This window comes from Eulemur rufifrons, chromosome 28 (assembly GCF_041146395.1).
Source record: "Eulemur rufifrons isolate Redbay chromosome 28, OSU_ERuf_1, whole genome shotgun sequence".
NCBI lineage: Eukaryota > Metazoa > Chordata > Mammalia > Primates > Lemuridae > Eulemur > Eulemur rufifrons.
The window spans coordinates 33,457,015-33,745,372 of NC_091010.1; positions in this window are offsets into that span (position 1 = coordinate 33,457,015).

Genomic DNA, 288,358 nt, shown 5'->3' on the forward strand with positions numbered 1-288,358 from the left:
TTATTAGAAAAATATAAGACAGCTGGAACCGATTTCTGGAAAAATATAGTATCCTAAAATTGAACCAGGAAGAAATAAGGAATCTGAATAGATTATAGTCTTAAATTAAGATGAGACTTTGACAAGCCTTCCTAAATAAAGGCTGTCATCTATAGGTCTCAAGTGAAGGTATTTAGCAGCAATTCATACAGGAGTTAGATAGATGGGTGCATAGAAGGTGATAAAAGGGATCAAAGAAGATCCCAGAGAGGTGCTAAGAATGTGCTCTATAAACACGAACCATTAAGGACCCAAATGGTAACTATTTAATAAGAACTCTCCTTCAAAGAAGCAAGGCCCCAGTAATTTCACAGTGAAGTTCTACAAAATGGTCAGTTAGCTCTAGAAAATAGGAAGAGATGGAAAACTACTAACTCATGCTATGACTAAAATAACTTAAATTCTAAAATTGACAAAGGGCAATATGAGACAACAGAAAAAATAGGCCCATTTGCTCATGAACATAAATTTAAGAAGCCTAAATAAAATACTAACTACATTCAATACATATTAAATATTCAAGGGAGGTTCATTCCAGGAATTTGAGTAGCATACAGTCAGTATATATGACCTAATAATGGACACTTGTGTTACTCTGCTCCCAACTATCACAACTGCAGAGTGATTAACATACTGGACATCACCATTTCTGTCACCTTCACTATCACTCCATGACAACTTATCTTTTCAATGTCATGAACCATCTGCACTTTGAAATATCTAGTGGTCAATTTTTACCGCTTAGTTAACCTATAGGGAATATTTGGCATGGTCTATCACCACTTCCTTTTTTAAAAATATAGTTTCTTTACTTGACATTATGTTTTTAATGCTAATTCATTTGTCACTGTATCTCTTTTGCTGGAATCTCTTGTACCACTTTTTAATGTAGAAGTGTCCCAGGATACTGTCCTAGGTACTTGTCAGTTATTTAACATGCCACACTCTCGTAGTAGTCTCATCCACTTCATGCTTTAAATACTGACTCCAAAATGCCTATGTCCATCTCAGACCTGTCTCCTGAACTCCACACTTGACCATCCAAAGCCTACCCCACATCTCTACATGGATAATTAATAGGTGCCTCAAATTTAATGTTGCCCTAGCTGCACTCCTAGTAAACCCATCAAACTTGCTACACTTGCTGTTGTCTCCATTCCATTTCATCTGATGACGACTCCATCCTTTTAGATGTTTAGTCCTAACACCCTGACACCTATTTAAGTCCTGATTTTTCTCTCATATGTCACTAGTCCATCATAAAAGCTCTCTCAAAGTATATCTAGAATCTGCCCAATTCTTATCATTTTCTGCCAAACCAGGAAGATACAGATGATGCTCATTTGTCATTTGAATTATTTCAGTAAGCTTTTGAGTGATTTCCCTGCTTCTCTTCTACTCAACACAACAGACTTTAGAATTATCTTTTAAGCAAGTGAGTGAGTGCTCACATTACTCATCTTGTCAACATTCAGGTATCTGTCCCCTTTTCACTCTAGATAAAAGTCAAAGTGCTCTCATGCATGTAGGATCTTATACAGTTTAGGCCCCTCTTACTTGCTGACCTCATCTCCTAATGTTCTCCAGCAGGATCTCTTCCCTTTTTTCCACTGGACACACCTGGCTACTCTTCTGTTTTAGGCCTTTTTTTGTGGGAACATATTTCCCTTAGATAGCCACATGACTAACATCGTTATTACTCCCTTCAGATCTTTGCCCAGATGTCACTTTCTCATTGACACTGATCCTGATCTCTCGATTTAAAAATCAAATGTTTTTTCTTTCACTAGTAGGACTCCCTATTTGCCTTACTTGGGTCTTATTTTTTTTTTTCTATGACACTTGTAAACTTTTCACATAGTAAATAATTTTCTTACTTATTATGTCTATCAGTACAGTCTGTGTCTCACTACTAGTATTAGAAGATCCATAATAGCAGGGAGTTTTCTATAGGTTTTGTCCACAAATGTTTTTCAGTGGTGTCTAAAGTACTTGGCTTATAGTAGATATACAATACATATCTGTTAAATTAAAAACATTCCTTATCTATTTACATTTTCTAAATTCTGAAGTTGCATTCTTGCTTTGATGTGGGTATTGGTATAGAAATACAAATTGCATTAAAACACCATTTCTAATTTGTTGCACATTAATCCCCAATGACACTATATGTTAGAGATCTTAGAAAAATTGCAGAAAATGATGCAGAGGAAATCTTTATGTAAACTGGAGGTAAATAGATAAAGTTTTAAGTCAGAAAATGCAAAACCCCAAACGTTGACACAAACAGTGATGAAAAAAGATGTATTAAAAAATGAAAGAAAGAGTCTTTCCTCGATAATGATTCGTCCACTATATTATAACAGAATACTACACACTCTCTTTCATTACCTGCCATTAAGTGATTATATCTATAAGTATATGCTATCTAATATTATATACACACATATGCATAATTGCATGTATAGATACATGCATATTCATTAATGAGATATACATGAATTTACAGGAAATGTTGAATTCATTTATAAATTTGGGTAGGACTTTCAAATTGTTACTTTTCTATCCTCATAATTTACATTTTATGTCCTGGATTCCAAAATAGTGCCACAACATAAGGTTTTTTGTTTGGCTATTTTTGTCACGTATGCTAAATTTAAGTTCTGAACACGTAACTTTTCTGTTCAATCAACTACAGATTTCTAAAGGCCAATTGTAAACTGATTAGATGGAAAGAATTATAGTTTATAATTGACCTCATGACTTCAGATGAATTTTATACTATTTGCTTATATCTATGATATATAAGTTGCATTTAAGTTATATAACATAGTTAACTTCACTTAGATAACTTGGTATATCAGCATGCTACTTGAATGTGAATATGTAAACTTTTTTAGGCTTTTATTTTATTATAGATGACATTTGTATGAAATTATCTTTTGTATCTTTGTATGGAAATATATAAAAATAAGCACCCATTTTTTTCCAAAACTCAAGTTTTAAATATGTCAGTCCTTTAACAATTTCTATTAAGGACATCCTCTTCAGTAAATGGTGCTAGGAAAATTAGATATCCATATGCAGAACTATGAAGTCAAACCCCTATCTCTCACTGTATACAAAAATCAACTCAAAATAGATTAAATACTTAAATATAAGACTCAAAATGATTAAAATACTGGAAAATATCATAGAGAAATGCTTTAGGATCTTGGTTTGGGCAAAGATTTTATTACAAAACCTCAAAAGCATAGGGCAACAAAAACAAAAAAAGAGAAATGGATCTATATTAACTAATAGTCTTCTACACAGCAAAGGAAACAACCAACAGCGTGAAAAGTCAACCTGTAGAATGGGAGGAAATATTTGCAAATTATTCATCCAATAAGACAATAATATTCCATTAAAGAATGGTCAAAGGATCTGAACAAACATTCTCCTCAAAAGAATACATATAATGAGCAGCAGGCATGTGAAAAAATGTTCAACATCATGAATATTTAGGGAAATGCAAATCAAAACCACAATGAGCTATCTTCTTATCCCAGTTAGAATGGTTGTTATCAAAAAGTCAAAAAATAACAAATCTGACAAGGATGCAGAGAAAAGGTAACTCTTATATACTGTTGGTGGGAATGTAAATTAGTACAGCCATTATGGAAAAGAGTATAGAGGTCAAAAAACTAAAAGTAGAACCACCATATGATCCAGGAGCCCCACTACTGGCTGTTTATCCAAAGGAAAGGAAATTGGTAAGTCAAAAGGATACCTGTACCCTCATGTTTATTGTGGCACCACTTACAATAGCTGAGATATGGAATCAACCTCTGTCCTGTGTCTATCAACAGATGAATGACTAATATGGTATATATACACAAAAGAGTACTAGACAGACATGAAAAAGAATAAAATCCTGTAATTTGCAGCAAGATGGAAGGAACTGGAGATCATTTTGTTAAGGGAAATAAGCCAGGCACAAAAAGTCAAAAATTGTGTATTATCACTCATATGTGATAGCTATAATAGTTGATCACATGGAGGTAGAAAGTAGAATGATAATTACCAGAGGCTGGAAAGGGTTGGGAAGGGATAAAATAAGCTTGGTTAATGGGTACAAACATATAGTTAGATAGAAGGAATAAGTTCTAGTATTTGATAGCATAGTAGAATGACTTTAGTTAATAATAATATACCATGTAGTTCAAAACAGGTAGAAGAGAGGATTTGAAATGTTTCCAACACAAATGATAAATTTTTGAGGTGATACATATCCTAAATACCCTTATTTGATCATTATACACTGTATGATTGTACCAAAATACCAAATGTACCCCCCCAATATGCCCAATTATTATCAATAAAAAATCCCCTTGAAATAAATTGGACCTTTTTCCCCAATGGGTCATACCAAAGCACTCTATAAGGCATCAATAAGAAATAATGGACTCATTTTGTAAATGAAGAATCTTTTCCTAAGAAAGAGGATCTGTATGAAACACCATGGGTCACTCAAGTGTGAAGTGATAAATAGGAATATGTACCCAGCCAGAGACCTTTGCAATTAGAGAAAACATTTCTTTGCTTCATCTTTTTGCAAGGTCGGATTCAATTAGCATGTTCAGTGGACAGTGGAATCCTGACTTTTCTTTACAGCTTGTAATAGACTCAATTATTTTTCAGGGTTACTTCCATTCTGTAAATACACAAGTATTGCCTGGCTAAAGATTAAACATGCTTTAATGAGAACTGTAGCCCCTAATTCCTCTCATTTCTAGACATCTTACACTGTGGCAAAAATTTCATACCATGCAAGATTACTATCTAAACATCAAATCATGTTGCTTAAATGTAAATGTATTATATAGTAAGTGCACACTTGTTACATCGATATAATTCTATTAGTCATCTTCACTTCCTTTAATCAGCACTATCACTTTAACATAGTATTATAGCATGATTGGACAGATTTGCTCAACATAATGGATACTCACTATAACATAAGTCTACTATATATTTATACACACATATATATCATATTACATCATATCAGTGACACAAATAACTCCAGTAAGAAAGTATTAATAGTAAGGGATGTCTATTAGTGATCTCAATGTGTTATATTTGCTACAATAACAATCTACTGGAGAAAATTGTCAGGGCATAGACCTTTGCTTTACAAATGCACTGATGCACTGTGGACATCATGACACTATATATTCTGTCACTTTTTCTTTATCATTTCTATGACCAAATTCTTCCCAAATGACTATGAATTGTATAGCAGAAATTGACAGAAAAAATTTAATCTCATAAGTGAATGCTGAGTAAATATATATTTTCCAGGCTGCTTAGGCAGACAGTCTTATCACTATTAAGCTACCATCCTTGCACACAGAAGATAGGAAACCTGGGTATTATCTCTTTGTTTCTATGCTTTACTCATTTTGCCATACAGCAGTTCACATTTTAAAAGCTGGTGGTGTTCCAGAAGCTAATTTGTGAATTAATTGTTTGGAACTTGGAATGCATTTTCCCATAGAAACAATATTAAAAATGATGGTTGGGTTCCCAGGAAGACCTATAAAAAATGTCTACTAAATCTGTAATAAACATTAATTCTAGCACCTAACCAAGCTGTATAAAATGGGCTTGATTTGTTAGAGTTTCAACAGGAATACATTTTTTTAGCAAAAGGAGGCAGAACTTCATCTTATTTCCCATTCCACCCCCATGTATACATATGGACACATTCCAATTTCCTGATAACTGGATTTTAAAGTAAAGAAATCACAATGCATATGGTTGTGGTCCCACTGAATTTGTGTAGGCTTCATCTGGGAGGAAACAGTGGAATAAGGGAGAGTTAGGAAACTCAAGATACAGAAACCTGAATGAGAGTCTGTATAAAATTGCCAATAAAAAGCTAAGAAACACACACACACAAAAAAAATAAATAAAAAATAAAAATATGGTACTACATAGACTGTAAAAGACTACTTTTTTATTTCAAAATATTAAGGGGGTATAAATGTTTTTGTTACATGGATACCTGGTATAAGGCTCATGTCTGAGATTTTAGTGTGTCTGTCACCAGAATAGTGTTTGTTGAACCTGATAAAGAACTAAAAACAAATCATCAAGAAAAAAGTGAGTTCATGTGGTACTTATTCCTCCATCCTTGTAATACCTCTTCGGAGGATGGGCTCTAGCTCTATCCAGGAAAATATAAGGGGTGCTAGATCACCATCATTTTTTGTAATTGAGTAGTATTCCATTGTATACGCATACCATATTTTATTGCTCCACTCATGGATTGACGGGCACTTGGGTTGTTTTCACATCCTTGCAATGGTGAATCATGCTGCCATAAACATTTGAGTGTACATGTCTTTATTATAGAATGTCTTTTGTTCCTTTGGGTAGATGCCTAATAGTGCTATTGCTGGATCAAATGGTATGGGGGTGGGTAAACTCACAAGTAGTGGATGTGGTAAGCATTGTAGGGGGGAAAGGGCATGCCTCAAATCATGGCTTGGGTTTGGCAAAGTCATAACATGTACCCAAAATGTTTGTACCCCCATAATATCCTGAAATAAAAAAAAGTGAACAACCCCATTAAATATTGGGCAAAAGACATGAACAGAAGGTTTTCAAGAAGATAGACAAATGGCCAACAAACATAAAAAAATGTTCAACATGGCTAATCATCAGGGAAATGCAAATTGAAACCACAATGAAATACTACCTTACTCCTGTCAGAATGGCCATTATTAAGTCCAAAAACAGTAGATGCTGGCATGGATGCAGAGGGAAAGGAACGCTTTTACACTGTTGGTGGGACTGCAAATTAGTACACCTCTATGGAAAACAGTATGGAGACTCCTCAAAGTTATAAATGTAGACCTACCATTCGATCCAGCAATCCCCTTACTGAGTATCTAGCCAAAGGAAGTCATTTTATCAAAAAGACACCTGCACTGGAATGTTTATTGCAGCACAATTCACAATTGCAAAGATGTGGAATCAACCTAAGTCCCCATCAATTCATGGGTGGATGAAGGAAATTTTGTGTGTGTGTATGTGTGTGGTGTGTGTGTGTACATATAAACACAGACACACACACTATGGAATACCACTTAGACATAAAAAGGAGTGAAATAATGTGTTTTGCAGCAACTTTAATGGAACTAGAGACCATTATCCTCAATGAAGTATCTCAGGAATGGAAAAACAAACACCACATGTACTTCCTGATAATTTGGAAGTAAATGATGGCACACATGGCAGGGGCACAAGAGATGTAAAGTTCACTGGAAGCCACGAAGGGGGGACACTGGGAGGAGATGAGGTGCAAAATTATCTGTCAGGTACAAAAGGACACCTTTTTACAGTATAAGGGCCTTTCTGACTTCAGCTGGGAATGTGCATGTTGAGTTTCTCAAATTGTTAGCTGCTCTGCTGCACATGTTCAGGAATGACCATGAACACACCAAGTATATTGTTTCCAGGGTTACAATAAATTTTAGTGAGTAGATGAATTCACAAATACAGAATCCATGAATAATGAGGATCAACTGTGTTCGTTTTATTGTAAATATAGTATATATGTTAGGAAACACTATGTTAGTGTAGATGCTAGATCATGTAGTATAACAAACAGCACCACAAACTTTAATGGCTTAAAATAACAAGTAAGGATCAGAAACTCAAATGCATAAATAATAATACTTGGGGTTTGGTTCTGAATGCATTTGTATTTTCAGCTATACTGTGGAATTATATATTACATAGAACCAAACAATGGATTTTTCTCGTGAGAAAAATGTACTTGAACTAAAGAATTTTCCTTGAAGCCTTTTACTTCCGCCAATATGATGGAGAATCAATTTTATGATTTTGCTTTTCTCCTTGAATAGCACAAGACACCCCCTCTCATATATCAGATCATCTTCAGGCAGCCTCAATCCATTCTAGTACATCAAGCATGCATGGTGAAGTGAGGAACCTAAGATTTATGATAGTCCATGGACTCAAAAGCTTTTGTCCCTCTGATTCTTCACCTTGTAGTCCTTGAAGTAAAATTTTTCATGCATAGAGTGCCTGGTGTTTAGTAGACACATACTTTATTTTCTGGTATTTAAAAAAAAAGGTGTATTTTCTGTTAATTATAAAATGTTTCTATTTGCTGGGTAGAAAATACACATACAATTTTTTTTTTTAGAATTCAAAGATTCGATGTGCTGAGTTTTTGTATTTCCCATAGCATAAATTGTAGTGTTTTAAATGGAGTAATATTTCCAATATAGAAATTAAAATATTTGAAATTTTATGAAAGGTTTTTATTTTTTTCAAATTTGATTTATTGTATTTGCTATCAGTTAAAATCCAAAGGATTTACTATTAGGGACAGATATAAATCCTTTAATAAAGTATATGCAATATTGGTTTTATACTTTTTCTGTTACATGTGTAATGTTTTTGAACAAATCAGTCTTTCTGAAATATAGACTTTGTACTTCCATATATATTCAAACTTAAAATTTTTTTGTTCTAGTAACTGATTTTTTTACAAGATGCGTAATCATACCATGTAGATAATTTATTCATGAAATTACATTTGTATACAATAGTTATACAAATGTATAACTTTTTCACTTTGTGTGTGTCATCTTAGAGAACATGAATATCCTTTCCATTTTTCTTATCCAGCAACAGTGTATATTTTTATCTGCTTGGTGTATCCATTATTTTATTCATTGACCAAATATTTACTGAGTACCCACGATGTATCTACCACTGTCTCAGGCCCTGAGATATAGCAATGAAGAGACATATAAAAGATCCTGTAGTTGGCAAGGGTACATTTTTTTGTGGTGAGACAGACAGTAAACAATTAAGTGAGCCAAGCATATAATATACCAGATGGTGAAAAGTGTGATAAAGAGAAATAAAACTGGAAAGGGAAAGGGTACTGTTATGTTTGAGTCTGTGTCTCTGAATTGGTAAAGTATACTTACACATTTACAAATTTATTTGCTTAGCATCGTTATGTTTTATCGCTTAAAGGTTATAGGGGGCATGGGAGAAAGGAGGAGAGAATTTTCATGAAAGAGACCTTCCACTTAGCAGCATGATGTGACAAATGCATCATCTGCAGAGAACTTAACACTGTTTGTATTGTTTGTTGACCTAACCCAGCATCTGCAGGACCTTCCTTTAGAGAAGTGATGGAATTAAATGCTTTAAGTCTTTCTCATGTCCATTTATGTTCTTGCCTCTCTTGGGTTCATCCAGGAGGTGTTAACTTAAAAATCACACAATCTATAAATTTGGAAAGGAAAACTTTATTTCTTCTAAAGGGTTACAGCCTGCAAAATGGCCATTCTAACAGGCTGGGAAGTGTAGCTTCTGGCAAAGATCAGATACAGGCACTTTGAGGGAAGGAGGGATAAGAGAGAAATTTAAACTTAATAGGCTGGCCGAGTTTACATATTCAACAGGTTACAGGAGGAGCTGTGAACATTCATGAAGTTGGTCCTAACTCGTGTATTGAACAAACATGCATGTTACATAAGACCCATGTTCAATTTGGGGTGGAGACTTAACATTTAAATATGTTACACTCAGGTCCTATATGTCAAAAGGTTTTTTGAGGACATAAAGGTACTCCAGTGCCAGCCTCTGTAAAACCAGCCAGAACCAGTCCATGGTCAGTGGTCTTATCAGGAGAAAGTTACTGAAATCAGTCTCTTGTCCCATGAAAGCTGTAGTTATGGCTTGTGGAACAGGGGGTGGGGGGTCAGCATCTGGTGGTGAAGCTGTAAATTGTCTTATTAATGCTTATCACAAGGCCAGTGCTTGTTTAGATGCTGGAGAAAAAGAAAAAACAAACAAACAAACAAAAAAAACTTACGGCAGTTAGAACCTAGTTTATTCTTGAAGTATTAATATAAGGGGTGCATGACTTAACTGTTGTCTGGCATGGCCTTAGGTCCTGTCTATAATTTAGTATCTTATTGCCAGGCAGAGTCCGTTCTGTCAGTCTTATGATTTCCATTTTTATACTAATGCTGGTCAATTGTTGTGTCTAAACCGCAAAAGGGAAGAGGTATAATGAGTTATGTCTGACTTCCGGTCCTGTCATGGCCAGGAACTCAGTTTTAAGGTTTCCCTGGGGTCTCCTTGACCAAGAGGGGTCTGTTCAGTTGGTTGTTGGCTTACAGTTTTATTTGTAGTTTAAAAGGCTAAAGGGTTTCCCTGCTGAGCTCCAGTCACTCATTCTTCAAGTGTTACAACATAAAAATGAAACATTAAGGTATTTTTTGTGACATAATAGGTTTAAAATAGATGAAGTACTTGGCATCCAAAAAACAAAAAGGAGATCATTGGCTTAAGGTTAGAATGAGAAGACTGTTTCACAGTGTATCTACTGTAACATGTAGACTTACTACATTACATGTCAACAAATAGAAATAATGTTTGTTTCATTATAGAGAGCATTAGAAAAGGAAATAAAATTAGTCCTCACAAATCCTTTTGGAATATTAGTTACTTCATTATCATACATCCTTGCTTCAATCACTGGGCCTCCTCAAATTTGAGAGGCCATGTAGAGAAGAGCCTGGAAAATGAAACAAGTAAAATAAAGTAGCCCTTTTTTTGTTCTTCTTAAAGAACCCACTGTGAAAAGGAGGTAGATTGTCAAAGTAGCAAACAAACAAAACAGTGTGATAAAGGAATGGCTTGCATTTATAAATGTTTTACAGAAGAGTGACATCCACTGACTAAGTAATTACATTTGAAAAGAGAGAATAATGCCACGTTAAGGCCAAAAATGATTTTTTTCAACATGCCCAATTGGACACAATACTGGAACTTCCCATTTCTAAGGTTACTTTCACAGTGTGACATACACTAGGCCAGGTGTGAGCTCATGTCTGTGATCCCAGCTCTTTGGGAGGCTGAGGAAGGAGGATCATTTGAGGCCAGGAGTTTGAGACCAGCCTAAGCAACATAGCAAGACTCTGTCTCCATTAAAAAAAAATTAAAAAATTAGCTGGGTATAGGGGAGTGCACCTATAGTCCTACCTACTCGGGAAGTGGAAGCAAGAAGATCACTTGAGCCCAGGAATTCATTACAGTGAGTGAGAGCCTATCTCTAAAAAAATAAAAATAAAATACTGTATTGGGCAAAGTTCCATGGGTTGCTGTTCAGCAGTGATCAAATAAGGGGTTTTCTAGCCTTCAGGGAGGTTTGTTGCTATATTCCACTTTAACTTACCATCATAACACAAAGCGCTGAAGATTCTCATCCTGGGTGCAAAGCTGACCAAGTAAGAAGTATCTTTGGAAATCTGCACCTGCAATTCAGAGTGCCTGACCTTGTGATTTTGAATAGTAGCTCATATTTGAAATCAAAGTTCGCTTTGTTTGCCTGTGTCGTTCTAATTTTTCTTGTATGGCTCTTATGGCTCTTCTATTGGCAATCCTCTCTGACTACAACTCAATTTTAGGGACTCTGAAGTATGACAGCCTATCTGATGTTGCTTTGATATAAAGCTTGAAGACACCATTTAAGCTATATTTTAGGTCAAACTATTACCAAAAAACTTTGAACCACGATAAAAGTCTACCCAGATGTATTTTGGATGATGCAAGCATTGACAGACTGGTATAAAATTTAGTTTATAGAGAAAATACACACCTAATATCAAAAGGCTGCCCTTTATTCTATTTCCTTAGAATAACCTACATAGCCATCTTTTCTCTGCTCTACAGGGTTAGTAAGGCAACAGAGTGGTATTTCTAAAGTGTTGGAATGAATGATAGGGAAAGACCTCACAACTAACTTGAATTCTACTGATGTTACAATATATTTCACCTGAAAAAGAAAGCAGCTTTCCAGAAACAATAAATCAATTGTGCTAAGTACCAAAGACATTGATACATATTTCCTCAGAGTTTTATTTTTTTAATCTTTTGAATCCAGATAATACAATTATAAAATACATTTTTTATGTAAAATTTTATTATCATGCTAGCTTATCTAGCATCTGTGAGATTAGTTTTGACAGGCATATGTTGTTCTTTGGATAGAATTTAGATTGAACTTAAATATTTCTCTAATTTCACAATTATATTTTATATGCTGTGATGCATTGCAGGTTTGTTTTTTGTGATTTTTTTTTTTTTTGGTGATATAACAGGATAGTGAACCTAAATTTAGTTTAGAAATATAAAGAGAAGATTAGCAATTAAGACCTTAAAACAGATTTTGAATTCTTTAAAGTTTGTACCCACAGGAATCAGCATGTTAAAACACACACACTCTCTCTCACATATACATACACACTTAATGGAAATACAGTATTTCCATTTAGTATTTAATACATTCATTTGCAGTCCCTAAAACAAAAGCATTACCAAATAAGAAAACTGAAACAGTCTCTTTGATTATCCTTTTTAAATTTCTACTTTTTTATTGCTGTTATTTTAAAAAGGACTTTTACATGTATTTTCTTAGTTAAATATTGTTATTCACATTGCCTCGATTAACAAACTGAAACTTAAAGAAGTAATTTGTTTTAGGACTTAGGACTGGCAGCAAGTATATGATTCAGCTAGAAACTAAAGCCAAGGGTTCTGACTTGAAATCAACTTTCCAGTACACCACAAGATATTAATAAATGAGCACATCTATAAAGACATTTAATTGTTGATTTTTAAAATACATCCAAACACAATGTGAATGTAACACAATTAACATTTTGCTTACCATCATTTATTTTATAACATCACACAATTTAGTTTTCTTTCTCTATAAAGTGTTTTGTTTTTCACTTTCTATGAGAAAATGTACTTAAAAACATGAGGTTTAGAAGAGGAAACATCTATTTCCAGGCCTCCAACCAATATTCTCAGTGGCTCCAAGCAAGTCTCTGAGTTTTCCCATACAGTGTAAAATAAGAAGGTTGGACTAGAATTGGAGATTTCCAATCCTAGCTATACACTGAAATCTCAGGCAAAGGGCACTTTAATTGAACCTTCTAATAATGGCAGGGTTTTGTTTGTTTTTTAAATTTTTTTTAAAGTCTTGTCATTTTGAAATTCATATAAAGTATTTATGAGGGAAATCACATCAAATAGATGCCAGAAAGAAAAGAAAAGAACAGAAACAAATATGAAGGTATGAAGGGAAACAGAAGGAAAAATAAGAAGGGAAAAAGGAAGGGGAGGTAAGAAAAGTGGGACCAAAGGGAACAACAACAAAAAAATAATGATAATATAAAACAAAATGGTGTCATAATTGTTAGGGCTGGTTGATTGATACATTGGGGTCATTCTCCCTACAGTTTTGTATGGTTGTAAAATTCAATCAAATAATAACAACCACCAACAACAAATTTTGCTCAGGCTCCAATTCTCGAAGCTCTAGAGATTTTGATTTAATATTCTGAGTCAGTAGTTCCTAGAGTGTGGTGCCAGAGGAATGTCATTACCAGGACATTTGTTTAAAATTCAAATTGTTGGGATCCACCCCATATTTACTGAATTAGAAACTCTGAAGGTGAGGCCTAGCAATCAGTGTTCTTAAAAACCTTCTCTGTGATTCTGATTTATGCTTAAATTTGACAACTGCCAGTGCTATATTGGTGTTATGTTTAAATCCACAGGTGATTCTAATATGCAAATCATAGTAAGAACCACTGGACAAGATGATCTCTGAACTAAACAAGTCCTCTACACTGGATTTTTTGAAAAAGTTAAAGTTCAGTAAAAACAAGAATGCACACACACACACACACACACACACCCCTTATCTCTTAGATTTATGTTTTGCTACATTGTATGAAATCTCCAAAGAAAAATAAGAAAAATAATTTTAATTGCTAAGGGGATTAAATGAGCAAATATATAAAGAGTACTAGAATATATCTGACTTGAGGAACAGCTAAATAAATATTTTTAGTTTTTATTATTCATATATATTAATTTTAATGTCTCCTACAAATTTTACTATGAAAAAGTCTAAAAATTATTTGTAAATAAATTTTATTTATTTTACCAACTTTCTAATACAATTTGTTTTATTTTATATTAGAAAGTAAAACATTCTGTTTACCTGTAGTGAAATATATTAACATTTTCTATGAATATTAACTCCTATGTAAATATCAATATGATGACTTTATCTTGGCTAACATAAATCAAAATTTATTTTCTCCACAATTGATTGTAAAGGCTCGAAGAGGAGCCTAAGGAGACATACTTTTTACTGTGGTCTCCTGGATGAAAAGTTAGAACAGAAAAAGGGAAAAAACACATTAGGGATAAACTAAGAAAATTTAAATAAAGTAGGAACTTCAGTTAAAAACAGTGGAGGCTCAATGTTTGTTCATTAGTGATGACAAATACACCATAATAAAGTGACATGTTAATATAGGCATGCTTTATTTTATTGCCCTTTGCTTGATTTTGTTTTGTGGATACCGTGTTTTTTACAAACTGAAGGTTTGTGGCAACACTGTGTCCAGAAAATCTATCAGTGCCATTTTTGCAACATGTGCTCTGTTAGTGTCTCTGTGTATCATTTTGGTAATTCTCACAATATTTCAAACTTTTCCATTATATCCATTTCAGTGATCAGTGATCAGTGATCTTTGATTTTACTATTGTCATTGTTTTGGGGCACCTTGAACCCTGCTCATGTAATACAGATAATTTAATCAATAAATATTGTGTGTGTTCTGACTGCTCCACTGATGGGCCATTCCCCAATCTCACTGTCACTCTCCTCAAGCATCCCTATTCCCTGAGACACAACAATATTGAAACTAGACCAGTTAATAACTACAGTGGCCTCTAAGTGTTCAAGTGATAGGCAACGTCATATATCTGTCACATTAAATCAAAATCTAGAAATGGTCAAGCTTAAGAGGAAAGACATGTAGAAAGCTGAAAGCTAGACCTCTTGTAACAAACAGCAAAGTGAATGCAAAGGAAAAGTTCTTGAAGAATATTAAAAATGCTACTCCAGTGAACACACAAATGATAAGAAAATGAAACTGCCTTATTGCTGATGTGGAAAAAAAGTTTTAGTGGTCTGCATAGAAGATCAAACCATCCACAACATTCCCTTAAATGAAAGCCTAATCCAGAATAAGGTTCTAACTCTTCAATTGTATGAAGGCATAGAGAGGTGAGAAAACCACAGAAGAAAAGTTTCAATCTAGCAAAGGTTGGCTCATGAGGTTTAAGGGGAAAAAGCCATCTCCATAACACAAAAGGACAAGGTCAAGCAGCAAGTGCTACTATAGAGGCTACACAAAGTTATAACAAATCTAGCTAAGACAATTGATGAAGGTGGCCACACACTAAACAACAGATTTTAGATGTAGACAAAACAGCTTTCTATTGGAAGATGATGCCATCTAGGATTTTCATACCTACAGAGATGTCAGACCTTACCTTCAAATCTTGAAAGAACAGGTTGACTCTCTTGTTAGGAGCTAATGTAGCTGGTTATTTTGAGTTGAAGACAATGCTCATTTACCATTTTGAAAATCCTAAGGCCCTTAAAAATTATGCTAAATCTGCTCTGCCTGTGCTCTATAAATGAAACAATAAAGCCTGGATGGTAGCCCATCTATTTACAACATGGTTTACTGAATATTTTAAGCCTAACTGTTGAGACTCACTGATGAAAAAAGTAAAAAAGAGTCCTTTCAAAATGTTACTGCTTGTTAACAGTGCACCTGGTTATTCAAGAGCTTTGATGGAGATTTACAAGGAGATTAAAGTTGCTTTCCTGCCTGCTAATACAGCATTCATTCTAAAGCCCATGGATCAAGCAGTAATTTTTATTTTGAAATCTCATTATATAAGAAATACATCTCATAAGGCTTTGCTGCCAAACAAATGATTCCTCTGATGGATCTGGGCAAAGTAAATAATGGAAGGATTTACCATTCTAGATACCATTAAGAACATTTAGAATTCAATGGATGAGCTCAAAATATCAACATGAACAAGAGTTTGGATGATTCTCAGGGATTCAGAACTTTAGTGGAGGGAAATAACTGCAGATATGGTATAAATAGCAAGGAAACCATAAGAATTAGAAGGAAAGCCTGAAATGTGACTGAATTGCTGCAATCTCATAATAAATCTTGAACGGATGAAGAATTGCTTCTTATGATTGACCAAAGAAAGTGGTTTCTTTAGATGGAATCTATTCTTGGTGAAGATGCTATGAATATTGTTGAAGTGATGAGCAAAGGATTTAGAATATTATATGAACTTAGTGCATAAAGCAGTAGCAGGGTTTGAGAGAAGTTCTACTGTAAGTAAAATGCTGTCAAACATCATCACATGCTATGGAGAAGTTTTCCATGGAAGAGTCAATCAATGTGGCAAATTGCATTGTTGTTTTAGGAAATTGCCACAGCCACCCCAGCCTTCAGCAGCCATCACCCTGATCAGTTAGCAGCCATCAACATCAAGGCAAGACCCTCCACCAGCAAAAAAATATTAAGACTTGTTGAAGGCTTAGATGATTGTTAGCATTTTTTAGCAACAAAGTATTTTTAAATTAAGGTGTGATTTTTTTTTTAAGACATAATGCTATTGCATACGTATTAGACTACAGTATAGTGTAAACATAACTTTTCTATGCCCTGGGAAACCAAAAAAAAAAAAAAATCATGTTACTCTCTTTATTGTGATATTAGCTTTATTGCAGTATTCTGTATCTAAATCCTCGATACAGGGGCTGTCCAGAAAGTATGCAGCCATTGTTAATATAATGAGAACATATTATACTTTCTGGACAGCCTTCATATCTGTGAGATATGACTATGATAACAACTTACATGCAGTAGATAAAAACTCTTTGTAATCTGCGCCCAATTTTTCTGTAAACCTAAAAATATTCCAAAATAAAAATCTTATTGAGACAATTTAATATTTCAAATTTGACTAATGAAGCAAGATTTAGAATTTATTCAACACTCTGCAAGATAGTCTCAAAGCTATTTTGTATGTTTATTATTAAAATTTTTAAAACATGATTTTTTTTGGTATGGAATGTTTCTCACAGGATTTCAAAGATAGGAGTTCCGTGTTTCAAATGTTGGCTTGCTAACATGAGTGAGAGAGGCTGAAAATTAGAATTCATTATTTAAGAGGTTTCTATAGGTAACCTGATGTTCCTCTAATGAAGATTGGACAGATAAGGCAGCTTTCCAGGATGCCATAATTGTCATTCTAGAAATGCAGAGACATTGAGAAAATCTAGTTTCTATGAGCTGTGTAAGGATTCAGTAGACTTTCTATAAGGTCCCCACATATCTTTATTTTTAACTTTACTCATGACTGTCTTCCTTACCATTCCATTTGAGTTTTATTTTATTAACCATGTTTTAATGTTTTAAAGGAGTAATATATTAATAGTTGCAAATTAGTAATAGAAAAGATTAGATGGTAAAATTTACTATAGCAGAGATATGATTTAGGATTTCAGAACACTGTTGGAGTCTGAGGATGAGTTATCTTTTAAAATAAAGAATAACTGTAGCATTTGCTGGCTTGTCTAATGGAGTTGGTTTGCTAGGATATTTTCTATGTCACCTCTATTTTCCCATCTCAACTGACAGGTCTTCACTTCTTTTTCCCTCTTCTCAGACAACATGCTGACATGTTTTAGACCGTCCTCACCCCATATACTTTCTCTAAACTCTCCCTCAAGGAAACTGAAATGTCAGCTTTTGACTCTGAAAAAGATTGATTCGTCATCAGGAGTTCATTTCTCTTTCATACTACTCTTTGTTATATCATTTGAGAGTTCATATGCAATTATATTAATGCAATTATAAAAAAAAGAAATGCAAATATTATTTTTAGTCATGGTCTTCTTACTTAATTCACCTAAGTATTGTCTCAGAGAGGGAACTCATCTCAGATAATATCTGATTAGATTATTTTTTCCAAAAAAACAAACTATGGCTTTCATATTTTCAATGGTTCCAAATAATAGGAAGACATTAAAGTTTAATATAGTCCCACAAACTACATTTTATTGCTCTACGCAATAAATTGGTTTAATTTAGTCTAGGAACAGGTTGATATTTTAATACTGTAACAATTACGTGTACCATGGTATATGTGGTGATTTCTCCTCCTCATTTCTTTAACTTTCTAATAAAACTGTAGTTCTGGAGGTATGGATTTTTGATACCCAATCCTAAGTTCCTAATACCTAGTCAGTTTCTAAAAAAAACAGTCTCTGTAATTGTACACATAGAATAACATTCACGATTTAAACCTTTTCTTCTCATTGTTAAGCCAACAGAATTTTAAAACCCCTTTAAATTTGTTTGAAAATCCCGTGAAACACCTCCATCTACGTAGATGGAGGGTAAAGTCTTATCTGGGATGTCAACGGAGCATGGGACAATGAATCCATGGGTTGGTTACTTTGGGGATAGTAAAGTTCACGGGTAAGTCAAAAGGGGTCAGAGAGAGAGCAATATGGATGAAAATTAAGTCCAGAAAAGGTCAGCTATCAGAAAAGGGCCAGCTCCTAAGAGTTATTATAGGTCTGAGTGGAATCCAATGGAGAACCCAGTAGGCAATCCTAACTAAAAATAATGTTTAAATATATGGGAAAGAAGTCCCAATTTATAGGAATTAGGCCTGGCAGAAGAGACTGATATTTGAGAAGTGGTATCTACAAGAACAAAGGGAAAATTTTCCTGCCTTAGTGGCAGAACATAGGAAGAAACAAGTGTCAGCAATAGCAATATCTGTCACAGTGCACTTTTTTTCTGATTTTGAAGGGGAAGCAGACACAGTAATGTGTCTGACACATATAAGCAAACCGACTGTTCATTCTACAATAAAATATTGGAGCCAAATGCATTTTAAATAATAGCCAGAGGTGAAGTGAGGTAGAAGACATATTTAGTTGCAATTAGAAAAGGAATTTAATGATCCAAGCACAGACATTAGAAACTAAGCCAAAACACAAAAGCTGAAAGCTCTCCTTATAATGAAAATATCAAAATGTGTTCTGTGAACTTACAGCATCCATCAGCTGGTTCCTCGATCAATGTATGGCAGGCTGATGTGAAATGACTACTAACTGTTTTATCAAACCCAGAAGACTTTACAGAATTAAATGCAAAACATTTGTTTTTGCTTTTGTACTTTTGCTGTTTGGAAATGTGGCTCATAAAGTGCCAATGTTTTTCCTAGATATTGACCCACAGTCAAAATATATTCAAACAAGAGAGGTGTAGGTGTAAGAGACTTTACTGAAAATATATGTGGTTGTCACATACCATAAAGAGCTCTTCATCTGTTATGAAATGATGGAGGTTAAAATTGAACTATCCAACTGTTGTTAGTGATCATAGTTGACAGCTCGGGGACATGTTATTAATATGTTCCCCTTTGTCAGAAATTTTCAAATTTTTCTAACAGTGAATTATTTTCCACTTAAACAAAATATTTTGCGTAGCCTCAATTTGTAAAATAGATAAAAGTGGCATGGTTTGACTGAAGCTGGTGAGGGTGGGCAATATTGAGCATAATCCTGACTCCACAGTGGGACTAGGTAACTGGGGGATTCTAGGGCTCTCTGGAATGTAATTTGAAATCACTGTCCTATACCACATAAAATTCAGCCACAAAATTACTGCAGTCTTAGATCACATTCGGTAGTTTGTTTAAAGTCATTTGGAAATTATTTTGCTTTTTTCCTATTTATTTCAGTAAGAAAATAATGACGAGGTATACAATCATCAAATAAAAAAGTCATATAGAAATGAATCACCTTCCCATTCTAATATTTCTATTGTATTTCTCATATATTAATTTAATAGTTTCTCATGAGTCCTTCTAGAAATACTCCATGTGCATGCATTTGCCTGCGCATGTATTAATAGGTGCACATGCACACAGCCACCCTTGTGCTTCTCTTTTACACAAATGAAAAAATAAAAATCATACGGATTTTGCTTTGTCCAGCTAAGAATAAATCTTAGAGATTTCTCCATATTTAAGTATATAGTTGTATTTTATTACACATAGCATAGAATTTCGATGTTTGTATATACCAATATTTATTTCATCAATCTTTACTAATAAACTATCAATTTTAGACTAAAATACTTCATTAATAACAGTTAATGCTCATGTTTATATAGAAATATTTGCAAATGTGTGTGAGTGTTTACATAGGATAAAGTCCTAGAGGTAGATGTACTAGATAGTTATTTCAGAATTGCTTTTTAATGAGCTATGGAGACTCCCATCAACAATGACAGGAAAGAGCCTTTTCCTTCACATTCCCCTTCACCATGGAGTATTTTATTTTTGCCAGAGATTTGAAAAATAATGTGTCATTTTTATTTTAATTTGCATTCTCTAATGTGATAATAGGTTGAACATATTTTCTTATATTTTAAAGATGTTTCATTTATTTATTTATACTGAACTGCCTGCTCAGATCAGTATCCCACTTTGTAATTAATTTATAAGAACTTTTCAAACATTAAGGAGATTAACACTTTGTAGATGGTTTGGAAACCATTTTCCACATTTCTATTTTTAAATTCTATTTCTGAATTTACATTTCATATTATTGTCTTTTATGATTTCTGGTTGTGCTATAAAAACCAATCGTGAATAGTTACCCGTGTCAGGGGCTCTGTTTTTATGTTGACTAGTGACCTTTATAGAATACACCATCAACATAAAATTTCCCTTCGATTCTAAGGAAATTATGCGTATCTTGTACAGTTAGTGTGTTTCTTCTATTTTAATAATGAGAAATATGCAGTATTTTATTTTTCCTTTTTTTGTTTGTGGTGCTGTCTCAGTAAAGTTGATAGCCAATCAAATTTATAATTGCTGTTATTAGCTATTTTATTCTCCATTTTACAATCTACTCTTCACTTTAGATCCATATCTTATCTTGACAATCTGAGAATAATGCTATTTATACATGTACATGTGTAGATATATATGTAGGTATAGATATATGTATAAAGATATATGTGTGTGTGTATATATACATATATGTGTATATATACATATACACATATATGTATATATACATATACATATATATGGAGAGAGAAAGAGAGAGACAGAGAGAGAAGATGGGAAAGGATCTATTGCAGGTAGCCATGAAGTTATCAACCTAGAAAGAAATTTTTAAAATTTAGGCTTTCTTGTATGTAGAACCATATATCTTCTGATTATCTATTTCTACATAATAAACTGCCATAAAACTTAACTGCTTAAAATAACAATGTGTTATTATCTCCAATGATTTGAGGGATTGATGGGCTAAAGTAGGTGGGTGTCATTTGGAATCCCTCATTTAGTTTCAGTTAGATGACAGCTGAGGCTGAAGTCACCAGAAAGCTTCTTTCACCTTCTTTTACTTAGACTGAGATGACTGAACTAAAAGATGGGGTTGGTTATTTCTCTTTCCATGTGGCTACCTTGCTCTCCCTCACAGACTGACAGTCACAGAGCAGTTGGATTTTTTGCATGGTGGCTCAGAACTTCAAGATATTCTGGGAGAGAAGGCATAGATCTTGATTCTTGTGGGAGGATCAGCAAAGAATTTGTGACCATTTTTAATCCACAGAAGCCATGGAATCATAAAAGCATATTACTTTGGATAAAATTGCTTAATAATATAAGTATTATTAAATATAATATAAACTTTAAATTAGTTGGACGTACTACTCACTTTATTAAGGGCATTTTATTTCCCTTATTTCATCTCTTCCTTACAATGCTACCAAGTGGCTATTATAATTTCTGCCCCCCCCACCTTTTTTTACATATTTGGAAATAGACAAAGAGTAATTTATTTTAGGTTACATTGCTATGAGTTAGTGATATTAGCATGTTTTATCTTGGGCATTTCTAGGATGGTGGGAAATACCTAAAGAATATTCAGCAAGGAATATACCTAAATGATCAGAGAGTCACAGAATTATAGAAATTTTGAAATAGATGTGGAATCAACCTAAGTGCCCATCAAATTTATAAGTGGATAAAGAAAATATGATGTGTGAGTGTACAAACACACCATGGAATACTACTCAGTCATAAAAAGGAATGAGTAATGTCTTTTGCAGCAACTTGGAACTGCAGAAAATTATCCTAAATGAAGTATCTCAGGAATGGGAAAACAAACACATGTTCTCAATAATAATTGGGAGCTAAATCATGGGTACGCACAGTCCCAAAGAGGTATAAAGGACATTGGAAACCAAGAAGGGAGAGGGGGTTAGGGGATAAAAACTTACCTATCAGGTACAATAAACACAAATCTGGTGACAGGCACACTAAAAGCCCTGATTTAAGCATTATACAAGTTATCCATGTAATAAAGCCATTTGTATCCTCTTAATATTTTTAAATAAATGAGAAAGAAAGAAAGCTTGACCCCTATCGTAGTATATACACAAAGAATCAACTTCAGTCAGATTGCATATAGCTCTAAATACGAAAACTAAAAAAAGATTCTAAAAGATTAAAAAAAAAAGAAATTTTGAGCTAGGTAGAAATTTAGGGATTATGTTTTTTAGCACCATTTTTTTTTTTTTTTGCATGACAAATTGATTTTCAGAAAAATTGGAAATGTAATGACACAAAGTTTAGTGGTTGTGGTCTAACAGACCTGACATGTGACTCTGGCTCTCCCCTTACCTTCTGGACACTGTCAGCTTGTTCATTCATCTATATCACTGTTATCTATCAGAACATAACACCTGCCCAACAATAGATTTAACAAAACTTGTTTAACTTCAGTAGTTTTTAAATATTTATTTTAAATATTTTATTGAAACATATAGAGAACTTCCTACTTCCCCACTCATTAAGAAAGAATATCTGCTGGATAACAGATCATTTCCTTTCTCTGTGTTTGAAATAATCCTGAAATCAGTAAAAAATGTATTATAACTTCAAATAACTTGTTTTTAAAATAGCATTTTTAACTCTTGGCTCAATGCCAAGGAACTTGTATTATGTTCAGGAATCCTACCAATCTCAATACACCTTCTGAAGTTCTCTTGTAATACTATGAAGTAATGACTATTATCGGCTTTACATACTTGATTAAAGAGTCTGATATAGAAGCATTTAATTGTTGAAAAGCATCTAGGAATTTTGATACCTCATGGTAAAAGGCTATACACTCATGTGTAAGGTATAGGGCATAAGGATGTTTCAGTGAACAACAGACCACATATATGATGGAGGTTTAATAAGATTATAATACTGTATTTACTTTATGTTTATAATACATATAGTATAGTTGCTGTATCTTTTCCATGTTTAAATACTTTTAGATATACAAATACAGTATTCAGTACAGTAACGTGCTGTACAGTTTTGTACCCTAGGAGTAATAGGGTATACCCTTAATGATGGTGTAGGTACACTCAATGTTGTTGGCAAAAATGACAAAGTTGCCTAAGGATACATTTCTCAGAATGCATTAAGCGATGCATGACTGTACTTGTGTATTACAGTTAATATGGAAAACAGAGTGTATAACTTTGCTTTTAAATTCAAAGTATAAACTTGTAAGCCATCACAATGATATGATTGGGCAATAAGCCACTGTATTTAAAAAGTTATTTCATTCACAGTGAGAAATCCTATTGTTACTACAGTTGCTACCTTTAGGCATAAGATTTTTAACACAGACTATAAGATTTCAAGACAAATATTGTCAAGCACCTTTACTTCTAATCCCTCTTTTATGAAGTTACTGACCCAAGTAAAGATAGTTAACTTCAATGAACATAATAAAAACTAACATTAAACATTGTTTAAAAATGAAAAACAAAATGTAAATATGAGATTTTATGAAGATTTTTTGTTGATTTTTGTACATGGATTTTTATTCTAAAAAGTTTATTGGGTCCTTGGAAGGTAAAGGGTTCTCTATACACCACTTTTCTGTCATGATGAATGTTATTATAAAAATAGTCCTTTATTCCAATTTATAAATTTCCATTATTTATCTCACTTGATCTAAAAACGGAGCCATTAAAAAGATAAAACAGATATAATTACCTTCAGTTTTCAGGTAGAAATTATAAAGCTCAAAAAATTTCTATCACACATACAGGTCACACAGCTAAAACATAGCTTAGCCAAAATTGGAATTTGGGTGTTTAAACTTCTAATCTGTGGGTTCTCCTACCAAAACAGTGATATCTATGTGATTGACACCCATTATCTGTTATGGCATAAAAGCACAAGAACCTGATACAGTAAGTGTTAAAATTTTCACTTTTCAGATGCCAAAATTGAGGTTAAGAAAGGGAAAATAGCTTGCCTTAATGTAAGATAACTAACAAGTGGCAAAGTGGACAACTGAACCCAAGTTTGTTTGAATCAATAAAAAAAATCTTTTCTTTATGGTTCATAACCTTCCTCTGTATGTTAAGTGGATATCCATTATTTCTAGTTGTGTTTCTACAGTTTAACTATTATTGCACTAAGATTAAAGGAATAAATGTGTATGAAATTATTTAGGCACTATCTATATATAAGCCCCTAACCTGCCACCTCTCTCTCTCTCTCTCTATCTCTCTAATTTTTTAAAAAACTTTTTAACCATCATGCCAACTGCTACCAAATGGAAACTGTCAATGTTCTGTGGTGTCATTTGCTTCTTTCCAAGTTCAAGGTGCTTGCAATCTTATTCTGAATGAAATTGTCTCATTGATTTTTCAAATCCTATAAGATGAAAAATCTGGGCAGTCTGAGAATTCACCAGTGGGGGTGATGACTTTAATATGATTTGTGACTGTTCTTCAAATAGAACAGAGAAAATTAGGAATTATTTCCTGTAAGGATGATGCTGATTTTCATCTTTTAAGAAATCTTGCCAGAATAGAAGCTATATTCATTCTTCACAAGCCAAAATAACTTTGTCATATATATATAGGTGCTGAGATATTTTTTTTTAAAAAATCATCTTTATGAGAACTGATCTGGGTAAGAATTAGAAATAAACTCCATTTGCGAATAGTGGGCATCTCGGCTTCAGTTAATCAGTTCAACCTCTGCTCAAGACAGAATGAGGTAAAGCTTCCATAGTTCTATTCTTTTTATTACCTAAGTGCCTGAATTGAATTAGCATAGAGATTGGAGTAACCGTTTCCCCTAAGATATAAAATTTAGTTCTTTGGCAAAAAGATAGGAACATTTTCTTTACCATATATTCTCTTTGTTCTATTAAGTGGTTAAATATGCCATTTTGTTTATACTGGGATTATAATCTAAATTCAATATCATTACACTAATTCCCTAAAATTAAATTAGACATAAGATAAAATATGTTGAGAGTTTTCGAAAAAGAATTCACCTGAAGGATTTTAAAGGCTTAAGGTTATACATATAAAGAGGATTGAGTAGGACACACTACAATTCAAGAAATAATTTTAATTTTAATCATAATTATCAATATTTTTCTTTTTATATTTGAATTAAATATCTTTTAAAATAGGGTCATTTCAGTTTAAGAAAATTGCAGTGTGATGAAGAACAAATACTCATAAGTTCTCAAAGTAATAACATGCAACTTTGCACAGTTTTCTGTGGTTTATAGACATAACATTGATTTGACCAAACACATACATTTGCTTTATTTAAATATATAAAATTATTTACTATCATGTAATTCTTCAACTCCCTTGAGCTTTATCATAATGGCATTTGTACAAATTTCCTACATTAAAGGCAATCTTTCCTTGAGATTTAAAAAGCTGTTTATTAAGTCTGTGAACAAATATTTTTGCTTTTTTCCCAAAATTTTGACATGTCTTTACCTATGTGTACCTAGAAGAATTCCTGATGTGGACTTATTTTTTAATCTATGCTTTCAGTTGTGCTTGCTAGTGAATTAACATATATCAATAATAGAGTAAATAAAATTGTAAAGATCTCAAATAAAATGTCTTTGATGCCCTATGGGTATAAGAATTACCATATTGAAGAGAGAATTCCCAAATCTGGTCTGTTCTAAATATTCCATTTGTATCTTGTAGCATAATAACACAAAAGTGTACTCTTAAAAGTTGGTATAATATTTTTTTAAGCAGCTTGGTCAATTAGATAAACTTAGAAAGAAGAAGATAGGAGAAAGGAAGTAAGGAGAAGAGACAAGAAGAGATTTTTTTCTCCTTACCAAAATCAAACAAACCAACTCAGACAATTCAGGTTAATTGTATTTGTTAAGGATGATTAATTTCTCCATCAGAAGGTGAATTTCTGTATTGACATCATTCTTCACAGACGTAGAGAAAATAATTATACACTTTGTATGGAATCAGAGAAGACTCCGTATAGCAAAAGCAATTTTAAGCAACAAAAACAAAATGGGAGGTATTAATTTGCCAGACCTCAAACTATACTACAAGGCTGTGGTTCTTAAAACAGCCTGGTACTGGCACAAGTACAGGGACACGGACCAGTGGAACACAACAGAAAATCCAAATATAGAACCATCCTCATATAGTCACCTAATTTTTGACAAAGCAGGAAAGAATATACTCTGGGGACAAGAATCCCTATTCAATAAATGGTGCTGGGAGAATTGGTTAGCCACATGTAGAAGACTGAAACAAGACCCACAGCTTTCACCTCTCACAAAAATCAAATCACGGTGGATAACAGACTTAAACCTTAGGCGTGATACAATCAGAATTCTAGAAGAAAATGTAGGAAAGACTCTTACAGACATTGGCCTAGGCAAAGAATTTATGAAGAAGACCCCTAAGGCAATCACAGCAGCAACAAAAATAAATGAATGGGACATGATTAAATTAAAAAGCTTCTGCACAGCCAAAGAAACAGTCATGAGAATAAACAGACCACCTACAGAATGGGAAAACATTTTTGCATTACTACACATCAGATAAAGGACTGATAACAAGAATCTATTTAGAACTCAGGAAAATCAGCAAGAAAAAAATCAAACAACCCTATCAAGAAGTGGGCAAACGACATGAATAGAAATTTCTCAAAAGAAGATATAAGAATGGCTAACAAACATATGAAAAAATGCTCAACATCCCTAATCATCAGAGAAATGCAAATCAAAACCACAATGAGATATCACTTAACCCCAGTGAGAATGGCCTTTATCAAAAAATCCCAAAACAACACATGTTGGCGTGGATGTGGAGAGACAGGAACACTCATACACTGCTGGTGGGACTGCAAACTAGTGCAACCCCTGTGGAAAGCATTATGGAGGTATCTTAAACAGATTCAAGTGGACCTGCCATTTGATCCAGCAATCCCATTATTGGGCATATACCCAAAGGAAAAAAGGTCATTCTGTAACAAAGACACATGTACGCGAATGTTTATAGCAGCACAATTCACAATAGCAAAGATGTGGAAACAACCCAAATGCCCATCAATACATGATTGGATTAGTAAACTGTGGTATATGTATACCATGGAATATTACTCAGCTATAAGAAATAATGAAGATACGACATCTCTATGGTTCTCCTGGAGAGAGTTGGAGCCCATTATATTAAGTGAAGTATCCCAAGAATGGAAAAACAAGCATCACATGTACTCACCAGAAAATTGGTTTCCCTGATCATCACCTAAATACACATCTGGGAACGATACCAATCGGATATCAGACTGAGGTGGGGTGTGGGGAGGGGATGGGTGTATGCCTACATAATGAGTGCATTGCGCACTGTCTGGGGAATGGTCACGCTTGAAGCTGCTGACTCGGGAAGAGGGGTGTGGGGAAGGGAGGGATATATACCTACGTGATGGGTGCAACGCGCACTGTCTGGGGAACAGAAACGCCTGGAGCTTTGACTTGGGGAGAAAGGCGGTACATGGGCAACATATGTAATCTGAAATTCTGTATCTCCCATAATAATAAGATGAAATAAAAAAAAAAAAGGTGAGTTTCTGAGTTTTCATTTCTTATCAACTATAATATTATAAGCGTTTTCATTTGAGACAATAACAGCTTGAATATTTCATTGCCTGCCTTTGCTTTTAGATTTTAAAACACAGATTTATTAAATTCAGCAAAAGAGAAATATAAACATTAATTTATCAAAATATACAGTGATAGTATGAAATTTTATATGTCCACATTTTAATCTTTGTAAACCATTTTCTTTCAAAATCTGAAAGAAGTTTTAGATCTAGATCTCCTCCACACTACACTGCAATTCCCAAAGGATTCAGGAAGGAATCTCAAATATTTTATACTTGGTAAATAGAGTAATAAAGCCTAAGAATATCCAGGAATTTTGTTTTAGATGTAGTTATTCCATGGAAATGTAAACAGTGTATTATTATTTAATATTTTATTACCTATTAAGTGAACACTCTTAAATACACAATTTATTGAGAACATAACAAATTCTTACTATTCATGCTTTTTACATAACAGGTGGTTTGTTCTGTGATATTTGTTATTATATGGTAATTAAAAATAATGACACATATTCTTATATTTGCTTTTGTATGAAAAGATAATTAAGGTATATTTACTCTACAATCCCCTATCAGCACAAACATCTGGTTTCTCCAGATATAACAGGGAAATTTTCCTAAATCCTAGGTATAAAACAGGTTTTAGAGAATAGCATGGGCTCTGGTTCCCTTCACGCAGTCAGGTATGTTTACAGAAGATAAAAAACAGTTCAGGGCAACCAGGGGTAGAGAGCAAAACTAATACAAGTGTCTATGAGTATCACTGAGAGGCTGAAATTTAATCAACTCTTTCAGAGCCCAATGACAAACTATGAAAGGCTGCAAAGGAGCTCATTTTCTTCTCTGAAACAAATGCTACATCACTGTGCCATAGAAACTGTCACTCCATGATTAATATCATCATCAGTGCCAAGAAGAGGCTTCTTCAGATAGATTTATGGCCATAAGGACTGACTTTGGGTGGGTGTATTAATTTTCTACAAATTTTCAGAAATTAGCAGCTTAAACAACACAGATTTATTATTTTACAGTTCTATAGTATTAAATCCAACATGGATCTCCTTGGGCTAAAATCAAGAATTTGGCCTGGAAGTACACCTCTGTGGAGACTCTAACTATGAAACTGTTTTCACTTTGTTAGCTTCTGGAAGCTACCTTCACTCCTTGGTGTGTGGTACCTCCATCCATCTTCAAAGCCAACAATGGTGGATTTAGTCCTTGTCACATAACATCACTCTGACCTCCTCTCTGTCCCCCTCATCCACTTTTCAGGACCCCTGTCATTACATTAATCCCACAAAATTAGCGAATTAGCAGCCTTAATTTTTTTCATGCAGCATAACAAACAAGTTCCGAGTATTAGAACATGGACATCTTTGGGGGACTATTATTCATTATTATGCCCATTATGGTAGAATAATTCAGAACAATAAAAAAAAAAAAACAAGGCAGATATCATGGTGACAATTATAAGACAGGTTGGTAACTAAGTATCAATTAGAAAATATTTGTATAGCCAAGATTTCAAAATGTGACTCTAAAAGCCTTTAAAAACAGAATATTTTAGCTTTCATAGCTACAACTTCAAGGGTAGGATGAATACAGGTGCAGCTCAATATTGGGATTCAAATGACTTTCATTTAGGATCTGGTGTCACCTCTGCTTTCCCAGGGTTGACTCCTTTCTCAGATAACTTTCCTTCAAAGTCACAAACTGAGTTCCCAGTCAATTAGCAAGCATGAGGAGTACTAGGAAGTGATGTTGGACAGAGGGTAAACCAGCTGGTGGCAAGTGGCCAGAGCAGCAGGAGTCTTCTTTTTTATCCCTTTCCTTTTCTTGTTTTACTTTTAAAACTCTTTTTGGCTTTTCACTTCAGGAGCAGTACCATTTCCTCTCCAGTGTATCTCTCACCACCCAGAGAGCATGCAGGCCTTCTTTCTTTCTGCTCTATGCACTTTGGTGAGATTCTGCCCTGTAGTTCTCAGTGCCTTCAGCCAGGCTTGTACCTGACTCCTCTTCCCTCCAGGGACTTGGATAGGATCATGACTTGGGGGCCTATATCATATGGAGTGATAACAATTTGAGTCTTTCCTCTCTCTGCTGTTCCCCAGAATACTGTGTTTGATGCTCATGACCTTTAATCTCTCTTGGAGACAGATCTTGGTTCCATTCCTAATCATTTTTCTCTTTAAAGCAGCTGACATCAGGGGAGAAAAAGAGAGGAAATCAAAGTCTCTGGAGAGAGAGAGTGGCTCTACATCAGTACACAAGCCGCATTTACTTTGGATTTCAAGTTGTCTGCTGTGTACTGGCTCAATTCACCAGACTTCTCTTTTTGGTCTATCTGAAGCTCTACATTCTCATCTCTTGACACTATTCAATTTGTGGGATCCCTTGACTCAGTAGCCACAAACACAGCCTTTTGTGACAAGGGGCTTTGGGACTCACTTCTTTATTGTCAGGAGGGCTCCCTTTCCTTCTTGTGCCTAGAGGAAAGTAAATAACAATGAACAACTAAGGCATATTTGGGACAAATTGTTTCTATACTCCCTCTTACTGCTCAGCCTCTCAACATTCATTAACGGCTTGGACAGTGGGAAATCCTTATTCCTTCCTACCACTTGGGAAAGAATATTCAATAAAAGATCCCAAGGGATCTTCTCGTAACTCCCAACCTAACCTTCAAAGGGCTTTGAACGCTTCCTCTTCCAAAAATCATGTCTCTGTCAGTATCTCATTCTTGTCATCAAAACTATGAAGGACGGAGAAGTGTCTGAGGTTTTACCTTGCTTGCAAGCTAACAAGTTGCCCAGCCACAGTTTCAGATGTTGGCAGAAGTCGTGAGATTTCCAGGTGAGAGAAAAAGAACTTTATTATTTATGACACAGCAGGCAGCATGAGCATCATGTTTGCACTTGTATCCCTTTGTCCTTCCCCCAAGTCCCACAGGGCCAATGCAGAGTTGATCCAGGTAGATATGTACACACAGTGGGATTGCATAACAGGTAAGTAACACTGAGCTTAGAAAATCTCAATGTTTAGAAGGTGCTTCTAGCAAATCTGCCCAATCTTTGCCCCCCGAGGGGCGCATTATTTTATTATACCTTTCAGCAAACAAATTTGCTCCTCTCACTGTCTTCCAAAGCTGTTTGCAATACTAAAATCCTTGAAAAGGGGACAGAAAAAAAGCTGCCATTCATTCCTCACAAGATACACAGAAACCAGAGAAACCCACAGAGAATTGTATCTCACGAGGACTTCCTTTATCATTAATCATCTGGCATGTAGCATCAGATAGTTCTTAAATTTCTCAAACTGTGGCTTAAAACCAATTTTTTTCACATATTTGTTAATTTCTTTCTCAATATCTTTTCAGTGATATTTTATCTATTAGCCACTGAATATTCTTTGGACGGACATAACATCAATCACTCTCTTTATAATTCTTCCTACCTCCACACAATGCCTGTCATTTTATGAGAAGTTTATAAATTGAGGATAATAGACCAGTATTTATTTTTCTCATATGAGTGCTGGCTCTGATCATAGTCATTTTTCTTTAATAGTTTATACTGACCTGTCTCTGTCTCATTTTTTTATCCTTCTCTTTTGACACTAGCTTATTGACTTTCATTGGTTCCTTGGCCTACATTTTCAGTGCTTTATTCTTAGGTTACTATTGCTTTATTTTTCTTCATTGTCTAATAATGCTTATCAGTCAAAGGAGACAAAATTAGACCTATGTTTTCTAATAGTGTTTTTACCTTTTCTTCTATAGTGAAAAAGGTAGCGCTCATACACATTGACACATTTTATACCTGTGAACTAACCTCTCATGGAGCCCAAACCACAAACTCTGCTTTTAAAAAATAAGGTACTATATGTGTGTGAATAAATATAGTATTTAAGGGAATAGATTCTGGATCCAGACTTATTTGGTTTGAATACTAGCTCTAATACTTATTTAGCTGTAGCCTTCAGTGAATCACTTAACTTCTCCTGGTCTTAATTTGCCCATTTATAAAGTAGTGTTTTAAAGGGATTAAATATATTGATATTTGTGATCTGCAACCTCCTATGTACTAAATATTTTATTATTTAGCAAGGGTTAAAAAAGTATAAGATAAATGTTAACATATTATTTACCAAATTTAATCAATATTTTTAAATGATTTTTCATACTGAGAGTCAGCTTTTTCTTTGCTTTTTCTCTTTTGCCCTTTAATTAATTATTTTCTTACCTGTGGTTCTAGACTCCTAGATTGTTAGTACATTGACAAGGGGACATGGGGAGAATAATCACATTGAAGAAAGCATCCATGATTACCAAAGGCTTTAGACAGGGTAACACAGAAGGTGATTCTTTACAGTTACATCTATAGGGAAAAGGCACATTCATGATGTGAAGAGACCACAAAAATGTTTTATCAACAAATGAAGGTTTGTTTTCCTAACAAAAATATTAATAGGTATTTTTCCCTACCTTTATATATCTCTGCCTAACACTCTGTGTTCATTGTAGATTTGTAAAAAAAAAAAACAAAACAAACAAACAAACAAAAAACTCCAACTGATTGTCCTTCCAGAATGTCAAAACAACTGATTAGGACAATGAGAAATAAAGTAATAAAATTACAAATATTATGGGATATCATATAGGAACAATTGAATGTTTTTATTCCTTTTATAAGCGCACGAAGAACAAATTTAGGAGACAAAAGTGAGATACACAGGGAAAGGAAGAGAGATGGGGAGGAGAGAGAGACTTATATTTCTCTTGTATTTAGACTTTTAGCTGCTCTGAGCAGTGAATAATTCACTAGGGAGACAAATACAGCCTTAAAGTTCAATGCTCATGCAACCAGGCAAAGACCTAAAAATGACACTGCAGTTTTACGAACAAGATGATTCACCTGTTATTGGAATATATATTCTGAGAGGTTTGGTTTAAGAAAGCTAGAAAACTGTAAGTGAGAGAGTATAGTTTTATCATTATATTCAATATATGATCTTTAATGAATATTTTTGCAAGAATTAAAAATCAATAACAGAAAGAGGAAACTGAATATAAAAACAGATTTTAGAAAACAGTGCTAAGAGGTAAGTCTGAGGGCTCAAGATAAAAGACCCAAGCCAAACTATCTAAAAAGGAAGAGGTTATGGGAAAATATCATCCATAACACAATTGTGGGAGAATCATAGTTCACAGTACGCCTTTAGATAGAAAAGAATCTAATGGCAACCTCTTAAGTCGTTCCAAAGCCAGACCCTGGAAGGTTAGATCACAAAGCCCACAGTAAATGCTGTATTAGGCTTTTCATTGTCTTCATGAGAAATCATGACCCAAATGTGAAGACAGATTGATAGCTAAACAGATGAGAAAGGGTGGGGGGAGAGGAGGAAGGATAGATTTATATTAGTTGAAAAAGCAGGTTCTGGTTAGTAGTATGTTGTTATGCCTCATTTGGTCAAGTTTATAGATTGTAATGCTTTCATTGATACATTCATGTATTCATTTGAATGTTGTCTAAACTGTTTAAATCGATGAATGCAGAAGTTTATTTGCTCTGCATACAAATGGTTACAGATTTTCTTTCTTTATTTTTTTCCTTTTTTTATTTCAATAGATTTAGAATGTACAAGTTTTGTTTGTTACATGGATGAATTGTGTAATACTGAAGTCAGGGCTTTCAGTGTACGTGTCACCAGAATAGTGTACATTGTACAAGACAGGTAGATTTTTATCCCTCACTTCCCTTCCATCCTCCCCTCTTCTTAGTTTCCAATGTCTGTTATACCACTTTATTACCATATATACCCCTCATTTAGCTCCCACTTGTCAGTAAGGACATGAAGTGTTTGTCTTTCTATTCGTAAGATACTTCACTTAGGATAATGGTCTCCAGTTCTACCCAAGTTGCTGCAAAAGACATTATTCAATTCCTTTTATGGCTGAGTAGTACTTCATGATATGTGTGTGTGTGTGTGTGTGTGTGTGTGTATACAAACACATGAAATTTTCTTCATCCACTCATCAGGATGGGCACTTAGGTTTATTCCATATCTTTTCAATTGTGAATTGTGCTATGATAAACATTAGAGTGCAGGTGTCTTTTTAATAAAATGACTTCTTTTCCTTTGGGTAGTCGCTAGTGGGATTGCTCAATTGAATAGTAGATCTATTTTTAGTTCTTTGCAGAATCAACATACTGTTTTCCAAAGAGGTTGTACTAGTTTACATTCCCACCAATAGTGTATAAGTGTTCCCTTTTTACAGCATCTAGCCAACATCTATTGTTTTTTGACTTTTTAATAATAGCCAATCTGATAGAGGTAGCCATTCTAACCACAATAAGATATCCACAGGATATCTTATTATGGTTGTAATTTACATTTCCCTGATGATTTGTGATGTTGAGCATTTTTTCCATATGCTTCTTGTTGTCTGTTTATCTATCTTCTTTAGAAAAAGAATTTGTTTATGTATTTTGACCACTTTTTGATGAGGTTATTTGTTTTATTCTTGCTGATTTGTGTGAATTCCTTATAGATTGTGGACATTAGCCCTTTGTTGGATGGATAGTTTGCAAATATTTTCTCCCATTCTGTAGGGTTGTCTACTTAATTTGTTGATTATTTCTTTTGCTGTGCAGAAACATTTTAGTTTAAGTCCTATGCATTTATTTTTTGTTGTTGTTTGTTTTTGGAGTATTATTCATAAATTCTTTGCCTAGGCCAATATCCAGAAGAGCTGTTAGTACGTCATCTTCTAGAATGTTTATGGTGTCATATCTTACATTTATGTCTTTATCCATCTTGAGTTAATTTTTGTATATAGTGAGAGATAGAGATCCAGTTTTATTCTTCTGCATATGGCCATCCAGTTTTCCCAGGACCAATAATTGAATAGCATATCCTTCTTCTAGTAAATATTTTTGATTGCTTTGTCAAAAATCAGTTGGTTGTGCCTATATGGGTTTATTTCTGGGTTCTCTATTGTATTCCATTGGTCTATGTGTCTTCTTTTACACCAATACCATTCTCTTTTGGTTATAAAAGGCATGTAATATAATTTGAAATCAGGAAATGTGATGCCTCCAGATTTATTCTTTTTGCTTAGGATTGTTTGGCTATTTGGGGTCCAGTTTGGTTCCATATGAAGTTCAGGATTATTTTTTTCTAGATCTGTGAAAAATGGCATTGGTATTTTGATGAGAAGTGTGTTGAATCTATAAATCACTTTGGGGCAGTATGTACATTTGAACAACGTTGATTCTTCCAGTCCATGAGCATGGGATGTTTTTCCATTTGTTGGTGTCATCTACCATTTCTCTCATCAGTGTTTTGTAGTTCTCTTTGTAGAGATCTCTTACCTCCTTGGTTACATGTATTCCTAGGTATTTTATTTCCTTTGTAGCCACTGTAAATGGTATGGAGTTCTTGATTTGATTCTCAGCTTGACTGTTATTAGTATATAGAAATGCCAATGTTTTGTGTACATTAATTCAGTAACCTGATACTTTACTGAATTTATTTAGCAATTCCAGGAGTCTTTTGGTGGAGCCTTTAGAGTTTTCTAGATATAAGGTCATATCATTGGCAAACAGGGTTTATTTGACCTCTCTTTCCTGATTTAGATGTCCTGTATTTCTTTCTCTTGCCTGATTGCTCTAGCTAGGACTGCCGGTACTATGTTGAATAGAAGTAGTTGTAGTAGGCACCCTTGTCTTCTTCCAGTTCTTAGGGGGAATGCTTCCAAGAGGATTTGGTGTGCTAGTATTTTGTTCAGGGTTTTTGCATCTATGTTCATGAGGGATATTGATCTATAGTTTTCTTTTTTTCTTGTGTCCTTTCCTGGCTTTGATATCAAGGTGATACTGGCTTCATAGAATGAGTTAGGGAGGATTCCCTCCTTCTCGATGTTACGGGAACAGTTTCAGTAGGATAGATGCCAGTTCTTTGTAGGTCTGGTTGAATTTGGTTGTGAATTTGTGTGTTCTGGAGCTTTTTTGTTATTGTTGTTGTGAGGTTTTTTTCTATTACTGTTTCAATCTCGCTACCCATTATTGGTATGTTCACAATTACTATTTCTTATTTATTCAAACTTGGGAGCCTGTGTGTTTCCAAAAATTTATCCATATCCACTATGCACAGAGGTTTTCATGGTATTTATGGGTGACTTTTTGTATTTATGTGGTATCAGTTGCACTGTCTCCTTTTTAATTTCTGATTGAGCTTATTTGAGTCCTTTTTCTTCAATTTCTGGTTAATCTAGCTAATGGTCTATCAATTTTATTTATCTTTTCAAAGAACTAACTTTTTGTTTAGTTGATCCTTTGTGTTTTGTGGGGGAAGGTCCATTTTGTTTAGTTCTGCTGTGATATTTGACATTTTTTTCCTTCTGTTAGCTTTGGGTTTGGATTATTATTCTTTTTGTATTAAATAGTTCCCTGAGATGTGACATTAGGTTGTTAATTTGTGATCTTTCTGCGTTTTTGATGCAGGCATTTAAGGATATAAATTCCCGATTAGCACAGCTTTTTCTGTATCCCAGAGATTTGGGAAGCTTGTGTCATTTTTGTGATTCAATTAAAAAAAAATCTTTTAATTTCCATCTTGATGTCATCATCGACCCAGGATCATTCATTAATTTCCATGTATTGGTATAATTTTGATAACTCCTTTTGGAATTAATTTCTACTTTTATTCCAGTGTGGTCTGAGAAGATACATGATATTATTTTGACTTTTCTCAATTTGCTGAGACCTGTTTTGTGTCCTAATATACAATTTATCTTTGAAAATGCCCCATGTGCTGAGAAGAGGAATGTATATTATGCAGTTTGGAGATAGAATGTCTAACAGACATCTACATTTGTTCTAAAATCCTGTTTAAGTCCTGTGTTTCTTTGTTGATTTTCTGCCTTGATGATCTATCCAATTCTGTAAGTGCAGTGTTGAAGTTCCTGGCTATTATGATGTTGCTTTTTTTTTTTTTTTCCTCCCTTGCTTAGATCTAGTAGAATTTGTTTTATGAATCTGGGAGCTCCTGTGTTCGGTACATATATATTTAGGGTTGTTATATCATGTTGTTGAGTTGGTCCCTTTATCATTTTATAAGGACCATCTTTGTCCTTGTTTTTAACCATTGTTGATTTAAAGTCTTTTTTATCTGATACAAGAATAGCTACTTCTGCTTACTTTTGGTTTCCATTTGTGTGGAATATTTTTTTTCCATTCTTTTACCTTAAGTCTATGAGAATCTTTGCAAATTAAATAGGTTTCTTAGGGACAGAATATATTTGAGTTGTTTTTGATTATCCATGCAGCCAATCTGTGTCTTTTAAGTGGAGCATTAAAACTGTTTACAGTCAATTTTAGTATTGATATGTGAGATGCTATTCTGTTCATCATGTTGATTGTTTACTAATTGTGTTGTTTTCTCTCTTGTGTTACTTTTTTATAAGAGCTGTGTGTTTTAATTATTGGGTATTTTACACTAGCGAGAATCAAGCATATCTTGTAGGGCAAGTCTAGTGGTGACAAATTCCCTTAGTGTTTGCTTGTCTGGATAAGACTTTATTTCACCTTCATTTATGAAACCTAATTTTACAGGATATAAAATTCTTTCCTGAAAATTATTCTGTTTAAGAAGACTAAAAATGAGACCTCAATCGATTCTGGCTTATTAAGTTTCTACTGAGAAATTTGCCATTGAGCTGATGGGTTTTCCTTTGTAAATAATGCTTTCATATTGAAATTTGTAGGATTTTCTGCTTCACTTTGACTTTGGTCAGACTGATGACTATGTGCCTTAGTGATATCCTTTTTTGCCATGAATCTTCCAGGTGTTTGATGACCTGGGTGTCTAAATCTTGTATCTGGATGTCTAAATCTCTAGTGATACCAGGGAAATTTTCCCCAATTATTCCCTCAGATAGGTTTTCCATGCCCTTTCTAAACTTTTTCTTCTTCTCCCTCAGGGATACCTATAATTCCTACATTTGTTTGCTTTCCATAGTCCCTTATTTCTCAGACAGATTGTTAATTCTTCTTGATTCTTTTTTTCTACATTTTTGACTGAATGAGTTGATTTGAAAGCCTTTTCTTCATGCTATGAAATTCTTTCTTCTGCTTGGTCTAGTATGTTGTTAAAAATTCATGCTGTATTTTGAAATTTCCTAAATGAGTCTCATTTCTAGAAGTTCTATTTTTCTTATATTATCTGTTTCTTTATGGAACTTTCCATTCATGTCCTGAATTATTTTTTTGTTTCTTTGTATTGGTTTTCAACTTTCTCATCAATTCCATTGATCTTGCTTGCCATCCATATTCTGAATTCCATATCTGACATTTCAACAATTCCTTTTGGTTGGATTATGTTGCTGGAAAACTATAGTGTGCCTTTGAGGGTGTCAGAATAGCCTTTTTTTTGTTTTGTTTTGTTTTGTTTTTTCATATTGCCAGAGTTCTCATGCTGGTTTCTTCTCATCTGAAACCTCTTCTTTCAGTTCAAGCTAGATAGTTTTGTGGTACAACTGTTCTCCTCTTCTGGGAACTCTGTTGCTCAGTGAAGAGAGGGAGAGATCCCCAGATGGCATGCTTGAGTTTTACTCTGGAAGAATGACCAGGCAGGACAGGGGCAGGTGCATAGTGAGCCTTTAAAACTGCTGCTCTCCTGTATTTTCCTGTTCTCCTGTGGCTGTCACAGGTGGTTGGTATATAGGGCATGAACACTCACCCTGCTTAGGTCCATCAGCAGCTGTAGGAGATTGACTTGGGGTGGTGTGAGCATTTTTCCCACCCTGCTCCAGTGGCAGTGGTGTTAGTCACTGAATAGCAGCCTTGTTGTTCGTCCTGTCCAGGTCTGTTGGCAGTGGTGGGGAGGTATCATGCAGTAGTGGGAGCATTTTCCTTGCCAAGGTCCACTGGTGTCAGAATTACCAGGCAATGATAACAGCTGCTATGCCATTCAGATGGCAACAGCAGATGCCCAAGCCACAGGTACTTTCTCCATCTAGGTCTTGTGGCAGCTGTGGCTGGGCAAGGTTGCCCAAGCAGTGGCAATAGGCACTAGATTCATGGGCATCTGCTCTGCTCAGGTTCCCCAGCAGTAATGGTGCCAAGCAAGAGTTTCCATCCTCCTTGCTCCCTCCCCAGCCCAGCAGGGATGATGGAGAAGCAGCAGCAATGGATCTGATCCTTGGGTAGATACAATGCTCTGGGGCTGGGACCTCAAACTGGCACCAGCCACAGTAACCAAAGTTTGTAAGCCAACAGGACCTAACTGTGCCTTTTCTTGGAGCAATGCCACCACCACACAGTGTCCAATCAACTCCCTTTGTCAGGCCAGCAGCCTGCTGTGGTAGAGAGGCTCTCTCACAACTCTGATTTCAATGTCTATCCGGAAAGTGTGGAGCCCCAGAGTTCTCTCCTCTGCCCTGTCCCCACATGTGGGTTCCTTCCCCAGGTATTGCAGATCCTGCCAAGCAGGTTGGCCCACTCCCTCTCCTTCGTTTTGGGAATCTCTTATCACCTCTCTGTTAATTACCAGTGTTCTCTCTTAGACCATCAATGCAAAGGTGAATATCTACTTACCATTTTCGCTACTCTTCCTGAGAGTGGTGTGTACCAGCTGCTTCTAGTCTGCCATCTTGCCAGTCTCCTCCAAAGATAATTTATAATTTTTTGTGTTAACTTTTAGTATAGTCAGATATAGTATTTAATCATCATGATCATTAATATTATAGGTTTACCCTAATTAAGACCTGCCACTTTAACATAAAAAGCAGAATGTATAAATATATTTCATAAGCCAATAATTTTGTCCATATGTTTGTTGATATAACCTCTGAGCCTTTATACGGAAAAATAAATTCATGAAAAGTTAAGTACATTACTTTAATGCTTTTGCTAAGTGAATAATTATATTCCATCAAATGTAACACTAATACTGCATTTTGACCGCTTAGTAAAAACTAAACCACTATTTTTGATGAAGAACATTTCTGAAATATTTAATTCATTTTCAGACAGGACCTGTGTTTTTCAGTGTTAATTCAAATTTTATTTAAAGAATCCACTAATGGATGTGTTGCCTCCTGAAGAACAAGTGTAAAACCTATAAGTCTTGATCTAATTTGCAATTTCAAGTTTACAGGAAATTTCAGTTGAATTAGGTCAGTAAGATCAAAATATTAATTACTAAAAGGTCAAAGCTGTATGGGAATATTACATACCTTCTTCTTCAAGTAATCAAAGCTAAAAATGGAAGACTCTAGCAAACTAAAGCAGAACATGATTCAGATACTAAAAGTCAAAAGCCAAACAAACACTTCTGCCCCTTGCAGAAAGAAATCATTGCTTTCAAAACCAAGGACAAAGAGATAAGCTTAAATAGAAGCCAAAAATAATGATCTTCCATAAATAGTGGCTCTTGTGATGAAGCCTCAGGAGCTAAGGGCAAGAATTCTTTTAAGGTTCAGTTTTCTTATGGTCTCATGGCTTAAGGTAATGAAAGTTCTGTGGATAGTATAACTTATAACTTACCTAAATGAATTAAAAACTGAATTCCCTTACAAAAAATAGAAAATTAAAATCAAATTTCCAACATTGTCTTTGGTTGCCTGTGGATTCCTACACAATATTGGATTTAATCTCAACCCCAATATGCAGATAAAGGACAGGAAAGATGAAATTTCCAAATATTAGGATATAGTTAGCACCTAATATACACTGCTATGATTAATCACTGCAATAACATCTTGAAGAATATAAGTGTTTGTAAAAGCCATGATTTAAGTTGATATATACGGACCTAAAATGTCATGTTGACTCTCTGTTTTATAGACCCTATGGATAGATGACTTAAGCTCTTTTAAAACACCATTTTGTTTACCAACTTGTTATTTTTAACATTACATATTTTTTGTAAGTCCCGGATATAGGGAACTCTGGAAAACCTCAGTTTCTAATCCTATTTTACTAATGTTTGTTAAATTTATATTTCACTAAATTTTCTGTATTTTATAAGAACAAATGCTAAAGTCAAAAATGTTAATTAGGTGGGAAAATCATCTGCATGGAAAAATCTGCATGGAAAAATCATCATGCAGATTAAGTGAGTGAACATCACAAGGGATTAGAGGTAGCTAACAAAGAGCTTTTGTCTTTTTTTATTCTGGTTGTGGAGGGGAACCCAATGCAAGTGCTCTAATCTGTCAGATGCAGGCAATTTGGGGAGAGAAATCTGATAACTGATTTGTCAGAAAGCAGATATAGAGAAGATGCTCTCCCCACTGTATTTAAAGATGCAAAAATAACAAAGACTTTTGAGGTTTTGACAACAGTTAAAATTCTTGTCTAGAAGTTGTGATGATGCAGTTAAGAAAATTTAGCATGAGGTTTAAAATTTTAGACAAATTTGAGATAACACAGAATTATAGGAAACAATGACTAAAAGTAAAAACCTAAGTATACCTACAAAGTCAGAACTCATAAAAAGAACATCCCGTAATCCAGACTTCACTAATTTAGACTAATTTTGATCATAGAAAACATCACTTAAAAATCAACTTAAAGATTACTTCTATGCCATCTAGTCTTTATTCTTCCTGAAAGAGATTTGGCACTCTTAGGCACACTCTCTAGAAAAGCAGCCATATATTCAATGCTTTTTTGGCAGAGGAAAATCAAAAGCTTTTAGCCCTCGCTGTGCCAAACTCAGAATTGGCATTACCACAAAACACAATTACCAAAATAGGTAATTTGTCTGTTTCGAATAACCCCATCATAGATTACACACATATGTGTGGTGATGACTTGAAACAATGGTGTAACAATCTATGAATGAAAAGATAGAAGATAGCTCTTTGGTAATTGAAGTTTAGATTTCATATAAAATTTAATATGGATCATCATAGTAAATGATTATGCAGAATTTCATTTTATAGAATTCTCCTTTAACTATATTTTTATATTGTTGGCCAGATCCATAATTCCTTCATTTATTCATCTTTTCTTATTAATTAAATTCATACGTATGGAGTGCCAGTTAGATGCCACGTGCTGGCCACTGGGCATCACTCTATTTTCTCAGTGAAAAGGATACTTTCAGGCATCTCAAAAATAAGTTGATAAATAAAAGGAAAATATTAAAATCATCTAATCCCTTTTTGTATTTATGAGTAATAACTGAATAAAATATTTTCATATGCACATAACATTTATTTAATTATGAATTTGAGGTAAAATGCATGCTGATTTGAAAACTGGCTTGTCTCATATTGAGTTTCTGACTCTTAAGTATGCCATAGGAAGAAATTCTACTTGGCATCTGTTGAGCAGGTAGAATCTGTTGCCTACCACCAGGAGTAGAAGTCTGAACACTTCTGCTCACTGTATCTTGGTATCAAAGCACCCAAGGAAAACATATCAAGTACTGGGCTGAACAGCGTTTAATTACATAGAGGTAAGACAAAGCAAGATCAGCTTCAGTAGAGGGGTCAGTCCTCCACGGCCATAGGGTCTCTCCCAGCAGCTGATACGGGGCCATTGGCCTGCACACACACTTCTTGTGCTGAGGAATGAAGGACCCCACCTGCCTAGAGAACAAATATAGCAGTAGGGTTGACGAGGTGCCATATGATGTGCTTGCTTAAGCAGAACGAAGGAGTTTGCATTGAGTTGGGAAAAAGAAAAGATATTCCCATGAAGTTATAAGTCTAATACAGGCTGTGAGGACTCTTTATCTTTTGGTAAGAAAGTGCCTAGACCCAAGGCCCATTCTTATGCAGCCAACTATATAAAGACCTTTTTCTAGCTAAGTAGCTGACTTCATCATGTCCAAAGATATTGCAGACATTCCTACTCCTGTATTTTTGATAAAGGAATCACATCTATCTGAAATGATATTTCTATCTACATTTATGATTACAGATCCACCCCTCCTACATCATGAATCTTTCCCCTCTGACAGCCCAAAGTTATTTCTTCTTCTAGATAATTGTCAAAACACTTGTTTGACTCTTGACACACCTGTCTGGTAGAGTTGTTGCTACCTCTGTGTCTCTGGTTTTTGCTGGACCTCCTTGAGGTCAGTCATCTTTTATTATTTTTTGAGTCTTAATGTCTAGCTCAGTACTAGGCTCAGAAAAGCTACTTATACACACAAAATTATCATAGTGGATCACATTAGCTTGCATTTATTTAACATATTTTCTGTCCCCTGGTGTCCTTTACAAAAGGAGTGATAAATAGTGCAGTTTTGATGTGGAGAAACTATAGAGCAGTATTTTTAAGGTGCATTCTAGGAATCCTAATCTAGCAAGATGCTTATATAAAAAATATTCATGGTCTCACTGTGAGAATTGTAAAACCCACATTAATCAGTATGTTTACACAACATGCCCCAATTTGGTTTAAATATATTTCCTCTTTAGTACTCACAGGTTCTTTGGAGAAGACTATGTGTTATAGAGATGATGTGTCCAGAGAGGCAACTTCATCAGAGTCCCTGGTGACATGAAGGGAGTGGTCAAGATATTAGAAGGAGAGCAAAGTGAGTGCAAATATGACACCTTATCATATGGGCTTAAGTTTGATTTTGCCCCTCTATGAGAAATTTGGAATTTGAATGATGAATTTGCAAACCCTCCCTTCACTCTGATTCTATACATTGTTATTCTCTGGAATATATACAATTTTAACCAGTATCGCTCATGTACATTGCACATACAAGCTGATGTGTCTAAGTATTGCTGAACTAACTGGGTGTAATCATGTTGAGGATATCCTGTGGTGGTTTGATTCTTAAGTAATTGTAAAGCAGTTAAGTATTTATAAAACATATATATATATATATATGAAACTATATTAATACATATATAAAAGGACTGTCCGGAAAGTATCCAGCCATGTAATATGTTCTTGTTATATTATAATAACAATGACTGGATACTCTCCAGACATCCCTCATATATGTGTACACACACACACACACACACACACACACACACATATATAACAATTTAATACTTTCTACAAAATGGTGAAAGACATTATTCCCCATATTTCACCATATGCAGAATTTATAGAAGCTAAGTTCTTGGCCTGGTGCCTGTCACTTGGGTCAGTGTGCAGGTGGGGCCACAGGGCAGGGCACTTGAATTAAAATGAGAAAGGTGTGATTTCAGGACTCAGTCAATTAAGAGCTGGGTAATCTTTAGTAATTCAATGCATTTCTCTATAAATGTAGAAAAGAATAAATATGTGTCCTATATATTTCTCAGATTTGCTAATGAAGATCAAATGAGAGTATGGCTAGATGATTATAATAAGGCTCAATTATTATGATTTTATTTCATTTCAAATTATCTAACATCCTTTCTTCCAAAAGACTAAACTGCTATTTTTCTTGCCCACTTGCCTGAATCATTTTGAAGCTGAACAATGCAACTTTCTATTTGGAGAAATTACTCTAGATTTTGAAAATTTTTATGTAAACACTAATTTATTTTCTCATTTTTGCCACTTTGACCTACGTATCCCCTGAAAAAATTAAAACATAGTGTCCAGTACGTGATTTAAAATTTTTCCCCATGTGTTTGGATTAGAAACTACATATCTATAGCAGTGGTTGTTAAAGTTTTAGTATCCTTCAGAATCACCTGGAGGGCTATTGAAAGCCTTTGCAGGGCACCTGCACTAGTTTCTTATTCAATAGGTCTGGGCTAGGCCCAAGAATTTTATTTCTAACAAACTGTCGGGTGATGCTGACCATGCTGGTAGGGGACTGCATTTGAGAATCATTGAACTATTCCCTATAATAGACATCTCTGAATCTAATTTCTCATTCTTTCAATCCATACCTTCCCATTCTCTGCCTTATATTAAAAAATTGTTCTCCCCCAAATTATTTTTACAAAGTTATGTTTTGCTCTATTATAATGTAAAATTTAAAACCATGATGTAACAAAAGGGTAGAAACTCATGGAAAGATCAGCCTGTCTTCATTCTCATAATTGAAATAATTGAGCTACTAGCTTTTCTCTGGTGGCATACACCCAGATATAGATGCAACTGCAAATTTCCAGGCCATTTGTCAGGACCTATTTTTATTTTTAAGAAATAATAACATAATTGGGGACCAAGACCCATTTTTCACATGAGAAGTAATAGCTAGGCTGCTCCAGGATGAGTCAGTTGGATGAATTATATGTAAGGAATAGTATGAACTAGAATAGGGGTGAGTATGGAAGATAAGGAGGAAAAAGCGATTTGGCCTGGTCAGTGACTCTAGCTTAAAGTTGTACTTCTAGCATACTTTAAACATATGGCTCCTGCTTTATTTCAAAATATAAAAAGGGTAATAACATAAAATAAGAAGCAATTGGTAAATATAACATTAATTATGAGTCTGAACTTCAGAAATGATTTGGAATAGACATTTTATAATTAAGAAAGTACTTTTATCCTGAAGAACAGTTGGTTGCAAAACCAATAATGACCTAACACAGGAGAGTCAGTAGTTATCTTTGTTCTTAGAAATTCAGAAAAGGCACGTTTCAATTTGGCTGTCAAAAAGGAATGCATAACACAAGAAAAAGGCATGATTAGCAGTTAATTTAAAGTAACTGAAGTGGATTAGCCCTAGTCAAGTGAACAGTTTTATTATTGTTGCTGTCTTTAGTAATCACACATGTATGAGTCATTTAAAAGTCAATCTGGTTGGTTCTGTGCATGCTGTTTTATTATGTTTTTTCTTTGCCAGCATGCATTTACCCTTAAATGCTTCACATCTGTTCTTTGTAATTTAGTGATTATGTGAAGGCCTCTGTGTCCTCCTCATTTTTTCAAAAAAGACAATGGAAAAGCTTAATTTTCATGAGATTTAAGGCATAGTCTAGATTTCTAAGGTTCTTTGGTTATTTACAGACTCTCTTTACAAGTGGGTATCAAATCTTTTAAAAATATTAAACATTTAAATATGTTCAAATTATTTTCTATAATCACTGAAATTTAGGTTATACAGTTTGGTGGATTGTCCTTGATTTTTTCAAGCTATTGCCAGTGTTTTAACCATTTTGCTTTTTAGCCCAAGATAGACCTGGTTCATTGGAATAACCATATGTCCCACTCTCAGGACAGTTCTTGTTTATACCTGTTATCCTAATGTAATTATTAATATTCCTTTTTTTACTCTCAAAATTGTACACAACTGGATGACCAATTATATAGTCACTCTAATTATGAAGCATGACTATTGAATAAGTAAGGTGACAGGTTAAATGATATGATTTTAAACCACTATGGATGAGGTCTTAGTATAAGTGGCTGCTAATTTTTAAATTTGTAGGAATCAAAATCAAAGGTTTAGGAAATAATCTGTATTATAAATACATAGTAATTATATGACATTCTGCATTTTAGGTTATATTTATGGTTTATATACATATATACGTAGTCTGGTACATTTTAGTTTATTTGGCACAGTGCAAAGCAGAACACTAGTTAATCTGTTCCACTAACACTCTTAGAGAAATGCTTTCTCACTTTTGTGATCCAGTGTACTTTTTCCTTTCATATTTATTAATAGCATCTCATCTTGCCTACTGTACGTATTCAATACATACTGTATTGATTTCTACCTGACTCATATATACAGAAACCCATGACATCATCTAATTTTATTTGAATCAGTTACTTTAGAGAGCCAGCTGCTTGATAGAGGTGAAATTACCCTTACAAGTGAGTAGAAAACTTACCTAGCATTATGAACAATTTCATGTGTTAGCTGAAATGCTCGATTTCCTACTGAGGAATACTCTAGGCAGTAAGAAGTCTCTATGTCAACATCCTATACTTGCTTTTGTTGATAAAGTTCCAAAAAGATCTGGTGCTGTGAGATAATATGAACAGAAAATGACACCGAGAATAAGAAAAGAGATTGACCCTGTGACCACGGGCATGTTTCTAATGTTCCCTGTGTTTCTTTTCACTCAAAAGAGATCAGGACTTACCTAAGCTGCATAAGAAGTAATGAACATTTTTATATAGAGACTTTGGTTATTACAACTACCAAAAGAATAAAAAAAATCTATCTTCTTTCTAAATTAATGATCTTGACACGTTCTTCTTAAGCAACCTGTAGTTGTCTGCCTACAGACAAATAATACACTTAAATGGTTTCAGTAAAGCATGCAGGAGAATTATAGCTGATTCAAATGTGAAAGAGTGTCATTTTCTTGGGAGTTATTCATAACAATGGAAAGGGCACATTGTACTTACTTACAGGGCTTTCAGCCAATGCTCATTAAGTATTACTGTGTAGACCATAGTATCATTCTTAGAACTAGCAAGATTTTAGATACTATGAGCTATCCATTCCACAAATTATAAGTCATGGCAAATACCTCTTAGAATTCAGACTGTATACTCTAACAGATAGAGACATTTCTGAATGACTGAGAGATCTGTTTTGTAGATAGAGCAATCAATCTTAAGTGCAGACATATTTTAAGATCACCCAGAGTGTCAGAGTTTCTTATGCTTCTAGAGTGACCTAAGATGATTTCTAAGGAAAGTCAGTGCAGGACTCTTTAAATGTGGTTATTTTTAATTTACAGATAAACCTAGTTGAGGGGCAGTGTGTATTTGTACTGTATGTGTGTATGCACACTTGCCTATGTTAGGACAATACTATGGAAAATATTTTTTAAAAGCTTAATATAAAATGATGTCATTTAAATCCTTAATTTAAAAAAAAATTTGGGTAAAAATATACATATACAATTTACCATCTTTATCATTTTAAGTGTATAGTTCAGTGGTAATAAATATATTTATATTCTTTTTTAAAATATTTAACATTGATTCTTTGCCAGTGTTGATGACATGGAACCATTGACAAAAATGGTATCTATTCATCCAAAGGAAAGAAAAAGAGAGTTAGAGAGTGAGAGAGTATGAAAAGGATCATGTGTTATAGTCTTGATAATATAAACCTTAGGTATTTTTGCACTATACAAAATAATATTGTTATATAGAATGTCCCATTATAAGTCAGAAGTAATATATACAGAAAAAAAATCAAAGGCTTAAGTAAATTTAATGTTTGTCAAGAAAAAATGTATATGTAATATATATAACAGAATGGCAAAGATTTTTACACTTAAATTGCTCTTTGGGAAATCTTGTATTTGGAAGAAATAAATAGATTATTGGTGTTAAGAAAATTTAATTGGGAGACCATTAGGCTGAGATGGCTGAGTGCTGTGGGTTTCTATGTAAGCAAACTGAAACCCAATGTAACCAGTAAAACATAACTTAAGTTTAATTAATCAGAAACTGCCAACTAACTTCTCACTAGAGCAGTTGTCCCCAACCTTTTTGGCACCAGGGACCTGTTTCATGGAAGACAATTGTGCCACAGGCTGGGGGTGGGGGTGTGTTTCAGGATGATTCAAGCGTATTATATTCATTACATTTGCAGCTGCTCCCCAGCACTAGCATCAACGCCTCAGCTCCACCTCAGATCATCAGGCATCAGATTCTCATAAGGAGCACCTAACTTAGATCCCTCGCCTGCACAGTTTACAGTAGGTTGGAGCTCCCATGAGAATCTAATGCCTCTGCTGATCTGATGGGAGGCGGAGCTTATGCGGTGATGTGAGAGATGTGGGGGGGCGAGAGGGGGGGTCCTGTAAATACGGATGAAGCTTCTCCAGCTGGCTTACTGCTCATGTCCTGCTCTGCCTTCTGATTCCTAACAGGCCACTGACCAGTACCAGTCCACATCCTGGGGTTGGGGACCACAGCACTAGAGCCTTTTCTTTGAGTCATACCCAAATAATGCAAACACCTAGCTGTAGACAATCAAATGATTTCTTTGCTTTGCTTCCATGTTCAGCCTATAAAAGCCTCCTGCTCATGCTTCTATAATGGAGGTGTTGATCCAGTTTTGAGTGCTGCTTGATCCTGAATCTTTTAATGCCCAAATAAACTCTGTTAAATTTGTTTTGTTTAAAGATTTCTTTTTAACAATGTAAACTATTCAAATATTTTCAAAAGGTAAGAATATTAAAGTTCCAATTGAGAAATATGGGGGAGAGAGAAGGAAGAAGGGGAAAAAAACCCCACAAAATCCCAAGTGATATGTGGCAGAGGAGATACAGACAATATCACCTCCCAAATCCCCATTATCCCAGTCAATGGAGGGGCAAATGGGAATGTGAAATGTTAAAAGTAAACACCTCACCTCTTACTCTCCTATGAAATTTTCTGTAGAGTCAAAGAGAACACACACATGTGCACAAACATACACTAAAAACAAGAGAAATAAAACATTTTTGAGAAAATAGATGCATTTTGAAATGTTTTTTAAATGCCAAATTTGGCATTTACATTTTTGCCAGGCAAAACATAAACTAATTAAGCAACTCCCCAAAAACTTAACTATTGATAGCTGGCTGGTGACTGAAAGCCTTACTGATAACATAGACAGTGGATTAATACGTATTTTGTACATCATATATTATATACTGTATTCTTACAATAAAGTAAGCTAGAGAAAAGAAAATCTTATTAAGAAAATCTTAAGGAAGAGAAAATATATTTACTATTCATTAAGTGGAAGTAGATCATCATAAACGTCTTTTTCCACATCATCTTCACATTGAGTAAGCTGAGGAGCAGGAAGAGGAGGAGGAGGGGTTGGTCTTGCTGTCTCAGGGTGGCAGAATGGGATGACAATGGAGGAGGTGAGAGGAGAGGCAGGTACACTCAGTGTAACTGTAACTGGAAAATGTCCATTTATAAATGGATCCGTGCAGTTCAAAGCAGTGTTCTTCAGGAGTCAACTGTACTGGTAATATTTTTATTAGGCAAAATTAATATACTGTGGAATGCATAGATTTTAAGTACATTATACATTTTTATTTATACACCCATGTTATTGCCACAACAATCCAGATACAGCACATTGTTTTCACCTGAGAAAGTTGTCTCCTCTTTCTGGTCATCCCTTCCCCTAACAATAAGTAACATGTTTTCATATCTAATACCATGGAGAAGGTTTTTATTAAAATTCATATAAACTGAATCATAAAATTTTTACTCTTTGTGTCTGAATTTTTCATTTGATTTTAAGTTTTTAAATTCATCTATGCATTTGTGTATATCAATAATTTACTCCTTATTGATGAAAATTTTCATCATATTAACATACTATGATTTATTACTCATTCCCCAATAACTGGACATTTGGATTATTTTGAGTGTTTGGCTATTATGTATGTTTATTTAATATTTTGTCAAGTTTTTTATGCAGCTTATATTTTGTTTTTGTGTTTTATATTTAGGAATAAAATTGCTTTGTCTCAGAGCAGACTTAACTTTATAAGAAACTGAATAACAGTTTTCAAAGTGGTTGTAGCATTTTATATTCCCACCATCAATTTTGAGACTACTGTTACTTCACATCCTCACTGAAATTTAGTATTATTAATATTATAAAGTACAGCAGTTGTAATGGTGTGTATAGGTATTTCACTGTGGGTTTAGTTAGCCATTGAGTGCCTATTCATGTGCTTAAAGGCTACAGATGTGTATATATCTCTTGTAAGGTCTTTCCAGGTTCATTGTCCATTTTTAAATGAGCTGTGTGAATACTTATTATTTATTTATTTATTTTTTTTGAGACAGAGTGTCACTCTGTTGCCCAGGCTAGAGTGAGTGCCGTGGCGTCAGCCTAGCTCACAGCAACCTCAAACTCCTGGGCTCAAGCGATTCTACTGCCTCAGCCTCCCGAGTAGCTGGGACTACAGGCATGCACCACCATGCCCGGCTAATTTTTTGTATATATATATATATTTTAGTTGTCCATATAATTTCTTTCTATTTTTAGTAGAGATGGGGTCTCGCTCTTGCTCAGGCTGGTCTCGAACTCCTGAGCTCAAACGATCCGCCCACCTCGGCCTCCCAGAGTGCTAGGATTACAGGCGTGAGCCACCGCGCCCGGCCACTTATTATTGATTTATAGCATTATTTACATATTCTGGTGATAAATCCTTTAATTCCAACTTTAGTTTTCAATTTTAATGTTGTCTTTTGATGATTAGACTAGGGTGAGTAACTCTCTGGCTTTCCACAGACGTGAAAGGAACATGGGAAGTTTATGCTAACACCAGCACACTCCTAGGAAAAATGGAATGGTTGGTCACCATATAAATTCAATTTACTCCTTTATGTTTAATGTATTTTGTGTCCTCTTTTAAAATTCTCTGCCTAATCCCAGGTTATCATTTAGAAACTCAAAAAATTTAGCTTTTATCTTTACCTCACTGAGACATTTTGAGTCAATGTTTGCATATGGTGTGAATAGATACCAGAATTACTCCCTGTGGCCTACTGCATACATTTGCAGCCCCATTTATTGAAAAGACTTACCTTTGCTCCATTATCATAAAGACAATTAGCCATATGTATCCTCCAACTTTTTTGTTTGTTTGTTTCAAAGTTTTTTGTTTCTTTGTTATCTATTTTCAGTCTTTTGCACTTCCATACAAATTTTAGAATTAACATATCAGTTTCTTTAAAAAAAAACATTATTCAGATTATAATTGGGATTATACTGAATCTTCAGATCAACTTAGATCTTTAGACCAATTGTCATCTTAATATTAAATTTGATAATTCATGAACCTGATATATTTCTTTCTTTATTTAGTTCTTTAATTTGTTTCAGAAAATTGCTCAGTAGTTTTCAGTGTAAAATTTTTACTTTTGTTAAATTTATTCCTAACCATTATGTGTTTATGCCATTTCTAAACAGATTTTTAAATTGGTTCATTACTATTAATAGATAAAAAATAGTGTTGATTTGATTTTTTCTTTTTCTTTTTTTTTTTTTTTTACTATGTATTCTCTTTTATGATCTGCAAAGGACCACTCCGTTTCTTGATTTGAGTTTCCTGGTTTGGTAGTAAGATGAATACCTACAAAAAGTAACCAATTGCCCATTAACACAGTCTGTGGGTACTTCTCTTGAACAATTAACAAATGAGGTTTTTAAAAGCTGAATAGGATATTGTGTATATAGTACCACATTTTATTTATCCATTCATCCACTGATGGGCAATCAGGTTGATTCCATTTCTTGGTTATTGTGAACAATGCTGAATGAACATGGGAGTACAGATATCCCTATGATGTACTGATTTCATTTCCTTTGGATTTACACCCAGAAGTGGAATTGCTGGATTATGGTAGTTCTATTTTTAATTTTTTGAGGAACTTCCATACTGGCTTTACTAATTTACATACCCACCAACTGTGTGCTTGAGTTCCCATTTTTTCAAATCCTCACCAAAGTGCTTGTAATTTTTAAAAATGGATTTAAGCTAAATTATCTTTAGAAGATGGCATAAGGAGAAGATAAACATGAAGCAGCAGTATGGCACATTTTTAAATCTATACAAACTCAATATGTAACGGATACATTAAACATCCATGAGGGGAATTGAGTATGATTTTGTGATTGTTTTTCTAAAGATTTTTAATTATTATGTATTATTATCTTGACTTATTTTTCTCAGAAATCACACAAAGGGAAATAAAACTATTATAACAAACAACTTTTTTCTCTCACAATGATAAGCCCTATATGTTTTTCAGCATTCATAACATAGTTGTGTTTCAGGGGGCAGCAGTAACTACTACACACAAGCAAAGATTAGCCAGTCACTAACTAACTTTTTTGAACCACAGTTTTCTGTACTGCAAAATGGGAATATTTATAATTTTACCAGAATTCACCAAGATAATAGTTGGAATGTGGTAAGTTGCTTTCAACTCAGGTGGTAGCTATTATTATTACAACTACTTGCGAGATTCTGCATGTGCTGTCAAAATTCAGTATAGTATGACATGATTACATATAACTAAGTATTTTGAATATAATACTATCTGATACCAAGGAATAATATGAAGCATCATCCACAGGAACAATAAATGGAATGGACTGGCATGTTATTTGCTAAAAGAAGAACATCTGAAGGTAATTTATATTCTTGGCCAACTTATGTTTCTTTTTGTTTAATTAGTTTTTCATAACTAATATTTCTACCATCCTTGCTAATGGTGACTCATGCAAATCATGCCTGATGTGCTAAACGTTTCCTCTAAAGTTCACTGTTTCGCATTATCTTCCAAGTGCCCTGTAAGGAGTGAAAGAGCCCTTCAGAGTACAGATACATTCCTTGCTTACATAATTTATGATTTGCAGGCCAATGCCAATGATTGTTGACAAAGGCAAACTGGATTTGAGGGTTCTTCACTCACACTTCAGAGAGTTAAATTATTTTTTATTCTTGTCTTTGTCTGCTTCATGCTAATGTTCTGTTCAGTTTCTGTGAGTGGAAATCCACCTGTAAAAGGTGATTTTCGTTCTTTTTTTTTTTTTAATTTCAGGATATTATAGGGTTACAAACATTTTGGTTACATAATACATTTGTCTCACCCAAGCCAGGGCTACAAGCTTGCTCCTACCCCACATAGTGTGCTCTGCCTCCATTAGTTGTGAGTTTACCCTCCCCACCGCCCCCCACCTGACCAGCACCCAGTGAATATTATTACCATGAGCACCTTAGTGTTGTTAGTACCAATTTGATGGCAAGTACACACGGTGCTTGTTTTTCCATTCTTGTGATGAAAGGTGATTTTCTTGACACCAAGTGCTTGCTGTCTCTGGTTGGTTTTGTAAGCAATATTTATTGGCTTCTGAATGGTTATTATGATTCTAACACTGTTACTGGAAGAGAAAAAAAAAGAAACTAAATGGTTATTATAAAATTCATTTTATTTATCATTGGGAATACTGGGATTTATGGGGGTAGAGAGACAAAAGCTGGAGTTTTAGTGAATTTGAGCATTTTTTATTTAGGGTTAATGAAGCTGAGACAAATACCACCAGAAGTATGTTTGTTTATAATCTTTATAGGTTAGCATGAACTTTATATTAATATATAATTAGTCAATCTGAGGTAAGTCTTATTAGTAAATATGTATTCAGAATATATGAAAAATGTTATAATTTATTAAAACTAATGATATACCAGGCACTTTAAAAATATTTTACAGTTATATTATTCAATCTTCCCCCAAAATCTTTTAAGGAGGTACTATTACCAATTGAAAGTTTTTTTACTTTAGTAAAATAAGAATTAAATGACCAGTTTGCAGAGCTAACCAATAGTAGAGTCAGAATTTACTCTCACACTCTAACTGCATTCTATTGAAAGTTTCGATCTTGGAGATTTAATTATGATGTATTCTTTGTTGTAAATAAAAAAAAAGCTGGGGGTGGGGGAAACAATTCAATTCTGTTATAATGTTTGGCCAACCTGGGTTTTATTCTAATTTGATGAATTTTTAATACATTACCTTAAAAATACATATTCTGTATACTTTTGTTGTATGTTTATGTTTCATAGATAAAATTATAGAAATAGATTTATTCATATAATTTTGAAATTTCCAATATAGTTTCACTTTTCAAAATATTATACTTTTGACTTGTTTATATACATTTCTGGATAAACTTGCCAGCCATTCTTTTATTATTACACATTTGTGTACCTACTCATGTTGCTCCAGTTTTTGCATAAAATGTTCAGATGGCTCCTAGGTGATTCTGTATAGTTGTTAGCTCTTGTCTTCACAACACACAGGAAATTAATTGTATACTTCATTCTTGCTTTATTTCTTTGATTGTAGCTACATGGACTAATCCTTCATTATGTCATTATCTGCAAATATTCCTTTTTATTTCTAAAGCAATAGACTTTAACAGATCATTTAAAATAATTATTAATGTAGTGTTTTACTTCCAAATATACAAGCTTTATCCAAAATCAGTATCTTTTCATCTATTGTTTTCACTGCCTTCTTACAAATCTCAGCCATCTCCTCCTACCAAAAAATAAGCAATGAAACTAATACATTTCTCATTTCCTCTTTACCTGTTGATTTAATCTTAGTTAACTCTGTAATAGAGAAAGTCAAACATTTTGGGAGGCACAACACATTTTTGTCCAAATTGTCAATATAAAGTTTTCAGTATTCCATGTGAAAATTCACATTTTAAGACATCTCCGATGACATTTAGATGCCTTTTTTTAGAGTTTTATATTATAAAATGCTTATATAAATTAAAAGTGTTTTCCTTTGATGCCATTAAATAGTAATACATCTAGGCATTTAACCAGGTTATTGGCTGGAAAAATGACAAACATTGCAATGGTTTGCCAGTGATTCTTGTAGATTGTATCTTGCTATGGCATTTTCCTTTGAACTTCTCCTATTTTGTTTCGTTAGTGTTTATTATTCATCCTATGTGATGATAGGAGAATTATGAAAGATGCTCCTTTTCATGTTGTTCAGTGCTTCCATGGTTGTCATGTTACATTTCTGATCAATGTAGTTTAAAACGTACATGTCTCCTTGAATTTAGTCTGGTTACTATCCTTTCTTGCTGACATAGCAAACTGAAGTGATTTTCTCTTCACATCTTTTCTCTAATCCTTAACGTATTAGTGTTACAGGGCACTGTGTGTTTGCTCATTTCTAAATTACCTGCAGAGCCTTCCTTGAAGTTTCAGAGTGTAAAAAGCAGAGGTGTACCTTTTCTCTAAATACAAAGGAAAACATAACAAAGGCAAAAAAAAAAAAGTGTAGTTAAATGTGTTGTCTTGGAGGTAAACAAAACACTGGATCCAATTTTGAGTTTTCAAGTGACAATAATGTGATTTGGAGAAGTTGCTTATTTGTGACTAAGCTTACTTATCTGAAAAATAAATATAGCAACACTGACACTGATATCTTACAGGGTAATTGTAAATGCTGTATCAGTTAATGCATGAAAATTATTTAGTACAGTACCAGATAAATAGCAAAAAAACATGTTTCTGCTATTATTATAAAATGCAATTTCATGGAGCTAAAGTTTAAAAAAAATTAATGAGTGAATGAATGAATGAGTGAATCCCATGTTCCCTTTACTTAGCACACCCTTGTTTTATAAATAGAATACTTAGATTTTTTTATTACCCATCTGAATCATGCTGATTTAACCAACAAAGAACTGATCAAGCCATTTATTTCATGTCCTGATTTTAGCCCCTCATTGGCAACCCACAACAACTATACAAGGAAAAAGCATAAGAAAGGATCACAGAAAGCTCTGAATTATTTTTTTCTTTCCTTTTCTTCCATTTCCTGTTTTCTCTTGCCTCCTTTTGTCCTTTCTATTCTTCCTTCCTGTTTCCCTTCCTTCCATCTCTTATTCTCTCTCTCATTCTTTTCTTTCACCTCTCTTTCTCTATTTTATTTTTTCTTCTTTTTCCATAATAGTAATTGTTGAGAAATTAACAAAAATAAGGATTGAAGTAGGGGCAGCACTTTGGAAGTTAATGATGAGTTCAGATTACTGAACACTGCACTACTTGTGTCAAAATGGATAGACTGTAGTTAGAACTACATATCCAGTATATACTTGGTTTAAGAGAGATAAAAAATGATAAATATTTTAGAGTTACATGCAGAGAGTCGGTTGTTAAATCTGTAATGGTCGATAAGATAGTCAATGGGCTGTAGAAAAATATCTCTTGGCATATTATTTGCTAACCTTACTCTATATAATAAAGCACAGCAAACCAGGTTGAAAATTACATGGAAAATTTTATTTTTTAATAAATATTCTTCGGTATCATATCTAGATATTATGATTTAGTAGGTCAAGTGGGATGGAAGCTAGAATCTGTGTAATTTCAATCTCTGCCTGGTCATAAAAATTAAAGATAAATAAATAAAATAAAACTTTTGCTCTGTGAGTGATACTGTTAAGAATAAACAAGGCACAAGTTGGGAGAAAATATTTGGAAATCACATATCAACAAAGGAATTGTATAGAAAAATATTAAGAATTCCTAACATGCAACAGTAACAAATAGCAATAAAATAAAAATTAAATGTTTAAAAATGGACAGAAACCTCAGACATTTAACCCAGGGGCATATAAGGATGGCAAATAAGTTCACGAAAAGATTGTTCAACATTTGTCCTTAAGGGAATGGATTAAAACTGTGTTGTGATACCATCACATACTCATGTGAATGCCATACAAAGAAAACAAAAATACAATATCAAATGCTGGTGAGGATGTGGAGCAATGAAAACAGTCATACATTGCTGCTGGGATTTTGGAAAACACTTTATCACTTTCTTATTAAAGTTAAACATACACTTTTCATATAGCTCAGCAATCCAACCTTGAGTATTTATCTTACCTAGAAAAATGAACACTGATATTCACACAAAAGCCTATATGTAAAGGTTTACAGCATCTCTGTTCAAAATCATCAAAAACTGAACACAATCCAAATGACCGGCAGTGGGTGAAAGGATAAATAAATTGTGATACATCTATGCATCAAAATGTTACCCAGAAATAAAATGTATGGACTACTTATAAACACAACATCTTGAATAAATCTCAAAGGCATTTTGCTAAATGAAAAAAGGCAGTCTCAAAAAGTTAACTCCTATGCAATTCCATTTAAATGACATTATCAGAATGATAATTTTGTGAGGGAGATTAGACCAGTGGGTGCCAGAGTTTAAGGATAGGAGGAACTTGTGACTACAAAGGGTGAGCATGAGGGATTTTTGCTGTGATGGAATGATTCTGTATCTTGATTTTGGTGGTGTATTCACAAATCTATGCATGTGTTAAAATTTATAGAATTGTACATTCCATGAAAAATCTTTATTCATTTTATTTCATGTTAATTTAAAAAGTAAAATTAAACAGGATCACCAACCAAAAAGCTCCCTAGATCTGAAGTACAGCCAGGATTTGGAACCAGCACTTTGAATTGTCCCAATTTCCCTGATGATTCTAAATTAGTAAGTCCGGGATATAGCCCAGAAATTTATAGTTTTAATGGATATTCCCAGAAACTATTCTATGACTTATGTGAATAAAAGGAGAATTATCTCCTTGAAGTTTAACTGGTAGAGTTGTAGAAAATGAACATTAGGAAAATACTGATTTGAGAAATTATGAGGTCATTAGTGAACCACACTTTTATACTTATCATGTTGTAGCATTACTTATTAAGTGATATCTCTGTTTCTCTATTACACTCTGAGCTGCTTGAAGTCAGAGACTTTGCCCTATTGCATTCTGAATGTGTGAGCTCAATATATGTCACAGACTAGACATTTTATACTTGGCTGTCACTCAACATTTATTAAACGGTTGTTTTTAGGGAATAGAGTAGTAGCGTGATAGAGGCAGAAGCCTGGTTTCAGGTATCCAAACTGACAGAACAATGACTACTATGAAAATGAAAATAGTGAGGTCAAAATCTGGATGTGATTTCTAGCTTACTGTGAGATATAACTGCCATTGTATGTCTCATTGTTTTATTTAGTGATATTCTGTAATAAACTATCATTATATGGCCTATCTGTATTCTTGGATGCCCCCAAAATCAGAATCTATGGCAAAAGTTGTATTAGGAATCTCTTGCAGCAGGAGGGAGAAGGGGTGTTGGGAAAGGAACTATGGATATCAAATATTTAGAAGCATCAATCATTGAGCTGTCAACTGCTAAATACAAGTAATGTCTCTATTTCTCAGAACAGTCCTCCAAGAAGGTAAGACAAATAACTGTGTTAGAACATTATTTTTATAAAAGAGAAGGAAAAGAATGTATCCACTGGCTTTCACATTCCATTGATCAAATATTCAACCCACCAGGCAGTAACTATTGCATTTCTAGATAGTAGGGCACTTGTGTTTTGTAGCGTTTCATGTTTCGTAATCATCGGAAAATCCTTTGAGGAAGGAAGTGCAAGGTATGTGATGAGTGATTAGGTTATGGCCCAAGACTCAGTAGTGTTGCATCTACCTGAATTTGATGACAGCCCCACACTTAACTGGGTGCCATAACAACTGCTAGAACAAAAAACATGTGAGGCCAACAGGACCTGAAGTTGCCAAAGTGATACACTGGCCTGCTCTTTCACACTCTGACTATAAATTAGAAATATCGGTTTTGGTTTTCTTTTTCTGTAGGCTCACACATCTGGTCTAGAACTAGGATATCTGTTATTAAGTAATCAACACTTGCTCTTTCCAGTAGCATTCACTAGTTAACTTTAAGTCATAGTGTGCCACTTTGTAGGTCCTTGAACTTGAGCAATAAAAATTTTCAGCTTTAATTTCCACTTATGAACAATAAGAAGAGGAATAGATATGCAAAAATTTTGGGAGAGAATAAGCAGAAGTAATATTATAAAATACTTACCACCATGCTTGGCACATGGGAACCTCTTGAACATTTATAATTATTTTACTTGTAATAGGGGCAATATTTTTAAAATAATATGGGATTTTAAAGATAAAGCAATGATACTCAACATTCAAGACTGTGCAGAGATATTCGAATTAAGGAAACTTTCTAGGAGAAGATTAAATTACACAAGAAACACCTTTAACATTATTTGAAAGTTAAAACATTTATTTCTTGAAAGACAAACATAAGTAGCACAGATTTGGGAGCAGGGTATGACAGGATGGTCAGTGTGAAAAGAACTGGTAGAAAGCAAGAGAATATATAAGTTTCTCAGACAAAGGGACAGACGATTTGTGTTCAGTAGAGAAAGTAAGTGGTGCCAATAAACAGACTTGAAGTGGCTTGGTTTGAATTCGAGACAAAAGACGGATTTCAAAGACTAAATTTTAACAGAAAAAAAAAAGAGGATTAATGTTGAATCCCTAGAAAAGGCTTATCTATTATTGTTTTATGTTCCGGATTACTTGAGCAACAACAATATAATGGACATTGTGTAAACAGAGTTTATGTCCTGTTTACAAGATTAGTAGGAATATAATATAATTCATAGATAAAAAGACATCACTTTAGTACTGCATACAGTTGAGAACTATAAGATAATAGGGCACTTATTTTTTTTCCTTCCTCTGAAGCCAATCTCAAATAGCAGATTGCCATTGAAAGGGATACATAGAGGAGTCACATATAAAGGGAGTGGATGTGACTAAAACAAAGGAGTTATTTCAAATGTGGGAATAGTATGACAGAATATAGAGACCATTAGGAGGAAGCTCAACAAGAAAAGCCACTCTCTAGGTAGGCTTAAATTTGTCTGTCATATAATAGAAACATTAAAAATATATATACAGACCACATATATTTAAAATACGTGATTAAGTCAAGCATGTTATGACCTATTTTTAAACAACTGATGAATAACCAATTGATAGAATCCAACTAATTGAGTGAGGTTAACTTCCGATGTTACCAAATACTATATAAAAAAAACAATAAAAGAAAAGAGAAAAAAATAACAGTAAAAATGTGGAAACAGTTTTTAACTAAAGAGCTATACCGAAATTTTTCTGAGGGAATTTTACTACTTAGCTTGAATAACTTGAAAGAGCAGACTATCAATGAAAGCCCTTTGTATAATCTGACACTTTCTAGGAAAAGTCAGTACTTGCTTATTTGTTAAACTCCATTTTCTACTTTCTGTAAACAAAAGAATCCAGTTGAACACAACTTCTAGAAGTAGAAATTCTAGTGTCGACCCTATTCAGTTTCCTCATCACTTCATTTTGCCTGTTTGTAGAATTGCCCCTCAATAAAGTCATAATAATCTATTTCTTTCTCTTCCTTCTCTTTGAGAAGAGGAGGCTAAGAAAGAAGGATTTTGAAAATGAGCCATCACTTCAAAGTACCCAATGGCCCTTTCAAACCTCCCTGGTGGCCTAGGAATCTTCCTAGTACTCAGGTCATTTATTAATAAATGTAGATATTTTAGGGTACACACACCCTCTTATATATAGGCTTGTGTTTCTATGAATTCATGATAAATTATATCCTTTTCTGAGTTGCTTAAACTTTTTAGATATATTTATTGTGTGTCTGAAACAGCTCTGGGACCATTACTCTAATATATGAAATGTCTGCTGTATGGGAAGATGTCCAAAGGGATTGAATGTTATATCTGTAGAAAATAGAGAGGGAGTGGCTTAGAGCTAGGTGAAAAGATACTAGAATAAGTTGGGTGGTACCAAACTATATATACCATGGATTGGATTTTCATAGCACGTATTGAAAGGAAGCAAAAAGGTCATAATTATGTGGTTATTGGAATCTCTCTGCCATAAATTAAACTGTTCAAGTTATTTAATACTAAAATATTTGTGGGTATCTGTATAGTGCGCATGCTCTTTCTCTTTTCTTTAAGTTCCAAAGGAGATATTCAGCTAGATGCTCTTCCTTGCTTTGCTCCTCTTTATCTTCTAATAGGAAAATGGAAATGCAAAATACTAATTATTTAGTTTTAAGATTATTTCAGCATTTGAATCTGCATGTTTACTCAAACGTTCTGTTAGTGAAATACTTCACAGTATCTTTCTTTTAGCTCTTATTGTTTAATTTCTCATTGAATTCACTGTTACCAAACAATATGTGACACACTGTAAGATGAGGAAATTAGAGATAAACTGAAATGTAGAACATACAGTATCTCTCGATGCATCTGAGATAACTATTATATCTGTGAAAAAGAAGAGCACCAGGAAGCAGTCATTTTGTAATGGGCAAAACAAAAATGGTCATTAAGGTAAAGGGTGTAGTGAGATGTATTATCTATGTGACTACAAAAATATTTCATGAGAAAGCCATAAAAACCATTTTTTCCTTTTCTTAAAACTGTTAATGATTGTTAAGCTGTGAACACAGGCTTTGGAATTACTTTCAAATAATCCAGTGCCTTTGGGAGTTGGCAGGGTCTTCTAGTACTGGCCATTAGAAAGGATAGAGGACACTGGGACTTCACAGCTTGACAGAAATAATAATTTAGCATTATGTAAGTCTTTGGACACAGTCTTGGTGGTCTAAGACTACAGTAGACATAGGAGACACAGTCGATACAGAAAAAATGTATGATTCTCAATAGGTCTAACATTTCTCTTTACTTCCAGTGCTACCATATTGATCAGGTCACCACAATCCCTCACCTAGACTCCACCCAGTTAGCTCTTCAGTTGCCCTGTTTCCATTCCTGCCTATGCCCACCGTGTTCTATTCTCCATACAACTGTCAGAGTGATACTGTTAATAATAAAACCATATCATGTCACTCACCCTTTGCTCAAAACTCTCCAATGGTTTTCTATCATATTTCAATGTATAATCCAAAATCCTGACAAGGACTTCCAAGACATGACCTGGACATAATCTGGCCCCTGAAACTGCTTTCTTTTCAGTTACACTGGGCTTATTGTTTTTCCTTGACCCCCAGCGAGGAGGAATATCCGGGTTCAGTACATTTGCATGGTTTCCTCCACATAGAATACTTCATTTATAGACATTCTCAAGATTTTTCCCTCCCTTCTTTTAAGTCTCTAATGATGATAATCTCTTCATGTTTCACTGACCATTCCATCTAACATACCTTTTTAAGTCACTTACTATCACCTTACCTATTTTAGTTTCTTCAATGCTCTTCTTACTATAAAACAGTATATTTGTGTGTTTATTCATGTCCTTCCCTTCCATTAGATGCAAAGTACATGAAAACAGGGGTTTGTTTGGTTCATTACCAAATTCCAGTGCCCAGCAAACATTAGGGCCCCAATTATTATTTTTTTGGAAGTGAAAGAAAAAAATGAAAATAAAAAAAATAAAGAAAAGAATTTGTGTTATTTTGAATACAAATAACAGGATCAGCACTCCTCAATATATTTTTCTTCAATGACGGAAACATTCTAGATGCGTGTTCGTACAGTGGCCACTGGACAAATGAGTCTCTTCAGCCCTTGAATTGTGGCTTGTGTAATTGAGAAATTATATTTTTACGGCCTTGACTTAATAATTAAATTTAAATAGCCACATGTCTATAATATTAGAACGCACAGCATGGGACAATCACAGAGGCAGGGGATATAGCTAGGGATACTAGCATAGCATAGTGACCCAAACATTCTTTGTGTGATCATAGTGACCCAAACATTCTTTGTGTGATTAAAATTAAAAAAAATACTCATTGTTATTTTTGTATTATTTGAAATGAGTGCCCAGATGTTACTATTTATCAAAAATTTCTAGTTTTCAATCTGGTTTTCACATAGGCTTACAATTCAATTGTGTATATTGGAAATTATAATCTTGTAAATACAAGGCTCAAGTTGTTTTAACTGTTGAGAGTCAAATGAAGATAAAAAGAAATATGTGATAACTTTTTGAATCTCAAATTGCAAAACATTTATTAAACAATTATTTCTAGTGTTGGCAAGTATTTAAATAGATTTATTTAAAAGATTTAAAATACTTTGTTCATTCAATTACATGAACAGAAATTTGTCAATGAAATATTCAGGTACAGGTTAAATATGTTTTGTGTACAAGAACTTTCTTTGAAGCTATTTTTTAATTATTATGGGCATATAATATATTATGGGTATATAATATAATATGTTATGGGTATATACCCATAGTAATACAGGCATATAGGCATACAATGTGAATTAATCAGATCAGGGTATTTTTAATAACAATGCAAAGTAGGGAATATTCTCAATACCCAAGGCTTATGGATTTACATGAAGTAGAAATGTATACTGCATCCTATTGTTGAAGTACATATGTGGAACCAAACCATTAATTTTGTTCTAAAAAGAGTATAACATATAATGAAAATATTATATATATATATATATATATATATTTGTGTGCATAATTTATGATTGCTAAGCCATCAATAATTATTAATAATTTTTATATCATTAATTTACACATGTCAGGAGGCTATAATGTTAATAACTATGCTTGCTAAGGTTAATTATCTCTGTTTGAAATAAAAATTAACACTTCATTAATTCTTGGCCGTCTAAGGATTATCTCAGCATATTGTGTAGCTTGGCATTTTCTTAAATAAACCTCCTTTTGGCTTATGTAACAAGCTTCCACTGTACTCTTTTCATCCTTTTCCTACATTCTAGTAACTGGTTCTGACTCTCTCTGTAATGCAGGGGTCCCCAACCTATGCTGAGTTGTATATTTATTTCATTATATATTACAATGTAATAATAATAGAAATAAAGTGCACAATAAATGTAATGTGCTTGGATCATCCCAAAACCGTCCCCTCAGCCCCCACCCCAGGTCCATGGAAAAATTGTCTTCCATGAAAACAGTCCCTGGTGCCAAAAAGGTTGGAGACAGCTCCTCTAATGTACCAACTTCTTCTAGAGTCTCTACATCTATCACTTTCAACCTTAGCTCAGGAACCATAAACATCCAGGGTGGACCTACATCAGTCAAAATGCTCTTGTCTGCAAGAAATAATGCCCTATTTATACTAACTTAAACTAAAGTATGAACTTGCTGATTCTATAGTTTAAAAAAAAAAAAGTCCAAAGATTGGGATAACTTGGGCTTGGTTTAACACAATGGCATGATTCAGAAATGCGTCAGGTATTTTTGTTTGTTTTTCTTTTTGTATTTATTTCAAAGGTCCTGAGATTCAATTCCTTCAGTTTGATAACATGCTGAACACTAAATCCTTCTATGGGATTTAAGTGGCTAAAGAAGGTTCCAGTCTATAACTTTTTCTAAACCCATAGACGTCTCACATTAAAATTGGAGTCTATTAGAAAGGATTAGGGAAAGTTGACCTAGGAACAAAAGCAACAATGTCTACTAAAAAGCTAGATTGCCAACTCATATATCCCTGACCACACAGAATTTCCTAGTATAGGAGAAAGTTTCAGACACAGCTTTATGTGAAAAGTGTGTTCCTTCTTCATTGTAATGCATGGACATGCAGCATTTCTGTATTCGAAACCACCAGATTAGCTCAATTGCCTTTGATTCTTTTTAAATGTCTACAACTCTTTGATCAGGGCCATTTTTTCCCTCTTCCACATAAGTATTCATATGTTTCATCTGTGTGGGTTAGAGATAACAAGTGAGCTACAGTGTAGTGTTATGTGGCAAAAAAACAGAAGGTTATTTGTTATTTTAGCCAAGGTTTGTTAATTTGGCATCACAGTGCTACTCTGTTTATTAGTAGGGATTCTTTTTGAAATAGTCTTATGTCTTTTTTTATAGTACCCTGCTTATTTATCAGCATTTATTCATAGATTAATCATGATGTATCACATAATGCCTATTAATATCATCCGCATAAGCAGAACAAGCACCATTATATTCTATTTACTATGTTAATTTAACATAAGGTTACAAAATAAGGTTACTTTGTCTCCAATTTAGGTATAAATTAAAAAAAAATAAACATCTTTAAATTTTGGCTATTTCTCCACCACACTGCATAAGAAAACCATAATAAAACATCCTATAAAGGCAAAATAAGTTATTATAGAAAATATTAGCATAATAACTTCAACACAAGAAAAAGAGAGTATCAAGCAACACAAGAAAACGGGAGTATTCTGCCCAATGTACCACTGCGAATAAAGTAAGAATTGGAAAAATTTGATTTTTCCAATGAGTTTTAAAGGCAGTGTAAATTATAACTTGATGTTTTCTGCAATGATATAGGTCTGATTTATAGAGTGCAAGGCTGACAAGAGGGTGGAGGAATTGCCATACTTCAACTCTGACTTAGGGCTTTGAAGTGGTGTTATATAGTTATTCTCACAGTAAAATGGTTCACCTTTCATTTTATAGAGCACGATGATGAATGAAACTTTGAGAGCCTTGAGGTGATATGTAGCAGCCCCAAACACTGAGATATACTTCTAGTGTTTAAACAGCACTATACCACTCTTCACCATGGATCAATATGCTGGGTTTTGGTATATTTTAAGTATGCAATGGCTAGCAAATGAAATTTTCCTGAAAAGATTGATTAAAAAATAAATTCTTTTATCAAAAATGAACTTACCTATCAATATAACATTAACATACTTGTAATATTGTGACACAGTATAGTGGAGAAATTTTTTGATAAAAAGAAATAAGAAGAAATGATATTATGGTATTATGAAAAAGAATAACATTAACTTGTCTGAGACTTTGTCTTTAAAGTGTGGATAAAATTGGCTTATTTGTCATCATGTGTTTTCTGTTAAACACAAATGAGATAATATGTGCAAAAATCACTTCTATATTGATTCTACTCCAATATCCTTCTTGGGTTTTCCCTTGATCCTTTTGTAAGTTATCTGATCCTTAAATGCTATTTTTCTATGAATTTCTATCTTTGACCCTCTGCCCTTCACTTGCTACTTCCCCACCCCACATCATGGAATTGATTTTCCATGATATTCTAGCAACAATTTCAATTCAAGCTGTAGCACTCATATAAGAACTATCTACTGAAGATCTTGAGCTGAATTTAACTATGTCTCTTCTGTTTTGGGCTAACCCCCAGTGTGCTTCCAAGAGGCAAAACTATGATCTAAATAAACTTACACAACCCTAAGTAAACTAGAAACCTGGTAATCTTACTTAATACTTTCATTTTATAACCACTTAAGCCCAAGAAACAAACCTTGTCTATTCTATCTAATTTCAATACTTATAATTCATTCTATGTCTTCTGTAGTTACATACACAACCTTAATTTGAACTACAGCAATATTAGCTTCTAAATTCCTGATCGTCACACAAAAGGTAGATTGCTAGATCTTAACCACAGAAATACATACCGTTACCCCACTTAAATATTTTAATGATTCTCTAAAACCTACAACATACTGAGATTCTTAACATGGCCCATGTACCTTCATTATTTGGCCTCTGACAATGTCTGCAAATGTCAACTTAGGCCCTGAAAATGGGGCACATAGGAGGATACCCTCTCTCTATATCAGCAATATATAATTAAATTAATTTCCCTGAATGTACCATTCTGTTTCACTCCTCAGTGGCTTTGTACATGCTGTTTCCTCTATCTTTCTTCCCCTTTCTTATTCACCTAAATAATCCATACTCATCTTTAATATTTTTTTATATATTTTCTCCTATGAGAGATGGTTAGTATATCTGAAGCTCTAATGATAAGTTAGTTATGTATCTTATTCCCTGCATGCAAAGTCTTGCGTGGATCATCCTGATCCATGTAGGCAAACACTTTAATTGAAAAAAATATTCGCTAAAGAAATTATCAATTAAAGCATTGTGACTCCTTTGAATACTCATACATGCCACTTTAGTCAAAAAGATGAAATCTGAATGTCTGAATTCAAAATTAAATCCTTGATGCAATGTACACTTACCGTGTTCATTTGTTTACAAAAAATAATGGGCCAAATAATAGCATATGTCCTGTTATCCTTAAAAATAAAATACATGACAAGTGAGACATCATTTAAACAGACAATTGAAATCAGAACTGAGGCCCTTCGTCATTTATGTGATATCCTCATTTTATATATTTTAAAGAGCATTTTTACCTGGAAGAGAAGTTGTTCATGATACTAATAACGAAACTATCAAATACATAGTACATGCCAGACATGATACTATTATACTTTAAAATTCACAGAAATTCATATGAGCAAACCATAATTTAAACAGATATTTGCTACTTTAGTGAGTGGTGGATGGAGGTGGTTCTGAAGGCCCCAGAGGGTGCCAGAAAGTATTATTTTTTTTTTTAAAGCAAAACTATAATTACATAGGCTTGAAACATGGAATAAACCACATTAAATAGGTTTCTTTGAACAGAGGCCTTCAGAATCCTTCTATTACTAATGTGTGATGGTCCATTTGATTTCTAAAAAAAAAAAAAAGTGTGTTTCCCAAGCTTATTTGAACATGTTATCTAGCCATGTTTTTAAGACTGTTTTACAAAACTAGTATAATAAAATCACGACCTGAAAAATGTTGCTTTGAAATTTCCATCTATAATAGAATATTTACCTAAAAAGATGCAAAAACATAACTTTTTTGTGAAAGAAATCATATTGTAAGCTTGTGTAATATATTATTCAAGCCATTATCACAAATATTAGTCTCAGTCTAGAACATAATATACCCTGCTTCTAGGAAAATGTTTAGGAAATATTTCTATTGAAAGTTTCCCTAGTGTATGATGGAAATCTTAAGCAATTAGATGGAATACTACCATAATCTAAAAATATGCAAATTCAACTTCTTCTATGAGAAAAAGATTTAGGATATGCATTTTCAGCTTCAATTTCATAATATATTTCACTATCTACTTTTCAAAATATTCAAAACATTTCAAGAATAGATCAAAATAATATTTAGGGAATTAGAAATTGAGTTATACCATGTGAGTTAATCGGAGTTATAGCCTGAAGAAGTTGTGGCAAATGCAGCTACTAATGGAGCACTTTCCATTTTGAGAAAAATTAGAGATTGAAATAGAGATTGGAATGGAATAAAAGCAGCATGGTGCCACACAGTAGCTTGCAGGTGAACAGCTTTTTTACCTGTTTACGTAAGTGACTGCCAAGTATAGGTATGAAGATCAACAGATGTGAAAATATGAGAAGATACAGTGGAAGAATCTGCTATTACAATAGAGGAAATAGAAGTCAGCTGACAAGAAAGGCAAGTTTGCAGGAAGTTATGATGAATACTTCCACATTATACGAAAATTGAAAAGAAGAAAAGAAGGGACAGTGGTCAAAGAAGGATGAAGAACAGAAGTGAAGTTATTGTAAAGAAATCACTAGTCCTGTACATAAGAACAAATCAGCATGTCCTGATTAAAAAACCATTGTGAATTAAAGGGTATTTTAGTAATGATGAGTATATTGGGCACGAAAGATATAACAGGCTGTTATGGAGAGAAGCATAGAAAATGAGAACGAGAACTGCCAGATGAAATTTCAATAGGTGTTAATAAGAGTCCATGCGATAAATGATTGCAGAATATGAGTCATTTGGGTAAAAGGATAATGGAATGAGATACTAGACAGACATATGAAGAGACTTAAATAATCTCTATTCCCAGGTTTTTTGCTTGAGTTAAATGATGACTCAGAAAGCCTTTATGCAAAATCCTTCAAAAGACAGGAAAAAAGGGTCAGTAAAATACTACTCTAAAACAGGCATTATGTCACCCATGTGATATCACCATATATATGCTGCCCTCATTGCCTTCTAAGTACAACTTTCTCTACTTAGGAAGACCAGAGTGCATTCCTTGGACTTTTTCTCTTCAGTGTATATATGTGCTCTTGATGGTCTCTTCCAGTCACATAACCTTAAACTTTCATACAGTAATTACTCCCAAATTACTTTTTCCAGCATGGACCTATTTCTTGAAATCTATATTCAACTGCTCATTAGACATCTTTGGTTGGGTATCTCAAATGTAATCGGACCAAAACTGAGCTTCTGATGATTTTCTCTCAAAATCTACTTCTCTCAAGTCTTTCCCACCTCGATTTATACCAACTCTCTCCTACCGGTTGCATGGACCAACAATCTCCTTGGGGGACTTTTCAACTGTCTTCTTTCTTCCATACATCATGTACAATCCATGAGCAAAATGTATTAATGCTAATTCTACCTTCAAAATATGATTGACCCTTTCTCATTGCTCTGGTCCTAGTCACATCATCTCTCAGCTATATTATTGTAATAAACTGCTAATTTATCTCTCTGTTTCCACCTAAACTCTATGCATTCTATTCATAACATAGTATCTAGAGTGGAAACCTCTTCAAACAAAAATCAAATTGTGACTCCTCTGATGGAAATTCTCCAGTGGCTATCTCCGCATCACTCTGATTAAAAGCCAAAGTAATCACAATGGTTTACAAAACCCTTACCTCCTACCCTCTCTTCCAGGCTCACCTTCTTCTAGCCACAATGGACTTCTTGCTATTCCTTGAATACTGCCAGGCATACTTTCATATGAACATTTATATACTTCATCTTCCATCTTCTTGGAAGGCTTTTCTTCCTATATCGCTTGCTTGCTTCCTTCATGTGTGATAATTTTTCCTACTATTGCCCACAACTAGTGAGTCATATCCCCACCTTCTCTGTAAGAGCAGGTTTTAGCAGTCACAAGACTAATTCCAGTGACCTTGCTTTTTTATGATCCAGAGGGCACCTTTCCAGCTCCTGTATGGGTGCTGGGGATGAACCTCTAGGGTATTCACCCAAGTATAAAGGTTTCCTTATTTTTCCCCATCTGACTTTGATTACCCTTTCCATTTGTATCACCTGAGGATTTTCTACTCTCTTCTTTTTTTCTTTTTTAAGCCATGTTTTGCATAAAAGGTAATTCTTATTTTTGTATTTTAACCATGATTTCTGAATGACTACAGCAGGAGAGAGGTCTGTCCAAATAGCTCACTCAGCATGTTGTGGTAGAGCACTCCATTTATAAGTTTTGAAGAGCTTTAAGCTGAAATTATTAAAAACTTTAAAAAAATACATTATTGATTATAGCAGTATTGATAAGAAATGTTAAGGAGAATAGAGAAAGAAACACTATTAAGTCTCTCTTGCATGTCCTAGAGCTATTAAAAATCAATTAAGAGGGTAAGATTTTCAAACACATAAGAAAAGTATACCTACAGGGAAAAAATGCCTTTAAGGCCCCATGAGACCTCTTAATTTCTTTGATATAAGAAATACACTTGTGATTAAAGGGAAAAGTAAGTTAAACTGAAATGTAAAGTTAATGTGACAAGTTTCTATTCCAAAGACTTATTTGAAAATTAGATTATTTCATATGAAAATAATCTTATCAAATCCGTATTGCCATGGGATTTGATTATGACTATAGGAATGAGTTTGTGAGATAGAATAGCTTGAGAAAGGAAGTGGATTTGGAGAATGACTGAATGAGAAAGAGAGGATAGATAGATTATAAAAAGACAATAATAATGTAACAATATAATATTTGCCAGCATGTATTGAATCATCGTTTGTGGATGGAAAAGTTAAGTGCTTTACACACATTGCCATGTTTAATCACAACAACTCATTGAGACAGATCTTAAAAATGTTCACACTTTAAATATGTTGAAATTAAAGTTCAGTGGTACCTTCTCCACTGCCCGTATATCTGCCCTCAGTTCCCAACCAGTGTACAGTGGAGCTAATATTTGATTAAGATCACACAGAATATGACTGTGAGGAGTTATTAGTCTCTTGAGCAAAACAGTTTTGAGGAAGAACTGATTTATATGAACAAAGATAAATTCTGCTTAGAAACATTGATATTTAGAAACTAGTCATATTTTAAATTTGTGCCTGGTGCTAAGGAAAATCTAAATATGAGAACTATAATTATGCAAATAATAATCAGAACAATATTAGCCACTATTTATTGAATGTTAACTACATTTTTTGCAGGCACTATACTAAGGAATTTAACACATGCATTTTCTCATTTTCAATTTTGAAATAACATTATGAAGAACATATTATTTCTCTATATTACTGAAAAGGAAAGTGACACTTAGAAATAAGTAATCAACTAAAAACTAACCTAAAAATTAGAAAAAAAGATTAAAAACCATTTTTTCTGACTCCAAAGCATGCTTAGTTATCCAGATCGCTCCAAAGCAATCTGTCTTCATTAATGTAGAGCCCAAAACAAATATAGGCTCACACTACTAATGGGTTCAAGAAAAGCTATTGAAATTTATGAATGATAAATTTTAAAAGGATTAATAGGGAGTGATAATTTTTATAGATGTTCTCAATGTTTTATAATTGCTGTTAAATATGCCCTCTCACAAAATGTTAAGAGCTGGTATAAATATCTGGCAGTTCTAGAAGTTTATTTATAAATATTAAGATTTGTATCACAATGTTCTGAAAATCATTTCCATATAAATTTAGATTTAAAATAATTTATTAATGAAGATTATTAATTTCTTTGTTGATTATGTAATGCCGAGCTGTAAGTTTCCCTGACAAGTAATTGCTATGAGTTTGAGAATAAAGGTGCTAATTGGTATTTAGTTTTAAGATTTTTATTAATTAGCATTGCCAATATTATTTATTCACAGTTGCATATTTATTGCTGTGTGTGTGCTACTTCTTAAGTAATTTAAAATACGCAGAAAATGGAAAAATTTTTGGAGCATATGCTCATTTACAGAAAATATTTTTAGATCAAACTTTTGTATGAGTCTTGATGATTAGAAAAATTTGGTATTTCAACGGAATTTTGCAGAGTTCATTACTACTGAGAAGTATTGAATGTGCAAATATAACCTTTTTTCTTTGACCAAATCAATATTGGAAGAAAGCAAGGTTAATGAGTAGGTATGTAAATGTAGACGCAGGAATGAGGGTATAATACATAGTAAGACCAAAACACAGAAACAATCTAAAACAATTGTGGCTAGAAGATTGGTAGGACTGATTTGAGAGACGGGAGACTAGAGTTTTAGTATAGGATAAACTGCTTTTAACTGTGTAATTTAGGCCTGTTACATAAGTCTTTGGAAACATTTTTCAATAAGGCTTTCCCTTCTATAGCATTTGAATTAAACTCTAATAGTTTTCAAGATTATATCTAATAACTTTATCTTTTTTTCTGTTTCATTTTGTACATTTGCATTAGTAATAATTTTACAAAAACTATTTCAATTTTCAAAAAATAGAACAGCCTTTATAATGTAGTCTAAGAAAAAGCAATTCCTAATTTTAGCTATCTTTTGAAATTGAAGTATAACTTTATATATTGTCAGATATTATTATCTGCTATTGCAACTAAATGCATGATAAATCTAAGAGACTGTCTAGATTTCTTTCTGTTCTTTAAATAAAAGGCAAATTACATCTGCTGTGGTTGTAAATGAACAAAAGGTATAGGTACATAAATAGTATAAATATATATTATCATAATCACCAGGTATTTATAGAAGTTTCCATGATTCTTGTTGATATCATATTCAATCATTGTAATTTATTGAGAAAACAATATTCAGCATTACAGTAACCTTATTCTGACTGTCATCGTTGAACAAAATATGAATAACTGCATATTTTAAGATAGCACTTCTCATCTATATTTTCTGTAAATTATTTTCAAGAGCTGCATTATAGAAACTCAGTAAACTTAAACATGGAAAAACATAACTGAGCTATTTACAATAAAAAAATTGATAAAGGAACATGTATATTATATTTGATGTCTTAGTTTGGTTTGTATTTTAAGAAATATAAGATGGAGTTTTCAATCTGTTGGTAGTGACGATCTAAACTGAAATGAAAGGGGAAAAATTACAGGTATTTAGAATATTTTCCTTCTGTGGAGAGCTCTGTAATAAATAAAATGCTAGAGATCATGGTGACAGAGCCAGGAAATGTAGGATAAGAAGTAGTCACAAATCCTCTTAACCCAAGAATGAGTGACATGGGATTTTTTTCCCATTATGTTGAGGGCTAGAGTTTCAGGAGAAATCTGCCTCTATCTCAATGATCTCTTCTTGACAATTATTATTTTCTTTTTCTTCACCAGCTTAGTGTCTTCTTTCCCACTAATACATATTAAAGTTAGGTCTACATTAGAGAAAAATGTATAAAGGGAATGGCAGCTGTAATATGTAACACTCCAGAAAGACAGGTTTCCCAGGGTAAAGAAAGACACTGAGATACTGTCTTTTATAATATATATTAAGAACAATGATGGCTACATACAGCCAGGTAGACAAGAACATGGAATTTGGAGAATGAACCTGGGTTTAAATCTGTATCTCCCATTAATTGGGTATGCATCATGCATTCGATAATTTAAATTTAATAAGCCTCAATTTCCTCTACTTTAAAGGGAAGATTATGTTCCTATTTTGTGAAAAAGTTCTCACAAGTGATTCTGTTTATTTCTCTTCTTGTTTTCCTACAAGTCTACATCCCTCATTGAAAGTCATTTCTATCTGCATAGAACACAGATGTATTTTTATAGGAATGTATATTTTATTGTTCTTATAGTCAATAATATAACAAATTTTTCAACATAATTGATCTAGCAGTTTTTTTAGGTCCCTTCAATTTAATTAGAGACTGTGAATTATTCTTTTTCTAAAAGTTTCCTATATAAACAGAATTGTTTGATATTTATGATTTTATAACAGAATGTGCAATTCAATTAATCAACTCATAGTATATAACCTAAAGAAATATGTGAAGATAAATCTATTCATAACTTAGTCAAAAACCATTATGCAAATTTGTATCTACCTAATAATTTACAGACTAATTGCTATATATGCTAACAAGCAATGGGGTCAAATTTAAAACTTCAAAAAAGGTACACAGAAGTGTATCTTTTCACCATTTTTTTGCTTTAAACATCTCCTCTGCCTCCCCAAGTTGAAATCTTTTGACAAAATACTGTAAGCATGTGAGTTCTCTGCAGTTTTGTTTTTAAATAGTCTTATTAGCAGGGATTGAACTGAAATTTTGGAATCCTAAAAAGAAGTCTGAATCCTTTTTTTCTTTTTTTAATTCCTCATTTCTCAAGCTCTCAACCCAGAGCTGCAGTAAAGATGGGAAACTCTATGGTGAAGAGGGTTTGTTTTTTGGTATTCATAATGATTTTTCATGATTTGAGATTCCAAACTATGTTATTTTTCTCAATGACTTCTGCTCAAAAGAGACATTTGGAATATAAATGTGTGCATCTGTGTATGGGAGGGCTGAGGAACAATATTTAGAATAGTATGGTTTCTTACTAAGAGATAAACTCTATCAAGGTGGGAATTCTTATCCCTTGTTCTCTGGCGCAGCCCCTGCCACCGGAAGTTAGTATTTAATGACTGTCTGTTGAATTATTTTTTTATTATTTGTGTGAATAATTTTTAAGTCCTTTCTTTTTGATGGGCGCAGGTAAACTTTCTTCTTTCTGTTTTTCCACTATTTTTAGGGCACAAATAATGATAATGAATTTACAAAATTTAGTTCTTAGATGTTGGACTATAGTTCAGTATTAAATATAGCATCAGCATATCATAACGTAAGATCTGTAAATGTTTTCACTCTATATTTCTTAGAGCAGTCAAAATCTGTGATAAAGACTCGTGATCCTTTTATACATTCAATAAAAGCAACATGGGAAACTCACATTTTGCCTTTTTTTTTTTTTTTTTTAAATTGAGCCACACAACAGGCTACACTTATTTTACAGTACATGACATCATGTAGGTTGTTATCTACTCAATGAGAAATTGTCTAATTATTTTCATACTAACAGATAGATCTCTGGCTGCTTACATGTTTTTAAGGTTTTAGGATCTCGTACAATGCAAAATGTTTTCACTCTTTTTTTTAAATAAAATGTTTTCACTCTTTTTTTTAAATAAAATGTTGTGTGTTGTTTTTTATAACTGATACTCTATAACACTGGATTTATGTGGCCTTTTTTTTTTAACCTTTACAACAGAAAAAAACACTAGAATGCATGAGTTAAATAGCTAACTGGCAAAGCAAAGTTAATAGCTTCCTTTTTTTTGATATGGCAGAAATGGGTTTTTATACTAATGGCTTATTTGCAATAATCTCCTTTCAGCAGCTTGCCCTCAAGCAACATGAAAACACAATTAATACAAAAGTTTACCATAATAATGGCTCACAGCAGATTAAATTCACAATCCCCAAATTACAACCTCTTTTAATAGAGTGCTACTCCCCTGGTTCACAGCATGTAAAAATCAGGAGCTCTCTGGAATTGTGCAGAGACCTGCTTTTGTAGAGTTGAATGATTCATTGGTTTATCATCAAATTCCACCTAATATATTGTGTACATAAATTTTGAAAACTTAGATTCATATATATGTGACATTTTCAGAAACATAGTATTTTTTGCTTTCAGAAGGGTATTACCAGACATCTAGACCACATGTCTAATTCCGTGAGTTCACAGTAAGTGAGCCGTGATTAGGGCTAGAGCCTACATTTTGATTTGTGCTCTCCAGCATCCTTTAACTACAGAGAAGAGGGGATGCCAGGTCATAATTTACAACACATTTCTGCAGAGCCTTTTTGTATGTGTGTGACCCTAGAATTTATCAGGCTGCCTGCCTAATACCTAATCTTCAAAAATCTACTCAATCTCCCCATTTTTCCAGGAAGGCTTATTTTATGACTATTCCAGTAAGATGCTATTGTTATCCTTTTTATAACTTTTTAAGAATGCTGGATAGACTAAAACTAATGTGTTTGATTAAAGGCCTTCAGTAAACATTTATGGAGCACTAATATAAGCACTGTGATAGACAAGAAGGATAGAAACATAAATATGATACAATTGCTGTACTCAAGGTTATCAAGGCTTCATAGTTACTACTATTTAGGCATTTCTTGCTGAACGCAGAGCTCTGTAACTCCCTGCTTTAAGAACATCTCTTATTGCCAAGCTGCTGGATTGAGATTGAATAAACTCATTTTGACACTCTTCCATCCTCATGAAGTAAAAGTCTGGAGAAGCTGTCCCATCAAAAAATGTTAAAAGCAAAATAGATTTGGCACAGATTACCAAATTTTATGTTACTAAGGAACATATTGTGAAACCTAACAAAAGTGATTCTTATTCAATAGTATGTTAATGATCTCCTAAAGCCACCTTTTCTGGAAGGCATCTTTTATAATACACCATAAAGTAATACTTTTGCAATGTTATATTTCATTTGAATTGTGCAGATCTCAAACCACTGGCATTTTTAAGTGGAATTATGCAAGCTAATGGTCTATTTCAGATTCACTGGTTAATTTTCAACTTTCTAATATACTCTGTATGTGTTTATGTGGTTGTGCATGTATGTTTATATTCCATTTTTTGCAAGACAGTAAAAAATCATTTTCTTTAGCAGTAATTTAATTAGTTCAGAAAATTCCTAAAAAACTAGCCTGGGTTGGATTACGTAGAGGTTACAATTAACAATAACATTTTAACAAAAGGAAAAAGAGTTATAATAGTTTTATTTTTTCTAGGTGATCAAAAAAGGGTTATAATAGTTTTATTTTTTCTAGGTGATCAAATCCATTTACTTTCACTATATTTTATAATCTTTACTGATTCAAAAATATTCCTAAATGAATGGAATAATTACAAAAATTTATCAGGAACCTATTATGTGTCAGGCACATTCTGGGAACATAACAGTGACCAACATAGGTATGTTTTCTACTTTTGGGGTGTTCACATGCTAGTGGGGAAGGCCGACTTAAAATAAATAAATACATGGAATAATTACAGATTGTTAATGTGATAATAAGAACAAATAAGTGTTTTGAAGTAAATAATAAGAAAGACACAATTGATATGCACTTAAGTACCCTTAGAAAACACTTAAGCTAAGCCCTGAAAGAGATAATAAATGTAGCTGTGGGGGAAAAAAATAAGTGAGAAAAAGCATTTTAAGAATGGAAAAAAGTGTGAGCATAAACTTGAGGTATGAAAGGAAAAAAAAAGTAAGTGGAATTAAAAATAGGAATGGAGAAAGAGCATAAAAATGTTCTGAAGAGTTAGGTAACACAAACATCAGTCAAGACCTTTCTTGCCAAGGTGATGAGTTAGAATTTATCTTAAGTAAGAGGAGCAATTGAAAGATTTTAACCTGAACTAAAATATGGTCCAATGTGCCTCTTTTTTAAGATCACTTCACTGTGAAGTAAATGGACTGTAAGGGGGAAAGGAGCACATGGACTTGTTGGGAAACTAAGGTAGTAGTCTGAGTTTTTCACTCTGTAGATTTCCTAACAAATGTTGAATTAGAAACTTTGATATTGTTTTTCTTATTGTAATTGTCCCTTGATTCATTTATTATTTTCTTAACCTAGTTCAGTGATTTTTCTGGCTCCTGAAAAATATCATGGGTAGGAGATGTTGAAAATCTCTTAGTGACATAAGCATGGAAAAAAAGAAGAAAGAGAGAGAGAGAGAGAGAGAAAATGAGAGGAAGGAAAAAATGGACTGTCTTTTAACTTTGTTTATTGTCACGGATAGAAAATATTATGCAACTTAAATATATTAAAATTGAAATTTGCAAAGAAATAGCTTAAAACGCAGACATTTTAAGAAAATGTTTAAATTATGATGACTGGATTTTACCCAGAAAATTGAAATATGTCTGAGTATTTCTGTAACATGAAAATATATTGGCTCTTTTAGCTTCTTTCTTAAAGCTAAGCAGTTTTTGTCTTTAGACTGTTGTTTATGGTCCCATCTGTATTGCTTTGTGACTCAGATTCAAGTTGCTGAGATAAAAAAGAATAAATATATTGCTTTTCATGTAAACTGCCTTCAAAATGGAGCATGGCTACTAGTTCAAAATAGCTGGAACAGACATTTTTATATTTTGCTTACTATATTATAATTCTATATAAATACCCACAGAAGTCTTTAGCAATGTGGTTTTTCTTTGCTAAAGCTCTCTGAAATGGAGGACTGCTGTTTAATAGGAAATTAGAAATAATTATAGCTAACGTTTCTGTTTGCTGTTATCACTGATAGAAGGAGGAGCAGCTGATTCTAAGCCTATGCTGTGGGGGGTGCAGAGACAATGAGCCACTTGAGATATATGTAGATGTGAAGTATCTAATTTTATATTTGTTTTATATTTTTAAAAGAAATCTTTTTTTTTTTTTTTTTTTGCTTTCAGAGTTTAATGCTATGATCGCTATATTGTAAAATGCCCCCAGATAGAATATATTTATAGGTAAGGCAGTTTTCTACTCAGAATATTGAGATTCACAGCAGACACCATGTTCAATGGCTCCTCAGGGACCACGTTTCTTGTTCAGCAGATATATTATTCTCATGCTGTTCTCCAATCTAGAAGGCACAGGAGTAGAAACAGTTTCAGGCTATTATCATGTAAGGAGTTTCACGCATACCCCAGTATACCCACCTTCCACACTAGAATTTGCTCTCTCCACTCATGGATCCTGTCTGGTAGAAGAATGCACAATAATTGGACACTTGTTAGAGGGATGCACATCTCAAAAACAAGGGCCCATGGAGAGAATGTAATTGTATATATCTTTTTAAGTCTAATTAGATTAATTAAGTCTCATTATAATCTGCTCAACTGTCTTTCCCATTTAGTGACACTCATTTGATATAGCAATATAATTTCTACACAATCTATGCTGAGCCATTAAAATAATCTTAGTTTTTAAAAGTTATTTTAATGATAATGCACTTTTCCAAGAAGAGATGTTAGTATGACCCTCATTAATCTCTAACTCAAATTGATGTAATTATTGAATAAAAATTTTAAAAATATTTTTTAAAAACTATCTTTTTATTTGACATGAGCAAATTATAAACATAATTTTCATTCTTTCTAATTAGATAATTTTAAACATTATATTTATAATGTTGCTAATTTTTTATACTTTTAAGATTCATAGAATCAAAAATGATTCAGAAGGTAAACATCTAGGATTTTTACGAATCTGTTTTTTATGGCCTCTGAGGAAGAATCAATAAACAAATGATTTTAGTTATTTGGTTGGGGAAGCAAGTTGGGTCAAGAAGAATATAAGAAGATGGGTAGGAGACATGGAAAATCTCTTAGTTGCATAAGCATGGAAAAGAAGAAGAAAGAAAAAGAGAGAGCAAAAGAGAGAGGAAGGAAAAAAATTAGGAAGTAGAAAAGAGAAGATATGTATAATTTTATGAAATTAATTTACTATTTACTTTGATTTTGTAAAAGAAAATACAAATTTCTAAAGGGAGCAAGAGATTTAAAATATGATAAAATATACCTTATGTAAATACACCTTATGTAATTTTAAAAATATCTGATCTTTCAAATAAGAATGTAAAATCGATATATAAAATATACATTACATACCAGAAAAATATTTTAAGATGTGTATTTTACATAATGTATTTTGTATATACATATACATCTGCTATTTGTTTTATATATATTATATATATAAAACATCCCTACTTTAAAAATGGGAAAACTGATATTCTGAGTGATGTAGATGCATATTACATAATGCCAGCTTTTTTTCTAATAGGAATAAAATGTTATCATTGTACTATATTGAGAAAATATAATGATCACATTGTTAAAATTTTTCCTTTAGGAAGTTTCAAAAAAAAAAATATATATATATATAATTTCTAAACATAGTTAACAAATCTTTTATGTTAATCTTTCAGTTTCTCTAGCAGATATTCAAAGAGGGGTACTTTCTCTACATCTTGAAGGTGTATTTTTCCTTTAAAGCAGCTTTGTCTTTGGAGTTTTGCCATTTATTTTCTCCATACACTCACCTTTGAATGTGAGAGTGAACGTAAACATGTTCATACCAGAATTCATCTGAACATTACATTCCACCTGCATAGTATAAGATTAAACTTTGTCCAGTGTAGTAATCAATAAGATCATTTCCTATAAAAGTTTGAATTCTGAATATCTTGAATTTTTATTAAATCTACTATGTTTCTATTACATAAAATGGTAACTTTTCTTACCCTTCTTTCAGCCTCTTGACACTTTGAATTTATGGAATACCCAAAACTCTGCAATCCTGAGAATGCTCTACCATCAGTTTTTACTGCAGCTCCCTCTATTTTAAGAACATATTTTCTGAGGAAATATGCCATGATTTGTGTCCTTGCCAAATATATCCCCTTGTTACCTAGCAGTTTTAGATTCAGAATAATTGCAAGAAGTGAAATATTAATAATTCAGGAAGGACTGCTAACAATCCAAATCTTAGGACTAAAAGTTTAGGTTACCCCACCTGGTAAACAACCATGACCAGTTAAGGTACTTGATGAGAGCAAAGGGAATAAGAAATGGATAGTAGAAGAAAGTAGTTATAAATACTACCTATGACCACATGATCACTTATAAAAATGGTATGACTGTAACTGTCTTGAGTATTTTTCCTTATTTTGTTACAAATATGTTTGCATGTACGTGTATATATATCTCAAATAATTTTGTTTTCCTCACTTTCTTATCAACTCATCATAGAACATAAGTATTGACTTTCTATCATAGTATTTAAGAAATGTTAACTCTGCATAATAGTATTTCAGTTAAAGAATATCAAGGAGAAGAGTGGACATCACCCAAGAAATTTGCATCTTTTTCTGGGGCAAGCGTTAGTGCAATTTTGGTTGTATGCAAGATACTTGTACCATGTAAGGCAGAAGTATGACTTTGTCATTGTCTTTACTTGAAGATTAAGTATGATTTACAGAGATGTGTGTGGTGCCAAGTTTATAAGGGATGGACTTTGATGGTTAATTTTATCTGTAAATTTGGTTTTATATGTAAACTAGGTATATATATATAGGCCAGGCTACAGTACCAGATATTTGGTCAAACACTGGTCTGGATGTTGCTCTGAAGACATATTTTTAGATGAGAGGAACATTTAAATCAATAGACTTTGAGTAAAATAAATATCTTCCTTAATGTAAATGGGCCTTATCTAATAAGTTGAGGCCTTAAGAAAGAAAAGATTGACACCCTTGAGGGAGAGGGAATTTTGCCTGCAGTCTGCCATTCAGATTCGAGCTGCAAAATCTGCTGTTCTTGGGTCAGCCTGCCAGCTTACCCTGAATGGCATATTTTATACTTCCAGCCTCTGCAGTCATGTGAGGCAATTTCTTAAAATAAATTTCTACTCCTCTTCTTCCTCCTCCTCCTCCTTCTTTTTCTCTCTCTCTCTCTCTCCCTCTCTCTCTCTTTCTTTCTCAATCGTGTTTCTATATATTAGCAACAAATATTTTCACACCAAACGAAAAATACAATAATACCATTTGTAAACTCTCAAAACAAAGGGAAATACTTAGATGTAATTTAACAAAATATGTACAGGGTTTTCATGTTAAAACTATAAAACATTGATGAAAGAAATGAAAGAAGAACTAACTAAATGGCGAGACAGTGTTCATAAATTGGAAGATTTAGCGGAGTGATCATGTCAATTCTCCCTAAATTGATATATAGCTTTAACAAAATTCTTACAAAAATATTGAGATACAGGTTTGATGAAATTCCTGTAAATTTTAGACAGTGCTATTCTAAAATTTATATGGAAAACAATAGAACTAGAAGACTTAAAATGATTTAGAAAAAGAAGATTAAAGTGGGAAGAAGCAGTTTATCCAATTTCAAGGCTAGTTGCCTAGCTACAGTAATCAATACAGTGAGGTTTTGGTAGAAAGATAGACATATAGATCAATGAAACAGAACGGAGAACTCTGATAGTCCCAAACAAAAATGCAAAAGCAATTCAATGTAGTAAAGATAGTCTTTTCAACAAACTGCTTGAGCAATTGAGCATCCATATACAATAAAATGAGTTTCAATGAAATCTCAAAAGTTATAAAAAAATAAGCTGGATCATGAACAAAAATGTAAAATGCAAAATTATAAAACTTTTAGGACAAAAACTTAGAAAAAATTCTTAGGATCTAGAGCAAGCCGAAGAGTTCTTGGACTTGATATCAAAATCATAGTCCATAAAAGGAAAAGTTGATAATTGGGCTTCATCAAGATTAAACCTTTTCCTCTACAAAATAAACTGTTTTTTAACGTTGAAAAGAGAATTTGAAGATTGGAAGAAAATATTTGCAAACCACATGTGTAGGCTAGCGTCTAGCATATAAAAAGAACTCTCAATACTCAACAGCTGAAAAAAAATCCTATTAGAAAATTGGCAAAAAGACAGGAATATATATTTTACCAAAGAAGACATAGGCAAATAAGCACATGAAAAGGCATTCGACATTGTTAACCATTAAGGAAATGTAAGTGAAAACCATAATAACATATCACTGCACACCTATTAGAATGGCTACAATATGTAAGAATTATAACACCAAATACTGTAGAGGATCCAGAGAAAGCTGACTCACTCATACATTGCTGGTGGGAATATAAAATTGCACAGTCACTATGGAAAACATTTTCACAGTTTCTTATAAAACTAAACATGTAACTACCATATGACACACTATTTCATCCTGGGCATTTATTACAAAGAAATGAAAATTTATGTTCACACAAAAACCTGTTCACAAATGTTCATGTCAGTTTTATACCTAATAGCCAAAATCTAGAAACCACTCAGATGTCTTCCAATGGATAGATGTTTTAAAAAATGATGGTGTCAGAGGGGGAAGGGAAAGATGGCTTACTAGAGACATTGCTTGCCATACTGTCCCAGAGAGAAGGAAGAGTTTCGGATAAAGGAAAGGGGAGAGGGGATGCAACTCAGGTGTAGGTCATAGAGAGCAGTGCCAGCGCCTGCTGGAGACCTCTCAGAGGAAACTTTTGAAGCAGAAAAGAAAGAAAATACAGGGAAAACAAAACAAAACAAAACAAAAAACAATAATGGCAAGGATCAAACCCTGAGAGGCCTGGAGTTCAGTGAAGGGGTAAGAAGAAATCCCTTTCTCTCTCCCACACTCCTTCAGTGATCAGCGGGCTACCAAGTTCCTTGGAAGCTAGTCCACTTCCCACAAGCCCCCAAATGGCAGCAACCACAGAACTGTGGGGCGAACCTGTGTGATCCCAGAGCTTGGACATTGCATGTGGAGTTCCCCTCCAAGGAGAGTTACCCAAGGGGCTGGTGAGCCAGCTTTCTTGCATTCAGACTCTTATCTTTCCCAGTTCCTCCCCCACCCACTTCAACTGGGAGAGCAGTTTGAGTTGAGAATTTGGCAAATCACTGCCTCTCCCCCAGCTGGTGCATCCTCCAGTCTGAGGTTTCCACAAAGAGTGGCGGCCATGTCTTTCCCCTTGAGGACCTGAAGTGGACCCAGGGTGCCTGATCTGGGAGCTCTCTGCCCACCAGTATTTCTTGGAGACACACACCAGTGGGTCAGACATGCAGGCCGGATCTCATGCCCCCAGGACTGGAGAGGGTTGTGGATTGAAGCTGAAATGTCAAACAGACTAGGAGGGTCCTGCAGCAAGGAATATCCCAGGCCATGGCATCATGGCAACTAAGTGTGGCACACTCAGGTGCCTGGGCTGTTGGGGAAACATGGCCCCTTCCTCACAAGCAGCCTTCCTTATCTGGAGGACCTGTCTTGACCCTCCTCCCAGTGGCTCCACCTAGCCATGGGGAAAACAACCTCTGAGCCCTACCAAGGCTTTGCAAAGCCTTCCAGTCTCACACAACCTGACCACACCCTGCCTTGCTCCTCTACCCACCTCTGCTGTGTTGGACATCAAGCAACCCCTTCGGAGCTATAGGGCCCCTCCCAAAGCCTGGGTCATTCAAATGCTCCACCTGAGGTACTATAGATTATCATAGGCACAAAAGAACATTTCTGCATTTGGCTCTTTTCTGCAAGTATCAACCACTGAAAGGGAGAACAACTCTATAGCTCATTACAGCATCTACCAACTCAATCGATAGGGTGGGGCTGATTAGTACTCACAAGTATCACTCATTATCATGGAGATTAAGCTGAGGGTCCCAAAATAATTCTTACTGCTAGGAAAGGGTGAAGATAGCAGGATAGAGACAACCCAAGGGGGCAATGATTTTTAGGAGAGAAACAAATGTTACAGGCATCCTGATGTATGAGGGGTCTCCCTCTACCACTGCAGACCTCTGGGATAATCAGGGAGCTTATCAGAGTCTGTGCAGAGACATTTCACCAGAGAGCAGGTGCAGCAAAGATCTGGTGCCTGCCAATCCCAGGTTTCTGCAACCAATGACATCCTGATCACTCTGGTACATGGTGCCAGGTCCACTCAGAACCCAGCTTCTAACAGTACCCTTTGCATCATCTCCACCAGGCCAGGGAGGAAACAGATGCATCCATGCATCATGCCCTGTGACTGGGTGTGAGCACACCTCCTCCCTGGAGTGGGAGCTGAACAGAGGAGGAGACTAAGACACCACAGACACCACTTGGGAAGCCTGGGACTATTGCTTCAGTGGATCCTAGTTGTGGGGGAACAACATTAGCCTACCAGCAGCTCTGGCCCACCAACGTAGACCCTGGGATGATGAGACAAACTCCTGCCTGCGCAACTAGACATCAGCAGTCCACACACTGGCAGAACAGCCTCCTCATCAGTGGCTTTGTCCCCAAAGTCCCCAGAGCCAGCTATGAACCTCTCACTGAGCCCGAGTCTGAGGCTCTGCCCCTATAGTTCCTGGGCCACAAACAGGCCTGCTATTCCACCCTTGAGACTCCAGAGTTGTGCCTGGTTCCCCAAGACCACACTACTGAGTCCCCACCACTACTGCTGAGGCGGCAGAACCTCCCTGAGGTCCAACACATCATTCAGGGCCCCCCAGGCCTGAAGATGAACGAAGTCCATCACTCCAGGACTTGGATCAAGAGAGTCCCCAAGAAAGGAGAACAGGTGCCCTGCAATCCTATTAACCCAAAGCCAAAAAAAGGATTCAGATGAGAAGAAATCGGAAAAATAACCCTGGAAACATGAAAAAAAACAAAATAGTTAGATATCCCCAAGAGAATACAAGGGAGCTACATTAGTGGACTCCACCCACAAGGAAATTGCTAAAATGACAAAAATGGAATTCAGAACATGGATGCTGGCATAGATTCAGAAAGGCACCCTTATACACTATTGGTGGGACTGCAAATTAGTACAACCTCTATAGAAAACAGTAATGGAGATTTATCAAAGAACTAAAAGTAGACCTACCATTTGATCCAGCAATCCCGTTATTGGGTATTTACCCAAAAGAAATGAAGAACTTTTCATCAAAAAGACACCTGCACCGGAATGTTTATTGCAGCACAATTCACAATTGCAAAGATCTGTAATCAACTCAAGTGCCTATCAAAGCATGAATGAATTAACAAAATGTGGTACATGTATACAATGGAGTACTACTTGGCCATAAAAAGATGAATTAATACCTATGGCAACAATCTGGATGGAACTGGACACCATTCTCCTAAGTGAAGTATCACAAGAATGGAAAAACAAACACCATAGATACTCACTATTAAATTGGAACCAACTGATTAACACACAAGTGCACAGAGGGAAGAAAAACTCAACGAAAATCAACCAGGGGTGAGGGAGAAAACCAACCTAACGAGTACTATGAACAGTATTTGTGTGATGGACACACCTATGGCTAGGACTCAAGCATTACAAAAATGATTCATGCAACCTAGAACATTAATATTTTGAAACAAACAAAGTTTAGCAAAAAAATAAGTCATTTATTTAAATACCAGTTCTCAAAATAAATAAATAAATAAATAGTACCATGGACTACCATGGACTATTACTCACCAACAAAAAGGAATGAGTTATTGATCCATGTAACAACTTAGCTCAATTTCCAGATAATTATGCTGAGTGAAAAAAGCCAAGCCCAAAAAGTGTCATAATGTATGATTCTACTTACATCAAATTTTTAAAATGACAAAATTGTAAAAATGGAAAACAGATTAGTAGTTGCATTAGTGTGGAGCATGGGTAGGGGTAGGAGGGCAGTGGGTGTGACTATAAAAGGGCAGCATGAGAGACCTTTTTGGTAATGCAAGTAGTCTGTATCTTGACTTTATCAAAGCCTATGACCTGCTTATGAAATTGTTCCATAATTGTGCTATATGTTGCCATTGGTAGAAACTGGATAAAGGACACATGAGATCTGTCTGTATTAGTTCTTAAAACAATATGTGAAGCTGAAATTATCTCAAAATAAAATGTTTAAAACAAAAACTTAACACATTAAAAAAATCAAGTTTGCTGCAATCACTGTTGCTGTATCATGTCATGTGATATGAAAACTTCTTATAAGCTTCTCTTATACACGAAGCTTTTCTAAATTGAATCAAGTTTAAATGTAACACTGGAGCTCAATTTTTAAAGAATTCATGGACAAACCTAATCTCTATTTAGGTAAAAATATGCATTCCTGATTTAAATATTGGACAAATTTCATTTTTTTTATTTACTGATTGTTCATGGGAGTATACTTATGCTTCTATAAAGTAGCGCTGTCAATGTGACATGTAGAGAGGTATATTGCTTGACAAAAACTGTGATGCAAGATTTTCAGAACCTTTCTGTTACTCTGTCTTGGATTTTCACTGTGCCTGTAGGCTGTATCTCTTTGGTGAGTTCATCTTTTGTAATGTGTCTTTGCTCGGCATGCATGTCAACATATCACTCTCTGGTGAAGGCTAAGATTATCTAGGAGGCAGTTTAGATGGTGTTTGTATTTGTTGAAAAGAAACACCTCACCTTGAGCATTTTTTAAAAGAAAAATGTCAGTATTGAAAAGTAGGTTAAATTTGGTTACAATTTTTGTGACAATAAAATATCTTAGAGGATAATGGAGGTTAACCTCTACATGACAAATTGAAATGGTAAAATATGATCTCAGGCCTTTGTACAATAGAAACTATAAGAAGTATTTTACAAAGTAATATAAGAGTTGTCTGATCAAATTTGCTAGCTAGGTATCTACCATATTCATTAATATGAAATTGATAGAGCAGGAATGCATGTAGATATTTCTCCCAAAAAAAAAGCAAAAAAAAATGGTATGTTAATTATCTTATCTGTATTCTTCATGTGACATGCTGCATTCATTTTCTTTAACCATGCAATGTGAATTCAAGTTCATACATAATATTTCAACATAATTAGTGGTGTTATTAGAGAGAATTGTGCCTTGTGAAGAACTCGAAAACTTTCTTAGCTGTTGCCACCTGATTCAACCAGAATTGAAGACTTGTATCATTATCAGGTATTCTACAATGTGATTGTCATCTCCTATTGGATTTCAGTTCAATTCTGGCTATGAGCATTTGGGTGAAGATCGACCCTCATGGCTAGAACTTCCTTTATTGAGAATAATGAGGAATCTCAAAGACTTGAAAGTATAAAGGGATTTGCTAATTACTGCCATATAGAGATTTTGCGCAAGCTTGGTAAATTAGAGAATTCCTCTAATTTCAGATACTTCCCTAGTTATTTGCTTTTTCATTGTCCGGCTAGCCAGGAGTTCAACATTTTGCTGTACATTAAGAACATCAGGTCTAATTTAAGAAAATAGTGTCATAAGGTAGGATCTGACCTCTCTCAGTATGCAAGGAGTGTAATGTCATAGCATCACTTATCTAGGGGTTGGTAAGTAACACCTCTTTAATTAATAAAGAGCTTCAACATTTTGCATTTGCTGTGCTTCATATTGTCATTTTAATGATCACCATGGGGATTTATGGTTTACATCTTATTTCTATTGCTCCAAGAGGTGAAAAGGTTACCACAGTTCTCTTTTCATCATGAAGGAAGACCTGTCTTTTATAGAGTCGGAAATAAATCATGAAAAGGAACAAACCCAAGACTGAACATAGATTATTCATTTAAACCGTTTGCATTAAAGTCAGATTTCAGATCCAGATGTACGGTGAAGTAATAGCGTTTTAAAAATCAGCTGTTAGCTGGCATACTATTCCATAAATAGCCATCTCATTGTTATTACAAAAAGATTGAGGAAGATCTTCTGAACACATGGCATTCAATCTAAAATTTATCAGAAGATTATAGAAGCTGCTTAGGTCATTGGACCTGCATTTGAAATAAAAAATTGGTACTACTCAGTTGGTATCCTACAAGAAGGTGCTCAAATGCTATTTTCTCCTCCCATTAATTATGCCCCAAATTGAAAGATTTATTTTTTCTACTTTCAAAGCTCAGTTGTTACCATCTTAGATCTGTTTACCTCCATGCTCAGAATCTGTGAAACCCTAGTTACTCTCAGATTTACCCAGGGAAACCCTGAGTATGTCTCTTATTTCAAAGAGTACTCCTGCACCTGCAGATTTTGGTAATCAAATGTATTTAACTGATCCTAAATTTATAATCTTTTAAAAAATTTCCATGGAGTGATCAGAATATATTTTCTTATTATTTTCCTTTTTAATTTTTTTTTTCCTTATGAGAAATCCTGCTTTTAAATGCTGGCTCCATTATTTACTACTCTCTGTGACTTGAATTAATCTTTCTACTTCAGTTTGAAAATGGGTTGCTGTGATGATTATATCATTTAATTTATGTAAAGAAAACAGAACTGTGTTCAACATATTGTGAATTTTAAATATTATTAGCTTTTTTGTGCACACATGTACGTTTTTCTCAAAATCTATTTTTGTTCTAATTTTAATTATTATGTAAAATGCATATACACATTTGAATTTCTACATCGGTATACAATATTTTATATTTTTATATTTAAAACAGATGCATATATACCTATAACTATATATGTTTTTATATATTAATATATGTATACACATACATATATTTAATGAGTACACCACTTTATTGTACCTTCCTGTCTATAAATATTTACTGAGTAAGTACTATATGATAAGCATTATGCCAATTTCTGGGAATAAAGTAGTAAATTTTTTTGGTTTTTTGGATCCTTGGCAATTAATGGAGAGGAGTTAAATCTATTTTTTTCTATTTCCCCTTTCTCTTGTTGTATATGTTTTGGATTCATTTTTTCTTGGGTATTAAAGGCTTTTTTCAACTCTGGTGATTTGCTAACCATCATTTCCCATGTAAGAGCAAAATGATAAAATTCATTTGGGAGCTCTGTGTGGATGAGAGGGGCTTGTTGACTGATGAGTTTCACTTGAAGTGACCAAAAGCAAATTCATTCATTTCTTTGGGAGCCACTACCTCCCCTCCCCTAAATGTTAGTATTCTGAAGTCCTTATTTCTAGATTGGTCAGTTTCACCAAGAAAGAATCCCCCAGTCTCCTGCTTGGAGAGTGTGTATCTATGGTTGCCAGTGGGGATTTAGCAGAGGGAGTAAAGAAAGAATCACATAATTTTATTTATGCAACTATTTAATTAGTAGATTTATCTTTAGTCTCCTTTTTCTTTGTCGTACCCCACCCTCTTTCTGGAGTCTTCGAGACTAGATTTCCTGGTTTCATTTGGGTATACACCTTAGTATTCAGTTTTTCAGGTTTGAGAAATGTGCTGACATTACTGACACATGTGGGTTAATAACTTTCTGAATCATTTAAAGTCACATTAACAGGGTGTTAAGAGGATGGAGATATAATTTCATGTGCTTTAATTGTTATGAAAATATGACATGTTCCTAAGTTTTATACAACACCATTTTAATCTTGCAAATTTATATTAAGACTTATTTCCTACCTCTGTGAAGTTCAAATATATAAAAGAGGTGAACTTAATTAGAAATAAAAACAATGCAATATAGAGAAAAGTAGTGTTAACAAAAAGACCAGAAGATCTGTGAAGGGAAAAAGGGAGAGCTTTATTTTCTGAGAAGCAATCTATAGATTGGGGAACCACATCTTTCCGCATAAGTGGAAGTGTGCTCTCTGAAGTACAAAGGGAGTGTCTGGCTTTTATAGGGAAAGTTTCCACCTGGGTTCTCAATCATGTCCATTTATGTAAATGAGTGAATTCAAACTTGTTTGATTGGTTCTGATTGGTCAAAATAGTCAAGCTCTGACTGGGTGGTTTTCTAGCCCAAACCAGAAGTCTCTGCTTGATGTTTTCTTTAAGAAACCTGTGGGTGTAGGGGGAGATTTCAGGGGCAGTTTATCTTGGCTTTGGTTAAATCATCTGTTCTGGTTCAGGATTGTAAAGCAGGATGTTTATCAAAAACTGCCTTTTCTTAGAATGCAGGGCACATGACAGCTCTCTCTCACCTTGTTATGGCCATTTGGTTCTGCCTTTAATTTTAGAGTGTCTCTTTTAGCCACAGGAGTCCATCTTGTCTGGAGAGCTTGAGGTCTTACTTGATAGTTTTATTACACAGTAGAATCAAAGATACGGTTCTGTAAACTAAATTAGGACTTTGACTTAAACATATTTTTTATGGAAATTTACTAAAAATGGACAAAAATTCCAGATTCTCTGTCAGATAAGGGTTTTGAATGTGAATAATCTTCATACCCCTAGAATGAGTTGGTTAATGAGCACCTCTTTAAATTTGCAGTCATCTATCTGCAACTATTCACTTCCACTCTCATTCTATTTTTTTTCTCTAGGGTATGTTTTGTAAAGTTTGTAAAGTATGTTTTGTAAAGTTCTTATTTATTGTACTTATTTTTTATTACTCATACTCTACCCATTGAAATATATAAACACTGTAAGTCTTTTCTGTTTACTGATTATCCCAAGTGCTTGATATAGTGCCTGGTATGTAGTAGTTATTTAATATTCATAGAGAAAATAGATTTTTTTCTATAAATCTCTTTTAAAAAGTAAAGTACACATAAAAGTTTATAAAATAGGAACAATAGAAGTTGGCCTGTTAATGTTTGTTTTTATAGTTCAAAGAGTTACAAGGGGACAGCATGTGGTGATTTCTGGTGGTGATGATATTATTCTGCAACTTGACTGTGAAGGTAGTTACTTGAATGTGTTTGTCAAAATTTATGGAACTGTATGCACTCAAAAAGTGAATTTTACTGTATATAATTAAAAAAATAAGTTAAAAAGCAGGTGCATCTTCAAAAATAGCGGCCTGCAAATCAATGTTTAAATGCCTCGATGACACAATAAAAAATAAATATTTGGTTTCTTTCCCCAGTTCCTAGCACAGGGATTCTAAAACCCTAATAACTTTCTGAGTGATAGGAATGATGGAGGCATCTTTTGTTACAATATTTTGTCTTAGTCCTGGGTTCCTGACACAAGAACATCTAGATCCCTTGGAAATTCTTGCCTGATAGGGATGAAAAGAGCATCTCTTGTTATTCATAATAAGCTTCTTTCAGCAACACTTGAGTTTATGCTAATGAGATGACTCTTGGAGAGGGGGGCACTGGTTGACAGAGAAAGCCAACATGTGATTAGAGGACTGGAACTTTAAGCCCCACCCTGGATCTCCCGGAAGAGGAGAGGGGCTACAGAGTGAGTTCAGTCAAATGACTGATGATTTAATCAATTATACCTAGTTAATGAAACTTCCATAATAACCCTAAACAATGGGATTCAGACAGCTTCTGGGTTGGTGAGCAATGGCGGTGTTGGGAGGGAGGCAAGCCTGGGGAAGACACAAAAACTCCACACCTCACCTCTGTACCTTGCCATATGCATCTTTTCCCCTTGACTTTTTCTGAGTTGTATCCTTTATAATAAAGTGGTAAAAGTAAAGTGTTTCCCTGAGTTTTGTGAGCCATCATGGCAAATTATCAGACCTGAAGAGAAGGTTATGGGAACCCCTGATTTATAGGCTGCTGGTTAGAAGTACAGGTGACAAATTTGGGACTTGTAATTGGTGACAGAAGTGGGGGGCAGTGTTGTGAGACTAAAGTTTTACCTTGTGGGGTCTGTGCTAGCTCTGGGTAGATAGTGTTGTAATTGAATTGTTGGACACCCAGTTGGTGTCCAGTGAGTTGGAGAATTGGTTGGTGTGAGAAAAACCACACACTTTTAGTGACAGAATTGTTGTGTAAATTTTTTTAAAAAGTTTTCCTTTTACCTCAAATAATAGTCTATGGGGATAAGTTAAAAGAAGGAATAATATCATGTAGAAATTTTATTGCTAGCCCCACAAAGTGAGAGAGAATTTGTGTATCTCAGATAATGTTAGACAAAGCATTTTTCATAGCCTGACTCAAAAGATTTCCTTCTCTCTTTTCTATGAAGGAGGTGAGCATTGTAAATTCTGTAATACAATGTTTTTGGACACTTTGCCTTGCTATATTTTGTAAATAATTCTTATTAATCATATTTTTGGTTTCTCACAGCAAATTGAAAGAAATCCTTGGCCTAGGTCTGACCTTATGTGCATGGGTTTGCAGAAGTGTGTGATACTGAAAACATAAAAAGGAGTCATCCTTGCTGTGCTATGTGAAAGTTAATGAAGAAGCTATAGTTTCAAACCAGTTTTGCTTTTGATGTATATTTAAGCTTGAAATACTTTTAGATTGAAGAGAAGAAGTAGAAATGCAAAAAAAAAAAAAAAAGGAGACAGTATAATTGAAACTAGATTTTGCATATGTACACAGGAGTGGCACATTAGAAACTGGATACATAATTTTTCTTTTAAATGATGCTGACACAAAGCTTTTTCATGACTATCTTAACAGTTTTATGAGAGAAAAGACTCCAGTAGCCTTCAGCTTTTAAAATAGTAGCTGATGTAGAAAAATCATCTTAAAGTCAAAGTGTTATGTTTAAAGGGTGAAACATGTAATACTATTTTAATGAAAATTGCTGAGAAGTATCTTTTAACAAGACCAGAGAATATATTCTCTCTAGTACAGAAGAAAAATTAATTAATGTGAATGTGTTCTACTTGCCACTTAAAGCTCTAAGCTATTTTAATGTTGGGAAAATATTCAGATATAGTCTTGACTAATAGAAGATTCCTTAACCATGATCTAGAATACATATATTACATGTTAGAGTGAGCTATTTGTGAGTTCAGGTACTCACATAACTGCCTTCAGTATGTTAATAGGCTTATTGTGGACTACAAACACATTGGACTCCTAAATGCAAAGCAACATCACAGAGATTTAGTAAAAGATTAATAAGAACAGGGCATTTAATGGCCACAATATATAGTAATAAATTGTCATAATTACATAAAGAAGATACTACTGACTCATGAACAGTGAAATGTTTTCCAGTAATGGTGAATTATTACTCTTGATTCATCTTTACTTCTCACCAAAGACATTCACTTTCAGAAAAACTCCCTGATCAATACTTCACTATGAAATTAGAGACAGTGATAGCTGTTCAAAACCAGGAAAATTAACCAATAATTTTGGATTTTTAGCTCAATATCTAGCTATAAATAGCCATCTCTGACCAAGAGTGATTGAAAGTTATAACAAGGAGCTTGTAGTCTTTGGCCCTTTTGTGACTCCAAAGAAGCCAATCTGCATCTAAGAGCTTGGGAGATTCTCTCCATTAATCCTTAAATTAGCAAAAATCCACTATCAATTGAGAATTCCAGAAAGATTTAATTTATTTAATCTTTTATTGAAATTAACATTCTTTCATTCTATTTCTCATTTTAGTTGATCTCTTAAATTATATACAAGTGTTGTTATCCTGTTAACTATTATTAAGAATTGATTTTCTTGAAACTATGGCTTAACTTCAAATAATAACAGGATATATAGCTTTTAGAATGCTGTGAAGTAAGTTGTGAATAGGGACTTGTCTTTGCACTGATTATATTTTCAGGTGCTTCTAAAATGAGGAGATTAGAACTGCGAGACCAAAACTGTTCTTGCCATTGTAGAAAGTCCTAAATATTTGTTGTCTTGTATTGCTTTACTATTATCTGGGATTTCTTAACTTTCTCCCTTCCTTAGGAAAAATAAAAGGGAAAGAGAAACAGATATAAAGACAGAGAGGGAGAGACAGAAATTGAAAAGTAGAAAAGGTAATTTTTCATTTCCAATGAGAATGTCCTGATAAATAACAGAATTTTGACCACTGAGATTTGTACAATCTTAAGATCACTGGTTACACATTTGGCTAAATTCTTTTTAATTTCTAAAAGAATACACTTTGAAATTTTCAATTCAGGAATTCATAACCACTAACAATCTGCCGTTCTTTAAAATTTGGCACACATTAACCAGAGACATAAATCTTTTTCTTCCCATCTTTTATTTTCAAACTGTCTTTTTCTTGTTCTCTAATTTTATTTCCCACTATTTCTCCTCTCTATTTTTTTCACCTCCATGGCTAATTTTGTATTATTTTCACTGTCATTATTTGGAAGGCATTGACACTGAAAGGTAAGAAACAAAATGCTGTAATCTGTGTGGAACTCCTGTCATCTTGCTTCCTCCAGAGGATACGCAGAACTCATTCTCATCTTGCCAAAAGGAAGTGAAATGTTACAATGGCAGTCTTGGGAATCATGTAAGTTGGAATTCAGAGTTGGGAATAGAAACTTGTCAGGAAAAGCCTCTTCTTCAGTACTTTAGAGTCCAAATTAAAATTACCTAATAAAGGCAAATTTTCAGTTTCCCAACACAGTATAAATGCTGTGTGTTTCTTAAGTTTTAATTTTGACACACTATAAACATATAGAGAATATTAAGACATCTCACCCTGGTACCTTTCTGTCATTAGCAGAGGTGATCTCTAACCATTATCCTTCCCCAATATGTATTTTGATGTTTAAGATAGTAAAACTATTAAACATTTAAATTTTTTAATACATACTTTGGAACATATGCATTCATATGCACTAACAAGTATCAGGGTTAGGACTTCAATGTATCTCTTTGGGCAACACAACTCAACTGACACACATATGTATCATTCATATAAAGTTGATGTATATGATATCTAGTAAAATGTGATAGATGTCTTAAACAATTTTCTGTTGCTATAACACAGTAACATAGACTGAGTAATTTATAAAGAAAAGAAATTTATTTCTTACTGTACTGGACGCTAGGGAGTCAAAGAACACAGTGTCTGATTCTGGTGAGTGTCTTCTTGCTACGTTATGCCATGGTGGATGATTGGAAGGCCTAGTGAACGTGTGCAAAGGAGACCACAGGAGTGAGCCAAGCTTGCTTTTTAACAACACACTCTGTCAAGAACTTGCTCACTCCTGTAAGAACTAATCCGCTCCTTAGAGAACTCACTGACTCCCTGGAAAATAGCATTAATCTATTCTTGAGTGTTCTACCCTCATGACCCCATCTTATCTTAAAGCTTACACCTCCTAATTCTGTTAAAATGGCAATTAAGTTTCCAACACATGAACTTTTGGGGGACACATTCAAACAACAGCAATAAATATTTAGATAGAGAGATTGATTAAACTATACAGTTTGTATAGAATTTTAGGAAATCTATGAATCCCTATATAAAATGCACAAATTATTAGGAGTCCATAAGATAACATGATGAGAAGACCTGGAGTAAAGGTTGCTTCCTTTAAGGTCATGTGTCTTCACTATTCGGTTGCTTTTATACCCTCCTTTCAACTTCCCTCCCTTCCTTCCTTCTTTCCTTTCTCTCTCTCTTTCTTTTCTTTTCTCTTTCTTTTGTTTTTGGTTTTAAGATGATTTTACTAAACAGGCAGTTCTTAACCTTCAAACTCTAGATTTCTATATCTCATATACATAAATGGTGTGTGGGGACATAAATTCATGATCTCAGTCCCTGGCTTTTTTTGAAAGAACTTGAAACAACTGGTGTTTGTTTAGTGATTCAGAAGATGTGGAGAGAGCCTACAACAAATTCAGTGGTGTCTTCTCTCCTGTAGACAACAGGAATACAATGATAGATTCTATCAAGCAGCTGTGGATAAACAGAAATATTACAAATAATAACATCTTATTTGATTGGCACTTTTTATTTTTATATCTATAAGTAAATATTTATTTGGAATGATTTAAAAAATCACAGCAAATTATAAATTTTAAATAGCTAACAAAAATCCCTGGCTATGGGGAAAAAATACGGCAGTTTCTCAAAAAATTAAAAATAGAACTACCCTATGATCCAGCAATCTCAGTCTTGGATCTATATCCAAAAGAATTGAAACTGGAATCTGGAAGAGGTATCTGTACTCTCATGTTTATTGCAGCATTATTCACAATAGCCAAGATATGGAACAACCCAAGTGTTTATTGACAAATAAATGTATAAAAATTATGGTATACACATGCAATGGAATGTTATTCAGTCTTAAAAGAGTAGGAAATCCTGCCATTTGTGACAACAAGAATAAACCTGGAAACCATTATGCTAAGTGAAATAAGCCAGTTACAGTAGGACAAGTACCACTTAATTCTACTTACGTGAGTTATCTATCTAAATTAATCAAACCTATGGAGGCAGAGAGTAGAATGGTAGTTGCCAAAGGTTGGGGGAACAGATTTGAGGGGGAAGTGGGAAGGTATTTATTGGTCAAAAGGTACAAAGTTTCAATTTGGAAGTTAAATAAGTTCTAGAGATATGCTGTACATCATAGTGCTATAGTTAATAATACTATATTGTGCACTTACACTTTTTTATTTGAATTTTTTCAGTTTTGCTCTGATTGGCTCAGATGTGGATTTCCTTTTATTTACTTTCCTTGGTTGAAATTGTTGTGTTGTCAAAACCAGGTAGCTTGCTTTCTATGATAGCATTATTTTGAATACGAACATTTCTTTTCGATATTAGGCAAATTTTATGTTTTCAAGCATTATTTTTCCCTCCAATTTTTTTTTTTTTTTTTTTTTTTTTTGTGAAAATCAGCCTGTATGTGCCTGGTGCTCTGTACATTAGCATATAAAAGCTGAAAGAATATTATATAACAGTCAGAGAAACAGACGAAGAATATTTCTAAACAGAGAAATATTCTTAGTATTATTAATGTATACAAATTCATGTATATATATAAAGTATCTTGTCTCAATATTCAAAGCATATATTAAGATATATAAAATTAATAAATTATTATCTATTGTAAGCATATTATCTCAATACTTCAATTAGTAAATGAAATAGCTGAGTGAACTCAGTCTTGTTCTAGGTTCCATGTCCTTAAACATGATGCTAGGCTGTTTCTAATGGTGGTTGTTTAAAGACTGATGATAATTTGGTTTGGGTGAAATATGAGAGAGTGGAAAGAAAGACATATGGTTACTGAAAAGTTCACATTTCAATACTTCTCTTGCATTTCCTAATAGTTAATCACATTTTATAATTAATTTTATCTTCTAATGTGTATATTATTTCCCCTTGACCTAGCAAAAAGAAAAAAATAGACAAAGCACACACAAATATGCACACACCCCATAATAAAAAAGTTGATTTCCTGTTGTCAGACCATACTTGTCATTCGACCTGGTGACAGAGCAGCATCTAGCCTAGTGCTCAATGCTCACTGTCACTGCTTTAGCTTATTCTGAAGCCAACTCAAGGATTGCCCATAGTCCATTGATTTGCCCAAATGATCCTTTTCTTTTTGCTAATGTTAAAGAGAAAAATGTAGCACTATTAAGGCAGTTTCTTAAGCCTAATACTTTTCAAATCACTGATGTAAAATTGTTTCATGATAGTATTGGCTCTGTTACCAACTCATATAGGTTTACCTTGTTTATTGATTTATTCATTCATTAATCAATATTTAGTATTTATTAAATGTTAGGCATAGTATTATAGGAGTAAGGATGATGGAAGTGAAGTCCCATTATAAAATTTGCATGTGCATTTTAAATTGGTTGATCTTTAAGCAAAATGATCACAGACTCATTGAATCCTCAACTTGAAACAGACTTTTGAGGAGAAACTTGTTCTCAGTTGAAGACTTTCTTTTTTATTTTATGCTATGATAACTTGAAATTGCTGTTCTTTTCTTCTTATTTTGAATGTTTAAAATATTCTAATCAATAGCTTTTATGTATTAGCACTGTGCATCTGTATTAATGAAGAATAACACTTTCAAGTTCTAAATATAAAATAAATTAATGCCCCATTTTAGGCAAAAAATAAGGGAATAATGATATGCTAGTTTTAAATCATGGAACTCATTTGAGGCTTTAAAAGAAAATTGAAATTTTAACAAATGGATCCTAAAATAGCAAGTCTATTAAATCCATGCTTGATTCACACAAATGCATGAAAAGAATTATGGAATGAAATTTAAGAAAGTGTAAGGATGCAAAGAGAAATATCCTTTTTCCCAAGTACTGAAAATGTGATGTCTGATTTTGTAATATAAAAAAATGATTATGCAAAATATAGACAAAGACCGTGACCAATCAGATAAATTCAATTTGGTGGAGGTCATGTGAGAAACCCATTTTGACATCAGTGTAGGCCAGGTTTTAAAATATAACTTTGTAAACAGTAGGATTGTTATGTTGCCTGTTTTTTTCATTGTTGTATTCTTAGTGCCTAGAACAATACCAACATAGGTGGTATTCCTTAAATATTTGTTGAATGAATGAAAAAATTATATAAGCAAAGAAACTCATAGACTATTGCTGTAGATATAACTAAATCTGATGGAATTTTTCATTATAAATTTAAATTCTATGTTCAAAGAACTGTAAATAGATACACAGATATAAATAAAGATATGGATGTATAATTTTAAAAAGTTTCTCATATTCAAACATTTTGTAAGAGGACAGACAATAAGATTTACGTGACAGCAATTAGCTAAAACAAACTAGAGAGCATGTTTTGGAAACTGTAATAATTATTGCATAGTATTGTTTTAATGCAGTCTTTTTCTATGAAGAAAGTGATTGCAACACCTTATCAGCCCACAACTGAACTTTCAAAAGGGAGTTTCTTCTTTATAGTTTGTATATTTTTGGTGGAAAAAAGGAAACATCATTAAATATTATATGAGTGTTATTTAGTTATTGTCATGTGAATCTGGAAAATGAGAATTTATCTTCACAGCTGTTATTGTTTAAATCTTTAAAAAATGCATGAAAAAAAGAAAATAAATGAAAGAACATGGCTCCTTCCAAGTGTATCTGTACTCCACTTAGGTTAAATACCAGTACATACTTCGCAAAACCAGTTTTAATACACAAAGCTGCTTGGCACAGCTAGATGTTTTCAAATGTTTAATAAGAAAATAGAGTGATAGCTTGCCATTCTGCTGCCTGCTATTTTGGAACCATCACAACGTCATGGCTGCTCCCTATTATCTTTTAATTCTTTAGGGAGGGGATGAAATCCAGGAAGGTACCAGTTCTTATGATAATTTATTTGTTCACTCTAAATTATTTATTCAACAAACATTTATTTAGTGCTTATGTTTTATATTCTACCTCAGTACCCCAAAATGTTAGCTATAGGAATTTATCCTAAGAAAACAATATTGAATAGGAATGAAGGTTTAATTTAAAGAGTCTATATAATACATTAAAAAAAGAAAGAAAAAAGAAAAGCCTGAACATCCTGAGGTTCTAACAAAGGTGAATTAATTAAATGTCTTGTTACATAGCAAGTTAAATATCGTCATGCCTTAAAAATGATGTTGTACAAGGTTTATTAATATAAAATATATTTGTAGTAACTTCATAAATAAAAAATACATGCTAAAAATAATATGTAGAAATCCTAATATGTGTACATATAATATTAAAGTACTATTGGAATATATATCAAAGAATTAGCTGTTTTTATGTCTGGTTTGTGATAGTAATACTATGGGAGAATGTCATTTTTTAAATCAATTGCATGTCTGTAGAGGCAATAGCCCACTGTAAAACTGTATTAACAGTATAGCAGAATTACAGAAAATATAGATTGAAAGTTCAATATCTTTGAGAAGATTAAAGAAAGTATTAATCTCTAGTTAATACTTGATTTACTCTGTATTAGAATTTGAATGGATCACATTTTTCCCACTTATTTTTCCAAACCTAGGATCCTCTTGCTTTTTACACCATCTGTTGACTATTTCTTCTCTTTATCTAAACTCTGATTTCCAATGACTATTCAGAAGAAGCCAAAAATTAGCATTATATGAACCATATATTATACCTAAAGATACACACTGGGCATTTATTTCTGATGCCGTTATAATTGCCCCATGATAATTGTCTGTCTTGCTTTCCCAGCCAAATAACAGTCAATTTACATGGGCTATGAAAAGTTAAATAGGAGTATTGGGGTACAAAAACAAAAGACAGGGCCGAGGATTAAAATGGTGGAATAGTACAGGAGAGATGCCCTAAATTTTTTACTATAGCAAAAACAGTTTGTGTGACTGATTAAAATCAATTATTGGTATAAAATAATGAGAAATAGAAAAAAATAACGTGAGAATCAAGAGCAGAGGTCAGAGTCATAGAATCATTTTTATGTCAGAATTTCTGCATAAACTGTACCATTATGACCATAACTCATTCTTTTGAGAAAAACAGCACAGTTTCTGAATGATATATTTTCTTTTTTTCAAATCCCTTTGAAAATACTGGGGAATGGCCTCCACTCATGGTGAAATTGGTCATGATTTTCTGTTGAGAATTTACCCTCAATGTTGTTTCTCAAAAAGGGGAATTGAGTGCACTCTCAGTCTGCTTTACATCCTGATTTACCCAGAAAGCTGCCTTTATTTGCCCCTAGGAAGGCTCAGAAGCATTCTTTTAAGACCTTTAACCTCAATAGCGTGAGGAGCTCTGTAAAGAACACATAACTCACAAAGGAACTAAATTTTTTGATTAGAAAACCATAGAGAGCAGTCTGCATTATGTGGGATTTGGGTGGAATTTTGTGATAATTAGAGCATCCACTACCATATCTCTGCAGTTTTATAAGAGACCTCCACAGAAATGGCATGAGAGTCAAGATTTAGTTTAATACTAAAACACTATGATGTACAAAGTCATTTCTTGTATAAAGCTTCATTTTGATTTGTGTATTTTACAGAACAATAGACATTCAAAAATGATAATGATGACAATTATATTTGTGGCAACTTTTAAGTTTACAAAGTACTTCTATGAGTTGTTTTGCTTTTTCCACTTAGTTTCCAAGAGTTCTTTTGATGGATGTCTTATTTCCTATTTGATTTGACAGACCATCACCTGAGAACCATAGAGGATGAATGACCTTGTCAAAATTATATAGCAAGAATTTGTTAAAAGCCAAATTAAAATTGGATATTCTGATTAATTAATTCACTTAATAAAGTTTATTGAGCATCTAAGATATACAGAGCTCTACGCTGAGTCCTCAGTTGTGACTAGAAAACAAATGCAGGCAGGAGGCTGACAGGCAAGAATGAAGTAAGGAAGAAAGAAAGGAAGAATAGCAGTAAAGAAAGCAATAAGGAAACAAAGAAGCTGGATCTATTGTTTAAACTATTCAAAGTTCTTGCTTTATCTTACTGAAATATTTCTAAACAGGTGGGTAAATTGGCTTTCATATATTTATCAGTTAAATTATTCTTTCAAATAACCATTCAGCAACTATTGAGTAAAGTCTCCATAAAGTAGGTTACAGTTAAATTTACTCTCAGGGAGCCTTACCTATTAAAAGGATTTTGTATATATATTCAGAAAATCATTAAAAATCAATGTGAAATTCCATCAGTGAATAGTGCTGCAATCTTGTTTACATAGTGTAGCAACAGTCCACAGTGTTGAATAGAGGGGCTTGATCCATTCTGGAGTAGAGCCATTGGAGGTCTTTAATAAAGAAGTTATATTTGAGATTAGATCTGGAAAGTAGGAGAGGGTCAAACAGGTGAAAAACAGAGTTGAGAAGGCAGAGCAGATATTGCAGGAAACCCATGTGCAAAGGCTCACGTTGTAGAAAGAGTCTGGTATCTAAATGGTACTGAAAGCAGGCAGCATGGAAGGAGGTCAGGAAGTTAGGTTCAGGGTCTTAGGTAGTCTTGTTAAAGATCTTGGCATTGACCATAGGAATAATGGGTAGAAATTGATATTATAAATGGAAAAATTAAATGATTGAATTTGCATTTTTAAAACATTGCTTTTTCTGAGCACTAGAGAATAGGTTTAACAAAAGTCAACATAGACCTAATAGTTATAAATCTGTTTCATTAGTCCAGGTCAGGAATTATGTTTGTTTGGACTAGGGTGTTTGTTGCTGAGGTAGAGAGAAGTGAATATTTTTTTATAAATATTTAGGAGGAAAAACCATAGAACTTGGAAAAGTTTCATAAATGAGAAGAAAGGAAAGAAAAGTGTAAGAAATGAGTCTCAGATTTCAGGCTTTTGTAATTGGATATATATTTTTAACATTTGTTGAAAAAGGGAATTCTGGAACAGGACTCTTTTTTCTTTCTTTTTTCCTAGAGTAAGGAGTTTGGTTTCATGTAAGTTTTTACTGTCTTTGAGGAATTCAAGTTTCAGTGAGCCAGTTTAATATATGGATTTGATCCACAGAGACGACTGGTGTAGAGATACATGTGTGAGTCATTGTCATATCAAAGATAATTGAAGTACTGGTCATGAGTGAGATTTTCCATGAAAAAATAAGAGTTAAAGGACCAGGAATAAGCCTTCATTTAATAAAAACAGTGGGCTGAATCTACCAAGGAAAATGAACAGGAATGACCAAAGACACAGGAAGGAAAAAAAAAAGATTCTCCTGTTTGAGAAGGTAGGAGTTTCATTAAAAAAACAAACAAACAGAAAAGTGTGTGTTTAGAAGCGTAGTGGTAATGATGGGTAAGGTGGAAAAACAATGACCATTAAATTTCATGGTATGTATTTTTTTAAAGAGCTTAGGAAAAACTATTGTGATGAAATGATGAGGGAGGCAAGAAAATGAAGCAAGTGAGAGAAAGAGAAGAGACAGATGGTATATTAAATTATTTCCTTCTGTGGCTCTTACTCCACATCCCCACACCCTTCACTAAACATAGCCCCTGAATTTTTGAGTGACTTTTTAGTTACTTAGAATAAAAGGGGAGACTATGTTGGAAATGTTGGAGAAAACAAAATATTGAAGAAAATAATTAATATTTATTATACATTTAATGGTTACATAGCATTATGCTAACTCAAGTTTTCCTATACTGGATTGTTAATATACTACAATATTAGTCTCCCCCCGCCTCAGTATTTTACATAACCTATAGCTCCAGCCTATTATGGATAAGTTAACTTTTTAAAATCCATCATGCGCTTCAAAATTAGTTCCATAATTGTATTATCACTATGGAAGAATGGGCTGCATTTCAGCATAAAATATAAATGGACCTGACTTTTCTCATTAATATTTGATGGTACATGGCTTAATATTGAATTGAAGCAGAACCCTGAGGTGGTCATGAAAAGGACAATTTATAAATGTAAATTTAACAAGGGAATGATAAAATAAATCTTAGTTTTAGGTTTTTTTTTTTTTAGGTGAATATGTTTTACTAGACTATTTACTTAGAAAGCATATTCAGTTAAAAATAGAACATCTTCATTACTGTGATGGAGATATAATCAACATGTCCCTGCTTAAAGTTATTAAACGAATACAGCTTATAAAGAATCAATAATACCTCATCCTTTCTGCACATATCCCAGCTTCTGTCTTTACCATTGCAATTGAGAGATACTGATATATATGCCTAAATCCACATTTCTTCCAAAGGGGATTGACCAGCTCTATCTACATCATGAAATCTCAATGTTGCCAAATAGGCTATTTCTATTATCAGTTTTACTCACTTTGCTTATCTTTTATAGCAAAAAGATTCTATTTGAATCTTTATTTTTGAAAAATAAATGGCTGGCAATAAACCATCTTACTTATTTTATGTGGAACCATGATAGTCTGGTGGATAATTACTGTGCTTAATTTTTAGAAAACAGAGCTTCAAAAGCACCTAACATCAAATAATGCCATCTCTCACCAACTACATTGTAGATTTACAGTAGAAACACAAAAGCTCTGGTTAGAATAGGAAGAATAGTAACTGCAGAGCATTTTGTTTTGATAAGCCTAAAAAGCCATGAGAACTTCAGCATGGTTACTTGTGGGCTCTGTTATTCTCTTCCCATTTCCGTCAATCCACAGCTTAGGAGAAATGATGCCTCTTCCAATTGATGTTTTGCAGATTGGTTTTTTAAAAAATCCAATTTGTATGATATGCAAGAGGCAAGACTGGCTACATAATTTATGGGACTTTGTATAAAACGAAAACGTGGGGCCTCTTTTTAAAAAAAAAATTCTGAAGAATTTCAAGATGGCAACAACAGAACATTAAACCAAGCATGGGGCCCTTCTGTGTGTGGACTCTATGCAGCTGCACAGGTTGCTCATGAAGTCAGCTTGATCATAAAGACATGTAAAAAGATCCTGAGAGAACTCTCAGGACCTGAAAGTTCATTCCAAAGGAAATCTAATACTAGACTTTCATATTTATCTCTCAGAACTCATTTTCCTGTCCAAAAGAAGCCAAAAATTCTTTTGCTTGCTATACTTTTCTGAATTTAAATATCTTTATAATTTCTATGCACATCTAACTACACATACTTTTTTTTCCTACCAGCTCCCTCTGACATTCCATATCAATTATATGATCTATGCACCATCTGTTAGTGAAGCTCCCACTATTTTCAGAGTATTATTTTGTAGTTCCTTTTCAAGCGAGGCTCACTTTTGTGTAGCTTTATGGTTATTACTTCTAAAAATCAAGTAAGTTTTTCAGAGTTGTAAACAGAATGGGTTTCACCCCTTAGGCATTGAAGCCAAACTACCTTTCTTGATTATTTAATCCAAACTCATTGCCAAAATCAGGTAAATGGCAGAATTTTAACACTGCAGATTAAAATGAAGTTTGAGCATTACAAAAAAAATAAAAATAAAAAAAGTGTTAAATGGAGTATAAAATTGAAGCAGCCTGTTTTAGCATGTGGGCTTGCCTCAGGCTTTATGCACTATCAGGAGAGCTCAGACTCTGGGTACTTTTTCAAGTTGATAGGAATTGTAGAGTCCTGACTGAGAAATTTTAAATGAAAGAGAGAGAAGGTGACAACAAGAAACTCTCAAGACATTATAGTCCTTTGATTCAATGGTATTTTTAATCTGTCTTGTCAATTTATAAACAGTCTTTACATATTTAAAAATATATATTTCAAATTAGAAATTCCATGTGATTCTGGATAAACTATCTTAGTTAATATTTAGTTCTTTATTTATTGAATCTAGACCTATTGATATAGATGAAAATGACCACTGTTTGAACACATCACACTCATCAAAAATGTGTAAATAAAAATCAAAACTTGGCCGGGCGCGGTGACTCACGCCTGTAATCCTAGCACTCTGGGAGGCCGAGGTGGGCGGATCGTTTGAGCTCAGGAGTTCGAGACCAGCCTGAGCAAGAGCGAGACCCCATCTCTACTAAAAATAGAAAGAAATTATATGGACAGCTAAAAAATATATATAGAAAAAATTAGCCGGGCATGGTGGTGCATGCCTGCAGTCCCAGCTACTCGGGAGGCTGAGACAGGAGGATCGCTTGAGCTCAGGAGTTTGAGGTTGCTGTGAGCTAGGCTGACGCCACGGCACTCACTCTAGCCTGGGCAACAGAGTGAGACTCTGTCTCAAAAAAAAAAAAAAAAAAAAAATCAAAACTTAAAGACAGAAAAATAATAGAAAAATAGGGTGATTATTAATTAACATGGCAAAAATATGTAATTTTAAATTAATACAAATGCACTTTCCACCTACAACTTAAGCTTATGTTTTTAATTTATTGGGTTTGTTGGGTTTTTTCTAAATTTCATGAAGAGATATGTGCCCCTTCCCATCAAAAAAGGAAAAAAGAAATAAATTCTATTTAACTCCAGTGAAGTAGTAAAACAATACATGGAAATAGATAACTATGCTTCTTAAGTGAAATCTCAACAGCATGTTAACATATCTAATCATAACTCTTGACTACACTGACACATGGTTTATGGTCCACCCTTTTCTGTCCTTTCAAACAGGTACCACAAAGGCATTTTTAAAATATTGAGTTAATGTTCAAAAATAAGATTTAGAACACAATTACTTTCTAAGCTTAACTAGTACTGATGACTATAATTATGCTAGGTCAGGACCAGGAGGAAGGAGAAACAGGTGCAGAGGAGGAGGAGGGAGATTTGGTAGAAATACTGTTGCCAGCTAATTAGAGGAGGGTAAGAAAACCACAAACTGAAGAAATGGCCAACTGCAGAAACAAATACCTTGAGGCATGCACACAGGCGAGTTGGCAGCAACCTTAGGGGAACTAGTCTCATTAACATGGTAAAAATCATACTCTCCTGCACCATGACAGTTTATAAATGTAATGGCAACCGCTAGAAGTTACCCTGTAAGTACAAGTTAAGGGAGGGCCCCCTGTTCCAGGAAATCTCCACCCTGTTTCCCTCAATCAAAATAAATAATCTGCTCACCATTTAGCATATAAGATATAAACATAAAAATAGAAATGTGTTAAAAACCCAGGGTCTTCTCTACCTGCTGAGATAGACCCATTCCCACTCTGGAATGTACTGTGCTTTAATAATCTTGCTGTTTGGTTTGTTTATTTTTTGTTTGGCTTGCTCATGCATTCTATAAACTCAGTACCAGTAACCATTCTTCAGTACTGGGAACAAAGAACCAGGAAACATGAGATGAAGTTGAACCTGACAATCATAAACAGCAGCAGTGAACAAACCTGAGATGTTGACAATGAGGATCAGAAGAGGCATATTTTGAGATGTTTTCTCTATTTAAAATAGTGTGATTTGTCCTGTACTGAACATTTTATGCGGCAAAGTCTCAAATACTTACAGGAGTTTGAGTCTAGAGGCCATGATAGCTTTTCTAATTACTCTGTTAATGGAAGCAGCAAAATGGAGATGCTGCTTATAGGCACAGATTAAGCCAGGAGATAATTAATGTGGTTCTTGAGTGAAAAAAAAAAAAATCACCTCAGAACTTTTCTGTTTGTTAGAAGCTCTACATTACAGCACATTTCGGGGGAGAAAACAACAACAACAAAAAAAAAAACTGGATCGTTAGCTATTTTTAGCAGGCTGTCATAATACTAGCTTTTTATGCTTCCAACAAAATAGGTTGAATTATCACCGTAGCATACAGGTTCATTTTTCACTACTTGGATCCCCTCTGTGTGATATTTCAGAATGAATGGATAACCAAGAATAAAGAAATACATATAAGTATTTACAAGAATTCAGGTGTGCCTACTATACAACAGCTTTAACTTGCCCAGACTGAAAAATATGGGTAGCTAGAGATCCACATTTCAGAAAGATTTTGTCTTTTTCAATAGGTAAGGCATCACAAGGCCATTTTAAATCCAATTATAATTTAAATTCAATTAATGTACAGCTAATGCCTTATACTAACACATCATAAACTACCTGCAAAAAGACTAGGTTGTAAAGAAACTTATATTTGCGTTTTGGAATCTCTTGTTCATTGATGGTCAATCTGAAATCAAAACAGTGTCTACTAGTCAAACTGAAAAAAAATAAAGTAATAATGTCAGGGAAAATATATACTCTGAATGACATTCCAAACTGGGGGAAAAAAAAAAAAGCTATAAGACACTTTACAAACATATCTTTTAAAACAAATCTCTTTGTTAACACAAAATGAAATAATCTGCAGATCCTCCAAATAAAGCAAAAAGAGGAATATACAAGTAAGGGTGCTTTAAAGCCAACAATCATACTAAAGAATTCTTTCAAACCCTGAAGATCTTTATCCTCTGCTTTGAGAGCCTTATGAACATTGGAAGTAAGAAATGAGCCTAGGACCTTCCCAATCTGGGTAGCTATTGGAGACCACATGCATAACAGTTGGTAAATGTTTCTAGTCATAAGACATTGTAAATATTATATATTTATATATTTAGGGAAATAATGAGTTCAATCTTATGCCAAATGATGCTAAGAATAATAAAACGATGAATTTTCCCCATATCATTTATGGGGCACACATAAATTTGTATATTATCAAATAAATATAGTTAAGAAATTAAAATCACAGATCCATTTCAAAATTCCTAATGAAAATATAAACATATTGAATCTACAAATTATTTTAAAAAGGTATACTTGTTGGATTTATTCCCAGAATTTAAAATTGTTTTAGTATTAAAAAGTTGGTTAAAGTAATTCACTGCATTAAAGAAAGGAGAAGAAAATATGATAAACACAATACATTTTAAAATATTTTTGATCAATTTAAACACCTGTTCATGGTTTAGAAAAAGAAATCAGCAAACTAGAAATACTATGAAAATTTCATAAATTTGTAAAATCCATGTATTTCTGCCCACAAACATCCTTTCAGTAAATACCATATTTACTAGCAAAATGTTAAAAACATTCCTGTATAATCCAGAACAAATCTGGAATGCCCACTATCACTACTTCTATTTCACACTATATTAGAGAATCTTAAGAGTCTGTAAGCAAAAAAAGTAAGCTTCCTAAAGAAAAAAAATTATACCTTCATTGTTTTCACATGATGTAGAAAACAAAGCAAAACAAACAAAAAAACAAAACAAACAAAAACCCACAGGCAAGTTTTTAGAATTAATGTATTTTGTTAGGTTATTGGATGCAAAATCAACTCATAAAAAAATTTTTAAACCACCTCCACTTAGAATTTGTACTTAAATAAACAGGAGTCATTTAACTTATCAAAAATACTGTGATATGCTTAGAAATAAATATATTTTTTGAAAATATTACAAAACTTCATTGAAAACACTGGAGAAGAGCTAAATATTTATAATTATATATGCCTCATTATTGGCCAAAAGCAAAGAATAAATATAGCTATCAATTCTCCTTAAATTGATTAGCAGATTTCATAGAATTCTAGACTGTTAAATCCCAAAAGACTTTTCATGGATTTTGACACCTGATTCTAAAATATTTAAAGAAATTTGGGGAGCTAAGTGAAACACTTACTGAAAAAGAACAAGAAATAAATGCCCTACTAGATTCGAAGACTTATTATAAAGATATAGTAATTATATCTAAGGGGAATTATATGTATAAATAAAAAGTTTAATGAAACAAAATAAAATGTACAAATACCACCCCAAATTCTTATAAATATTTATGAATGCTAAAGTTTTTGTGTAGATCAGAGCAGAAGGAAAGTACTAAGACCAAAAAAAAATCAAAAAATCATTTTTATGTAGATTAGTGGAAAAAACAAAACTATAGCACATCTATAGTGCTTAGAAGACACTAAGGGAAAATGTATTAATATATTTGCAAGACAGATTTTGTGAAGAATTTCTTAAACATGGGGAAAGAACACAAACCATACATAGAATAATTGACAAACTGAACAGCATTACATTCAAGAACTTCTAATTGTCAAGAGACACTAAAATGGGAGTAAAAATAGAAGTCATAAAAAAGTTGAAGATATTAGCAAAAGGTATAATTAATGAAAGTAACATCTAGAATATATAAATAACTGTTATGAATTAATCAATTTGAAATGCCAATAACCAAATAGAAACATAGACATTTTATAGGACGCAGAATATGTTACAATGGTTAAGGATCAATTTGAAAAATACCAGTGATTTAATGGAAACACTGTAAAAATATGGTAAGAAAAAAATGGAAAACAGAAAAAATAGGCCAACATATTTTTGAATAAATTGAACTTTAATATATAGTATAGGAAAAACAAGTTTAGAAAAAAGTGGTACACTCTTAGTTTCATTGATGTCTAAGTTTCCTGGACAGAAGCAGAAGGAGAGAAGTGTGAATAGCTTCCCAAATGGTTGGTGAATAATTTAAATGTTGGAATCAACAGATGGTAACAAATCTAGGAGAATGGGACACCCTACACTTCCTCTTGAGCTTAGTTCCCACTGTGAAGGATATTTAGACAAATCATTGGGCAGGTTTGCTAGAGGGAAAACATATTATTTTGTCTTAGGTTAAATGTGTGGGGAGAATATGAAGAATAAGTCTTCTCTCTACCTTATTTTAATGACAGAAAACTCACTATTTAGGCAGTTATTCTCAGGTATTCTGCCAATGTAATGCAGCACAATCACTTGTGGTGTATTTTTGTGCACCCTATCTGGGGCAGGAGAGCCTATTTCATTGTGTTAGACAAATTGAGATTTCAGCACCTGTCATGGCTGGTCTCAAATGCATAAGTTTTGGTTCAGTAGACAAACCAACTAGAATAGATGTTCTTGGGAATTTTCTGACAAAAAGAGGAAGTTCTTAAATAACGCATTCCACTTAACTCAGAAAGACTCTCTGAATATGCACATATACATATACATGCACATGCATACATACAAATTGTATATTAACTTTACATGAATAGTCCCGTATATATGGGTGGGGGATGTGTTAACTTTTGCAGTTAACTAATTTGTTATTGAGACTAGATTCCTGTTCTTTACAAATCTCTGCTTCAAATTGTATTTTAATTTCCTAAAAACATGATAATGTATATGCTTTATTTGGCAATATAATTTATTCTTTTTTTCTTTTTTTTCTCATGTACATGAAATACACACTGCTCTCCAAGAACAGTAAATTAACTTCACTACAACTCTCCATAAATGTAATTTGGGTGACTGGAATACAAGGAAGTTTCTAGCAGAAAGCCTATATTTGCCTAGTGAGTAGATGTCCCAAGCAGTGATAATAACTTAGTGGCTTTAAAATAATTTGTCTTTTACTTAGGCATAACTCTATGTAAATAAATGTTAACATACACTACACACACACACACACACACACACACACCCTTCTCATTTGTGGATATAATTATAATTTTTCCAGTCATGATAGTGTCTTAAGCTTAATATAGGAGATAATAGCTTCTTAATTACCTCCTATGTTAGGACACTTGAAAAATCAAATGGAAGGAATATTAATAAATGGCCAGTGTCTGATCAAAGCCTGGTTCATGGGCTTGTTATTCATTTCCTTTATAGCAGGGACAGTATGATGTTGAAATAGAAATGGAACTTGTTTTGGAATCATGTAGCTCAGAATTTGAAGCTCTCATCAACCACTTACTAGCTATGTAAACAACAATAAATTTATTGATTTCTTTTAGCATTATTTTTCTAATTGTAAAATGAGGGCAATAAAAACTTCCTGAATTTAAGTTGAAATTGAACTTATACAACATATGATATATGCACAATGTCTGGAATATTCTTTTACAGTTTTTCATTCAACTTTGAAAATAGTATCACTAGGCACTGTGCAGCATTCCTCCTGGGCTTATAAAGATGAATAAACATAATTTCTCCCTTTTGTTTACAGTTTCATAGTCTTGTTCGGGAGACAGAGAATCACAGCAGATGACTTGAAGATAGTGTTGTTAAGTACTGCAGTAAAGATATGTGGAGTATTTTGGGAGTTGGAGAAATAAAAAATGAACAAAATCTTGCAGGGTATAATGTATTAGCCAGGTTGTGGAGGGAGGAGAAAGAGGAATTGTGAGTAAGAAAATCCATCCAAATAAAGGTAAATAGAGAAGGGAGCATGAAACTTCCTTTTTCTCTTAATGTCTTTGTCCATCCTACCTTATCTTGCCTTCTAATTCTTACATTGAATTCTTGTTTTAAAGTAAAGCATAATAAAAAATTCAACCTCTGAGCTGTGGAGTGAGTTAGCATGAAAGGCAATATAAAAATTTAACATGTTCATTACTACTTAACCATACTCATAGATAACTTTCTTGGAGTTGCTTTGCTTTCACTCCTGATTGTTCTTTTTTTCTGAATCAATTCCACATATTACCCCTGTCAAAACATCTCTTGTGGAAATAGTGGGTTTTTATTGGTGATCTGTCTTAGAAATTTTTTAATAGGAGGCACTTCATATTTGTAAAATTAGTGAATGAAAACTTGCATTTCTTGTGGAACAGATATTTTAGAGAATTCAGAAAGATTTGTCTTGGGAAGTTGCATGGAGGTGGGAAAGTTCTGAGGTTTAGGTAAACCCTGCACAATGAAAGAGGTTAGAGGCCAGGGCCAAAGTTCACAGACCTGGTTCCATGGTGTGTGGAGAAGTCAGGAAGAGGCCCATGCTGATGAGTGCAGGGAAAACCACTGCTTCAACCTGCCTGATCCTGACAGTCAAAAAGAGCCCTTTCTTTCCCAATTTCTGGCCCCATATTTTCTGGCAGCTGGAAAACTTAAATTGTGTGGGCCAGTAGTCTTCTTTTTATTTAAATATATTAATAACAGTACTGATTGCAAAATGCCAAACATTCTAAAATACTTTTATAATGTATGTTTGTTCATTTTCACAGTCCTTTCTCTTTTCAATATAGAAACCATATTCCTCTGCTTAGAAAAGAAATAAATATATCTTTTTTTTCAAACATCAGAGAAAAATCCTTTTTCTTTACTGTATGGCAAAAAGTAATAACTTAATTCATGAAGCTACCTGAAAATGTAATCAGGGAAATTATTTTTAAAATATTTTCTTAAGTAGATTTTTCTACCACCCAATCTACTTTTCTTTCTTCCCACACTAGGAAAAAAGAAATACAATCCTGATATCTAGTCACTGTATATTTGTACCCCTGTAGTATTCTAAAATAAAAAAAAAATCACTTCAGAAATGAGTCTTGGTCTTCAGAGATGGCAAGGTTTGCCAATTGTGTATTGGGTTCCATCTCAGTGACTTAGTAATTGAGATTCTAAGGTTATTACCAGATCCAAACTTCTCATAGTAGTTTTAAAATTTAGTCCTGTGTTTATTTATTTTACACAAGTAATACATATATTTTCACTGTAAAATGTTCAAGAAATGTAGAATGACATAAAAGAGTAAAAAATGAATATTCTCTTCATCTCTAGTCTCTCATAGATACTAATTTCCTTGGAAGTAATCATTATTACCAACTTGATATGTAATAATCTGAACAATTTTTTCCCTTTGTTTTTCCATTGTTTTTTTCTTTTTTATTTCAAAATATTTATGGGGTACAAGTGTTTTATGTTATATGGAATAATTGTGTCATGCTTTCAGTGTATCCATTGTCAGAATAGTGTGCATTGTACTTTATAGGTAGATATTTATCTGTCACCCCCGTCCCACTACAGTTTTCATGGTCCATTACAATACTTTATGACCATCTTTAGCTCCCACTTATAAGTGAGGACATGTGGTATCTGTTTTTCCATTCCTGGGATACTTCACTTAGGATAATGGTCTCCAGTTCTATCCAAGTTGCTGCAAAACACATTATTTTATTCCTTTTTATGGCTGAGCAGTACTCCATGGTATATGTATACCACATTTTCTTTATCCACTCATCAGTTGATGAGCACTTAGGTTGGTTCCATATTTTTGCAATTATGAATTGTGCTGTGATAAACATTTGAGTGCAAGTGTCTTTTTGATATAAAGACTTCTTTTCTGTTGGGTAGATACCCAATGGTAGGATTCCTGGATTAAATGGCAGGGCATAATTTTTTAAATTAACAATGTCATCATGATTTTCCAAGTAAGAACTAGAAGTCGATTCATTTTACAAATAACTGTGATAATACATGTTACTGATTTATTGTAGTCTATTTTGTTTTTATTTATTGTGGAGAATGTTTGCTTATAATTTCTTAATTGAAAATAATGTTGCAATAAATATCCTTGTATATACTTAAAAATTGTTGACCCGGGGTAGAAGCATTTGCCATATTTTTATCTTTATGAGGCCTTATTTCCATGCCCTAGTGTATGAGATGAAGCTATATTCCCAGCCTCCAGTGTATGAGAATTTCTTTATTTAAGACTCTTCACCAGTGCTATTATAATAGGATGTAATAATTTGATTTTAACTATATGTTAAAAATAAATAAAGGTCTAATATTTCTTTTATTTTAAGATGACAATTTTCTGAAAACACTGGAGATTCTTAGAATAGATCTGTATTATCATATTAATCTGTGTTTTAAAAACCATTTTGGTATTGATTGTGTGTGTATGTATGTATGTGTATGTGTGTGCATGTGTGGGGTTGGTGGGAGTGAGAAGGTTGGAGTCAGACATTATTGCATTTGAGTCCAAGATTTACCCTTAGTATGTGATAGAATTTGAGCAAATCATTCATTCTCTCCAGACTTGTAAATAAAATGATAATAGTATATAACTCAAAGGGTATTTGTAAGAATACAAGTGATTAGGCCGGGCGCGGTGGCTCACGCCTGTAATCCTAGCACTCTGGGAGGCCGAGGCGGGTGGATTGCTCAAGGTCAGGAGTTCGATACCAGCCTGAGCGAGACCCCGTCTCTACTAAAAATAGAAAGACATTATATGGACAACTAAAAAAAAAAAATCTGTATAGAAAAAATTAGCCGGGCATGGTGGCGCATGCCTGTAGTCCCAACTACTCGGGAGGCTGAGGCAGTAGGATCGCTTAAGCCGAGGAGTCTGAGGTTGTTGTGAGCTAACCTGACGCCACGGCACTCACTCTAGCCTGGGCAACAAAGTGAGACTCTGTCTCAACAACAACAAAAAAAAAAAAAAAAAAAAAGAAAAGAATACAAGTGATTAAAGCAATACTACTAATTGTAATTAATACAAATAGCACAGCTTCTGTTTCTCTATGCCTCTACATTAGAAGTAGTAATTACTTTATTACTTTTGTGATACTTAATTGATACTTTGAAGTATGAGTATAAAAATAAAAGTGTGTTTAGGTCATGACAACAATCTGCTGGCTAGTACATAGTTATTCAGTTGTTTCATAACCAATTTCAGACATAATAAAAAGGATCATAATTTGAGTTTGCTTTATTATATTTTTTTTTAAAAGAAAGAGGACATGACAATTGGATGGCTATATTTCAATTGTATCTTGTAGTCCAATATCTTAATATTTTTAATTGTTTATGCGTAACATGTCTTGAATTTTCTCTCTCCTCCCACTTAAAAAACAAACCAATAGAAAACCTATATTCACCATCCAACTTGTCTTAAATATGGCAATTTTGCTCCTTGGACTTAGATATTATTTTGTTTGTATTTGCCTAAATAAGAAGTTAGGAAGTCATAACTATTTTTGCAACCCCCATTGTTTGACAATTATGGAATTAGAAAAACATTTATTTGAATAAAAATCCAAAGGGACATTATTATAGACTATTTTATTGTAGGGAGCCAAGGACAACTTTTCCTCCTCCACCATCTTATTTGGAAAATCTCTCTCCATGAAGTTTCTTAACAGAAATTTTGTGCAATATGAAAAGAGAAAGTTGATGAAAAGGACAGAGTGATTTTTATGATATCCTAACTGAAGAAAAAAGGTGCATATTCTTATTTTGGCTAATATATACTCCTCTTAAATGCTGAAATTAATGAAACTTTTAATTTAAAACACTAACACTTACAATATAATTAATTGAAATTTCAGTGCTGCTCATTAAGGTAAATACTTGTGTGATGTACAAGGGAAAATAATAACTAAACTCACAAAATGCACGCTGCGGGTTTCCTTTGGTACCATTGTAGCAGAGACAACTACTATGATGAATTTAGTTATATTGACTGAGATGTAATACTCTTAAGTAAATCTGTTAAATAAAACTTCTTATTCTAGGTCATATTTATCCTACCCTTAATCTACCTATCCATTTAGTTATTCATCAAATAATTGAATAGCACTCATTGGTTTGAAAATATTACTTGCATTGTCTCATTTGATTCTCATTTTAGCTTTTCTTATAAATATTGGTTACCCTGATTCACCAATGAGAATCCTGTCCAAATCCATATTACTAGGATATGAAAGAGCCTTCATTTTAACCCAGATCTCTGATTCCAAAGTCTGTTCTCTTACCCACTGTTATCTTGTTTCCCATATACCTATTTCCATTTGGCAGCAATCTGAAAAATACCTTCTGTTATTGAATGGAAGGTTTAGGAGTAATAGATTAATTCATTAATTAACCTTTAAGTGTTCACAAATCGAGTACAGATCTAAGTGCTAGTGTTACAGCAAAGTACAAAACTAAAATCCTGACTCTAATGGAAACAGCATTCTAGATTTAACAGGAACATGTCCTAAAAATGCCTTATTGTCCATCCACCTGCTCGTCCAAGCTAAAAGAAGCTCCTCTGTTAGATTTCTTTTTTTTTTTTTTTTTTTGAGACAGAGTCTCGCTTTGTTGCCCAGGCTAGAGTGAGTGCAGTGGCATCAGCCTAGCTCACAGCAACCTCAAACTCCTGGGTTTAAGCAATCCTACTGCCTCAGCCTCCCTGGTAGCTAGGACTACAGGCATGTGCCACCATGTGCCACCATGCCCAGCTAATTTTTTTCTATATATATTTTAGTTGGTCAGATAATTTCTTTCTATTTTTAGTAGAGACGGGGTCTCGCTCTTGCTCAGGCTGGTCTCGAACTCCTGACCTTGAGCGATCCACCCGCCTCAGCCTCCCAGAGTGCTGGGATTACACCAGCCACCGCGCCCGGCCTATTAGATTTCTTGAGAGGAGAAATAAGGTGTTTCAATTCTGATTCCCCACTGTCTGACTCAATGAATATTTGTTGAATTAATCAGTGTATAAACTAGACATGTAGGTATATCATGCAGTGCTTAAAAGGGCAATAAATGGCATCATATTGCCTAGGCTTGAGTGCTTGAAAAACACTAACTTGTTTTTCTTGGCAAGTTATGTATTTTCTCTATGGCTTAGTCTCACAATTTGTAAAACATGGTAAGAATAACATCAACATATAGGTTTTAATAATATTTAAATCAATTAGTACATTGAAAATACTTAGAGGACTTCTTGGGAAAGAGAAGTTCTCAATTAATGTAAGAATTTAGGAACCCAATCACCTAGGAATCACTGGCAGATACAACATGGTGCAAAGAACACTAGACTTGAAATCAGAATTGAGCCTCTGTCAACTACTAGATGTATAATTTAGGGAATGCCTTTTTAACTTTTCTGAACACAGATTTTTACAGTGATATAATTATAAAAATTGTCATTCTGGTCCTGAGAAAAATTTTATTGTGACGATTAAGTGCAAAATGAAAGTCACTAATTCATGTATTTATTATATAGCAAATATGATAAGCAATATTTACTTATAACAATTATAATACTGTGTTATATTCTGGGAATATAATACCGAACAAACATAAACACTATTTTATGTTTTTATGGAATATACAGTGGAAAGTTATTCAGTTTTTATGAATATTTTCTCCTTTATTCAGTTTGGTTTTAATATATCAGGCTGCTATAGGATTAAAAGTTTAGGAATGATCAGTGAGGACAGGGAATATCATAGGGAAATTCATATTTAGGTTTATCAGGGTGGAAATAAAATTTGTTTTGTAGTATTTTAGCCAAAGCATAAAAATTTCTTTTTTTCCATATTGGCAATACGAAGAAGGGATTATTTATTTTTGACATTTGGATTTTATATAATTTTCGTTTGTCTCCGTCATGTCTCTTAGACCATTTAAAATTGTTTCAGTGATACATCTAAGCATTCATCTTTACAGGTTCACCATTAAAGATATAATGGGTAAAGATATACCCTTCACTTGTAGCTTTGTAAAGATATAAAGCTACAAGTAAAAGACATAACAGGTAGATATATAGATAGATATAGACATAGACATAGATTAGAGATATAGATGATATAAATATCTGTATCTATCTCCCAACAGTGAAATGGAATGTGTAGATGATGCAATGCAGAAACTACAGGCTCACTGTATTTGTTATACTTGTTTTTGTCTTTCTGAATATTAAATTTCTGAATACTAAATTTGTTGATAATGCAACAAAAATTGACCTTTAATTAGTGACTCCAAGCAGACAATAGAGAGAATCTAGCAAGTAGTGAGTTAAGACAAACATATTTTCTGATGTCAGTCTAGAAGTTACTTGTTAAAATCTGATTATAAAAACTCATCTCAGATTTGTTCTTTCAGGAGCAGAGGTTTATAAAATTTTTAAAATTTTTGAAGTTATTAATAGCCATATCAGGAACCTTCCAAGAATGATTATCTCTTAAGATAAATGTGGATCCCATTTTTCTAAGTTTAGTTGATTATATATGGGTGTATTTGTACAATAGAGTTACTAATGAATGTATTAATATTCCAGTGGTGGCTTTTTGGAAATACAATGAACAGATGCATAGTAAGCATAACATAGTGATTCTAGGAGTATTAGTAGCAGATATTCAGATGTGGCATCAAATGTTTTCATGACAGGCCTTTTAACATCTCCTAAACAACAGTGCAAGGAGAGCCACCCATGATAACTGTACCCTGACTTTTATGCCCTTTCTCACGTTCACAAATTTACCCATCAGTAGGATGTTATTGCGAGGGAAGGTTACCCTTACAACAGTAAGATTATTATGAAAGATTGAAAGAAGTCAAAATATTCCAATGGACACCAATTGTATTTCATATGTCACAAAATCATGAGTTTGGCCAAGGCTTATTGGTGCCTATGTTGAATTGATCAGGCTGTCTTCCGCTTCAATAAAGCCTGAAGAACTTATTTTGATTTGTTGCTTGGAAGGAATAGCATAGCCAGGTATACTATTATATTTCATTGTTCTTTTTCTTCTTTCTTAGCCATCTAAAGATTTCATTTTTAGTGTTCATGTTTGTGGACCATCAAGTTACCCTGGAGGCATCCCTATTCAATAGAAAAGAAGCTAGGAAGCCAAAGGATTTCACCATGAATCTATTCATTACACAAGACACAGTTCACAGACCAGCTGTAGATGTAGATTTCAGCCCAAAATTTCTACAGAGATCAAAGAAAAGGCACTTGTCTTTCCAAATTTCATATTACATTTTGAGACTTGAAGCCCAATACTTACAAAGAGTTTGCTTATCTGTCCTTTCTGTAACATTTAAAAGCCCCACAGGTAGGATGAACTTGGGTTGTTAATGCAAATATGGCATATGTTATTTGTATTTAAATGAATTTAACATCCTGCAATATTACCTAAAGGTTTGCCTTCCAAATGGTGTATGAAGAATATTTTAATGAAGTAAGCTACAAGTAAAATTAATCTTTTTCTTCTCCTCCTTCTTCTTCCTTCTCTTCCTTCTCCTCCTCATTTTTTTTTTTCTTTCTCCTCCTCCCCCCACTCCTCTTCTTCTCCTTATTCTCCTTCTTTTTTTTTTTTTTTTTTTGAAACAGAGTCTTGCTTTGTTGCCCAGGCTAGAGTGAGTGCTATGGCATCAGCCCAGCTCACAGAAATCTCAAACTCCTGGGCTCAAGCAATCCTCCTGCCTCAGCCTCCTGAGTAGCTGGGACTACAGGCATGTGCCACCGTGCCCGGCTAATTTTTTCTATATATTTTTAGCTGTCCAGATCATTTCTTTCTATTTTTTAGTAGAGACGGGGTCTCACTCTTGCTCAGGCTGGTCTCGAACTCCTGACCTTGAGCGATCCACCCGCCTCGGCCTCCCAGAGTGCTAGGATTACAGGTGTGAGACACCGCCCCCGGCCTATTCTCCTTCTTCTTCAAGACTGTAGAAATTGGTTATATGCATTGAACTCCATGAAAACATTGATATAAAAAAAGAAAAATTTTGAGTTTCTGATCATTTTATTAATGTTTTCAAGTTCTGTTTTGTTTTAATCAATTTTGTTAAATTTTATTTATTCTCCAAAACAATGTGTAAATAAGTCATGTCTATGTTCAATAGGCAATCCCTCCTTTGCTTACCAGCTTCTCTGTCTCCCTTTTCTGGTTTCTTTCCTCCTCCCTATTTGTTCCCTTCTCCATTGGCTTTGTATATTTAGTGAAAAAATGGAAATAGTGAGATTCGAACTACATTATTTTACCTCCATAGAAGCAATGACTCCCGTAGTATCTGCACAAACAATGTCCTCTTGCTTCTCTTCAGATACACCAGATGACAACTCTTGCTCTCACTGAGAAGGGCAGACACTACGCCATTTGTGCACTGAATCCCATTATGTTCCACTTAAATACATTTCACCTGTCAAGATTTCTTAGTTCCCCAGCACCATGTTTTCTTTACTCTCTATTGGTTTATTTACTTTAGCCTAAAGTAAGTTATACTATTAACCATCTTTTAAAAATTTGATTTATTTCATGTCACTCTAGCTCTTGCATTTGTCCTTTCCACTTTTAGCAAAACTTAAAAAAAAGAAGTGTATACTTCCTATCTCCATGTCCTTGGATCTCCCTCTAAGCCTAAGTCATTTCAATCAGTCTTTTCCCATCTCAGTGATATTAAGATTGTGTAAGTCCCCTAGCGTGCCAAATAAAATGATTGCCTCTCAGTCATCATCTTACACAATGGCCTGGCAGTATTTAGGCATAGGTGACCACTCCCTGTCCCTTGAAATACTTTCTTTACTTAGCTTCCAATACTCTTTTTCAGTCCCTTTTCTTTTCCCCTTCCAAATACTAGGATTAGTCTGTAAATTTTCTGTTTTTTACTTATAATTTCTTGCTCATTTCCTTTTTCCCAATCCTGTTTATATTTCAAGTCACACAAACTTCACAAAGCATTCATCATTAATGAAATGTCAGAGAACATGTTGCTTTTACATATATTATGGCATTACAATTATATTTCAATGCTTCATATTATTTTATTTCTGTATGTAATATTATTTCTCCAAAAGATGGTAGGTCCCATAAGAAAAGGATCTTGCTTTATATTTCTTTTCTATGCCCAGTCTTGACCAAGTGGTAGAAGATCATAAACCTCTGTTCAATTGAATCTTCTTTTCCTTAAATCTGTTACTAACCATTCCACTGACCGCTTACTACTAGAAAAGATATCTTGCCTTTATTACCAGTATTTCCAGATGGTGTGGTTATTGAAGCCCTGAACTCTCTAAAACATAGTCCCTAAAAAAACAACAGCTTCTAAAATCCTCAATTAAAAGAGACATTCATTTTACAACCATAATCACATAGAAAATCAACTGGAAAAGGTGATTATTTTATTTTTTTTTAAACAAAACATACCTTATAATGTACTGTGTAATCATTCCTTGGTATTAGAAATAATTAATGATCTTGGACATACATGCAAATAACCAGATTTTTAAAGCATGTTTTTAGTTATTTATGTAAAACATCTTTGTGTATCAAGCTCATACATTTCTGTCATATATGCTGTAAATTTAAAAAATATAATAAATGCATTTTCATGGCTGCTATCAGTAACAAGCAAGTTGCTTTCAAAAAAAGAGCTACATATATAAGAGATGCTGAGATATTTAAAGTTTTTAAAAGATGGAGACAGATAAAAGAAATTCAGTGACTAACTAGCATTTTGTGTAATTTTCTGTCCAAATTACTAATTTTATTTCAAATTTAATACTTAGCTAATCACTGAAATAGCATGTTTTCATGGTTGACTACATTGCAATGTGCAATATGCTTGACTTCAAATGCATAAAATACTGTTTGAACTATTATGTACTTAACTCACTGAACCAAATAGTGAAATGGTTTCATTTTTGCACACTTTACAAATGGAGCCACAAACTTTATTGATCACTCAGCATAGTTTAGTGATTCAGTTTTATGTGCAGTATGGAATGAGCCATATACTTTACAAGAATAGGTTTATATGTTTCTAGAATTTAGCTGCAAACTATCCTAGACAAGAGAAATACCTTATTATGGTTCACTTAAAATGTACAATGCCTCATTGTTATCTCATGCTGGATTGGTAATGTTACATTCTTAATAAATCTCAGCAATTCCTGTATTTGAAGAGATGTTAAGCTATGGTAACAATTACTAATTTCATACAAATTAAATTATCAGCATGAATGAATTCCAAGGTAGTCAAATTTTAGAAGACATAAGGATCAAGCTATATAGCCAAGAGGGACAACAGGATGAGTTAGGTGTTGTCCAGTCAGGCTTTTTAGAAAAAGAATTTAACCAAACCAATTATTTATTAAAAAATATTTTTACTAAGTAATTGGTTTGAAAAAATAAATAAATGGGACCTGATCAAATGAAAAAGCTTCTGCATAGCCAAGGGAACTATCATGAGAGCAAACAAACAACCTACAGAATGGCAGAAAATACTTGCATGCTACACATCCAATAAAGGGCTGTTAACTAGAATCTATATAGAACTTAGGAAAATCAGCAAGAAAAAATCAAACACCCCTATTAAAAGTTGGCGAAGGACATGAACAGAAACTTTTCAAAAGAAGACATACTAATGGCCAACAAACTTATGAAAAAATGTTCAACATCTCTAATCATCAAGGAAATGCAAATCAAAACCACAATGAGATATCATTTATCTACATATCATCTATCTGAAAATGGCCTTTATCAAAAAATCCCCAAACAGTAAATGTTGGTGTGGATGCGGAAAGATAGGAACACTCATACACTGCTGGTGGGACTGCAAACTAGTACAACCTCTGTGGAAAGTAATATGGAGATACCTCAAAGAACTACAAGTAGAAATACCATTTGATCCAGCAATCCCATTACTTTCATCTACACAAATGAAAAGACATTCTGTTAAAAAGATATCTGCTCTAGAATGTTTATAGCAGCACAATTCACATCGCAAAGATGTGAAAACAACCCAAGTGCCCATCAATACATGAGTGGATTAATAAAATGAGGTATATGTATACCATAGAGTTCTACTCAGCCACAAAAAACAATCATGATGGAGCACCTCTTATATTATCCTGGATAGAGCTGGAGCCCATTCTACTAAGTGAAGTATCCCAAGACTGGAAAAACAAGCACCACATGTACTCACCATCAAATTGCTATTAACTGATAAACACTTATGTGCACATTTAGTAGTAACATTCATCGGGTGTCAGGCAGATGGAACCGGGGAGGAGCGGATGGGGATATACACACGTAATGGGGGATGGACACACTTGGAGCTCTGACTCCTTGGGTAGGGTAAAGGCAATATATGTAACCTAAACATGTGTACCCCCATAAGATGCTGAAATAAAAAAGAAAAAAAAAAGAAACAAACATTTAATTAAATTCGTATGTGCACACGTGCATGTACTTGCTCTCTTTCTGTATCTTCTTTCCCCATTTCCTCTATTTCTGTCTCTGTCTCTCTACTCAGTTTAGTTGTTTTGAACCCATTTAGATGCAGCCTGTGAGTCTATAAATGATTGAAATTTCATAATTGTTCAAAATTAAACAGGTATTATGATCTTCAATATCTATAATTAAATTCTGCCTTATTAAATAAAATATCATTACAACTATCCCAGACCTTCTATTCTAACTAAACATGATTTGGCAAAAATCCATTTGTGTTTCATTAATAATATGTTCTTTCCTCTTTCACTGAATGTTGAAATTATAGGTTTATTGAAGATTGCAGTCAGTTTAGCCAATTTTTAACAATATATTTTAGAAATTCCTTTACTGTCTTAGCTATAATAATCTTCTAATTTAAATATGTGTGTGTGTGTATGTGTGTGTATTCATTCTTTTGAGTTTAAATTATTCCCCTTTGTTTGGTGACTTTTAATATTTTTTTAGGGTTATAGTAAAACATTTTTCCCAAAATTTTAATACTAACTTGCCCTAGGTCCTTATCATGGACCTTATATTCCTTATAAGGTCAAGGCCCTTGCCCTAGTTCCTTATAAGGCCAAGGTCCTTATATTCCTTGACCCTTGGATTTATTCTTGCTCTAGTGATATTTTAGACTCCTCAATGTTACTTGAATCAAAGCTACTTTTATGTCTATATTCCTGAATTAGGTATTTATATTTATTATCTACTTAGCTACAAGAAAAAAACATTTTGATTGGACTCTAATGAAAGAGAAAAAATGATAAAACTATATAAGTCCTGCGGTTCCAATATTTCTTAATTTGGCCAACTATGTAAATAAGAAATAAATATTTTAAAAGAAAAGAATAAGAGAGTATCTTTTTTTTTTAATAAACCTGTTTTTTCTAAGGTAGGGCTACATCTAGGCCACCGAGATGTAGCAGGTGTTGAATTATTGAACTGAAGAATGGTAGGATATGCTAATGCTTTTTATTTGCACTGATATTTGGGTAGGGTGTAATCTGCTGCCCAAAAAAATGCATCTCTGTCAGGATCAGAATGTGTTAGAGATTTCCCTGATAACTCTCTGTAAAAGGCTCACAAATCACAGGTAAGGAAATGCTACTAAGAGTTTATACTTTCTTTGTGAAATAAATATCATTTGGGGGATTTCAGAAAAATACAGTGAAAGACATGACAAATTAAAATGTTTGAATTTTTTTTTTAAAGTTTGGTTGCCCATGAATGGTAATTATTATTGCTATTCAAAAATATTTTTTGAGCACTCTCCCATCCCCTTTTTGTTGCTTTTTCACTGTATGGGAGCAGAAATCTATCAGAGTCTTTATATATCTTGGAGTAGATTGATAGACAAGTTATCAAATTTATAAGATTGTCCCAAATTATTTTCTCTAATTGTTATATAAACATACACTATTCCACTAGTAATATGTAAAATATCTTATTGACATCCAGTCTTTCAAGGTGAATGGCTGTAAAATGTTATCTCATTGGAGACTTAATGTAAATTTTCCAATAACTAATAGGGTTGTGCCTCTTTTATATACTTGTCATTAGTGTTTCTCTCCTGTGAAGTAATTATTTATTCAATTTTCTCTGAGACACTTTTTGTAATTGGTTTTTGTTTTACATTAATTCTTTATTGGCTATACTATTGCAAATATCTTCTCCCAATTTGTATTATCTTTCCCTTTCTTAAGATATTAAATATTGAACAAAATTTTTAATTATATATAGGCAGATTACTAATACTTTTCATTGTGTTTAGTGCTTACTCTGTCATATTTTAATTATATATTCCAACCTCAAGGTCAGAATAATGTTAATCTATATTTTATCCTAAAACTTTAAAATTTGACTTATATATGTGAATTCTTTATCTAGAGATGAAGTGTATTATTAAATATGTAAGGTGATTATCCATTTTATTTCCTTTTTTCCATACAGATAACCAAATTTCTCAACTCCATTTGTTGAACAAAGCTTCCTTCCCTCAATATCTGCCATATCACTTCTATCATGATAAAGTTCCGTTTATATGCAGGGCTGTGTCTGCATTTGCCCTCTTCATCCTTTGTCAATCTTGCTTCTTCTAATAAAGAGGTTCATACTTTTTATAGATTTATAATTTTTTGGCATGAGGTGTGACATTCATGCATTTTGCATGACATGTTTTTAAATATGTCATCGGTGTACTTCATCCCTTCATTCATACAGGTCTTTATATCAGTTTGTCAGATTCCTTACACTATATTGCTGACTTTTCAATGGGACTGCATTAAATCTACAGATCACTTTGGAAAGAATTGACATTTTTAGAATACTAGGTCTTTCCATCCATGTTTATTGGATACTTGTCCATTTATAAGCCCATACATTTTGACCTTTATTTTATACTATGCCCCAAAATACATTAAAGAGCGATTGAGTAGATAAATGTAAAACAAGTATCAGAACAAAACTTTAGAAAACACATTTATAATCGAGCAGATGTAGGTAAGAAAGACACAAAACTCAAAACCTTAATTTGTCTTCATAACCCTAAAAATTTACTGACTCTCCAGTAAGTTCATCTGTGATAAGTAACTTTTGCAAAACGATCTGTAACCATTACATTATAACATCTGATATAAGAGCACATATGTCTGAGCAGGCACAGTGTTCTCTTATCTCCTTATTAAAAAAAATGGCAGATTTGACTAAAATGTTAAAAGAAAACTTAAAACTCTGATAAAAAATACATTTAATTACTAGTGAGAAGATGAAAGAAAATATTTCATATGTCTCAAATATGTCTATACAAATATAAATGAATGAGTTTGTGTATTTACACTGAATATAAAAAAGCCCATAATAACCAATTACAAAATGTCAAGATTTCAGTTTAATAGGAAAAAGACAAAACTTACGAATTTATTTTTTTTAAAAAGTAGAATCATCATGGCCATAAAAAGAGCAAAGCTGCTTTTACTCAGTCATCAGTTTGACAAAAGTGTAAAAAAAAAAAAAAAAAAATTAAATAACATGCTGGTTATCACTCTTAAGTGCTCTTTGTAGAGTGTAAACTGGCAGATTCTTTTGAAATGTAAATTTGGCTGTCTTTCAGAACAGGAAATGAACATGCTCTCTTTGACTAAGCCATTTTCTTCTATAAATTCACCTTAAAGAAATAGTCTTACTTGTATATAAGAATATGTATGGGCCGGGCGCGGTGGCTCACGCCTGTAATCCCAGCTCTCTGGGAGGCCGAGGTGGGCGGATCGTTTGAGCTCAGGAGTTCGAGACCAGCCTGAGCAAGAGCGAGACCCCATCTCTACTAAAAATAGAAAGAAATTATATGGACAGCTAAAAATATATATAGAAAAAATTAGCCGGGCATGGTGGTGCATGCCTGTAGTCCCAGCTACTCGGGAGGCTGAGACAGGAGGATCGCTTGAGCCCAGGAGTTTGAGGTTGCTGTGAGCTAGGCTGATGCCACGGCACTCACTCTAGCCTGGGCAACAGAGTGAGACTCTGTCTCAAAAAAAAAAAAAAAAAAAAAAAAAAAAAAAGAATATGTATGTAGTATTTCTACATCAGTGTTATTTTACTATTATGACAGTAGGAACTACCTATAGACTGACCAATATGAGAGTACTGAAATAATGTATTAAAAATCTAAACTAAAGAATACAACAATTTAAAGAATTAAGATAGACTGTCCTTGACTGACATAAACAAAATCCAAGATACAGTGTCATTTGATGAAACATGGAAGAGAAAAATAGAATTTCATTTGCATAAAACAAACATATTTGTAGAGCAAGTGTGAATCTATATTTGAATATATAAGTCTATGCATATTTATACTTGAACTTTCACTCATATGTGTTAATCAATGTATAGAAAGAGGACCAGAGGATTACACATCAAACAAATAATAATAATTTTCCCTGAGTAGAGAAATAGGACTAAAAGCATTGACCAAAGGGAGTATTTTGTATTTTGTGCTATATTCCTATTTGCAGTTTACCACAAGGAAAATATAATCCTAGCCTAAAATTAAAAAATAATCATAAGTAAAACAAAAAACCAAGAGCTATTAGGCCTTCATAACCCTAAAATGTTCATGTATTGGCCTCTCCAGTAAGTTTATCTGCAATAAATAATTTTTGCAAAATGAGCTGTATTATAACATCTGATGTACAGGAGCATATATATCTAAGCAGGTACTATGGCTCCCCAACCTCCTTGCTTTGAAACAATATATTTTTTTCCTTACCTAAAGCAGTTAGATTAGAAACAATTTTTTCTAAACTGAACTATATTACCTATTAGGTAATAAATTCAATAATTCTTATAACTGAGGAAATTTTTATTTGAATTTGAGTGCTTTCTTATTATGCATTATTCTTTTGTAATTCGAGTCTATCTTATCCAGTTGGGCATTAGAAAATTAGCTGAGAAAATGAAAATAATTCAGACCCCCTCTTACACATTTTGCCCAATAGATATACACATATTCATTTTCAGTATTATTTTTCATTCCCAGAGTAGCAGTATTCAATATATCCCTATATTCCTGATTGGACATATTTCTGAGTACCGTGAAAGCGGGTCTAGAACACAGACGTGAAAAAGAAACTACATGCAAATAAAGCTTCAATTAGTCTCATATTTATCCATAGGGTGAAACTGTGAAACTGCTAAAATGTATGCTTGTCTTGACTCTTATCTCTTAATTGAAAAAAAAAATCACCATAGATAAATACTTGCTGGAACAGCAAAATAAGAGACTTATTTCTGGGCCATTGACATAAATTTTGGATTGCCTTATTGATTTTCCAGATGCTGGTCTGTGTAGGATATTGACATTATCATGGTGCCAGGAACTGAGTAATTTAGCAGAGCATAGATTGGCAACTACACATCTGCCCAAAGTCAGCCATCAAAGAATGGTTGGCAGCATAGAACAATTTCTGGTTTAGTTTTATGAGGGTGTGATAGAAATTTGCTCTATACTCTGATTTTTTAAAAGTAGAAACTAATCATCACAAATTCCTTCTATGCTATCTATCATAGAGTGTTAAGAAAAGTATTACAGTTGGACCAGGCATTAGATCTTGTAGTGCTGACCATATTGACTGAAGGGCTATCCCTTTTGGTATGTATCCTGAGATACTGGACAATATTTTGGACACCCATATATATGAAGTAATTACCAGAGTGTTTCTTTCCTTCTGAGCATTTAGAAATACTCCAACATTGAAGGATTTTAAACACAGAATCCATTTATAAACAGAGATACAGGAATTACGATCTCTGAATTGCTGGTATTTTGGATTTTAACCTATTTGAGCAAGACTATGAATTTCCCCAGCTTGGTGTGAGAATCAAAATCTGGAAATGCGCATATATTCTTCAAATGTGATTTGAATAACTCAGCTCTAGTTAAGAACAGAGTAACGCAGTAGTATAAGATGCTTTGAGGGTTTTTTTTCAGTTCCTTTGATTTTTAATTTATTATTTTTTTATTTTCCATTCATACCCCTTGCACATTTATATTAGTAGTTCCCTATTAATTTATTTTGAGTATCTTAAGTTCCAAAGCATTATAGCAAATATGTGTTTGAGTGGAGACAGTGAAGAGAATTTATGTTTAAACTCCTGTTTCGTAGCCCTAAAAACAGAACAGAACTGAAGCGATAACTTCTATTTTTATGTTTTTACACATCATGATATACTCTTAAATAGTGATTGATTTTTTGATGGCCAGTTTTGTGTTTTATTTTTATTTTTACTTTTTTAATTTAAAAATCTTCCTTTATTGATATATATTTGATAAAAAATTGATATCAGTTAACTTGGAAATCTTTCTTTCTTTCTTTTTTTTTTATTTCAGCTTATTATGGGGGGTACAAAAGTTCAGGTTACATACGTTGCCCATGTACCGCCTATCTCCCCAAGTCAGAGCTCCAGGCGTGTCCATTCCCCAGACAGTGCACATTGCACTAATCATATAGGTATACACCCATCCCCTCCCACCACCCCCCTCCTCAGTCTGATATCCGATTGGTATCATTCCCAGATGTGAATTTAGGTGATGATCAGGGAAACCAATTTTCTGGTGAGTACATGTGATGCTTGTTTCTCCATTCTTGGGATACTTCACTTAATATAATGGGTTTCAACTCTCTCCAGGAGAACAAAAGAGATGTCTTATCATTGTTATTTCTTATAGCTGAGTAATACTCCATGGTTGTGAATTGTGCTGCTATAAACATTCGGGTACAGGTGTCTTTGTCATAGAATGACTTATGTTCCTTTGGGTAGATGCCCAATAATTGGATTGCTGGATCGAATGGTAGGTCTATTTGAATCTGTTTAAGGTATCTCCATAATGCTTTCCACAGGGGTTGCACTAGTTTGCAGTCCCACCAGCAGTGTATGAGTGTTCCTGTCTCTCCACATCCACGCCAACATGTGTTGTTTTGGGACTTTTTGATAAATGCCATTCTCACTGGGGTTAAGTGATATCTCATTGTGGTTTTGATTTGCATTTCTCTGATGATTAGGGATGTTGAGCATTTTTTCATATGTTTGTTAGCCATTCTTATATCTTCTTTTGAAAATTTCTATTCATGTCATTTGCCCACTTCTTGATAGGGTTGTTTGATTTTTTCTTGCTGATTTTCCTGAGTTCTAAATAGATTCTTGTTATCAGTCCTTTATCTGATGTGTAGTATGCGAAAATTTTTTTGCATTCTATAGGTGGTCTGTTTATTCTTGTGACTGTTTCTTTGGCTGTGCAGAAGCTTTTTAATTTAATCATGTCCCATTCATTTATTTTTGTTGCTGCTGTGATTGCCTTAGGGGTCTTCTTCATAAATTCTTTGCCTAGGCCAATGTCTGTAAGAGTCTTTCCTACATTTTCTTCTAGAATTCTATCATTTCACACCTAAGGTTTAAGTCTGTTATCCACTGTGATTTGATTTTTGTGAGAGGTGAAAGCTGTGGGTCCTGTTTCAGTCTTCTACATGTGGCTATCCAATTTTCCCAGCACCATTTGTTGAATAGGGAATCTTTTCCCCAGAGTATGTTTTTGTCTGCTGTTTCAAAGATTAGATGGCTATATAAGGATGATTTTATATTTGGATTTTCTGTTCTGTTCCACTGGTCTGTGTCCCTGCACTTGTGCCAATACCAGGCAGTTTTAAGAACCACAGCCTTGTAGTATAGTTTGAAGTCTGGCAAATTAATACCCCCCATTTTGTTTTTATTGCTTAAAATTGCTTTTGCTATACGGGGTCTTCTCTGATTCCATGCAAAATGTATAATTATTTTCTCTATATCTGTGAAAAATGATGTTGGTAATTTAATAGGGATTGCATTGAATCTGTAGATCACTTTGGGTAGTATAGACATTTTAACAATGTTGATTCTTCTGATCCATGAGCATGGTATGGTTTTCCACCTATTTACAAGTGCTGCTATTTCCTTCCTCAGTGTTTCATAGTTTTGCCTATAGAGGTCCTTTACCTCTTTAGTTAAATATATTCCTAGATATTTTATTTTCTTTATTGCTATTTTGAAGTGTATTGAGTCTTTAATTTGGTTCTCTGATTGACTGTTATTGGCATATATGAATGCTTCTGATTTGTGTGTATTGATTTTGTAACCTGAGACTTTGCTGTATTCGTTAATCAATTCCAGGAGTCTCATGGTTGAATCCTTGGGGTTTTCCAGATATAACATCATATCATCAGCAAAGAGTGAGAGTTTGATCTCTTCTTTCCCTATTTGGACTTCCTTTATTCTGCTCTCTTGCCTGATAGCTCTCGCAAGAACTTCCAATACTATGTTGAAAAGTAATGGGGACAGTGGGCAGCCTTGTCTAGTTCCAGTTCGAAGTGAGAATGCTTTCAATTTTTCCCCTTTCAGTATGATGTGGGTTTGTCATATATGGCTTGTATCATTTTTAGGTAGATTCCATCTATGCGTATTTTGTTAAGTGTTCTTATCATAAAAGGGTGTTGAATTTTGTCAAATGCTTTTTCTGCATCTATTGAGAGGATCATATGGTTTTTATTTTTGCTTCTATTTATGTGGTGAATTATATTTATAGATTTACATATTTTGAGCCACCCCTGCATCTCTGGGATGAAGCCCACTTGGTCGTGATGGATTATTTTTTTGATAAGCACTTGGATTCGATTTGCTAGGGTTTTATTGAGAATTTTTGCATCTATATTCATAAGAGAAATTGGTCTGTAGTTCTCTTTTTTTGTTGCATCCTTTCCAGGTTTTGGTATCTATCAATGTTATGTTGGCTTCGTAAAACGTGTTGGGGAGAATTCCATCCTCCTCGATATTGGAGAATAGTTTATGTAGAATGGGCACCATTCTTCTTTGTATGTGTGGTAAAATTCGGGTGTGAACCCATCTGGACTGGGCTTTTCTTTTTGGGAAGGTTTTTTATTGCTGTTTCGATTTCGGTTCTTGATATTGGTCTATTCAGGTATTCTATTTCTTCCTGGTTGAGACTGGGAAGGCTATGTGTTTCTAAAAATTTGTCCATTTCTTTCACATTTGCCAGTTTATGTGCATAAAGATTCTTGTAGAATTCATAGATGATATCGTGTATCTCTGTGGCATCGGTTGTGATTTCTCCTTTCATGTTCCTAATGGAGGTTATTAGAGATTTTTCTTTTCTGCTCTTGGTTAGTCTAGCCAGAGGTATAAAACCACTTCGATTTTCACCTCTTGCATGAATGACTTGCCAAAACAGGTGAGATTTCAAAGAGTGCAACACTTCAAAGAAAGGGGAACCTGCAGAGCAGATGACACAAAGAATATTTGTATCATTTATTTAAGAAAAATATAATGGTGAAAAAAATAAGGCCACCATTATAAGGATTTTGATCCAAAGCAGAGATTAGATTTATCATGTCTTCTAAAGTAATTGCATTTCTTTTAGACTTTGTCATTAAAGTGGCTGCCTGGCTCATATTAATGGCTACATTTCTACACATTGTAGATTCTCTAAAATCATTTTCTCATGAGAAATTAATGAGTTCCCTTATTCTGACATTAATGTTTCTCAGGATGTGAATTACATTGGAAGATCAAGATTATATTTCAATGAATAATCTCAGTTGTTTCCAAGAATATCAGGAGGTGAGGAGAAAGAAAACTCTAGTAGATGATGGTGAAATTCATTGTGTGTGTGTGTATACGTGTGTGTTTTCAATTGTTACATATAAATAACCCAGAAAACTTTGAAGAATTCCTATTTTCCTACCCATCTCTCAAAGATTCTATAAATCTCCTATGGCATTTGGGAATTTGTATGCTTACCCAGTATTCCCTGTAATGCATAGAACATACTTCGAGAAACATTGGTGCAGGCAGCAGGGGAAATTGTCTTCTTATGTCTAATATTTTTAAAAGTTTATATATGTTAATACACTAGCTTATTTTTCATAATGCTGAAGAGGACAGAAAACCATTCACTCTACCAAAATAAAAAAAAATGCATCCAAGAATGAGCTTAAGTGAAAAGACAGCAAGAAAAAGAAAAATTCCAAGTGTAGTGCAGTGCAAGATACAGAAGGCATTTTGACTAGTGAATGGGAAGTAGCATTCTCTTCATATTGTACTGTCTCTATGATATTCTGCTTCACATTTCATTTTGGTCCAGAACGATGTAGTTCTAAAGTCTCTAATGAGAACTTATCAGAATATATTCATTTTTGAAGACATTTATTTGACATTAATGACTTTTCCAAAATAAAAAATAATGATGAATATATTTTTAAGGTCCACACATATTCAAGACTACAGTTTTTTACAGCCACACTTATAACTTGAATTTACATTATGTTATAGAGTAGAATGACAAGCTAAGTGAGTAGAAACCATTACCATTTAGCATTCACAGAGACAGAGAGGTACGGATGATTTCTTCTGAACAAAGGAATCAATTCAGGAAGATACTTCAAACCCAATGTTCGGTGATTTGAGTGAAAGCTGTTTTGAACTTGGAAGTAAATGAGACACTGGGAAATGGCTTTCGACAGCCTGTGTTTCAGGGGTCCTTTTAAAGGCAGAATGTTGATTATTATTGTCAGTTAATTGTGCATTTTATAACATTTATTGAGCCCTGGCATTGTGCTAGTCACAGAACAGAATAAGCCTTTAAAAGCACCAGTTCCTACTGAGTAAATGGGCAGTTTTCACTTTAGGATAGAAGAAGGACCCACCCCAGGAGCAACATCAATGTGAATGAAAAGTAAAGAAATTCAACAAGAAGTCCTCTTTAACAACAGAACATGGTAGATAATCATTAAATGGAGGTTTTCGAAGAGTCTCGTATTGTTATTCACATAAATTTTCTTCCTAAGTAGCAAATTGGGACCATGATTTCCCCACGGTATTTTCCTCACAATTTAGATTCAGCGGAGTCTCTCCTTTTGCCATTTACAATTCCCTGCCTGCATTTAATATTTATGCAATATTGAATTAAATAAAATTCTGGAGTTCTGCTCTTGTTCATTTGTTGTGTGTTTGGGGGAAGCTGTTCAATAGAATATGAAAATACACTATATTATGCTCTTTATGAGCATAGCTGCTAACTGATAGATTATCCTGAGAAATGAACTTCCTTTTCAGGCAATTTTTCCCTGTTTTCTTTTGCCAACTCCTAGTTGTTTTATCTCCTACTGTAAATACAAGTTGTTTTGAAGAAGATCTATAAGCAAACTCTTCAGTAAATTCTTCAGTCCATTTTCTCTAAAAAAAAAAAAAAATTCTGTTAAAAATTGTTCCAAATGATTTTCTTCCTGATCTCCTCATTATTGTTAACTCCTTCAGCCTATCATAATTTGTGACTTCACCATTACTTAGTACTATGTGTAATTTTATCTTCTTATTTGAATGAGAAGAAAACCGTACACAAATACTCGCTATTTACATGTTGAATTGATTTAGGAAAAGTGTGCTTTCTTATTTAGAAATCAAAATTCTGATTTAACAGATTCAAATTCTATAACTAATACAAGTTTAAAAGCAAAGCAGTGTCAACTTATCGTCACAGTAAGTACTGATATCCAATTTAAATAGTACATACAAACTGAAGGTTTGGGATTGATCCATTCTTAAAAGTCTTTGCACATACAAAGCAGGAAAGGGAATGCACAAAGAGAAACATGATCATTTCAAACTGAATTCTGCTTGGGGCTATCCATGTAAATTGACACACTGAAGTGCAGCGATGCCAATAGTCAGACAATACAAAGAAATAACATTCTAATAGACTGATTAAAACTACATATAGTTACTCTACCAATTCCCTACTCAATTGCACGTGCAGTTTATATTTTATTATTATATACTTTGTTATATACTGATTGACCATCCTTGCATTATCTGCAAAAAACACTATTATGTGTTCTTTATAAACTACAATCTCATGTACAAGGCAAACATTGATAATATTTTATAAGTTCTAAATCTATTTGTGTTTTGTTCTAATTCAGAAAAATTTTAAGATTTCTATTAAATACTATTTTTTTTTTTTGCTGATGATATAACAAATAGAAAACTAGGCACACATGAAAGAATGACACTGTGCTAGTAATGAAGGAAATAAAGTAGAAGAAGGCAATGATAGAATGAATAATGAATAAGAGTATGAGAAGGTCCATAAATTTAATGAAGAATAAAATAAATTTAAAATGAGAGAGAAGCCTACAATGTGGTTATAAATAATTTAATTTTAAAGGTGATAAATGCTCAGAAAAGCAAATTTTCAGGTTAATGAGAAAGATTCATAAGCATGGATCTTTCTCTTAATAGATAAGAGATGTTTAAACCAGTGATAGTTATTGATGAAGAGTCATATTTTAGAGTTTTTATAAAGGTAAATATTCAATTCTAGATGTGTATTGTGCCAATCAATTTCCCAGTTTTGAGAATGTACTATAATTTTGAATGTGTCACTTTGGGGGGAAGCTCAAAATAGATACACTATGTTATTTTTTTAACTTTCTGTGAATATATAATTATTTTAAAATAAAAATATAATAATAAAGCAAATGAGGGGAAATATTGAAAAAATACAGAAGCTCTGTAGCACTGTCATGAAAAGGTCAGTAAGAAACCTTGTATAAAATATTTTGCAGAACAGTAAAAGAAAAGAGTGCATGCAATCATACATTTTTCAAAATTATTTACTTTGAATCTATTTTATTGATTATTATGTCACTTAGAATTATTTAAGCATGGAAGAAAGATAAGTCCCATTTTTAGGTGTTTCATAATGTTAATATGTTGTAAGACTATAAAATTCTGAATATAGTAATTGCAGTTTATCTTTTAGTATGAATAGATGTTCTAAGTTAATTGTTTTGTTCTTTTAGTAGGCAATGACTTTGTTGGATGAGGTAGAGGATGCTCAGTTGTTTAATACATTGAAAAAGGTGATTAAATTCTAAAATTATTCAGAATCAATGATAGAGTGTAGAAATTTCCTATTACTTCATATATTAAGTACAAATTGGTAATGTTGACTAAATGAAGAAAGAGTAAAGTAGTAAAAGATAAAATGAAAATAAAAATAACTTCTTTCCTGCTCAGAGTATTTTAGAAATGTAATTTTCATTTAATAAATGAGATTTTCATGTTCCTGTTGAAGGCTATCATTGGCTGACTCAAGGGCAATGGTTTCAACTTAGAACTATAACTTTTTTTCAGAAAATTACTTCATTTTCTTAACTAATTAGCATTTAACTTTCTGAATATTGGATATGGTCCTTTAGAGTATATGAATAGAAGAGTCTGTCTCTGATCTTTGCCAGAGGCTACACTTCCCAGCAAAAAAAAAAAAAAAAAAAAGAATATATGAATGCATCAAGTCTTATAACATAGATAACATAAAGCTTATTTGTGAGTTAAATCTTAGTGTAGGGCAAAAACCATGTATATCATTTTTTGTAGTTTATCAATTTGACCCATCGAGGGTTGGATATTTAATTTCAAATCATGAAAAGATTTGAATTTTATGATCTCTTTTGTAGTCAAAGTGGTAACAGAAATCTAAATTTTAGGCATTTTCATTTTAATCAGGGAAAAAAGTTCAAATTTAACATTGTATATTCTGAAAATTAATGGGACGTTAAAAAGTTTGTATACATTTTGATTGTTTCATTATTTCTTAAAATTCTAATATATTAATAATATTTCTTAAATATACACAGAGTACATTCAATCTATTCATACCAAGGTCTTTGTATTTTATTTTTGTTTAACAAATAAACATTTCACAGAAGAAAATATATTAAGGCATGATTAGTGTCCTCATCCACTCTGCTTCCTCTTAAGGTTGTCTAATAACAATAGTTCCTGTTTGATATTTAGGTAAGCTGCCAAATTTCTGAATATAGAGAATTATATATTTAATACTATTAAGTTTAGAACAGTCTACTGGCACTCAAGAGGAAATCATTGTATTGAACAAAAATAATGATAATTTACTTAATCTCTCCTGTTAGGATGAGTGACTTTAGCCAAGTCATTTAACTTCTCTAACACAGTTATCACATTTGTAAAATAGAAGGACTCAAAGGTCTTTCAATTTCTACAACTTTCTGTGTTCTTTACAAATAAAAGTTACTTTTAAAGATAATGATGTGAAACAGGCATGAAGAGTCAGTTAAAACAACCAAGAATTTTGAAGTGGAAATACAAACTATCTTATAACTTGTCTTCAAGTAAGGGAAGGCGCTGATTTTTCCTCCCATATAGAAATTGTAGATGTTAGAAAACAAAGAGCTATATCACTATGTTGCATTGTATACCTGCTCCCATCATGAAAAGTCTATCAAAAGAATTTTCTTCCTAACAAAGTTTTAAGCTTTTCTAATATTAAAAAGAAATGAGTTTGGAAGAAAATGTTTTAATTGTTAGATTCTGCATGTGTGCAAATAATACATATTATAAGTTCATAATTTTTAAAAACAATATCAAACCATCAAGTGCTAACCTATTTGATATATTATTTTTAAGCCCAAATTCTTGACAGTACTGCTACAAATTAAGATCTAGTGATGTGCCTATATGACTTTGAGTATAATTACACTATTACTTTTTTACTAAGCTAACTTATTGCTGTACAAACTTTTAAATTGTTCAAGTAATTGATTTCATTAATTTTTTTATCTTATTATTTATCAAAATCATGTATACTTTAAAACCAATAGTATTATGCTATGGTTTACCAATTCTATCAATAGAATGTTCTTAATGTTGATGTCTATTGGTAGCTAACATTTTCTGTCAAATACAAGTTTTTTATTCATATAAAAATTAGGTACATTTAATAGGAAAAAAGCCACCTTTTACATTTTCAATATTATTTCAAAATATGTAGTTAATGCTGCCTTTTAAATGTAGCATTGCTCCTTGCTTTGTGGAAGAATTTGATTTCTTTTTATGACATTTCTTTATATTGGGAATATGGGCATTTCTATTATTGTTTAATAAGGCACAAATTGCTCAATATTTGAAAATTAGTATTTCTCATTAAATGAATACTTTCTGTTGCTCACCTCATTAACTGAGTATTATAAATTAAGCTACTTGTATTATGATGGCAAAGTGTGTAAGTGGATGTATTTTCAGAAAGGTATTTTGTTCTAGTCAGTTTACCCTCAACCACATCCCAGGGAATATTTCTAGAGACAATCGTTACAACATTGCTTCCAATTTGTCTGAATCAAATAATTTTTAAAAGGCATTTCCCAGCACAATCATAACAAGAAAGTGCTTATTTAATTAGAGTAGTACTAATGGTTACCCTTTACTAAGTATATAATATGTATCAGGATGTCAGCTAGAAACTTCATTTAAATGAAGGTGTTAAAAACTCCACAGTAACACTGCAGGCTATTAAATATTATGCTATAAAAACCTTCAAAAATTTTTAAAAAAGAAAAGAGAGGAAAAGAATGATGAAGTATATACTGAGGTCACCTGGCCTCCCGAGTCTCTTTTCTTTTTGTTACCCTTTTGTCCCAGCAGTTTTACAATAAAGACAATATATATTTTAAATTTTAAACTTACCTTTCAGTAAGAAAACAGAATGAGATTCTTACCATTCCTAATGGTTCTTGGATGAACATAAAAACTGGCCAATGTGATCAAGGTCTTGAAACTACTTAGGAAGAAAGGGAGCTCTTCTCATAGTGTAATGTAATATTTTTAATTTCGTTTCTGTTGAATGAGATCTTATGGGAGAAGAATATATGGGCTTTAAGAACCAAAATTAAAGATCTTTAAGATGTAAACCATTGCTTTATAACATGCAAAGAATAAAATTCCATATTACTTAGGTTTGTTAGATCAAAGGATTAATTTACCAATGGTAATTTATTATTAGGAAACAATATGAGGCAAAGGGAAAGAAAAAAGAAGGCCTTGGACTTTATTGAGTCCAACTGGTAATATAAATGTCTTCATTTTATAATAACCTTAATGTCCTTGTCTGACTTATTTATGTATAAAATTGTTAGATTTCACCATGGTTACTAATTTAAATTATTATGATATGAAACAGAATCTGATACGTTTTCAAATTTGTTAAGATGTCAATCTTCTTATTCTTTCACTTCTTTCCTGCTTACAGCTAGACTTAACAACTTTTATTTTGCTTGTCTTTTAAGAGGAAGAGGTGGTAGACCACAACTGAACCTTGTGTTTGTACATACCAGGGAGTTAATTCAAGGTTTTAAACTTAATTGTGTAAGTTTTGGCAGAATTATGGAATCTCAAAGGGCTGCTATTTCCCTATTATGTTTGGGAAATAATAATACATACCTTGAACAGTTGTGATAATAAAAATAACATATATAAAATTTCTGGCATATAACATATGAATGATGTGCTGGTTATTGTTTTCTTCTTCTTATTAGTGTTGCTGTGACAGTAATTAAGTAAAATTATGTGAACTTCACAAGTACATGAAAGGTGCTATATTTTAGTTTTATCTAAAAGCAAGTATTTTAGTAGAATTTTATTTTCTTAAAATATATACTGTATCAGAAATCTCAATAGAAATAACAAATCTGTACTCATTAGTTCATTAAATTTCTTGTATTAGTTCATTAAAGAAAAATATTTTAATTGTGCTTTTAAATTTAAACTGAAATATAAAAATCTTTGCTTTTACAAAAAAAAGTTTTTAAGTATTTTGAAGCAATGAACTACAATGTTCCTGTAATTTTGGTTTTGTGTCAAAGAAGAGTTAGAAAGTTTCAGTCATCAGCAATTCTAGATTGTGGAATCTTATTACACTTGGTTGATGTAATATTTGAACTTTGGTAGAGCTCTTTCATTTGGACTGTAATAGGTTTGATGTGTATGTATGTGGGTGTATGGGTGTGTGAGGACCGCACCTAAATAATTATTAATGCCCACCTCTCTCCAACATAGCCATCAACCTAACCTACAAAAAATATAGGATGACTGAGACTGAGCTTTTCCATTTAGTTAAGTTTTAATACTGATGTCATTCATACTCTTTTATCCTTTTTATTTTCATTTTATCATAATCTTTTTTGGGAGGCAGCCTCATTATGGATTACAATACACATTATCTTATTTATTTTCAGTGGGGAAACAAAGCACTATCATTTTTAATATATCGTTTCTCATGAGAAAACAAGGAAAACAATTCTGATACATTTTTCGTATTCACTTCAGTTCTTTATAACCAGTGATTCGCTGGTGTAGACATGAAGCAAACATGGTAGGTTGTTAAAACCACACTTTCCCTCTCTTTACTCTGCTTTCATAGTTTGCATATATAGGGATTAGATAAGAGTAGCACAAATAAGGTAATTAGATTGTTAGGAGCAATAGTTGAAAAGTTTATCAAATATTTGAGTTATACAAAGATTGAACTAATGTATTTTATAAAGAGAAATTTGTCTTTATTATTATAATTATGATATAAATTTATGCAAAAAAGGTATTGATATTATGGCTGAACTCTCATGTGTTTACTACACTTTCCTATTCTTTAATGCTTTGTGAATATAAAAATGGTATTTTTCAAAACTTTTTATCTTTGAGAAGAAACCAATTCATTAATAAAGCATCTAGTTGTGAGGTACAAATAACCTTGCAACTAGACATACACCCAAAATGTTCCCCATGGTTAAACAAAACTGGAAGTAAAAATAAAACTATTGATAATAACTGCAAAAGATTTTATATCTATAGAAAAATATTTAAAAATTATTTTAAAAGTATGTTTGTTATAACAGTCCAAAACTATTTCAGTATATCTTCATCATTTTTTTCTAGTGTCAGTAATGAAGACTTGTTGCAAGCACCTGAGACCTAGATCCTAGGAACTATTTTGATTTTATTCTCCTCTGACCAACTTCTCTAGATTTATTACCGATTTTAAGAACCTCACAAAATCTTTTTAATAAATTTATCCTCTTGATGAGTTATCCAGATTCCGTTTTTGTTGTTTGCAACCAATAAATCCTATTCAAGACACCATCACTTATGGGCTAAAATTCCAAGTTCCTTAGGGGTACAAGCTATTATGTACAAGCTATTATCAATCTATCCACCTATATTCCTCCATTCCTTACTTTGCTGTCTATATATTACTAATATTGAATTATTTGTAATTCTTCAGGTAAATTACACTGTGTCTCTGTATCTCTGTACATAATTCCGTTGGGGGTCTTGCACACTTAACATTGCCTTGTTAAGAAAAGGAAATGATCTTTTGAGTCTCTAAAATATCTGCGAGGGCATGTAAGGCCTTTCAGTGTATGATTGTAATCAGCCTTTACAGTTTCAGCTCCTGTCACTTTGTAATAGGTAATGACTTATCCTTCAATGACACTTTTCACTTTTTCTTTTTCTTTTTCTTTTTCTTTTTCTTTTCTTTTCTTTTCTTTTCTTTTTTTTTTTTTTTTGAGACAGAGTCTGGCTCTGTTGTCAAAGCTAGAGTGCTGTGGCTTCAGCCTATCTCACAGCAACCTCAAACTCCTGGGCTCAACCAATCCTCCTGCCTCAGCCTCCCAAGTAGCTGGGACTACAGACATGTGCCACCATGCCCGGCTAATTTTTTCTATATGTATTTTAGTTGTCCAGCTAATTTCTTTCTATTTTTAGTAGAGATGGGGTCTCACTCTTGCTGAGGCTGGTCTTGAACTCCTGACCTCAAGCAATCCTCCCACCTCGGCCTCCCAGAGTGCTAGGATTACAAGCGTGAGCCACCACACACAGCAGACTTTGTCAAATTTCCGTAATTTTTCCAATTTCAGTCTTTCTCCCTACGATAGCTACTTCCAGTCACCAATAAGTCTAACATAAAATTTCCCGTTTACCTAGGAAGATTTAGGTGAAACATGACATCATGCTGAGGCTTTCTTCCATCCTCCTAGTCAGAGGTTATACCCTCCTCTGTATCTGTAAGTTCCACATGGCTCAGTCCATTGTTTCTTTTTATACATCTCTTTTTATGTCCTGTACCCCTGAAAACTCTTCTATCTTCCTAATTTTCTCTTTATATATTCAGTGCATTCTCTGGTGTAGTATATGTATGCAATAAAATTTTAATGTTTTAAAAATATGGATAAATATGTGATATATGAGTTACTATGTATTATTTAATTCATTAAATGAAAATTAATTATGCTTCAATCACTTTATGAATCATTAACAGGCCATTAAAGAAGAGTATCATGCTACACTGAGTGCTAAGATTTTGTGTTACTATATATGTGTGCCTGTGTGTGTATACAGATGCTAAATGTAATTTTGTATAGAATATGTGATAATCAGAAGATACTACAGCTCTGAATTAATGAGAAATTAACAAAGATTTACTAATTCTATTTCAATAAATCAAAATTTTAATCTGTACTCTTTGAAGGAGAATGAGCTTAGGACAAATAAAAAAGATAATGTTTTATTACTACATTATTTATACATAACAATATTAAATACACTTTAGATTACTGATACCTATTTAGCTCTACTATGTTATAGGTGCAGGCACTAGGTTATAAGTGCTTTACATAAAATGCTTCATTTGTCCCTTAAAACACTATATATTTGTCCCTATGTGGAGCAGTTAGTTCTTCAACAGACACAGCAAAGGTCAGCAGGTTACTATTATTGTCCATATAGTTAAAAATTATAGTGGTGAGTTATGAGAAACAAGAAGAGTAGCCAAGTGCACGTGAGTAGAGGAGGGTCAAGTGGGAAATCCCAAATCAGGTCTGTTCTAATTGGAACTTCTACTTTAATCAATATTTCATTCTACTGTCTACTTCTACAAAGGAAATTGCTAATTTATATGGAAGAATGATATTTTCCAGTTAGTCTGCAACATTTTTTTTTGTTTATTTACCTGATTGTTTTATACAATATTTGAAAGAACACTGAAGTCCAAGGAAATGATATTTGGGCCTGTTGTCTCATTTTTCCATATTTGCCTCTTCACTGACTTAACCATTTGGGCATAGTTGTACATACTGTTGATAAGAAAATACCATCAATGCAGTAAATACAGTGTCTGACTTAGTTAACTTCACATACACAGTAATAAAAATGAGATGGTCATACTGAGTGAATTTGCAATTCACCCTGTATTTTTTTTTTTTTCTTTCAGTGCATTAAATACATTTCCTGCTATACACGTTAAACAGGACACATTTCTCACTGGAGACTATTTAAGCCGTATTTTTACAGCAGACTATAAGCCTCTATTTTGGCTACACTATTATTTCCTTTTAGGAGATGTATATCATTTATAGTTTTCTGTTTGAAAAATTTTGTTAGGCACTTTTTTTCCAGATAATACTTCACATTTTATTTTCTTTTGCTCTCTGGAAAACCATGAGCCTAGTATAAAATTATATGCTTTTAAATATATTGAAGAGAATTCTATATTATATGGATTTCTAGAAAAAAAATTGAAACTTTTTATTTTTATAGACTTTACTATGCAAATTCTAAAGAGCATAAAAGAAATGATAAACTCACTACTGTAGGAAAAATATTGCTTTATTTCCCTTTGGGCCTTTTCTTTTGTTACTAATCATTTTTATCTGCTTTTAGGACCTAGTAGTTAATTTATATTTAATGCTCATGAGCTTAACTAATCATTAAAACTTACAAGAAATAAGTTATTAAGTTATTGTGTTGGAAATAAATGATAAGTACGACTATTTTGTAAAATTTGAAATTGTGTCAGGTATAATTGAAATGAGGCCACTAGGTCACAGGAGATTTAAAATGTTGGTAATGAAATTAGCCAATGATAAGATTTTATCATAATTTCAAAAATAACAGATATAAGAGGTATTTAGAATATCACATAATGTCTCAAAAGTATAATGGCTAGGGTAATTTAGCTTGGCAGTCTCCCTCAATTTTACAGTTTGAAAATATGCTGAATCAAGATATCAGATTAAATCAAACATACACATATTTGATAACTTTTAGGTCGGTGAGCCCAAAGACACTCACATTTAACACTTAATTGCAAAAGAATTTCTATGTAGTAAAGAGAGAGAAAGGTTTTGGCTTTATTTCTTTTAATTTTTATCAAAGCAATAGACGCACATTATTTTAAAGTCAACCAGTCCTTATACGGCTTATAATAAAACGTGTATTCATTCTCCATGCTACTCCTATACTTATTTCCAGCTCACAGAAAATATTTCTTTTGTTTTTACTGTCATCTTCCTAAACAACATTCTTAAAGAGCTATTACTCTCTCTTTCTCTCATTTTTTTTTGAAAATGGCATATGATATATTGACTTTTTGAACAGGGTGGTTATAATGCTTGAAACAGGCAGATACATATAACAAGCAATTTATTGATATTACCTTATATCGCATGGTGTTGGCAACATTACACATGATATGTTCATTGTTTTTCCCCATTCACTATCTTCAAAGTGCTTGTCCCTCATTAGCAGTGTATATTTCAATGGGCTGTGAAAAATGGGAGTGAATACAGTGCATTCAGCAGCATTTCCATAAGTCCTGGCAAGTAAATCTGTGATGCATTGCCTCAGATGAATTGTGACTTTGATTGATTTTCACTAAATAAACATGCACATTTAGCATACCCTAGGAGAAGTAGTTAAGGATAGGGCAGTTGAGGGTTGTGAGGCTGTCAAATCTGTAAAAAATGTAAAATAAAAAAAATCTATATTTTATGCCCACCCGTACAAGGTAAAGATCGCTTTTTTTACAAACAAAAGATTTCATTCACAAAATTAACAAAAAAAAAGAACAGCCATATCATATTCCTGGATGAAAATAATCAATATTTTAAAAATGTTGATTCTCTTCTCACTTCTTCAAAAAACATATATTCAATGGAAGTCTAACAGAAATTTCAACGTGTATTTTTATATGTGTTTAGATGAATGAATTTTAATGATGGAATACACCCATATAACCAACACTCAAAACAAGATATAGAGTATGACCATCACTGCAAAAAGTTCCCTCATGGCCAATAGTTTGCTGGAATCAGCTAGTACTGTTTATCAGAATCAAATGTTAACTTTTCAGGCATTTTGCAAGCACATTGTTAAAAAGGGTACACATTAAAAACTGAACTATACAAACTTAAAATTAAATAAATTAGATATTTTTAAATGTAATAGTCTAGAATTATAAATTCCTAAATGTTTTACAACATTATGCCATAATTTATGGTGTTGAGCTTATTTGCATCTACTGTATCTGTACGGAGGCAGGACATATGATGTGCCACTGGGTATCTCAACTCAATCCACCTTCAGTGACATCTCATTGGCAGCTTGAAATTAGTGCTGGAGTTAATGAGATTTCAGTTTAATGACTATATTTCACACAAGAGTGTGGTAATTTACAGTAAAACAAATATCAGATTTAATGACAATAAATTTATTGGGAAAAAGGTGAGCAGATAGAGATGCAACTCTATTTGTCTAACCATGGGTGGATTGTACTCATTATCAACAGATAGCAGAGTCCAGCAAATATCAGCAAAATGTTTTATTGGAGCCATGAAATTTATAATAAAGAGCATTGTATATTTCATTATGGGTAAATGTTGCTGTATATTTTATCAGTGAAATTTTAATAAACTTATACACACACACACACACACACACACACACACCTATTTTGAAAGTTAGGCATTTGCCAGCACACCACTGCTCACGTCTCTGTTCTGTATCCCCACTCCTCACCTCAGATAAATGACATTCTGAATTCTATCACCACAGATAAATTTTGCCTGTTCTTGAACATACACTATGCATTGCACTTTGTGTGTATGTGTGTGTCGTGTGTGTGCCTGTGTCTCTGTGTATCTGTTTGTGTCTGGTTTCTTTCACTCAACAATTTTAAGATCAATTCATGTTGTTGTGTGAGTATTAGGGATTTGTTTGTTTTTGTTGCTGAAAAGTATCACATTTTATGAATGCACTTCTTGTTGATGGACATTTGGGTGGTTTCCAGGTTTTATCTATTATGAATGACACCGTTGCTACTAACATTTTGTACATACTAGATGGGATTTATTTTATAATTGACAAATTAATTATAAATTTTAGCTAGAAAAGTAAGGCTCAGTAAGGAATGTATAGGAAACACTGAAGGGAAAATGCTCACCTAATTACCTAACTCAACAATAACAAGTTTAATATATATATATGTGTGTGTGTGTGTGTGTGTGTATGTGTGTGTGTGTGTGAGAGAGAGAGAGAGAGAGAGAGAATGTGGGTGTGCATATATATATATGCTTTTCATATCTATAGGAAAAATAATAGAGTTATATGTCACACAATTATCTTTCTGTCAACAATGGACCCCATATACAATGGTGGTTCCATAAGATTATAGTAACATATTTTTACTATACCTTTTCCATGGTTAGATACACAAATACTAACCATTGTGTTACAATTGCCTACAGTATTCAGTACAGTAACATGTGGTACGGGTTGTAGCCTAGGAGCAATAGGCTATACTATATAGCCTAGGTGTGTAGAAAGCATGTAGGTTTGTGTTAGAACACATCATGTTCACACAATAAGGAAATCACCCAACAACTCATTTTCAGAACTTATCCCCACTGTTAAGCAATGCATGACTCTGTATCATTCTGTGAATGATGTTAAAACTATTGGCTATTTTTTAAATAAGATGATTAGGTTAGAGTCCTATCTCATGCCATAAAAATAAATTCTATAAATCAAAATTATTTTTAAAAATTAAGAGAGACTTCACTTTGAAATTAAGAAGAAAACATAGAAGGATACTGTTATTATCTTGTTTGGTTCAGATCAAAGAGAGTTTGTTAGTACAACCCCTTGATGTGCCACACAGCAATGTTTGGCACCATTACAATAAGTCACCAGTAGTGTGATCGATATGCTTGGGATTAAGAGGTTTCACAAGACATAACACTGGGGATGTGGCAGGCTAACTAGCCAAGAAAAGAGAGGAAGAAAATGATAACCTGTGAGTTTACTTCCGATATATCATGTAAAGCGGCAGGGGATTGAACTGGCAGTACCCATGTGGGTTACCGTAGCATGTAGTCCCCTAAAGATATTGGACAGTTTAAAAATAAAACATTGATTGCTGAGTCAGATAGTTTCTTTGTAATAACAGAACTAAAATTCTAGGAATGTCACGCGCGTGTGTGTGTTTGTGTGTATGTGAGTGATATCAGGATTGCTGGGCCCAATATTCTGTGAAACATTTCCAATGTTATTTTTGAAAAATAATTAGTTCTTCAGCTCCTTGCTTTTTCTCAGCCTGCACTCATTACAAACTGGTATTATGGTAGCTGGAAATTGAGGCATTTGAATATCAATGTTAGTCTTTTAAAAAGAAATAACTTATTTTCTCAAAATATTGCTGTAAATTTTTCTTAAAACTTTTGTTACATTATTATTTACATTTTCAGATTTGAACATTAAAATGCATCTGATTTAAATTTAAAAATATATAAAATTTTACATTATTATAAATGTTTTTGATATTTTGAAATAATATGTTAATCTAAAGTTTTTGTCACAGGAAATATTTTGAGAGTACCAATGTGAAATGCATATATAAAAAAGTAGTAATACAGTATCATGAACATTAGACACATATATCTGATACCAAATACAAAGGTAGCTATCATTAATGTAATGATTTAATGCTATAGTGGGACTATTAGCAATAGTGTGAGTATATAATTTTTCATTCAACTGGGAACCATTTTGAGAGGAAATAAGGCAGAATTAGTAATTATGCTAGAAAAATAGGCACACATAATGACACCCTTGAGCAAAACAGGATGTACAAGCACAGTAGAAATAGAGAAGATACTACTTATTTGTGATCCGCTAATCTGGGGAAAACTTTATTTGGGAGTATTGATATATCTGACAGAGTAAAACATGTTGCAGTTAGTGGGAGGTTCCTCCTAAAGTCAGTTATGGTCTAGGTCCCCTAACTTGAATATTTCTACCAGAATATAGGATGAACATAGAGATTATTTAAGGAAAGTCACATCATGTACTGTGAGAGAACGTTGTTGTCCAGAGACTCATTCTTCTGTGAATTATACTCATTTCATTATACAAATAGAGATATAAATGGAGAAATCAGCAAAATATAGACTTTGGCTGTCATTTACCTATGAAAAATCCAGGATGGCTTACACAAAAAGTGGAAGAATCCCCATAGTTGAAAACACAAGGGTACATTAAGATTTAGATGCAGGCTGAGATGGGATCAAAGGAGGTCACAAAGATTCATGTTTTGGTTCCCCTTCATGTGATTAGCTTTATTATCAGAGAAGCTCCACAAGAAACCCAAAGTTTTCCATACCTTACAGTCCAAATTCTTCAGGGAAAGCAAACATAGAGCTCAACAAAGACTTGATTTTCCTGAATTGATTTTAATTGCTTTCATTGGCCTACCTATCATGAAGGCTTAGTGAATAAAGTATGTGATTGACATAATTCTGCGTCAAGTGCTCCACACATACTACTTACACTGGAATCAGCTTACCCAAAGCTACTACCTAGGCTGCGTCTCAGGGAGGGATGCTGTCCAAACCGAAATCAGGACTGTTTCCGGAAATCGTGTCAATGGCAAAAATAATAGTGCGCACTACCATTAACTTCTCTCCTGTCCTCTTGATTTCCACTGCTTTTCCTCATTCATATCAGCATTCTTCTTTTCTATCTTTTTTCCACTGGCTTTGTGTTATTCTGTTAACTCTCCACTACGGTATTTCATATGCAATTTACTCATAGATTACAATAGAAATGAAATGTGGTGTGGAGGAAAGACATGGCCTCTGGAGTTCCTCAAGAATGTGCTGGAAACACAAATCCTCTTACTAGATATGTGACCTGGAACAATCAATTTCATCTCTCTGAACCTCCATTTTCTTGCATGCAAAATGAAAATACACATGTCTATTTTAAAAGGTTACTGTGAGGACTAGAAATAATAAAATAAAAACAAAAATAAAGAAAATAAGTACCATGTGATTTTCTGATAATGCCCTTATAATTAAAATGTCTTATAGATCAAAATAAATAAATAAAATAAAATAAAATAAAAGTAAAAATGAAAATCTAATCATGGTATCCAAAAAAAAAAAAAAAAAATGGTGTCATAAGGACTCTTTCTAAAAAGGGAAAAATGTTCCTTCTTAACGGCATTTTAAGGCACCATATATTGACCATGACCAAAAATCATTTTTAAAAATCTGTATATTTTGTAATTCAAAGTAAGACCCTTATGTTAAAACAGCTGTTAGATTAATAAAGAAAGCCTAATTCCAAAATATTAATCTTCCTCTTTGTTTTCAGCCCTTGATTAAATTATGAAAATCACATTTTATTAGTTTAGGATTTATGTACACAAAGGAAAATGCAATGTTTGATGTGGTAACTAGTAGTTTTTTTTGTGTGTGTGTTATTTAACAGAATTTTCATGCAATCAAAATTTTAGTAAATGTTCTTTTATTTCTATTGCATATTAAGTAGTAATGCTTTATAAAAATTTTTAATTATGATTCCACACTATGAATATAATACCCCTTCATCAATGATAGCCTTTTTGAAATTTATTTAAAAGGTACATGACGGTAAGCAGATCAGGTACTTGAGCTGTATTTCATGTGTATCACTTGCTAGAGAGTAATTGAACCTTTCATTTTTAAAGTATTGAACTATAAACATAAAAACACAAAAACTGTAAAAATAAAAATATGAACATTTTTAAAGCACTGTGAATTAATATGACAAGAGAATATATGCTTGGCAACAGAAAAGATAGACTTTTACAATAGCAAAAAAAAAAAACAAAAAACAAAAAAATGGATTATTTTTTACCTTTGCTTATTTAAAATTGAAAAGTATTTTGTGAAAATGTTTTCTCTATCTGTTGATATGATATCAATGGATAATAGGAAAAAGTAATCATTAGAAAATTGTCTCCCAAATTTCTTTCAAGTTGACTAAATATGTTGCTTTAGCAGCAATAACAGTGTCGTGTATATCACTGAGGTTTGCTTCTCAGTTACCAAGGTGCATACAGCTGCAGAGTTATGTTCTGTATTGGTGAACCCACTCCCTACCATTCTTCTGTGCAGAACTTTTATATATTGTATATAAGTTCTTATTCTCCATCATATTGTAAATAATATGACAAAATGCCAAACTGGATGCAGACATGAGACCTTCAGCTTATCATTTCTATGTTTTCTCAAATTCACAGGGAGAGTTTGCTTTAACAGGATATAATTTAGCAATGGTAGTTGTAACCAAGCTTTACTTACGTGGAGAAAAAAAAAAATGCCTACTAAATACCAAGACTCTGAGGATATGTGACTTAACCTATTAAAAATCTGAGGGAAAATAACCTAGTGTACTTCTATATTTCTCAGACATTGTTATGACTTGGATATACATAAAAAAATAAAGGGCCTAGGTAAGTTTTTTGAGTTTATGATTGACACATAATAATCATACACATTTATAGAGTACAATGTGATGTTTTGATACAAGTGTACATTGTGTAATGATCAAATCAAGGTAATTAGTGTATCTGTCACCTTCAACATTTATCATTTCTCTGTGAAAAGAACATTCAGAAAACTCTCTCCTAGCTATTGGAAATATACAAGGCATTGCTGTTAACTTTATTCATCCTGCTATGCAATAGAACACCAGAACTTCTTCCTTATATCTAACTTTGTACCCATTGACCAATCTCTTCCCTTTCCTCCCCCTCCCTTTTACACGTTACCATTGTCATAAATTTGAATATACTGTACTTATAAAATTTGATTTAAAAATTGACTTTTCACAAAGAATACTTGTAAAGTTATCAATTATTCTGTAAAATAAATATGTAACGAAATTGAAAGTACCAGTGGAATAGAAAAAACAGGAAATTTTTTTCTAAGTATGTTTAGATTTTTTAAGATTCAAATGTAGCTTTCAAGATATAGCAAAAGAATTATATAAAGACAGAATGGAAACGAGATGTGCAATACAAACTACCATTTTATTTCAACATTTTTAAACATAATTGTGCATCTATTATTTGCTAAACACTTTTACACGTGCTGCTTCATTATTTTTTCTCATATCATAGGCATTGCTGTATTTTACATATAAGGAAAAATAAGCACAGAGAAATTAATTTGTTTTAAATAATAAAGATAATAAGTAACAGATCTGGAAATAGAAGCAAAGCTATCAAACTTCAGAGTCTGTACACGTAATAGCTCTATTCAACACTTTCACTACTCTCATAAAACTGGTGTCAAGCACTACATTATACTGCTTCACGTTGTGTTAAAATACATCAGACTGTAACTTCAGAAATCCTCTGAAACACAGGAAAACAACTGTGACTATAACACATAAGAGAAGTATTGCCAGAGTCACAAGCAGCTGAAAGGAATTGGAGGAAGAAGATGAAAACAGATGCTTACAACGTTTATAAAATTGGAGCTGCATTAGGTACCAATGACAATTCTCCTGCCATGGAAGCCCTAGCTGAGAGTTGATTAGTACCAGTTGATTAACATACATACAACACCTACAGTTTACACTTATGAAGCAAAAACAATATATGATGCTCAGTTTTATTTCCCCCCTACCTAATATAGTCTTGAACTTTATCCATGTGACTTATGCCCATTACCAACAAATTGCTGAGTACTGAATTAACAAGGAAGAAAGTGAAAAATGTATTCAAAATAAGTCACTGTGAAACCATTTATTTGAAATTATGGAAAATAATGAAAGAATTATCTTTCATTTTGATGATGTTAAGATAACGAGGCTCATGTATGTGCTTACATGCACACATCTGCCCAGTGTACAAATGCATAACTTCTTGGCAGTGGCAATTTCATCAGGCTTAAGTAAACACTAAATTATCATTTGAATTAAATTATGAAGGATAAACAATTCAGCACTAAAAAGAAAACTGTATCACCGCCTTTCTCCAATTTTCAAAGTCAACAAATTAAAATCTTAAAATTCCTAATGTTGTTTTCCTGCTTCATAATGGATTTGTTGTTGTATTTATCTTGCTTAGATGCCCAGAGCTAATGAGCCTAAGATCATGGATTTGAACCCTTTGGGGGCCAATTAGTGTTAATATATTTTTTTGGTTCCAGACTGTACCTAAATCCTACACAGCAATTCACAATGTATGTGTTGCTTACTCATCCAAAAAAGAAAAAAGAAATAGAACGTTGAACTGAATAAATACGTAATACATCTTAAAAAAAGGTCTTGTTCAAATGCAAGCTTACTTGAGGGTAGTCAGAAGTACCACATTGCATTATAAAACACTGACACACTATGGAATTTAGGAGTGAAAAAAACAGAAAGTCTGTATTACAGTGGTGTACCATTAAAATGTGAAAAAAATATATTATTTGAGTCACTACTACAGACTAGTTAAATAGTGTACAACTTCCAAAGTCTGGGGTGGTGGTGCGTGCCCACCATCACCACTACTCAAGAGGCTAAGAGCCCAGGAGTTCAAGAGCAGCCTGGACACCATAGCAAGACGGGTCTCTTAAGAACAAAAAACAAAACAAAACCAAGCACAGAAAAAAATAGAAAAAATAAGATGTACTAAATAAAATTGCAATAAATACAAATATATACATATGTTATCATAATTAATGTGTATGCATTTGACCTGCTACTTAAAAGACAAAAATGATCAGACTGGATTTAAAACAAATCTAGCTAATATATCCGCAAAATGCCTCATTAAAACATTAGGACACATCAAGTTTGAAAATAAATGGATTAAAAAATATATGCCAGAAAAATGTAATGCTTTCTCATCCCCCCCAACAAAACTAGAAATAGTTATACTATATAAATAGCAGATAACAAGAAATTTAAGACAAAAAATTTTTGGAGGTAAAATGGTTATATATCATGATAAAAGTTCTAATTCCGCCAGGAAGAAAAAAAATCTAAACTTCTGTGGATCTAAAGACATTATTTTCTCTCTATATATACATATATGTGTATATATGTGTGTGTGTGTGTATATATATATATATATAAACCAGCATAACTTCAGAGAGAAATAAATATACCATATTTGTAGTTTTTTGTCATACCTTTCTCAATAGTTAGTTGATTAAAATAACTGAACATACAATAAAGTTACAAACGATTTGGATTTAAACAAGATAATTTGCAAGTTTTAACTATTGGATGTATATAAGTTGATGCCCCTAACAACTGGAAAATATTCCTGTACTTTTTAAACACACTTTAATAAAAATTAATAACATAAAAAGCTATAAAAACTAATCACAACAAATTTCAAAATGCCTTTATCATAGAGAATATGTTATTTTAACACAATGCAATTAAGTTAGAAATCAATAACAAGATAACTAAATATCACATATTGAGGAATAAGCTTTTAAATAACTTTGCAGTCCAAGAAGAGCTCCTAATAGAAAGTACATAGTATTTAGAATAGAAATAATGAAAACATCACATATCAATATGCATACAATATAGCTAACGTGGTCAATTCTAGAAGTCAATTTAATCTATAATGCTTATACTGGAAAGGAAAAATGCTGAAAATTAACAATAAATAGCTAGCTAATAAAATTATAAAGGAAACAACAAAATAAGCTGAAAGAAATGAAAAGGAAGAACATGCTAGTTAAGATAGAAGCCAATTAGAAGATAATGCAATAAAAAGTTCAATAAAGCTAAATGTTTTTATATTGAAAATATTACAAAATGACAAAGTTTTTGAAAAATTGACCAGGGGGGCGAGGGTGGGGGGGGGGACAAGAAGACATCAATAAACAATATTATGAATGGAAAGAGGACTTACTATAGATCTACCCATAAATTTTTAAAAGATTCAAAAATACCATAAAATACATTTATGCCAATAAATTAAAACACTGAAAAATGAACAAATTTATATAAAATTTAACTTATACAACTAACTCAAAATTAACATAGAAAATCTGAATGGTATTATAAACATTAACAAGAGTGAATTCATGATTTAAAAACTTCGGATAAAACTCCACTCCTAATAACTGTTTTAATGGAATGCAATACCATTCAGGGAACTTAATCTGATTAAGGAAAACACTCTTCCATAAACTATGAAAGGAAAATGCACCAAGTAGTTATATGAAGTTATCCATTTAGATGGTATAAGTGAAGAATCCTGAAACTAGTAGAATAATCTATCCATCTGCCCTCGTGTTTGTATACAGATATTTCAATCCAATCATCTATTGCCATTTTCCATATATGTGCTGTAATTCCAAAACCATGCCAGATCCTCAATTAAAAGATGAATCAGTCACTTTTAATCCCTTCTGCATAGGGACCACTCACAGTTGGGTGAAAGAATCATCATTCTATGTTTCAATCATATGTTCATATGTCCATGTGTTCTTTCTTTCTTGTTTAATTCTTTATACATACACACACACACACACACACACACACACACAGGGGAAAGTATATTGTGTGTATATTGGTGATTTACCTTTGTAATTTTCAGATGGCACATTACACAACTCTCCTAAAACTTGGTGGAAGGCTTACAATCAAAAATTGAAACAAAACGTAACAAAACAAAATATGTTGCAAATTAAAATTGCTTGACTATGTGTGTGTGTTGTGTGTATATTTTTTCAGATTTCAGCCTCCAATTAAAAAAAAATCCCCTCAAATTAGGATAACGTAAAAAAATAAGTACTTACTTCAGATGTCAAGTAGTGATCCAGCTTTGCCTTGGTAGAGTGATGCAAGAAAGATGCTTTAATTTTCCCCTAAGTCACAAAGGTGCACTCAGCAGACACTGAGGGCAAATACTATCATCTGGAGGGCTAGATTTTAACCAATTTTGTCTGGTTCAGCAGTCTTCTCTTAGCTTCCTTTTCCTCATCTTTAAAATATGAATAATAATGGGACTTACCCCATAGCATCGTTAGGATTAAATATACTGTAATACATCTATGATATTAATACATGACTGCTGACACATCAGAAATCAATACATAATAGTATTGCTATAATAATAGGAATAGTTATAATGATCTGGAAATCAGCTACCATTCTCAAGACTGAGAAAACAAATGGAAATTGTAGGATTTACAGAATTTGGAAAGTTAAAAGAGAGGCCTTGCAGAGCTGACACTCATTCCTTTGAAAGGGGTTTGCTTCATGTTTCTCAGATCCAAGAAGAGGCCCTGAGGAGCTAGAAGCCAGATCTTTGGGGAAGGCACTTGAGAGGGTGCTGGTGCTGGTATCTGAGAGGGTGTGACAAGACAGGCTCTATGAGTGTTGGGAAAACTGTTAACTAGATTCAACTGGTGCTATTCTAAAGAATTGGAAGCCACTGGAGGCTTTGTTAGGTAGGCTGACATGGACAGGATCTGAAAGCAAATAAGGAAAGTGCCCTGTTGTCTCTTTAAACCTTGCCTTATCCCTGCCTCCTCCCTTCAATAGATGGAGGTAATCCATTACCAGAAATGTGATTTGTGGTTTCCAATTCCAGCATCACAGAGAAATGTATAAACAGTGTGTTGGAAGCAGAAAGTTAAGAGCTTTGCAACTGGCACACTATATTGGCCTTAGGCCTTCCATGAGAAGTACTGTTCATCTTTGGTGCTATTCCCCTCAGATTTTTAGTGACTCTCGTAGAAATAAATTGTGAAATTGTATCTGTACTCAGCAGGAAAAAGGTTTTTAAAAATTAGCCATATCTGCTACAGGTGATGGAAGAGAGAGAAGCATGTCTTTTCTTTGCTGTCCCTATTATAGCAACTACAAATCCTGGCAGAAGCTGCTTCTTGACTCACTGTGTCCCAGGGATAGTTTATGCTGGCTCTGAATAGCTCCAAGTATCTGCAGTTTCCAAGAGCTACTTCAAAAGCTGCAGCAGTGTCTGGTAATAATGACTTCTAGAAACTGCATAATTGGTAACTTTCATATCTGCAATACTTTTCTATCCCTAAGTCTGCAAACGGCTTAGTACTAGTCTCTCAGCATTATCTTTAGAAAGGAACAACTCACTTCACATGATTGGCTGAAATGTCTAGTGAGGGCTGTGATACCATAAACCCTTTCAAGGAAATTACTACAAGCAGTTGATCTCAGACTTTTCTAAGTCTAGGGAAAACAAACTTTTAATGCATTGAAGGTGCTGCACAGAAAAACGGACCTTTTATTATGCCAAACAAGGACATTGAAAAGCAGAAAAGCAGGCCTATCTATTGAAATGATCATTGTATTAAAAAAGCATTATTCCACTAAAAAGCTGGACATTTATAATCTAAGAAGGAAAGAGAGCTCTTTCAAGTGAATACATTTAGCTTTGTGAATAACTTGTTTGATAATCTTTATTTTTCTTACTTTTCCACATATTGGTAGAATGTCATCAATGAGCATTAATAATATGGGAACCAGCACTAGATAACTACTACAGCAGATCAAAAGTCCTTGCTATTTTTCTGCCAAAGCACACAAAACAATTTCAATCGTAGGTGTTCCTGAAACACCTCAAACATTGCATTTTTCTCTAGTCTACAAAAACATCTTTGAGAGAAGTAAATGACAATGATGTAAGTTAGGGTTCTTATTTATTTTATATAATAAATCATTAGCAAAAGTTGCTGCTACATTATTAAAGGTTTTTTTTTTTGTTTGTTTGTTTTATTTTGTTTTATTCTTCCCAATTGCAAATACCAGAGGCACAATTTATGCTGGCTTACATGACTGAAACAATTAGGGGTAGGGCTGTTACTAGCATGGCTAGAATTAATGATTCAAATCACGTTATGCTTACATGATCTATTTATCTTCAGGCTTTGCATGACTCTGGTGACTTCATTTTCAGGGAGTAGGGGGGCCCTATTCACCTTGTGTGGCAAAAGTGACTTCTGATGGTTCCAAGCTTATATTCTACCAGTGTAGCAATCTAGTGGAAAGAGTAATACTTTCCTGAAATCTTTTCTTCTGTAAGCACCCCATTGTTTGGGCTCAGGTTACATATTTATTGCTCAACCAGTCACTGTATAAAGGTTATGAAATACCCTGTGCCATACCTAGGTCATTTGTCTACCTCTACACCTGAAGGATAGATTCTACTCACTAGAACCACTTAAATTGGAAATAGGGGAGTCGTGGTTTATTGATGGGTAACTGCAAAAAGTTATTATTATCTGCTTTAACAGCGATGAAGAACATAGTACTTACAAGACACTTCATAACTAACCATGATTTGCTGATTGTTAAATTAACACAATTGGTCCTAGTGATATCTCACCACTCACTTTCTGTAAATCATCTATATACACATTTCTTTTTCTAGCTCCTAAGGTGTAGGATGCAGAACTATAGATTTCCCTTTATTTTGGTTGTTCTGTGTTTTGTTTTGTTTTTTCTTCTAAATAATTATGTTTTTTAAGACACTTATTTTTTAAGTGTCTTAAAATGAAGAACACAGCATTTTTGCTTGTTTACATAAAGTCAAGTAGCTAGGAGGGCCAAATAATTTTCATAGATCCCACAAGACTCTACTTTTTATTCCCTATAGGACGATGTTCACCCTTGTGCCAAAATTCAAGACTCAATATCACCTGATGAATACAGGTGTTTGTGAAAACAAAGCTTACAACTTTAAAATCAAAGCTGCCTCCTAACCCTAGAATGAGTCATTTAAATGTCCAAGAGAAAAAGGAGGGGTTTATATAAATCAAATTCAAATAGCAACTCTGTCTATCTGATAGTTCCCCAGGTAATCATGCCACTGATTCACTACGGTGAGGATGACTAGGGCGGCATTCCTAAAAAAGTTACAGATAAAACAAATCATATTTTAAATATACTAAAGAGTTGGTAAATAGTCAATCCTTTATTAAATAGTTATTCTTTTTACTTGTCTGAAGAATTTTAAATATGAAAGAGTTGTAATAATTTGTAGAAGCTACTACATATTAAGTTCTCTTAAAGTGCTTTATTTTCAAACATAGTCCAAGGCAATATATGAAACACTGTGCTTGTATTTCCACTGTAGCAGCTAACAGATAAAAAAGATGTTATCTGAAAATAAGGTATCTTCTAAGTAAGTTTATGTGGCAGGACCAGTCTATTATATTCAGCCTTAAAAATATAACTACACTGAAATGAATTTATCTTTTCTTTTTTTTTTTTTTTTTTTAATTGAAACAGGGTCTCAGTCTGTTACCTGGTTAGAGTACAGTGGCACCATCATAGCTCACTGCAAACTTGAACTCCTGGGCTCAAGCGATTCTCTTGCCTCAGCTTCCTGAGAATCCAGGACTACAGCCACAGCCAACACGCCTGGCTAATTTTTTAATTTTTTGTAGGGATGGGGTCTTGCTATGTTGCTCAGTCTGGTCTCAAACTCTTGGCTCAAGTGATCCTCTGCCTTGGCTTCTCAAAGTACTAGGATTACAGGGGTGAGCCACCATGCCCGGCCCCTGCTGTCTTCTAAAATGTATCATAATTTGAATATCCATCCATTTTAGAGAACTGCGAAATATTTGACATATAAGTATGGTATCTTATCACAGCAAAAGGTACATTCAAATAAATGTTAGATATTTAAGAGGCATATCTTTATTTTCTGCCTCACTGTAATGCCAATTACAAAGCAAAATATACTATTTCAAGAAGATAATATAGTTACCAGGAATAAACATTAATTAGGTCCTTTAACATATAAAATGAATAATGAAAAATATTTGCTCTTTCCACTTCCTTTTATTTATATAGCCACTAACAATGGATAAAAGGCTTTTTATGAAACTTTTGTTTGGTGACCCAGAATCAAAACTTAATGTGTTATGCTGACATTATGGTATTACAAAAATATGAATGCTGAAAGAAAGTAATGTAAACAACTCTATTGAAGTCCAAATCCATCCATAAAAACCTTATTTAATCTGAAGTTTACAGTGGAATTATTAAGAAACCATGACTCATAACAGAATTGCATAGTAAGTAAGCAATAGCAAAATTAAGAAATATCTAGATTTCCTGACTTTACTCTCTTCCTTCTGCAAGTTTTAAAAAGTGTGTTCTAGAGGGGAAAAAAGCTGATTATAGAAGAAATAAACACAGAAAGAAGAATTTCAGGGTTCAAGGATTTCAGGGTTCAAGAATTTCAGGTTTCAAGTTGGTTTAGTTAGAATTTTTTTTAAAAGTTGTCAAATTTACCTGATCAGAATATGTTGTAAATTGGTAGTGCTGATATCTTAATATCTTTTTGGGAAGTCTTAAAAGGAGGAAGGTAGGTAGCTGGGAAGAATGTAAGCTGAATAACTTTGTTCTAATCTGGCCTCTGAAAAGTAAGTTAATTTCTTTAACCTAACTAGTTGGCTCACCTGGTAAAAAGAAAGAACGAGCATTTGAAAGTTAACTAACTTTTAAAATAAAAGGATAACAGTTTCAAATAGAAATTTTGACAATTGGATTTTAGAATTACTTAGGCAGAGATCATTTTTTTTTAATTTTCTTCTCACAAAATTACAATGACACATTATTTTTTGTAAATCGTCTTTAAAATGTTATGTAGCTATTCCTGCCCACTTTTTACCATTATCTTTACAAAAGCATTTTTATAATTTAATAAATTTGTAGTCAATAAGAGCAACAAGGAGTGTTTTGGTAAAACCTGGTTAATCTATATCAAAAGATTTTTCCTGTACATAAACACTATTTTTCTTAAGGGTTAAATATGTCTGGCCTATAGAAACACCAAATGGTTACCAATGAAATTAAGAGAGTAAGAAAAGGAGCCATAAAACTTCAGAATGAAATACAAAATGTACAGAATCATCAAAACCAAGAAGGAAGGAAATTCATTGACTATTGGTCAGTAGTGTCCAAAGCTATAGATAATTTAAAGACTTAAATAAGAATTTTTTTCTTTTATTTCAATTATATGCTGTAGCTATTAATTAAAAAAGCATTAGTTTCTATGTAGTTGAGCCAGCAAGTGCACTACATATTTTCAAAGATTATGACTGATGAAGGAAAGTGAAAGAGACAATGCAATTTCAAGTATTATTAATATTTCAAAATTGAATCTCATTTTATTGTATAATAAAGTAATGAGAAAGAAAATATCATCTTCCATGACATTCATGAATATTTCTAGAATACATTTAAGTAATATTTTATTTCACAGTTTTTATTTATTTACTATTAGGTATAAGTTTTGCTTAAATATATCATGCATGTATCTCTCTTTCTCAATTTATAACATAAGCTAGAAAGAAATTTGTATTCCTCCGTGTCTCATGTGTGTGATTTAGCTACTGCTAGACTGAGCAGAGTGAATGACTGAAACTCAGTTAGCTCAGAGGTAGAATGAGTTGCTATAACGTTTTCAGTATATGTTGAATTGGACCTTCTCTGTAGATATATAAAGAAGGTGTGACAAAGGCTCTGAGGAAGCAAAAATGGAGAAAGAGATGGTTTTTTCTACTTCTAAATTCCAATAGCACTTCTCATCCACGCTATATATTATTTTGTCACTCATCATGTTTGGCTTATATTGCTGTTATTTTTCATGTGTATGTGCCTTATTTCTCCATCACAATGATAACCTAGTTGAGAACAAGGACTGTCATATATATCTTTGCTTTGAAAACAAGCACAGTGATGATTGAAAACATGGGGCAAGACTAGCTGGCTTCATATATCATGATTCAATACTGTCCAGCTTTGCAATTTCAGGGAAGTTTTATTTTACTGATGCTTTTGTTTCTTTATCTGTAAAAATTGATAATGATCCGTCCTCCATAACATTGTTATTAGAATTAAATGAATTTATCATTAACTACTTTGGACAGTTTGATACACAGTAAGAGACATATAAATATTATTTATTATAATACCTAACACATTCTCTGAGAAAGATGAATGATGAAGAGAGAAAGGATCAGTTATTGAATCCAATGGGAAATTTTCATGTAATGATTTATTAAAGAATGAAGAAGAAAGAGTGAATCATTAGAATAGTACAGTTGAGAGCACCACTCTGCAAATGTAAGTCCTTGAACAAGATGCCAGCATCCTGAACTCCTCCAAAGTTCATTTTTTTTAATATGTAAAGTGGTGAAAATAATCATGCCAAGCTTATAAATTTATTTTGATGGATAACTAGGAGCGTGTATGTTTGTGTGTATAGCTTAGCGCTGTTTTGGGTGCATTGTAAGCATGTATCAGCAGATGTTAGCTAATATTAACATTATTAGTAAATTATTTTTCAACATCAGCCCTCTTGGATTACAGCATTATCATTATTTAGAGGACCTGGTCATTTATCTAATTATGTATCAAGCTGCAACACTACTCTCAATATGTCCATATCAACCTCAGGGACATACATAATAGATCGAAAGGAAAAACTATGAAAATTGGCTCTTTGAATGTCCATGTACATAAACAGTTATTTAATGTTTAATTCATTAACATGTAAGACAAATATCTCAAGTACTGAATGCTTGAGAAAGTTATGAAACACACAGAAATGGGAAAACCATCATTATTCATAGATGAAGCATATAACTTAGCATATAAAAATTTAATATATTAAATTATTTATTTGAATTTAAATTGAACCATTTACATTCCTTTATTAACTTCTGGGAAAAATAAATGATGAAGAATGTTGAAACTATTAACCTGAAGAGAATATATAGTAGAACTCATTTTATACATGGGGTATGTAAGTCTTATCTTAAATCAATGTAAAAGTTATTTTGATTAATGAGAATCATATTTCATAACTTTCTTCTTAAATTTTAATATAATTACATGTATGTTTTCCTAAATAAATATGATTAGGCAAATAAATTTTGGCAATGACTCTAAAATGTTTATGGTACAACAGATGGCTTTGAATCAAAGTAAAGTTAAAGGAACATATTGTCTTACGGTTTTCTATAAAAATTGTTTTTTTCAGATTCCATATGCTGCTATTCTTTTATTGGCACTTTCTATAATGAATATTGATTATCTTCAACATCATTATGAGGCACCCTAGAATTTCTGACATAACTCAACAAGGGAAAGTAAGGTTTCTATGACTCATTAAAATTATACACTACCATGTACAAAGTGCAGCAAGCCCAGGTTGAGGGCAATTTCTCTTACACAAAATAGTGAATAAATTTGGTAAGAATTTATATACCCAGGGAAAATTCACTTACCTTTCTTAAAGTGTTGTTCAGTTATCAAAAGAATGTAGTTATTTTGAGAGAATGGGAAATACTAATAAATTCTATGTGGGCATATTTTCTTATCTATATTTTAATTCACACGTTACCATAAAGAGACTATATTCATGTGTATATTATATATATATACACAAAAAATACATTATATACATTTATGCATGTGCAAGTGTGCATATATATACATGTACATGTATCTCTGTATGTGTATATATGCACACACATACACACACACATGCATACACAGAAAATGAGAGACATTCCTTCATCTATGAAATGTTGAATTGATTTCCTTTATTTTTAACCAAGAGAAATGTCTAGTGAAATAAAGTAAGCAATAACTTAATATGCAGGTCAGGATATCACCAATATCAAGATTAATTATGTGCTATAGTGTGATTCCTTTGGGTTTAATCTTTGAAACTCCCACATTTAAATATTAGAAACATTGGAAAGAAAACTTTATCAAAAGTTGGAAAAGTATTAAAGAAAGAAATGGCCCAGAAAATAACACATGCTACTGTGAAACGTTCTGAGTTGGTTTCCTAGGCATTTAATATCTACTCACAGAGAGAAATCACTCCTTTGTACGTGAGTGCAGGGTATATTTTGTCTCCTAGGCCACTGTAAAATCATTTTATTTTTTCCTGCCAAACATCAGTGTCTTTCTCATATAAATGGTGTCATAACATAAACCAGCTGGAGAAGGGTACTGTATATAATTTCCCAGTGGTTTTGGTTATGGAAGAGACAGAGAAATAAGATTCAAAAATCTAGTCCTGTCTCTGAAGAAATTGACATTTAAACTTAAGTATGCTGAGTGGGATGAACTAGCTAATGAAGTAAGGCGTGTGCTCAACATTGCCTTTTCATGTCTTTCTCAGATATTGAAATGAATATCCATAGGCTATGGAAATTAGGAAAGAGAAACAGTCTCTTTATCTTAGTATGATATTACTCTCTTACACATGACAGTTGGATAGCTAAATATTTCTTTGTATGAAGAATATAATTTCAAATAAAGTCTATTCTTCTCTTCTTAACTGTATTTTTCAGTAGTTCAGACATTTGGGATTTGCAGAGGCTTGCTGTCTCTTGTTCAAACACCGTTAATGCTTTGAGATGCTGAGAAAAAGAAAAAAAAAAAGTACAGTATGTATCCCACGAAAATTGTTCAGGAATGTTGTGGTGAGGAGTGAAAATCTGAAGTGTTTGGGCTACAAAAAAAAATTGGCCATTAGCTTTAGAAAACTTTTAAGGTTTGGTGGGATTTCAAGGCAGTGCAACTAATGAACCTGCATTAAATTAGGTGCCACTTATCAAATGGTTATGGAACAGTAATTAGCCACTTGAATTTATCTTTATAATTGCAAAATCCTGTAATTGTATTGTCATTCCCATTTTAAAAGAAATTAAACTAAGCCTAAAAGAGATTAAATAACACAAGTAAGCGATATCTCTAATAAATGGGAGATCTGGGATTTGAATCTAGATCTGATACCAAACTAGACGCTCCTTTAGTATGTCGTTTAGTTTTCTAATCCCACATTCTTGAGACAAGTGTCAATGTTACCTAAAGTGATAAAAAAAATGCTAGAAAAGATAAAAATAAAAATAGGTGTTTGGATACTTGAGACTTTACATTTTTTAGAAATACCAATGTAGCAAATTAACTCCAGAAGATAACTGACATATGGGTGAATAATATAGGTATCTATGTCTGTATTTGGAAAAATGCTAATAGAAAAGTGGATAAAAATGTGAAACTGGGCATGTGCAATGCTTTTACTTAGAACTAACAAGGTATGTGAGAGAAATAAAAATGTAGTCTTAAGCTATGACAAGGATACATAATGTTCACTAGTGAGGGCATAATCATAGTCTCTAATCTCTGAGGTATTAATACAAAGATTGGATCAAAACAAGGAAAAAACATATTGCTATTTCTGTTTTGTTCACCAGCTAATTGCTATAAATCTGGCTAAACATGGGAAACTATATGAGTCTATTAAAACAAAAAACTCTGTATATTTTTTGCTGGCAGAGCAATATTGTCCAAGACATCTGTCAAAATGAGTTTATCAAACAATGTGTTAAATATAACAGACTACTACATCTGCACTTTATTTCTATTAGTGCCAAAAAATGATGAGAGAATTTAGCTTGCATTTATAAGTGGAATTATAAACTGTTTTATAAAGAGGAATATCTGTTATGTCTACCATATCAAACCTTATGAGTTTTATTAACTAAAAGTATTTTATGAAGCATCTTATAGATTTCATGGATGGATGGTAAATTACTTTTCTCTAAAACTTTCTGAACTTTAAATATGCATATGTTTTCTATCTAAATTAAATCATGTAATATTTTATTGGTGTGCAGTTGATATTCTAAACATATATTTATGATGTATAAATTACAGAACACTTGGACAATTATTAAATTATTAAAATTAAACTTTCTTTGACTAGTTCATATTCACTTTTATCTAAATGTAATTAGAAATTGGTATGTAAAGTTTTTAGATAACTTATTTTGATGGATAGCTATATTCTTTTGAACATGTTTATACAATATTTGCCAGATATTGTGCAAAGTGCTTTATATAATATCTTATTGTATTATAACTTATGTACAGTGAATTGCTTGATTTTGCTTGACAACTTGCTGCATTTCCATGTGTATAAGCCTGGATAAATTCTCGTGCATGTATATACCCCAGTAATCAATAGATCAATATATTAAAATTTCTATGACCACAGAAGATTTTTTTCATAACTTGAGAGCCAATATCCCACTCCTGTGTACAACACTATTTTCACAAATGTTACCATAGATCAATTTTTTCTGTTCTTGAATTTCATAGAAATGAAATTATACAATATGTACTATCCTGTATCTGGATTCTTTTGCTCAACATAAAGACTAAAGGATTCATTCATATTTTGTTTATCAGTAGCTCTTATATTTTATGAATGTTTGGATAGACCACAGTTTGTTTCCCATGTTCTTACTGAAGGATACTTGGATAGTTTCTAGTTTGGTTTATTAAGCATAAAGCTGCTGTGAACATTCTTTTGATGGACATATGAACTCTTTCCTCTCATGTCTTTTTATACTGTGGGTTGTTATCACTGGGTCATAGGATAAGAAAATGTACAGGTCTAGTCGATACTGTCAAAAATTTTCAAAGCATTTGAATCAATTGACAACTCCATCTATCCATGTGTAGGAACTCTCTTTACCCACATCCTTGACAACATGTATTGTCGGTCTATACATATATTTTAATTATTTCAGTAAAAATATCTCAGAATTATTACAATCCTTATTTTGCAGATAAGAAACTGAGGCTCTGAGTTGTAGATTGATATTTGTATACACTTTATGTAAAAAAAAGTTCTTAACTATAAGCTATAGAGGTTCTGCTCACCCTAAAGCAAGATCAATTTCTGGAGTGTGGAAATGCAATCACTGGAGTTCTGTAGAACACATAAGATTTTGTATGAATTGGCCTTTCTTCAATGACAAACATCTTGCCTGTTTATAGCAAGCAATGATTAGGTTTGTGGTATTTAAGTAGTAAATGATAAAAGAGAGAGAGAGGGTTTTTATTAAATGAACATAGATTGTTGAACAGTACATTTAAAAAGTCTTTAAGGGATCTAATACTACATTTCCAACTTTAAATTCCAAGAGACCAAAAGTAGATGAAAATTCCTATTGTCATGTTTTAAGATTTGCACAATCTAGGCAAATAAGTAGTAAATTCAGAAAGCGAGAGTAAAAATTTTGTCATAACTGTCTATCTAATTGACTCAAAATATGTAATCCTTGACGTAGACAGGACTGGTGTGTCCTTGTTGCCCTTCAATGCTCACTAGGTAGCCATGCAACCCAGCAGGAGAGATTTTCAGAACAAAATTATTTTTGTAGGTAATTCTTTGACAATCAATTTACCATTGGTAAGCAATAAAGTGTTGTGAATGATAAAAGCCATGTTTAAACTTAAGCTATAACCCAGAAAATCACATGGACAAATAATGGGATTATGATTATCCTCATAAAACCACCCACATACTTCTTTTACAATGATATGGACATAAATGTTGGAAGCAACAGTTGTTCCTCTGAGTGTCTGTTCAGTTAGTGGTAACAGATTGATGTCCACACCATGATAGATTTTGACTAAAAAAGATAGCCTACATTCAGCAATAATATGAAAGGTTTCTCTGATTTGAATAATCATTTTTCTCTCTTTTTCTTTTTTAAATTGGTGAAGATGGTGGAATATCTATCATATATCCCATGTAACTCTTTCTACGATATTACAAATTTGGGCCAAGTTAAAAGTCCTTTAGGAAGCAAATGATCGAATGTAATATGGTACAGTAAGTCAGGGAGAATAGACACATTGAAGTAATGAGAAATTAGTTTTTTTAAATACATGAATATGAAAAAGAGGAAATAGCAAGTTTTTAAAGAGTTTTCTTAAGAAAGTGGGAATATAAACATTAAAGGAACTTAACTGTTAACAACAGATACTATAAAACTTTGACAGTTGTCTCATGGTAACTAAATAACTGTGGAAATGATTATTTTAGATTAGCTATGCAATGTGGGGAAATGCTTATAGGCTACTTAAGCACATTAACAAAAGTAGTTCCTTAACTCCAGTAGAGATGCATTAAAGTTCTGCTAAATGACAAAACACATTTAAAGTAAATATGATTGTGCTATTTTCTATGTCTCTAACAAAACACATTTGCCACTCTTAAGCCATTATTTTGAAATTTGTTGTCAGAAAAAGTAACTGATGATCAAAATGGAAATATATTAAAAATGGTAATTAAGAAAGATGATAACTTTTATAGCTGTTACTTTTTCTGCATTCATTGGCAATAGATTATCAGCTTCAAAAAAATCATAAAACAGTTTTTAAACTACATTTCATTTGACCTCTTCTTAAATAGTTTAATATAAAATATAATATAAAAATTATTATAATGTCCTATATGCATTTATATACAAAATAATCTTTGGATTGGTGTATGCTCCTCAAATTTTGACTTTCTTCCTTAAAAAGTTCAAAATTTTTGAAAATGTTGATGCTCTCATAAAATTATTGTCAATTGAAAATAGTACTAAAAGCTAACATGAAAAAGGTTAGTGATGAAGTTTTTGTAAACATGAACTTATGTGCAGATTATGCACTATCTGATATAATTATGGTTCAGGTGACAATTTTGTCCTGATAGGAAAACTTAAGCCCACAATGTATTATTAGCATAAAAAGAAAAGAATCGTCAATTAGTATGTTTTAATATGAGAGTTCATATTAAACACACAATTTAAATGAAACTCATTAAATTACTTTGGAAAACACATTTAATAATAATAAGCTAAAGAGTATGGTTATCCAATATTGTCAAATATTAATATCTTACTACTAAAATTTTAAAATATAATTCTGATAACTCACGTTATTGGAATAGGAAAAAAATTTTTTTGTATAATACCTATTACTATTTTTTGTTTCCTGTCTTGTTTTTGTAAATGCATTTTAGAAACATTGTGTTAGGTTTCTCTATTTCAAACACTGGAGCTACAAAGAAATAATGTAAGACTCTTTTGAAACCATTCTTTCACAATGATTTTAAACTTTTATAATTAAAAAAGGCAAACTAATTTAAATATCCTTGCCCAAACTCAATTAATTATAAGACATAGAATGTCCAACTTTATTTATTTATTTATTTTCCTAACATGTTTTTACTTTTCTTATTCCTACCTAAAGTAATCTTTCCCTCAAAATTCTACTGTCTCCGTAAGTTTTAGGTGTCAGCTTAAATATCACCTCACCAGAATTACTCTGCTTTGCCACATTATCAAAAGTTAAGTCCCAAATCCTAACTTGAGTTTCTTCCAAAGCTCCTGTCAAAACCAATATTCTTTAAAATTTATAAATACTTTCTTTTTTCTCTTTTTTTCTGAGTGAATGTGTTTTCCTCCCACTAGAATATAAGAACTACGACAACCAAGGTATTTTTGTTCTCCCTGGGCTAAAAGAAACCTAGAATAGAATAAGAATCATATGAATATTAACTAAAAAACAATGTAAACATTTTTGAAAACGTACCTGGGAGGGATGGAGAGAGACATCTTATCAATAGTATAAGGTAGAGTGAAAACAACTTGTATAATTTTTCTATTTGTCTATGCTGTATTTATTTATCCATGGAGATTTTCTTTGTGTTTTAGGGAAATTAAAACTGTGACTGAAATGTGAGCTTTAAGTATTTTCCACAGCAGGGCATTTGATTTATTTTCATGATATTTTTGCCATGAAGACAATCTTATGAATATGCAAACAAATTTATAATCTACTATTTTATGGTTTCTGTGGGTTTTTTCATAATATAAAAGACATCCACATATCTAATTTATGACAGTAATCTTACCTGAGTTATTGTACTCTGTTAATTTCTGTGGGTACCGAACTCAGAACAATGCCTGATTCATAGCAGGCATTTGATAAATCACTGCTGGATAGATGAACAAGTGAATAAATGAGTGAATTGATGCAATAGCCTCCTAACTATTCTCCCCTTTTATAATAAATCTTTCTCTACCTTAATTTTCCTAAAACACATACTGATCAATCTCTTATTAGAACCAATCTAATTAAAACCTTCTGTCTCCAGGGTAGAGAATTCAGGTGCTTAGGCATTGTAGGTAGTTCTTTTGTGACCTCTCCTCAATCTTTCCACAACCTGTACATCTGGAGTTAAACCACATTATTTACAGTTTATCAAATAGGTCACATATTTTGCAGGATTTTGGTATTTGCTGATGCTGACTTTATCTCTCTTTACTTTGTACTCCTCTCCTGGGGTATACCATCTGCTAAATTCCTATCCAACCTATCAATGTTTTTTGAACCACTCTCTTCCCTGAATCTCTTCAGCACTACAGAATGTTCTGGTGATTTATCACATTCAGCTTGAATTATACTTATGTGTGACCAAGAGCCTACTTATCTTCTTGATTGGTAAACTCCCTGAAAACAGGAATCTGTGTTTATTATTCTTTGTATCTTACAAACATCGTAGCTTGGTTTTAGATATCTGAAGGATTTTGACTGCCAGTATTCAATTCAGCTGGAAGCATTTTTCACATCTAAATTCCAAACTAAAAGGCAACTTCTAAAAATAAAAATAAGCAAGTATCAATTTTAAAATAGATTCCATGTATGGTACTCAAGAATAATTAAACATTAATATTCTGTTAGCAGGAATTTGAGAATATCATTGTACTATTGTAGCAAAAATTTATTCTGTGATAAAACTCAGTGTTTTGGTTTTTATGATGAATTGGCAAAATATAGTATAAAATGTGAAATAATATTGAAATATAATAATTCATACTTGAAACCATCAACACATCAAAATCAATTTCATATGGATTAAATATATTGGTGTGATTTTTCTAATGTAAAAATAGAAGAAGTAAGTGAACATTAAATATCTATACTAAAGAAGAAATGTTCAGTTTAAAGGAAGATAAATAAAAGGAAAAATAATAGATTTTTAATATCTATGTCAAATGGTACAAGATGAAATCATAGTACAAACTGAGGAAAAAAATTATCAAAAAAGTAACCAATATGATATATCTAGTACATTTAAAAGTTACAAAGAAGATAAAAAGCAATGAAAAAGTTGACAAAATGAACAATTTTCAGAAGACCAAACTCATTAAAACCTTCAACTACACATGTATCTAAAAAATACAAATTAACCAATTTCATATGAATTTTTACCTATGAAATTAACTATGATTTTGTCTGAGAATAGATAAATCAGGAAAAGTTGCAGACAGTGGATGGGCATGTAAATTATTACAATTCATTAAGCAAGGTATTCATATGCACAAGTCTTCACATCCATTTACACATTCCTTACATATATAGACCACATATATAATCATTTCTAGCCCAGACACAAACTTGATTTCTATTTTGTCACCTTACCCTCCTTATGACATAAAACAGTTTACTAAGTTCCTTGTGGGGCTTCGCCAATTTAAATATAAAGATTCGGTAGGTCATGTGAAGGTTAAAAAACATCATTAAAAAGGTAGCCAGGAATCCTAAAGGGTTTTTTTTTGTTTTTTTTAATTGTCAATTACAAGTAAAAATCAATTTTCTGCAGAATTGAAATATTTCCCCAGCATTAGTCAAATGTAGTTTCATGGCTGTTTGTATGTGAAAATATGACGTGACATCTGAATGAAAGTAAGCAGCCACTGGTCTCTGCAATATGATTCGGCAGGCTTTTGCTTAAATTTGCATAAGACGAATCACTTTTGTATACCTTTGCATTTAAAAGGCTTTTAGAACTTAGGAAGCTGCCTCCAACACTCCAAAGATAATGCCCTTTTTCTACTAAAATCTTTCTCAAGCAGAGACAATCTAAAGGAAGTACATGCTTTAATAAACACATACATTTAAATCCTGCCCTTGTTTTAACATACATAGGCCCGCATGTCTCCTTTTTGCATCTTTGAGAGTTGCTTTTTGTTACATTCTAACAATACTATGAATACTCTATAAAACATAAAGAATGGTGTGTTCTGTGTGAGCTCTCTCAGCAGGAAAAAGTAATGAGGAAATGCATATTCTTGAAGTATGCCAAAAATAATTTCATGGAGTTATTGTATCATGCTGAGTATTAGAGGGCCTTTTAGATTTCAAAATGGTATTATAATGATTTATAATATTCAAATGTTTTGAAGTGGCCATTCATTGAACATCTTGTTATGCAAAGTAGTCACTAAAATTTCTTGAAAGTCGTATATTAATCACTCTGGTCAGAAACAAAGCACTATTCTCTTAGCAGCTATTTCTAGGATTTTAGGCCTGGTCTTTTACTCAACTAAACCTATTTTAAAAATCAAAGGCTATGCCTTTATTTGCACATTTTTTTCTTTTGAAAGGAAAAACTATAATATTTTGATTAGATGAGTACTTAGGTTTAAGAAATGACACTGATAATAATTACAGTGGCTAAGTTTCTTTTCATAAGAAAGGTATTCATTTTTGTCAAAGTTCCACATAATGGCATTTTTTTCTGAAATATAAGTTTATTCTTTTAATTGACAATTCATATTTTATATTCCTTATGTCACTGTAAAGCAATCAATTTTCTAACTGCTATTAAGAAAAACAAGCAAACAAGCAAATCTCTAGATTTATCTGAAGATAAGTGTCATGAAATTCATTCCACAGTAACCAGGAAAAATTTATGTTATCGTTCCTCAAAGGCTTGAACTATAATATCCAAAATATTTCTCAAATTATTTCTTGGGTTCAAGAGAGTCGTTCTTATTGCTAAAAGTTTCATGCTATTAATATTTCTTACCCCCACCTTTTCTTGTTAAATCTACTGCAAATGTGACAATTGCATGGTGCATATCACCACCACTCAGCCATTCCACATCCTGACCACAGCATTCTCTCCCAGATTAGTAATCAAATCCTCATTCACACAAAAATCTACTATCAAATAACTACTATTAATTCTTGACTTGAAGCCAGTGTCAACTTCTCATCTAAAATTGTGTGGTCTTAAGTCACAGATCTGCAAGACATGTCAGAAATCATCAGGTCCACCATACCGAGTTTATAAATTAGTAGATTAGAGTGTAAAGAACTTTGTCAAATGCTACATAGGAGAGTGGGCCAAGCCCCTCCTTCATTCATTCATTTCCTTCCTTCCTTCCTTCTTTCCTTTCCTTTCCTCTCTTTCTTTCCTTTCTTCTTTCTTTCCTTCCTCTCCTTTCTTTCATTCCTTCCTTTCTTTTCTTTCTTTCCTTCCTTCCTTCCACTCTAGGCCCCTGCATTAAATCACTCTGTCTCACCCTTATTATGGCCTAATATGGATGGGGGTTTTATTAAGCTGAATGAAGTTGTTAGAGTGATGGCAAGAGAAATACAACAACAACATATGAGTCTTTGAGAGTTTGGGAAAACTCCTCAAACATAAAAATTTTGAGAGAAAAGTATTAGATACAGAAATAGTAAATTTTAACTTTGAGGCTTCATGGAGTATAGAATGCATCTTGGCCTAAGCTAGTGAAAGAATGGAATGGTCATTTACAGAGAATAGGAGAGCTATGAAGGAAAGATTGGAGAAAAGAAGAGAGAATCAGGAGCTTGGTGTTGGCCACATTAATTTTGAAATGACTATAGATACTCAGTTAGATGTGAAAAAAAAGAAGCTGGACAGATATAAGCTGAAATGTTAATTTTGGAGTCTTCAGCATTTAGATGAACTCTAATTCCATAAAGCAAGATAAAAACAGCCAGGGAATTACTATATGTAGAAACAAGAAGAGATTTAAGGTCAGAGCCTTGGGGCATTCCATTATTTAGAGATGGAGAAATGAGAAGGAACCTGTGAATCCAGAAATGTTGAAATCAGTAAGTGAGGTGGCCTGGAATTCAAACAAGAAATTAAACTGAGAGGGAAAAATCAATTATACTCTCTACCAGTGTACGCCGTACAGATGCCTGTTACCAGAATGTCTTGCTTTTATTTCTTAGTATGTTCTGCTCTCTTTCTTCATTTGTTTCAAAATGGGGGTGGCAGTGGTATTACCGTCTCTTTAGCTTCTAAAAGACATCCGAGTAGATGTAAATTAAACATATCCTGTCACATTATAAAATATCAAGTTCTCTTCCGTTCCTTTCTTCACTGCTTACTAATGTCTATGCTTACTGGTTGCTTCTTTCCTTCCATCAATAAATTTAATTGAATAACTACCTATGGCATGTCTACTATTGCTTGATAACATTATTTAAGTAAAAAGTAAATCTAAGTATTATTTAAATCACATTATTTTTGTTATCCTTAAACACTTTCAGAATTCAATTAATTATACTAATGTTTTCTACTATTTTCACTTCATACCTAGGTGTCTGTTTTAGTAAAGAATTACCTGTGGTAATTGGCAGTGAGTTATACAAATGCATACAACTACTCTTATATTGCAAAATATGACATAATTTCCTATTTTTATTGCTTTACATTTCTCTTGTGTTTAAGCATGGGTTCACAATTCAAAGTATTGCCCTCTTGTGAATAATGTTTATGAAGACTGAAGTTCCCTTTATGAAACCTTCAGTCGTTTACCTCAATAAATTTCAAACCAATTCATTATTCAGATATTGTCATAGGTGGAGTGGTTGCTCAATTAGATCATACCATAAATTTGTCTGCTGTTGCACATTTAGTGACACTGTTAAAGGACTAAAAGCAGTTAAACAATATATTTTATTAGTTAAATACTATATTACTATATCATATGGGTTAATAATGAATAAGATTGTATAAAGCAAAAATTATTTTTCTCAGCAAGTGATGTTTTTAGTTGACAGAAAAAATTGTATGTATTTACCACATACAACACAATGTTTTAAAGTATACATACATTGTGGAAAGATTATATTATATTACTAGTTTAAGTTCATCAGATAACATATTTCCAAAGTGCTCTGTAGAAAATTGTGTGCTGTCATTTAATAGAATCTTTTGTCTATTTATTCTACCTAATATTTAGGCAGTACAGAGAAGTTTAAAAAATCTTGTGTTTATTTTTGATACTACCTAGAACTCTAGAAGGGTACTATTGAAGTACAAATCTAGAAAAGTATGTATTTTTTAATTTTTATTTTAATTCACAATAAGTGAAATACCTTACAGAGTTGGTGCTAAGATATTACCTTTATCCTACTTCCCAATTTCTGCAAACATATAAACTGGTTATTTATTAAAATCTGACACTTTTTATATAAATTCTGTTTTATAACAACCTGAATCTAGGTAACAGAAATGTTAAAAAGTAAAACTTTAAGTAATAATTTGGTCTTTGGAACTATATTGATAAAGTATATGCACAATGAGATTATTTTAATATATTCACAATTTACAGATACTTAAATTATACCAACTACTCTTTCATTCATCTTTTATCCACTGACCTGGAGGCATCAAATGATCTAAGCATTAATTTAGGCATTTGCTACAGTTTCTGCTAGATTTTAGAAAATGAGTAATCATTACTCAGAAATCTTGGTAAGCAACCCACTGTATTATTAAATAGACCCAAAGCAAAGGGCAAATTGGCCTATTTAGAATGAGACTAATTGAAATTTCAGCAATGCTCAAAAATGTAGAAAATCCCTAGGGAAAATATAGTTATTTCAGGTCTTTGGTGCTATACTCAGAGCTGATGTCCAGTAAAAAGATTATGGGAATAACTTTCCTCCACTGTGATCACTGTTGATTAAACCAATTGAGAAACTCAATTTTATTCAGTCCTCACAATATCCTTTTTATAACTGTTATTATTAAAGTATTAAATAATGATCCATATCAAAATGTGCTTTATGTAGCCTCAGAGTTGTGGAAAAATGTCCCAGATGTTACTAAGGAGCCAGAGTGGGCTTGGAGGGGAGGGGATGGCGGTAGTGGTGGTAAAAGGTTTGAAGATCCTATCAAATCTCATTCATAAGTTAGCCCAAAAGTTTCTATTGATGTGTTTTATACATAGCTGTTAAGCTTAAATTTTATTGTAGAAAAAAATAGCTGAATATACTGCTTATTGTTTTTTATTTAATTTTGAATACTGTCCTATTCATTTTCCCTTTAAGATAGGTATTAACTAATTCCACAAAATGACATAAAAATTGACTTGTATGTATTCTTAAATTTTTATTTTGTTTAGAGATTTTTATATATCTATGCGGATATGGGAGCTAAGGGAAACTTCCTTTTTGACCTTGGAAAGTTTGCTGAAAGATCAGTACACAATAAGAAAGATTAGTAAGAGAAAGAGATTACTGTGTGCATGGGAAGAATCACAGAGTGATTACCCAATATCCCAATGGAGTCCACAAGTTTATATACCCTCATTTTAGAGGGGAGGGTGAGATGAGAAATATCTTAAATAGGTAATTCTGCTTAGGGGCAATAAATAGTTACTATGGAGTATGAATAGATACTTGGGAGAATGAATAGATGGGGAGGGGAAACAAATTGACTTTGGAAATTAAATTAACCTGAGAGACAGGTATTACCATTAAAAAGCATTGGGCCAGGTCTGGTTTCAGTCTTGATTTTCTTTCTTGTAATATATAGAGATAATAGGGAGGGTAAGGAAAGATAATTGTTCTTTTTGATGGATTCATCTGGTTTTATGCAAATAGAGAGAAAGACCCTTCCAATGCCTGCTGATCTCTGAGGGCCTTTAATTCAAAATACCCTTTATTCCAAGGAGTCATATTTTGGGATGCAATTTCTTGAGCTCCTTCATAGATATTCTCAAGATTTTTATAAACATTTATTTTCTCATGATGTTTTTTAATGTAGATCATTTTAGAACTATTTTAAAATAATATTTTTATCAATTTAATTGATTCCACTTATTCAGCAGATCACAAGCAAAGTTTGGCTGTGAAAAAGAAATTATTGTTTTTGTTTTCCATGCATTAAATGAATATGTCAATATCATGTATTCTGTTAATACGTGGTTTCAAGAGAACATTTTTAAGTGTTTGAAACAAATTATAGCTATTTCTGTCTTTCTCTGTACACATTTCCTGATCTGTACATAAGATATATGAATGATTAAGACATGTTCTCTAACTTTGAAGAAGATCAAAATACGGTAAGAACAATAGCACTACCTAAAATATCTTAGATTTTATATTTAATTATCATAAAATTATTACTCCTTTCACAAAACAGAGATGCAAAACCTATGACCCTAAGGTAATAACAGTATAGTATAAAATTCTGAAATCTAAAAATACTATGGACTGATAAGTAACTTTCAATCTATATACTTATCCTTAATTGTCCTGAATCTGTTTACCATATCATAAACACCATATTTCTAAAGTGTCATTTAAGGAGAATTTATTCAGTGCTCCCTTGTTAGGATTCTGGCGAAATGGCAGACTCTAGGCATAAAAACAATGTGTAGATGGAAATGATTTTTCATAACCTAAGTAAAGAATATAACCTGGAACATCGATGATAATATGCATTCTGAGAGGTAAGTTTTAAATCAGAACTTAAATTTGCTGCTTCCAAACTTACATTTAAGATTGATTGCAATTTTTTACTTCCTTTTCAGAATGTACAATAATTTATCTCAAGCATAAGTTTAATCATAATCTGTAGGAAAATAAATTGTTCCTCTATTCTGCACTTGAATAAAGACTTTGTTTTTGATGTGGTATTGATCAATACTTCTATCCTATAGGAAAATGGAAACATCATTCACTAGTAACAGTTGAAGTTGACAAACCCAGTGATTGACAGACAGACAAGACACTAGGGTGAGTAGTGGTTATGTTTTCCTTAAAGCTTTATCCTTCATTTTTTTTCTTTTGTCCTCTGAAGAAAAACAATACACTGCATCTGTATTTCACGTTAAGTTTATTGTGTATGGAGTTTAATTCCCAGGCATTGCTCAATATTTTTAAACAGATATATGCTATATCTGATTCATCTAAACCAGAAAGAGAGAAAAGAGGTAATCGTAGAGTTAATAAAAGTCTTTCCCCAGAGAAATGAAATATCAGTTGTTTCTCCTTTAATACATTTAAAATAAGCAAACCTTCTACCCAGTTTAGATTTATGATTCTTCACTGATTGTCTCATTCTCTTGGAGGACATTCTGGCAGTAAAGCAGTAGACACATTGCATCCATCATCAAGTGTCAAAGGGCCATCAGGTCGATGGCTCTTTTTGAACTTTGCTGTTTCTGAAAACCATAGCTGAGTACTATAGGCAGAAGTTTGACATTTTCAGGATGAAAATCAATTTTCTTTTATGTGTTTCTGAAGTGAAGCTTGTGTTTTGATTGCAGAAGAAATGGCTTTTATAACTTTGGAGTAACAAAATAGAAATTAAGATAAAATTTGGGTAACGATGGCTTCAGTGAAAGTTAGGGGAAATGTGTTTTAGTGGTCTAATAATATTTAAAATCCATGGATAATAATAGATACTTATAGAAATAGGTACAGAAATAGGATAATTTCTACCAAATCAAAGTAGTGATCAGTTAAATTTATAATTAAAAAGCTCAGATCAAGCTGGAACACAATATATAAGAAAAACAAATACTCTTGAAGAAATATACAATTATAATTTACAATTTATTAGATATTTACATACTGAGTTTTTATATACATAGGACTGCTTATCATACCTGCTGATCTTATCTCTTGTTCCTAGCTCAACAAAGATAAAAAGAATATCTCTTTTGTCCATCAGCATATGGATAGCATTTATCATAATGGTGTGGCAAAGTAGACATTCCATAAGTATTTGCTCTCCAAATATTTTAAAATATTAAAAATAAAAATATTTTTACAATTTCATATTTTTGTAACGTAATATAAATACAACACAAGATGAAGTTTTGTAGGGGAAAATATAGAGTGTTGAAAATAAGCATTTAAAATAACATCTTTTAGTAATTATGAATTTCATTTTTTAATAATCTACTTAAGTTTTAAAAGTGCTGTAGTCCTTCTCTGTGCACAGAAGACATGTCTGTGTAAGTATATTTAAATGCACATGAGACTTTATATATCCAATCATAATTTTATTCCCCATATAAACATATTTAAATTCCTTTGTAACAATATATTTCAGATAATTTTTTCATGCAAATGATCACATAATTTTTTTTTGAAATTGTGATTCCATTTTGTTAATGAGTACATAAAAGCATGAAAAGAAAAATTGAAAAGAGACTAATTTTCTGTTCTAAAGTTTTTTGCTATTTATAGTTCAAGGTAAGTCCATAATAAATACTCTCTTAGACAATTCAAATAAAAATATGTAAATATCTTATTATTTAAGAATTATTGATATATAGTCTCACATTTTAATATGTGCAAATGGATGGATAGATAGATAATCATAGACCAATATCAAAATTTCCATCACAAACACTCTCATATGTGACAGTTCTCAGTTCTCTACTGTTCTATATAATAAATTCCTTGAAGGATAAGAGTAAATATTCTTCATGTATGCCTCGCCACTTCACTTGTATGGTAGGAGTGTGTTCAAATGATGACTAATAAAGATGAGGCTATTATAACTATTTTATCACAGGTAAAAAACAGTAATTATAAAAACATAAGACATCTTTTAGTTTCTTCTTTTTGACATTTTGTGGATTTTAATTTTTGTTCTGACACTAATATAAAGAAAATCTGTTTCTGTCCTTGTGCAATTGATACACTATTCACACTGTTATGTAATAAATTAGCAAGACCACAATCAAATTAAGAAAGAACTTTGGTAAATTTTGCAGAACTCTCCTCAATATGCATTTCACTTACTTGACCTTTCTTTTTATTATACAATATTTTGTATATCTTATTTATTTGAAATCCTGTCTGTAATTAAGTATCACATTAAATAAATATATTTAACAGGTAGTATTTACATGGATAGGTACCAGTAGTATTCTCAATTGTAATAACAGGTAAAGGAAACAAAACATTGACCAACAAGAGTATTTTAAAAAACAATCAATAAAGGAATTCTATGTCAAACAGGTGGAGCCCATTCATATCAATGCCAAAATATGAGATAAAGTTCTTTAAGTACATGTACTTAAGTATAGGCTTTACCTGTCAGAAGATTTTTTTTCTCAAGTGAAAGCTTAAGTTGTATAATATCAAATAGAGAGACTGACATCCAAACTGGGATCTGACTCCAAAACCATAGTAGGTTCTGCTAGATCATGCTGCCACTCCATTGATAATAGGAAAGCATCTGATCTGGGGTTAGCGTAAATAAGTTTCATGATTTATAAATCTGACACTGTGGATCTTTACATATCAAATATAACTTTGTGAGATAGTCCTAGGTAGTCTCTTTGGAGTATAAATGCATCAACATAATTATAATTTTTTAATTTATGTACTTTAGGTTAAATAAATGAGATAACTAAATATTTTGTGCACACTTTTAGGAAAAAAACATTTTAATTTTGCATCTTTTTACATCAATAGGATGGTTATTGACATTGAAGAAACACTTCTTTTAGAAGGGGTATATATGAGCAAAGCATATTTTCTAAGGGAAAATCATAGTTTGAAAAAAGCAGTAACTTAAGTACTGTAAGAAAATGTAGAAAGTTTGTCCTACATCTAATGGAGTTTATAATTGTGTAATCTGTCACATTAATGTATTTAAAGCCTGGTATTCATGGCTCCATTCAAATTATATTAAATAATTTAAGTCCAAGATCATAGATTATACCCTCAAGTACATTTGCTGCTGTTTTGATGTTAATTAGCCATATCACTCAGATAATTACCACCTAACTTGTTTATAGCACAAGGTATGCTATAACTTTTACCTCAAGGAAGCTTAAGTAGTCCTTTTATCAGGGGCAAGGACAGTTTTCTAAGTGGCTTAATTGTGTCAGAGAAAATGACTAGAATAATAAACGAATTCACAGAGACCTAAATATTATCAGATGAAGCAATGATTTGAAGGACAAACTGCAATTCATTTTAATAATTTTTTTCTTGCACTTTTCTAAAGCAGCATTTGCTAAACTGGTTATCCTTAGATTGGCTGGCCTGAGAAGATAGAATCCATCAAAAAAAAAATCCTATGATCAAAAGAATTTTGGCAAGTTAGGAAAATGACATAAAAATTTGTTGTAAGAATCAAAGACGTAGAGAAGTTCTGTCATAAAGAAAACTGTTAATATTTTGTTTCTCTAATTTATATGGCTATTGAATTGTTGTTTTTTAACCTTCCTAATAAAAATGGTTTGCAAAGTTTTTCTATATAGGGCCAGGGAGTAAATATTTTAGGCTTTGTGTGCCATGTGTGTTCTGTAGCAACTACTCTATGTTTCCTTTGTAGTGGAAAAGCAGTCTTGGATCTTACAGACAAATGAGTGTGGCTGTATTCCAATAAAACTTTATCAAATCAGCCCAGTGGGCTGAATTTGGCCTGTGTACTATAGTTTGCCAGTCCCTGATAATATTATGCAGAGCTAATTGTGAAAATCTCTATTTTGAAAAAAAATCCTATTTTTATACATAAAGACCAAATTCTCTAAAAAGTTAAGCTTCCAGAAGATAACACACCATCTCCGCTTACTTTCATTCTTGAAAAGTATGTAGAGGTAGAGAAGTTCATGAAGAAGAGAATCACTTTTTACAGAGAAATCAACGCCATCAACCCTAGTACCTATAGCTGTCACACCACTATCACCTATGTGCTAGGTGCTGCATGACTAAGGAAAATGAATTGCATACTCATCCTGCCCTCCATGAGCATTGTGGTATACCAAGAGTGATGGCTAAAATTTTGCAGACGACAAGAAATGGGACTAGTATACAAAACAATATAATAAAATGTGTGATATTCATGGCCCATGAGCAGTAACAAGTTGTTTTGTTTTTTTTTTTCTTTTCAGGGACATTAAAAGGAAAAAATAATTTTGGTTACAGGTATAAGGCAAGGCTGCATATGAAAGGTATTTTTGCAGATAAGCTTTATACCTAGCCTTTAATAGGCATTGCTACAGAAGAGAAAATAATGAGGAAGCATTACTGCTAGATGGAAGAGCATAAATAGGGAAAGAAGGTGGCAACAGGGAAAATATGTTCTTTATGCAGCGAATAATCACTTGGCAGGAGCATATAGTGTTAGTGTGAAAAGTAAGTCTGTATCAACAAGGTGATTAAAAGGAGTATAAATACATATATCAATACTTCATCTTATAGAAATGGGGAGCCCCTGAAAGATGGTAGCATGATAGGGAGGACACCATTTATTCTTTGATTAAGGGATGTCCATTGCCTTAAGGCAAGAATGATGCATGTTTGTATTTGCCTGGTGTTGCTGTTTATATTGACTCTTCTATGTTGTGACATACAACATCGTTTCGTAGTATTGAGAGTTTGGGAGACCAAAACAGCATTACCTGTATATTTCAGATTTGAATGAGTGTAAGTAATGGCAAAACCTACAACATGCTCCGCCCCCCACACACACTCCCCACCAAGACAAATCCAGAGTTTGGCAGTTGCTAGCATGTTTTCAGCAGGGCAGATATGTCTGGGCTACCATCTCTGATTGCCTTCATCTTTCCTTTTGGTGGTAAGATTTCTGCTGCCTTTCCAGTCATTGTGCCAAAATTTAAAGTGAGAAAAAGGGAAAGGCTGCACCAAAGTCTTTCTCCTTATCGTGGGAAAGCCAAACTTCCCCAGAAGCACAGATTTTTCCACTGACATTTTTGTGGCCCAGAAATGGATCACATGGCCACTCCTCACTGCAAGGGAGACAAGAAAAATACTCATTTGGCTTTCCTGTCTTCCATGTGGGAATTGAAAGGGTAGATGAGGACTCACAGTAGCTTTAAACATGCCCACAGACATTGAAAGGAATTTTTAAGTCTTTTATGAGACTGTTCAGAAGTACAGAAGATGATTTTAGGCAAATGATATCATACATTTATTTTTCAGCTTAATAAATATAATCTGATACATTAATTTAGAAAGAAAAGAAAAATGAACTGTCTTTTGAAAAAGGGTAAATAAAGATATATTAGATCTATGTAATAAAACTGGAACTTATTAGACTAGGATGTGACAAAATATTCAACATGTTTTCAATTTGAAATTATACTAGCATCTTTTTTGATTTAATTTTATTTATGAGTGGTAACATTATACTACGGAAGTGGTACAAAGCTTCTGAGAACTTTGCAGACAGAAGATCTGAAATATAATCCCAAGTCCACCATTTACTAGCTATTTGTGCTAAAGTCATTTAGCTACTGAGGACAGCAGCCTCCCTTTCATCATTTTTAAAATGAGGATAATAATGACTGCCCCTTACACTGTGTAGGTTTGTTGCAAGGCCCAAATGAGGTAATATTTTTAAAATTGCTTCATCAAGAGGAAAACATTCTAAGACCTCTATCTTTCTCCTATACAAATACACACACATGCACACATATACACACACACAAACATATATAGATGCACACACATATATACACACACATAAGCATTCACACATAAAGTTTCCCCCTCAAACCCTTGAGATTATAAATGCCATCATAGCGATAGATAGTGTCTGTGCCAGCTTCTGGCTTCTGTCACTCAGGTTTTTTTTTTTTTCCTATTTAAATCAAATTGAATCATGCTATTAGGTGCTGCTTCTTTAATAATTATATCTATGTTTCACTTCAGAAGCTTTTATCTCTGACTCCAGACCCTCTGAAAGCCTGTCAGATATAATCACCTGTTATTCAGTTTGTTTGAACATTGAGGTTCATATATCAGAATTAGAGAAATTGGCAGTGGAGACACTTCTGTCTTGGAATATAATCAATGGCCAAGAATGACTTTTGGGTCATTAAGAATGAGGAGGGTTCCCCCTTACAAAGTAACTGAGAAGTTGTGAATCTTTAAAATATGTAATGCCAGTGTATTCTTCCCCCTCACCCCTGCCTGCCCCTTCACTTCTGTCTTACATCTGTTTACAGCTGCCATATGAGTAGAATCCCAAAGATTAATATTCACATATCAGATCAGAAACTCAAATTGAGCACTCATCACCACCAGTTATACATAAAATGGTTAAAATTATTAAGTACCCATTCTAGAAGAAAAAATACATATTATACACATGTATATGATTTTGAATATAAATTTGAAGTTATAGAGTATAACATATTTACCAATAATTTGCATAACATTTATGTGTACTATGTTTATAATGATTTTCTACATACATACCCTATCATATTTAATGACTCAATGGCTACCTTCCCATATGTGTTAAGACGCTTTATAGTGAAATAACAAAATAAGGTAACTCAAATTGTCAAAAACAATAAATTTAGCTCATTGGCTTAAGGACTTGAAAGTCTAGAATTTGCTCTTCAGTCTTCAGGCAAGAACTGACTCAAGGGCTTAGTGATACTACCACTTCTCAGCTTTGACTTCACCAGTCATGGCTTCATTTTGAGACTGGCTTCCCTTGTGATCTCATTCTAACCTCTCCACTCTCAGTGTCCTGTATGTTTCCAAATTCATATGCATAACATTTTCAGTAGTCACCAATCCCCCTCTGCTTATCCCACCTGTGTTACACATCCACTTCTGAACCAGCTGATCACTGTAGCCAGTGCTTATTGACGTAGCTTAGGTTATAAACTCTGCCTCTGGAATAAGGCCACTATTACCATGTCCATAATCACAGTGATTCCTATACAAAGATTCCAACTATGGAAAACAGAGGAAAAGGTACCAGAGTGGCCATAAGTAAAGCCAATTCTACTTCCATAATAAGAGAATCAATTTCATGTATGCACATAGGTATAGTTAACTTCTGCATTCTAACATCTGATTTAAAGAATAAAGACAGATTCTCCCATGAGAAAAGAAAAAAAGAATTTGTTGCTGTGAACTATCAGGTTAAGTCACATATAACTGCCATTTGGAGGGGTCAACAATCAGCAGCTTCATATGAATTAACCCAAAAGAAAGAAGCTCAGAGAAAACTGGCCATGATTGCTTTAGTCATTCCAGAGACCACATCAGTACATTTAATATCATCCAGTGTTGACCCAGCTTATTTAATAACTCTATGTTGTCATGAATCTCATTAATATTTAAAGGTATATATTTTCTTAAATTTCATAGAAGTTTCAACAGGATAGGAACTTCCTAAGGTAGATATTTCTTGAATGCTTCATTGGAATATTTTAGCCTCAAGGCTCACCTTAAGTATCATTATCCCTAAATATATTTCCCAGATACAAATTATTTGTTTGTGTACATGGATTGGAATGTAGATCCTTCATCAACCATTACTGTATGCATGAAATGGACCTCTTTATTTCTAGGAAGACATTTACTCTCTTCACAGGTTTCCCAGAGTCATTTTTTTTCTCCTATATGCAGGTCCTCCTTGGACTCCTCTAGGTGATTCAGCACTCGCTCTGGCTTTTTTAACTGCTGAATCATACAGATGGAGCTTTAGTGAAAAATATCTATATTCCAGACCCTTATCAGAAATCAATGCTATCTGATCTCACTGCAAAATAAATATCAAAAGCTGGTTTTACAAAAACATTATTTAAGAACCATTGCTTGTTCATTTCTATAAACGTACTAACTACACTGCCCATTCCTCAGAAAGTTGGTAAGACTGAAATCCTTGGGACAGCTCCATGTAAAGAAGCTCTTAAGAAAGAAGCTCCAATAGTTATAACAACAACCAAAGGGGGTTTTAAAAAAAATATTTCTTACAACACACACTTTAAGGACCTTGTCAAGAAATATTTTTCCTTGCCCCTAAATGAAGCCTAAAATAGCTTTTTCTCCCTGATTAATGATATTTTCATTATTAATTACAAATAACTGATAATGATTACTTTTTTTGGATTGGTTGCCAGAGAGCTCAGAGACAAATCGATGATCACTCTCTTAGAACAGTGTGCAAAACTTAGAACTTTAGTATTTATTTAATTTCACCCATTCTTCTCCCCAATTTCCTAAATCATTTCCTACTTTTTCTCTTTTTTTTTCCTCTTTTTAGAGAGGGGGAGGAAGGGGGAGGCAAGGTGGAGAGAAGAGAGAGAGAGGCAGCAATTTCCTAAATTTTTGGTCAAAATAACACTTGTTCTCAATAATCAAAAACAGAATAAAATGAGGAATGCAAAAATTAATGACATTATATTCTGAAACAAAGAAAAATAAATGAAAAATAGGCAATCTATAATCATAATCCACTAAAGTAATTACTTTAACATGTAGACATACATTCTGTACTGTCTCCCTTATTTATCATTTTTATTTACCGTTTATGGTGCTGGACCATTTCATTGTAAGCCTCCTGAAATCCTCTTTGGAATAGCATGATATCTACCGTATTTATACTTTTATATCTAACTATAGATTTATATACCATCTCTCCCGCTGTACTTCCTGGAGCAATCTTGCCCTCTTGTAAGTAATGAGAACAGTTGGTTTATAGCAGGAGTCTGTCACTATCACAATAAGCCAAATTTAACTCTTAAGCATGTCAAGGTAGTGAATTCCCTAATCTTGCAATATGAGAACCACTCCTGCCATGATACTAATGGGTAAAGGAAGCAAAGCTGCTGTCGCTAATAGCTCACAATGATTTATTTACACCGACTGAAGGAGAATTGATCAGAGGTAGAAAGAAGATAGTAATATTCTAGCAATTCTTAAACATGCACACTTGAATTTATGTATTTTCATGGGATGAAAAATTTATGTTCCCTTTTATGACACCACATAATTATCCACTAAATACTTTCCTCAGCTTGGTCTAGAGCCCTATCTGAGGGATTCCTGAGTGTTGCCTACTTCCATGTGTACTTGTTGATGTTCTTATAGTTACAATTAATATTGGCAATTTCATTCTAAAAACGTGGATTGTGCTGCATATACCTTAAGCAATAAAAATAAAAACAATAAAAAAATAAAAAATTAGAAAGGATTGTTTTGTTTTAATAAAACACCATGGCCCCAGGGAAAAAAATGTTTTTTCTAGTGTGACAATGTGTTAAAAGTTCATTTCTTTTGACTATACTCCATTTTTTTCACTGTAACATGAAATATATCTATATCTATCCACCTACCTATTCTCTAGAGGATTTCTTGATAATTTGAAACATTGAAGTCTACAAAGCTTTCATAGTTATTAAAAATAATATTACATATTAAAGAAAAACTTTAAAGTCTTTCTCATAGGTATAAATTTTAATTTTCAAGTAACTTCTAACAGCCTGAAATATGAATTTATTTTAAAAATATACTTAAGTACTATGAAAATGTCCTTTACTTTAACAACTTCAGATTAACTCCTAGTGGTCTTTAAACATATCCGAATGTGTATACAAAGAATGTATTTCAAACTTCAGCCAGAAATTTGGCTGTATACCATAAAAAAGAAAAACAGTGAACTAATACTTCTTATATTAACCTGGATGGAACTGGAGACCATGGTTCTAAGTGAAGTATCATAAAAATGGAAAAACAAACACCACAAGTACTCACCATTAAATTGGAACTAATCCGTCAATACCTATGTGAGCATCTGGAGATAACATTCATCGGAAATCAAGCAGGTGGGAGAGGGGGCGGAGGGGATGGGTAAATTCACACCTAATAGGTACAATGCACACTATCTGGGGGATGGGCACACTTACAACTTTGACTCAAACAGTACAAAACCAATTTATGTAACCAAAACATTTGTACTACCGTAATATTCTGAAATTTAAAATAAAATAAAAATTAGGCTCTATAATTAGAGCATTATATAGGAATTGCCCACTTAATGAGCTTTTATATTGTGATTTCTCACTCCATGTGTACAAATTGAGCTATAGATTTAGTTATTTTCTGAACTTGGCTTAAATGTTTTTAATGAGAAAACCAATCTGAAAATGTTTAAATGCATTTCCTTCCCTTAAAGATTTGACAACTTCTGGCTTAAATCTATAATTGAAGCAGTTTCTCGGCTGACTTGTTTGAGCAGAACATGTCTTCACTATAGATGCACATGTCTGAGGCAACACTTAGGCTATGAAGTGGCAGAGCCAGAGTTTGAACCTAGATGTTCACCCTCTTGAACATCAAGAACCAATGTCCATGATGCCCATGCTCTTTTCACTACATGAAACTGGTTATGTGGAAGATAAATGAGAAAGGAGTAGTCCTTGATATCATTAAGCCTATTAAGATAAAACTGTGAAGGGAGGTTTAGCAAAAGTTCACCACTGGCTACTAGTACTGAGGTGCTTTTGACAGAATCCTTAAAAACTCTCCTCTGAGTAGAAAAATTACAGTCCTCTTTCCCTAATAAAGATTACAAAATTCAAAGATTGTGACAAAACCACTTTGAAGAGGCAGCCCTTCTGCCAGTCCCATGGTCAAGGAGCACAGCTTGATGAAAGAGCAGGCAGGATTGTAGCTTCCCACTTCGGTAATCTTGGGGACACCTCTAGGCAGGGCACAACCTGGGCAGTTTAGGACTGACTCTTTGTGTAGGTCTTCCATCTTGCTCCATTTATCCAGATTAATTTTGTTTTCACTGATGAAGACATTTTATATATGTAAGCCACATATGCGGGTAACCAGATAAAATAGATTGGTTAAATGATACAACTTAAATATAATGATACCTTTCAAAGTAAAGTATTTAAAAAAATCATAATTTTTTAAATCATGGGTTTAACCTTATTTTTTATTTTTAAAAAATCACTTGCATTTTGATTATTATATGTGCTTTTCTAAGCACAAAGTTAAATACTTGCATTGAAATATAGAAATCATACTGGAAGCCGGGCAAGGTGGCTCACACCTGTAATACTAGCACTCTGGGAGGCCGAGGTGGGCAGATCGTTTGAGTTCAGGAGTTCAAGACTATCCTGAGCAAGAGTAAGACCTCATCTCTACTAAAAATAGTAGAAAGTAATTAGCTGGACAATTAAAAATACATAGAAAAAATTAGCTGGGCATGGTGGTGCATGCCTGTAGTCCCAGATACTCAAGAGGCTGAGGCAGTAGGATTGCTTGAGCCCAGGAGTTTGAGGTTGCTATGAGCTAGGCTGATGGCATGGCACTCTAGCCCAGGCAACAGAGTGAGACTCTGTCTCAAAATAAATAAATAAATAAATGAAAGAAAGAAAGAAAGAAAGAAAGAAAGAAAATAAATTATACTAGTGGTAGGGAGATTGTATAACTATAACCTTAACCAAGTCAGAATTTATATAAATATTGTGTGTATGTATGTATGAGCACACATAACACACATAATCAGAGGGCCCTATACTATCTTCTTTTACAACATAGTCCTTGAATTCAGGTTAAAATATTATAATTATTTTTTTCCATTGAAGTGCTAACTGCTTTCATAGGGCAAATGTGAATTTTACTTTAAATATCTAATTAAGGTATCTAACGCTTCCTATTTTCTTGAACTTGTATTCTCTGCTACAGTTTAAGTTCTCATCGTCTGTCATTGAAATTGTTTCCAAAAGTCCCCTAAAGATCTCTCTAGCTTTCCAGTTGTCCTCTGAATATGACTAGTGTCATCTATTAGGGGAGATGGACTTGAGTGTTAATCTCATTCATTTTCAAACTTTGGCTCTAATATTTATGACTGTATGACCTCTAGCGTCTGCTATACTCTCCAATTCATCTGCCATCATTTCCTCTTTTTGTCATGATAAATTACACACCAATTAAAAATGAATTGGATAAGTATAGGTCTACAGTCTCTCCTTATTCACAATTTCAAAATTAAAAAAAAAGAAAATGTGAGCAAGATTTTTTTTTTGTAATTTATCAGGTGCCTAATCTTATACAGACCTATTAGGCTTGTTTTGACTGTATTTGCCCACTTAAGGTAAATATTTATGTTTCACTGTAAAAATATTAATGTGTTTGATTATGAGATGCAGCTTCAGACTTCAGTGAGAGGTTATATATTATTCTGTATATAATATATATTACATTTTTAAAAAATCTAAATTTTGGCACCTGTTATCGAGGTTTTCAGAAAAGGGATCTATATTTATAATTGCAACAACACCTAAGCCAACCACATCTCTGTGTTCTTGTCTCGCTGGAATGACTTTATTACAACCTCACCCCCTATATACTCCTTTCTCTTTCACCCACATAGTAAAATCTCATGTATGCCTCAAAATCTATCTCAGTCAATAATTCTTCCCTGATTCACCTTTCATTCTTGTTGATAAGAAAACACATCCCTTCTAAATCCTTTCTTTATCCTTATGACCTGGAATTGTGCTCATCTATTAATGTGTGTCATTCCTACTAAATCCTAAAATCTTAGGATTTTAGAATAAGAATTGTGGCTGTCATCTTCATATCGTCAGTTTTCAACAACAACATAGTAAAAAAATGGGAACTTAATAAATGTCACTTAAGGTTGGGCTTGGTGGCTCATGCCTGTAATCTTAGCATTTTGGGAAAACAAGGCAGAAGGACTGCTTGTTCCCGGGAGTTTGAGACTAGCCTAAGCAAGAGCAAGACCCCATCACTACAAAGAAAAAAAAAAGAGCTGGGTATAGGACCTATAGTCCCAGCTATTTGGGAGGCTGAGGCAGAAGGATAGCTTGAGTCCAGTAGTTTGAGGTTGCAGTGAGCTATGATGACACCACAGCACTCTACCCTGGGCAATAGAGCAAGACCCTCAAAGAAAAATAAATCACTTACCTTTCATCAGAAATTACAACATTATAGAAAATAATGTTAGCAAAAATAAAAGTTTTATATTTTCTTCAAACTATTTGACTACATTGTCATGTGAAACAGTAGGCTTTGTGGTTCACTATTGAATTTTTACATCTGCCTATCTCAGAATAAATTAAAAACAGTACAGTATTATCTTGTTGAAGGCTTGATGATATATTTTACCTGTTTACTAAACTGCTACCTAATCCACCAAACTGGAAAGTGTTAATTAACTGTTATCCACATTCTTATGCAGTTTAAATCACTAACATTTGTTAGTCATAATAATTATATGGACAAGAGGCTAAGTTTTTAATACTTTTGTATTTAAAGTCAGCTAGTAGAATACTTAGCTCTTGCTTCTCCACCTCCTTATCATTTTTTTAATTTGGGGGATATTTATGTGCTCAAAATTTTTGAAGGAAAAATTAGTCAACTGTATTTTTCTGTCACTTGAAAAAATATTCAACCATTCCTGTACTTAAATGTACATTTTCCATAGAATCAAAGTATGTCTCTTCTGGATTTGAGCTATGATAGAAATTTCTCTCTGACATATAAAGCAACTAAGAAGAAAAAATTTGGCAAAATTGACATTTGTTTCCTCTTTTGAATTTTTCCACCTAAAGAATATATGGTAGGTATATGAAAGAAGGCACATTGGAATCTGTATCATTGCTGAGTAGGCAGATGCTTGGCTTTATTCAAAACCACTATCCTACTATTAACTCTAATATTCAATTTATCTACTTCAGAAGGATAAAGAGATAAATTGACTGCAAATGTGAAATTGGGATTCCAAGTGTCTCAGTTACCACTCAACCATGCATTGCATTTGATTTTCTTATTTTAATATTCAATAGCTTCAAAATATAACTGAGAGCTCTTGGCTTTTCATTCCTGCTGTATAAAGCACTAACAATATTGCATTGACTGCTTGTATTTTATTTCGGAGCAACTACTAGTAAAACTTGAATTCCAGTGAGGGTTAACTTTTTTTTTTTTTATGGTTTTATTTTAGTATATGCTGAAATCTCCAGAAATACAACTACCATGTAAATTGAAGGAAAATTGTGCTTTGTTTTGTTCAGAACTCTCCATGAGTTATTTAGCATTTTTATTTTTATTTTTATATTTCAGAATATTAGGGGGGTACAAACATTTTGGTTACATATATTGCCTTTGCACCACCCAAGCCAGAACTACAAGTGTGCTCATCACCCAGACAGTGCACTCTGCACCCATTAGTTGTGAATTTACCCATCCTCTCCACCCCTCTCCCACCTGCCTGGCACCTGATGAATATTACTTCCATATGTACACATAAGTATTGCTCAGTTAGTACCAATTTGATGGTGAGTACATGTGGTGCTTGTTTTTCCATTCTTGTGATAATTCACTTTGAATAAGGGGCTTTAGCTCCATCCAGGATAATACAAGAGGTGCTAGTTTACCATTGTTTTTTATGGTTTAAGTAGTACTCCATGGTATACATAAACCACATTTTATTAATGCACTCATGTGTTGATGGGCACTTGGGTTGTTTACATATCTTTGCAATTGTGAATTGTGCTGCTATAAACACTTGAGTGCAGATGTCTTTTTATAAAATGACTTTTTCTCCTTTGGGTAGATGCCTAATAGTGGGATTGCCGGATCAAATGGTAGTTCTATATTTAGTTCTTTGAGGTATCTCCACATTACTTTCAATAGAGGTTGCACAAATTTGCAGTCCCACCAGCAGTGTAAGTGTTCCTATCTCTCGGCATCCATGCCAACATTTGTTTTGGGACTTTCTGATAAAAGCCATTGTTACTGGAGTTAAGTCATATCTCATTGTCGTTTTGATTTGCATTTCCCTGATGATTAGAGATCTTGAGCAGTTTTTTATATGTTTGCCTGCTATTATTCTGTCTTCTTTTGCAAAGTTTCTGTTCATGTCCTTTGCCCACTTTTTAATGGGGTTGTTTGATTTTTTCTTGTTAATTTTTATAAGTTATATATAGATTCTAGTTATCAGCCCTTTATTGGATGTATAGCATGCAAATATTTTCTCCCATTCTGTAGGTTATTTGCTCTCATGATGGTTTTCTTGGCTGTGCAGAAGCTTTTTAATTTGATCAGGTCCCATTTATTTATTTTTTTGTTGCTTTGATTGCTTTGGAGTCTTCGTCATTAATTCTTTGCCTAGGCTGATGTCTATAAGAGTTTTCCCAACATTTTCTTCTAGAATTCATGTCTTAGGTTTAAGTCTGTTATTCCTCATGTGAGAGGTAAGAGGTGCAGATCCTGTTTGAATCTTTTGCCATGTGGCTATCCAATTTTCCCAGCATCATTCATTGAATAGGGATTATTTTCCCCCATGTATATTTTTGTCTGCTTTGTAAAAGATTGGATGACAATATGAGAATGGTTTTATATCTGTGTTCTCAGTCCTGTTGCAAAAGTCTGTGTCTCTGTTCTTGTGCCAGTACCATGTTGTTTTGGTTACTATAGCCTTGTAGTGTAGCTTGAATTCTGGTAGATTGATGCCTCCCAATTTGTTCTTTTTGCTTAAGATTGCTTTGGCTATATGGGGTCTTCTCTGATTCCATATGAAATGTAGAATTATTTCTTCTAGATCTGCAAAATAATGATGTAAACTTTTTATTTCTATTACTTTACCATCAAGGAGTATTGCATTTAAATGAAATATCATGACATTTTCATTTTTATGTCTTAAAATAGTGCCTGAATGTCATGTGGTTACATAAATTGCTCATTAACAGATTATATAATTGTTCCCTCCACTTTTGAAATCATATCAAATATATAGCTTTAGTATATGCAAATAACTGAATCATTTGCCTGTGGCATATCTTTTGTGCAAATAGACTGTAACTATAAAATAAGAAGCAACATGTTTTTTTTTTTTTTTTTTGGAGAACTCTTATATCTATATTTTAGACTTTGAATGACTAAATTTTCAGCTACTGTTTATTTTGACTTTGCTGTTGCCAAAAAGCAAACAACATAAAAACTAAAAATAAAATGAATAGTAACCCAGAGCTTTCAGAAATTTTGCTTTAGTAGGCCATTTATCTTGTGTTTTCTCATTAAAACAAGTTTTTGTTTTTCTGAATTCTCTTGCATTGGCAGATAGCAGATTGGCAGATTGGCTCTTGCTTTTCTAGAATATCCATTCAGCCTATTTTTCTTCTCTCCCCCCATCCCACACACACACCAAATAGGACTAGCTTTTCCAGCATGTGATTTGGGTGAGAATGCTCCCAGTGTCCAGTGTGGGCCCTGAGTGTTTAACCAACAAGTGGAATCCAATAGATATATAACATCCTCTTGACCACAGTTTAAGAATGAGAACATGATGTGTTTCCAGTTAGTCAGGGTCAATTGTTTTCAGTTCTGGAGCTTTTGAAGTTAGAATAGAACCAGAAGTTAGTCAAGAAAATGTTGAAGTCCTCTTGGAGATTAACACCAAAGAAAGGAGAAGAAAGATGTCTCCCCCTGGTCACAACTTTAAAACTACTCAAGAAATGGTTATATGATGTTAAATATGTCTAGAACTTTCAGTATGAAACCATAAATTTATTTAACGGTCCAAACCAGTTTTAATTGTTTCTTCCTGTCACTTTCAACATATATTTCTAACTGTTACAGAGAGAAAGAAAGTTGTTTTTTTTTTTTTTTTTACTTCCTAAGAACAAGTCAGCACTTTTGAGAAATTATTCATAAGATGATTTTACTTTATAGCAATATTCTGTCTAATTTGAAAATTGGTATTATAAGTTTATACCTTTTAATATAGCATGCCATATATATTACCAGGATTTTAAGGTTTTCATTGAATGTAAATGTATGTTTTACATGAAAAGTATTAAGTAAATGCTGGAATTCTCTTTAATATCCTAAAATTTATTAACATTCATTTTAATTAATTGAGAAGTATTCATTGAGAGACTGCTCTATTTCTAATACTTGGAAAATAATCATTTTTTTTTGTCATTTAATTTAGTATAAACTAGCTAGACACACTGAAATGTGTTTAAGCAATATTATTTATTTTTTAAAAACCACGTTATATTTGAATCTACTAGCCTGAGAGAATTAAGGTCAAAAGTTAAAATGAACCCTACGTTCTGACACAAGATATTAAAGCTCCTATTGATTTGACTGTAACAGGAAAGTTTCCCCAAGATTTATTCTTATTTAATATCTCAGATGTAATCAGTATTTATCTTAAAATTCTGTTATCAACTGTATTTGAGCTTCAATTTCAACAAATCTTGCTGAGAACCCATTTTATATATGTATATATACACACACATACACATAAAATTTTATTGAAATAGGCTAATTTATAAAGATTATTTTGTGTTTTTCATATATGATGTGACTTCTCAAGATTTGTTTAAGGAAAAATGGCTAATGTGAAATCCTAAGGTTACTATTTCTCTGTCCTTCACACAATTTACTGACATAGATTTTCCAATAAAATGCTAAAACACATTTTCCAGGGTGAAACTTTATATGGTACCAAATTTAAGTGCTGTAATTTACATTTAATTGTAGATCTGAAAGGTTAAATTTTAATACTAATCTTAACCAGCTACTATGAAATCATGGGGTTGATCCTGCAAAGAAGGTCAACCATTCCCTGGGTTTTAAATTGAAATGGTCGTCATTAATTTAAATGAGTTAATATGATGATATATTTCTCTTGAGTAACGGATGAATCCCATAGGTTCTAGTCCACCATGTCAGAAAAATGTTAATACCTTTGTCAATGTGCTTTAATGTTTATTTGATTTATATACCTCATTTTTATGATTAATTTGTGACTTACTATCTTCTGGGTCAGTCCATACATTCTGGGTCAGTCTTACTACATTTTGTCCAAATGTCAATCTGTTTATAGATAAATATTAATACCTCACCTGAAACAAAATATTTTGTCATTCTTTTTTTAAAATGTAGTAAGAAATCTTGTTTGGGAGAATGTTGAGGCAAAAAAGAAAAGGGAGAATAAGGCTTTTCAGTAATATTTGAGAGTTGAAGTGGAAAAGTGTATCAGAGAATTTTTTTTCTTAAGATATTTTATTTAGCTTTAAGCATATTTAGAGGACAAGATTAAATGGAGCAAAAGGTAACACACGTAGAGTTGGGGAAGAAAGGGTTTTTTTCCCCCTTTTGCAAAATTGTATGTGAAAAAGAAGTAATTATTAATACTTTACCACTTCTGAGTTACCAAGGGTGAAGCAAATGAAATATGAAAATTGAATCCCCAAAGTTGAAAAGCAGAGAAAGAAAGAGAGAGAGGGTTTGAGAGATTAAGACTAGAGAGACAATAAGATAAACATAGAGGAGGGAGGGCAGGAAGACTATAAGAGGAAAAACGAGACATGGAGAAAAAAAGAGATTTAGACAAAGGAGGGAAAGAGAAGAGGGAGAAAACAAAGAAAAGAGGGGGTGTATAAAATTTTTTGAGCCTTTCTACACCAAAGTCTAGACTGAACACTTCTACAGCACTTTATATTTCCTAGCTATATGCAAAATATTTTTATCTCTAAAATAAGCTTTAAAAATTTTTGAAATTATATGCTATTTAAAATTATGGAAAGATAAAACATTACACACTTGAAAACTTTTGTATCAATTTTGTTAGTGTCTATTTTTTCTACTATACAACTGTATATTACAAATATGTGAAGAATTATATTTTTCTAAAATAGTTATGAAAATTTTTAAATACTTCTTTTTGTTATTTTGTTAGTTTGTAATTACTGGTATTATTTTACTAATAGCAAACCAAAAAGGTGAAATTTACCACTGTTGATTTAAAAATTAGAGACACACCAATTCTATAATACCTTCCACAACTCATGATATTTTCACCCAAATTTAAATTGGTAATAAAGAAATGCTAAATAATATGGTACTAGATGATAAAAATAATAGTTGTGTCTCAAAATAATTCAGATAAAATTACCTCTCCAAATATAATTACAGCTTTTCAATACCCAGGCACAAACCCTTTATAAGTGTCTCTGTTGAAAGTCAGGTGTGTTTGTGTGTTTGTATGTATATACTAAGAGGAAAAAAAAATTAGACTTTTTTCTTGAATGTTACTTAGTCAAATTGTGTACATATAATATTTAATATTTGTTTTCCAAAAGAGTTTTTTCCCCAAATAAACCTCTCCAATACTTTATCAGTATACCATGTATTCATTGTGCATACAATTTGAAATGATGTCGCATAGAACAATAGCTAATTTTCTCTCTCTCTACACATTGATACTAAAGACATCTTTTCAGTTTTTTTTATTCTTACAAAAGGTCTTTTTCATATTATGTCGATTTCAGATATTCAGATGTTAAATTTCTTTAGCTCTAAGTCATTTATGTTGGCTTTTATGCTTCAAACAGTAGACATTAGTAAAAATATATCAGCGTTTGAGAAGACTCAGCAAATACTTTGAGATAAATTTATTTTCTCAGCACAAAGGAGAAAGCATTAAGAAATAAGAAATGGATTAAGTTAAAAATACATTTCTCGCTAGACAAAGCGGACTGATTCATTAAAATATCACATTTTGTTTTTATGTAGAATTTAAAAATATTCACAGATATTTTAAGTGTGGATGATATCATAAAAGATATTGTGATAAATAAGTATCAATTTAGAGTCTACTTGTCCTTCATATACAACAAATTGTCTTCTATAGCTGTCTCTTTGATGTCAATCTTTTTCCATTCCGATAGATTATTGACTTACAACATATGTAAGTCATAATTTTGAAAAGATAATACAATCTTAGACTTTTTTAAACTTACGTGTAACTTAGGTATTCATTTTTTCCTATTTTTTTTTTTTATTTTCCATGTTTTGCAAATGAATCCAAAGCAACTGTGACTCACACAGAATCATATAATTAGCTAGTTGTAGAATTAGGACTAAAACTCAAAATTCCTGGTTTCCACCAAATTTCCATCAATTGATCAAATCTGTCTTCATTAGGTTGCATAATCAACTGCTATCAACAATTTGGGGGTTTTACGCCACCAATAAATATAGTTCTCACTTTCTCAAACAAACATTAGGGAGAATCACCTGCAAATTTTCCCATTTTGAAATGCTGACAATGTCTTCTAAATCTTTATTCTCTTGATATCGAATGGAATAGATTTTAATATATATTTTTAAAAAAGATATCAGATATTAATTATCTTAGTGTGATTTGACATCTTATCATTGTTAAATATTAGAGCAAATGTGTGTGTGTATATTTTGAGGGGTTGTGTGAATAACTAAGATCCACTGACCCAAAACATAGTATCAGTAGGTTAGGGTTTCTCAGCCTTGGTACTATTGATAATTTGGGCCAAATAATTTTTTTGTGGATGCTGTCTTGTATATTATGGGACATTTAGCAGTATTCCTGGCCTCTACTCACTTGATCCCTGTAGCAAAATATCCTCTCCATAGTGGGACAAACAACAATGCCTCCAGATAGTACAAAATGTTCGTTCCCTAGGTGAAAAAGCATCTCCAGTTGGGTACTAAAGTAGGTAGAAGACACATACTTGCCATAGGTAACCTATCTTCTAAGATGAATCTGTCATCTGATTTTATCACATTAGCAGAACAGAAATCCAAATAACTTTTAAAATGAGAAATGAGCTGTTTAGTTTTATTTAGAGCTCTAGAATATAGAAAAAGAAGCAAAAATATCTGCTTAATGTAGAATGATGCAATATCAATGGCCTGTGCTTTTTATACACTTAGACATTATTAGGTAATAAAGTATAATAATATTAGTTAAAACTTCTTTTCCTAACTACAGTTGTTTTTCATTTTAGCTATTGACTCATTTGTCAATAGCTATGTTTAGTGATTACAAATGTGTTTAAAACAAGACACACTCATCATCCTGACATTTCAAAAATATATTTGGTATGTAAAAAATAAGTAATTTTTTTATGATCTACTCTTTTATATAGTCATTTATAGTTACAGATCTTGTTGCAACTATGCAACTAGCAAGACTAGAACTACCAAGATATAGAACATTGCAATGTCAATACTCTTTTTTGCCAGTCAACAACTATTGTGATTTCTTTCACGTTGTATTTGTTTTGCCTGTATTATTAATGGAATGACATTTAAATGGAAAAATACAATATATAGTCATTTATATCTGAATTTTTTCAGTTGGCATGTTTTTGAGGTTCATTCATCTTGTTGCATATATCAGTCATTCTTTTATATAACCGTGAATTTCCAATGTAGCAATATGCTGCATTCTGTTTATACCTTCTCATGAGAATCAACATTCAAATTGTTTCCAGGTTGATATGATTAGAAATATTGCTGTTATGAGCATTCATGAATACATTTTAGGTGGCTGTAAGTTTTTATTCATTTCTCTTGAATTGTTATATGATGAGCAGGTACAATTTTAAATTTATGAAAAATTGCCAGACAGATTTGCAAAGTGGGTGTACCATTTCACATTCCCATCAGGAGTGTATGAAAGTTCAAGTTGTTACATATCCTTGCCAGCAAATTGATTTTTTCAGTCTTTTCTATGATATCAATTCTATTGGCTCTGTAGTGGAATTATATTTTGGTTTAAATTTGCAATTCCCTGTTAACTAAAAATGTCACCAGTTTTTCATGTGATAATTGACCATTAGCATATCTCTGTTTGTGAAATACCTGACAATGCTCTATACATTTTTAATCTGGTCATTTTATTTTTTATTATTGAATTGAATGGGTTGCATTTCCTGAAAATCCATTCAAATTTCAGAATTCTAAAACTCAAAATTTTTGCAAAACCTTTTGTCAGGTATATGTGTTCATAATATTTTCTCCCAGTCTCTCTTAACTATGCATATTTTCAAAACTGCTCCTTGCACAGCTTCCTTTTCTGTTGCACCCTCAAATTTCAACCCCTTTAAGAGCAGCATGAAACTGAATCCCTGTCTCCTCACCTTGCCTAGCCACTTCTGTTCTCTATTGGAGGACCCTCTCCTTGTGCCCTAGTCTGGAAAGTACTGCCAAGCAGAAAGTTGGAATTAATATGTGCCTTATCCCATGTGTTTCTGTTCCTTGAGTGTTCACAGTCTGGGCTGTGTCTGCCTCTAGTTTAGCATTGGAAATTCGGCATTTCATTTAATTTTCCTGTTTTATCATTAACATTGCAGAAAGGAGAGTCTGGTACTGGCTTTTCTCTAATGACTAAAAGCAGAAAGTTCCTATTATTTTTATACTGATATTTGAGAATAGATTAATTTCATAAGTAATTACACAAATGGAATCAATATTTTAAATAGCTGCATTTACTTCAAAATATATATGTTGTTCAAATGCAGATTTAATTAACTTCAGAAATTTTTCATGTATTAATACTTAGGAATTTTTTGAAATCATCATGAAAACTATTTTAGGCATCAACAAGTCACAGGAAAAAAAATAACATGCCATAGAGTCTAAGGACTTGGGCTATGAATAAAAATTGAAAATTTCAAATCATGTCTTAACTTGTTTAATTTCTATGACAGAAATATGCCAATAATTCCATAAGATAAATTCAGTTTATTTGTAGATTCTCTGGTGGAATGATTTTCAAATATATTTTAACTGTAGGCTTTATGACTGAGAAAAATGTCATGATCTTAAACTATTCCATATTTTATTAGAATAAATTAACATTATAATTGGAATACTTGATATTTAAAATGGATGAAAACTTACTTGATTCAGATTTTTCAAAGAATGCAACTGTGTGTTGAATTCTAAATATTATATAATTAGAATTACTATTTGAATTTTTTATACAGAAAAATAATTTTCCATAGACAATTCTGTAAAAACAAGAACTTACTCTAAATGCACGATTCTTACAATATTATTTACTTTACGGCCATAATTATTTAAATGTAAGCTCTTGTTTTAAAATAATTTAAAATGGAGAATTTTTAAGATAATAAAATAGATGTTTTTTAAAAGAGATTATTTCTTCATCATTCTAGATTTTTTTTTCCTTTCAGAAGAGTGACTCTAAATTTCTTTTAAAATTCTGCCCATACCATCTTATATTTCTAAGTCAGTAACAACATATATATATATATATATATATATACACACATATATATTTATAAATGTGCTCCTTTGGGATAACTGGTTATTTGTAGTTTTTTGAGACAGTCATAAATTGCTTATAATATTTATATATCTTCTGTCATAAATACAATATAAATTTAGACAAAATGTCTTTATTTTAATAACATTGTAATACTTTCACTTAATATAAAATATACACAAATTATAGTATACTTTAAATTCTATTATGTAACCTACTGATTGTTGTAAAACTCTCAAGCTGCTTCATGTATACCTTGATACAAGTCTTGCTCTATTGCAAGTTTTATTACAAAACTTTGTGTGACAGAAAACAATAACAGAAATCTGAGTACAAGGGCTAAATCAGGAAATATTGTTATTTTTTTCTCAAGTAACAAGATACCTAAGCATACATAGGTTGCCATTGAGAACCCAAACTCCTTCTCCCTTTGGCTCTGCCATTATTAGTATGTGACTTTCTTCCTCAGATTCAAAAGATACTTCTGTATCACAGAGTATCATCTATGAATTCTAGAAAAGAAGAAATGAGAGAGCAAAAATGAAAAAAAATCTTACTGCCAGTTGAGCCTATCTCGTTCAGTCAAAAATAGCAGCATTCATAGGGACTTATGCTTAGGACTCATTGCCCAATTATGAGCCTTTTGGCTAAACCAGTTGTAAGTCTAGGCTGTCAGTGCTGTTAACCAAGTGGATTGCTGCCATGAACAAAACCAGGGTTACATTAGTAAGTACAAAAGGTACAATGGATAATGGTTAGTAATGTCTACCACAGAGAGCCAAAAAAAGAAATGACCTTTTTAATGAAACCTTACTGTATCAACTGACTATGCAGAAAAAAGCTGAGTTATATATTTTATTTGGTTTGCTAAAGGAAATGGAAAAGATATTCCTGCTTATAGTTTTATGGTCTGTAGCTACTTTATATTTCTATTTTACCTTTGGTCAGTACATCTGTATACTCTTTGTCTTTCCATTTTGCTGTGTAATGATAGGGTGACTTATAGTCAATAGTTTGCAAGACTAAGTCCTTAACTGGGTTATTTTTCCAAAAACAGTGATTTCCTTTAAATCTCAGGGATCTACTTCATTGATTAATGTTACAGAGCAGGAAAATTGTATTTTCCGTTACCATTTAGGAAATTGTTGATATCTTGGCTAAGATATCAAATCATTTTCTGGAATTGTGTTACCCTGACAACATACATGTTAGTAAACTAATACTATAACCGTTTACTGATCTAAATAACTACCAAGAAACAAAGGATATCATCTGCTTCGAAAACACACACTAGTTTAATTTCCCCTCAGCAAAGATATATGTTTCTCGAGAGACATTATGAAAGTAGAATTTCTTATCTGGTAACATCTCTTCAATTCATTCTTTTTCTCTCCTATCAACTATACATATATCCTGCATTTTAATCCTCTCTTTGGATTTCTTCCTCCTCATTTACACTTTCTTCACTCCAACTGTCACAATTCTTGTTCTGCACTCCTATTCGCAAAAGATGTGGCATGACAACCCCAAGGAAGGCAAGATCCATCTCAAAGGCTGATAAAGTAAGATACTTGAGAATGCCAAACCTGAGTCCTATGTCTAAAAACACTTATATTAATGATATTAAATTATCTGTCCTTTTAGTGATATATGTATAGAGGGACACATATACTTATGAAAATAAGTATCTATAAATATAAAGACTCTAGTAACCACACAAAACTATACACACACATACAATCTATGCACATACAACATTATGTCTTTATAAGTATATTGCCATTTGAAATATCCATGAATGGGAATTTTTTAAACATATTTAACTTAACATGTACATATATACACATATATACACATCTATGTTGCTATACATCTATGTTGCTACCCATCTTTTTCTTTATTTATTTAGAGCTGTAGCTGAATCCACATGTGTGTTGATAATTTTAGTATGAGAAGATATACTCTATATTTGATAAAGTTAACAATACAATTGTATTTGTATTTATTTTTAAGCCTATCTAAACTATTGATGTTATCCTCTCCTAGTGATGACACTGGGTCATTGGTAGACTCAGTGGTTTTTGATCTCCTCATTTATATAATAAAATGGTAAAACCCTTACTGGGATGGAAACAGGTGGAATGGAGAATGAATGAGTCAGTCAGTAAGCTATTAGACAAAGGTAGACAAAGATAATAATTGCTTTGTGTGATTTCTTTTCACATTCCTTACTTTGGGCTGCAGTCACAGTGAGTGTTTTCAAATGATGATTTCATTCTCACAGCGCTAACACATACATTCTGCCATATAAGGTGTTTAGCATGAAGTTTCAGGTTTATGTGCAAAGAATCAAACCTCTAAATCCAATAAAGGGTCAGAACGTGGCTTTCTTGAAAATTGCTTCTCTATGTGATGTAACTAGACTCGATGTCCACAAAAGACATATCTTGAAAAAATATTAGGAAATGTTAAAAAAAAAAAAAAAACTTTTTCCTATGAAGAACAAGTTCCTCCTCTAAGGTAAAGTCAGCTCTTTTAATGAGCTGACTTTTGCTCAAACGCATTCCCTTTTGTGCAATTTACATATCCATCTATTTTTCCCTTAAATGTTGAGCAGCTTACGAAAAACATCTATTGAATTAACAGTTGAGGTGTGCTTATTTCATTAGTTATTGTGCTTTTAGATTCTAACTTAAATATAAAAGCATTTTGTTGTACTGGAATAATTTTTAACTTCCCAAGTAAATGATAATGATCTACTACATTGCTATTTGAAATGATTTAAATTAGTATCAGAAAATACTGACAACATAAAATGTTTTCTACTTTGGCCAAAGCTGGGGGTCAGCAAAAATCACTGTGGAAGGTAAAAAACCTTCTGAGTTACTTTTTAGGATTCTTAAGAAAATATTAAACAGTCACTTTAGGGAGAAAATGTCTACAATCCCTGCTATTCATAACAAATTGACTCTAACTTGTTTTGTTTTTTTTTTTATTGTTTATTTGTGTGATTTCTGTTTTTCCTCTGGCATCTTTCTGCAAGCAGTTCTAATGTCATTCAGCTTTTCATAGACATCATATTTAAGCATTATAGAAACAGTTATAAACACAAGAACACTTAATAAACATCTGTGTTTTGACAGCAGTACTAGTTGAGCCCCTATATTTGTAATTTGTTTCTAATGTCATTGGAGTCCCAAGAGAAGAGAAAAGCAGACATAAAAAGTATTCAAATGAATAATAGCTGAAAATTTTCCATATTTTGTAACAGACAAACTTACAGATTCAAGGAGGTGAGCGAACCTAAAACAGAATAGACCCCAAAGAAATCCACACCCATGATGATAGGAAAACTCCTAAAAACTAAAGACCAACTATTAAATGAAAATGAAAATACATACAGTATTACAAAACTTATTTTAAATAGCTAAAGAAGTCTTAAGAGGAAAATTTTCAGCACTAAACACATACATTAAAAATAAGACACTTTCAAATCAATAATCTAAGTTTTCACATCAGCATCCTAGAAAAAGAAAAGCTAGATATTATAGAGCAAGAATGAAGGAAATGACAATGTTAAAAGCAAAAACTAACAAAACTGAAAACAATCAATGAAAAAATAATCAAATAAAATTGACAATTACCTAGTGAGATTAATGAAGAAAGAGGAACTACCAACGTCAGAATGAAACAGGGTGTCCCACCACAGATCCTGTAGACAAAAAAGCCTAATAAGACAACACTACAAGCAACTCTACCTATATAAATTTCACTACCTAGATGAAATGTGCTAGTTTCTCAAGAAACACAAATCATCACAACTTATTCACATAAAATAGATAATTTTAATAGCTCTGTAACACTTCAGGAAATTGATTCATAAGTAAAAATATCCCCCAAAAGAAATTTCCAAGCCCATTGGAGAATTTTACCTAATTATCAGAGAAAAATTGATATCGATCTTCCAAAAAATAGAAAAGAGAGCACAATTTCATTTATTTAATGAAGTTAATATTTCTCTGCTACCACAACCAAAGACAGTACTAGAGGAAAAAAAAAACAAAACAAACAAACAAACAAAAAAAACACACAGACCACTACATCCCATGACTATAGATCCAAATAATCTTAATAATATAGTATATCATGGATAGAAAGATGATTCAATATGTGTAAATAAATCTATGTAATCTACTATATTTATAGGCTAAATAAGAAAAAGTATATGGTTATATCAATTGATCCAGAAAAAGAATTTGACAGAATTTGACAACCACTTTTGAAGGAAAAAAAAAAAAAAAGAAGAAGAACACAGGGGAACGTCTGCAACTTGACAAAGAGCATATACAAAAATTCTACAGCCAGCATTATACTTAATGGTGAAAGATAAAATGCATTCCCCCTAAGATTGCGCGTGAAGTAAGAATGTTTGCTTTGAATACTTTGAGGCAACATAGTACTGCAAATTCATTCCAATAAGTCATCTTTGTTTGCAGATGATATATATCTACATAGAAAATCCTAAGAAATCTACAAAATAAAAAAATTCTAGTACTAATAAGTGAATTCAGTAAAGTCACAGGAGAAAAAATAAACTTAGAAAAAATTTGAAAACTTTGAAAAATCTTATTTCTATATGCTAGAAATAAACACATGAACATCAAAATTGAAAATATCATACCATTTGCATTCATTAATAGATATTTATTTCCTCAAGTGTAATTCTAACAAAATATGTACATGACTAGTATGCTAAAAATAATAAAACTTTGCTGAGAGAAATTAAAGAAAATCTAGATAAATGTAAAAACACACCATGTTCATAGATGGTATAATTTGAAGCATCAACATAGTAAAGATGTGAATTCTCCTCCAATTGCTACACATGCCATATCAAAATACCAAGATTTTTTTATAGATAAAACTATTCTAAAATTTATTTGTAGAGGAAAAAATGTAATAGTTAAAAAAATATTGATAAAGAGGGAAGAAGTAGCCAAATCATTTAAAGATTTCTATAGCTACAGTAATCAGGACTGTGTAGGATTGGCAGAGAAATAGATGTGTAAACAAATGCGATAGAAAAAGAAAACACAAAAATAGAACAACATAAATATATACAACTCATTTTTTTTTTTTTTTTGAGACAGAGTCTCACTCTGTTGCCCAGGCTAGAGTGAGTGCCGTGGCGTCAGCCTAGCTCACAGCAACCTCAAACTCCTGAGCTCAAGCGATCCTCCTGTCTCAGCCTCCCGAGTAGCTGGGACTACAGGCATGCGCCACCATGCCCGGCTAATTTTTTCTCTATATATTTTTAGCTGTCCATATAATTTCTTTCTATTTTTAGTAGAGGTGGGGTCTCGCTCTTGCTCAGGCTGGTCTCGAACTCCTGAGCTCAAACGATCCGCCCACCTCGGCCTCCCAGAGTGCTAGGATTACAGGCGTGAGCCACCGCGCCCGGCCTATACAACTCATTTTTAACAAAATTGCAAAAGCAATTCAGTGGAGAAAAGACAGCTTTTTAAGAAATGGTGCTGGAACATCCATAGGCAAATAATGAACCTCAACCTAGGTCTCACACCTTTTAACATTATTAACTCAAAAGGGAGCATAAACTTACATTTAAATTAAAAGATGTTAACTCTCTTAGAAAAAAATATAGGAGAAAAACTTTCAACATCTAGGACTAGGCCAAAAGTTCCTAGATTTGACAACAAAGTTACAGTCTATATTGGAGAAATGTATGTATTTGTTAAATTAATCAAAAAAGTTTTTGATCTCCACGAGACCCTGTTAAGAGAATGAAAAGATAAGTCAACCAAATATCTCACACTAGATTGGTACCCAGAATATGTAAAGACCTCTCAAAACTCAATAGTTATAAAGCAAACAATTCAATTAAAAAACAGGCTAAAGATATGAAGAGCCATTCCACTGAGAGGGACATAAAGATGACAAATAAGAACATGAAAAGATGTTCAACATCTTTAGCCATTAGGGAAATGCAAACTAAAATCATAATGAAATATCACTTCATACTTATTACAATGAATATTTTTTTTTAATGACAAGATCAAATGGGAACCCTCATGTGTTGCTGATGGTAATGGAAAATGGGCAAGTCACTCTGGATGATAATTTGCCAACTTGTTAAAAAACTAAACCTGCAATGATGCTGTGGCCCAACAATTGTGCTCCTGGGCATTTATCCTAGATAAATGAAAACTTATACTCATGCAAAAACTGGACATGAGTGTTCATAGAAGGTCTATTCACAATAGCTAGAAACTAAAAACAACCCACATGTCTTTCAAGTGTGAATGGTTACAAAAACAGTGGTACATACCTACCAAGGAATATCACTCTGCAATGAAAAGGAGTGAACTATCGATACACATAACAACCTAGATAAATATCCAGAGAACCATGCTGAGTGAAAAAAAAAGCTAATCTCAAAAGGTGAAATACTGTATGAGACCATTTAAATAACGTTCTTGAAATGATGAAATTACAGCATTTGAGAGTACATTAATGTTTGCCAGGAAGGGGTAGGGACAAAGTGAGTGTGCCTATAAAAGAAGATGAGGGATCTTTGTTGTGAGGAAATGGTCTCTGATGGTATCAATGTCAATATTCTGTATTTTGTATTGTACTAGAATTTTGTAAGATGTTACCATTTGAGGAAACTAGGTAAAAGGCACATAGAATCTCTGTGTATTAATTCTTACTACTGAATATGTATTTATCTCAACTTTAAATTTTTTCTCTAAATGTAACTTTAACTCATTTAAAAAATTAATTTAACAGAAAAGGTGGAAAAACAGTAAGTTGATTGTCCTCCATCTAGTTATGGACATAATCATGTTCAAATGTAATGCCAGGATTGCTGCCACATGTAAACATGAGAGGAGGAAGTCCAAGGACAGATCCAAGAGGTTTAGGCTGGTAGAGCAGTAAGATGAGCCACTGAACTGAGCCACCCTCTTATCCACCCCTTATTATATCATATATCTGACCTCTGACATGTTAAATAAATTTTATTACTGTTAAAAAAAAAAAAAAAAAAGATTACCACAACACACAAATTAGAGTAGCCAAAATTTAAGAGATTGACCATGCCAAGTGTTGGTGATATGTGGACAACTAGAATCCCCATACACTCCTTGTGAGTACATAAAATAGGACAGCCAATTTTGCAAATTATTTGACAGTGTCTTAAACAATTAAGTGTATATCCCTAACGTGACCTAGAAATCATACTTCTATACATGTACTCAAGAGAAATAAAAACATATGCACACAAAGATTTGTATGCAAATTTTCATGGCAGCTTTATTCATAATAACCCCAAATTTTAAGCAGTGAAAATGTCTACCAGTAGATAAAGGAATAAATAAAATATGATACATCTATACAAAGGAATATTATTCTATAATAAATAGTAACAAATTACTAATACACACAACACTATAGATAAATCTCAGTAACATTATTCTGGGTTTTAAAATAATCATACAAAGTAGGACATACTTGTATTCCATTTATATGAAATGCTAGAAAATGCAAACTAATCTACAATAACAAAAAGTAGATAAATGGTTGCCTGCAGATTGATGGTATAGGGAGGCACAATAAATCTTTTGGAGTGACATAAATATTCCATATTTTGATGTTGGCACTGAGTTTACAAGTGTATACATCTGTCAAAACTCATCAAATTTGACATCTTAATTGGGTGCAATGTATTTTATGTAATTTATTCCTCAATGAAACTGATATGAACAGTCATTGGAAGCCCTGGAGGAGACAACTCAAGGCTGTCCTCCAGGGTTGACTCCCAGATTAAGTCTTCTGAACTGGCAGGCCAAGAGAGTTACTACATCATACACTATTGGGGAAATGCAGAGTTCCTTATAAGATGTGGCCATACTGGCCACAATCAGAAAGTAGCCACTAAACTTATTTAACTTCTTTTCAAGAACACACTGTTATAGTTGCAAACCAGAGAAGAGAAGGCCACTGATAAACTTTACAACTACTTCTCAACACCCATAGAGTTTGTGATTTAACATAATAGAAAAGCTCAATGTCTTTAAGTATAGGATAAACAGATAAAATACAGAACATCTTGTTACATTTTAATTTAAGATAAACAATGAATATCTCTTTTTAGTATAAGTATTTACTAAATATTTCATTGGACATACTTATGCTAAAAACGATTCATTATTAATATGATTTAAATATAACTGGGTTTCCTATATGTTTATTTGCTAAATCTGGCAAACCTACTCCAAGACAAGGCTTACAACAGCTAGAGAAGCAAGAATGTATAGCCTCCTTATTTACAAATTTCAAATCTCAAGTAAGTGCATGCAACTAGCAGAAATTTATTTGCATCTAGAATCTTAGCTGCAAGAGAGGAAAATAATAAAACGTAAGTGATAGTTTTCTAGGATTTGCATTATAATAAAGCACTATAAAAAGTAGGTTGGAATAGATATTGTGGCTTAATTTACCAAATATCGTAACACTCTTGCCCCCAAAAGCTTCTCATTACTTAGAATACAATCTAAAATTTTCACCAGGATTAAAGGCTGCTGTTTTACTCTCCCAACTCTCTTAATTACTTCATTTTCTACAGCACTCACCCTTTTTCACTCTTCTCTAATCTCACTGTTGTTCTTCTTTCTTTGAGCATATAAAGCTTGTTCCTGACTCATGGTGCATGCATTTGCTATTCTCTGAGCAAATAGTATTTTATTTTCTAATATCTAGCACCTAAAACCATATTTGACCTGTATCAGCTAATCAATTAATGCTTACTGATTGAATTAATGTGTCTATTTTTCTATTTATGTTTGTTAGAAATCATTTTTCATTAATGATATCCTAAAAGTCATTGACTCTGTTACAATCATGCATCAATTAACAATAGAATACATTCTGAGAAATGCATAGTTATATGACTTCATCATTGTGCAAACATTTTAGAGTGTAATTACACAAACCTACATGGTATGGCCTACTATACAGATAGGCTATATCATATAGCCTAATGCTGCTAGGCTGCAAACCTCTATAGCATGTTACTGTACTGAATGGTGTAGTCAATTGTAAGAAAATGGTATGTATTTGTATATGTAAACATAGAAAAGGTACAGTAAAAATATGGTATTATAATCTTATGGGACCAGTGCTGTATATGCAGTCTTCTGTTGACCCCGAAATACCATTATGCAGTGCATGACTGGAATTGTAAAATTACCTTTAAAAATATTTTTGAGCATGAGAGTATTATTTGACAATAAGTAAAGTTTTATTTGTTATTTTTCACATTTTTTAAAGACTTTGAAGAATTAAATGTGGCAACTGTTGAGGTTAAATAAGCCAAAGTCATGTAAAATTTCTTACAAATACAGTTAGTACTTCTAGATAACTAGCTTTCTTTTCACAATCTTGCTGACATTTTTCTGCAGATCTGAGGGGGCTTTGCAGAACTGCATGAGGGACAGTCAGTCTCTGAGGATCTTCTCCAGTTCTCTTATTAAACATATATTTCTTTAGCTTTCTAAGTCTTTCTTTAAAGAGAAGAGATGTGACTGGTTGAATAGTTATAATTTTGTTTGAAGCTTTATATTTTTCTTCCAGTGTTTTGCCTTTTGATCAAAATATTTGTTAAGTTTGCTAGAGTTTTTTAGGAAATTGGGATCCTAGTATTAACTGAAGCCCTTTTTTATAAATTAAATTTCTCTTAAAATTTTGTCTGAATGCCTGCTCAGAATTTATTTATTTCACTTACTTACTTTAGTCCTTTCTGATTTCTCATAAACCCAACTCAGTCTGGTTCAGTGGCATATTAAGCTAATTATTTTGGATGCTAGATAGATTATGTTCTACAAAATTCTTTCTCCTTTTTAAAGGAAATACCACCCTCATTCGTTAGAAGTTCATTGTTTCTCAACATCCATGGCCAGGAGTATTTTCATTGTCAATACTGCAGGAGGTTTTGTTTTGTTTTGTTTTAATATATTCTTCTTGAAAATAAAAGAAGCTTATCTTTAAATCATAAAACTGAAAAGAAACTCAGCGTTAATCCAATCCGTTGTTTAAAAGAAAAAACAATTGCCAGCAAATATAGTATCTTGCTGAAAGTCATAGAGCTATTCGGTGCTAGGCTTAGGTTTTTCAAATATTACAGCCTGGTGATCTTTTACCGTAGTAAAATGATGCACGTTTATTACATTTACATGAATACATATGTGTTCTAACATATTTGAATTATTTTCCTATTTTTGTTATTCATTTTTGGTTTGTTCTGTGGTTGTTGCCACCTTAAAAGCCCAGATATGAAATTTGTTAAGATCATTCTTCTTGTACTTCACAATTTTGTATTTTGCTTTCATTATGGTCACACTGTGAAGAAGGGATGGATTCTCCCCTCTCTCCACACAAAATTTGGTTTAGATTCAAAATGCCCACACACATACACCAATAAGATACGAAAAATGTTTACTACTCACATGATAAAGCTTCCTGGGAAGAGCAGGGAAGGCTCTGAAGCAGTCTGAAAATGGCTTTAGGAATCGCAGAAAGGAGACTAGCTTCATTTTTATTGTGCTTAGCAAGTACGGCTGGGATGAAGATTCTCACCTATATGTGGGCTGGAGCTTTCATGCTTTGAACTTAGCATATGGTCCAAAGAAGGAAGTACCCCCAACTTTCTTATCTGCTCACCTAGATGTAATGCAGAGAGCTCTGGGAAGATGGAGTGGTGGGGCTTGAAAGAGGTCAGCAATCAAACATCATAAATGGAGCCAGATCCTCTATGATCCCTCTGATTATATTCCTTATAATCATTAATTATTATAATACTAGCTCAATTATTTAAGATGACAGCACATCTTAAATTATATAATTCTTATTTTAATAATTTATGAAATTATAAAGTAAATTAGGAGGCTACAGAAGATGAAACTCAGTTTGATTAACATGTTAATTGTCTTTTCAAAATAATCATTTTTGTCTTAATGTGTTAAATCCAAAATAACAAAAGGCCAAATTTCCTGATGACACTTATATAGGAGTGACCATGTAAATAATTGCTGCCTAACACTGAGATCTTGTTCCTTAAATAATGATGTGTAGAAGCTCATTTTCCTTATTAAGTTTTCCAAAGGGGCTAATAAACATGTCAAATCCATATTACTTAAGATTCTGAAAGTTTGTTTCAAGTATCATACCTGAGAGCTTTAGAAATCCTATCTGTGGTCTTGTCAGCAAGAATTACATTCTAAAGGTGATTATTCTAGAATTAAATCTGAGTACAGACAGAAACACTCAATCAATAGGCTGATCATGGAAAGCTCACGTAGACTTCTGAGGTTAAGTCACATTCAACAGTTTTCAAGGTCTCACAAAATATAAATATCAAATAATAACCTACTTAATGCTACCTCCAAATTAAATAAATTACCAGAAAACAAAGAATAAGAAAAAACAGAGGATCAAATTATATTTAGAAAATTCCATTAATCTTAATTAAGGAGTAGAACATTATGAGGTACAAGCTGCATAATGATAAAAGGGAAGTAGGCACAATATACTGAACCAGAGATAACAGCTATCTCCTTTCTACAACTATGACAGATACCATTAGTACACTACTCTTCCTTTAAAAGGTTGACTTTGCAACTTATAATAATGAGTAAATTAAATATTATCTGGTAAGTGCTTTGAAAAGAAAAATATAAAGTAGGCTGGATAGAATCTGGAATGGGGAGAACAGGGGTGAAAGTCCTGCCTCACTGAGAAAGTAACACTTAAGTCAAGACTTGAATAAGTGGAAAGAGTTAGCAGTGTTGGTAACTGAAGAAAGAACTTCCAGCAAGAGGGACTAGTCAGTTCAAAGGCTCTGAGGTTGGAAGAAGAATTGGTGTTTCAGATGAACGCAAGGAGGCCCTACAGCTGGAGCAGTAAAAATATCAGGGAGAGCAGTCAAGGAAAAAAAATGGGAAAAAATGGGAGGAAGTATTATGCGAGGACTTATAAGCCATTAAAAGTTTTTTTTTTTTTTTTTGAAGGAAATGGGTTTCTATTGCAGGATATATAGCAGAGGAGTACCAAATTTATAAATTTATCTTATACCAAATTTTTAAAGTCTTATTTTAATTGCTGTGTTGATAAAATACTAAAGAAGACCAGAAAAGAAGCAGGGGAACATATTAGGAGGTTAGTATTGAAATCCAAATGAGCAATGATGGTGGTTGGATCGAGGTCAGCACTGGAGGTACTAAAAAGTGGTAAGATTCCAGATAATTTTGAAGATAGAGCCAATAGCTTCTATCAGGATTTCTTCATGGGTTAGATACATATGTGAGGGAAAAAAGGCTCTAAGGTTTTGGTTTGAACTGCAATACTGAAGTTGCCAAAAACTGAAACAGATAAGGCAGAAGATGGAACATATTTGGTGAAAAAAGATCCGTAATTCATGTTTTGACGATATTAATTTTTAGCTATCTGCTACATAATTACTAGACATCAGAGTGGGCATGGCTAAGGGGCAGTGGGATATATGAATCTAGAGATTAAGAAAGAGGTCAGAGATAGAGATATAAAATTGGAGTTCATCAGAACAGAGATAGTTTTTAAACTCAGATATGGATGAGCTGTGAATGCAGATAGAAAATGAAAGAGGATTAAAGAGTAAGCCCTGGGAAATTCTTTATCTGGAAGATATAACATCAGAAAAGAAGGCTGGGAAGTACTGGCCAGCTAGGTAGGAAGAAAACAAGAAGAGTATGAGGTCTTAGAATCCAGTAAAGAAAAGGTTTCTCAGAAGCAGCAGCATGTCAAAAGTCACTGATACTTCAAATAACATGAGGACTAAAACTTACCATTGGATTTAGCAACATGGACGTAATCAGTGACTTTGACAACAGTGACTTTGACCAGATCCAGGTTTTCTGTATGTTACTTCATTTAATCTTTCTAATAACTGTTATTGATGATTAAATTTAAACTCCTGTAGCTTAAGTTACTTTTTTGAGGTCACAGAGCCAGCAATGATCAAGCATCAATCAAATCCAACTCCCAAGCCTATGGTTTTCTCATATGTAAAACTCTCTCCTAAAAGTAGCAGAGGATTTTACAGCTTACTTCCCCCCCCAAAAAAAAAATATATATATATATATGTTTCTATGTTTTACTTATTAACATATGGCTTAAAACCAAACAACCAAGGAAACAACAATATCAGCAAAGACTTATGACATTTAAAGTATCTTCTGGTTTCTCCCCAGATAGCATTAACACTCCTGGATATACTCTGAAAGATAAATGCTTACAGTCTTCACCTAATTTCATAGAGTAAAATGAAGATGACTAGAATGTATCAGAACAATACTTATCAGTAGAATTCAGTGAGCTGCTTACTTTAGTGTAACTAGGAAATTATTTGCATGGGTATTTTTTCACATATATAGATTTATTATAAATCTTTATATAAAACTACAATGATTCACATTTCTATTTTTCCTCCTGTTTATTTTTAGATTCTTTTCTACTATGAATTAAATTAAAAGCACATTTAATTTTCTTTATTTTTCAAATTGGGATAGAAATATATAAATATGGAATTGTGGACACTTTTGCTTCAGACTTCTAAGAATTTATAAGAAAGCCATTTTCAGAAACCTGCCTTGGTGCTCTGCTGTATTAATCAGTAGACAGCATATGATTTTTTTTCTTTTAAAATTGAAAATTCTACTACTTGCTTGCATTAGGCAATGGTAGAAATTACTTTTTTATAAAAGCAAAATGAGATTTCTTCTGATGGTACATCATTTCTTCACTTATAGCCACCAAGGGATGTAGTGCTTTTTTTCCCCAGTTTTTCCAAACTTTCACTGTAATAAATCAGTTTTATGATTATGTAATATAATAGAGCTCCTTTGGGGCATTTTGCAAACAAATAAAGGTTAAAAGTTAGGCATATGATCAAGCAATTGAACTCCCTGGAATTTATCCAAATTAGTTGAAAACCTATGTCCACACAAAAACCTGAACATGGATGTTCATAAAAGATTTATTTATAATTGCCAAAACTTGGAAGCAACCATGTGTCATTCACTAGATGATAAGACAAATAAACTGTGATACATCTATAAAATGCAATATTATCCAGCATTAAAAAGAAATGAGTTACCAAATCATGAGAAAACATGGAGGAAATTGAAATGCATGTTACTAAGTGAGGAAAGCCATTCTGTAAAATCCATATATTGCATGATTCAAACTATGTGATATTCTAGAAAAAGCAAAACTATAGGGACAGTAAAATATTCAGTCGTTGTGTGGTTAGAGGGGAGAGAGGGATGAGTAGATGGAGCACCCAGGATTTGTCACACTATTATGTGTGATGCTATAATGGTGCACACATGTCCTAATACATTTGTCAAAACTTATAGAATGTGCGAATACTAAGAGTAAACTGTAATTTAAGGTATGGGCTTTGAGTGATAAAAAAAAAAAAAGTCAAGAAAGAAGGTCATTGTGTTGTGAACTGACTTTCACATAACTGTCCTTGAATAGAGTAGGTATGAATTATCTTTACAGAGTTGAATTCATTCAGGCTGACCCATATAAAATCTTTATTTAGAAGTCAGTTAAAGTTTCTTTGTAATAATTCCTCCTCTTTCTCCACTAAGAATAAGTCTATTTTTAAATTTGACTAATGTGAACAATACAGAAGGGGCTATCAATGAGTGCAGTGATATGTATGAAAGGGCTAATATATTATTATTTTTTCATTCTCTCCTCTTAGGAGTACTTAGCTATGGCTGAGTATGTGTGCATACATGTATTTATGTAATTATAAACATATATGTATTTGTACATATACATACACAATATTATATATTACATTATATGTAACTTTTTATTTGATTTTATTGATATTGGCTATCTGGAAAATGATCCATTTGATGATTTTAACTTCTGAGTTTTTTGTGCCTATCTACTAATTATAAAATTGACTAATAAATAAAATTCACTTGAAAATTATTATTTTTTATTTTTTAAAATGGGTATGTCACTACTGTTTTTCTTAACTTTAAGGTTTTTAAAGCTTGATACTATAAACCTATCAAAAAAATCTTCATATTATCAGATTTATGTTTGACCTTAAAAGTCATCCCATGAAAATCTATTTTTTATCCACTTATAGAAGGCCCTTCAAAATCTGGCTGTTAGATATTAATAACAGACAATGCTCATTAAGAATATATGTATAAAGAAAATCTTAAAGTTCTAGATGTGAATTAACTAATTTAATTCTCACAAGAGCTCAAAGGGCTTGTTAATTTTATTATATTCACCTAACCTATGAGGACACTGAATCAGAAGATTAAATAATTTGCCTGGCATTATGTTGCTAGAAAATGACAAATCTGAGATTTGACCTCTGCTAGGCTGTCTCCAGAAGCTGTGCGTTGAACTGAGCAATAGTATTTCACGTGACTTACTTATTTTCTACCGAGACGGTCAAATCCAGTCACATATTCTTGTGTGCCCTCCATGTTCTTTCTCAAATGTTCCTAGCAAACTTTCTGTTACAGCCTTTGCCTTAGCTATTCTTTAGGCTTTGACTATTCCTCCCCACATATAAGCAGGGCTAGTTTCTTCACAACCTTTCAAATTCTTCTCAAATTTCAGACTTCTCTTGACCACTTACTTAAACCAACGCTCCTTCCTTCATCCACATCCACTCCAATACTTACCTCCTTTATACTGCTTGGTTTTGCTTCGTAACACTTTTTTCAACCTTCATCATCAGAATCCCCTGAGAAGCTGGAAAAAATGACAGGATTTTCCAGGGTTAACCTCAGATTTGCCTAATTAATAAATTATAAAAAGTGACTGAAAAGATGGAATTTTTTTTAGCTAACCAGGTGATTCCAATGTACAGGTGGGGTGCACCTCACATTTACTGCGTATTAGATAGCACTGTACCTTTATTTGAATATTGCCTATCTTCTCAACTAGTATATGAACTTTAGGTATAGAAAATCATTGTTTTATCCATTTTTGTATTTTCAGTGTATGGAACCAAGTTGGACGTGTATTGGTAATTATCTACAAAATTAATGAATAAATATTTATTGAGTAAATAAAATTGGTATGCAAGAAAATCAACTAGAGCACTGTTAGCATACATAAGCCTTTCTTTAAAAATATCAGGTATGACAATATTCCAAAAGACTATCCTAACTTTAAAAAGGAGATGAAATATTTGACCAGGCTTTACCAAAAGAGGGGCCACCAAAATACGGCTCATTTTGGAATAAGTTGAGTAGGAATTATTCTCAAAGAGAGTAGAACTGACTGAGATTTGAAGCCTTTGTTAAAAGTTAATTTGGATTTTACAAGAGCAGTGAGAGGAAATTTAGGGGCCAAAGTCATGCACAAGAGAGTTTGAGAGGAAGAGTTGCAATGACAAGGATCTATAAAAAACACTATGGAAAATTCTCAGCCTTTTGTTGTCTTTCACAGTTCTTCTTGGTCATTGGGGAAACTGAATCTCAGTATGTGACCCCCATCCTAGTTTGTTTAGTTCTCTAAATTTATACCTCTAATATTTGTTAACAAACAATTCCTTATGAAGTTTTTTTTTTTCATCTCTGCACATCTTAAAAATGAGACATTTAATGCATTTGTTCTAAGCTGCTTTGTCAAGGATGTTTATATAGAAAATAACTGAAGTAAGAAGAGAGATCCTCTCCTTTTGTAATAAAGAGCAAGCATGCTTGCTGTCCATTTATAACAAATTAAGATTCCCTAAATTGAAGGTTCTACGCCTATGATGGAAATATTAATTGTACAAGTGTTCATCTGATCCTATCTGCCTTAATCCCATGGGACTTTGGGCAAGTGGAATTAACACAAATATACTGATATGCAGACTATGGCTGCTGATGTGAGTAATAAACTGTCCTTTTTTCCTGACCTGAGAGTTCTGTTTTCTGCTACCATGCAAGAAAGTGTGGTAGGCTAATTTGGCAGCTTGCAAGTAGGGTAAAGTGTCATACCCTTCAAAATTGTTGAAAGTGTTGGTTGCAGCTTCGGACTCTTTATTGATGAATGCTATCATAGCTTCCATGAATTTTGCCTTTGTAATTAAATTTAAATTATATGTTAAGTGCATGGCTGTCCATTTGCATATAAGAGTCTATAGAAAACACAGGGTTTAAAGGAAGGTAGAGTAAGACAAGGAAAATTCCCGAATATGTATATGGCAGTCATGAGATTTTTCCCTCCTTTGGAAAAGGAAGTGAAATAGCACTTTAGTGTGTGATATCAATGCATAGAAATATGTGTGAATGAAAGAAGTATTTCCTAGCAAGTCATTTTAGAAGCATCAAAGTGGTAGATGTTTTCATTCTAAAACAAGTCTAAACTACATGAGAGATCATGAGGTTAAGTAGTGAGCCTAAGATTTAAGTACACATAAGTTTTGGTTAACCCTGCTATTGCTATGTCTGTTTCCACTACTAGCAAACAAACAAATAGGTTTTTATTATAAGATCAAGTGAGAGACTAAAACCCATAAGCTTTGGGTTTGTAATGTCTACTGTGGAGTTAGAGTCCTCAAATCGTGTCCTGTAGAAAAATGGGTGATAGTAAGGGAAGCTATGAGGTAGGGGAGAGGGTTAGAGGGGACAGCTGTAAGCTTCAGAAGACAATCCCAGTGCATCTGTCAGGGTTAAGGTACGAAAGCTTTAGTCAGATCATAAAAAGTGGCTCCCAGTTTGGAGCAGTTAGGAAACCAGTATCTGCATTGTCCTATGAGACCAAGAAATGCACTAAATTGTGCTTTGGTAGTTGGCTGGGGAAAGTCTTGAATATTCTTCAATCCTAGAGGAGAAAGAGATTTTACTTTTTAAGTGATGCTATGGTCTGGAAAATGCACTTGGGACTGACAAAATTGAAGTTTACCTTTAGAGATTCTGCATCCTTTGTATGTTAATACCATCAGCAAATATAGAGAATAAAGTCTGCAAGATTCTTAATCTGGAAAATATAATGGGAGATCATCCATATATTATATAAAATTGGAGTCTGAAGAAATGCAATTACACTGAAGTTATGAAAAAATCAAAACATGAAGAGCATTTCTGCAAAACCTGAGAGTCACAACTGCTCAACTAATTTTCCCAAATGAATACAAATAGATACTGTAAACTGTAGGCAAGAAAATATAGAGCATACAGACCTACCACTGTAAAGTAAGCAGCTATTATTGCTGTTAAACATAGGATGATATTAGAGTTTAGAAACACAGGGAAATGAGGAAGAGCAATTTTTTAAATGGGCCTTAATTCTTGCACAAAATGCTAATAGTGACAATTTGTCTTTTTGATGGGTTGAACAGGAATATTACTTAGCCAGTAAAAGATAATGAGTCTGTTCCGGGGATATGTGGACATGATGGTCCACAGTCTTTTAAGAGCCTCATTTTTCTTGGGTTTTGGGATGTTTACAGTAAGGACATAAACAAATTGATGGGTTCAGCCTTCAGTATTTGTCCCACATCTGAAACACATTTGGCCTAGAGCAACAGGAAACAAATTTAAGGTCTAGGATGTTGATAGGGAAGGCAGCAAGTAGTGGTTAATTAATCTGAGCCATCATTAAATTACTAGCTAGTAATTTAATGGAACTTCTGAGAGTTCCAGAAAGAGGAAGTTCTGGTACATTTAATGGTGTTATCCTTTTTACAAAGCAGATCTTGCATCAGTTGATTCACTAGTTCACTGGAATAGAGTAACAAAGCAGGACAACATGTGAGTAGTGAGAGTGTTGACTAGTGACAAAGAGACAGTAAGTAGCTAAGACAAAGACATTGTCAGAGTGGTATTTGAAATGCCTACTACTGGAGATATATCTATCTATCTATCTATCTATCTATATATATATAGATGTCCAAGGGAGGAAAGAATGAAGACCAATGTCAAGGTTTCTGGTAGAGAGTGTGGCCCTAGTGTCAACTAGATATGAAACATTTTTTGCAATTTCATGAAAATTTCTCCCAAAAAGTTTGAACTTTCTGTTTCTGATTATATCATTCTAAGAGAGGCAGGAGAAGCGCCAGTGGCAGGACATGAGAGAGACCTTAGATGCCCACTGAATACAGGAGGAGTGGTCCTCAAACAACCATAAGATATCATTAAGTTATTCACTATGTGCCTGGAAAGGGGATCTCACCATACCACAGTAGGTTGTTATTCAAAGGTTTGAAGTCCTTTGATAAGTCAGTTGCAAATACTGTCACCTGTAGGCTGGTTTGGAAATAGAGAATCAGAGTCTAAGTCCACTGAACCATGTCTTCTCACAGATGTTAAAGAGGTGTAGCTTCACAGCAGGTCCTATACTACATTTCTAGTGAAGTATCATCTGAGAACCAGTCAGTAATGCAAAATTTTAGGCCTCATCCTTAACCTACTGAATTAGAATCTGCAATTTCACAAGATCCTCTGGTGGTTAGTAAGCACTTTGAATTTTGAGTAGGACTGTTGTAAGATGATGGTTTTCAACCTTTTCTTATATTGAAATCACTTGAGTACTTTGAAAAATACTGATTGCTGAGTCCCATATCCACAAATTCTAATGCATCTGGGCACTGGGTGTTTAAAAGTCCCCTCAGGTGATTGTAATTTACAGTCAAAGTTGAGAACTACTGTAAGGAAAGTTGAATTTCAACAGTTTAGCCTTCCTGGAGAGCAAGGACTTAAGTTGCACCAAAAATGCTAAGCCCCAGTGGTACAGCAACTAGAGACCAGCTTTCTCAGTTTACATTCGCATCACAGGTTATAACACAAGATAAAAAGACCTGACATAGATTCAGCATTGTCTACCTAGAGAAGCGATATTTTTCATTTAAGGTTTTTGTATTTGTAATTTCATCCCTCATTCAGCCTTAAACTGTATCTCGGTCTGGCCAACCATTTCCTTCTGGGCAAACCCACGTCGTTTTTTTTTTTTTTTTTTTTTCTTTTAAAATGCTACCTACTTTCATTTTCCACACAGCAATTATTACTTGCTAACTCTCTGCAACTTTAGGTTGCATGTGTATGCTTCAAACTCTCGGGAAGCGAAAGGAGCTTCCAGGGCCCCAGCTTCTTTGAGGCCCTTATAATCAGTTGATTAACAACTTACTCTTCTGTGGTATCCACATTGTTAACGGCCTCTTGGTGTTTCTTTACTCAACTCCAAATCTCCTTTTCCAGTTAAAACTGTGAGCCCTAAGAGCCCTCGCCCCGCCCCTCAGCACCCTGCAAGACCCTGGCTAGCAACCCCCTTCCTCCCAGTCCACAGGGAGCACACTTCGAACTCGAGGCGCGACCCCTAGCGCAGGCTTTGACCAGGAGATGCCGCGACGCACCCTGCAGAGCCGCAGAGACTTGCGCACAGCTGAGTAACCTTCCGTCGTCCCAGCCTCATTTTCCCTGGCGGAAGGACTCGGGCGCACCACGGACGCTCAGGGCCTGGGAGAGCGGTCTGACGTGGCCTGGCGCTCCTGGCCCCGTGCACCACCTGCAAGTGACCTGCTTGGTGCTCATGATGGTTGGGCTGGAGGACAGTCGTCGGGCCGCGGCTTCAGCCTTAGCCCGGCCTATCCGGTGCGGCTTCCGCCAGCGCGCAAACATGAAATTTTTCATTTCAAATTTCTGTCAGGAAAATGGACTCTGAAAGGCCTCTATTTGCATACCTGAAGGAGACTCCACAGGGTATTTTTTTCATCTTTGGGACATTCAGCATAGATGTATTGCAAGGTGATTTTCTGTTCCTGCTTAGAACTAGATTCAGCTGAATACTCATCCTACGGAATGAGAGGAGAAAAAATCACAGTTGAGCTCTGTGGATCAACTAGTTTATGGTATGATTCTTGACTTCTTCTGTTACTTTCCTATTTGTTCTTGTATGTTTTTCTTTTTTTTAGTTCTACTGCCTAATAGAACCCTTAGAAATTAGCTCTTTTATTTCTCTGGAAGTCCTTTTTGGTGTCAGGCATTGATGTCTATTCTAGACTGAATCTTGAGTCTGAATAGTGCGAAAGACTGTTTTGTTTACCTCAGGACATGAAGGTTTAAATGGGGACACTGCTAGAATACAATTGGACATATTTTTCACACCCCCTAGGAAATGAGAGGACTTTACTTTCTTTGGATCCTAGGAAATAATACCTCTAGGCTACAGTATCTGGTCTATCATTGCAAGAACGCTTGATGTTCTTTGGGCTATGGGGCATGACACGGGGTGTTTCTGTTGACAAATAGAGGCTGATAGCTCTTTGCTTGTTTAAAAATATTCTGGATGCTGCTAATGGTTTATGGCTTAGGACAGGTTCTACTGAATGCAGTAGAAGACTAGTTATTCTGCAGATTCACCACAGGAACAATTATGATTTTGTATTAAATAAAGAACAGTCTGCATTTCCCTTGTAGGGGAGTAAAGATTTCTTTTCTTCACCCATCATTAGGTTCATGGCCAAGACACCTGTAACAAAAGATAGATTAACAAGAGAAAAGCCGAATAAATTTATTTAATATAAATTTTATGTGACACAAGAGTCTTCAGAAATGAAGACCCAAAGAAACAAGGAAAACTGTGTATTTTTATGCTAACTTTGATGGAGAATTGGATAGTCATGAAGGATTATTGAATGACAAAAGGGCTATGATCTTATGATCAAATGGTAATAAACTGGGGTGGGGGGTGGGATTTAAGTAAAGTCTGTTTCTTTACTTTCTCCTTTGTGTCCCTATGTCTTCAGAAATAAAGGCATTCCCTTTTCCCCAGTGTATGGAAGATACTTGTGGCATGAGGATCTTATTCCTTACTTCAGAGGAAAGTCAGAGAATTCTTTTATGGTCTGCTTCAAAGGAGAAGGGCTGGAGAAGGTCAGAGAGAGAACTTCCTTCCTGGTTCTACTGTTTCTTCAAATGTACAGGTGCCATATTTTGTGGTAGCATGTCCTGACCCCATCATGGTTTTCCATGACACTAATGTGACAGCTAGTCAGAGCATTTATGCTATATGATGTCTTAAGTAGCAGAATCACTACATGTATTTTACCTACACCATGTCTCTTTGTGCACAGCCAATTCTTTTGACTTTAATGTCTTGAATTTTGCCTTCTCTTGTTTTCCCCTGAATTTTGGACACTGCATCTTTGTGGTGTACTTATTAGTAGAATTATAAGAATAAATTTAGAAATGAGAAGAGAAAGAAGATTTTGCTTACCTATTATGTTGAACCATGTGAAATCTGTAGTAGTTGCATATTCTGACAACCAAATAGCATATATATAAAGATGAATTGAATAAACAAATAAATTAGTAATACACCTGGTTATCATAAAGAAACTTAATAGATTTTAGGTACTGAATCCAGAATAGTTGAAAGATTTTTTTGTTGAATATAATAATAGAATGTAAGCCATTATTTTTTATCCACATATCTTATTCACACTCCTTTAGCTACTCCATTTACCTATTACATCTTTTTTGTTCGTCTTTGCATTACAGTCACTGGTCCTTTCCAACAAAACCTTTAACATTGCAGCTTCCTCAAATGATATTTAAACAGGTGGGGGTTAGGGTATTATATATGTCTCTAGCTACTTCCTATGGTGAATGGTTACCTATAGAATTCTTCTCTTTTTTGAGAATCTTGATGCTTTTGGAAAACTGGGTATGAGAGCTAGTGAAAGCTGAGTTACTCTGTGTGTTCTCGGAGTTAAAGTGAAGATGGAACTACTATCAGTACCTTCAGTCCACTACAGGATTTCTTTGAACTCTCACAACACTTTTAAAAATACAATAAAACTCACAAAATGTAATTAAATTTCCTTTAAAAACTAGAAAAGGATATGAAATTCCCGTTATGGTGACATGGCAGATGGAAAATGAAGCCATAGAAGCAAATTAGGCTCAATTTTATAAAGTCCCCAGAAACAAGCAGATCGTCAGGAAGGCTTTACACAGACTGTAGAATTGGATTTTCCTGCTCAGTTTAACTAGTTCTCCAAGGAGCAGGGAGGCCCTAGCTGACACCTGGGTTATATAGCCAATTAACTAGCCTCAGGGACAGTGCCAAGATCATACCAACAAGGAATTTTAAAATGACTTCACCTGCAGCACAGTCTCAATACAGTCTGCCAAATAGTTATGCACAAAAATGTCCATCTATTTTTATTTTTGTTGTTCCAAGGCTGAGTGCTTCTGACTATTGCAAGATATTGTGAAAATTAAACATTTAATGAAATAACAGGAGACTGTTATTACAGAAAGCTGAATAGACACTTTTAGTGTTGAAGGTCTTTTCTTCTAAAAGCGTCTCTTGCTTTAAGACCTTTTTTTTTCAAAAATGACTTTTACTTTAGGGCAAATAATGATTTAGAAGTAGACACTTACAAATTCATTCAAACCAGCAAGGCGGTGTTGGATTCCATTTCAAAATAAATATGTGTTTTATTCATTTATGATTAAAAACAGGAGGAAAACAAGTAATTCAAGTATAAAATTTATCACTTATAGAAATTTCAATATGAGGTTTGACATAAAAATTAATTTTTCAAAGCTCTTCAGTTAAGCATTCCAGAAAGCATGCTATTAATATAACTTAACATTAACTCTTTTATTCTTGGCATTAATACTGATTAATACTTTTAAATTAATACTAATAAATAATAATTATAATTAATTATTAAATTGATATTCACTAATACTTTTAAATTTATCTTTTTAATATGTGCATTCAATATTTGAATAACTACATATTTTTATGGACCATATTTGTTTTGGTACCTAATAAATTGTAATAACAGAGATCCATTATTACAAGTGTTTAAATAATACAGAAGTTTACTTCTTTCTTTAAAATGGTTCACAGATCAGTTGTATAGGGCAGGGTGGGATAAGCTCTGTTCTGTGAGGTTATTAAGAAACCTAGATCCCTTCCATCCTGTGGCTCTTTCATCTCCTAGACTTGTGTCTTTATCCATATTGAGTGCAGTGAGCTTATTAATGCATAAACAAAGAAGAAATCCAAGCATGGATTTGAAGGAGGTGACCTGAAAGTTACAGCCACATTACTGCTTTTTATATCACATTGGCCTAACTTAGTCACGTTCTCCTAGGTCTACAAGGAGGGTGGAAAATCCAGACCCTTGCCAGGTAGCTATGTGCATAGCTAAAACTTAGAATATGCCCTTCCTATGTGGGAGGAGACATTGCAAAGGACAGACAGCTAGTGGCTTTTATCATATTAATCATTCTTCCTTACTTTTTAGGAGTATCAGTATATCAGTTTGGGGATTTAATGACTACCTTCTTCATGTATTTCAATTAGTTTGCATAATAAAGGAGAACATAAATCTTCGTGTTTTTAGTGTAGAACTTACCTGTAAAACCTAAGGTCTTAAAAATAAATGTGTGTCACAAACAAGAAGAGCCAAGGAGACATGATGACTAAATGTATTATAGTATCATGAATGAGATCTAGGAACAGGAAAAGAACATTAAGAAAAAACTGAGGAAGTATGAACAATGGTATGTCAATAATAGTTCCTTAATTGTGACAAATGTACTGTACTGTCTTAGTCATTTGGGACAGCTGTAACAAAGTACCATAGACTGGGTAGCTTATAAGTGACAGATATTTATTTTTCATAGTTCTGGAGGCTGGAAGTCCCAAATTAGGGTACCAACATGGTAGGGTTCTGGTGAGGGTTCTCTATGGATTGCAGACTGACTTTGTATTTTCTTTGTATCTTCACATGATAAAAAGAGGATGAGAAAACTTTTTTTTTTTTTTTATGAATGTACTATTATAATTCCATTTATGAGGGTTCTTCCCATGTGACCTAATTACTCCCAAAGGCCCCCACCTCCTAACAGCATATCAGGGTTAAGATTTCAACTTGTGAATTTTGGAGGAACATAAACAGTCCATTTCGCACACTAGTGAAAAATGTCCATAACAAGGGAAATGGTATATGTTAATAATATCTGTGCTATCAGTATGTTTTTCCGTAAATCTAAAAATGTTCTTAAAGTTTATTACTAAAAAATGTGCATTACTGCATACTTAGTATTACTGTGGATACACTATTATGTATTATTACTATTTGCATACTTTATCAAATGCAGGACAAAATCATGATGTGAAATACAAATAACAGTGAAATAGTGATTTGTAAAAGACCTGGTTTTTGATAATATCCCTGGACTCCAAATTGAGTTAAGTACAAAATAGCAAGGGATAAATTGAATGACTTTTCAAATAGTGGTGAAATACCAATTAATTATTGGCCTGAATTTCTCCTTAAATAAGTTTGTTTCATTCACTTGTGCTATAAATTGAGAGGAGGAATTTATTTTGTTCATTTGTGTTAATAAAAAATCTATCTTTATTTAAAAGTTTTGTGGTCAAAGTATACTATTTTAATCAGACTAAATGTAAATGACCTAATTGTTTTTGTTCTAACAAGACTTGCAGATTTCTTTAATAAGCTATTAATTCATCTATACCACTTTCCTGAGATGAGTCATCAGACTCATATTAGTGAAGAAAAAAATTACCAAGGTACACAACTATTTTCTTATTCTAATGTATCAGGTGAAATTTTAAATGTTACTCCTTATGAACAAGAGATTTTTATTTCATGAAGCCATTTTAGTAATAAAGTGACTATGTTTGGCATTGATTTTATTACTGCATTTAGGCAAAAAAAAAATAATTTACAATCTAATTGTCATAAGAAAAGGAAACTATATTTTGTGAAATCTAGAGGATATCAACTGAGTTATGTTAAATAAACAAAAAAGAAGCCAGTGCCTGCAACAATATTCTCAGAATTAGATAAACTGAATTCCTAACTATACTTTGTATATCCTCTACATGCAGTTTATTTCCTTTCTAATTTATTGTTTCTTGATTCATGGGGCAATAAGGGAGCGCATTTTTTTTTTCTAATGAATGACATCAAATCTTTGCTAAACTCTTTTTAGGTAAGGATTATTATATATTTTTGTTAGGCTGTTTTTGCTTTTGAAAGACAGAAAATTTTTGTTTGTTTAGTTTGGGTTGCTTTGTTTTAAAGATATCTTATTTAATTGAGAGTTTATTGATAGACACAAATACTCCAGACCTCTCAGAAGACCGATTAATTTTACAATTGCAAGTCTGAAACCATAGAGAAATCTAATAGTAAGGGAATTAAAACTCACTGCTATCATGTCTTAAGACCTTAGGATCAAGTTAAGTGGGACTTAATTCTAGTACACATGCACTAATACAACTCAGCTTTTTATATTAGCAGACTCTTATGTTACTCAGCTAATTTATAACTGTAGGTTCTTAATGATAACAGCTATTATTTATTAAATGCTCACAATATGCCAGACACTGTTCCAAAATACATTGAGTATCTCATGAAAACTTCACAAAACCCTATTGTGATTTCTGAACCATTAGAAATTTTAATTAACTTGCCTAATTTAATGTGGAAGTGGGCAGAGACAGGACATAAAAAAACATAAAACCCTTATCTCTCACACTCTTACTAGCTCCTTGAGGAATTAAGTAATTTTTGAAAATGTTTTGCAATGTCATACACAGGCATTGAAAATGCTATTTAGAATATTAATAAAAATTATTTTAATATTAATTAAAAATCAATAGTAACTATTGTACAGTTAATATATTTAATTAAAAATATATACCTGTAGGCATAGGTTAAATACCTGAAAGAACTATATCAAGTGTTTACAGTATTTATCTCTTGGTAATTGACTTGAAAGTACTTATTTTTTTCTGGTTAATTGATTTTGATGAAATTTCCACATTCTTCACATTGAGCATATTACGTATAATAAATATTCAATGTAAAATTTATTTCATAGAGTAAAATTGGAAAAAATATAATAAATATCCAAAATAAAATGCAATGTATTGCTTTTTATTTTTTTTCTTCCATGGATTTATACTTTAAAATAATATTTTTAGAATGTCTTTATTACTGAATGAATCAAAAATGAGAATAAGTTCAACACATTTGAACAATAAAATTAACATGGGAAGCAGAAGGAAAAAGAGGGCATATATTTACTAGACAGTGAAAAGTGTTTTAAGATTTTCACTAATCTCGTAGCTTCTCACTGTTTTGGACAGGGTAGCATTATTTTTGGGGGAAAAATGAGGAATTTTCCATTTATTCTAGTGAGTTTTTTTCCAATATGTACTTCCCTTTTCTCTGTTACCTGATAACTGAAAACTTTTAAGCAATAGAGTTGCAAAATTATGTGGAATCTTTTCAGTCATAATCACTTATGATGCTTCAGTCATGTTATTTTTAAAATAACAAATTGTTTTAGAATTGTCTCAGAGTAATACATTTTGGATAAAGTTGTACCCTATCAAGAAATTAGAAATGCAAGGTATTAAAAAGTAAATGTTAAAAATTTAAGAAATTTGCAAACAAATTTTATGAAATTAAAACTATTTCTGGCCGGGCGCGGTGGCTCATGCCTGTAATCCTAGCACTCTGGGAGGCCGAGGTGGGCGGATCCTTTGAGCTCAGGAGTTCGAGACCAGCCTGAGCAAGAGCGAGACCCCACCTCTACTAAAAATAGAAAGAAATTATATGGACAGCTAAAAATATATATAGAAAAAATTAGCCGGGCATGGTGGCGCATGCCTGTAGTCCCAGCTACTCGGGAGGCTGAGACAGGGGATCGCTTGAGCTCAGGAGTTTGAGGTTGCTGTGAGCTAGGCTGACGCCACGGCACTCACTCTAGCCTGGGCAACAGAGTGAGACTCTGTCTCAAAAAAAAAAAAAAAAACTATTTCTGCAAACTATAAATTCTCTGATAAACTCTATAAAGTGGTTATGCATCTTATTCTATAAATACAAACATTCAATAAATAAAACTTGTATTATTTTTTAATTAACATAAATCTGAATGAAGCTCTCCATGATTCTGAACTCATGGAAAACTAAATCTCACTCTGCACCAAGCTGGATGAGAGTTCTGGAGTATCAGGTAGCACCAAAGCAACAGGTGTCCAGTCATTGATCATTGGTTTTTACTTATTGGTTACTGATGAGCACACAAATGCCCTAGCCAACATAGGCTCTTCATGTCAACGATTTTGCCACTTCCATGAAGCACTTGAACATGGGAATCATCATCATGGTAGGGACTGCTGTCTATCCTCTAAAATCCATTCTCTCCTCTTTCACAATAATGTAATTATAGCTGGACATATTGCAACTTTTCTAGGCAGACTTTGATTGTAAGTGTGATTACGTGACTAAGTTCTTTTCAAGAAAATGTGAAAGGAAGTAATATTCTAGGCTGATAACTATAGACTGGCTATGATTTCTCACTACCTGAAATTTAATTATTATAGTGAGAAACAGACAATTAGGAATGCTTTACATTTACTGGTATATTAAATTGAAAAATATTGAAAATTAAGCTTTATAAAGTTTTATTCTCATTTCTTTTGTTAAAAAATGCAATGCACTACAACAGTAGGGTATATTTTTAGAAGAAAAAAAAATAAAACCTAATCACTACATCGTAATGCTATTCTCAGTATAACAAATGTCCTTGTAGTCCAGGTTCCTATCAATACACATATTTTCATAGCTACAACTCTGCCATAGTTAGTGACTAGTGTTCTGCTTTTTTGTTGCACGTTTTTAAATTATATTTTCTATTTGCTATAGTCTTCATAATTACCTGTTTAACTGGGAAATTACAAGAGTACTTAGAAAATTTAATAAATCTATAGACAATAATTGTATTTAAATATTATTTGAATATAAATAATATTATAATGAGCACATGCTTCTGTCCTTTCTATAACTTGGATAATTTATTTAGAAGTTGTTGTAGTCTGTCCAGGTAGCTATAACAAACTACCATAGACTGGGTGGCTTAAACAACAAAGATTTATTCCTCCTAGATCTAAAGATTGGCAAGTCTAAGATCAAGGTACCAGCAAATTTGGCATCTGATGAGGGACCTCTTCCTGTTTCATAGATGGCTGTCTTCTCACTATGTCCTCTCATGGTGGATGGGGTGAGCTCTGGGCTCTTTGCTCCTTTATAAGCGCACCAATCCCATCATGGGAGCTTTATCACCATGACTTTATTCAAACATAATTACCTTCCAATGTCCTGTCTCCAGTCACACTACCACATTAGCACCTCAGCATATGAATTTGGCTGGACATATTGAGTACATAACAGAAATACATTTAGTTTACTAAACAAGTTGAATAGGAAGAGTTTAATCAGAAAGCAAATTTATTCTTTCACATTATTGTGAAAACATTAGCTGTGTTTTTTTCTACCCCTATGGATATTTGTGGTAAAAATTCATAGCTTATCTGGTATTGCTCAAAGGTTGTAAAAAATTCTCTCATATGATCTCCTAAGTATCCTAATATGCCTATTATCAACATTTTAATCTCTCAGCCAACCCATGTCTGTCACTGCCATCTAATCAACCAGCAGTAAACTGAAGCTTTAAATTTGTATTGTTAGAAGAAACAACACTTGTATTTTATATGTATTTAATTAACAATCAAGGTAATCTCCAGGCCTTTGAATTTACACCAACAGAATGTATATTGTTAATGGGCCGCAGCCTCTAAAAGAGAATTCTTCTGCATACACCCCTCAGAGGTGGCTATGAAATATATTTGACAAGAGAACAAACTTGAACCAGTCAGGTTGAATCAGTCCAATCCATTGCAAAGGCAAAGCATTCTTGCTTTCCCTGTTGAATTGAAATTAATCTAGCTTTGGACTAGAGATTACTCCACGTGCTTTATCTTTCTGTCCTTTACCAAATGTATAATACTAGTATTTTCTGTTTCCCCTCCATTATTTTGTATTGCATTAGTTGGAAATTATTAAATCGATCAGTTAACCATGATGAGCTAAATCCACACTTGACCAAAGAAATTCACAAAGAAATCCTAGTCTTGGAGATAGACTTAATAACAGAATAAGAATTTGTGATGTTGTCTTTTTGTGCAGAGATGATTAGTAACTCTATTGTACTTTGGACAGTTGCATTATAGTCGAGAAGTCTTTTTTTTTTTTAATTGTGTGGAATGTATATTCATGTTTGTTCATTTTCTTATTCTATAATTTAATTATGTTAAATATGTTTTCTTTTGGCTTGATTTTGTCTGACAATAAAAACCCTTACTGTGCTCTGGTTTTGGGGTATAGGCATATTAACCAAGGTTAGATCTGATTTGTAGTGTTTGCCAATATACATGTGGGCATTTTACCCATGATGCAAAACATCTTAAGTTTTAACGGTAATTACTGTAAGAGAAAATACATGTCTGGTTTATGATTTCAAAAAATTTAAAAAATTACAGTAAAGTTGGCCATTGTACAACACATAGATTTGAACTCTGCAGGTCCACATATTCAAATTTTTTTCAATAAATATATTAAAAGCTTTTTTTGAAGATTTATGACAATTTGAAAAACTCAGACAAATCATGTAGCCTAGAAATATTGAAAAAATTAAGAAAAAGTTTAATAAGTCATGAGTGCATAAAATATATGCAGATACTAGGCTGCATATCATTTACTAGTATAAAATATACACAAATCTATTAAAAGTTAAAATTTCTCAAAACTTACACATACAAACACATGGATGACAACATTCACAGTTGAGAGAAATGTAAACAAATGTACAGATGCAGTATTAATCATAATTACATAAAATTAACTGTAGTACATACTTTACTACTGTAATAATTTTGTAGACACCTCCTCTTGTTATTGTGGCAAGCTCAAGTGTTGCAAATATCTGCTTAAAACGTCATGTGATGCTAATCATCTCCGCATGAGCAGTTGTCTCTCCAGTAAATTGCCTGTAACAGTAAAAAATATATCTCCTGTTTTCACATATTTGCCATCCTGTTTAGTGCAATACTGTAAACCTTGAACATGAAGTTCCACTAGTGACGCTGGAAGTGCTCCCAAGAAGCAGGGAAAAGTCATGGCATTACAAGAAAAAGTTGAATTGCTTGATACGTACCATAGATTGAGGTCTGCAGCTGCACTTGCCCACCATTTCAAGATAAATGAATCCAGCATAAGGACCATTGTAAAAATAAAAAGGAAATCCGTGAAGCTGTTGCTGCAGCTATGTTAGCAGGTACAAAAAACCTACACTTTTTATGTAATACATTTTTTCTAGTATTAAAAATGCAACTTTTATGTGGGTCCAGGATTGCTACAGGAAAAGCATACTTACAGCCTCTAATATAATTCATGAAAAAGCAAAGTCATTACATGACAACTTAAAGCAAAAGGAAAGTGAAGGATCTAAAACTGGAGCATATAATGCCAGCAAAGAATGTTTTGATAATTTTAGAAAGAGGTTTGGCTTAAAAAATGTCAAGGTAACAGGAGAAACAGCATCTGCTGCACAAGCAGCAGCAGACACGTTCCCAGATGTCGTTAAGAAAATCACTGAAGAGAAAGGATATCTGTCTGGACAGGTTTGTTTTTTTTTTTCCCCCCCATGAAAACTTAGTAAGCATCAACAGGTTTTTAGTGTAGGCAAAAGTGCCCTATTCTGGGAAAAAAATGCCACAAAAGACATTTATTAGTAAGGTAGAAAACCGAGCACTAGTACGTAAGGCAGGAAAGCTTAGGCTAACTCTACTGTTTTGTGCAAATACAGTAGGGTTAATGATCGGGACTGTTCTTACCTATAAGGATTAAAGGGAAAAGATAAACATCAGTTGCCATTCTTTGGTTGTATAACAAGAGGACTGAACAATGAGAACCCTTTTTCTAGATTGGTTCTGTTGATGCTCTGTCATTAATGTCAGGAAGTAGCTTGCCAGTAAGGGACTGCCTTTAAAGTTCAAATATCTTTTAAAGTTAAAATATCTTTTGATATTTTTAAATGCCCCTTTTAAATGCTCTGCGGTGACCTAGAACCCTATGAGTTCAACATCAAAGGCACCCAAGTGATCTACTTGCCCCCAAACACAACTTCTCTAATTTGGCCTCTAGATCAGGAGGTCACAAGGACCTTTAAGGATCATAACACTGCTCTATGAAAAGGATTGCCAATGCTATGGATAAAAGCCCCAGTGGAGAGAACATCATAAAAGTCTGGAATGATTACATCAGTCAAGATGCCTTCATTGTTATAGAAAAATCCTTGAAAGCTATCAATAAATAATAAATAAATTCCTGCTAAAGAAAACTGTCCAGATGTTGTGTATGACTCCAAAGGATTTATGACAGACAATCCAGAAAATTATGAAAGAAGTTGTGGATATGACAAAAAAGGAATGTGTTTGTTTGTGGAGTTTTAAGGTGTGAATCTTAGAGAAATTTAAGGGCTAGCAGACACCACACAAGAGGAAGTAACAGAAGATGACTTGATGGTGATGAGTGATTCCAAACCATTGACAGATGATGAGGAAGAAGGTGTAGAAGAAGCAGAGCCAGAAAACAAATTGATTTTAGACAAACTGGCAGAGCGTTCTGATTATTTAAGACTGCTTTTGACTTCTTTTACTACATGGGTGCTTCTGTGATATGAGCACTGAAACTAAAGCCAATGGTGGAAGAATGATTAGTACCACATAGAAACATTTTTAGACAAATGAAAAAGCACAGACAAAAATTATGACGTAGTTCTGTACCTATTCTGTACCACAGTTCTATACCTGTCTCTTTTGCGTCCCATCCAACTCTTCTGCCTCTGCCACTCTTGAGACAGCAAAACCAACCCTTTCCCTTCCTCCCCTTCCTCAGCCTACACAATGTGAAGACAGAAGGATGAAGAACTTTATAATGATCCACTTCTATTTAATAAATAACAAATACATTTTCTCTTCCTTATAATTTTAATATTTTCTTTTCTCTAGCTTACTTTATTGTAAGAATATGCTGTAAAACACATATTATATAAAATATGTGTTAATCAATTGTTTATGTTAGCAGTAAGACTTCCAGTCGGGAATAGACTATTAGTAGTTAAGTTTTGGAGAGTCAAAAGTTATACATGGATTTTGACTGTGCGAGAGTCTGATGCCTCTAATTCTGCATTGTTCAAGGAAGGGCCAACTGTAGTTTCCCTCATCCTCAGTTTTGCTTGCCTCAGTTTCAGATACCTGTGATCAACTGCAGTCCCCAAATAGGACAGTACAGTGCAGTACAATAAGATACTCAGAGAGAGAGTGTGTATGCACATACACATTCATACAACTTTTATTACAGTATTTTTATAATTGTTCCATTTCAGTGTTAATTATATTTGTTAATGTCTTATTGTGCCTAGTTTATAAACTAAGCTTTATCATAGGTATGTATGTATAGGGAAAATCATAGTATCTGTAGGGTTTAGTACTATCTGTGATTTCAGGTGTCTACTGGGAGTCTTAGACTGTATCCTCTTCAAATTAAAGAAGACTAATGAATTCTCTAAAAGAAGTGAATGAAAGAAATGCAAAGTTAATAGCTAAGATACTCGGAATAGAAACAGAGATAATTTCTAGTAAATATCCAAAAAATATTTTTCAATACTGAAAACAACAATGATTGAGTTGATTATGCAAAATATTCACAAGAAAAATTATAAAAATATATGAGTTTAAATGTGCTTTAAATGTTTTATGGTAAGAAATATACTCTACAATAAAGATGAACATCAAAAATTTGTGCTCTACAAAAGATATTAAAAATATAAAGAAGTTATAAATAAAATTAAAAGAATAGAAAAACAAGAGACTCATTACAGTGAATTTAATACATGAAAATAGATATATACCATTTTATACCATATTACATATTAAAATGTACTTATTGATATCTAGCAGTGTAATAATTACATTAATAATTATAGAAAAACCATTCCAAAGATGGTGAAATGCACTTCATAAGTATTTTAAATTGCTCTTTATGTCATTGTTAATGGAAAAAGTGTAAAAACTAAAGGAAAACATATATACATATTTGAAATCTATATCTGGCTATCTGTCTCTCTAACTATACTTCACTGTTGTAGTAAACTGTAATTTTTTAGCACATGAAACTCTTGAGAGTCAGAATTTATAAACTAGAGCTAAAGTTTAATTTCCAGTATTTGTAAAATTAATATACCAGTAATTGTTAAGTATTTCTAGTTGGCTAAGTTTCCTACCATAACAAATTTAGGTAGACGCAAATATACTAATTCACAATTCCAAAACACACATTAGTTTTTGTAACTCAGAATAAGAATTTGCTGCAGCCTATTTTTGTGTGTATATGTGGCTGTGGAGGAGTGATATTCATTAGATGAAAGGAGTGACCATAAACATGTTTTTAATCCCAATATGTGAATCATCAATGAAGAAATTAAGAAATTAAATCGTATAGAAGTGATGATTAGCAAAGTCTCAAAACCGTCAGACTAAACAGACTTTTAATGCTTAGGACAAGAGTACATAATACAGCAAAAGGGAGCAAAATAATTTCTATTTTAGGAGATTCCATAAATTACTGCTTATTCCAGATCTTGATATTCTACTACTTTTAAGAATAGAAATCCTTCATGCTATGGTTTGAATGTTTTTCCTCTCCAAACCTCATGTTGAAATTTGATCCCCAGTGTTTGAGGTGGTGCCTAAAATGAGGTTTTTGGTTCATCAGAGTAGACCCTTCATTAATAGATTAATGCTCTCCCTTGGGGTGAGTTTGTTCTTGCCGTATTCGTTCCTGTGAGAGCTGTTTGTTAAAAAGAACCTGGCACCTTTTCGCCTTCTCTCTGGCTGCCTGTCTCGCCATGTGACCTCTGTACCCTCTGGCTCCTCTTCCCCTTGTGCCTGAATGGAAGCAGCCTGAGGTCCTCAGAAGAAGATGTCAATGCCATGCTTTTTGTATAGCCTGCAGAACCATGAGCCAAATAAGCCTGTTTTCTTTATAAATCACCAAGCCTCAGATATTCCTTTATAACAAGACAAAACAGACTAAGATGGTTATGGATCCAAGAGCATGGTACTTATTAAACAAAATAACCTCAATTAGGAATGTTTGTTTAAATAAACACATTGCTTAATGTTTAAATGCTCCTAAAATATGTATTGAACACCCAAAGAAGACTTCCAATTTAATCAACTTTTTTGAAAGATGTAGAAGTGTTGTTCAGTGACTCTATAACGTATGACTAGGAAGTAATAATGCTTCTGCATGAAACTTTCCCATGTGAAAATATAGGAATAAAAATACATACTAAGTCATACTGAGATATTAATAGCAGCTCTGTATGAGGTATGGTGTCTACTTATCATTGTATTTTCTACACAAATGCTCTTAGCATTTATTAGGCACATAGTAAATTAATTTTTAGGAAATTATATTGAATCTCTGTTCTTTGCCTCTTATAAGGCATTAAGGATAAGGGTTTGTAAATTGAGGGATGTGAATTTTACCTGGCAATCATTATAGAGTATTTGAAAGAGATGATTAATTATTTCTGTATTTGGTTTACAAATCACTTAGAATTTATGCCTAAAAGGATTTGTGTATATTCACTGATATGAAGAATGAAGAAAACTTATAATAAGAAAGATAATAATAATCATCTGTTTCTTGCGGCTGTCAAGTTTATTTGCCTTTTTCTTCTCTTGCTTTCCACTTCACTTTAGTGTCTGGAAAGCAACATTTTTCATGAACAAAAATTTCAAAATAACCAAATAAAAATTTGTATGGATATTGATGACATGTTTCTGTTACCCAGAATTAATATTAGCAGGGAATATAAATAGGAAGTATTCTGATTTTTACCTAATTGTAATGTGTGAAGAAGAGAATAGCAATATATCCTTCAAAAGTTGATGCCCATTGTGATTGAAATATATTGTATCAGGTGATGAATACATTGCAGTAATTCGGCAACAATTAGATGTGTTAGTATAATTGTAATTCTTCATTGTTTTCCTATGACAGTCCTTCTTTAGGTCTTTTTTTTTCTTTTAGTAATTATATTTTAGTAGCAGCTTCTTATGATAGTCAATCCCAATTTCTCCAATCTACGCTGACTTTGTACTTGCCCAAATTCCTATAGTTGTTCATTACATACATATTTCCACTTATGTGTGTTTTGGGCAATGATGAATTTGAAATATGAAGAAGCCATAAGTAGATTGATTTAATAATAAACGAATGAGCATATATAGCAAGTTTTCTACATAGGGAAGGGTAGCATAAAATATCAGTTAATAATAAAGACACTAAATCCAGATGTCTTGAGGCTGAATCCTGGTTTTTCCACTTAATAGCATAGGACCTTCAGCACGTTATTTAAATTCTCTGTGTTTCAATGTTCTCATCTGTAAATGAGGATGCTAATACCATCTTCCTCAAAAGGCTTTTGTGAGGTTTAAATTAGTTATTTAAATAGTTCTTAGTACACTATAAATCTCACATATGTCTTTGTTAAATAATACAGAGACATTCTATCAACATATTCAATATATAAGAATCTTGTAATGGTTTCTCACTTCTGATTCTTCCTCTCTGTAAAAATCCTTTGGCATGAATGACCAGGCACTGCCTCTATTCTTTTTGAGAACTTCCTTTTTTTTTTGTCATGATCTTGTCTGCTTCTAAGAGTGATTTAGGATGTTGCAAGTAAGCTTTACTAAGCACTCCATTTGTCAGTAAACAATGAAGGTCAGACTTTAAACTACACTGTGTTCCTATCTCAACTACAAAGTGTTCAACAACAGTTATTTTTTTATGCAGGATAATGTCCTGCAGAAAAATTACAGGATGACTCTTCAGGATTCTTTTATACTTCATTTATTTATTTATTTTCTATCTATTGATCTATCGATCTATTTATTTTGGTGACTTTGTACCGAGAAAATGGAATCTTACATGTGCTCTGGGTTTTACATTACAGAAAAGTAACTTCCTGGAGATATACTACAGAATTTGTCTTTTGCTAGTTATCTATCCTTTGATTTATAGAATCTTATCTTTTCTCACTACAGAATCCCCACTGGAGGAGACTCACCACTGAGAGGTTGTGGCATCTCTTGCTCTCAGCGTGACCTTAGATTTACAGTTTAGTGCTTCAATGTCCTTTACCATGTCTCAAGTCTGAAGACTCACTTTCACTTCCAAGTTCCCTCCACATTTCAGGTATGTGTCTAAAAACAGGTTACTTTACCTCTTAGATTTAGTTTCCCATCACGTATAATGAAAAACACCCACGTGATAGTGTTGCTGTTTGAATTAAGTTGCATGTACTCTTTAGCATAGTGACAGAATATAGCAAAAACAAAATCAAAATAATTTAAGCTATTATGTTAGCATTAAAATAATATGATTTACATTTGATTAGTATGTGCATATTTTGTTTCTTGACCCTGCATATAGACTAAATTAGTAATTCATTTTATTGTTTAGCAGATTATTGGGAATATAATAAAATCTTATACAACACTAATTGACTTAACATTTTTTTCTAAAGAGACATATGATATAGTTTCCTTATCCCTATATTATCAGATCACCCAATGGCTCAGTTTTTTTAGGAAAATAGTAATGAGATTTGTGTGTTTTGTTGTGACAGATAGTAGCAATTTCACCTTTCAATATTCAGTTGGGATATACAAACTATAGGTTGAAAGGAATTGGATATAGAGCGTGGTTTTATGATGTTTGTTTTAGCCTTGTCATCTCGGGTATATCAACACATCAGATATTTGGTTTTCTCATCTTTAAAGTAGAGGAAAATTACTGGGTTACATTGAGAAATAAGAGAGAAATATGTAAGTACTTACCACAGTACTGCGCATAGAGACCAAGAAGGGAAAATAATCTCTTTCCCTTTATTTGGTTTAAAATGTGAAATAAAGCTTATCTTGGAAAAAAACCTATCACTTGATATTAGGCAAAGTGTACAAAAAAAATTCGTAATTGCATTTTGTCATACGTTATGCTGTGGCTAAGTTCATCAGATAAAATCATGGGATGCCTAAAGTTAAATTTCAGATAGATAAATGCGTTTAGTATAAATCTGCCCCAAATATTGATTAATATTTTCATTTGTTGGATTTGAAAGCCCAAACTATAATGTATACCAAAATAATATCTCATTTGTATTTCAAGTCTGTAGAATATTTCATATTTTTTTGCATTTGCCATGATATATAAAATACATTTTTATTCAGAAAGATTTTCTCTGGTACCACAGTTCAGCCTCATTGTGTTATCTAGCTGTAGATTGCTTTACTGATAGCATCTTGCACCCAAAGGATGCTTTGTTATTATTTTTAGTTTTATATTTATCTATATTAAGGTATATATTATCAGTGAGTAACACCTGCATTTTAGATGAGAATGCCTTTTCCAGTTTTTAGCTTGTGTGTATGTATGTATCTTTTATCATTGTTTTAATATATGATTCTTGATTTATATATTTTTATTAATTTGTTGATTGATTTCTATTACATAAACCTATTTTCCAAAATTAAATAGAATATGAAAAAAATAGAACAGAAATAAACAGCCCGATAAGCATGTTTTCTAAACCAAATCCTTGGTTTAGATTTTCATTGGTGCATTCTAGTGTGTGTTTTGTCATTCATTTGTTCTCTTTTTAAGTCAGGTAAGACCACATTGAACCATTTTATTCTATGGTGAAACAGGTAGTTTATTCAAATGCTGATATAACTTACTAAACATTTTTCTTCTTACAGATATTAATATTAATTATTATAATAAAGTACCTGTCCAAATATGACATAGATTTATTTATGCAGTATTGGTTTCAAATTTAGATTTTTTCTTTATACATCTGGCATTATTATATTAAAATCCTTTAAAGAATAGCATATTTTCTTTCAGAATATTGTGTTTCATTCCAGTTTTTATGAAAAATAAGAGAATTTTCACAAACAAACTCTTCTTTCAAAAACAAAAGCTAAGGCATAGGGTTCCTATAGAACCCTGAGAAGACACAGTTTTACGATCGCTGATTATGAAGCTTTGTTGTTTTTGATTGTTTAAGGTGTTGGTGTTACTTGCAAAGCATTAGTTCATATGAGGGAAGGTTATTTTGATCTCGATATTTTCTGTCTTCATTATTTCTTTTGCAGTTAATATTAATGCAAGGAAAATTAAGACAGAATTATTCTCTACTTGTGATATATAAAAATTTTAGTACCTATGCTGTTCCAGAGATAATCTACAATGGACCATTTTATTTATCTATACTCTGATAAGTCATATTAAAGTGGATTTCTATGAAAAATGAGGTGAGATAGAATGACATAATATTATTTGCGTATTTCAATATCAAATTGCAACATAGCAAACTAAAATCTTGGTTCTTTCCTGCTGTCTCTGGCATGCACTGACACCGACCCCTAGTGGTGAGAGAGATTGTTCATTATACATTTCTCTTCTAAGTTAATTTTTTTTGTAAAGATTTGAATCACAATTAGGGGAGTAATAACCAAATAAGGTAATTAAATGTGAGTGAAACAAGAATTTTAAGAATTAAATTTTTTATAGTAACTAGTATCTCTAGGAAATATATAGTAAAAGTAATTGATAAAAATCCTGAATAAGTCTGCAAAGCAAATATAATAAATAGTATAACTATTCCTTATAGTTAAAATATAGTTAACTTTCTTGAAAGTATGGAAATAAACAATTCAGCACTTATGTATTTCATTTGAAATAATGTTGCATTTGTTTTAGTAATTACATTATTTGTTAACTCTTGAAAGTTATGCATCACTGATTGCTTAATCTACTTAAATTGTTTACCCATAAGGATTAATTCATTTTAGACCTCTACTACAACATAGCATTTTTTAAAAGTGCATTGTAAGACTATTGGTATGGGAGAACTATAGAAAATGGTGTCAAATGTTATTAACAAACTATATAGAATGTAAAACTTGGCACAGTTGGGTTTTTTTTCCTTCTGCTTTAATTAAACCCCAGATAATTGCATTAGAATTGTACTTGAAAAATGAAATTTTTCAATATTTAATATGATTAAAAATAATCATCTAAATAAAACATAGAATCTTTAGCTATTTTATTCACCTACAGCATAATTGAGGGTCATTTTGTTTTAAATAATTTTATTATAAACTAGAGCTGCAGTGATTTTTTTCAAGGAGTATTTTAATATTATTTCATTTTTAAAACTGACCCACTGCATTTAAACATTATGAAACAATAGTAGGAAGAATTGGTAGCATATGTTATAAAAGAAACAGTATCACATTGTTCCATGGTGTGCATTTCTTCAGGATGATAGCAGTATTACACTATAAAGGAGTCCTGTCGTAAAAAAATAAAAAATATATTTTAAATGGTTAAAAAGTCATTTTTATTCTGAAATGCCTTAGCACCTTTAATGTCCTAACGCCTGAATCTCTAAGAAAGGGATATAGACTGCAGTGTCTTCCAAATTAATGCAGAACTTTTTTGCCTGCAGTACATAGTAGAAATAACATGGAAAATGATGACTTTCACAAATTTTCAAAATCTCTTATGCTGTATTCTCAGATTCTCACATTGTGTTTTGGTTGATGTATGTGCAGAAATGTGTAATGTCAAAGAGCTGAATGTGGTGATAGAATAAAGGCATATTTTTTTTCCCACAAGCACATGAAACAGGAGGATCTCTCCTTGAAGGTGAATAGTTCTAGTCTCCTACCACTTATGGAAGGACTTCTGGATGACTTTAATGTGCACCTATAAGTTGTTACCTATAGTCACAACAATTTTACCCTGGTATTAAGTACATATTTAGCTTCAGGGAAAGATCTAATGGGGTGTGATCCTAGCCCTCTTCTCCTTTAGATCACAGGAAAGCTTGAGCAGAAGATGCCATCCTTTTTTGTTAAATGGGAACCAAAATACATAACTGCTACTGCACAACTTCTGCCTAAACCTATTCCCTCTGCTGAAATAAATATCACACTTCCTGTTTTGTATTATTTTAATTTGGATACCCCAGACCACAATAAATAGTAATAAATTTAAGAACTTGATGCTTTTCTATGGCAACTAATGAATAATTCATCTTTCCTATAACATTTATTTTTTCCTTTGAAATATTTAAAAAATTATTTAAACCAAAATTTTTATTCAGCCTATTGCAGATTTCAGCATTACTTTCATAATTTTCTGTGATAAATTATTTTTCTCAAAAATATTCAATGCTTTTTAATGCCTTAACTAGCAATTCAATGTAGCCTTATGATTTTAACTCTTTAATAAAATTGATAACTCCCATTATTAAATGTAGATATTACCCCTACACACACTGATAGGAGTTTAGTAAAAGAACAGTAAGTTCAAGGGTTCTGTTGTGAAAAAAAAAATATTTATTATTTTTAGGTAACCAACAGTAATAAGAACATTAACTTTCTGGATAAATATACTTCCAGGAACAGGTCTTTTGAAAAGGCACATGGCTTTCTTTCTTCGTGCGTTAAAGGCTTTACCTGCCTTGGAAGTCTATAGCAGGGCTTACTAATAACAACATTTTGCATACTCTGCAATAAGATAACTATGTTTTCAAAAGATTTCCCTCTGATATTCTCTTATTTTTATAGAAACCTAATGTGGAAAATAGATTCCTGTTTACTTTTAGTTTAGAATAATACAAATTCTGATTATATATACATATAAAATTTTGTTTACTGAAAATCCTAAATCCTTGGGAAATATAAAATAATATTCTAGAGGCGCTCTTCTTGAGTACCTCACAATCTGTACATAATTATTTTTAAATTTATCCATAGCAATTTAGTGAATTGATGCCAAATCAGTTCAATAAATGTGATTTACCACATAAAGAGATGCAAAACAAAGACCATATTATCATCTGAATAGATGCAGAAAAAGCATTAGACAAAACTCAGCACCCTTTCATGATAAAAACCCTCAATAAACTAGGCCTAGAAGAAACATTATCTTAAAATTATAAAATCCATATATGAGAAACCCACAACCAACATATTGAATGGGGAAATGTTGAAGCATTCCTACTAAGAAGTGGAACCAGAAAAGGGTGCTGGAAGTCCAGAGCAATAAGGCAAGAGAAGAATATTAAGGGTATCCAAATCAGGAGAGAGGAGATCAAACTATCACTTTTTGCTGGTGATATGAGCTTATATCTAGAAAACCCCAAAGACTCCATAAAGAGACTCCTGAAATTGATAAACAAATTCATCAGAGTCTCAGGATACAAAATGAATGTACACAAATCAGTGGCATTCCAATACACCAATAACAGTCAATCTGAGAGTCAAATCAAAGACTCAATACCATTCACAATGCTACAAATAAAATAAAAACAAACTCTAGGAATATACTTAACAAAGGAGGTGAAAGATCTCTATAATGAGAACTTTGAAACACTGAGGAAAGTAATCATAGATGACACAAACAAATGGAAAAACATACCATGCTCATGGATCAGTAGACTGAACATTGTTAACATGTCCATACTACCCAAAGTGATTTACAAATTCAATTCAATCTCCATCAAGTTACCAAGGTCAGACTTCACAGATCTTGAAAAAATAATTTTATGCTTCATTTGGAGCCAGAAAAGAGCCTGAATAGCCAAAGCAATCTTAAGCAAAAAGAACAAATCTGGAGGCATCACATTACCAGACTTGAAACTATACTACAAGGCTATAGTAACCAAAACAGCATGGTATTGCTACAAAAATGAAGACATAGAACAATGGAACAGAATAGAGAACCCACATATAAAACCATCCACATACAGCCAATTGATCTTTGACAAAGCAGAGAATAATATACACTAGAGAGAAGCAGCCCTATTCAGTAAATGGTACTGGGAAAATTGGATAGCCACATGTAGAAGACTGAAACAGGATCCATATCTCTCACCACTTACAGAAATTAATTCAAGATGGACAAAAGACTTAAATGTAAGGCATGAAACTATAAGAATACTAGAAGAAAATGTTGGAAAAACTCTTCTAGATATTTGCCTAGGCAAAGAATTTATGAAGAAGACCCCAGTGGCAATTACAGCAAAAACAAATATAAATAAATAGGACTTGATTAAATAAAATGGCTTCTACACAGCTAAGGAAATAATCAACAGGGGAAATAGACATCCTATAGAATGGGAGAAAATATTTGCATGCCATACATCTGATAAAGGGCTAATAACCAGAATCTACAAAGAACTCAAGCAAATCAGCAAGAAAAAAACAACCCCATTAAAAAGTAGATAAAAGACATGAGCAGAAGCTTTTCAAAAGAAGATAGACAAATAGCCAATAAACATATGAAAAAATGTTCAACATCACTAATCATCTGTGAAATGTGAATTAATACCACAATGAGATATCACCTTACTACAGTGAGAATGACTTTTATTAAAAAATCCAAAAACAATAGATGCTGGTGTGGATACAGAGAGAAAGAAATGCTTTTACACTGTTGATGGGACTTCAAAGTAGTATAATCTCTATGGAAAACAGTTTGGAGATTCCTCAAAGGACTAAAAGTAGACGCACTGTTGAATCCAGCATCCTACTACTGGGTATTTACCCAAAGGAAAAGAAGTCATTTTATCAAAAAAAAAACAAAACAAACAAAAAAAAAAAAACACCTGCACTTGAATATTTATTGCAGCACAATTCACAATTGCCAAAATGTGGAATCAACCCAAGTGCCTATCAATTCATGAATGTATTAACAAAATGTGGTATATTTATACCATGGAATACTACTCAACCATGAAGAAGAATGACTTAATGCCTTTTGCAACAATTTGGATGGAACTGGAGACTATTCTCCTAAGTGAGGTATCTCAATAATGGAAAAACAACCACCATGTGTACTCACTATTAAATTGGAACTAACTGATGAGCACACATGTACACAGAGGGAAGTAAAACTCAGTGGAAATCAAGCACGGGGTTGGAGGAAGGAGAGGATGGGTGGAAAATCTACCTAATAGTAAAAATGAACACTATCTGGGTGATGAGCACCCTTATACCCCTAACTCACGCATTACAAAAACAATCCATGTAACCAAAAACATTTGTACTTCCATAATATTTTGAAATTTAAAAAAATGTATTATTATAGTGAGCTAAAATAACCTATAAAATAGGCCCTTTTAAATTTGGGTTGATTTCTTATGAGAGCACACTGATACTTCAAGATAATCCTAGATTTATTTATGTTTGCTAGGATTAAGAAGGCCGGACAATTAAAATCTGGTTTCCAATAAAAACATAAAGCATTTGGTCATATCCAATGTGTTTTTAGTTCCATTGTTCTTGTGTAGATAATTAACTTGATTATAAATTTCAATATACATGCAAGATACCTTAATACTTAATTAATATTTAATACTGTTTATTAATAATATATATAAAACTGTTTCCCATATTTAATTTAATTAGCTCATGTATTTTATTAGATTTTTAAAATTAGACACACCATGTGAAATTACATCTTGAGCTTGTTAATTTTTTCCTGCAAGTATAATATGTTTCTGGACTCATAGACTCTGCATTCTGACTTCTGGGGCTTCAGATGTCCTGTGGTGATGTACTTAAATTCCCAGCTTAAACATCAATATCTTCTAGTTCTGCCATTTCATAATTGAAAATTCACTCTTTCTTTTCCCTCTGATAGCTATTATAACTTGCTTTCATCTTCACAATAACTGTTTACCCTAATAATTTCTAACTGCTTTCTGGTCGTAGCTACAGTAACAATAATCCTAGCAAGCTTGTACACAGCAGGATGAAAATGTCATTCCCTTACTCAAACAATTTCTTATTAATGTTCTTTGAACTCTACACAAACAATGCCTTTCCATACCTTTCTTCCATTGCTTCTCACCAAAAATAGTACCTGTCAACTTGGTATGTCTTAGCTGAATTTATATGGTTTATCTACCAAACATTTGACATTTCCTACTTGTGTTTATGTGTGTTTATTCACATTCCTTCTATCCAGTTATTTTTTTGAGGCATAGATCAGCTAATTCCTTTCAGAAGTCCTGATTAACTGGCTTCACACAAGGATTCAGGGTGTCAAAGTAGGACATAATTTCATATGCGAGCAAATTATTGAAAACATATTCTATTTTTGGAATAGAAAAATGAAGGCACTCATCTAAAGTCTTATTAACATTATGCAAAATAATTTACCTTCCCTTAATAAGTACACTTTAATGGGTTTAGCACTCAGGTAATTTATTCATGTATATTACATAGGACCCCAAGCAATATTTTCACCTCTTGAGAGAATAACTTTTTTTTGCTTGGTATTAATAAAAAACTTTAACTTTATAAATGACATAAAACTAGAAAGAATAGTACAGAGAACATTTTTATTTGTGAACCATTTGAGAAGAAGTATCCTTCACCCTAGAATACTTGAGAGGATATTCCTTGCAAAAAAGTATGTTCTTATACCTAATCACAAACAACCACCTAAATCAGGAAATGAATTGTGATATATTATCACAACCATCTAAACATCAAACTTTTATTTATAGATATATCATATTTATTTGTTTTTCTAAATCAAAATATGTGTGACCTAGTTTCTCATCCACTAAGAATGACAGGAAGTTGAATATCTATCATTTGGGGGAAGGTCTCCTCCATCTTCACAGGATCCCATTGAGTCTATGGCCTTTCAGTTGGTCGTTAAAACATTCTGCTCATGCTGCGACTGTTCTCTTGCTGTTTTCCTTGGCTTCAACCTTGAAGGCTGTCTGCTTCATCATACTACAGTGAGGTTAGAGCTGGTAGAGGTTCACTCAATGACAGATATGTCCATAGCCTGAGGCAGAGTTGAATTCTTATATCAGTATGTGCAAACTTAGGAGTAAGAAATAGGAGTCTATGTTACTAGATGGTGACATTTTTTGACCATGGAGAATTTACTTTACTTTTCTGAAATACCCATTACGTTTTCCTGATCATAGTGCTGTGTAAGCAACAAAAAATTAATACATTTTCATCTAAACTTATTTCTCATATGTGTTACATAAATATTCAGAGAATAAATTTTGAAATAGTTTTCATCCAAAATTGAATTAGTGCCACTTCCATCTAATATGATTATTAGGAATAATCATTCCTCAGAGAGTTATAACACAGATATTTTATTAGACAAGTAAGTTAAATCATAACTTTTATGATCTTTAGTAATGCATTAGGAAAATATCTTTAAACTTCTTAAAAAATAAAGATAAAAGTAATATATCTTAAATCTATCCCCCAAATTATAATTTTCATGGATCATATGTGTGTATAATTTAAGAATATTTGAATATTAATAGACAAGACTAACACAATATTGAGATTCCTTGACTGATAATATAAGAATAAATATTTGTTAAAATATATATAACTAGTCATTAACACATACATATATAACTAACTATATAATATGTTTATTCATATAAATGTATGACTAAAGATTGAAATAATCTGATAATATGCTTGATATAATTATAAACAAATTATCAGCTAACTGAACACAGAGCAGGTTCTCTGCCATTATGGACTTCATGTGGTTAGATTAGGCCTGTCTTAATCAGTTCAGTATCCTATAACAGAATATCATAGACTGAGTGGTTTAAACAACAAACATTTATTCTTCACAGTTCTAGAGGCTAGAAAGTACTCCATATCAAGATCAAAGTGCATGCAGGCAGATTGGTGTCTGGTGAGGGCAATTTTCCTGGTTTGCAGAGATTGTATCCTCACATAGCCAAGAGAGAAATCACCTTTATCATGTCTCTTCTTATAAATGCACTAATCCCATTTATGAAGCCTCCAATCTCATGACCTCTCAGAGGCTCCACTTCCTGATACCATCACCTTGAGGGGTTAGGATTTACCCTAATATGGTTCTCTTTGTGTTTATCCTATTTGAGATTGGTTGAGATTCTTAGATCAGTAAATGTATAGTTTCCATAAAATTTTAAAAAATTTAATATTATTTGTTCAAATTTTTAATTTCTCCTTCCCTCTCTCTTTACTGTCTTCCTTTGAATCTACGTATATGCTAGAATTTCTCTCTTAGGGCCACTGAAGCTTTTTTCATTGATTTTATTCTCTTTTTTTCTTTATCATTTTTGATAGTTTCTATTGTTATATTTTCAAGTTTAGCAATTCCTTCTTCTCTAATAGCTAATCAACTGTTAATCTTATCAAGTGTATTTGTCAAATCTTATATGTTATTTTTCATTTATAGAACTTTTATTTCTTTTTTAAACTACATCTCCCGATTTTATGTTTTTATATTCATACATTTCTTTTTTTAAATGAAATGAGTATCTTTATATTTATAATAGCCCCCATTAAAGACCTCATCAAAAAAAATATGTACACAACAAAACTATTTAAAGCAATGTCAGGTGATTTGCAGAAAGTAAAACCATAGCAATAGTCATGATAGAGAGTGACTAGATAGCACCGAATTTGCCTTAGTACTGAGTCATCTAAAAGGACCTTCTGAGTAGGTGACATTTGAGCTGAAACCTGTGTGATATGGAGTCAGCCTTACCATGATTGCGGAAGAGATGTGGGCATTTCTGATTAGAGGAAACAAGAAGAAACAAGAACAGGAGCTTGATGATTTACGGAACAGATCAGGCCAGTGTGGCTAGAGATTAAGAATGGAAGGTAGAGGTGGATTGTAAGAGATAAGATAAAATACAAGAGATTGTATTTTAAACTTAGGTAAGGAATTTGGATTTATTTTAAATGCAGCAAGAAACCAAGGGAATGACATGATCTGATTTATAATTTTTAATTATAATTTTTGTTTGTTTGATGTCTCGCATTTACATCTATAGCTATATCCAATTGCAAAGCGTCCTGTGAAAAAACTGCCAATGCTCTGGCTGAATCTTTTCACTTTTCATCCAGAATTTTTGCTGTTGGCATTCAAGACAGGACTAGTAGTAAAGAAGGATATAGCTTCTTGAGATATTTTAAAATATTTGGTTTAGTGTAAGAATGATTTGGGAACCTATTAAAAAAAAATCCAAAAATAAGCATTGTGTTTGTGATGTCTCAAATGAGAATATTTTAGCACCTTTTTTATTTTAATTCATAGTTAAGAGTGTCTTTGTTTTCATTTGCTTCACAGGTATAAATTGATACTATGAAAATTAACTTAAAGCTTTGTTGAAGAGAATCAGAAGTAAATGAAAACTTATTACTATATTATGCTTGATTTGATTTTGACATCCTAGGCCTTTTGGATCATATTACCTTTTTGGAGAAAAATATGTTCCTAACAGCTTTAGGTGTTATTTTAATATTACTAGCTATCAACTTGGTAGAAAAGGTTTTATTTTAGGAATCAGAGACCTAGACACTAAGCACTTATTAACCAAATGACACTGAATTTAATTTTTTTCTTAGCTGAAATACATTATATGCTCCAGCCTACTGTGCATATGTTTGTGTGCACACATGCATGATTTTCAGGTGCATGTGAGTGCTAGCGAGTGTGGTGTGTTTACCTGTCACTACCAAGGTTACAGATAAAAGTAGCAGCAGACAGTGCATTTATCTGTGGATAATCCTATGCCTAGGATGTTAGATAATCTATTCAATCTATTAAAATATAAGTCAATTAGGTTCTTTTGATGAGTAAATCCAGTCATTTAAACAGTAGTAGCAGTAGTAATGCTTAGATGATTACTTGTGCACAAGGTCCTAGAAAGAGTCAAACATAATCTCTGATGAAAGAGAGGGGCAAGGTGGCTGACTAGAGACATTGCCTGACAGAATGTTCCAGAGGGAAGGTAGGGCTTCATTTAAAGAAGGGAGAGGGGCACAGCTCAGGTGTAAATCATAGAAGTGCTGAAGCCTGCTGGAGACCTCATGGAGGAAAATTATGAAGCAGAGAAGGAAGACAATAAAGGGAAAAAAGACATCAGCAAGGATCAAACACAGACAGACACAGAGCCCAGCAAAGGGGTAAGGGGGATTTTTGTTTTTCCCTTTCTACACTTCTTCGGTGATCAGCAGGCTACCAAGTTACTTGGAAGCTTCACCACCCTCATGAGCCTGAGCACTATGGCAACCACAGAATTGTTGGGAGAACTTGTGTGATCCCAGAGCTTGGACATTCTGTGCAGGGTTCTCCTCCAAGGAGAGTGATCCAAGAGTCCAGAAAGCCAGCTTTCTCCCATTCAGACTCTTATTCTTCCCCACCCCTCCCCTGTGTACTGCAACTGGAAGCGCAGTTTGAGCTCAGAATCTCTCCCCAGCTGTTGCATCCTCCAATCTGAGGTTTCCACAGAGAGTGGGGCCTATCCCTTTCCCCTTGAGGACATGAAGCGGACCCAGGATGCCCAATATTGAAGGTCCCTGTCTGCCTGCGTTTCTCGGAGATGCATGCCAGCAGGTCAGACACACAGGCCGGATCCCATGTTCCAAGGACTTGAGTGAGTTGCTGGGTGACACAAAAGGGAGGTTTGGGAGCTAGACTTGGGAGGTGAGGGAGCCCATATGGGCAGAACTGATGGGAAAATACGGTGGAGGTCCAAGATGCAGTGATCTGGGAGAACACATCAACAAAATAATCCACCGAGAGCAAATGGCTTTCATCCCAGGGCTGCAAGGATGGTTCAACATTTGTAAATCAATAAATGTGATTCACCACATAAACAAAAGCAAAAAAAAAGACCGTATGATCATGTCAATAGATGCAGAAAAAGCATTTTATAAAATTCAGCACCATTTCGTGATAAAAACCCTCAACACACTGGGCATGGGGAACATGTCTTAGAATTATAAAAGCCACATATGAAAAACCCACAGCCAACATCATATTGAATAGGGAAAAGTTGAAAGCATTCCCCTAAGAACTGGAACAAGGCAAGAATGCCAATTGTCACCACTTCTATTCAACATAATGCTGGAAGTCCTAGCCAGAGCAATCAGGCAAGTGAAGAATATTAAGTGCACCCTAGTTGGGAAAGTGGAGGTCAAACTATTGCTCTTTGTTGATATGATTTTGTATCTAGAAAACCCTAAAGATTTCACCAAGAGTCTCCTGGAATTGATAAATAAATCCAGAAACATCTCAAGATATTAAATCAATGTACATAATTCAGTTGCATTTCTATTCACTGATGATAGTCAAGCTGAGAGTCAAATCAAAGACTCAATACCATGCACAATAGCTACAAAGAAAATAAAATACATAGGAACATACTGAACCCAGGAGGTAAAAGATCTCTACAAGGAGCAAAGGGAATATATGTAATCTAAACATTTGTACACCCATAATATGCTGAAATAAAAAAAAAAAAAAAAAAGGAGAACTACGAAACTCTGATGAAAGAAATTGCAGAGGTTACAAACAAATGGAAAAACATGGCATGCTCATGGATAGGTAGAATCAACATTGTTAAAATGTCCATACTACCCAAAGTGATTTACAAATTCAATGCAATCCCCATCAAGTTACCAAGGTCAGACCACAGATCTAGAAAAAATAATTCTGTGTGTCATTTGGAGCCAGAAAAGAGCCTGAATAGCCAAAGCAATCTTAAGCAAAAAGAACAAATCTGGAGACATCAGTTTACCAGACTTCAAACTATACTACAAGACTAGAGTAACCAAAAACAGCATTGTATTGGTACAAAAATAGACACATAGACCAATGGAACAGAACAGAGAACCCACATATAAAACCATCTACCTACATCCAACTGATCTTTAACAAAGCAGATAGCAATGTACACTGGAGAAAAGAAGCCCTGTTCAATAAATTGTGTTGGGAAAATTGGATAGCCACATGTAGAAGAATGAATCAGGACTCCTACCTCCCACCACTCACAAAAATTAATTCAATATGGATAAAAGACTTAGACCTAAGGCATGAAACCATAAGAATTCTAGAGGAAAACATAGGAAATATTCTTCTAGATATCAGCCTAGGCAAAGAATTTATGACAAAGACCTTAATGGCAATCATGGCAACAACAAAAATTAATAAATGAGATTTGATTAAACTTAAAAGCTTCTGCACTGCTAAGGAAACAATCAGCAGAGCAAATAGACAACCTACACAATGGGAGAAAATATTTATAAGATATCCATTCAATAAAGGGCTAATAACAGCAATTTACAAAGAACTCAAGAAAAGCAACAAGAAAAAAACAACCAACCTCATGAAAAAGTGGGCAAAAGGTATGAACAGAAGCTTCTAAATATAAGAAAGACAAATAGCTAAAATAAATAGCAAAAAAAAAAAAAAAAAAAACCACTCAACATTACTAACCATCACAGAAATGAAAACTAAAACCACACCTTACATCAGTCAGAACGGCTTTTATTAAAAAGTCTAAAAACAATGGATGCTGGTGTGGATGCAGAGACAAAGGAATGCTTTTACACTTTTGGTGGGACTGCAAATTAATACAATCTCTGTGGAAAACAGTTTGGATATTCCTCAAAGAGCTAAAAATGGACCTGCTATTCCATTTTATCCTGCAATCCCACTATTGGTCATTTATCCAAAAGGAAAAGAAGACTTCATCAAAAAGACACCTGCACTCAAATGTTTATTGTAGCACAATTCATAATTGCAAAGTTATGGAATGAACTCAGGTGCCCTTCAATTCATGAGTGGATTAATAAAATGTCATATATGTATACCATGGAGTACTACTTAGCCATAGATAAGGTGAATTAATACCATTTACAACAATCTGGATGGAACTGGAGACTATCCTCCTAAGTGAAGTCTCAAGAAAGGAAAAACAAACACCACATGTTCTCACTATTAAATTTGAACTTACCAATGAGCACATATGTGCACAGGAGGAAGTAAAAGTTTATATTAACCAGGGGAAGAGGGGGAGGAGCGGACCCACCAATTTAATGGGTACTATAAGCATTATTTGTGTGATGGGAACACCTATGGCCAGGACTTAAGCATTAGAAAAATGATCTATGTAACCTAAAATATTTGTACCCCGTTAAAATTTTGAAATAAAAAAAAATCTCTGATGAAATTCTTGCTTGTAAGAATATTTTCATAGTGAGATTTCTATCATATACATTTATGGCAATTAATGTTATCCCAGTGCTTTCTGAAAGTGCTTCTTTGCTTAGAGCATCACATCTTTTGAAACTTAGTAAAACAGGAACTATTACTTTTACATAACATGATAATATTGCATTACTTGACTCAGTTGCATCATTTAAAAGACATGAAACTTAGAATATTAATAGCCTGAATTTGTCCCAAAAAATGTGAAATATTCAGGGCAACAGCCATTTGTGAAAAACAGAGTACTTTTTGTCAGTTGTTTGTTTACCTTCTAATATCTTTGAAGTCCCAGAAGCATGATTCTTTTTGAGTGTCAGATTATGAAGTATGTGTGAATGTAGAAATAATTTGGATATCTTTATGGGGAGCTTGACTTGTAATGTTATAAAATGAAATAAGCAGTTTGATTTGAACACTTTTAATGTGATTTATAATGTTTATGCACATCTGTTGGTTCTGCTTTTCAGTAAATCTGTCAATTAATTTCAGTAATATAAGAAATATGTCCTCTTCAAAATAAACACACACACATACACACACACACACACACACACACACATTTTATAGAAAAATAAGGTAATTCTGCCCATCTCCATTCCTCATTGCCTTGTACCTACTATGAGGGAAACAATGGCATAATAAAATTCTATTGGGCAGAGGTTTCAGTATTTATGTAAAATTGTATTCTCACTACTAACATGACAAGTGACAGATAAATTGTTCTAGACCAGAAATGTGAGAGGAAGGGACAAAAGAATTAGGGATGTCCAAATATACTATACCACCACTTAGAATAATGACTTTAGTGGCTAGGACAAAAACAAAACAAAACAAAAAAATCCCTGTATTTCTAGCACAATTATATTTTCCTGAATTATAGAGAGTATTATTCAGAAAATCATTAGGCTAGCCTAATGATACACATTTTCGTTCACAAAAAATATATAGACACAGTAAATCATGGAGATTAAAAGTATGGATTTTGGAGTCCCACAGCTAGGCTTTGAGTTGACACTTTAGCAATTGCGCCCTTGATGATACGGATAAACACTCGTAACCTGCAGTATTATAAAGCTAATATTGGCCTCATAATGATGGAATTACATATAATATGTATTGTATAGGGTTGTTTTGAGGATAATTGAGGCAAGACACATAAATCCCCTATTACAGTGTCCATAAATATTGGCCATTATTATTTTAAAATTCTTTTTTAGAACAGTTTTAGAGTCATAGAAAAATCGAGAGAAAGTACAGAGATTTTCCATGTGCCCCTGACCCGCACAGGTACTGCCTCCACCATTATCAACATCCGACAGTGGTACATTTGATACAAGTGGTGAATCTACGTTGATACTTCACTGTCATCCAAAGTCCATAGTTTTCCTTAGGGTTCATTCTTGGTGTCATATATTCTATGCATTTGGACAATTTATATTCACATGAATTTAACCCTCATAGTATTATACAAAATAGTTTCACTGTCCTAAAATTCCTCTGTACTCTGCCTATTCATCCCTTTTCCCCCTAATTCCAGGCAACTACTGTTCCTTTCACTATCTCCATAGTTTTGTCATTTCTAGAATGTCACATAGTTGGAATCATAGAGTATGTAGCCTTTTCAGAGTGGCTTCTTACAATTAGTAATATGCATAAAATTTCCTCCATGTCTTTTTATGACTTGTGTCTTAGTCTATTCTGGCTGGTATAATAAAATACCATAGACCAGGTAGCTTATAAAGAACAGAAATTTATTTCTTATAGTTCCAGAGACTGGGGAGTCCAAGAATAGGCAATGGCAAATTTTGTGTCTGGTAGGGACAGCTTTCTTTTTCATATATGGCACCTTCTCACTGTGTCTTCATAGGGTGGATGGGACAAAGGAACTCCCTTGGGACCCTTTTATAAGAGCATTCATCCCATTCATAAGGGCTCTGGTCACCTAATCACCTCCCAAAGGTCCAACCTTCTAATACTATCACCTTGGGCCTATGATTTCAACATATGAATTTTGGTAAGGTGTAAACTTCAAGACATTTCAGCTTGGTAGCCCAGGTTTTATGTGGATATAAGTTTTCAATTTTTTTGTGTAAATACCGTGGAGTACTATTTCTGGATCATATGGTAAGAGATGTTGTAACTGCCAAACTTCTAAAGTGTATCATTTTGCACTTCCACCAGTAGTGAAAGAGAATTCTTGTTGCTCTTCATGCTTGCCAGCATTTGGTATCAGTGTTTTAGATTTTGGCCATTATATTAATAATAGGTGTGTATTATTGGCCCATTGTTTTAATTCCCTGATGACATATGATGTGGAGCATCTTTTCATGCACTTATTTGTTACCCTTATGTGTTCTTTGGTGAGGTTAAGGTCTTTGTTCCATTATTTTAATTGGGTGGTTTTCTTTATTTGGAGTTTTTAAAGTTCTTTGTATTTTTTGCGTAACAGTCCTTTATAAGATATGTCTTTTGCAAATATTTTCTGTGGCTCATCTTTTCATTCTTTTGACATTGTCTTTTATAGACCAGAATTTTTACTATTAAGATAGTACAGCTTACCAATTCTTTCTTTCATGGATCATGATTTTGATGTATCTAAGAAGTCATTGCCAAGCCTAAGGTCATTTAGATTTTGTCCTATATTATCTTCTAGGAATTCTCTAGTTTTGCAGTTTACATTTACGACTCTGATTCATTTTGAGTTCATTTTGTATTGCCTTTTCTCCTTTGTCAACAATAATTATTTTCATTAAATAACATAAAGCTATCAAATATTCTTAGTCCATCAAAAAGCTCTTGATCAACAAAATCTTGCTTCTGAAAGCAATTGTTGTCCCCTTATTTTCTTATCATTTTATTTTGATTCTGCTTTTCTCCATTTTTCTCCTCAAATGTATTCATTAAACCCATTTTTTTCTGGTACTTATGTGCAAATATATCCAGAGAGATATGAATTATCCTTTTTGTATTTCATAATCTCTATTGTTTATTTATGAGGACTATCATAAATAGCAGTTGGCCCTTTCACATTAGGTCACTTGACTTTGATATAAACATGAACTATATGTTTTTGTTTTGTATTTCAGTTTATAGATGGGGAAACTAAGGCATTGCATTAGGTTATGCAGATAGTAAGTGGGCAAGAGTAAGTATAGGTCTTCAGATTTCAAACCTAAACTTTTCTAATGTTAAAAACCAAGTCAGTTTAGGGAAAATGCCTTTTGAATAATGATGTTCATAAATACTTATGTGCACCTTGAATAAAGTAATGATTCATAAATGCCAGTGCTTGTGTGACCCCTCCTCACACAGATCGATTAATTGAGACCAGTTAATGCAGTAATAGTTGAGAAAATTGAAAAGAAAATTTCCAAAAGCTCGATATAGCCACTAATCATATGAGACTATTAATGCTTCACTTTATGGATATCCTGTTATTTCTATTATTACATTAAACTCTATGGAGATATAATCTGCAATAGAGCTGAAGACTAGAAATATGGAATCAGGAATAAATTGTTACAAGTCACTTAATTCTTTTTTATTATATGCCACTACATTCAAAAAATGTTTGCTTTACAGAATGAAAATTGGGCAATAGTTTTATGATGAGTATTATTTTTCTATTCTTCTATTCTTTTCTTTTTATTATAGACATAATTTTAAAAATGCAGTTATATTTAATTCACATGCAATATTATTGTTATCATTGTTTCAATAAGAACATTAAATAGCATTTATTAGGTACCTATTGTGTGTCCAGCAATATTCATCAAGGGATTATGTGTGAATAGCTAAACGTTTTACACGCATTATCTTCTTAATCCTCATTATAGCCTGCTTAGATATAGATTAGTGTTGGTAATGTTAGAATTATAAGGAAGAAATATTGTAACTCCAAAAAGTTTTTCTAGCATTCCTAAGTTCTTCACATAGCTGGTGAGAGGCATACCCTAGAATAAACCTTTCTCTATGTAACTTTGAAGATTTAGATTTTAACTGATTAATCTATTGTATTAATACTTATGAATTACCTCTTCCTTTCTCATACCGTATATCTCATTTAGCACAATGCATGCTAAGTAGGCAACTATAGTGAATTAAAATTCAAATAATAATAGCATAGTATGATTCATTTATTTGTTAGATAATTTAACATTTATTATGTTCTATGCATAGAATTAGTTAGGTGGCAGATACAAAAGTGAAACATATAAAATTGTCTTTGAAGAACTTTTAGTATTAAAGTGGAGATAAAATATGTATGTTATAAATGATAATAGAAAATTTATAGCCATAAATTTCCTCACAATTTTTTGGGCAAGTAGGAAGGCTTTCTAAGTACTGTGGCCTCCTTTCATCAATGTAGTCACATGGCCTTCAGCCACACGTTTCAGAACTTTCTATATATTAACTCTTAAAAGCCTTCTAACTTTGAGTAAATCCAATGTTGACTTTACTCCTACACTCCCATGAACATTTTGCAGCAGTAGTCACAGGAAGCAATAATTGGCTCCAGGTCTAGAATGTGACTTCGGAGGCTGAGATTTAATTACCTTTGGAAACTGCTCTGCTCTGGTTTTATGTGATTGAATACCTGATTCAGTAAGTGATTCATGCCCCCAACTCAAATGTTCTCATAGACAGGCTGCTCTGGGAGTTGAATATTTATCACAAACATTTGTCAGAAATTAATTTGTATCTAACTAGTATAAATGTAAGACTGAGGATATTGTGAGGTTACAACTATCCAATACAGGGAGTAGAAAACATTGATAGCATGCTTCCCAAAACGAATACTAGCCTCCATATGTGACCTTTCTAGAACACACATATGATGCAATATAATATATCAGATAATCTCTCCATTTTAAGACCTGCCCAATGTGATAAAATTAGTAAGAATTTGTTTGAAATATACATGCATGTGTAACAAAAAGCTAAACAAATATACATGATGTGTTCATGTGCATTAATTTCAGTTGTGTTTCTGTGTGTGTTTGTGTGTTGAATTATACTATATAGGACACATTGAAACAAAGAGGGGAGAATGATAAGTATATGTTTGGAACTTAAAATAGACTAAATAGGACAAAATATGGTAAGAGAAAATTATTGTTTAAAGAAACAATATTATACATTTGAATGGATAGTGCTTACTCTGTATCTGGCAAAATCCTAAATGCTTTTTATAATTATTAAGACATTTGAATGAATAAAATATTATAAAATATCTAGAATACAAAATATTAAAAATAAAGATACATTTAAAATGAAGGAGCTATAAGGCCTGAGGCAATAAAACAAAATATTTAAAACTTAATAATATGATCCTTAAAACATAAAGTACAAACATTTATGGACAAATTAAAAATGTATAAATCTTAACAAATGAAAGCTCATTTTTAAAATTGGATAAAAATAAGAATAAAATAGTAAAAATAATAAGAAAAGGGAAGATAAGTTGGATACAATGAATGTAATTTTAGTTTCTTTTGGCCTAAGTGTCTCCAGTAGAAGGATTGGAAAAGAAAGGGAAAGTTAAAAGTAAATTAGCCTAAGGAGGTAGGACAAGGCTTTATGTCAATGGCTCATGCCCTGGAGAAAAGAGGAGAGTAAAAGAAGGGGAATCTAGCACTCAGGATGGAGGAAGTGATTAGGAAGAGAAGCCAGGGCCTTAGGCCTGAGAACCTCTGTACCATACTTCCTATATTTTAGTCTTCGAGTTTCCCACAACAACTTTTAAGGTATGCTTCTGTCTGTGTGTTCATATGCTTAACTCTTTCGTATTGCTAACAAAGTGACCACACTTAGGAGACAACTGAAAAAATTTCCAGGAAAAACCTGATCTGTGTCATTATCTGACTTTGGGCAAATCATTTAATATTTTTTTTTCATTTAATATTTCTATGACATTTATTCCTCTGTCAAAAAGAGGGTTGAAGTCAGTGATTGTTATAATTTGCATATGCTCTAAAAGTCAACGATTTGATTTCTAGATAAAGTGAAACTCAAGTAATAACCCACACATTTGAAAATGAGAAATAAGTAGAACCTGCTAAGAGTGGTTAGGTCTGAAGAAGGAGCCGGGATAACTGGAATTTAGGGATAGGAGAGATTTACTTTATATTTTAGAATCTTTTCATATCATTCTGTACCTTGTATAATATAAGTAAATGCATTAAATTATTTAAATTATAAAGATTTTAAAACAAAGAAATGAACAGAAAAATGATATTGCTACTGTTTACTATGTTAAAAATACATCAATGCAGTCACAACAAAGTTTTATAAATCTAATTCTCTGACCTTAAATGCTTCTACATAAAAGAGTAAATATATGTCTTTGCTTTCTTTATGATAACATTTCCACTTAATATTACTTGCCTCTGGAATGCCATTGAGCTGTAAGAAAGATAGTTATTTCTTAAACTGTTTGTATTATTTAATATATTATTATAATTGTTACATTATTAAATATATGTAATGTGACCATAAATTTATTGCTCAAATCACAATATTGGGAAATGAGATTGTATCAATAAGAAAAGGTGTAAATCCAGATGATTTTAAGCAAACTAAGATGCATGATTACCATAAATATATGGAATATTGTACACACTTAGCAATAAAGGGTTACCTTGCATAAAGCTCTGTGTTATAGCTTTTATAGCCTTTCTTAAGGTAAAAATTAGGAAACAAAATTACAAGATGAAACACTTCATATTATCATTGGAAACATTGCTTATTATCAATGCATTAAATGTTAGCAATATTACAAAGGTTAACGACTACCACAGTAAACTGAATAATTCCTTCACTATCTTCTTGAAAACTAAGATTTACTCTGGATTCTGTAGGATTTTCTGACTGCCTCCATAAGAACTGCCAATGATTCCTTTTGATAATATTTAAAAGAAGAGATAATAAAGGGTTTCAAATAAAGCAAAAAAAACAAAAAGCAGAAAGCAGACTAAATGTAGAGGATACGACAATACAGCTTTGGGAGAAATACAAGGAAGTAAAGCTCCGAGGACAGCGTTTTGCTTTTTTTTTTTTTTTTTTTTTTTGTATTTTTACATAAGTTTATTATAAGGGAAATATGGAATATTCTTTTTCCATTTGATCCACCCTATGTATAAGTATAAATTTCTGAAGCAGGCCAGGCTGAGTGAAACAATGTCTATTTCCCCAAGGCCAGAAAGATAATAAGAAGCCAAATGAGCACTAGATTAGTTCCTAATCTACTCAGAGGTGACACCTTTCATTGGCCAAGGCAAGTCATGTGGCTATTCCTAATGTAACTAGTGAATATATATAACCTTTCTACAGGGGAGGCATCAAAAATCACAGAGCCAAGCAAGGCTGACATCAACTGGGAAGGAATGTATAATTCCCACAAGGGGAGGGGTAGCAGTTATTTCTGATGCTACTTCTACTGGAACAAAGTTTGAATAGTTATTTACTTACCATCACTGTTTTTCACCTCCTAATTTAGAATTTTATTTTTAAATAAATATTCACAGTATTGTTTGGCCTTGGATAATTATTTCCATTGAACAGAACTCAGGTTAATGTTTAATGCATCGAACCATGTGTTTAATTCTTTATTTTATGCTTTTATAGTTTTCCTTGGTTGTCTTTTGAAAGAGTGATTTATGTGTTTTTCATGATTCTCTCCCTGTTAAACATGCAAGAAGTGTCAGGGCATTCAGAGGGCTAGTGATGATGACTACCTGCTGCTTGAGGGTATCTTTCTTCAGCTAATATGTAAAATATTCATATTTAAACAAAACCCCTGCATAATGTTGATAAATCATTACTTGTAAGATCAAGGTTTAGCTATTGGTTACCACTTTTCCACTTGATAACACAAAAAAGATACTTATTTACTAATTCAAATCTTGCCCAAATTTATGTTTCTAATGTCTGGGGAAGATAAGTTTCCTACTAGATTTCTCTGATAACCGAAATTATGATGGCATTTCAATATAGAATTGTACATTCTAAAACTTAAGAAAAATGCTGGTTTACAAGAGATTCAATTAAAAAATGAGAAGGAAAGCATTTCTTTATTTGGAAGGTGGGGGAATTAGATGCTATAAATCATGACCTGTTACAGTTCAATTTCCCTGTGTCATTCTCCATGGATGCTTCTCTATCCAAACCTCTTAAAGCATCCTTGCATCTCTCCAAACCTTAGTGCTAGCCACTTTTCACATCTTTATTCCCAAAGGACATTGTATAGCAACAATTTTATATCTTCTACATGCATTTAATTTGTTGTTTATCACTCTTCCCTATTCTCCGTGATTTCTTCTAAAGCAGGAATGATGTTTTTATAGGAAAATCTGAAATATAGAACATAATATGTGTTTACTATATAATCTGATGTAGCTAATGCAAACTGATACAATTCTTTACATTTAAGTAACAGTTATAAAGTATTCACAACATTTTATTACTAAGACTCAATGTAATGGATATACTTGGCTGTAGTTTTGATACTTTAATTCAAAGATTATTTTAATAATGTTTAGTATCAAATTTTCTTGAACTTGTATCTATTTACTTTTATTACATGTAAGTGAATGTTTGATATGTACAGGTAAGAAAATAGTTTAAGTATTTCAACTATACTAATAATGCACTAGCTTACCCAAGTTTAAAAACAATGGAACTTAATACTTTTGATGAATATTTATCATATAACATTTTGTTCCTTCATGTAATTTACTAAACCGTTTCTAATTAATCTTAAATATTCAACTGAAGCATGAGACTGTCTAGATAAGTAAATGGGATAAAAAATGCTACAAGCTGTCATGTTTTTACTAACAAGAACAACAATGAATATAGATGAATTTGTAATCTTAAAAGAGTCATTTCTCTTTGCTTTCGACCTCATTACTTTAGATTAATAATGTATTGAAATGTGATCTATATTTTTCTAGACATATAAGACATGGGGAAATCAGAGTGATGTGATGTTTTAGGAAGGTGATGAGGCCATGTGATAAAATTGTGAGAAAGAGATGACTTTATGCACTGCTTCCTCACATTATCTTCACTTCTATAACTTTTCCAATTAAATTTTAACAAAAATGTCAAATCCAAAGTGGTTTCAAATTCCTCATCCACCTTTTGTAAAGTGATTCGGTTTATATGGTATGGGAGCTACTTATTATAAAATGTTGCTGAGCCTGCAGCTTCAGTGCAGTCAGTAGTCTAGAAATTTTCTCAGATCTGTATCATTTAATGTAAATTATTTTCTGCCTTTTCATAACCTTATTTTTAATTTTGTGCTCACCAAAATTAGTGTTGACTACCTTCTTTAGGGTAGGCCCAATATCAGTTCTGACACAATGTATAATGACGTTAAAATTTTTGTTACCTGTAGTCTTAAAAGCCAATTAAAAGGATTTTTTTTTTTTACTCTTTTATCTCTACTTGAAACATTGGTACACAACATTCAGATATTACTCTATGGGGTTTGTTAAAAGTCTGTGAAATTCCTTTTATTTTTCATATGCCTGAGTATCTTTGAAATTCCTGCTTGGGGGCTGCTAGACACAGAGTTTTCCTCACAAGCAGGTGTCTCCTTCTAAGGAGGATAGACTGCATCTCATAAACCCTCTTTATAAGGAGTGAAAATGATTATCTGTAATTGAGCACAATAAAATCGCTTTTGCAAGCCAGGTGTAGTAGCTCACGCAGGTAATCCTAGCACTCTGGTAGGTTGAGGTGGCAGGATCCCTTGAGGTCAAGAGTTGAAGACCAGCCTGGGCAAGAGTGAACTCCTGTCACCACCATCTCCACAAAAAACAGAAAATTAGCCAGGTATGGTGGTGAATGCCTATAGTCCCAGTTACTTGGGAGGCTAAGGCAGGAGGCTAAGCTTGAACCCGGAAGTTAGAGGTTGCAGTGAGCTATAGTGAGGCCACTGCACTCTAACCTAGGTGACAGAGCAGATCCTGTCTCAAAAAAACAAAATTAAAAACCCTCTTTTGCTTAATTTCAGGCAGCTACAAGGAGCAGATTCCTCTCTGCACTTAGTAAGCAGAGGATGGTAGAATTTGTGGACAAAGTGTTCACATAAGTATTTTGCAGATATTAAATACATCATTTGATGCAAAAATATAAAAGTTATCTGTCTGGAAAAGTTTCACACATGTTTTGATGAGTTTTACTGGAGAACATTTATTTTATGGCCATCTTGAGTATTTCTCTTTTTTCCCAAGAGAAAGGTGAGAATCGGAGTGCTTCAGGCTGATAGAGGACCAAGTAGCCAGTGTCTTCCTGAGTTTTTCTCCTCCAACTGAAGTTACCGGGAGTTACTTTTTCTGAAAATGCTCTACCATTAGCTATTATTTATATGAACATGACTTAATTTTTTCATTCATTTGTATGTGCCACATTGACACAGTTTTGTTCCACTAAAGAGTTAAAGAAGTAGATAGTGTTGGTCAAATTATTATTGACCAATTTTAACATAAATGAGAAACTAGTTATCTTTGGTAAATTCGAAAACACTATTTGAACACGTTCCATTGTTGTCAAGAGTGAAATATGCAACATTAGAATAAAATAAAAGAGTATATCATAAGTGCCTACCTACAAAGAGCTTGGGAATCTGCTTACAGAAGAATTAAAGGGTTCTTTTCCCTCCTATACTTCTATGGTTTGATTATGGTTAGGACATGAATGAGTTACTTGATTTACGATTACAGATTATATTAGCATTGACGTCAAGGAAGCATAAAAATTTCAGTAACACCAGACACATACCTAAGAAAATATTTGTTGGATGAAATGAATAAATGAAGGACAAGCTCAATGGTGAAATATATATTTAGTTACCTAAGTTCTATAAGACATGGGGCTGGATAAAAAGGAAATGTAAAGATTACTAAGGCATCAGTACTCTGAAATATCCAAAATGAGGAAGAGACTAAAATAAATATACAAGTAATTATTTAGCAGAGAGTTTAATAAGACAAACTGTTATGAGCTTTTAGAGTTGAGTGGCAGTGCATCTGGAAGAGAGGTTTCAGAAGTAATTTTGTGAAAATGTTTCACTTGAGATGTGTTTAGAAAGATTAGTATGATTTGCAAGTGTTGATATGGGGCAGGTAAGCCCAGTAATAGAAAATTTAATATTTTGTGAATTTTTCTAACAATATTCAGGAGTTTGACACTGATAAGGTTGGCAAAAGAGTAAGTATCCAATGTTACTGGAGGATAAGTCCAATGAGGGCAGGCACCATAACTTTCTTGTTCTCTATATTTCCAAGACACTGAATAATACTTGACATATGGCAGGCCCTCAAAGGATATTTGTTTAATGGTAAAATGGATAAAATGTTGGGAAAATTACACTAGAAATTTAAAAACGTATGGTTGTAATAATCTAGTGTAGACTCACAGCTATGGAAAATAATGAACAATAAATAGTACTCAAGTTCTAAATTATATGAAGCAACCATAGTTTATCTGAATATAGATTTCATGGGAATTGAGCCTTTTACAGTAGATTAGAGCTTAAAGCATGTAGAGGTATGTATTTCTATAAATTGACATAATGTGTGTCAATGGAAAAAAGCCAAACTCTGTAAAATAATTTTAAAGAGATTTATGCTGAGCCAAATTTGGCTCAAGAAGCCTTCAGCAAGTGGACTCAGTGTGGCTGGGTTACAGTTTGGTTTTATACATTTCAAGGAGACAAGGGTTACAGGTAAAGTCATAAGTCAATATGTTTGAGGCGTACATTGGTTTGGCCTGAAAAGGTGGGCCACCTCAAAGGGGGTGGAGCTTACAGATTATAGGTGGGTTTAAAGATTCTTTGACTTGTAATTGGTTAAAGATATGAAGCTTTGTCTAAAGGTTTGGAATGTTTTAACATAAGGAGCTGTTTATCAGAGATAAGCCACCAAACGTATATTTGTTGTGTAAATTGAGGACCTGCAGGTTTGTCTTACATACCTTTAGGCCTGTTAATGGGTTACAAAGAATGTTTCCAAGAAGGGAAGGGCATGATGAGTCATGTCTGACCTCCCTCCTCCTGGCAGGCAAATTAGTTTTAGGATTTTCCCTTGGCCAAGAGGAGGTCCATTCAGTCAAGCTGGTGGGGGGCGTGAGCCTTAAGATTTTATTTTAGTTCACATGTGAAAAAATTAATTTGGAGTTAGTAATTATTTTAGGTAAATTGCTACATTAAAATGAATTAATTCATTTTGTGAAATACTAGAAAATAAGTGGAGTCACAATGTTGAAAACTTTGAATGTCATCATATATGTGAGGTCTTCTGTCTAATACTAGATACTGTAAGTTCAAAGAAAAAACGCAAATTGAAAGATGTGTTTATTTCTGTGACATGAACACACATACAAAATGGATTAGTAAAGTCAAAGATCAGTTAGGTAAAACTTAAAGACATCTGGAAAGAAGAATATTGTGCAGTCTTTCTAGTAACTCCATGCAACAGTGGTGGTATTCTCATTGCTGCTCTGTCTCATGGTGAGATTATCAAATGCTTCTGGACATTACCACCCTTGTTTGGGGGACAAGATGTCCTTTTATATCCCCATCTCTATGACAGGTATTGAAGTCCACAATGTCTGTTCAGGGGGACTTTTAAATGTCATAACTGATGGATAGTGGATAGCCCACAAGGGATGAGTTTTTGGAGGCTCTATATTCTGAGTCTCTTTCATTCATATTCCTTGTCTTTACATCAGATATTCCTTCTTACCATCCATTCATTGATGTATCTTGTCTCTATATATTTTCTAACTCATTCTAATACCTGTATATATCACCTCTCTTTTCTGCTCCCCTCCTAATTGCTATTGATTCTTTGGTAACAGCACAACTGGCTCTGTAAGCAACCATCCAGATAATCTCTGACCTGCACTCAGGCATGAGGTTTCTTTGAAGGTTTTTTGTTTCTTTGTTTGTTTGTTTTGTTTTCCTTTCTGTTTTTATGTAGGCAGAGGATGCCCTCAGGGGGATGGATGAGAAAGCAGTAAAGTAAATAGAAAACAAACAGACTAATGCTTCCAAATATAATCCTGCAACTCACCTACAAAAAAAAAAAGAAAAGAAAAAAAAAAAACCAGAAAAAAAAAAAAACCCAGAAAAAAAACAGAAAAAAAAACAGAAAAAAGAAAAACCACAGGGGGGAAAAAAAAAAAACAGGAAAAAAAAAAAAAACAGAAAAAAAAACCAACAGAAAAAAACAAAACAAAACACAGGTAACCCCAAGATATAAACCCTGTGGAAATTTGAAAATAAGATTTTAATAAATAAACAATAGGGATTTGAAAGTTGAGGAAAATATATTGGCTTCCATGCAATATTCTACTTAGAAAAATGTCTCTGCTTCTCCTTTCCCCCCACCAAAAAATGTTGTGAATACACTATGTTAGAGTAACACATAGGACAGTCCAGATTGCCAGCAAAGAAGTAATGAACAAATTCATAAAAATGAATGAGTTCTCTGAAGGGAAAATAGGCAAGACAAACAGAAAGTCAAGGACTGACATGCAATGCAAATTAAAAAGTCACATTATCTTTAGCTTACATATATAGACTAACCACAAATTTAATTTTAATGTAAATTAAATATGGCTTCTAGTAGTCTTCAGGGATCAAAATGCATTAAGCAAATTCATACTGAAACAGTGAGAGGTAGATCACACCTAGGGTTTGTACAATTATGTCAAAACATAGTTGGCTTCTGCTCTGTCACTGCCTTGATCTAGCACTTCATTTTCTCATCTAGCTAGTCCTTACGCATGAATTCACAGAGAGACATGACTTTAAATGAGACACGGCTTTGAATGACTTTTAATTCAATAAAATTATCTGTTTGACTTGTTTGGTTCGGTCCAAACTACTACTTTTAGCACTAATGTGTTTTGAAATATTATGTGACAGTGTGCCCTAGTATGGAATGACTAAAAACATGACTTGATACATAAATAATGTCTCTTGCTTTTGCTCCACATCTACAAAATACATCTCTTGGAATAAAATACATATCACTAACTCTTCCTTTCTGTTACATAATACCTGAGGTTTGACTGCAATGAACTCACTCTGCACAATGTACTATTTCTCTCCTCCAACACCACTTCATTAGAAGTTTTTCTTAAGCACCATTTCGGTTGCCATGTCCTACTAAAATTTTTTATTTAGTAGTTTCTATTTCATACTGCTTTAATTTCTGTTTTCCCTAAGCAATCCATTCCCTATACTAGCAATTTAATTTTCCATTGCTTTTGTGGAGCCATTCCACAAAGTCAGCATGCCTATTCTGCCTCCAGAGATTTATAAACAGTTTCCTTTGCTCTGAATTTCCTAGAGTCTCATTTGCATGTCTATGAATCTTACCATTTTTTAAGACCTCACTCAAATCTCAAATGCTAAAGGATGCCTTGGCTCCTCACACTGGCTATGACATCTTTTCCTCTTTTGTCTCTAAATAAGACTTGTGGTAGAGCAAAGGCCAAATTGAATAATGAACAGTAATATGCTGTGTGCTATTATGTTAGATGTGTTAATATAGCACGTTCTATTAGATGTGACAGATAAGAACAACAATTTTTGTATATGTGTTCAATTTAAGGCCCAAGCAATGAGTGCTCACTATTTCTTCAGCTTCTTTGCAGAACTTGCCATAAGTTAAAAAAGGATAAAATATGGTTTTCTGAAAGAGTTCTCTTCTTCTGAATTCTAGTATCAGCAAAATTATATTGGAGTAATGCCAAATTAATCCCAATTTAATTATATTCTTGATCAAGAAGATGACAGGTCATTAGACAAATAATTTTGTTTGACCAAAATACCGAGATTAAATGAACAATAACCACAATCCTTGTTGCTGTCCTGCCTAGGATAGATTTGCCTGCTGCCATTCTTACACATCCATGATTTAGGCACATCCCAAGAGAAATGCAGGACATTTCAGAAGATTGTAAGGTGATTAATTTCAGGAAGTGCCAAGAGATTTCCATTTTTTCTGTTGATTTTGGAAGTAGGGTGTTGGACAATTAACCAATGCAATTTCAGTTGTATTTAGAGTGAGAACCATTCTTATTAACTATTGATATTTTGCTAAATGATTCACATATGTTAGTTCTAGCTCCAAAACTAGATGGAAACTTTCTTGAAAGAGGTAGATGTATTCTTTCCCATTCTTTTTTTTTTTTTTTTTTTTTGGCTAGTTGATTCTGCAGGTGAGTTGTTACACACTCCTTAGCGGATTCCGACTTCCATGGCCACCGTCCTGCTTCCCATTCTTGATAAGTAGGGGAAAGGAGAGGTCAGTCAATGGGTACAAAAATACAATTAGATAGAAGAAAGAAGTACCAATATTTGATAGCAGAGTAGTGAAATTATAGTTAACAATTATTTATTGTATATTTCAAAATAGCTAAAAGTGTTCCCAGCACAAAGAAAAGATAAATGTTTGAAGATACGAATCCTCATTACGCTGATTTGATCATTACACATTGTATACAAGTATCCAAATATCTTATGTACCTCAAACTATGTACAACTATTATATATTAATTAAAATTTTTAAAAAATTATGTATATGTGTATAGGTACCTTTTTATGTTTAAACCATAATTTTCAAATATGTATAATATGGTTAACCTCCTTCCCTGATAGGAAAAAAAGGTAAGAAAGATAGCATTCTGATTCCTCTTAACATTCTTTCTATCTTCCTAATTTCTTTTTCTCAGTTTTATTATTCAGCTGTCTCTCAAGTCACTGCACTAGGAAGTCTCATTCCTCCTTAGATATTTAAAAATAAAAGAAAGAAGAGTAGTTGGAGCTGAAATTCTAATTCAACTTCATTAGAAACACCAAGAAAGTGTTCCCATCATTCTTTCAATCATATGGCTATTTTCTTTATACTTGGACACAGCTTGACTGTGTATAATATCCTTCAGTTACATATTAGATTTCTATTGATGCCATGACAAATTACTACTAATTTAGTGGTTTTAAAAAAACACAAGTTTATGATCTTATGGTTCTATGAATTAGATACTAAGTGAAGGCCTCACAGGGCTAAATCTCAAGGTCTGAACAGGCAGGACAGCGTTCCTTTTCAGTTCCTTGTTTATTCTGGTGTTGGCAGAATTCAGTTCCATGAGACTGTAGGACTAAGATCTGTTTCCTTGATGGCTGTCAGTTTGGGATCACCCTTTGCTCCTAAAGGTTTCTCTCTTCTCCTTGCCAGAGCACCGTATATCTCTGGACCAGCAATCTAGTATCAATTTTTTCTTCTGAGTCCATGTCTCTGACTCTTCTTTCTTACCTTCCTCTTCCACTTTTAACACATTGACTGCATGTGAGTTGTACTTAACTCACTATAGTTTTGAGCACAGGGCCTCTTGAAGCATATGTAAACCACACATCTCTTCACCTTGTGAGACACATGGTGCACAGGCAACTCACTCTGCTATGCTGTAGCATACATGTTACGTGATGGGTGGCCCCCTGGATGAAACCTTGCTGTTGGTTCATGGAAATCTTACTTCTTGATGTTCTTACTTTTACAATTAATATTGACAATTTAATTGCATATAACTCACACATAGAAAACAATAACAAATATTTTTTTTTATTAAATTAGAAAGGAAGACAGAAGTAATATGAGTTGATTAATGGTAGTTTTAAGGCAAGAATGATGGGGAGGATTTTAAAATGCCTGAAAGCTTGAAGGAGAGAAAGTCAGTATCTAGGGAATATTTCTGTGGAAAAACAGATGGTTTGTTTTTGAAGTTTTTATTCTATTTTCATAATAAAACACTATGGCCTCAAGAAAAAACAATTTTTTTCTAGTGTGGCAGTCAATGTCTTAAGAATTTATATGATTAGATCTGGCCCATTCAAATAATCTGGGATAATCTCCCCATCTCAAAATCCTTAATTCCATCTACAAAACATCTTCTGCCTATTAAGGTACCATCTTCATAGTTTCTGGGCATTAAACATCAGTTTAAGGTACCGCATTCACAGGACTGATAGGGCATTGACATCTTCGGGAGGCTGTTATTCTGCCTACCACCATTTTTATTTTCTGTTCTGTAAAAGTTTGAGGATATTCCTTCAATATTTCATGTTATTGAATAAAGCTGAGGAGATGTTAGAAAACAGCCCGATTTTTCACCCTTAAAATATTTATTTTCTCAATTAGAATATTTGAAGAATCCTTTTTTTTAATATATCTTAGGTTTCCTAAATTTGGAATTATGACCATATCTTAGCTATTTTATGTAAAACTCTACCCATCTATTATCTTTCTCACTTTTAGACATTGCACAAAATTTGGCAACATTTCAAATATCTTATTATATATTTGACTATGTTACATCTCATTTGCTGAATTTTCTCAATTCAGAGTATTTATTATTTCTATTCTGTTATTATTGTCATCACATCTTCTCTATTATCTCTACATATTACTTTTAAATTTACTGTGATTAACAACATTCTTTCTTCAGTTGCATAATTTCTATTTCTTCCATGACTCTTATATTCCTTATTTATTATTTCTTTTGTGGTGCTGTTTTGCTCAATTTGTACCCTTTTCTCTGTAGTCTGAATTTGTATACAATTCTTTTGCTCTATCTTTTCTAAGTTTAATTTTAGTTAATTCATTATTTTATTAATTTCTATAGTACAAAGCCTTTGAGATAATTTTTCTTTTAATTTGTGCACTATGTCTTATCCAAGTTTTAAATGGAGCTATCTCTCTATTTTAATATATTTTCGTAAGTGACATTTATTTGCATATTTAACATTTTCATGATGTCATTTATTTTTTTCTTGGTTATATTAAATTCTGCTAATTCTGTTTACAGCCATTTGTTCTAAAATATTGTGGACGAATGCTCCATTATTCCTTTCTCACCATATGAGATACAGTTTGATGGTGGGCTTTTGTGTTTTGTCCACTTTTCTATAGACTTGATACTTACTGGGTTGAGTATGACCCATTCATAGAGTTATTTGCTTTTTGTTCAGTAATTCAGTTCAAAATCACTTCACACTCACTAAGGATTTGGTATGATTTCCTAAATCATTGACAAGCACTGTAACAGATCACTTATCTAAACCTGTTCTGAATTGTATGGTTTTTCTTTGGTTTTCACTAGTCTCTCTATGGTTGCCACTTTTATTTTCTCCTCCATCGCCTGCTAATTCTCCCAATAAGAAAAAGGAAAAGTTCATGGTAATCCTTTACTACAACTTCTCTTCAAATTTGGGAGTATTAGTTTTTTCAGAATGCGCCTAATCACAGCTTCTGAGAGATGGGCAAAGCATTAGGAACTATGTTAAAAACATCAGCATCTTCAGATCCTTTTCATTTTTGTAAGTCTTGGAAGAGGGAGATTCTTAGAACTGGCTTCACTTTTCCACTTTATCTGGAAATCATTAACTCTTACTGATACATTTAAAGATTCAGATCTTTACCCACTTCTTGGAAATATTTTTTGCTCATGTCTACTTATGTTTTCTTTGTTTTAGTCTCTTGTTTAGGAACACAAATATCATCAAATAAGCTCTTTTTTTTTTCTGCCTTCAATATCTCATCGTCTCACTCACAATCATCTCTATTTCTTCTTTTTCTGTATTCTAGGAGAGCTTTACAAGTTTGTCCCAATCTAATTTCTACTTTAGTTTTGTGTGCAGAGTTCTGGATCTGAGCCAAAGGTATATCATGGTTTTTTTTTTTTTTTTTAAGTTTCTTTATTTTATTCCATTAACTCATCCGTTTCCCTTCTTATTTTTTTCCTAACACTTAGACAGTTCACTTTTTATCTTTGTCTATTTTTTTATTATTTTACATTTTTCTCTGTTTAGAAACATTATGCTATTTTTTAAATGAGGTAAAATATAAAGAAAATTAGGTTTGATGTGTTTTTCCCTGTAAACAAATTTCAATAATGTTTATTTGTGCATTGCAATCTTTCTTTCAGAATTGTTTATTTGTCTATGTCTTGTTTACCCATTCTATTTTGAAAAATGAGCTGTCCTTCTATTTATATACTTTCCTAAAGGCAGTGTTGGAAATTTCTTCTTAAATTGCCTTGCTGCCACCTCTGCTGGTCCCCTTTCCTGATCTCGACTTTAGTTGTCGGATAGGACTGTTCTTAGGCTTCTAACTGGTGACATAATTTGCTTCAAAAGGGAGAAACTGTTATGCTCAGGGGAAGCCTTGTTCTCTTGCTGGGTCGGGAATAGCCAGCTAATTCCAGACTTCTACTACCAGTTGCTTTCAATGCTGATAATTCAAAACAGAGATTTTAAATGATGTGCTCCCAGTATGTCCCATGGCTTGTTTTTTCTAAAAGTCCATCAATCATAAAATATTAGTAGGGTGCCTTTTCTGGAAAATTTATATTTACTGTGAGATAATCAGTTGGGGAATGTGTCTGCACACATAATTCTGCTTTCATTTATCCTCATTTTATATGTACAATATTTCACATGACATCTTTACAAACCTGGGACGTAGATGGTGTTCTATTCTTAGTGATGATTCAGATAGTCCCCTATTTTTATATTCCTTTGATAATGTCAGTTGGCCTCTAAGTAAGTGTCCTTTCTCAATTTGTTATCTTAGTTGAAAATCATGACTATTTCTTGTTGTTGGGTCTAATCTTAAAGAAATTAAATATAAGATCAAGTTTTATTTGACCAAAGAAACACAGTACTAATTTTTTTTATTCAAATATTTTAACCTTGAAAGAGAAGCTTCCTCTAGAAATTCAAATTTAATCAACCACAAGTGTGAAAATAAAAGCAAAGCAAAACACTATCGTTATAAATTAGTAGGTTTCTAATATCAAATTTTAATTTTTATACTTTCTACAAAGTAATTATTTACTTTTAGCCTTTAGAGATTGAAAAGTGCAGTAAATGACGTTTAAAACTCTATTAAACAGATATTTTGAACTTCTTCTAGGGGTCAGATACATTTTCTACCAGATAGTCAAGACTGCAGGGTCTCTGCTATCAATTTATTTTCTAATGAAAGAGGCTGGTCACTAATCAGATAATGGAAAGTGCTATCATGTGTAAAGTAGAATGGTAGATAGGAAGTAACTACCAGGATAAGAGATACTTTACATATGGTCAAAGAAGGTCTTGATTAAAAATTATATTTAAGCCGATACTTTAGTTATGAGAGAGGGAGGGAGAGAGAGAGAGAGCAAAAGCATGTGTACTGTAGAAAAGGGATGTTTGGATATGGGATAATTCTGAATTTGAAAAATTAGAAAAAGACAGCCACATTTATTATTACAGTTTAGAGCTAAGCCTTTATGAAGTAAAGAAAAAAATAGAAAAATCAATAATAAAGAAAGCCTATATAGTGGTTAAGGTAGACAAAGAGGAATGTGGAGCAAACTACTTTTTTTCGTCCTTTATTCACATCTTGATTTAAGAGCAGAGAATTTTCACATTTGTGGAATTCTTTTCTTTAGGTCAATATGGTTTATGGTTTTCTGCAGATGAGAATTTGGTAATGCTTATTCTAACCTTGGAGTATTGTGATTGCATTGACTCCTTTCTCAAACTTCTTCTTTGAAAAGTTGCAGAAGGTTTCATCACCCAAAGTAGATGGATGTGCCACTCAGCAGTGGCGTTCATTATTATTATAGAGTTCTCTTCCCACAGCTGGCTGTCAGAACAGAATATCTTGATAACCCACATATTACCGAGCTCTTACATAAAAAAGTTATATTATGGCTTATTGAGTATTTTCCAGTCATGTCTCACTTTAAGGGTGGCCCAGAACGATGTGTTTAGCATAAATAAAGAAGTTAGCAATTTTTGACTCTCCTTGATTAGTACAAAGTATTCTTTGATCCATATATATTTAAAATATTATATTTTACATCCAAAAAGTAACTAAGATTTTACTTCTCTTATCAAGATTATGTACTTCAAGTATCTATTATGAATTACCTTATAAAAGATTTCTTGAAAAATTCAACTTTTGGAAAAAATAAAACTTTTATTATTTTGAAACTATGCATCAGATTCAAAACAGTATACACACATGCAAACACACAAGCATGTATGTTTATATGCTTAGTTATTTTTGGTGTTTTGAAAAAGTGCATATATATGTATACATATGGTATATATGTGTGTGTATGGTGTATGTGTGTATAAATAATAGGCTCAGAGGCCACTGATAATCATAGTGAATTCAGAATAAATCTTAGTTAATTTGACATCCAGTCAAATGTTCAATATATTTTATCTAGATCATTGCAGTGTTGTATAGTCTATTATATTTAATTTAAAATTTATTTACAGGCTTTTTTTCTTAAAATTTAATTTAAGCAGTTTAAACAATAGGAATATAAACTTCTGAAAGTGTACATGTCTTAGAAAATCAATATGATCATGTATTTGGCTCCAGGATAAACACTATGATAAGAATAAGGATCTTAAGTTTATGGTAACAGATAATTATTTTAATGCTAAATAACGATTAGATGTTGAACTAAAATAGTATAACTATAAGCCACATAGTTAGGACAAACACTGTAATTCATAACAGTCAGAAATAAAGGATAAAATTTCCACAAGTTCCCAGATATTTTACAGACTTCAGAAACAGAAGTTTCTTTCTGAGTTAATACTTCAGATAGTTGTCCTTAATTTCAGATACATGGTCTCAAATATCTATTTGTGAAGGCATTTTTCTATGGTTTTTAAAGATATTTATAATTATTTTTTAAAATTAGTTGAGGTTATTAACAACTGACCCACATAGGTAGAAGTGAAAAGTTTAGATCCATTGTATTTTTCTTCTTTTTATTTGAAGGGGACAATTATTTTCAGTCAGCCTGAATTTCACCTTCCAACTCTGTAAGAAATAATTTTACCCACATGATGGGGGAAAAGGTCTAACTGATTATTTCTCTTCAGGGGTGACAGGTGAATTTTCAATTCTCCCCATGTTTCTGAAAGGCAGACATCTTATCCGAAAGATGGTGAATTATGCTGAGTGCATATTCAGTTTTTTGAAAACAAGGTAACAAACTTGTTCTAACTTTAGTTCCTATGTAGACTAACAGATAAATGCAGATAATTAAGGACCCTTTAATTCCTCTCATGAAAGGTAGATTTTATTCCATCCATCTAAAATAAGAGATAATATTTCATCTAGACTCATTAACGACACTTTGCTGTATTTTGAGCTTATTGTTTATAGTTTATAGATATAAAATATATTATTTGAAAAACACATAGAAAGTTAGAGTTACACGTTGGTTAACAAATCTGAGGACAAAGATTCTTTTATGGCTGAATGCAGTGCAGATTGAGGAAGCTTCAGTTCTTTTCAGAGTACAGAACTTGAGAAGGAGTGGCTGAGGAGAAATAGACTGCCATAAATCTTCCACAGGCTGAAATGAGGGCTGGACCACAAACTCAGAGCTCATATTTTCTAGTTCCTGGAAGTGGATTAGATTTCTCTATCACAGAGTGGGAGACTAGATTCTGTCCAAGCCAAGATACTGGGCGTAGCAGAGCTCATCTTACCTGGAAGAAATTCTACATTCCAAAAAACAATGCATGCCTTTAGGGAAATTTGTGCATGATAAACATAAGGATGATTTTAGCCTATTTTGTACTTCTATAACAGAACACCACAGACTAGGTAATTTATAATGAACCTAAATTTATTGGCTCATGATTCTGGGGATGGCATAGTCCAAGATTAAGGGATCCACATCTGGCAAGGGTCTTCTTGCTTAGTCATTCCATGGCAGAAGGTCAAAGAAAGGGCAAGAAACAGCAAGAGATTGAACTTACAGCTTCAAGTGTTTTTATGATGGGAATTAATCCATTCATGAAGGTGGAGCCCTCATGACCTAAAGACCTTCCATTAGCCCCCACTTCCCAACACTGTTCCATTGGAGATTAAGTTTCTAACATATGCTTTTTGGGGGACATATTCAAACCATAGCAGGATGTATAAATATTTGTTAAGAGAATAGATATGACCATTAATTCCATTTCCAATCTTCATTAATTCATCTGACTAAACTACTGTAAGAAATATTTGACATTAAAACACTGGCTACCCCCTATGGCCATTAGTAGAGGATTTTCTCTTCCATTTTGGTTATATTACCATACATATTTATATGATTTATTAAAAACTGTGATCTCTTTCCGTTCAGCTAGAATTTAAATAATGTCTTTGACTGTTTGCATAATAATTCATACTTCATTTATTGAATGAGCATTTATTGAGCATCCACCTTTTCCAAGTATTCTATAAAACTAAAAAATGCAAAAATAATTGCAATCTTGCTTCTTGATTTTGTCCCAGGGAAATCACAGTGTAGAAGAGAAAACAGACCATGGGCAGTTAACTTTATTTTGATGTGATTCATAGACTTACGAACATGTTGGAGGAAGTAGAACATTTATTTGAGTCCCAGTAGAAGTCTTTACGGAGGGGAATAATATGAGTGGGGCCTTAAATTAGTAAAAATTTACAAGATAGAAAAGGGCTAGAAGGGCCTTCTAAAAAATGGATTATTTATAAGGAAAGCCAAAAAAAGTGGATGGCCAGCAAGTTTTTGTTGGGGTAGGGGTAGTATGGTATATACTGCAATTAGAGAATGCAGTGCTAATTGTGTGCAAGAGTGATGCTATAAGCACTTAATTCAATTATTTTGTTTTTGATTATTGACTACACATGCTCATGTTTTCCGTGCATTTGGAAATTAGGTTTAAATCAAGACCTGAGTTTTAAAAAGATATTCTTATAGATTACATATATTGATCATTATGTTAAGATTCTCTATGTTGAAGTTAATTTATAATTTTTAATAGATAATCTCTATTTCATATGAAGATACATAAAGACATTTCCTTTTTCAAGACACTTGCCACTTAAGGGTTGTATCTAAAGGAAAACAACTGTATCTTCCCAGATCTTGTCTCTGATGAAACTGGGTATTATCATCAGCATCTTCTTTCATATTTCTCTTAATATCCTTTTGATTGTTGTGAGCTTAATTTAGAATCTAAATTTTAGATATTTATATGCAGTACTAAACTATAATTAACATATATACAAAATGCATTAATATATATAAATAAATATAATAATTATAGTATAAGTTTTCACCAAAATGTATGTTTAACAAAATGACATACCACAGGTTTTGTAAAATATAATTTTGAATATTCTATAGAACATTTGTTTACTGTGCTTTATTCTAGAAATAAAATGTAAATGAGCCATTTTATTTACTCTGTTTTTAGACTCTCCTTAACTTCTAAACAGTAGCAACAGAAATTGATCTACTCATGTTCTGTATCCCCAATGCCTATTCTAAGTTTGTGCCTACAGATAAATAATTGTGTCTTTGTAGTGGCTGGCCCATAATGGAGAGTCAATAAATATTTGTTGGATAAGTGATAGCTTATTAAAAAAAAAAAAAGGAAAAATATGAGCCAAAGTAATCTAAGGAGATTGATATATTTGTCTCAAGTTCTAGAATCTCCTCTATAGTACCTGAAATTGATAATTTTAACACTGTCAGTGACAGGGGACATACTGCTTCCATATTTCCTGGAATAACATCTAACTCTCACTGTTAGGAATGCCTTCTCATTCAGCAAAAATAAATCACACAGAATAAAAAAACAGATCCTTTTTATGCATTATAACCTTTTGCTGTTTGGTCACCGAGTAAGTCTTTTGCTTCCTAAGTGATTTAGGGAAAGATAATCTATTTCTGTCTCTGGATGCCATCTACCTTAGTCCATTTGTGCTTCTGTAACAAAATTTATAAAGAATAGAAATTTATTTTTTTCCTAATTCTGGAGGCTGGAAAGTCTAAGATCAAGTCATCGGCAGGTTTGGTCATCTGGTGAAGACTGCATCTTCACCAGATGACCAAACCTGGAGGGGAGGAATGTCATGTTCTCACTTTGTGAAAGGCAGAATTCCCAAAAGGGACAAACTCCCTTCTTCAGGTCCTTTAATAAGGGCACCTAATCCCATTCATGAGGGAGGAGCCTGTATGGCCTAATCAGCTCTTGACGATGCCACCTCTTAATACCATCACATTGACATCACCCGAATTTTAGAGAGGACATATTCAAACCATAGTGCCTTCTTTCCTGAATTTTCCACCACGTCCAGCAGTTACCTTGTTAATGCCAGTTTGAGTCTCACACCTACAAAGTTGAAAGGCTTTGACTTTGAATGAGGTCTTTGAAACAACCAATATTGAACCAAGTATTCCTGAAGCCTGCCCTGCTTCCATTTATTTGAGAAAATGATTTTCTCTATATTTTTAGCTAATTTTATGAGTGATTTTCTTACTTTTAGCCAGAAGTATTTTAGCTAGTGTGAAGCCTATTAATACAATTTACTGAAGGCTTAACATTTATACATGGAGTAATAAAACATATGCTAAAGTATTTCTGGTCAAATCTTTAAACATTATTTCCTAACAGCAAAGATTACGATAAATGTGCCCACCATTTAAAACTCAGTGTATAAATAAAATAGCTTTTGAAAAAGGTAGAAAGGGTTTCAAATACAGATCTTTCTCCTTTAACTACTAAACTATGGATGGCAAGTATAAACAATTCTTACAACTTCATCAATTTGTTTAGGATACGGGATTTCCACTAGACAAGGTCTTGTGTGTATATTTTGAGTATTTTATGTGATTAAAAAAATCTGCTTTTCTTTCTAAGGTATGGTGTAATTTAGTTTTCTCTAACATTCACCAGACTTATCCTCAGTTGCATTTAATTAGTGTATTTTTGCATCATTTTAGAAGTTTAAATTTATAACTTACCTCTTGTTTTAATATTTATTTTCTATATACATGTATATAATTATTTTATCTTCTCCCATCTCTGAAAAAGTTATTATTCTGATCCATTCATTGGATTTACTCCCATTACTTCTAATGAAATTTTTCTAACCCTGTGAAGAATTCATAAACCTTTTCTTTATTGCTGCCAATGGCAATTTTTGATTTATTTTAAATAATATTTGTTTAAATAAAAGAGAACCTTCTAACTTTCTAATATTATAGTCAATTTTAAAATATAAATTTGAGAACTGTGATGTGTTTCTTCCTTACTTGATTGATCTAACTTTTTCAAAAAGAGTTGTATTCAAATAATTTCTTTTTCTGTTTTTCCTAGTTCCCTTCTGAGCCCAACATCAAACTTGCTTCTCTTAAGTCATGACTCAGTTTGCTAAACCCTGTATTATTCAGGTATCCTTTGTAGTTTGTTTTAATCTTTGAAATGTTTTGAATTCTGGGTTTATTCCAGAAGATATCCTTCAACTTCACTACTGTAGAAACCTCTCAAGAAAAATTGAAACAGACAGATGATTTGAGGAACCTGAGAAACCTGTTCTCTGTATCAGTCCTCAGCCCTGTGGTATCAGTTGCCATCCTGCATGTGGTGAGAATGGCTGCTCTGTTGTTCTCCTGCCTGTTAAATACAGCATTGCAAAATAAAGAGAAACATATGCTGGCAACCATCTTCCAATTTGCACCAGCTGCCTACATATACATGTTTATATTTTTGGAAGCAGACTTAATTCCAGTGTGGCTGAAACATTATAAAATCTTAAAACCAGTTCATCAGTCTAACTTCTGTAAGACAAAATATTTTATTTTATTTTATTTATTTTTATTTTTATTTTTTTTGCTCTTCACAAGGTTTTTTTTTTTTTTTTTTTTTTAAAAACAATAGTTTCATATTTTTTTCCCCACCCCCCCTTTCCCGAGTCAGCACCTTCAAGTGTTACCACTCCCCAAGGACAAAATATTTTAAACTCACAGTGCCTTACATTTTTTAAAGAACAAGTACACAAAAGAGAATAAAATTATACTTAGGACATGAACTTGTATTTGTGAATTTGAAATACTGTGTGTAATCAGGTCATTACTCTTCTATTTTAGGATTAAGAAAAATCAGTTTCTTGACTGTGTTAATTATTATTGTCAGTCTTTTCTTTCCCAGAATCGACTTCTTTTGGACCTCCAGGGGCAACTGGTGCTTCAACTCTTATTGCTCTTTGGGTAGTTTCTCCCTTTTCCTCAACTACATTCACTTACCCATCATTGTCTCCAAAGAAGTGTCAAGAATATAGAGAGGGAAAAGCTGGCACAGGATTTATCTGAATTACAAATACACGAAATGAATGGGCACCAGTAATAGAAGCAACAGGCAATTACCACTGATTGAACAATGCCAGTTTAGGGTGCTCTCTAGGTCATCAGGGATTTTTGTTGTTAATTTTCTTTGGGTGTTTTTCCCCCTAATATTCTTTACCAAAGACTTCCCTGTCTTTCCTATTTTTCTTAGTTTGTTTTTATCTTTATTCATTCTACTTCAGCTCTATGCAGACGTGTTATTTGAATCTAGGTACATACAGAAGAGTTATTCAAGTATGCTTGCCTTTAGAAAACCGTGCACCATTTATTAAAACCTGATTCACAGCTATGTGCTAGATCTGCTGAACAAAATTTCCAGTGGATAGGACAATTTAGTTTATATATATACAAACATATAAATATATATCATACATACAAATTCATTAAAAAAATATGCTAGATACTATTGTATGGATTGGGAATACATAAAGGAACAATCGAAAGTCCTTTTCCTATGCATCTTTATTCTGGGGACAGGGTCAGGGACAGGAAATATGGTTGGAAATTCTATTTGAAGAACAATGCTGAATAGTAAGAATTATGACCCATAAAAACTTATTCTTAATTCCAGCCCTCAATTTTCAAAAATGCGAGGTGATTTACAGCAAGTTTTATAACTCACTTTTAGTTTCTTTATTAGTACAATGTAGTATTAATAATATCTTGTTTCCCCAATTCTTGTGAAGACTAAAAGGACATTTGAATATAGTTTTAAAACTGTTAAGTAACTATTTTCACTATGACCACATGAAAAATAACAAGCACTTTATAAGAAAATATGTATTTATATTTCATAATCTGGACAAATGTGATATGAAAGTTGTTGAAATGTAGTTGTCTGTCACTAGAAGCAGATAAACATATATGATATTCTTTAAAAGCTTCAAGATATCAGATGAAAAGGGGGTGAAAACAATTTGCCAGGGAACCTTAGACATGAACATGGTTGTGTCTGCATGTATTGTCTGTCCCTTCTTTGTTCAGATTAGCATTGCTGGAAGATGAATACATAATGCTCTTTAATGGTAATATCCCAAGAGAAAATGGGAAGTCAGGATGTTGGGAAGACTTGCGTTTCATACTATGTGCTTTATATTTAAAATTAAATTTAGCCATTTTTATAGAATCATGATAAATGATTGAACTTCCAAATGCTCAAAATTTGTCTTTGTTATAAATATAAATACTTTGTTTTTCAGGTAGTATGTGCTTGTGCATATCAGGCCATTTTATTTGTTTTTAATTTTAGAAATGTTATGCAGGTCATGTGTTAACTTTCTTTTAAGTCATTCATCTTTTTTCTTCTTTCTTTAGATTTACTTACTTTTTATTTTCTCTTGTATCAATCTTGTAAAATGAACCAATTTTGGAATCACAAAGACGTTGGTTCAAGCTGGTTCTACTATTTTTACCCATATTATCTTTAGCAATTTGCTTAACCTCTTTAAGTTGGTTTCCTCATCTGTAAATGAGGAATGTAATAGGACTACCTCATAAGGTTAGTCTGAGAATTAAATGAGAGAATGGATGGAAACATTTAGCTGAAAATGTGTCACCAAGTAAGTGATAAATAAATGAGTTCAATTTCTTTTGCCATTGTTGGCCTTTACTTGAAGTTTTAAAGTAAAATCTGGTACAGGTTGAGTTTTTTTAGATTGTATGTGAGACTGATATTTATAACTATGCTGACATGTCAGAGTAACAGCCTGTTTTTCTTCCCCAGTACTTAACACAGTGTTGGACACAAAAAAAATGCATTCGATAATTATTTGTTGAATGAGTAAATTTAAAAAATATGAAAATATTATTGACAAAATATTATCCTATTTCAATTTCTTAGGTGACAAAAATGTTATGGTAAATGGCGAATTTAATCTATTTGAACAAGAATTATAAACACAACAAATATATACCATAATGATATTTAAAAAATACATTCCTAAAACAAAGTCATACCACTTTATTGTAACTATGATCCATACATTTTGAATGCCTGTAATGACATGGGAAAAGAAGTCTTGAGATTCTGTTATTTAACGTTACTTAATTCAACTTTGATGGCTCCTTTCCACATTTTTCATAATGATTCTTACAGACATTTTCACCCCATGTAAGCCCTCAATAGCAAGCCAACTCCATCTTCTCTTCAAATGACAGAAATTTCTGGCTATATATATTAGATTGGTGAAGTTATTCAACAGGAGATTCCCTCCATTCCTCCCTTGTCCTGATATATCTTGTTTATTCTTCTTTGTCTTAGAAAAGACAACAGATCTCTTTAAATCAAGATACAGTGACTCTGCTCTTGATCTTTCTTCTCTTTTCTTCTGGGATTCTGCTATACCAACTATCTTTTATTTTTCTCTTTGAATTTTTAATGTTTTCATTGCCAATTAGTTCTTACTGTAACCATAAAAAAGATACATCTTTTTCTCCTTTCCTGAAAAGGAAAAAAAGAAGAAACTCCCTCATACATTTTCCTTGTGAAATTATTGTATTATTACCTTCTTTTTCTTGATTTAAAACTATTAAAAATTTGTTTATCTCTGTTTTGCTACTACCATTTAACATTTAACTCATTACATTATGATTCACTTCTTAGGTTCCTCAATATCTTCCTTCTCTCACTCTCCAAATGCATATGTTCCTCAATATTTTGTCTTTGGTCCATGCCTGTTTCTTTATATGCTTCCTCTCATAGACTGCAATGGCTTTGATTACCATCCCAATATTGTACTTCCTGAATCAATATGTGTAATAGTAAGGTGTCATTCCTTTCACTCCTATCTTCTTCATTCAGTTCATGTTTTATATTTTAAAACTCTTCTCGCTGGATATACTTTTGGCATCTGAAACAGCAAATTGGTTATACCTCTGTTTTTTCCACAGAAATATTCTCCAGATATTGATTTTCTCTCCTTCAAGCTTTCAGGCATTTTCAAATCCTCTCCATCATGATTGCTTACTACTTCTGTCATCTATTCTTTCCCTCTTATTACTAGGGCTATTTTCCTGGCCAAGGTATATAGTGCTCAAGCCATTAATTTACACCCCCCACTATATTTCTATATTTACCTCTCTGTAGTTGATTTCTGAACAAGCTACAAAGTAACAGTTGTGTGAACTTTTAGTTAAGACAAGTATGTCAGTGTCCCTATATGAAAACCAGTGGAAAAATACAAATTCTTAATGCATTTTAGTATCAAAAATATGTCATTATGTAATATATATGATATGATATTATACAAATAGCATTAAATATATGTGTTTTTCAGGCAGTATATATATATCATCTGGCACATTGAGTAGAGTGCAAACATTGGATAAATATTTTTACCATAGAATAATTCTTATCAGTTGCCTCTGTAATTCTGAAATCTATTTTATATATAATTCAAAGAGCTCACATTCCTGTGATAAAATGCTAATTTTGTCCCCCAGTTGCTGAAAATATTGAAATGACTTACATTGTACCATAGAATAATGTGAAAACTCTTGAGCCTGAAACTCCAAAACCTCAACAATTTCATCTTAACCAATTATAATATTCTCACTTTTAATATTTTTCAACATTGCATCCAAACTGAATTAGTAATAATTATTTACCTTGTATTACAGTTTATCATTGCTAAAGGAAATGCTTTTGCCCCAAATATACCACTCATCTAAAAATTCTACCGATCTATCAAAGTCCTGTTGAAATTACTTCTAAAGAAATAAAGTAAAAACCATAAGTAACCTTGTCATCTTTATTGACTCTGAACTCCCTTTACACTTGACGGGTACCTGTGTTGTGTGAACCTTTCTACCTTATGCTGTAGAGAATAATTACAGTATACTAAACCCCGAAAAATCATGAAATTTTAAATTCTAATCACATTGTATTGAACAATCTATATTATATTTGCATAATTCTTCCATAAAAGTGTCAATAAGTTATAATAAGCTGTTACTGGATTCTAAGAATATGGTCTTTGATAAAATATATATTTTGCAACTCTTCTAAAAAGGTACAAGTCATACTAAGCTATGATTAATATAAAAATTTTGACTCCAAGTCAACATTTATTCACAGAAGAATTATATGTGATTATAAAGTAAGAATCTGGAAGTTCTACAACTAGCTAACTACAGTAGTTTTCAGAATAATAACAGCTAATTTGTCATATGGTCTTTAAAAAAGGGCTCTAGATGAGTTGAACTTTTTTTTTTTTTTTTTTGAGAATAAAGAAACATTTTCCTTTATTTTGTTCACCATATATTTCTATTATTTTGACAGTGGTTTCAGACATCACAAGGGGAAAAAGGATCATGAAATTTTATTTCTGTGTTTTGCTATTAGTAACAAATTATTGATTAGTTCAGAGATTAGCCCTTAGATTAGGTGGAAGAAATCACCACTGACTCAAAAAGCATGGCTGTGAACCATCTGGCAGGATCACAGCCTTCTCTGAAAGTCTTTCCTTTTAGGACTCAGATCAGGAAAGTCAGGAATGCAGGTACATCACAAGTATAAAAAATGTCTCACTCTTGTCCCCAGATGCCTCTAGTTCATTAGGCCATTAAGGTAGCTCAAGGTTCATACCTCCTTGTCGCAAACATGAAAAACTAAAGCCTCTTGCCTCATATCTGAACTACATCAAATCCATTTTCAAGCCTGCCCAATGCTAAAGAACACTCTTTTCTTTAATTTTTAAAACACATTTAAATATTCATTTAATTTTTAGTTTATAAAACTGTATATATCTATTATGTAGAATACATTGTTTTGAAATACATATACATTATGAAATGGCTAAAATGAGCTAATTATTACATGAAGTACCTCATATACTTATAATTTTTTTTTTTTTATTTTATTTCATCTTGTTATGGGGGATACAGAATTTCAGGTTACATACGTTGCTCCTGTTCCGCCTTTCCCCCCAAGCCAGAGCTCCAGACGTGTCTGTTCCCCAGGTCGTGCGCATTGCACCCATCATGTAGGTATATATCCCTCCCTTCCCCACCCCCCCTTCCCGAGTCAGCACCTTCAAGTGTTACCACTCCCCAAACGGTGCACAATGCACTCATTGTGTAGGCATACCCCCATCCCCTCCCCCGCCCCCCCACCTCAGTCTGACATCCAATTGGTGTTGTTCTCAGATGTGTATTTAGGTGATGATCAGGGGAACCAATTTTCTGGTGAGTACATGTGATGCTTGTTTTTCCATTCTTGGGATACTTCACTTAATATAATGGGTTCCAATTCTCTCCAGGAGAACCATAGAGATGTCGTATCTTCATCATTCCTTATAGCTGAGTAATATTCCATGGTATACATATACCACAGCTTACTAATCCAATCATGTATTGATGGGCATTTGGGTTGCTTCCACATCTTTGCTATTGTGAATTGTGCTGCTATAAACATTCGGGTACATGTGTCTTTGTTAAAGAATGACCTTTTTTCCTTTGGGTATATGCCCAGTAATGGGATTGCTGGGTCAAATGGCAGGTCTACTTGAATCTGTTTAAGATACCTCCATAATGCTTTCCACAGGGGTTGCACTAGTTTGCAGTCCCACCAGCAGTGTATTAGTGTTCCTGTCTCTCCACACCCACGCCAACATGTGTTGTTTTGGGTTTTTTTGATAAAGGCCATTCTCACTGGGGTTAAGTGATATCTCATTGTGGTTTTGATTTGCATTTCTCTGATGATTAGGGATGTTGAGCATTTTTTCATATGTTTGTTAGCCATTCTTATATCTTCTTTCGAGAAGTTTCTATTCATGTCATTTGCCCACTTTTTGATAGGGTTACTTGATTTTTTCTTGCTGATTTTCCTGAGTTCTAAATAGATTCTTGTTATCAGTCCTTTATCTGATGTGTAATATGCAAAAATTTTTTCCCATTCTGTAGGTGGTCTGTTTATTCTCTGGACTGTTTCTTTGGCTGTGCAGAAGCTTTTTAATTTAATCATGTCCCATTCATTAATTTTTGTTGCTGCTGTGATTGCCTTGGGGGTCCTCTTCATAAATTCTTTGCCTAGGCCAATGTCTGTAAGAGTCTTTCCTACATTTTCTTCTAGAATTCTGATTGTATCACGCCTAAGGTTTAAGTCTGTTATCCACCGTGATTTGATTTTTGTGAGAGGTGAAAGCTGTGGGTACTGTTTCAGTCTTCTACAAGTGGCTAACCAATTCTCCCAGCACCATTTATTGAATAGGGATTCTTGTTCCCAGAGTATATTCTTTCCTGCTTTGTCAAAAATTAGGTGACTATATGAGGATGGTTCTATATTTGGATTTTCTGTTGTGTTCCACTGGTCTGTGTCCCTGTACTTGTGCCAGTACCAGGCTGTTTTAAGAACCACGGCCTTGTAGTATAGTTTGAGGTCTGGCAAATTAATACCTCCCATTTTGTTTTTGTTGCTTAAAATTGCTTTTGCTATACGGGGTCTTCTCTGGTTCCATACAAAGTGTATAATTATTTTCTCTACATCTGTGAAGAATGATGTTGGTAATTTAATAGGGATTGCATTGAATCTGTAGATCACTTTGGGTAGTATAGACATTTTAACAATGTTGATTCTTCCGATCCACGAGCATGCGCTTAACAAAATAGGCGTAGATGGAACCTACCTAAAAATGATACGAGTCATATATGACAGACCCACAGCCAACATCATTCTAAATGGGGAAAAATTGAAAGCACTCCCACTTAGAACTGGAACCAGACAGGGCTGCCCACTGTCCCCATTACTTTTCAACATAGTATTGGAAGTCCTTGCGAGAGCTATCAGGCAAGAGAGCAAAATCAAGGGAGTCCAAATAGGGAAGGAAGAGATCAAACTCTCACTTTTTGCTGACGATATGATGCTATATCTGGAAAACCCCCAGGATTCAACCATGAGACTCCTGGAATTGATTAACGAATATAGCAAAGTCTCTGGCTACAAAATTAATATACACAAATCAGAGGCATTTATATATGCCAACAACAGTCAATCAGAAAACCAAATTAAAGACTCAATACCCTTCAAAATAGCAACAAAGAAAATAAAATATCTAGGTATATACCTAACTAAAGAGGTAAAGGACCTCTATAAGGAAAACTATGAAACACTGAGAAAAAAAGAAATAGATGAGTTGAACTTTAAAATGAAAAAAAATATTCAGCTTTAAAATATTCACTTGAGTTATGTAAAGATGGACAGATTTTTTTTCTAATTGCAAAACAAAAATTTGTAGAAATTTTTGAAAATGAGAAAGAACATAAAAATCATCCGAAATTCCATGAAACAGATCCAAGTACAGTGACATTTGGTTTCTCTGTCTCTCCATCTCTCTTCTCTTCCCCCCCTTCCATCTTTTCATCTCTCTTTCTCTGGTGCTGTCATTTTCTCTCAACACACACATTCACTCTCTCATAACATACATACACCCACACACACAGAACTATGAGAATTGGGACAGCGCTGTATCATAATTTATGAACAGAGACATGTCAAAGGAAGTGGGAAACACAGGGAGAAAGGTTATTTGCCTCCTAAAGAATTTAGATTTTATCCCATGGACACTAGAAATTTTAAGTGGGAGCATGATATAATCAGATTCTGCTGTCAAAGAGATGTTTAAAAAATCCTATTTTGATTTTCAAAAAAAATGGTTTTGCCACAGCCTAGAGGATGAATTGAAGAAGAAGAGCCGTGACAGCTGGCAGGCAGCCAAGTTAAGAGGTTCTCACTGCAATCTAGAATAGAAATAATGAAGGCCTGAAATAAAGCAGAGCCAGCAGTGATAGGGATGGGTGGAGGGAATCACATTCATGAGTTTATAAATGTAGAACTGATGGGATTGCATGTCAATTAGATGTGACCTTTAAAGAATGTAAGGAAGTACAGATAATGCTCATATTTCTGAATCAGTTGGCCAAATGGATAACAATGCCTTTTCTTGAGATAGGATACATAGAGAAAGGAAGAAAGAAATAGGAAGATAAGTTCAGTTCTAAACCTGTTGAATTTGTTGTGCTTATGAGATATATTAATACAAATAATATCATTCAATGCACATTTGGACATGTGGGTCCATAGTTTATGTCTGAATTGTAGAAAGAGTGTGTGTGTATATATAAATGTGTGTGTGTGCACAGAAATACATGCATATATGCACACACACATGATATGTGTAGATTGTTTCACCCTATGTGCATGGATGCAACTAACCAGAAAAGATTCTATTCCTTGTAGCAATAATCAAATAATTAGCTTTCTAGGAGTGCGAAAAACAGATAGGTCTTCCATTTCAAATAATGAGATATAAAAAGGAGAAATATTACCTTTCATCTTAGCAAACACTTATGTGTGTGTGATGGGGAGTAATAATAGTTTACCTAGAATTTTTATACTGTTTACAGCATCTTTCAAAAATATGTGCTTATTTCATAATTATGACATTTATATATTTCACATATAAAAATGACGTATTTCAAAAGTATTTTTTATTAAAATATAATATTAAAATGGTATCTATTGACAATGGTTTTAAATTGCCACTGGAATTTTATCTATGATGCTTTTGTTTGATTTGAATACTAGTTTTCTTCACAAAACAAGTGGTATATACTTCAGTTATCTTTCAAAATTGGTTAAACCTGGCCAAGATGACAGAATAGAAGCAGCCCCGGCATACCACTCTCAAGGAGAGGACTGAACATTGCAAGTAGATGCCACCTAAGATGGCCCTCTAGGAGAAAGCATTGTAAATCATCAGAGAGGTGACAGGAGATGCTCAGAGTGAAGGAGATGGGGACGGGGACATCCACCTGCCAAGATCGGAAGGTATCTGGGGGAGATGCCTACGTGTGGGGAAGGGACAAAGGAAAGAATCTTAAGGGACACTGTGATTTGAGTTGTGGGGGCCCCCTGGCCACCATCGTGGGCCTCTGTTCTGCTTAGGGAACTGCTTGGAGATTGTA